At 41.6% G+C, this 275,136-nt stretch overlaps 8 protein-coding genes and 1 long non-coding RNA gene across 20 annotated transcripts; 5 read left to right on the top strand and 4 right to left on the bottom strand.

Moving 5' to 3' along the window:
* Positions 1-7,799: 7,799 nt before the first annotated feature.
* Positions 7,800-12,154, top strand: LOC140704373 (uncharacterized). 2 transcript variants are annotated; one of them, XR_013541891.1, is made up of 2 exons: positions 7,800-7,875; positions 10,484-12,154. It is a non-coding gene; the product is annotated as an uncharacterized LOC140704373 (long non-coding RNA). The 2 variants fall into 2 exon arrangements; XR_013541892.1 differs by having other exon boundaries at positions 7,825-7,875; positions 11,083-12,154.
* A 10,771-nt stretch (positions 12,155-22,925) lies between these two features.
* SOWAHA (sosondowah ankyrin repeat domain family member A) lies at positions 22,926-29,029 on the bottom strand. The gene has a single exon (XM_072990199.2). The coding sequence runs from the start codon at positions 28,915-28,917 to the stop codon at positions 27,376-27,378; it is 1,542 nt and encodes a 513-aa protein (XP_072846300.2). The 5' UTR covers positions 28,918-29,029; the 3' UTR covers positions 22,926-27,375.
* Positions 29,030-50,585: 21,556 nt separating this feature from the next.
* SEPTIN8 (septin 8) lies at positions 50,586-115,351 on the top strand. Of its 6 annotated transcripts, none has more exons than XM_078385758.1 (10): positions 50,586-50,753; positions 84,732-84,846; positions 90,411-90,606; positions 92,702-92,882; positions 98,606-98,767; positions 100,345-100,441; positions 101,541-101,709; positions 101,946-102,078; positions 103,703-103,893; positions 114,317-115,351. In XM_078385758.1, the coding sequence occupies exons 1-10, from the start codon at positions 50,724-50,726 to the stop codon at positions 114,369-114,371; spliced, it is 1,329 nt and encodes a 442-aa protein (XP_078241884.1). In that variant the 5' UTR covers positions 50,586-50,723; the 3' UTR covers positions 114,372-115,351. The 6 variants fall into 6 exon arrangements, with proteins under 6 accessions (XP_078241884.1, XP_078241885.1, XP_072846296.1 ...); XM_078385759.1 differs by having other exon boundaries at positions 92,696-92,882; positions 98,606-98,758; XM_072990195.2 differs by having other exon boundaries at positions 92,696-92,882.
* On the bottom strand, positions 83,415-136,054 carry CCNI2 (cyclin I family member 2). Of its 3 annotated transcripts, XM_078385763.1 has the most exons (8): positions 135,918-136,054; positions 132,157-132,313; positions 131,064-131,198; positions 128,911-128,985; positions 126,725-126,865; positions 125,380-125,610; positions 99,607-99,733; positions 83,415-84,953 (listed from the first exon to the last, which is right to left on the bottom strand). In XM_078385763.1, the coding sequence occupies exons 2-8, from the start codon at positions 132,268-132,270 to the stop codon at positions 84,916-84,918; spliced, it is 861 nt and encodes a 286-aa protein (XP_078241889.1). In that variant the 5' UTR covers positions 132,271-132,313; positions 135,918-136,054; the 3' UTR covers positions 83,415-84,915. The 3 variants fall into 3 exon arrangements, with proteins under 3 accessions (XP_078241889.1, XP_078241890.1, XP_078241888.1); XM_078385764.1 differs by lacking the exon at positions 99,607-99,733 and having other exon boundaries at positions 84,807-84,953; XM_078385762.1 differs by lacking the exons at positions 83,415-84,953; positions 99,607-99,733 and adding an exon at positions 119,387-123,581.
* Positions 136,055-141,777: 5,723 nt separating this feature from the next.
* On the top strand, positions 141,778-178,555 carry KIF3A (kinesin family member 3A). 3 transcript variants are annotated; one of them, XM_020813666.3, is made up of 19 exons: positions 141,778-141,949; positions 144,844-145,126; positions 153,988-154,132; positions 154,879-154,963; positions 155,700-155,805; positions 157,327-157,466; positions 158,554-158,751; positions 160,096-160,270; positions 160,969-161,073; positions 163,970-164,041; positions 165,831-165,839; positions 166,843-166,999; positions 168,534-168,714; positions 169,556-169,666; positions 171,320-171,445; positions 172,653-172,706; positions 173,162-173,230; positions 173,386-173,510; positions 175,090-178,555. In XM_020813666.3, exons 1-19 carry the CDS (start codon positions 141,944-141,946, stop codon positions 175,136-175,138), a joined length of 2,196 nt encoding a protein of 731 aa, XP_020669325.2. In that variant the 5' UTR covers positions 141,778-141,943; the 3' UTR covers positions 175,139-178,555. The 3 variants fall into 3 exon arrangements, with proteins under 3 accessions (XP_020669325.2, XP_020669326.2, XP_020669327.2); XM_020813667.3 differs by lacking the exon at positions 163,970-164,041; XM_020813668.3 differs by lacking the exons at positions 163,970-164,041; positions 165,831-165,839.
* On the top strand, positions 146,910-152,468 carry LOC144586836 (uncharacterized). The gene is made up of 2 exons (XM_078385755.1): positions 146,910-149,045; positions 151,665-152,468. Exons 1-2 carry the CDS (start codon positions 147,231-147,233, stop codon positions 152,295-152,297), a joined length of 2,448 nt encoding a protein of 815 aa, XP_078241881.1. The 5' UTR covers positions 146,910-147,230; the 3' UTR covers positions 152,298-152,468.
* Positions 178,556-184,880: 6,325 nt separating the features above from the next.
* Positions 184,881-192,737, bottom strand: LOC144586838 (uncharacterized). Its single transcript, XM_078385757.1, has 4 exons — positions 191,796-192,737; positions 188,847-188,897; positions 187,561-187,686; positions 184,881-186,449 (listed from the first exon to the last, which is right to left on the bottom strand). The coding sequence occupies exons 1-4, from the start codon at positions 191,970-191,972 to the stop codon at positions 186,357-186,359; spliced, it is 447 nt and encodes a 148-aa protein (XP_078241883.1). The 5' UTR covers positions 191,973-192,737; the 3' UTR covers positions 184,881-186,356.
* A 4,695-nt stretch (positions 192,738-197,432) lies between these two features.
* On the bottom strand, positions 197,433-274,929 carry RAD50 (RAD50 double strand break repair protein). Of its 2 annotated transcripts, none has more exons than XM_072990187.2 (26): positions 274,814-274,929; positions 271,328-271,507; positions 268,878-268,961; positions 266,372-266,523; positions 261,312-261,497; positions 260,955-261,159; positions 259,264-259,392; positions 257,762-257,927; positions 253,022-253,215; positions 251,524-251,730; positions 250,182-250,364; positions 249,702-249,859; positions 241,239-241,414; positions 234,893-235,130; positions 233,762-233,951; positions 233,310-233,436; positions 230,693-230,890; positions 230,408-230,514; positions 229,208-229,300; positions 228,922-229,035; positions 218,485-218,612; positions 216,495-216,719; positions 213,895-213,980; positions 212,906-213,048; positions 200,538-200,671; positions 197,433-198,932 (listed from the first exon to the last, which is right to left on the bottom strand). In XM_072990187.2, the coding sequence occupies exons 2-26, from the start codon at positions 271,454-271,456 to the stop codon at positions 198,746-198,748; spliced, it is 3,939 nt and encodes a 1,312-aa protein (XP_072846288.2). In that variant the 5' UTR covers positions 271,457-271,507; positions 274,814-274,929; the 3' UTR covers positions 197,433-198,745. The 2 variants fall into 2 exon arrangements, with proteins under 2 accessions (XP_072846288.2, XP_072846289.2); XM_072990188.2 differs by lacking the exon at positions 274,814-274,929 and adding an exon at positions 274,354-274,486.
* On the top strand, positions 208,196-212,673 carry LOC144586837 (uncharacterized). The gene is made up of 2 exons (XM_078385756.1): positions 208,196-209,288; positions 211,896-212,673. Exons 1-2 carry the CDS (start codon positions 208,278-208,280, stop codon positions 212,538-212,540), a joined length of 1,656 nt encoding a protein of 551 aa, XP_078241882.1. The 5' UTR covers positions 208,196-208,277; the 3' UTR covers positions 212,541-212,673.
* Positions 274,930-275,136: the final 207 nt, after the last annotated feature.

The raw sequence follows: 275,136 nt of genomic DNA, 5'->3' as shown, positions 1-275,136 counted from the left end.
TTCAAAGCAGGCTTGTTTTTAGTTTTCTGATAGCTGTTCAACTGTAAGTAAATTAAATCTTTTTATTTTGTCTCCTGCTAATGTTTCAATGTGGGTTACTGCAGTGGGGGTTACTGAGCCTGTAGGGGCCAGCTGATGAGCAAAAGGGGGGGGTGTACTAACCTTGGGGGAACTTGAAGCTATTCAGTTTTGTCAAACCTTACAATTAACCTGAGCAGATAGAGTAATTTAACCAAAAAAACATTGAAGCTGCAAAATACAAAACAAGACCAAATTGATTTAAAACATTGCATAATGTGAATTGAGTGCTTTTGCAGCCTGTGGTAATGCACCTGAAATTCTCCAACCCTGAAAATATCTACAGTGCAGTTATAGTGTGCCCTGAGACCTGTTTGCTAACCTGAATATTCAGTTATATAGCAGTCACAGCAAGGAAACTTCATTTTCATGACATACAATACTTTTACATAACTAAATGTATTAACTAATTGTATCATAGTTAACTTACTCAACAAATGTCTGCTAGACATAACCTGTCTTAATTAATGTGGGTTTTAAGTCTCAAAGGACAAGCTTCTCCCGGCTTCTGAGATTATACATATTAGTTTGCTTTGTTTGGCTATTGGTCTTCAGAATTTAAGCATGCAGCTCCTTGGAAGGCTAGTTTCACAAAGTGTGTAGGATTGTTTTAATTCTTGAACAGAATGGCATCTTTTCTGTGCAGGCCTCTCCAGGAAGTTAGAATTCAAGTTAACTTTTTTAAAAAGTTGAACTAATGTCACCAGGAAGACGATATAGAACTATTAAAACAAGGCCAGAAATTCCCTGGGAGTGTGACAGCAATGATAAACCATCTCCTTGAACATTTCTCATATTATTAGGGTTGCCACATTTCAGAAGCATCAATTTTTCGTGGGTCAGCATTCTTTATGGTCCAGCTCTCACTTCCATACATCGCTACAGGAAAAACCATATTTTTGACTATGTGGCCCTTTGTTGGCAAGGTGATATCTCTACTTTTTAAGATGCTTATTTGCATTTTCCCACATTCATGGGGATTTTGTTCTGTTTTAAAGGTGTTTGGGAAATGCCTAGACAGTGTCTGGATTCAGGAATGGTGTGGATTGGGACATTTTCTAAAGAACACAGGACAGGTTGGCCCCAATCTGTATAATCCCTTTATTTGTGTACAGCGGGGTTGGAGGCTTCTACACAACATAACTCAAAGATAAAATAACACAGAAATCATTCAAACAGGTATTACAGCTATTCTTAATAATCTCTTATTTCTTAATGTACATTTTGTTAGACTAGCATCCCTGAAAGGTAATGGAGAATGTTAACACAGGACATGTCCAATAACAATGCTGTGCTGAAGATCCAGCAGATGAGAAGCAAAAGAGGCTGGCAGATATGATGGCAAAATGTCTGAAAATAGACAGGGTCGAGCACAAAGAGTAGCATGCCTATCCTATACCCCCATCAGACACAATACCTCCAGACAGGACTGTTTTGCACCAGCCCTGAGACTAGGCACCAAGAATTTCTGCCCCACTCATTTTAAAGGGATGCAAAAAAAATATTAAAACAAACACAAAGCAAAACAAAAACCTTCCACTGTGCAGAATGTTACTTTTAACAGTGGAACTTTTGTGTGTTATTATATTGACAAAAACAATAGAAAAATTTAAAAAAAGATAAAAGACAAAAACATTGTGGCATTGTGGCCTCTTAAAGACTCTCTGCTGAAGTTGCAGCATGGCCCTAACAGAACTACAAAAAATATCTTTTGATAGGGGGGGGCATTTCTTTCAAAACATTTAAAAAACAATAGGGGGCACAATTAAATAAAGCCAAAAAATGTTTCCTCATGTTCATTTGTGTTATCTCAGAGAAACAGACCACCCCTCCCCCACGTGCTCTGTTGGGCCATTTAACCTTCACTATGCCTTTGAAAAGGGGAGGGGGACTCTTCCTTTGAAAAAGCAGGGACAGGCATTCTAAAATCTTAACATTCCCCCATCCCCACCCCATTCCCAACCATTGCATAATGCTAAAAAACTTATTTTCCAGTGGCCCAAATAAAATGGCTGCTCTATTTCTTCCCAGCCCCCCCCCCATTCAAAAGCACGGATCTTACCTCAGCCTCCAACAGCCATGTGGGGAAAGGAAAGAGATGAACGACCCGGGGTTTTTTAAAACCCACAAGGCCCCTTAGACCAGCCTATCAGCAGGCTCGTATCCATAGGCTGAGGCTGAGGAGGAGGAGCTGAAAACAAACAGTTAAACTACTACAAACAGTTTTTGGACTACAGATCCCAGAATGCATCTGGGCTAGACACAGGGACTAGCCACTTTCATCATTACATTCAAGACAGCAAATTATATAAATTAAATAAGCTGGGGGACAACATACAGGCTTGTCGGCCTCCTTTCCCCGTTTTGACCCCATAAGTTGTTCTATAGCCATTTCTAACTGGTTGGCACGTATCCCACATAGAGGCTTTCTAAGGAGTTAGATAAAGTAGTCAGACACTCCCTTTTCTTTAAGGATTTGCCCCATAGTATGCTGTGGTCCACACAAAGGTTTTTGGCGTAGTCAATGACGGAGTAGCTGTTTTTCTGGAACTCTCTGACTTTCTCCCTAATTCAGCGCATGTTAACATTATAGTTCCTAGACTCCCTTCAAATCCATATTTTATTTCTGGGGACTTCTCAGTCCACATACTGCTGAAGCCTTCCTTGAAGATTTTGAGCATAATCTTGCTAGCGTATGAAACTATTGTAAATGTACAGTAGTTGCAGCTTTCTTTGCCAGAGTTTTGTTATAAGAAGTTGATGATCAGCGCCACAATCTTGTTTTTGCTGAATGAATAGAGCTTCTCTACGGCGTTAATGTTTGACTTTTCTCGAGGTTGATGCAATGTGTGTGTCTGGGAAACCTACGGTAGACAGTAGATACACAATTTGATGCGGAGATGTCATCAATATATTAAATATAAGGTTTATTCTGCAATCCATGCAGAATCTTGCAGTATATGACCAAAATCCCCTTCTTTCCATTCATCCTCCTTATATCAATACAGCTGTCCTTCAAATTTTTCCTATCCTACTAAATCTTAAAAAGAACAATCCCTCTAATTGCTATCTACTTGCACAATCGTTCAGGGGTCTAAATCTTAGACTGAATTTAAAGCAATAAAAATTCAAATACAAGAAAATATCTCTGGCTTTTTAGTCTATATAGGACAACTGAAACCACAATTAGGATATGTGAACCTGTAAAGTCTAATTCATTAGAAATATACATGCACTTCCATGTAAGTTTCAAAATAAATATTTTCCACTGCTGACCTTAAGCCTATCTCTGTACATTTTCTCGACATATCCATTTCTCCATACACGTTCTTTAAATACCCTGAGATGGTAGGAACAGAACCACCTACATCAGATCCATGTGCTCTGCAAATGGGATGTAAATTCTCCCTCCAAGGGCTACCACATAACTAATGTTGTATAATTAATGCAAACCCAGTGAGTTGTTCGCCTGTTCCAATCTACAGTTCAGTTAAGCTGCAAGGCCTGTTACAACATGTTCACTATTCCATTATTGTATAGCTGTCTGAGAAACCTGGGGGGAGGGTTTGTAGTAGTTTAACTGTTTGTTTCAGCTCCTCCTCCTCAGCCTCAGCCTATGGATACGAGCCTGCTGATAGGCTGGTCTAAGGGGCCTTGTGGGTTTTAAAAAACCCCGGGTCGTTCATCTCTTTCCTTTCCCCACATGGCTGTTGGAGGCTGAGGTAAGATCCGTGCTTTTGAATGGGGGGGGGGGGGCTGGGAAGAAATAGAGCAGCCATTTTATTTGGGCCACTGGAAAATAAGTTTTTTAGCATTATGCAATGGTTGGGAAGGGGGTGGGGATGGGGGAATGTTAAGATTTTAGAATGCCTGTCCCTGCTTTTTCAAAGGAAGAGTCCCCCTCCCTTTTCAAAGGCATAGTGAAGGTTAAATGGCCCAACAGAGCACGTGGGGGAGGGGGTGGTCTGTTTCTCTGAGATAACACAAATGAACATGAGGAAACATTTTTTGCTTTATTTAATTGTGCCCCCTATTGTTTTTTAAATGTTTTGAAAGAAATGCCCCCCCTATCAAAAGATATTTTTTGTAGTTCTGTTAGGGCCATGCTGCAACTTCAGCAGAGAGTCTTTAAGAGGCCACAATGCCACAATGTTTTTGTCTTTTATCTTTTTTTAAATTTTTCTATTGTTTTTGTCAATATAATAACACACAAAAGTTCCACTGTTAAAAGTAACATTCTGCACAGTGGAAGGTTTTTGTTTTGCTTTGTGTTTGTTTTAATATTTTTTGCATCCCTTTAAAATGAGTGGGGCAGAAATTCTTGGTGCCTAGTCTCAGGGCTGGTGCAAAACAGTCCTGTCTGGAGGTATTGTGTCTGATGGGGGTATAGGATAGGCATGCTACTCTTTGTGCTCGACCCTGTCTATTTTCAGACATTTTGCCATCATATCTGCCAGCCTCTTTTGCTTCTCATCTGCTGGATCTTCAGCACAGCATTGTCTCCTAAAGCTATTGGACATGTCCTGTGTTAACATTCTCCATTACCTTTCAGGGATGCTAGTCTAACAAAATGTACATTAAGAAATAAGAGATTATTAAGAATAGCTGTAATACCTGTTTGAATGATTTCTGTGTTATTTTATCTTTGAGTTATGTTGTGTAGAAGCCTCCAACCCCGCTGTACACAAATAAAGGGATTATACAGATTGGGGCCAACCTGTCCTGTGTTCTTTAGAAAATGTCCCAATTCACACCATTCCTGAATCCAGACACTGTCTAGGCATTTCCCAAACACCTTTAAAACAAGGCCAGAAATTCCCTGGGAGTGTGACAGCAATGATAAACCATCTCCTTGAACATTTCTCATATTATTAGGGTTGCCACATTTCAGAAGCATCAATTTTTCGTGGGTCAGCATTCTTTATGGTCCAGCTCTCACTTCCATACATCGCTACAGGAAAAACCATATTTTTGACTATGTGGCCCTTTGTTGGCAAGGTGATATCTCTACTTTTTAAGATGCTTATTTGCATTTTCCCACATTCATGGGGATTTTGTTCTGTTTTAAAGGTGTTTGGGAAATGCCTAGACAGTGTCTGGATTCAGGAATGGTGTGAATTGGGACATTTTCTAAAGAACACAGGACAGGTTGGCCCCAATCTGTATAATCCCTTTATTTGTGTACAGCGGGGTTGGAGGCTTCTACACAACATAACTCAAAGATAAAATAACACAGAAATCATTCAAACAGGTATTACAGCTATTCTTAATAATCTCTTATTTCTTAATGTACATTTTGTTAGACTAGCATCCCTGAAAGGTAATGGAGAATGTTAACACAGGACATGTCCAATAGCTTTAGGAGACAATGCTGTGCTGAAGATCCAGCAGATGAGAAGCAAAAGAGGCTGGCAGATATGATGGCAAAATGTCTGAAAATAGACAGGGTCGAGCACAAAGAGTAGCATGCCTATCCTATACCCCCATCAGACACAATACCTCCAGACAGGACTGTTTTGCACCAGCCCTGAGACTAGGCACCAAGAATTTCTGCCCCACTCATTTTAAAGGGATGCAAAAAATATTAAAACAAACACAAAGCAAAACAAAAACCTTCCACTGTGCAGAATGTTACTTTTAACAGTGGAACTTTTGTGTGTTATTATATTGACAAAAACAATAGAAAAATTTAAAAAAAGATAAAAGACAAAAACATTGTGGCATTGTGGCCTCTTAAAGACTCTCTGCTGAAGTTGCAGCATGGCCCTAACAGAACTACAAAAAATATCTTTTGATAGGGGGGGCATTTCTTTCAAAACATTTAAAAAACAATAGGGGGCACAATTAAATAAAGCAAAAAATGTTTCCTCATGTTCATTTGTGTTATCTCAGAGAAACAGACCACCCCTCCCCCACGTGCTCTGTTGGGCCATTTAACCTTCACTATGCCTTTGAAAAGGGAGGGGGACTCTTCCTTTGAAAAAGCAGGGACAGGCATTCTAAAATCTTAACATTCCCCCATCCCCACCCCATTCCCAACCATTGCATAATGCTAAAAAACTTATTTTCCAGTGGCCCAAATAAAATGGCTGCTCTATTTCTTCCCAGCCCCCCCCCCCCCATTCAAAAGCACGGATCTTACCTCAGCCTCCAACAGCCATGTGGGGAAAGGAAAGAGATGAACGACCCGGGGTTTTTTAAAACCCACAAGGCCCCTTAGACCAGCCTATCAGCAGGCTCGTATCCATAGGCTGAGGCTGAGGAGGAGGAGCTGAAACAAACAGTTAAACTACTACAAACCCTCCCCCCAGGTTTCTCAGACAGCTATACAATAATGGAATAGTGAACATGTTGTAACAGGCCTTGCAGCTTAACTGAACTGTAGATTGGAACAGGCGAACAACTCACTGGGTTTGCATTAATTATACAACATTAGTTATGTGGTAGCCCTTGGAGGGAGAATTTACATCCCATTTGCAGAGCACATGGATCTGATGTAGGTGGTTCTGTTCCTACCATCTCAGGGTATTTAAAGAACGTGTATGGAGAAATGGATATGTCGAGAAAATGTACAGAGATAGGCTTAAGGTCAGCAGTGGAAAATATTTATTTTGAAACTTACATGGAAGTGCATGTATATTTCTAATGAATTAGACTTTACAGGTTCACATATCCTAATTGTGGTTTCAGTTGTCCTATATAGACTAAAAAGCCAGAGATATTTTCTTGTATTTGAATTTTTATTGCTTTAAATTCAGTCTAAGATTTAGACCCCTGAACGATTGTGCAAGTAGATAGCAATTAGAGGGATTGTTCTTTTTAAGATTTAGTAGGATAGGAAAAATTTGAAGGACAGCTGTATTGATATAAGGAGGATGAATGGAAAGAAGGGGATTTTGGTCATATACTGCAAGATTCTGCATGGATTGCAGAATAAACCTTATATTTAATATATTGATGACATCTCCGCATCAAATTGTGTATCTACTGTCTACCGTAGGTTTCCCAGACACACACATTGCATCAACCTCAAGAAAAGTCAAACATTAACGCCGTAGAGAAGCTCTATTCATTCAGCAAAAACAAGATTGTGGCGCTGATCATCAACTTCTTATAACAAAACTCTGGCAAAGAAAGCTGCAACTACTGTACATTTACAATAGTTTCATACGCTAGCAAGATTATGCTCAAAATCTTCAAGGAAGGCTTCAGCAGTATGTGGACTGAGAAGTCCCAGAAATAAAATATGGATTTGAAGGGAGTCTAGGAACTATAATGTTAACATGCGCTGAATTAGGGAGAAAGTCAGAGAGTTCCAGAAAAACAGCTACTCCGTCATTGACTACGCAAAAACCTTTGTGTGGACCACAGCATACTATGGGCAAATCCTTAAAGAAAAGGGAGTGTCTGACTACTTTATCTAACTCCTTAGAAAGCCTCTATGTGGGATACGTGCCAACAGTTAGAAATGGCTATAGAACAACTTATGGGGTCAAAACGGGGAAAGGAGGCCGACAAGCCTGTATGTTGTCCCCCAGCTTATTTAATTTATATAATTTGCTGTCTTGAATGTAATGATGAAAGTGGCTAGTCCCTGTGTCTAGCCCAGATGCATTCTGGGATCTGTAGTCCAAAAACTGTTTGTAGTAGTTTAACTGTTTGTTTCAGCTCCTCCTCCTCAGCCTCAGCCTATGGATACGAGCCTGCTGATAGGCTGGTCTAAGGGGCCTTGTGGGTTTTAAAAAACCCCGGGTCGTTCATCTCTTTCCTTTCCCCACATGGCTGTTGGAGGCTGAGGTAAGATCCGTGCTTTTGAATGGGGGGGGGCTGGGAAGAAATAGAGCAGCCATTTTATTTGGGCCACTGGAAAATAAGTTTTTTAGCATTATGCAATGGTTGGGAATGGGGTGGGGATGGGGGAATGTTAAGATTTTAGAATGCCTGTCCCTGCTTTTTCAAAGGAAGAGTCCCCCTCCCTTTTCAAAGGCATAGTGAAGGTTAAATGGCCCAACAGAGCACGTGGGGGAGGGGTGGTCTGTTTCTCTGAGATAACACAAATGAACATGAGGAAACATTTTTTGCTTTATTTAATTGTGCCCCCTATTGTTTTTTAAATGTTTTGAAAGAAATGCCCCCCCTATCAAAAGATATTTTTTGTAGTTCTGTTAGGGCCATGCTGCAACTTCAGCAGAGAGTCTTTAAGAGGCCACAATGCCACAATGTTTTTGTCTTTTATCTTTTTTTAAATTTTTCTATTGTTTTTGTCAATATAATAACACACAAAAGTTCCACTGTTAAAAGTAACATTCTGCACAGTGGAAGGTTTTTGTTTTGCTTTGTGTTTGTTTTAATATTTTTTGCATCCCTTTAAAATGAGTGGGGCAGAAATTCTTGGTGCCTAGTCTCAGGGCTGGTGCAAAACAGTCCTGTCTGGAGGTATTGTGTCTGATGGGGGTATAGGATAGGCATGCTACTCTTTGTGCTCGACCCTGTCTATTTTCAGACATTTTGCCATCATATCTGCCAGCCTCTTTTGCTTCTCATCTGCTGGATCTTCAGCACAGCATTGTCTCCTAAAGCTATTGGACATGTCCTGTGTTAACATTCTCCATTACCTTTCAGGGATGCTAGTCTAACAAAATGTACATTAAGAAATAAGAGATTATTAAGAATAGCTGTAATACCTGTTTGAATGATTTCTGTGTTATTTTATCTTTGAGTTATGTTGTGTAGAAGCCTCCAACCCCGCTGTACACAAATAAAGGGATTATACAGATTGGGGCCAACCTGTCCTGTGTTCTTTAGAAAATGTCCCAATCCACACCATTCCTGAATCCAGACACTGTCTAGGCATTTCCCAAACACCTTTAAAACAGAACAAAATCCCCATGAATGTGGGAAAATGCAAATAAGCATCTTAAAAAGTAGAGATATCACCTTGCCAACAAAGGGCCACATAGTCAAAAATATGGTTTTTCCTGTAGCGATGTATGGAAGTGAGAGCTGGACCATAAAGAATGCTGACCCACGAAAAATTGATGCTTCTGAAATGTGGCAACCCTAATAATATGAGAAATGTTCAAGGAGATGGTTTATCATTGCTGTCACACTCCCAGGGAATTTCTGGCCTTGTTTTAATAGTTCTATATCGTCTTCCTGGTGACATTAGTTCAACTTTTTAAAAAAGTTAACTTGAATTCTAACTTCCTGGAGAGGCCTGCACAGAAAAGATGCCATTCTGTTCAAGAATTAAAACAATCCTACACACTTTGTGAAACTAGCCTTCCAAGGAGCTGCATGCTTAAATTCTGAAGACCAATAGCCAAACAAAGCAAACTAATATGTATAATCTCAGAAGCGGGAGAAGCTTGTCCTTTGAGACTTAAAACCCACATTAATTAAGACAGGTTATGTCTAGCAGACATTTGTTGAGTAAGTTAACTATGATACAATTAGTTAATACATTTAGTTATGTAAAAGTATTGTATGTCATGAAAATGAAGTTTCCTTGCTGTGACTGCTATATAACTGAATATTCAGGTTAGCAAACAGGTCTCAGGGCACACTATAACTGCACTGTAGATATTTTCAGGGTTGGAGAATTTCAGGTGCATTACCACAGGCTGCAAAAGCACTCAATTCACATTATGCAATGTTTTAAATCAATTTGGTCTTGTTTTGTATTTTGCAGCTTCAATGTTTTTTTGGTTAAATTACTCTATCTGCTCAGGTTAATTGTAAGGTTTGACAAAACTGAATAGCTTCAAGTTCCCCCAAGGTTAGTACACCCCCCCCCCCCTTTTGCTCATCAGCTGGCCCCTACAGGCTCAGTAACCCCCACTGCAGTAACCCACATTGAAACATTAGCAGGAGACAAAATAAAAAGATTTAATTTACTTACAGTTGAACAGCTATCAGAAAACTAAAAACAAGCCTGCTTTGAACAACAGGGCCTCAACAGACTATTTACAATTTCAAAAATGACTAAAAAGAGGGGGAAAGTCACTTAAACAAAGAGATGCCATTGGAGACAGGGCAGGAACATTTGGTCATAAAGAGATGTCCTCTTTGATATTGGAGACATGGCCAGGAATATTTGGTTACTGATAGTCACCTCACCCCCAGAAAGGTATCTCCCATCATATCTACTAAAGGCTGCATATGAGGCTAAAATAACTCCCACATAAATTGCTGCTGAAGTTTTTAGGTATTTGTGACTATTATTTATATTAATTCAGAATTTAGACTACATCTCACAGAACAACAGCCACGCTGGTTTGGGGTCTCTGGGATCTGTATCCCCAAACAGGAAATTCAAAGTTGCTGCTGCTATTAGATAGACCTTTTGACTGTGCTCAGAAAAAAAAATGGAAATAAACCCCTCTTTGCCCTTTTTGTGTTGCAGGAAAGTGGACAGGCTCAGCAAGCTCAACACTTTAGAATTTCTTAACATTTTTTTCCAGCCCTGAGGATTTTGAATATTGAAATTGAGTTTCATTCATAAACCATTAGCACTCCCTCACAGCTCTTTCTGGAGCACCCTTTTGACAGGTCGGTTTTGTACCTATTTGGTCCTGAGCTGACCAGATTCTGATGTGGGTTCAAATGTCTCAAACCTCTTTTCAGGATGAAACTATAGAAACCATGAGTTAGAACAAAACTATAAACATCTCTTTGTTGCTTGTGGTAGAAAAGTGCTAATAATGGCACAGAACAGGGTGTAGGGGAGAAGGGCTGTGTACATTGGGCACTACATGGTTGATGTTTCAGGGAGGGTGAGATTTAGGTTCATTGCCCCAGCCTGCAATTTTTCCTAAATGAAAATATTTATAGAAAAGAAGAGAGGTGGGGCAGCTCTTAGGGAGCTTACCCCCCTGCATGCCGGCCTCCCTGGAAAACCATCCCTTCTAAATTATTAGGAACCTTGTTACAGGTTGGGCATAACAAGACACTCAAGTTCCCATTATGCATGGTTTTTAAATCAGTTTGTCCTTGTTTTAATAGATTTATATCGTCTTCCTGATGACCGTCGTTCAAACAAAGAATGTCCAGGAGGGGAGGTGCCCTTTAGAGTATTTTGTGCTTTTGAAAGACAACGGGCCCTGTACAGTTCCTCCAGTATGAGGCACCCTACTGTGGTATCCTCTGTGAACTTCACACTGGTATGGCTGTTAGAAGCAGAAATACAAACCTATGTATATTGGGCATGGTGCAGAGGCCTCAGCACATCTCCTTGTGGTGTACCAATACTAAGGTTGAGAACCATAGCTGTATATTGACCTGCTCTAACCCTCTGACTGCATTCAGACAAAAAAAACAAAAACGATGTAGCCTTTTGCTTTACATGTGCCATGGTTAGAGTTTCACTTATACTAGATGTGCAAAGAAATAAACCCTTCTTTTCCCTTTCTGTGTTGCAGGGAAATGGACTAACTATGCCAGGCAGGCAAGACATCCTCAGCAAGCTCAACATTTTTGAATTTCTTAACACTTTTTTCAGCACTGAGGATTCTGAGTATTGAAACTGAGTTTAATTCATAAACTATTAGCACTCCCTCGCAGCTCTCTCTGGAGCACCCTTTTGACAGTTCGGCTTTGGACCTATTTGGTCCTGAGCTGCCCTGATTATGATGTGAGTTCAAGCGTCTGAAATCTCAGTGAAATTTCACCTAACAGCCAGACTGTGCTGATTCCTTGCAATAAATAATTGTTTTAACTTTTTTTAAATGTACACTTCATAGTGGGTGTTTTTTGTATTTTGCAGAAGGAGCCACAGAGGTTGAAGATTGGTGGCCCATGGTCTTTAAGTTGCAAACTTTTTTCAAAAGTCTCTAGGCATTTGAGGGCGGATGGTCACTTTGACTTTCTTGATGATTCTGTTTGTGAAAGATGTTGAGAAGGCAATGGCTCAAAGCTCTATGAGGGATGCCTGGAAAATCAAAAGGGGCTTTAACACACACACACACACACACACACACATAGAGAGAGAGAGATTCTAGGAATCTTCCTTGGGTCTAAACATGTGGAAAACATTTTTACTTTGGAGAGTATTAAAGTCATTTTACTAAAAAATGTGGGGATTTTGTACTGTTCTACTTATTGCTCCTTACTATTTCATGCCTACTTACTAAATTTATGTTCAAGCGTCTGAAATCTCAGTGATACTGCTGTCCACTGCTTTTCATTGGGAAACAGAAATGACTTATTTTTTCACCTCACAGCTAAACTGCGCTGAATCTTTGTAATAAATAATTGTTTTAACTTTTTATAAATGTGTACTGCTAAGTGGGGTTTATTTTTGTAATTTGAAGAAGGAGCCACAGAGGATGGAAATTGGTTAAGGTGACAATGTAGAAATATTACTTGGTAAATCTTCAATATCTTTGATCACCCATCATTGTGGAAATACAACTTAACACACTCTAGAAACACTGATGCTTTTGATAGTGGTACTAGAAGGTAGGTATATTTATTTCATTTATTGTGACCAGGTACAACAGCAGCCACACATAAATATGGTGGATCTACTCGGATTACCCGCACGAGCCAGGAGGTGAGGTTGAGGAGCCTAATGCCTAGGGATGCCCGGAAGGAAAGGACACGAAACCGGGCCTTCTTGGCGGTAGCTCCTCGCCTCTGGAACAATCTCCCTCCTGAGATCCATGCGGCCCCCACTTTGGGCACTTTTAAAAGTCAATTAAAAACATGGCTATACATTCAGGCCTTCCCTCCAGTTAATATCTTGACTTTGCTGTTTATTCTCTCCTTATGTATTTTCTATTCTATTGTTGTATTCTGTTTGTATGTGTTTTTTTGTATTGTGGTCTTTTAGACCAGATGGGCAGGGTATAAATCAAATAAATAAATAAAATAAAGATCCTCATCATCTTCCTCAGCATCCCCCATTAGAGTACAGGCCATCTTTCTTCTGTTTTTCTGTTTGGGTTTTGCAGTAAAGACAGAGAGGTCTTCTGCAGACTTGAATTTTTTTCTTAACTTTTCTGGGTCTTCAGGCAGGCTCTCCCTGAGCCTTGGAGGGGGACCTAAGGGCCACAAGGTTTGGGAAAAACCCGCAGGCCCATAGTAGTAACCTTTGGGACTCAAACGCCTCCTGGGTTTCCCCGTAAGCTTTTGGCATGTCTCAGGAATTTGGTTCTCCTTGTCCGCCATGTCTACAAAGCCACACGACCTCTGCAAAGAGCTGTGAGCATGCACAGAAGGTCCCTGAAATCCCCGCTGTGGAATTTCAGCCCCAGGCGGCCTAAGGGCTTGCCGAGACATGCCCCTACGGCCACCCCTTTTCTAGCCAAACCCCCTTCAGCCTCGCCGAACCTTCTGTAAATTACAAACAGGTCTTTAAGTTGCAACCTTTGTTACTGCACATTCTCTAATGAAACCCTTGGGGTAAATTTGAGTTGCTGCAATGAGAAATCCTAGTTTCTATGTAACATAAGATTGAACTGTAAAGTAGAAATCGTGAAAAAGGTTTAAACAGCTATATCGTAACAGAAAAGGTTTGTTTGTTTTAACCATTATTTTAAAATTGTCTCCTATTTAGAAAGGTCTAATTATTTAATTTATTGTTACAGTATATCAGAAGGTCCCCAAAATCATTCATAAGAGAAGAGGCTTGTTGTTGTTTTCTAACCACGGCTTTAAAATTCTCTCCCATTTAGAAGGTCTAATTATTTAATTTGCTGTTATAGTATATCAGAAGATCCACAAAATCATTCATAAGAGAAGAGGCTTGTTGTTGTTGTTGTTGTTGTTTAACCATTTATTTAAAATTCTCTCCCATTTAGAAGGTCTAATTATTTAATTTACTGTTACAGCATATCAGAAGGGCCCCAAAATCCCTGGTGTGAATTTCAGCCCCCAGCGGCCTAAAGGCATGCTGAGGCATGCCCTAGGGCCACCCTTTCTAGCCAAACCCCTCCAACCGCTCCCCATTGGTCCACAGGGCCGTGGGGGTGGCACAACCCCTCGGGGACCAATCCTCAGGCCACCCTAGGGTCACGGGGGACCCCAGACTCTAGGAATACACCCCTATAGGCCCACGGTGACCCCCACAACCCCTGACGTCACGCAGGGGGCTGGGGCAAGCCGAGACATGGTCTACGACCACCCCTTTTCTAGCCAAGGACCTCCAACCGCTCCCCATTGGCCTACGGGGTCGTGGGGTGGCACAACCCCTCGGGGTCCAATCCTCAGGTACCCCTAGGGTCACGGGGGACCCCGGACTCTAGGGAAAGACCCCTATAGGCCCATGGGGACCCCCACAACCCCTGACGTCACCGTTCGGACCACCCCTTCCGCCGGAAGGGGCCTGGGTCCAGCCTAGGCGCCGGAAGTCCCTCCCCTTCCGGTCCAGGGTCCCAAAAGGGGGCGTGGCACCTGTCAAAATTGAGTTTGATGAGAGCTACCATTATCCTACTACTCCTGTGAAAGGGAGTTCCAGAGTCTGGGAGCAACCCTCTCCTCATATGTCCCTACCAAACGCACCTGGGAAGGTGGTGAGACTGAGAGAAAGGCCTCCCCTGATGATCGTAACATCGGAGCAGGCTCACAAGAGATCATGTTTTTAAGATAGCTTGGGTTTTATAGATTAAAACCAGCAATTTGAATTTTGCCCAGAAATGAATTAGCAGCCGGTGGAGCTGTGGTAACAGGGGAATTATATGTTCCCTGTCACCAGCCCCAGTCAACAAACTCGCTGCCAGTGTCTTGGACCCACTGAAGTTTCCAAATACTCTGAGTGGCTGCTTTTGTTTGTTTGTTTGTTTGTTTGTTTGTTTGCTTGCTTGCTTGCTTGCTTGCTTGCTTGCTTGCTTGCTTGCTTGCTTGCGTGCTTGCGTGCTTGCTTGCTTGCTTGGAAGAGATTTTAATCATATGAGTCCCTGTCTGCAGTCTGAAGTGATACAGCCCTGATTCAACAGAGATTAGACCCATTGTGAGGAATAGATCTAATTAATTTCGCTCCAGTATGGGTTTAATGATTTCTTCAGGCAGAAGCTTTCTATACCTATATCCCTACATGAGCCTCCTGGCCCAGTGATTAAACCGCTGTACTGCAGCCAAAACTGTGCTCACGACCTGGGGTTCAATCGCAGGTATCCAGCTCAAGGTTGACTCAGCCTTCTATCCTTCCAAGGTGGGTAAAATGAGTACCCATCTTGCTGGGGTGTGTGCGATGTGTAGCCTGCATAATTAACTTGTATACCGCCCAGAGAGTGCTTGAAGCACTATGGGGCGGTATATAAGCAGCACGCTTTGCTTTGCTTTGCTTTTATATAGGTGTGGTACATGGGGTGGGAATCAATATTTTACGAGCTGGTATAATATTTCCTTACATCTCTGAAATTCTGGTACAGAACTAAAGATAAAGGCTGAGGGGGAGGAAGGAGAATGAGAGACAGAGATATCTAAACAACTATCAGGTTTCAGAACCTCATTATATGGGTGTGAAATACCAAATATAAGTCCTCCTCCACTAGGAACACAGTGAACCAGACATGAACACTTTTCTTCATCTTGGTGGGTCTGTGAGCAAAGATAGGACTCCATGGGCTAAGTCTTGCAAAGAAGAGCTTCAGAATTCTCTTTTCTAAAGAGTGTTAAGAAGAGTATACGAAGCTATTTGCCTGCTATGGAGTCAAGCTGTTGGTCTGTATTGATTATACAAGAGTAGGAAGGACAGACGCAAAGCTTGCAGTATTTATTTTGCACATAGGTCCACCAAATGGAGCCGGACAGGCCATGGTGGCTCAGGGAATGGAACCCATTATCAATTGTACTCTATTAGCTGTTTACTAGAATGACCTGCATACACAAATCAAGGTCTTAATTACTGCAGATCAGAGAAGATAACAGTTTTTAGACCTTAGAATGGCTACCTGGGGCATCTGAAATTGTGGTCATTCAAATTAACCAAAGGTCCTGGTTTACCTTTCACCCATCTTTAGTCTATATGATGATTCAGTTTGTTCCTTTTAGCCCTTCAGTTGATGGAATTTGCTATTAGAATTCTGCTGCTTCTCCTTATTGTCACCCGGTGGCTCTTGGGAAAATCGTTCCCCTCCCTCTCTCTATCTTCCATTCGATCCACTTCTCCTCCTGGCACTTCCCCCACCCCTAAAGTGTCTTCAGTTCATTACTCTCTGTTTCTACAATAATCTGATAAAATTTTAGGACTAAGGCATTCCCATGGTGGGCACCACTGCATATGGGAAAGTTTACCTGAACAAGATTTGTTCAGGCAAAGTTTGGCTGAACAAATGCTGGATTTAGAATGTATTTATATGCCTCTTGTACCATATTACTGTTGTGGTTTAGGCATCTGGCCGTGGAGCCAGAGGTTGGGAGCTCAATTCCTCATTGTGCCTCCTTGACAATTCTAAGATTAAGATTAAGATTCTGCTGGCAAACTGTAGGCACAGATTCTGGGACTGTTTTCTCTCCCTACACCAGCTGAAATCCAATCAGATCTTCCTCATAAAGGAATTTCTCTTGGTCTCCCAAGTTTAAAAATCTAGGGGCAGCTTTGCTCTTTTTTGTATAAAGCAGCATTTTATCTGACATTGCATAAAATGTGTAGAGTGCAGAGAGCTCAAGTTTTCTTCTGCTTAGTCAGGTTCTTTGTACTGCATTCTGTGCCAAGAAAAAGCAAAATGGAATAGCACATTTAACTTGATTTCAAGGAACAGTGTACAAAATAGAAAAACTTTAATGGTAGGGGACAGCGATAACAGAACTTGCATGGATCAAGACAGGTTTTAACTAATGGCATTCTAACTGCCCTCTTTTGGATAAACTACAGTAAAAATTTCTGAGAGGCATACTAAGCTAGTGGTCAGAAAGCATTTCTAAAACTAGAAAAAAAATAGTCCTTTTGCACGCTAACAAATGTAGTTTTCAGCCTGTTACAGGACTCTGTTATTTTTCTTCAGACAAATGAAAGTTCTCTATGTGTTTATCAGTCAAAGGTTCTTGAATACTGATTAAAATATCACCCAGTTCCATTCTGTGTTCAAGCCCTGTTATGACTTGTTGTTTTGATTTTGAAGATTTAAAACATCAATAAATCTTGGAGAACACAAGATGTTTGCTAAACTGTCCACCTGCTTGTGCTGTGATTAGGGATGCAAGCCCCTTGTATTGAGCAAAAGGGGCCCCCTTAAAAGGGCCACAGTCGGCCATTGTGCGGTCAGAACTTGAATTATCCTCAGGCATGGAAGCCTGTGGCGGTCCCATTAGGAGTCTCTCTCTCTGTACATCTATTTCGGTGCCCAATGATCTGTTCTTTAAAAGGAAGGTCACTAAACCTGTTTTGCTGCCTTTGGAAAAGGGCAAAATAGCACGCAGACACTCATTTCATCCACACCACACAACCCACCCAGACTTCCAGCTGAGTCTTAGTCCAACATGGGTGACAGAACAGCAACCTCTACTATATCTCGGATTAACAAGCTATGTTAGAGGGCACAGATCAGGCCCCGTGGTGTATATACTGTACAGGTCTGCTTTGTGACTACTTGTGCTGCCCCACCTGCACCCACTGCCTGAGGCAGCTGCATAACACTCCTGATTCCTCTTCTTTCTCCCACAAACCAAGCCCTGGGCCTAAGCCACACGTGAAAGTGACTTCTCCAAGTGTCAATCCATCCTGTAGAGCTTCTCCTCAGATAATTGCCTCATGCAATTTAGTCTCACTGACTGGGACTCTAGGTTTTTTTAGATCTTGCTCTCTTTCTGTGGATTTTGGAGTTCATGGCAGATTATGCTTCCCTGAGTTCTCAATCAAAAAGAAAGAAGCTGTAGGCCTCTATGCACATGTTCAGCCTTCTCGTATGAAGGCAAAAACTGGGGAGTGGATATAAGTAAGCATGTACTGTAAGTTCCAAGCCAGCCTGTCCTTTGTCCATTTATTCCTCAGCTTTCCAATGCTGAAGGAGAAGCTGATATGGTTCTACCCGTGTTCAGCTCTACATGAAGAGAAACCACATACAGGCTTTCCTCTGAGCAGGGAGAAGCTGGGCCATCAGGTGTTGGAGATCATGTGCACATTGATATTTCCCCCTCCTGTTTAGCCTTCTGGTGAGCAGCCTCAGTGGTGCTGACACGGGGTGGGCTTATCAGCCCAGCTGTGTCTGCTAGGTGTTCACTAGAAAGCAGAAGCTATGGGAGTGTGAAGTGTGAGTCTACCAGGAGGAAGGGCTAGGAGACAGCGTCCACTGTGGTGCATAGAAGTAGAGAGTGGCTCCGCTGAACTGCTTCCTCCAGGCAATTACTATATTGTTTGTGCTTAGCAGAGTGTATCCACCAAGGGCACAGTGTGAATATCTTCATTTAGAGGTCTCTTCATTAGCATAAATCACTGGAAACATCAATTACTGTCACTGTGCCTACTTTGGTTTGATTCACATGCAAATCAAATAACAAAGCACACCAAGGGAATGTAGGCCACTGTAGCTTGAAATACACAGAGCAGGGAGACAAAAAGAAGTCAATGTACATGAGTGAATTCAAAGAGTGTTTCCATACAATTAGTGCTGTGATGTGTGTGCCGTTCCGTAATGTGTGTGATTCAAAATTAGGGGTCATTGATCCCAGGTAGTTTATGTGCTGTCTTCAAGATGTAGCAGAAAATGACCTGTTCTCATCCAGAGTCACCTGCAGACCCAGGGTAGAAGCAGCGGGAAAGAGGCAATGGCAGGCTGCCATCGCGGCAGGTTGTGTGGCATGATTGTTAATGAGGGACCAAATTTCCTGCAAGAAAACCAAGAAGCAAAACTCTGAACTGTAGCTAGTCAAAAACAGCATGACTTGCACAGCATCGTTACCTTTCATTAGCAGCTGAGCTTCGCCAACTGATCCTCTATTAATCCGAACAGTGCATTTTTCTGAATAAGTCTAGCAGCTATCGGATGCCCCATTTTTCAGAATGCTTGTATTGATAGTGCATTGTAACTATTTGATTTGGTTCCTTCGAGGACCCTCTTTGGGCAGAGGGGAATGCAACTGCCCTTGGCAAAGGGAACCCACTTTCAACGGCCTTCCGTCTTTAGCTGTGGCAACATTTGCAGTTGGTGTTTCTCTGACACTGCAACTAAAAGAAGAAGACGCCAAGGAGGTGTGCCGGGAATGGCTGGACAGCCACACGAGTCAAAGCCTTCCTGTTCCTCTGACAGATCTGGGGAGAGCTAAGCTAGGCCAGGAGTTTATTTTGCAGTAGTTTATTTTGAATAGATATTGTTGCTGCTGTTGTTGTTAAGAAAAGTTCATGAAAGCTAAGTAACACCGTGGGAAAGCCACCACCCACCTACATAGAGGGGGGAAATTGCAGCTCCACGGTAGTGTTCCTTTGTCCCTCCTCTATAGGACAATTCTGCCTCCCAGAAAACGGACCCTTTCCTGCCTCCTCTTCTTCATTTTGGACAGAATTCCTTGAGATTCAGTGGAAGAGCCACAGTGGCTTCTTGACTTTGTGATAGGGAGACCAGTTAGGTGGGGCTCCTGCTGACTTTCATGTCTTCCATGCCCTCAGAGACCAAGAACACTGAGGGAGGAGAAGGACAAATGGAGACAATGGAAGGGGGATCGACACCCGACTCAGCACAGCCTTACCCCAGCACATTAAGCCCCCAGGTCCAGAATGGTCCGGAGCCCTGTCCATCTCAGCAAGGGACAGGGGGGGGTCCTTGTGACCCCGAGGAAGAGGCAGGTTGAGGAGAAAAGAAACGTGGACAAACTTCAGGAAGCTGGGGAGTGGGAAATGATATAAAAGGAGGAACTGACCTGTTGGGAAGGGAAAGAAGAACAGGAAATGTACAGTGACAATCTGGACTGGCAGATCGATCCCTTGGCACTCTGGCACCCTGCTTACCTGGCACAAGTTCAATTTCATCAGCCCCTACATAAAACAGGAGGCCAAGCCCTGGAGAACTGGTGGGACGTGGGGCTGAGGTGTGCTGTGGGTCCCAGGCTAAGAACCAGTTGGACCAGCACCTGGAGTCCCCACTCCAACTCACCCAATTATATCGGATGGGTTGAACCAGACCCAGACCCAGACCTGGACAGAGAACAGCTCCTTGGCAGTGAACAGAATATTTACAGTATTTATGGTATTAGATTCCGCTGGGCCTGAAGGAAGGACTCAGGGCAAAGTCGAGCATAAACCTCCACCATTGCCTCTGCCTTACTCTTTCAGTTAACAAATCTTTGAGCTTCGAACTACACTTTGGTGTAACATGTCTTCATGTTGGCCTCTACAGGGTCCTTTGGTGTATCCCTTCTCCTGGAGGGCATGGGGACTTTTGCACTGCTGCACAGCCAACATCAGGATGTTAAAAGAGTTATCACAAGTTCTATTTTGATTTGCTGCCACAAAACTTTTTAAGGATAAAGGTGAACGTGTAATCGTATCACCAGGTGAACTTTAATCTCTTGCTATCTGGGCGTTGCTGCCTTGTAGAGTTATGTTTAGTAAAATCACATCTGTAGCCTGCTGATAAAATGTGCCCTGCTGGCAAACATTTGGGATGGGCAATTCAGCTTCAAACAACAATCGCAACTGAAACCAAGCTAACCACGTAAGTAAACAGAGACTCGGGAACTTTTTTCTAGGTGAGGGGACCCAAAACCTACATGCAAGTCTTTATGAATTTCCTTACTTACCAATACAATATGTTTTCACATTTGCTTACTTAATGGGTTAAATAAATAAATCTCTTATATCGTATTCAATATTGTTAAAATGGGTATCAGTTGTGAATACAGTTAAATAAAAAATACAAATGAGAGTAAAATGTAGTCACTAAACAAAGTAAAAATTATATAGAAGGATTGTTGAAAGAATCAGAAGTTATTATTATTATTATATTATTATTATTATTATTATTATTATTATTATTATTATTATTATTATTATTATTATTATTATTATTATTATTATTATTACTACTACTACGACGACGACTACTACTACTACTACTACTACTACTACTACTACTACTACTACTATTATTAAACTTACATGCCGCCCACACTACCCAAAGTTCTCTGGGCGGCTTAAAGCAATTGGTGATCCTACCCTCACCAAACACACAGTAACCCCTGACAGGGACCCAAAAAAATTGCAGGTAGGCATCAATCAGGGGTGGGCTGGTTCACGATGGTGCTTACATCCTGGGGTAATGAGAAAAAGGAGCAAACCAGCCTGTCCCCATCTGGAACCACAGCTCAGTACCAATGCCTGCCTGATTGCAATCTTAATTACCCTTGAAAGAGCCCAGCTGTGGTGGCAGCTTTTGATACTATCCGATTTTCCTACATATCTGTTTGATAATTCCTGAAATGGCTCAACAACCCACAAATTTTTTGCTTGTAATTTTCCAGGGGGCTTATCCTGCCCCCCCGCCCATGAATTCTTACAGGGCTTGAACCTCCCCTCACTACTCCTGTCTTGAGTAAGAAAAGGCAATGGCTGAAATACTTAGGATTTGTAGGGAAGTTGGGCATCTAACCTCTGATAGGTAGGTCGTCATCATTTCTTTTCTTTTAGAATTGAGTTAATTTTGGAGAGTACGAATCCCAGAATCTCCCACATTGGTCAATAAGCATGATGGCTTTGCCATTCATTAACCTAAAGTAACTTTTCCCCATCTCTTTTTGTTAACATATAAAAAGGTTTCTAAGATTTTCATGATGTGCAGAAATTCCCCAGACACAAACAGCTTTTCTCACCATTGCATTTTTTCAGTCATGAAGTTGTTAAAGGCAGGGAATATTTGATAGAAAGGAGCAGCATCTGTAAAACCAATATCCTTTTTAGAAAACGAAGAAATGAGTTAACAGTGTTGCAGTGGACTCAGGGTTTGCAATATTAAAGACTTAAAGATATTTTGCTCTCTGTCATCCTTCATGCTTTCTTAATGTAGCTGTGGAGGAAATGGATTTTTCATAGACAAGTGTTATTGTAAGCCTCTCCTGTTGTATTACCAACTATCCCAAGTGTTTCCATGATCTGGTATTGAATAAGCAATTAAGATGCATTGGCTTTACAAAAGGCCTGATCTTCGTGGAGATTAAAACTGTTGGAACTGATCTGTTTCTCAAAAGAGCTGCATGTGTTTTTAGATATTCTTTGGCTATGGGAACTATAATGAAAAGTGTTTCCAGTTCAAAGTTAACCCCTACAACCCTTTTAACGTATAGGTACTGAAATATGCTTGTAAAAAAAACACAAATGTCTGGGCTCCTGGAGTACACAGACATAGCCAGTGTGTAGTCTTCAGCAAAGAGGAACTTTACATTCTGAAAAAGAAACTGCCTCATATTATGTTCCTAACTAACAGGTACTACAAACCTTCAGTAAGAGATGTGGTATGACCTCCAGGAGATGGAAACACCCCCCCCCCGTTAATTCTTATGTAGCAGAATATATATTTTCCTACACTTCACTTGTCAATCACAGGCTAAATTGTTTGGTTATTTTTCTTGGTTTGCTCAGGACTCTGTAATAGAAGTCCTAATGGGCTAATTCCACACATCTTTGACCCCCCCCCAAAAAAAAGAAGAAAAGGAAGTTCTTAATAATTTCAAAATCAGCACTGACTCTGATCAAGTTAAGCAACATAAAAAGGTAGGTAGCAGACAGCCTCGTTTCTAATATCCAGCAACGTCTTATGAGTGTGGTTTTATCCAGCTTGGCATGGCAGACTTGATATATATCAATATGTATGCCATATTAATTTGATGGTGTATTTTCTTTTTTTCAGAAGGAAGCGTGATGAGGGATGCATACCAATGTTCCCTTTACAGTCCAAACCAAATCACATAAAAGAGAAATGTAAAATAAAAGGTTGTCTTTATTCATAAACCGCTTCTGCAATGAAATTACTTCTACTATAATGAGAGCTGTATTATTTATTAACTGCAGCGCTGGTATCATCTATTAATATCATTTTCCAGTAAAATATGGATTTGAAGAAATTGGCTTTGAAGCAAGCTTGCTAAAGTGGTAACTCAAAGTAAAATAGGAAAAAGGTGAAGATGTTTAAACTCTCTGTGTTTTATATTATGATTAGATTAACAAAGCTGGAAAGTTTAAATCATAAGAATTTTTCTTTGTAATGCAAGGGGGTTGCCATACCAACAGTCCATAGGGCCAAGGACTAAGGGCACTTCCAGATGAGGATTTTATTGTGCATCTGCTACCGTGCCTCATTCACAGAACTTTATCAGGGTCTAGAGATCATTGGCTGAAATCCTGTGGCTTACTGTAGTAAGTTCCATTCAAGTAGGCCCATTGAATCAGTGGAGATGTGATGACTCAACTCTTCCTTATGTTCTATTGACTATTCTAGTTGGAATTTACTATGCTGAAGGAAGTCACAATTAGAGTAAGCCCATTTGAATCAATGGAACTTACGAAGGAGTTGACACACCAAATCCCCACTGATTCAATAGGCTTACTCTAGTGCAACTTGCTATGCTAAACAACAAGATTTTACCCATTGTCTTTCATTTGTGCCCTTTTTAAACCACTTCTTTCATCCTGTCTCTTTCATGAAGTTATCTGTTCAGAAGAGAATGACAGGAATAGTCCATTTCCATCAATGGAGGGATCCATCTGGAGCCATCCTGTGTTGAATGATCAACTCCCACTGCCCCCTACCTTCAGTCCAACAACTTTAAATAAAGCATGTGAAAGCCCTTTCAACCCTAGAGATTCAATGATTTCAAACCTTGGTTGGTCTTACAGACAGGGGAGATAACAGGCAGTTTCATTTATTAAGTGAGATTATTATCAGTCAGAATGAGGCCCGCAAAGAGGTATTTCACAATGAAAATGAAATAATAGTAATGCAAAGTTGAGATTTCCCATTTGAAACAAGAGTTCTCATTTCTTAAATCCTAGTGATACATATTGTGCCCAAGTTATTATAGTGATTTCTACTACCTGGCCAGTTATACTGGATACTCTCTTATCTGATCAATCTAAATAAGCTACAGGAATTCTGAGGCCTAGGAATTTGTAACGATGCAGCTGACTCGGTTCATAAAGGGAATGGCCAGAAGACTTACTGGCCACTGGCCAACATAAAATTAAGACTATGCATCTATTCTCCTTGTTTAAATTGCTCTATGCTCTGCCCAATTCCAATAAAAAGAGGCCATTGCTTCTAATTGTAATGGCAAAGGGGGCACACGGCCAAGTACTGTTTGGTCTTCCACCAATCCTTTTTTTCCTTTGTCTAAGCTTTAATACACAAAGTTGGGAAGAAGGTGAAATGCTTCACGAAATATATGGCAGATGAGGAGGAGGGTTCTGCACTTCCTGCCCTTTTTGTGTCCCTTGATTTAAAACTGGACCCTCTACTCCCCACCTGTTTCAGAATGGAGCAGATCTGGTTTTAAAGACACAGATCTGGCACTGTCAAGTTTACTTTGCATCTAGCTCTTTGCTGAATTGTGGCCACTTATTAGCAGAAAATGGGAACAGGAAATAATTATCCTTCTCCTATTGTTAGAGTGGATTTAATACAATAATTTGTGGAATGCTTTAGTAAAGACTATTATTCACACATGAACAGACTTAGCCAAAAAGAAGATGAAGTAAGAGTAGCAGCAGAAGTACTGAACGCAAAGGTAATATCAAATCCTTCAGAGAGCCATTGATCTTCAAATAAATTTCAAGACTAGATCAATAAAATGTCGATCTTGAAATATAAAGCATCTAACTGGGTGTTAAAAATAACATTTTAAAACTGGATTTGCTAGCTCAGTTGTTCTTTTTGTTGTGGCACAAAGATGGTTTGTAAAATGTAATGTAATGTAATTGTATTATTTTTCTAATAAATCACAGTTTCTACTTTTCAGTCTGGCAAGTAAGACCTATCTATGTGCTTTATTTCTTCTTGAAAGGTCTAGGGTAGCTGGACATTCAACACATTTTTTCCTACAGCAGTGTTAGCTAAAGCTCCATGTAAGCTTTCTGCTCAGTATAGAACTTAATATTAAGTACACAGAAGGTCTATATAAAAATGTGGCAATCCTATCTGAAGACACTTGCACTTCAAGTTGTGGTACATTAATTCTTTAGTGAATTATTTCAGATTTAAAATGACTTTCTCTTAAAAATCCAACATAAACACAACATGTTATATTCCATATTAGGGACATTTACATACAGTGCAAACAGAATAAGGGAAGCACAGATACTATTTTAATGTTCCATGAGAAAGCAGCTTAGGCTCCAGTTCTATATACACTTACTTGGGAGTAGATCTCACTGAATTCGGTGGAATGTAGTTCCAGTAAACACAAGAAATGCTGGTTAGAAGTCTTCACGTTACTTCATCAAATAGTCAATTATATAAAATCCATTTGTACCAAACATTTATCTATTCAAAAACTAGGACCAGGACTTAGCCATATTTACAAAAGGCTTTTAATGCAAGCAAAGCATTGTCAAGTGTAGATGGACATAATAATAAAAATTAATTCTCACAATAAGCCATGATGTTTTTTTTTTTAAAAAAACTGCCTGTTGGCTTTAAAAACAAATTTAACAGCTCATTAATTTTAAGAATGCAATCCTCTTACACACTACCATGGGATAAAATCTAACTGAACTGTATGAAACTCACTTCTTAATAGGTACATGTAGGCCCACTAGCTAGATAACTCTATAGTTTAGGTATCTGGCTGCAGTATTTGAGAGTTCGGTTCCCCAATGTGACTTCTGTGAGTAAAACCAGCTTGTGAGGCTGTACGCAAGCTGCACATTTCGAGGATGCCCCCAGCAGAAGGCATAGTTTCTACCCAGGAAAGGGTCACTAAAAGTCAAAATCAACTTGATGGCACACAATTATATATTATAATTATTTGTAGGCCCTCGTTGTTAATAAGATATTTGCATTTCTGTATTACTGAGATGCACAATTCTTCCATGCTCCTTTTGATGGCTGATAGAATGTATTCAGCCTTATTCTACAGAAGCCTCACTGTATATACATGTAAAATTTTCAGTTTATGTCATGAACAATATATAAACAGTTGTGTGAATTATATTTCCATTAGTCTTCCTACAAAATATGTGCATGAAAAAGGTCACTCCACCTGTTATTATTATTTTAAAAACTACGAAGTTCAGGGATATTACATGTTGTGAAGTAGTTGTTGTGTTCAGTACTGCACTCTATTCCTAAGTCTGCAACAAGTATTTTGCAGGTTTTCAAAATAAGGACATAATTGAGCTGGTCATATAAGGATAGTATTGAGGTAGATATGTTAGGATTTTCTTCTTTCTCAAAAGTTGCCTAGAGATAGTTCTCTAATTTCATTGTATGTTCTGTGTTCTGCACCAAATAAAGGCTTGCCAAGCAAGAAACATTTAAGCACGATCATATATAGTAAAAGACCTTCTACCAGCATGTCACTAAAACCTATTTCACTTCACTTTTCAAACATATCTAAAACTTTAAAAGGGCCATTTATTTTACCTCTAGCAGCCCTTCTTACAAAAACAAAACAGAATATAGATTTCTATAGCGCAGTAACCCTTCCTTGCTTTCTAACCACATGAATACTACACTGAATGCAAAAGTGGACCTCATTAAAACTGTATCTTCTACAAGCTGTTCACAGAAAGGATTGGATATCTTCAAGATGGAAAATGGCACATCGTTAGCAAAGGGAGCCCTTATTTTAATTAACACAATAATCTGCTGTAGAAATGCATGCAGCAAATTAAACGTGGTTTTTTTCCATTTCATATTATCACTACAGATGCCACACCATCAAGCAGAAAGGGATGCTTTCATTCCTATCCCATAGTTTGAAAGCTATGCAATCCAACCCTATTCCTGCTTACACAGAAGTAAGTTCACTAGCTTCAGTAGGACATAATCACAAGTAAGAGTGCACAGATGTGCAGCCATACATGTATATTTGATTTGAAATGAACTTTGCAATTAATTCAGTTTACAACTTAAACAAAACACTCTGGAAGATCATACATCAACTGTTATTCACTAAAACAAGCCAGTAGAACAAAACACGTTATAATATTTACCATTAATTTTGTAAGGATAACTTTTCTCAGTGAAAAGTCTACTCATGTGAGGTTAGTGCTGTACTTCTTCAGGTTGCTGTAAACAGCTATAATGATTAGGTATAATTCAGCAAAAAGGAAACAGAAACATATTAAAAAAACAAAACAAAAACAAAAGTACTTATGTGAAAAGAATGGTCAACATGCATCCAATTCCATATCATTATTTGACATCAGTGAGACTAGTGACCGAAAAACAACTCTGAAACTGGTCTACGTTTTGTCGTGGTTTCTTCCTGTTCCTCCTCCAAGGCTTCAGACAAAGAAGAATAGGAAGAGAAAGTACCTCTGGACCTCAGCTTCCTCCTTGGGGCTGTGGCTGCGTTGAGAAACCTGTTCAGGGAAGCAGGTTTCTTTAAACCTTTGGTCAGCTCGTAGAACGTCATGTCATCGGACAAAAGCCCCAGGACAGTGCTGGTGGAGCTCAAGATAGAAGCAGCCACTTTTGCGTTCTTCTTGATGGAGGCGTTGTGTCCGGTCATCGTATGAAGATCCGGGTCCCGCAAGAGATGCCTTACGGCAAAAGAAGACCCTTCTTTTAAGTACTGAAATGGTTTTTTGCCACTGTAGTCTCTCAAGTTAACCTTAGCATTGTAGTCCCGGACCAACTGGGCAATGACCTCTTCCTGCCCATGTATGGCAGCAATATGGAGTGGTGTATAACCCCCATGAGACTTGGCGTTCACATTGACATAAGCACCACCTTTCTCAACCACCTCAATCACTTTACGCAACATGTCACAATTTCCACTCTTAGCTGCCCAGTGCAGAACAGTGAATCCCGTCATGAAATCTCTTTTGCTGGCTAGGTTCTTGTCACTTAGCAACAGGCCATGCAGCTGCTGGGACCACTGGCCAGCTGTGGCTTTCACTAGCCACTCGTGTTCCGCAGCTTCCAGTGGGACCGTTACTGCCCCGTCAGCTTCCTCACCCACCTTTTGTGACTTTGGCACCCTCTTCAGGTATGGGGAGCCGGACCCCATCTCGTCAAAGTGCCGCCTCCTTGTGCAAGGGGACGCCGATGGGGTGACAGCCGAGGAACCTACCTGGAGCCAGTCTTTGGCTTCGGGCTGCTCCTGCTCAGGGGTCAGCCCCTCGGGCTCCCTGAGGTTGCCGGAGGCTGGCACACAGCGCACAGGCAGCATGCAGGGTTTCAGAGGAGCAGCTTTGGGGCCCAGCCTGTCTCTGCCACTGGGAGGTCGGGGCACCTCCCCCTCTTTCTTTTGGAAGAAGCTCTTCAACTGAGCCACGGGGAGGGCCTGGTTCTCCTCAGGGTCTCCCTGGTCAAAGGGGAGAGGAGACGTCCGTGGCCCGCCCTGGCTAGCTGGGGTCAAGGAGCCCTCGCCTTCCTCTCCCTCCTCTCCCTCTTCTTTTTCCTCCTCTCCCTCTTCCTCCGCCTTCTCCTCTTCCTCCTGAAGGCGGCCGGGGCTCCCGCCGGCGGGCCTGGCGCTGGGCTCCTCCCGGGAGCCGGCCAGGCTCCGCCGGTGGTACTTCTTCTTCAGCACCACGCACTTGACCCCGTCCAGCTCCTTCACCACGGCCACGTCGTTGACGAAGCGCTTGAAGCGCTCGCGGAGGGCGGCGCGCTCCTCGGGCTCCCCGCCGGCGGGCATGTCCAGCAGCGGCTTGAAGCGGCTCAGCAGCACCGAGTTGGGCACCTGGCCGCCGCGCTCCCGCAGGAAGCCCAGCACGGCAGCCTGGCTCAGCGGCGCGGGCTCTGCCATGCCCTCCCCTCAGCCGAGCGGTGGGGCCGCGGAGCGCAGACGACCGACGGGCGGGCAGGCGGGAGGGCGGGCGCCCCCTCGGCTGGGCGGGAACCACCACCGCCGCCGCCACCTGCTGCTGCTGCTGCTGCTGCTGCTGCGTCCGCCACCTCTTGGGCAAATGAGGACGGAGAGTCTCCGGCTTTCTCCCCGCGGGCGGCGAGCGCGCCGGGGTGGAGTGAGAAGGGGAGGCCACCCACAGCCGAGGTGCTTGGGATTTGTAGTCGAAGAGGACGCGCCGCCAACACACCTGCGGCTTTTAACCCCGCCGCTTCCCCAGAATAGGAAGGGTCCCTTCCGAGAGTGGCGCGGCGGCTCTCGCTCTCTCTCTCCCCCCCCCGCCCCCGCCCCCGACTCGGTTCCCGGAGTGGTTCCATCCAGAAGGCGCGCATATCTCCCGTTCCTCCCACGAGGGTGGAAGACCGAGACAAGAAGCGCCCCCCCTCCTTCTCAAGGAGAAATGAAACGTTCCTACACTGACACGCTGCGGTTTTCGGCGGGAGCCGCGGCTCCCGCCTCGCCCTGGCAAAGCCCCGCCGGACCGGACGCGGAGCCCACTCCGCTCTTCGGTTAACCCAGGGTGGTGGGACCTGGCGTGCCAAACGGGAAGGGCCGGCGGGCTGCCGGATAAGCCTTACTCCGAAGAATTCTGTGATTCCGCGCGGCCTGTGCCCTTGTGCCTTGCCCCATGCGGTGTCGTCTCCTCGGTTCTCCTGTTCCGCAGCGAGCCGGGAACTGCAACGCAGGCGGGGGCAAGGAAGAGGGCCCCGTCGAACGTGTGGCGTTGCAGCAGGATGCCGAGAATATCCTGGATCAAGACAGGGAATAACGAAGAAGTACTGAAGTGAATCCCTAAAGACCAAGAAATAATAATCATAATAATAAAAGACAAACAAACATAAAAGGCAGAAAGCTCGAATACCTTATTCCATAATGAAGAATAAAACGATTGCTACAGCTAATCATTCTGTGTTAAAGAAACGGGAAATAAGTCCAGAAAGGAGAAGAACTTACTGGCTCAAAAAACCTGGGCACGGACAGCCCTTCCTACAGCTTGCCAGAGGATTAGTCTACCTCTCTGCTATTTTCCCTCAGCACAAAACTTTATTTTCTCTCTAAGGGCTACTGTTCCCCTTGCTTCCCACCCACCCCCCGTTAACCTTAGAATTTAAATGTAGAGTTTTGAATTGTTTTTGTTAATGAAGAAATATAACCAACTGGTTGTTTTTTATGCATTTACCTGTTATGGTGGAAGCATAGAACCACTTGGATTCAATAATCAACTCAAATGGAGATTTGTGTAAAGAAATCAAAAGGAAGCTGAGGCTAGGAAGGGCTGCTATGACTGAATTAGAAAAGGTCCCCAAGTGTAAGAATGTGTCACTGGAGACAAAGGGGAGGATCATCCATATCATAGTATTCCTGCAATAAAGGTGGGCAATTAAGAAAGCTAGCAAATAAATGTAATTTATTTTAAATTTGTTGGAAGAGAGAGCTTTACGAATACCATGGATTTTCAGAAAGACAAATTAATGGGTTCTAAGTTCTGTTTCCAGCAGGGTGTCATGAATTGATTGTGGCGAACAGGAATCAAATCCCCACTTTGTGGTGGAAACTTTCTGGAAGAATGGATTGGTTGTTGTTTAGTCATTAAGTCGTGTCCGACTCTTTGTGACCCCATGGACCAGAGCACGCCAGGCCCTCCTGTCTTCCACTACCTCCCAGAGTTTGGTCAAATTCATGTTGGTAGCTTCAGTGACACTGTCCATCCATCTCGCCCTCTGTCATTCCCTTCTCCTCTTGCCTTCACACTTTCCCAACATCAGGGTATTTTCCAGGGAGTCTTCTCTTCTCATTGGCCAAAATACTGGAGCCTCAGCTTCAGGATCTGTCCTTTCATTGAGCACTCAGGCTTGTTTCCTTTAGAATGAATAGGTTTGTTCTCCTTGCACTCCAGGAAACTCTCAAGAGTCGCCTCCAGCACCACAATTCAAAAGCATCAATTCTTCGGTGGTCAGACTTCTTTATGGTCTAGCTCTCACTTCCATACATCACTACTTGTGATGTGTCTGCTTTTTAAGATGCTGTCTAGGTTTGTCATTGCTTTCCTCCCAAGAAGCAGGCATCTTTTAATTTCATGGCTGCTGTCACCATCTGCAGTGATCATGGAGCCCAAGAAAGTAAAATCTGTCACTGCCTCCAGATCTTCCCCTTCTATTTGCCATGGGACCAGTGGCCATGATCTTAGTTTTTGGAACTAAGTTTTGGAACTACCAGTGGAACTGGTAGATATTCTTAAATATCTCACTTACTTTGAAAGCCCTTTTAAGGTTGCTATCAGTCAGTTTACACTTAACGGTACAGAATACACACATACATCAAACCAAACCTGAATTCTCTCTAGAAGCAATAAATGGACTAACCTGAAGGCATCATATTTTGGACAAAAAATAAGAAGACAAGATTCATTAGGAAAAACATGAAATGGATTGACTTGATAAAAGAAGCCCTGGCTTTCAGTTTGCAAGAACTAAGCAAAGGTTTTAATTACAGGACTTTTGGGGGGGGGGGCTGTCACTATTTAGAGTGGGGTTTACTAATTCATAGGCTTGCCGTAAACCAACAATGGCTCAACAGCACATAACAAATAGAACCATGGGGGAGGATAGTCGTGTCTATCATTCGGACAGGTACAGAAGAAAACAAGTTACTCAGATCACATCCGAAATCTGTGAAAGCATGCCCAAGCATGCTAAGATCATCCTTGTCCCATGGACAGAAAACTGAATGTTTTCATGCCTGCCATAAGTAAGTTTCTCCACAGGTAAACAGTGTTCTGTCTTCATCATTTCTTGGGAGTTTTGTAGACGAAAGAAACACTGATAAGGTGCTCTCAGTAATATTGCATCACACACCCTGTCCTCTGCATAGGCAGGATTTCACTAGTTGCAGCCGGATGTGGACAGGAATAAGAACCTAGGCGACAACAGTTTTAACAAGTATGTATGCCAAATTAACCTCTTAAAGTAACATAGCATGGAATAGTTATGGGATTTTTCCTTTGCATGGTTTATTTCAGCCACAGTATCCCTGTGTGCTTAATGTGTTTTGCCCCCTGTTATGGCTTTCAACAGCATTATGGTGACTTTATTTTATCTCCCTGGACTGAAACTGAATTTGACAGCTACTTGTTTGCTTCACACTCCATCATTCCACTCAAAATTGTGCCCAAGGCAGTTAAAAAGTAATTAAATGCAAATAAAATGGAAACATATTTAAAACATTAAAGCAAATCAATTTATATCATAAGTTAAAAACACACTTGCTGTTGTTGTTTGCTCTGCAGCTAGTGAGGTGTGTCATTTAAATTTAGCATTATGAAACATGCATTGCTATTTTGTATGTGTCCAGAGTAAACTGGATTATGCAAATATTCATATAAATAAACATATTGCTACATTCATACCCAGTGGATTCTAATTTTAGGATGTTTAAAAACGAAATTAAATAAATCGAGAGCTCAGTGGTTTAGGTCTCTGGCAGCAGAGCCTACAGACTGGGAGTCCCAGTTCCCTCCACGGTGCCTTCCTTGACAGGGGCTGGGCTCAAGATCCCATAGGGTCCCTTCCAACTCTGCAGTTCTAAGGATAGTATTATAATAATGCACTTCGCTCTCCACCTTCAATCCCTGTTAAATATACAGAACTGCCTTTTTACATGAAGGACAAGGCAACAGTAACATTTTGGTGAGTTCGCTTTGCCCTCTGTTCCTAACAAGGTCATCCGTTCCCACTGTTCCTTCTGAGAGACAGTGGTTCTGTGCCAAATGTGACAGGGAGGCAGAGTGGTAAAAGAAAATGGCTCCCAGAATCAAGCAGGAAGGATAAAATGCATGTAGACAACACTTCCTAGAGGATTATAACTCACAGGATTAGATGAGGACACGATTCTTAGAGCATAGGACCCTATCTCCATGGAAGGACCATGGCTCAGAACAGCAGTGGCCAGGGCCAGTCCTTGTAGGTCTCGAAAAGCCTGAAAGCCTGGAGAGCTGCTGTAAGTCCTGCAGACCGGACAGAGGTGAACTAGTGATCTGCGTTATTCGGTGCTCCTTAGCAGTGATGAGAAATCTTGAGTGCATGCAGCTACCCACCCACAATCCACTAGTGGTTCCATAAGTCATTTTCTAGATTATTGGTCAGCTCATTATAGGGTTGTCTCAAAACCATATTAGGTATGGATTAAAAAAAATAAAAAATAAATCAAAGTTATGGCTGAAACTATACCCATCCACCCCCTGGACCACAGATCACACTTCCAACCTCGCTCAAGTCATGAACACATTGATGGACAATTATTGAGCCTTACTTTTCAGGCGTGCCTTCGTTCCCTGTATGCTGCTTCATTAGTGGTACAGAAAAGCCGAAATGAAATAGATGCTTTCATAGAGTTGATGTCCACAAGCAGCGGATTTGCAATGCACTTCCATTCATAATTACATTGTGTTTAGCAATCTCTTCCAGCTTACCTGTATTAGGGTGACCTGAACCTCATTGTGTTCAATTGGTTTAAATATCCATTTTCTACTTCTCTCTTTCTCTCTCTTTAGGAAAACAAAGAGTAGAGCCTCCTCATGTTTGTGTATGATAACTGAATGGTGCACCAATGTGCTCATGTTTGAGTGAAGATGATCTGTGGTCTAAATTCCCTTGGCTTGAAAACTATAGCTTCAAACTGCACTTTTTTGCTTTAAATGAAAGGCTGCCCCCCCCTCCTTATTTTGGGGACATAAGAACAGAGTTGGGAAAATAAAGAGCTTTAAGTTGCCATTAAGTTGCTCTTTACTGAGTCAAGTTTGGAAAAAAAAAATATTCTCCAGCATTTGTTTCTGTGGTGGAAATAACATGGGAACTACCTATGAAATGAAATATAACAATTTAACTATAGTACCATATAGTTATTCAGTAATCTTGCAGAAAATGAACCAAACTAAAATTTAGTTAGTATATAGACTAAAAAGCTTTGAAGATGGCTTTACAAGCTGACCGCTGCATAATCACGGATATGCATGAACAGAAATAGGGCTCACAGATCAGCTTTTTCAAAAAATTAGCTTTGGTTAATTTATAAATTCAGTTTTGCTGAATTCCTAATTTACAACTTTGGTTGGGCTTGAGTTTGTGACAGTTTGTAAACAGGGCTAAAATTTATCCAAAATACAAAACAATTAATTTTGCAGAAAGAATATCCATTCTATGTGAATTTTTCCCCTGACGTAAGGAATGTAAGACATGTCTTTGGCACTGAAACTGCTGTGGAATTTAACTAGGTAGGTATTGTTCTTTCTCTTACTTGATGTGTTTTACCGTTTCCCCAAAAATAAGACCTAACCTGAAAATAAGACCTAGTATGATTTTTCAGGATGCTCGTAATATAAGCCCTACTGCAAAATAAGCCATAGTTAAGTGAAACCCTGCACCTCCACCATTGTGCAGCAACCAGAAGATGGCATGACTGTAAAATAAAACATCCCCTGGAAATAAGCCCTAGTGCATTTTTTTGGAGCAAAAATTAATATAAGACCCTGTCTTATTTTCAGGGAAACACGGTAGTTGTGTTTTCAATCTGTTCTGTATTTTAATTGTATTTGCTTTCTTTGATTACTAGCCTTTCTGAGTACCATTTCTTTGGAGAAAGACAAGGTAAAGATGAAATGAAATGAAATTCTATGGATACTTTCCTCATATGCGTATGTTCTCCCCATCTGTTCTTTATGTAATTTTCTTCAATACTTTTGTGTATATCTTTCCTTAATATACATGTTTGTGCTTCTTTTTTCTTTCTTTTTCTTTGCAGTTATGAGTTGTATAGCAGATATAAAATTGTGCAAATGTGTTGAAAATTAGGTGTGCATGTGCCTTGTCTTACGGATTTAATAAGTTTAATAGGTCCATTTTAGATCTGGCTGACATGGTCAGAGTAGGGTGACACTTTTTTGCCACACTGACACAGTGAGGTGCCTCTCTTGCCTACATTATAGACTCAGTGCTGAGTTTACACAAAAATTCACACCTGAGGAATTTACATTGCTGATTTTCAATATTCTTTTCTCTCTGTTTATCTGCACACAAGAGACCTTATAACAGTTGTATAAAATACAGTACAGAAATAGGCATGTTGGCTATAAGATAAATTCCAAAATCCATGTTTTGATAATGCCAGCTATAAGGAAGAAACGTATTTGCAATCTTTCAAGACTTGCAGGTCCCTTCAACATAAAAGGCACAAAAATCTTTCTGCAACCTTTTAAAGATCTATCTTTTCTTCTTTTTAAATATACCTCCTAACAAATTTCAACTTGGAAAAAAAGGGGAGGGAAATTGGGTTTTTTGGCTGCTCCTATTGCTTAGTCAGTTCTTAAATGCTCTCTTTTTTCTTAATGCCATATAAATATTAGGTTTCTTAACTGTTTAACGTTTGTCTGCTTATCGATTAACTTGCTTATTGCATTACCTTTCCTATTGTTTACACCACTACCACACCCTTTTCCTAGGCTAGTATGTGGGAATTTTATTGAGGCAACCTTTCCACCAGAAAAATGTATTTGCATATCTACATATCTGCTGGCTGTCTCTCTTCACTCCCTCCTTTCCCCAAACACACATCACAGACACATGATCACCAGGGCTCAGCCGGCCACAGGGAGAGAGAAATGTGACTGTTGATTGTGGATGATCACGAGTGAAATAGCACATATTTTTCTCAGACTTTTCTATTTACCCCCAATACCTTTCTACAGGAATTCAAAGTGATTCTGGGCATAAGAAACAGAGTTACTACCCTGCTTTCCTGAAAATAAAACCTAACCTGAAAATAAGCCCTAGTATGATTTTCCAGGATGCTCGTAATATAAGCCCTAACCCAAAAAATAAGCCCCAGTTAAGTGAACCCCCCTCCACCACTGTGCAGCAACCAGATGATGATGGCATGACTGTATTTGAATAAATGTAGATTGTTGTACATGAAAAAAATAAAACATTCCCTGAAAATAAGCCCGAATGCGTTTTTGGAGCAAAAATTTATATAAGACCCTGTCTTATTTTCAGGGAAACACGGTAACATAAAGTTGGCTGGTCATCTGGAACTTCCTCTGTAAATCTAGCAAGTGTTAAAATGGTATGACTTTAAACTTCTGTGGCTTTTTCATACCAATCTGAAGCAGCATGGGAAACAAACAGTATGCTGTTAAATTGTTTTTTTTTTTTTTTAGTTTTACTGAATATTTTCAAGACATACAATCAGAAATAGAACATTTCCTTGTGTTTCTTTTTGCTGGTAGTAATTTGGTGCCCCAATAGCATGCACAAGAGTGAATTAATTCAGTGAAGCACCACTGTAACAACTTTCTGTTATGTAAGGTAAAGGTAAAGGTTCCCCTTGACAAATTTTGTCCAGTCGTGTTCGACTCTAGGGGGCGGTGCTCATCCCTGTTTCCAAGCCATAGAGCCAGCGTTTGTCCGAAGACAATCTTTCCGTGGTCACATGGCCAGTGCGACTTAGACACGGAACGCTGTTACCTTCCCACCGAAGTGGTCCCTATTTATCTACTCGGATTTGCATGCTTTCGAACCGCTAGGTTGGCGGGAGCTGGGACTAGCGACGGGAGCTCACTCCATCGCATGGATTCAATCTTACGACTGCTTGGTCTTCTGACCCTGCAGCACAGGCTTCTGCAATTTAGCCCACAGCACCACCACGTCCCTGTTATGTAAGAAATGTCTTTTAAAACATAATTCCTAGCCTTGGATGTAATGTGGACGATCAGTCGCCTCTATTCAGCTGAGAGTGAAAAGCATAAGCTCAGAGGCGCTATTTATTTACATGCTGCAGAATTGAATTAAGGATATGTAAACTGATGGGGCAAAGACTAAGTAAACCCATGCTGTATCAGGATGAGGCCCAGAGCTCTTGATTAAGAGTACAGAGACCAAGGCCAAGATCATCCACACTAACAATATATGGATGTGAAAACCAGACAGTGAAGAAAACCAGCAGGAAAAAGCTCTGTTCATTTGAAATACAGTACCTCAGTTTACGAACACCTCGGTTAATATTTATTTATTTATTTATTTATTTATTTATTTATTTATTTATTTATTTATTTATTTATTTATTTATTTATTTATTGGACTTATATACCGCCCCATAGCGCTACAAGCACTCTCTGGGCGGTTTACAATTTTTAATTATACAGGCTACACATTGCCCCCCCAGCAAGCTGGGTACTCATTTTACCGACCTCAGAAGGATAGAAGGCTGAGTCGACCTTGAGCCGGCTACCTGGGATTTGAACCCCAGGTCGTGAGCACAGTTTTAGCTGCAGTACAGCGTTTTAACCACTGCGCCACGAGGCTCTGTGAACCTAATTTTCAGTTTATGAATGGAAATCCATTGAAAAATCATGCCTTGGTTTACAATTTTTTTTCTCAGTACAAAGCAAGTTTCCCCAGGATGCATTTGCCTGGAAGTTTATAGCACTGTCCCCATTCCTAGGGCAAACTGTGTTTTGATTTACAATTTTTTTTTTTGCATTGCGTAATGTCCCGGAGAATGCATTAAATTTGTAAACTGGGATGCGCCTGTATGGTGCTGGAGGAGACCTTTGCAGATGCTGTGGACTACTAGAAAGACAAACAAGTAGGTCTTAGATCAAATCAAGCATGATTTTTCTGGAGAGAAAAATGACAAAACTGAGGCTGTCGGACTTTGGACACACCATAAAAAAAAAGGATAAGACTCATGAAAAAAGCAATAATGCTGAGAAAAGTTGGAGGCAGCAGGAAAAGATGAAGACCAAAAATTAAATAGGTTGGGGCAGTGTTTCCCAAGTTCTCAGGTAACCTGGGCGTTCTTGGGCTGCAATTCCTATGAGATTTCACCGCCAGTTGTGCTTGTCAGGGTTTCTGGGAGCTGCAGTCCAAGAACACCTGGGTTACCCAAGGCTGGGTTAAGGAATAATAAGGAAGCTATAAGACTTGAATTTGCCAGAGCTGAACAGGATTGTTAATAAGAGGACATTTTAGAAGTCACACATTCACAGCATCATCAGCTGCCAGCCACATATCATCTGGGTGATCTTGATCAGTTGCACTCTGAAAAAAAGGCATCAAAACTTAATGGGGTATCACATAATAAGAACTAAGCAGCATCTCAAGCAAGTTTTTTCTGGATCCATCTAAGAGATGCAGTTAATCGTTAAAATATACACACATATATAAGAGATACTTTGAAGCTGAATATTTCAGGTTTTGCTTTCTTTTGTTGCAATGTCTATGTAGGAAAAAAAGTATGATATGAGAAGAATTGTTAATAGTTCAAAATGTTTTGTTTCAATGTTGCATTGTAATGGCTGTGGTAACCTCAGTCTCTCTCATCATACTGTCAGTTTCCTGTCCTTCTGCAAGACACGCTACTTCATGTTTTCAATGTGGCTGTACACACTTTCGACATGTATCTGAATTCCGCCCTCACTAGTGAGACATCACAGGAGCACAACATGTGCCTGGATTTGCTTTCCTTTGAGATGTGATCACTGGAGGCTCATGAAATTTTTACATGTTTGAATTTATTTACTAACGTCTAGAGGAAAATATTAGGGGAATACTAAACCCTCCTTCCCCTTCATGGATTGCTGCCTTGTCATGACGAAGGAGCTCGAGTAATTCAGAGAAGCTATGGGCTATGCCATGCAGGGACACCCAAGACGGACAGGACATAGTGGAGAGTTCTGACTAAACACAATCCACCTGGAGCAGGAACTGGCAAGCCACTCCAGTATCTTTGCCAAGAAAACTCCATGGACAGAAACAAAGGGCTAAAAGATATGACGCTGGAAGATGAGCCCCTCAGGTCAGAAAGTGTCCAACATGCTACTGAGGAAGAGAGGAGGACAAGTACAAGTAGCTCCAGAGCTAATGAAGTGGTTGGACCAAAGCTGAAAGGATGTTCAGATGTGGATGCACCTGGAAGTGAAAGGAAAGTCTGATGCTGTAAAGAAAAATACTGCATAGGAAATCAGCCCTGAGTGCTCACAGGAAGGACAGATCCTGAAGCCGAGGCTCCAGTACTTTGGCCATCTCATGAGAAGAGAAGACTCCCTGGAAAAGACCCTGATGTTGGGAAAGTGTGAAGGCAAGAGGAGAAGGGGATGACAAGGGATGAGATGGCTGGACAGTGTCATCGAGGCTACCAACATGAATTTGACCCAACTCCGGGAGGCAGTGGAAGACAGGAGGGCCTGGCATGCTCTGGTCCATGGGGTCAAGAAGAGTCGGACACGACTGAACGACTAAACAACAACAACAAGCCCTCCTTAGGGAACTGCCAAGTTCCCATCTTAAATATGAACAATCTTGCTTTTTGGATGACAGGTCCCAGAACCTGGGCAGTGTAGTCCTAACTAGCAATCTTTCCCTTCTCTGTCCCCTACCTATCATCCTAGAAACTGGGTCACAGTAGTATGTTTCTGTGATGGGCAGTTTATAGTTAATGGTATAATTCGTGATCACTGCCTGCTTATCCATTAGCCAAGATGCCATGGGCTACCAGCAGCAGCTGGTGGAAGGGAAGGACAACTTACTGATCCCATAAAGAATGACTGTTAACTATAGTGATGTAGGTACTGCCTCTCAGAACAATCATGCACAAATGTCAGGGGTGCAAAATCCACTAGAACTACAGGGTCCATCAGTTAGATCCTAACAAAGGGCCATCATAAATTGGTACCAATTCGATAACATTTGTTGTTTTTGTGAGCCTGACATGCTCCAAGAATTAAGGGAAAGGGTAACCTTGGGTGTATATGCAGTCTAGGAATTTTTTCCAACACATGCAATTCTTTCAACTACTCTTAATTTCCTCTCAAGTGTGATTTCAGCACACTCTTTATTGCTTATTGGGAATCAGAGAACCTTGGAGATCTACTGTAAATCACCCAAAGCCTTTTCAGTAGAGCTATATTCTCTCCATTCCTTGCTAGAGCTTGTAATTGCAAGCAACAGAATTATTTGTAACACATTACCTATTGGGCAGCAAACAGTGAAATCTCTAAATGCTCTCCCTCTGGAGGTCAGGCCCTGAGAAGAAGTCAGCCAGCTCAAGGGGTGGAGAGTGGGTGTCAGTGGGTGCCACTGCCCTTGCTTATCTTATGCTGAGAAATGGCCAGCCTGGCCCTGCCTAACATTATGCAATTCTGTGATGATTTTACAAGATTAGGAGGACAGCCCCCCAACATAAGGTGTTTGAAAGCTCAGTATTAGAGAAGTGGGAGGGAAGAGCAATGAGAGGAAAACAGGGGAAAATATGCAGATATTGCAGCCACACATCCTTAGCTTAGAATGAGGTCTGGACATTAAAGGGAGGTGCGAAAGCCTCCTTTGATTTACTTTACTTTATTCAAAAGGCTCAAGGTCAGCGTGAGCTAGATTTTTCTTTAAATTGGCTCAGACTTTATGTTAGAAACAATTTAAGTAGAAACAAGCATGTATGTGATGCCTCCGCTGTGTGGCCTCACATTGCAATACAGGTGACCTGCAATGCACATCATCAGAAGGCTGGATGGACAAAAAGCATGTGAATCTTTTATCCAGCATGAACTGAAGTTCAAAGTTGTGCTTTGCAGGCAATCTGTGAAGGCTGCATTTTCTAAAACAGAGCTGGTGATATTTTTAAATCACCCTGGCAGAACGAATTTGCTCCGGGAATGCAATCTTGCACTGTACAGCAAACAGAATGATGGAAGGAAGGGCTATCAAATTTCCTCACTCATATATATTTTTATAAGGAACAAAGGGACTGCTCTGTGAAAGCAAACAGCCCTTGCATTGTTCAGGAGAAAGAGAAATGTCAATGGATAAACAGTCAAACAAGAGCCTGTGAAGGGGATGGGCCACCAGAGATAAAAGGCAGTATTTGACCAAAGAATTAAGAGCCAATTCTGAAATGGATGGCTTGCTGTAGAGCAAGGAACAATATTACATGCTGTTTTTCGAGAAGCCAAAGATTTCCTTGAATAGCGTTATTGTTTTGCAGACAATCTTTCCTTCTAGATCATCTTTTGTTCACATTAAATCCTCCTTTTTTAGAGGTGGGGTTACACTTGACAGCAGATCTGCACTTTTGTCCAGCCATTGCAGCACCCAAATTGTAGCACTTACATGGCAAAGCTGCTGCAGAAGGAAGGAGACCCAAGGCTGAATGCTTCCTTACCTTTGGAACACGAGCAGGTAGTTTATGGGGCTAATAGCTTTATAGCTACTATGTTAGTTGCAATTAAGTTACAAAAGGAATGGACACTTTTCCAGGAGGATGGATTGCTGGGGATCCCTACCAATCAGCAACTACTATAACAGACTTTAGCCTAACATAACAACCCCTTTAGCAATACCTGGTACAAGGAGTAGAAGCTTTGTCATACTCAGCATCGTCTCTCTTATGTGCTTTACTTGTACCCTCTTCAGAGTAATGACTGAATAGGGTGGTAATAATGACATCATAGTCAACAAAAGAGTGGGAAAGGCTGTACTGGGATACAATCTAAAAAATGACAGAATGATTTCAATATGAATCCAAGGCAGACCTTTCAACATCACAGTCATCCAAGTTTATGCACCAGTAATGCTGAAATTGACCAATTCTATGGAGACTTACAACACCTTCTAGAACTGACACCAAAGAAAGATGTTCTTCTCATTATAGGGGACTGGAATGCTAAAGTAGGGAGTCAAGAGATAAAAGGAACAACAGGTACGTTTGGCCTTGGAGTTCAAAACGAAGCAGGGCAAAGGCTAATAAAGTTTTGTCAAGAGAACAAGCTGGTCATCACAAACACTCTTTTCCAACAACACAAGAGGCAACTCTACACATGGACATCACCAGATGGGCAAGACTGAAATTAGATTATATTCTCTGTAGCCAAAGATGGAAAAGCTCTATACAGTCAGCAAAAACAAGACCTGGAGTTGATTGTGGCTCTGATCATCAGCTTCTTATAGCAAAACTCAAGCTTAAACTGAAGAAAGTAGGGAAAAACCACTGGCCTAGTCAGATATAATCTAAACCAAATCCCTTATGAATACACAGTACAGTGGACCCTCGACTTACAGACGGCTCGACTTACAGACTTTTCGAGCTGCAGACTTCTCTGGCTGCAAAATTTAGGTTCGACTTGCAGCCAGAGAATTGACCTACAGACAAGAAAAAAACCAAAATGGAACAAAAACAGAACAAAAATGACTGGTTATGGATTAATCGGTTTTCAATGCATTGTAGGTCAATGGAGACTCGACCTACAAACTTTTTGACCTGCAGCCACCATTCCAATACGGATTAATTCTGTAAGTAGAGGGTCCAGTATAGAAGTGAAGAACAGATTTAAGGAACTAGATTTGGTGGCCAGAGTGCCTGAAGAACTATGCTTGGAGGCCTATAATATTGTACAGGGGGCAGCAACAAAATCCAACCCAAAGAAAAGGAAATGCAAGAAAGTAAAGTGGCTGTCCAATGAGGCCTTACAAATACAGTGGTGCCTTGCTTAATGAGCGCACCGTATAACGACAAAATCGCATAGCGATGGGGTCTCAGCGATCGCAAATGCGATCGCATACCGATGGCCCCTATGGGCAAAACGAAGCCCGACAATCAGCTGTTCGGCGGCTCCAAAATGGCCGCCGGAAGCCCCGAAATGGCCGCATGCAGCGTTTTCATGCCCTGCCCTTGCTTAACGAGGGCGCGAAAGTGGCTGCCGGACCCGGGAAGCATCGCTGAACGGTGAGTTTTCGGCACATTTGGAATATTTAATGCGTTCCTATGGGCTTTTCTGTCCCGTTCAGCAATGTTTCGCCATAGCGAAGGTTAATCCGGAATGGATTAACCTCGCTATGCAAGGCACCACTGTAGCAGAGAAGAGAAGGGAAACAAAATGAAAGGGAGATAGGAAAAATTATAGAAAATTGAATGCAAACTTCCAAAGAATAGCAAGGAGAGACAAGAGGGCCTATTTAAATGAACAGTGGAAAGATATAGAGGAAAATAATAGAAAGGGAAAAACTAGAGATCTGTTCAGGAAAACTGGAGATATTAAAGGAACATTTTGTGCAAAGATGGACACGATAAAGGACAAAAATGGTAGGGACCTCACAGAAGCAGAAGACATCAAGAAAAGGTGGCAAGAATACACAGAGGAATTATACCAGAAAGATTTGGATGTCCCAGACAACCCAAATAGTGTGGTTGCTGACCTTGAGCCAGACATCCTGGAGAGTGAAGTCAAGTGGGCCTTAGAAAGTCTGGCTAGCAACAAGGCCAGTGGAGGCGATGGCATTCCAGTGGAACTATTTAAAATCTTAAAAGATGATGCTGTTAAGGTGCTACATTCAATATGCCAGCAAGTTTGGAAAACTTAGCAGTGGCCAGAGGATTGGAAAAAATCAGTCTACATCCCAATCCCAAAGAACGGCAGTGCCAAAGAATGCTCCAACTACTGCACAATTGCACTCATTTTGCACGCTAGCAAGGTTATGCTCAAAATCCTACAAGGCAGGCTTCAGCAGTATGTGGACGGACACAAAGAGTCGGACACGACTTAATGACTAAACAACAACGATGACATTAATGTGTATTTGAGTGAAATTATCAGACAGAATGGTAAGATAGGGGGCTGGACTCAATGACATATTTTGTTTTCTAACTCCTTATTTCTGGATTCTAAGAGAAGGCTAATGTGCCTGAAATCTACCAAACAGATCTAGCTCAGCAAACGCCATGGCTAGATGAATTGCAGGAGATTTGTAGCCATGGGAACTAAATAACAGGCCCAGGACTTGAAAAGACTTGCCTTATCAAGGGAATTATCAAATATCGATGTGTGGATGCGTCTCCCCACACACCCCAAGATAAGGGATGTTATGTGGTAATGTGAGCTTCTGCGTAAAAAGAGCAATATGCAGTTTTGAGCTTGGAAGCAGAATGAGGACTGAGAAACAGCTGAGTTTGGACTTAGGGTGCAGCCTGTTCTTCTGGAGGAACCTTACATGCGAGCAACAGACCTTGAATGTCCATGAGAATGTTAAACTGTGCCTCTCCACCTTTCCTCTAGCTGCACCTTGAGCCATCTTGGGAGAAATACAGAGTATAAATAATGAAATTACAGGAAATAAGTGTTTCACACTTGGGAATTTATATCAATACTCTGAATCTAGTTTGTCATTGGATATAAACCCTAAGCCACTGTAACCCAGATAGTTGCCTGATATATTTAATGGGAAGCTTCCCATCTCCACAGTCTACTTGGAGATTTGGAGACTCTCTTGGCCTCCCATTTGCCCATTTGGGAAACCTTTGTGAGCCTCAAAAAGTGGAAGGGGAGCCTTTAACAGTCAAAACTGGCAGTCCTGATCCTGGCTGCAGTGATCTGGCATTTTTTTTTCTTATTTTAGGAGAAGGTTGCAAGGAGAATCCTCAAATTGAACACCTTGTCCCAGGACTCACAATATATTTTAAAGAACCCAGCCATGCCATGGTTATTCTGCTCCCTCTGATGTGCCAAATGACTCTATGGACCCAGGTGGATCTCCCTGCTTTCTCTCTCCACAGTCTCTTCCACTCCCTCTTGTCCTTTTGGTGTGCTGATGTTGCATATGGGCAACACACACAAATACGCACCTTCATGCTTAGCCAGTGAAACCTGACACTAGCTAGGAGAGAGAAAGAATGGTGCTCAGGTTTTAAAGCCACCTTCCAGTTAAAAAATAAAAATAAAAAAAGGAAGCTGTCTCCATCTCCAGGCCCACTGGTCCTGAGATCTGTCTCCCCACACCTAAAGACCAAAATCTTTAAGACCTCTGGCAACCCAAAGTAGGGCCACTATAGCTGATCATAAAAGTATGGACATACCAGCTTATCTATCCTTCATTCAGGACTGCAAATATGCAAAACAAAACAAAACAAAATAAAACATAACACTTTGAATTGGTTCTGGAGTGTGAATTCACCTATTTGCAGAGTAGCTAGCAGCTCTTAAAAGACGCTCTCATGATCACAAGGAGCTGATATCTGCAAATACGCTGCCTTCTTGACAGTGGATGGCCACTGCTATGAGCTGATTCCCATATAATTTAGAGGAAGAAAACACAGTTTGCTTTGTGTCAGCATCACAGCCATCTGACACGAATTTAATGATGGCAGTTTAAAAAGAGAAAGAGAGAGGCTAGCATCACACTTTTTTTCCAAAGCTCAGACTACACATGATACTGACGACTTATCTAAATGTATATTTTTGTCTACGGTTTCCCAGACTCTCATCTCCACTGGGATTTCAACTCATTTTGGGATACAGCATTTTCCATATTCATGGCAGGTTTCCCCCTCCATATCATCTCTCAGCTACTTTTAGCCATTTCCACCATGATCTGGGGAGAGCTGGAAATAGAAGCAATTTGGAAGATCTGCCAATGAGAAGCCAGGGAAAAAAAGAGAGGGAAAAGTGAAATACTGTACTGTATATGTTCCCAGAGGCCAGTCTCTCACTGGATCTGGCATCTTGAATACTGTCAGAATGTCACATGTAGCATGAGCCCAACAAGCATTGTGAGGGAAGACACAAATGCATGAACTGTAATGCCAGAGTTACTGCCAATTCAAAAGATTCAGAAACAGCTTGTATATAAGGCTATGCCATGGAATGCTATTGCCCAAATCCAGGGAGAGATGAAAAGGTCTATGTCTTTGGGGAGACCACTGTACAATATGTACCAAAGATTTCCTTTTGACTTATCCTGGAATGTCTAGTGCCATATTTCTCAAACATTTTGAACGTCAGCCCCAATTTTAAAATTATTTCGCCCTCTCGCAGTCGCTCCTTGTCACACTCCTTGTGATGGATCAACCATCTGTTGCACAGCAGAGTTGGCAAACCTTAATTGTAAACCTCAATTCCTCACCCTCCTCAGGCCTCAGATTATGGTGCAGCCTTTCCGTTCTGCGTTTTGCTATCATTTTTAGACCATTTAGCAATGGGAGTTTAAAATTATTTTAAACGTTTGACTGTCAAATTATATTTTTTTAAATTTTTTGTTAAAAATAAACACAGCCAAACCTGGACCCGGGTTTACTTCCTTCTAGTGGAAAGACTTTTTCAATAGTAGCTCCTCTTCCAGCTGTCTGGGAAGAAGCCCTTTCTCCCCCGACACACCATGACTTTTCCTACTAAGCATAAATTTAACGAGTATCATAAAATATGATGTCAGGTATGCTGTTACTGGAAACCTATACTCTTGTAAAGTTAGGCAAAACATTTGTAAAAATATAAAAGTTAATAATTCTATTATGAGCTTGTTATCACAAAACTGTTGGCACAGAAACAGTCCAAACTTTGCCAACATGTATTATTACACAATCAGGGTGGTGCAGAGTTACGTGAAGACCCCTGTGGCCTTTCTTTATATCTGGGCAACTTTAGAGGTTGGGCAAATGCACAAAGCACAGGACTTACCAGGATCTGTGGCTATTAACTCCTTGTGTCTTTTGCTTTCAGCCATCCAACTGGAACCCAGATGTCCCTGCAAAGGGTTAAATCTTTCTTGGATTGCAAGCTGAGCCAGATTCTGAATGCATAAAAATGGATCCAGACTTAGACTTTCACAAGTGAGCTAGTAAAAAATGGATTTCCACACCCCTTGATCTCACCCCAGCTGCTCCAGCCTCCTGAAAATCCTATACGCAGATTGCTGCCCGATTCACCTTGGCTGGCACAAGATGTTGCAAAAACCCACATTAAGGGTTTTTTTTTAAAAAAAAACCTGTGGGTTATCTGCAAGCTGAAGTGAAACAGTTCCGATCACCTGCCTTCTTTTAATGTGCTGAAAATGGAGCCATGGGCCGCTCCCCCTGGCAAGAAGAATGCCAGCTGGTCAGTGCAGAGGTAGCTGGGAAGCCTCCCAGCACTGGCCGCTTGACAGCATTGTTCTCGCCTTTGTGGTCAGGTACAGCACCTCCATTTTCACTGCACGTGGAGCAGGCAGGGACTCTACTGTCCTTCCTTCTTCATAGGGCTGGGTTTTCCAGAAGACGGCTGGACTGCAGCAGCTGGAGAGTGCGCTAGCAGCAGTAACAGTGACTGAGATCTCCCTGACCATCAAAGATGCCCCCGCCACTGCTGCCACTGCATGCCACCCCACTCACCCACCCACCAGACAAGGAAGCCCAGCAGAGAGAAAAGGACTAGAATGTGAGCTTCAGAATTTTAGTAGGATCTGAGGTGTAGTCTGGACAAAAGGGCTTTTGAGGAGTGTGTTCTCTAATCGATTCAATAGCCCCTGAATCTTTGTTTTTTCTATGCATGTAATGGCTTGCTGCATGTGGACATTGCTTTTTATACCAGTTTCACAAGGGAGTATTCACTATCTCTCCCAACCCTCCCTTGCACATACATAAATCTATTATTTTCAACAAGCAATTACCGACTTGCTTAACAGTATGGTTGTTGTGGGTTTTTCGGGCTCTTTGGACGTGTTCTGAAGGTTGTTCTTCCTGACGTTTTGCCAGTCTCTGTGGCCGGCATCTTCAGAGGACAGGAGTAGGAACTCTGTCCATGCTCTGTTAAGCATACTGCATACTGCTTAACAGTAACCTGGGGATTGCTGGAGCACTACACCCATGGAGCAGTTATGCTCTGTCATTGCTGATAGGATGCTGGCCACAGATTATGAACATAATGATGAAATGTTATGAAGAGTGGGTACCCATGTTGTATGGACTGGGACTCCCTCTGGGATTCCTGTTGGTGATTCTGAGCTCTCTGTCTTCAAGATTGTTGCATAGCTTTTGTCACCATTGCATTATGTTCTCCTACGTGAGTCCCTGGTAGCCCTTGGCCTAGGTGGGATATGTTCAAGAAATGTATTATTAGACCTATCAGGTGTGTCTTTGGACATATAACTGATAATCTTCTATCAGCTCTATCCAAGATTGCAGTATATTTACTTCTGAACTGCTCTATTAATCTGTTGCAACAAAGCAAACAAAGTGTCTTGTGGCACCTTTAACAAGTGTCCTCACCCTATCCTTTCGTGGCCTGCAGCCCATTTCCTGTGACATGCAGAAGGCAATGGGAGACGGAGCCAGCCCCTTCAGCTGCGTGCAACTGCACAGCACCTTTGTGTGACTCTTTTTTTCATGCTGTTTTCTGGAATGTAAGTCAACCTTAAGAAATTACTTTTTAATATTTATTTCTTAATATTGTGCTTACAGGTTCATAGAAAACCACCTACAAGCCGAACTCCAGTTAATGCAGTGATTGTACAAAAAGACTGGGCGACTGCTTCTGTTGGATGTTCTTCACCTGAGTAAATAATTGCATTTTAAAAAAAGCTAAGCATAATATGCATGCCTCTTAACACAAAGCCAAGACTTACTTTTTAAAAGCCTTTGGCCAGAGTCATGTTGCCAATGTATACTTCCATCAGGGAAATGATGCAAGTCTTGTCGGCAACATGCTGCTCGTTAAGGAGGTGCACGTTTAGTTCCTGGGCATGTGCTCTTCAGGGATGCAGTTCCTGCTCAAGTCAGAAGTGAGTAAGTGACCTGGGAGACTTGATTAATAAACTTTATGAATAATTGAGTGAATGAGGACGACAATCACTGTATGTGATCTCTAGACGATATTGGTAAGTTGACACAATGCATTCTTTTTGAATGCACTTTTTTCATATACAAGAAGAAAATCGAACAACACAAGTCATCAAAGCAGCAAAATTACTTGTACTGTTATACTGCAGAAGCAGCTATACTGTGGTAAGAATGCACAGTGTAGCTCAGGGTAGGGAGAACTGGTCTTCCAGATCTTGGCGAACAACATCTCTTTCCAGGCGTAGATATGATGCTGAAAGACAAGGATCATATATTCTCTGTCTCTATTCTGGCCTTAAATCAAACAAGTGGTTTTTACTGATTGTTTTGTGTTTTTAAACTATGTGTGCAAAGGCACTTGTCAATTAGACAATATGTATATACAAATTGTTTATACACCAACCACCGAGGCTGAAGAGGCTGAAATTGACCAATTTTATGAAGATTTACAACACCTTCTAGAACTGGCACCAAAGAAAGATGTTCTTCTCATTACAGGGGACTGGAATGCTAAAGTAGGGGGCCAAGAGATAAAAGGAACAACAGGGAAGTTTGGCCTTGGAGTTCAGAACGAAGCAGGGCAAAGGCTAATAGAGTTTTGTCAAGAGAACAAGCTGGTCATCACAAACACTCTTTTCCTACAACACAAGAGTTGACTCTACACATGGACATCACCAGATGGGCAACACTGAATCAGATATGCAGATGATACCACTCTGGTGGCAGAAAGTGAGGAGGAATTAAAGAACTTCTTAATGAGGGTGAAAGACAAGAGATCAAAAAATGGTCTGAAGCTCCACATCAAAATAAAACTAAGATCATGGCCACTAGTCCCATCACCTCCTGGGAAATAGAAGGGGAAGATATGGAGGCAGTGACAGATTTTACCTTCTTGGGTTCCATGATCACTGCAGATGGTGACAACAGCCATGAAATTAAGACACCTGCTTCTTGGGAGGAAAGCGATAACAAACCTCGACAGCATCCTAAAAAGCAGAGACATCACCTTGCCAACAAAAGTCCGAATAGTCAAAGCTATGGTTTTTCCTGTAGTGATGTATAGAAGCGAGAGCTGGACCATAAAGAAAGCCGAAACCTATCCATTCTAAAGGAAATCAATCATGAGTGCTCACTGGAAGGACAGATCCTGAAGCTGAGGCTCCAGTGCTTTGGCCATCTCATGAGAAGAGAAGAGTCCCTGGAAAAGGCCTTGATCTTGGGAAAGTGGGAAGGCAAGAGGAGAAGTGGATGACAGAGGACGAGAGGGTTGGACAGTGTCTGCGAAGCAACCAACATGAATTTGACCAAACTCTGGGAGGCAGTGGAAGATAGGACGGCCTGGCGTGCTCTGGTCCATGGGGTCACGAAGAGTCGGACACGACTTAAAGACTAAATAACAACAACAAAAGCAGAAAGACTACAATGACAGCAGCCTGCTTCACAGGGTTGGTGTGATGAAACATGTTACCTGAACAGGTCCAGGCTCTTCTACAGAATAGCCGATATAGTAACAGCGGTCGTACTAATAGTAATAAGGAGCAATAATAATCATTTTATTGCGCTTAACTTACATAGCTCCCCGAAAAACAAAACGCAACCCACCCCTTTCAAAAGCTGCCTTATGCATGCAGCAGCCCGAAGCAGGCAGCGGACTACAGTGCCCAGCATCCCTCCCAAAGAATGCCGGAGAGCAGCAGTAGCTGCAGCAGCAGCAATTCGACAGTTTTGTGCTTTCCTTTCCCACGCAGTGAAGGCTTTTTCTCAGGCAGGGGCAAAGGTGGGCGGGTGGGGGTAGGGGCCGGCTCCTCCCCGCTCTCCGGCCCAGCCACCGGGCTTTCTCCAACCGGCGGGAGCGGCGCGGCGCGGCGAGGGAGGGCGCAGGGCCGCGTTCCGGCGAGGGGGAGTTTCCAGGAAGTGGCCATATTGGATTCATTCAGTTGCATCAATCCAGGGAGGGAGAGAGGGACGCAGGCAGGCAGGCAGGCGAGCGGAGCAGGCAGGGTTCCGGCGGCGGCTTCGCAGAGAGCGTGAGGGAAAGCAGCCGCTGCCGCAGCAGCCCTTTCGGCCCCTGGCTCTGGCCCGCCATGGCTGCCACGGATTTGGAGCGCTTTTCGGTGAGTAGCCAGGTCCGGCTGGTCTCCGCAGTTAAGGCAGGGGCCCCGGAGCGGCGCGCACGCTGCTCTGAGCTGAGGGAGGGAAGGAGGGAGGGAGGAAAGCGGGCCGGCGGGCGGGCGAAGGGGGCTGAAGACGCCGCCGCCGCCGCCTGTTGTGTGGGGTTGCCGGTGGGAAGCTGAGCGCCGGCAGCTCTCCCCTTTCGCGCCCTGAAGAGGCAGGAGGTCGGCGGGACCGAGGCTCGAGGGTGCGAGGCGGAGGACAGACGGCCTGCGGAAAGGAGTCGGCAACTCGCGCGCTCTGCAACGCCTCGGTGTGCCCGAGCGCCAAATTCAGGGCGTCGGGGTTACTCGTGGCAGGAAGGGAGCCCACACACACCCTGCCTTTAGGGGCCGCTGTGGAGGCGGGCGAGGGGCGCCGAACTTGGGTGTACAAGGAGGGGTGGTAGCCGAGGATTAGGCGCCCCGAGGATCTTGCGCATAGGCTCTCCCAAATGCCACACAGCATTTGCGCACGTGGCCTGTATCCTTGGAGGGGGTGGGTGGGTGGGTGGTGGAGGCATCTCCTGACCTCCGCTCTGTCTATCTGTTGGAGACTAGGGGCATCCCAGTGGACGTTGTTTGGCCCTGCGGTATATATATATATATAACTCCTGGGCTCTGCAGCAGGAGACCAGCGGCCGTGGTTAACTGGGGAGCTGCAATCCTAAGCGTACTTGCTGCAGAGTCCTGTGCATGTTTGCTCGGAAGTAAGTCACACTGTGTTCCATTGCACTGTGTTTCCTTGGGTTCACCTTTCTCCAGATGTTCCACTGAAGACAAAGCTCTTTACTTCAGAGGAAGCTTGTTTTTCTGTTAAAATAGGGGCCACTTCTCTTTGATCCTGAACTATGATTATGAGGCTGCCTGAGCCTGAAGGAGCATTCTGGTGGAGCATTGTTTTCATATAGGGTGGCTATCAGGATGGACGACTGTTGGAAACCTACAAACCAGATTAGAGAGAAGTGGGTGGTCTTTATTCAGAAGGAACTCTCCTTTTATTACTATGTGGTTAATGCATCCTTGCTGAAAGTGGAGGGTGGTATTGGTGGGAGATCTAGTTACCAGGAGAAACATTTGCCAGTTAGTGGCAAAAATGCTGCTGTGTTTGTGATTACATTGTCCGCATTTTCTCTTTCCGGCTCAATGAAGCTTTAGTGACAGCATAATTAGGCCTGAAGATGGCTTTGGTGTGGCATTTACACCAGTTACCAACGAGCTCTTGTGATTATGGGTTTGAGTCTGTAATTGTACCGAGGCTAAATGGTAGGTTCCTGTTCATGCAAGTTAACATAGTTGCAGAAAGGCTGGAATATGCCATTTCCGTTCAAGTTCCGTTCGTTCCACTGACATTATCCATAAGGTCTTTGTTCTGAGCATTGGTCTCCTTTGGGCAAGAAGGTGTATTAGCACCTCCAGATGATACGAGCTTGCAACCTTTGTTAGGGCTGAATCCCACAGGTGTTTTCTCAAGTTTGTGATGCAGGGTTGAGAGTTCACAGGTAAATCTGAGACACTTAGTCATAGCTAATCCATGTGTGCCTTTTCTTTACACTTTGTATGGAGCTCTTGAAGAAATAGGTTATCTTCCTTTCCACAGAACCCTAGGATATTTCAGTTCCATAAAAGTCAGATTGGTGTTTACTAAAACAAACAGCTATTCTCTCTCTGTCTCTCGTTCAGAATGATGTTTTGAAAGCTGATTGTCAGACGACTGTGTGTACCATTATTTTTATCTAGAACACAGCCAGTGTTTTGTTTGCATTGCCAGATGTCTTTGGCCATTGCAAATCCTTAATTGTGTAAATGTTGGCATCTGAACAAGAAAGGCAGAAGCAAGGGGATGGCTTTCCAAGCCAACACTGTGGGTGCCTCTGAATGGGAGAATCCATTAAAGGTTGATTTGCACATTCATAAAGCGCACACACACACAAAACTGTGCTTTGCTGTGTGTTTGGAGTGTCGATGGAACATTCAGAGAGGATTCTCTTGTGTTGATATGTGGAGCCTAAAAGAGCTGACTATAATTCTGTTGAGAAGAATTGAAATATTGTATACATAACATACAGCTGCTTGCATATACATTGTGTATAATTGCATACATTGTATAATCTCATTGCTGTGGCTGAAAGAACAATCGGTAGTGAACAATCTGATGCTGCCTTGCCTTGTGTATGTGTTTCTTAGCCCTCAATTGAGCAGTTGTGCTTCCTGCATTGTTTTTTTTTTTTTTTTCACTTGGGCTGATTCGCTTAAACATTTTCTCTGTCCAGGTGGATCTGTGCCTTTTGGAAGAATGTATCTTTGGTTTATGGCTGCAACATAAATTGGAATCAGGGTTTCAAAATACAGGTTTTACACTAAGTGTTTTTTCAAGATGCAAATTCTTTAATTAGCATTACCATAATTTGGAAGAATACCTCTACCTGAATCAGAATTGTGTTTACTGCACTGATGGGTTTGAGAGATATTTTGTTATAATGTTACAGTAATTGCTAGTCTCAGGACCTTGTTACACTAACTAGTTTGGTTTCAGTAGATACTTTATGGCAGGTTGTCTCTCAGTTCCCTCCCAGTAAGCAAGGGAGGATGGGAAGTGAAGGCAGCAGTAAGGAACTATGAGAAAGAAGTCAAAAAATCTGGATGCCCAAAGGTTCTTCACATCTCTTATATACTCCTATTATCACTGCTTTTTGTAACACACTTCTTCAGATACTCAGTTTTCTCCCTAGTGTAGTTTCCCAAAACTAGTATTGAATCAACTGACTTTGTCTGACACTAATATATGGTTGTGAGCTGAAGCTGATATGCTGCTGTTTGGGATTTCTCAAGCCAAGATTGGCTTACGTCTTCTTTATATGGCTTTGAGGGTGGAGCAGGGTGGGGACCGAAAGGATGCCAGCAAGGATATTTGAGCACTCTTGTCTCTTTCAGGGTGTTCTGCAGAGGCAAAAAAGTTATTGCAAGTACAACAACAACAACACAGAATAGAAGAATAAAGAACAGCTTTAATAGGAGGATGTGCGCGCACACAAATATAGTATTACTCCTGTCACATCCTGAGAAATGTTTATTTACTAAGGCAATGGTTCCCAACCTTTTTTGGGGGTCACAGCCCTCTTTTATAATAGCCAAGTAACCTGGGACCCTGCCACCATGTTTGCCTAAAAAGGCATTTCTAATGGGGTAAAATCATGCCTTTTCAGAAAATAGCGGTTTCTCCCCCCCCCCTTTCTGTGGCAAAGGGCCTGTTTCTCATGCATATAGTACATACATGCTAACTTTAATATCTGGCTCCAAAAGGTCAAGAAAGAAATTATTTAACAAGGACTACACCACATATAAGGCAAACCATGACCCCCAGAAAACACTTTGTGATGCACTTGGGGGGTCACAAACCCCAGACTACAAAGGGAATTTTAAAAATATAGCACAATATTAAAGACTCCTTTAAAAATATATTTACACATACTAGGAAAACCACCAGAACTATATAATTGCTAAACACCATAATAAATGGTTTAATTCTCACCTTTTATAGAAACGGTATAATATAGTTTACTCGTAGAAATTAGTGCAGCCATTGTGTTTGGTCTCTGTCATGGTAGTTCCCATTGTATGCAGATAGTTATCTTTCTCCCTTTGAGCCATTAAGGAAGAAAGAAAATAATGTTTTAGAGTGACATTTACAAAGGAAGTAGTCCTTGAACACAAGATATATTAAGGAGGGAAGGACTCCAGTTGTGGGGGTTGTTCTGAATTGGGAAGGCTAGATGGGTGAGAGCTCCTCTCTGTGTGTGTCCGTGTGCATATGTGTGTGTGTGTCCCTGCGCATGCGCATATGCTGTGACCATACATGGAGTTGTGATTTGTGGGCAAGAGTGCATTAGGAGAGAAAAGAGTAATGTAATAAGGCAAGAACAAATTTCACATGATTAGTTAAGCAAACTGGTCCAGCTGTTATTCCTTTCCTATAAGACAAGCACTGCCTCTTAAGAAAAAGTACTCTATGCCTATCATATATGTATTTGTTTCACTGCTTGTACCCATGAAATGTTGGGTCATTTTTTTGGTATTCATTTGTTATACATCTGTGCAGTTGAATAGGTTGTGTGCCTGTCGCTGCTAATGGCACTTATTGGTTTTGTGGACTCTAACCTGAAGTAGCTAGGCCTCATTGGCTAAAGGGTATTTGGGCATATTTTCTCATGCATGTGCATTTTAGTGATCTGCATTTTAAAATGTTTTTGTACATTTGTTATTTCTCTGAAATGTCTGTGTAAGCCTTGCAAATGTTTTGATGTTCAAGGCAAAGTTTGGTCATTCTCGTAGGTCTCAAGAAGTGAAAAATGTCTACTTTTGTTGAGAATGTTGAATCCACCAAAATTATTTCATCTCTGCTCTGTGCAGAGTCAGATTGCATGGCCTGTAGTCCTTGCAATACGGACTAGGAACCTCTTCCATGGATCCTCTGTTTCATAAGGGGTTGAATATTTTCTGTGAACAGAAATAGCCAATAGCTCCCTGTACAAAGGCAAGCCCTATTCATTCCAGTGAAATAATATTCATTTGTGCAGAGACACAGAGTTCAATAGGATGCCAGCCTAAAGGACCGGTAGCAAATTGTGGACTAGAGTCGAATCATGGCTTCTAAAAGTCTATCATGAGTTTGGGGCTTAAAAAAAAAACATCTGGACTTAGGTGTAGGGTTGATGGACATGCACAAAGTGAAGGGGCCTGTTAAAATGGCAAACTCATTTGTAGTCTAGTTCTTTTCCTGATGCCTTGAAACATTGCCAAAAACATGTTCTGAATAGTTACTGTGTTTCTACTGAGCAATTAGCTCAGAGGAAGGTTGTTCCAAAACTAATGTCAGAAGCACTTGGAGTACAAAAATATAACCAACATGCAGAAATACTTAGTGTTGCTTTAGTTTTGGAAGGTGATGATAAAAACGCTCCCCACACAAGTGTAATTTACACAAATGGAATAGCAGAGACAATGTATGATATGCGACGGTTCTTCTATAGTGAGCTGGTTGAAACCTGTGAGGTTTTGGAATTGTGATTAGTGGCGAAGTTCTTACTTTATTTAATTATATTTTATTGTAAAGTTCTTTAGAATGATTTGGAATAATAGAGGACACTTTTCTGTGCTGGAAATAGCTAACTTTCTAAAGTTAAAATGATAAGGAAAATGCTGTTTTTTGTTTCAACTTCAAGGGAAAAGATTGAGGGGAAAAATTACGTTTTTGGACTACTACTCATAATCCACAACCAGGATGGCCACTGGATTATTTATTTTGGAGATTCTGGGGTTTGTAGTCTAAAAGTAACTTTCCCTAGCTCTAGCCCCACCCCATGTCTTTTCATTCCTGAAAATCTCAAACAACAGTATTCAACTGTGAGCTCTACTGAGGTATTAACTCTGTAGAGATCTCTGAATTCAGTATTAGTGGAGAAAGAAAACAAATGGACTGTGTGTATACTCCATTGCCTAGGTTCTCATTGGGTAACCCATGTTTTCTTAGACCACGATTCCCAGAAGCCTTTACCACCACTTGTTCTGGGCATGGTTTCTGGGAGTTGCAGTCTGAGAACACCTGAGTTATCCAAGGTTGGGAACTACTAGTCTAGATGCAGCAGATTTCTAACTCCTGCCTCTGCTTTGGAAAACCTTTGCAATTAAAACCAGGTGGTTGTAGAGATTTCAGATTCAAATAAAGCGCTATGTGGTCATTGCTTTCTTCAATGGAAAATTCCAGTTTGAGAATCAGGAATTATACCCCTGGAATGTAATACCCTACTTGAGCAGGACTCTATTGTTAACAGGAGGGCCTTGGTGGCAAGTTATGGAGAATAAGTATTTTAAAATATTGAATTACAACATTGTTGTGTAAAATTTTTGTTTTACCTCTTTGGAAATACCTCTCATGTTGTTGAAGTTACTTTATTACAGTCAAAGACCAGGACCAGTTTAGAAATACCACTTTGATGTGTTCGTGACAGTAAAGAAGACAGAATATAAATACCACCACATTTGTTACATAATTTTTTTTTCCAGGGCACCAGCATACTTCCTCTGTATGTGGCCTCAGCGCTGGCCTCTGAAAGAACAGATCAATACTAATTAGTGATGTATCCAAACTGTACAGCCATGAAGCTCATGGGATGGCCTTGGGCAAGTCCCGCTTCCTCAATTTAATCCCTCCTACAGGATTATGTGCATTAACGTAGTACAGAAGCGGGTGCTCTTAATTTTGTGATACCCCTGAGGGCGGTTAGCGGATATTTGCCAAGATATGATATGTATTAAATGAAATAGAAGACTGTGTTCTCACACGTTCTTGGGAGCAAGGTGCATTGATCTCTGTGGGAATATTTGCCTAGTTAACATACATACATTTGGGCTGAACAGTAAGGTTGGCAGACGTGGAACTGTAGGCCAGTTTCTTTACTTGTCAAAAGGAAGGGAAAGGAGTGGTGGGGGTTTTTTTTGAAAAAAACTTTGGGAAGGCTTGATTGTGCTTAAATATGACTGACTTAGTAACCCTACAGGCTTAAGGTTTCGGCAAATAAGAAAACATCCATCGCCAGCTCTGAGATCTGCTGAGAGGCCTTCCCTTAGTCTTGCCACAAGGCTCAGTGCCATCTGTGGGTCAGAGAATAATAGAATAGTGAAGTTAGAAGGGACATTTAAGGCCATCAAGTCTATCCGCTGCTCGATGTAGGAATACAGAGCAAAGGATATCTGCCAGGTGATTATCTAAGTTTTTCTTGAATCCCTCCAGTGTTGGGGCACTTGCCACCTCTCAAGGTAACTGGTTCCACTGTCACACTGCTCTAACAGGAAGTTTTTTCTGATATTCAACCAAAATCAGGCTTCCTTTAATGAGCCCATTGTTGTGTGTCCTTCACTCTGGGATGATCGAGAACAGATCTTGCCCCTCCTCTGGATGGCAGATTTTCCAGTATTTGAAAAGTGCTATCATATCACTCCCAGCCTTCTTTTCTCAAGGCTAAACATGCCCACTTCTTTCAGCCTTTCCTCATAGGGCTTGGTTTCCAGCCTCCTGATCATCCTTGTCACCCTCCTCTGAGCTTGTTCCAATTTGTTAGCATCCTTCTTGATGTGTGGTGTCTAGAACTGGACATAATGCTCAAGGTCAGGCCCAGCCGGTGCTGAATAGAGGGGGACCAGCACCTTGTGGGATTTGGAAACTATACTTCTATTAATGCACCCTAAAATAGCATTTGCCTTTTTTGTAGCCACATCACCCTGTTGACTCACATTCAGCTTGTGATCTGCATTGACTCTAAGATCCTTCTTGCTTGTAGTATTGCTGAGCCAGGCATCCTCCATCTTGTAACTGTGCAGTTGGGTCCCCCCACCCCAGGTGCAGTACTTTGCATTTATCCCTGTGGAATTTCATTCTGTTGTTTTTAGCCCAGTGCTCCAGCCACAAGATACACAAGAGGGGTTCAGTCCTAGGTAGCCGGCTGAAGGTTGATTCAGCCTTCTATCCTTCTGAGGGGGCAGTGTGTATCCTGCATAATTAACTTGTAAATCGCCCAGAGAGTGCTTTAAGCACTATGGGGCAGTATATAAGAAGCACGCATTTGCTTTTACCATCACACCTCAGAATACAGGATAGGGAAGATACAGAAATATGTCTTCCTAGTATCTATAAAAGTATTTCTGTCCTGTACCTAAGCCCTGTCTTTACAGCTTTGTTTGTGCCCTGAACATGTGAAGAACCAATAAATGAGAAGTCCTTTGAACATGTGCTAAGTGCCCCCTTTCTTCATTATACATTTGTGGGTTTCTGTTCACAGATGGCAGAGCTGCTTTGTGTTTTGTTGTTCCCAGCAGGATCGCATTGTGGTTGCTCACAGAAGATTATTTTCTTATACGTATATATGTATTGTCTTTACTATGCGTAGCCAAGGGTTTTTGGATTGGAGGACCTTACTAAATATACCACTCTTCCTTGTCAACTGTTACACTTCTAAAACTGAGCTTGGGGTATACAGTATTTGTCTTGGAAAGCTGCCATTACTTCCCAAGCTGTGTTTGAATGACTCCCAACTTCTCTCTCTACCTCTGTCTATACCAAATTCAAACTATGTCCAAGGGAACAATTGTAAGGACCTGATGAGAGATGCTGAATGATCTGGGAAGCTGGATTTGTTGTGCAGAATTTAAAAACAACAGCAGAACCCAAATTCCCCCAAACCTGAATGTTTTTCTGCGTTGCCTCCAACTGCCCAGGCTTCGTGCAAAGCTTTTGGAAAATAGGGTGTTCTTTGCAAATAAAAGAGTTGGAGAAACAGTTCAGAAATGTTACCAATAACTGAGGCAACAGTGTGTGAGAACAGGTCATGTGGTGTTCTGCTCTCATTTCATAACAGACCACAACTGTGAAATGTTCTGTGGAATGTCGCTGTGGGAAAGTGGATTGCTGTGATTTCCCTTTACATTGCCTTGGCACGGTTCTGCAGTGCTTCCTACCTAACAGAAAATATAGGCCAGAAAATGTTCTAAAAGGAGTTGAAAGGGGAGGGGGGGTATGTGCTTCTAGATACTCTGGCCAAAAGCAGCAGTTTATTTCTTCCTCACCTTAGCCAGTGTGAATGGGTATGTGTGTTGAGAGTGGGGCTGCTTTGTTGTCAGACATTGCTTAGGAAGACTTTCAGGATGGTATTCACTAATGTTGGCATTGTCATATAGACATTTATGATTAAAGCTAATCCAGAACCATTGAGACAACCAGACACACCCATGACAGCAGATAGCACTGCAGTGTAAACCAGTTCACATAATGTACAGGAATGTTAGGGGAATAAAAAGATCACCATCTAGTAGTGGAATGACATTGTAGCTGCTGCCTGGTGAACCTTCCAGGTTGTTTGGTGGGGAGGTATTTTTTATGCCAAAAGGGTCCTTTCCCTCAGTTGTCACACACAGAGTTTTGGTTAGAGGGAAAACATAGAGGCAGTCCTGAGCAGTGAGGCTCATGAGTTAGAAGGCAGTTCCTTAGATGGTTTTGGTGATCAAACATGCTGAGAGAGAGAGAGAGAGAGAGAGAGAGAGAGAGAGCAGCCAGGAATATTAGTTAACAGGAAGTACTATAGCTGTAGTACAAACTTGGCTTCTGTATGCTGCAGACATAGCCTGATAGAAGAAATGTTTGAGTTTTTCTTTTATTTCTAGAGAGACTGCTGAGTTTCAACGAGGATTGCGAACAGAAGCAGGTATTAAACTGAAGTAACTGTGCACAATACAGATGGAAACGTGTGCTAAATATCTCCTCTTCAACAGTATAGTACCAGTTTCACCAACAGACAAAACATTTCACTTCTACTCACGCTATTCGGAGGACAAAATAAAGAAGAGAACACCATTTTGTGTATTTATAGGCAGTCAGCAACAGAAGTTTGATTTAATGAGCAGCCTCTCAGGTCCACTGTCCAGGTCTTTGCTCTACTCATTACCAAATCATTAAATAAGCAACTTATTAAGAGCATCTGTTATAGTTACTACTTGATGGAGGAAATTCTGTTGATGTTTGCAAAACTGGATATGGCTAATTGATGAGATGTCACTGGTTGTGCATTCAGGTGCACAATCAGGCATGCAACTGAAATGTGTCTTAGCATCATGTCAGCTATGCACAATTACCTTGGAACATGTTGTGCAAAGCTTACACGAACCACAGTAGAATTGCAGATGCTATCTAACAATAACCACACACAGCATAGGTATTTCTAACTAATAGGTACAGAGTTTGTGGCCATTGGGTGGCTCCTCCTCTCTGAATATGGAGAGACCCGAGCTAGTGAGGGGCGATGCCACATCCTGCTTCGACTCTCCTGCTACGACTCTCCAAGATTAGTCCTGTGTTCTGGACCATAATTAGGGATCATTTTCATTGTTGTCCAGCACTGAGTTTTCCAGATTCTCCCCAAATTTCAGAACTTCATGTCCCTGGCATATGACCAGCCATATGCAGCTGGTATCACTAGGGCTCCTTGCCCTTCCAGTTTCAAGATCAAAAGGAGGTGTTTGGAGCGCCTCACATTTTTTTGTAAAGTTAACATTTCTGACTACTTTCCAAAGTTGCCCATCTCTCCCTTTTGTTGTCAAAAACCTGTGGAAGCTGTCAGACAGAAAGGGAAAGTCTAATTGCTGAAAATGACCATTGACAAGATGACTTTACTGGCAGTAGTGATTTGCAATAGTTATAGACTTTCAGTCTCCTGTCCTGCACTTTCCATGGGTTCCCAATGAGGAAATGGATTCCAGGGAAGTCAGAAACATTTCCTTTAAAATGTTCCCCCAGAGGAGCATTGCTTGGGAGGATCTGCTGGTGTGGATTGATGATCCTGGGGAAAGATTATCCAATAGGTAAAGGGGTCCCAAAGAAAGAAACAGCAACTGTTTGCTGGCATGTCTAAGTACAATCGGCTTCCCAATCTAGAAGACCATGTTGGTGAAGGCTGAGTTATCACTGGGAAAGAACTGAAGCACCCATCATTCAATTTGGTGCTTAGAATTCATGGTCCTCTGAATCTCCACTGTTCTGAGCAGGGTGATTTTTTGAGGGGGCCTTCCAGCTGCAAGAATAAGCTAAACAAATATGTGAGCAATGTTTGTTTGGAAGCAGAGGTTGGTGGTGGGGACATTGGATAAAGATAACGTTTTAAAGGGTGGATGAGGAATGGCAGTACCCTCTATACCTTGGAGGGCAAAGTACTGTTATGTGTATGTTTACTCAGAAATAATTCCCACCAAGTACATTGGGCTTACTCCGTGATGAATGATGATAGGAATGCAGCCTAAATAAACATAATTTGTGCAAGATAGAAAGACAGATCCTGAAGCTGAGGCTCCAGTACTTTGGCCATCTAATGAGAAGAAAAGACTCCCTGGAAAAGCCCCTGATGTTGGGAAAGTGTGATGGCAAGAGGAGAAGGGAACGACTGAGGATGAGATGGCTGGACAGTGTCTGCGAAGCAACCAACATGAATTTGACACAACTCCGGAAGGCAGTAGAAGATAGGAGGGCCTGGCGTGCTCTGGTCCATGGGGTCACGAAGAGTCGGACACGACTAAACAACTAAACGACGACGAGAAAGATGAACTTTTAAATATTTGTTAAAATTTATTTTTACTTAAACTAAAATTTCCTAATTCTAGTCTGGAGCTGGCTGTATCAGCACATGGTACGTTGTTCGAATGAACAGGGCTTCAGTTACAAGGCTGCTTGTTTCTGTTTCCCGCTTTGGATAGGATGGGGGTTAGGAGGGATCTTTGGCCATCCAGAACCTTTGGATTTCAGCTCTCAGAAGCCACAGCCAGCATGGCCCGTGCTAAAGGTATATTGTAGGGGTAGTCTGAAACATTTGGGTGGTGGGGAGAGAGAGGGAGCAGAGGTTCCTTGCCCATGAGATAATTTATCAGACTTGGACTGGGAAAACCTTCTTCACATTCTTGATTATGGAGAAAAACATGAACTCTCTTCTCTACCTAACTTGTGCCACAGGATTGCTGTGAAGCAGGGTAACCCTCAGTATGCATGACAGAGGTCCTCGGCAGAAGATCATTGTGCAGCTGCAATAAATCCTGATGCCCTGGGGCCTGCATTCTGGGGCCCAAGTTTGACATTTCCAAAGATGTGTTTAGTAAAACTGTAAGGCATGGCAGCTCAAGGATTTTTAATCTCTGAATTCAACTATACATGTGGGGCATTATAGTATCTTTCCATTGCTAGAGGGCATTCAGGCCAGTCATGATGAACAGCAGTTCTCTAGACAGAGGAGCTGCAGCTTGTTACCATTACTGATTTGGCCTTAAGAAGGAAAAAAAAAAGAAAAAAGAAAGACCAGACGCTGTTTTCCTTTTTCAGTGTGACCTCATCTGAGGAATGGAATTCTTGTGCTGCTGAATTTGTGAACTTTCTCATCCCTTAAGGTCATTCTGGAGGAAATGTTTGTCATTCTTTTTTGTTTCATGGTCTCCCTGTGTGTCCGTTGTCTCTGCCAAGGCACAATTTGTGTCTGCTGAAATGTGTCCGGTACATAATGGTAGAGGCCAGGTTTCTTTGGTGTTCTTGCCTCTGATATGTGCTGCTTAGGTCGGCTGGTGGGGGATTCCCATGACTTCCAGTGTTCTTCAAATCTCTGCTTACTATAGGGGAGATCCCTATAGTTAGAAACCTAGTGTGTCAAGGGAAAGGGCTTGTATATTGTCTCTCTTTCCTTACATGCAGAATTTCTAGATACAGGAAATATTTCTCCAGAGAAACAATTAAATAATGGGAGCCACACATGAAATCTGATGGCCGGGCACAGGTTTATAACATCAGTAAGATATTCGCTGGAGCAAACCCTGTTTTCTTTCCTATTTCATCTCTAACTGTTGGGCTGTTTGGTTTTGAATTTTTTTAAAAAAATCTTCGTTAGGTGCAACATTCTTCTAGTTTGCATTGGGTGGGGAGGCATCATTCCTGGAGCCTTACCCATCTGTATAAATAAGTGAGTGGCTATTCTTTCCATGTACACAGATTGACAGAGGTTATTGTTTTGACCTCAACTATTTGGGTTTGGCTCATTTGACTGGTCCAGAGAAAATACCACAGTTTCACTCTATAAATGTCTGTCCTGTTTTACCACATAGGCTTTTTTTTTAAAAGGACTTTCAAGGGTATGGCTGTTTGTGAGTGTTCGTACAAAACATAATTGTTCAGTAGGAAATCTTCCTTAGTTGATTGGCCTGTGGCCTTATAAGTAGGTATGCAAATACTATTTATTGAACAATACAGTTTTGTATTATAAGTTTAACAATTAATTGTATGTTACAACATACAATTAATACAATTAATTGTATTTTATATGTTGTGCATTTTTAAAAAAATTTCCCCTGCCTCGTGTTCAAATATTAAACTATATATTTTATTGCTGTCTTTATTTGTATTGTGCTGTTAGTCCTCTTCTGTATAATTTGATTGGAATGTGAATAAAAGCAGAACAAATAAAGTTAGGGATGTATAAAAAACATAGTTTATGATAGGGGAACTACTATTAATTTGCAGTATTCAAAATAAGAAAAAAAAAGATCAGAATTGAAAGACCTTTGTAAAGTTGATGATTATATTCCAACGTTCAATGTGTTTCTCAAATAAGTACTATGTAATGTAGACCAAACATGACAAATTGAAAAGGAAGCTGCATTTCAATTTTAGTGGTGATGAAATGTATACAACTACTTAATTTTTTATATTGAGAAGTAAGTTCCGGTTGCTCTTTGTCCACCCTTGCTAAAGAACAGTAGTTGCCAACTTTGGGTTCCCAGATGTTTCTAGACTCAAACTCGAAGATACCTTCACCACTTGCTGTGCTGACCAGGACTTTTGGGAATTGTAGTCCAAGAACATCTGGGGAACCAAGGTTGGGAACCACTGCTATAGAAATTTTTCATCAACTGCAATGGAAATAGGGCGTGGATGTGTGTGAGAGAAAGAAACCAACTCTTATTATGAATGGGTTGGGCAACCGGGAGAGCATGTGTTTCTGGACTAAGCAGCTACTTCTTTCACAACTTGAATTTTTAATATCTGGATCATCTGTAGGCTTTGCTTGGCAATTAAGATGCTAGGCACTTAATATCAGCAAAATAATGGGTGGTAGCTTGTGGGTCAGGTGTGCCGACGAAGTATTGTTTTAAAAAACTTTTGTCCTAAAACTTACTGTTTCCTTTGCAACATAGATGACTGTAGCTGAAGATATAGGAAGAGCTGGATATTATTATTGGTACGTGGTGTGCTCAGTCCTGGAAGTGGGAGATGGGGAGTGTGAGAAGTCCCTGTACATCTCGCTCTGTATCTCAGTTTCCTGAATTAGAAAAGCTGTAGAGTTTATTTTAGAACTGCTTGAATCTACAAAGTGTGACAACATATCTTGCTGCTCCTTTTAGCAAAAGCAGCACCCTAACTGTTGTTCTAACTGTTGTTAGGGGATGTAGTGGCGCTGCGGATTAAACCACAGAAGCCTCTGGGCTGCAAGGTCAGAAGACCAGCAGTCATAACATCAAATCTACGCAATGGAGGGAGCTCCCATCACTTGTCCCAGCTCCTGCCAACCTAGCAGTTCAAAAGCATGTAAATGCAAATAAATAAATAGGTACCACCTTGGTGGGAAGGTAATGGCATTCCGTGTCTAGTCATGCTGGCCACGTGACCACAGAAACTGTCTATGGACAAACGCTGGCTCTACGGCTTGGACATGGGGATGAGCACCACGCCCTAGAGTCGAGCATGACTGGACTAAATGTCAAGGGGAACCTTTACCTTTAACTGTTGTTCTAAGATTTTTCCTTCCTGTTCCCTAATCTGAACCCTGGGATTGTGCTGTAGATTGCAAGTGAACAAACAGGCATGCGTAATCCTTCCTGTATTCTTGTGTTGCTCCGCACAAATGCAATCTGGGGTTTTAATGTCTGAAAACATTTGTTCTTCAGTGGGGAGAGAACACTTACTTTATCAGCATTCTGTGATTACGTTTTGAAAAGAAAAAGCATACATGACTAATGCCTTAGTAGCTGATAAGTTTTGGGGAATTTATTTTGGAGAGAAGGGACAGGAGGACAACTTGGGTTTAGTTCTCACTGAGGTGGTAAAATGTGCCTCTAGTTTATATAAATTTGTACAGCAAGTAGGAATTTACATAACTAAATGTTCTTCCATTTAAAAAAATCCTTAGTCTGCACAGGCATCATATAGAAGGGCTTGTGAAAGGTAGCATGTACAAAATGGGATGAAACACATATGGGGAAACTTTCAATCATAGGGTTCCACATTTGCAGTGATGCAGCCCAGAATATAGGTTCCACATCTCACTTAAGATCTCTTAAGGTCCAAAACACAGCAGCCAGACTGGCGCTGGTTGCAGGGATCGCAAAGCCCCCCTGTTATAGCAGCTCCACTGGCTGCTGATCAGTTTCTGGGCACAATTCAAAGTGCTGTTTTTAATCCATAAAGCCCTAAAGGGCCTGGGTCCCAGCTGTCTCAAAGATAGTATCTGCCATTATGAGCTTGCTTGGGTGTTAAGATTATTACATGAGGCCTTTATCTCAGTCTCGCCACCCTCACAAATGCGCTTGTTGGGGACATGGGAGAGGGCCGCCTCTGTTTCTGCTCCCAGACTCTGGAACTCCCTCCCACAGAAAACCAGACTAGTTCCATTTTTTTGTCCTTCCACAAGCAGGGAAAGATCTTTCTCTTCAGGCAAGCCATCCCTCAGTTGCTAGCTATCTCTGTATGGTTTTTAGAGGGATTGTTATTGTGTTTTCAATTTTTGGAGTTTCCATTTCTCAGAGTGACTTTTTTCCCCTTTTTAATATTTGTATGCATAGTGTTCCTAGCTTTAATATTTTAATGATGTAAGATGCCTCTCTATTGTTCTTAGCTTTAAATATTGTCTTTTAATGTTGTTAACCATTGCTGTCTACTTGTTGTTTTAAACTTTAAATATTGTCTTTCAATGTTGCAAGCCGCCTTGGGTCCTTTTTGTGGAGAAAGGTGGGGTAAAACTATTTTAAACCAACAAATAAAAGACCTAGGCTATGTTTGGTGCGGTCTGTCTAGATCCTGCTGAGCAATTTTAAAACTCTGAATTGAACAGAAGAGGTGGAGTGGATAATAATCCAGGGAGGCTCCCACTGGCATAAATCTCTTAGTCTTTAAGGTGTCACAATAGTTGAATGTGAAGAGTGAGTAGCTCTAAATAGAGCTGGTTTTGCGTCACTTTTCCTAGAATGTCTCATCTGTTCAACCAGTGAGTATCCAATAGCCATGAGTGGATATAATATACTGTATAAGAGAAGGCTGAAGAAGGGGCCATGTTAAGAATGGTCATGTAAGGGAACCTTGAAGCCATCGAGAAACAAACAGAACAAAGCACCATTGCAAGGGGTGTGTGCAGCGGTCCTCTGGAGACATTTTATGCACCACTTATGCACTCACACGTCTTCCAATGAAGATGATCTCAAATTAATCTTGTCCCCAAGACTAGGGAAAAAATAGTTTTTTTAAAAACTGCAGTACCCAGTTAGTATAGCCACTAGTTGGTGGGGTCTGAGAACAGTAGTCTAGAAAAGTAACTTTTCCATGCTTTGCTTCCCTCTCAGACATATACACACACCACACTTTGCTTAGATTGTGATGTGACTACTTAAGGAAGGAGGGTGGATTTGATTTAAATAAAATTGATTTAAATAATGATTTAAATTTTTAATGATTTTTAAATAATTAAAATAAAAATTATTTTTTTCTAAATTTAAATTGTAATCAATTTAATTTTTTTTAAAAAAAAATCATAGATCTTTATACACTCTGTATGGAAGCAAGACTAACTTTGTCTAATTAGCAGGCAAAGTAGTCAGTTTATTCTACCAATTTTTGCACTTTTCCCAAAAAGGGTTTGAATTACTGCTGAGCTGAGCTGCAGGAAGAATTTTTTTATAAGCTATGCAACATTTCAGGAAGTAAAGGAATGGCATTTTAATCAATGCCATTTACTTGGAACATGATCAGAGGCTTCAAGGAGGGTGTCCCGAGAACTATAGATAGAAATGTAAAATGGCTCATGTAGTTTCTGGATGAGATCCAATGCAGGTTTCTCCCTCCACACAGTTTGGGAGAGGGATGATTTCCTCTTGCCCCTCCATGTTCTCAGAATTCACTCTGGAAGACTGGTGCAATCTTCAGAATATATTTTTTTCAGTGGCATAGTTGATCCAGGGAGAATGGAGGAGAGAAGGCTTAAGTTCCATTTTGTGAATTGACTTGGCTTCTGCCCTCTCTCCTGCTGCAGTTATTGTGGTTCTGGAGAAAATCTGTAACTTCCCTTGGACACACAGATTTTCTTTGCCTCTGTTCTGTGTCCAGACGTGATGGACAAATTGTTGACTAACAGGGAAAAAGCTTTGTGGCTGCTTTATACTTAAAGATAGAAATTGCCTTCCCTTGTATCTTCAGGTGGCGTTGCAGAATTCTGCTGCCCTTCTAGATTGTCAGGTTCTCATTCAAGAGTTCATTATGAAAAAAGCTGATGATGAAAACCTTGTGTTGACAATTCTCTGCCTTTTGTTGTTAAAAACAATTCTCAAGGCTAGTATTTATTTGTTTATGTACCACTTTTCTCCTTATTTAAGGCTCATGATCATGTTCACAATGCAGAGATATATAATTAGCCAACATTTGCTTACTGGAGAACAATATGAAGAGTTGCCAACATCCAAGCAAAACCAGTAGAAGCAATAAAGCCAGCAGCAGTGACAGGACCAAGTTATAATGCATTAAAAACTTGAAGAAATAAACCAAAAATTATGGAAAATAAGCACCAGGTTAACACACCCTGGGAGACATTTCCATAGTTTGGTTATTAATGCGGAAATGCCATTTCTTCAAGAGGTAGTCCCTGAAGAAAGGCCTATGGTAGAGATACTAATGGATGAGTAGAAAATACTGTATAAAACAAACCCAGCATGGACAGAGTTCCTACTCCAGTCCTCTGAAGATGCTGGCCACAGAGACTGGCGAAACGTCAGGAAGAACAACCTTCAGAACATGGCCAAAGAGCTCGAAAAACCCACAACAACCCAGGCTGTTTCACAAGATTCCCAACACTGTCTAGATAGCAGTGTTTATTGAAATAGCAATGTTGCTGGCAGTAAAGTAGTTTGGTGTCTTCTAAATTGGAAATCCTTTGGTTAAAGTTTCTATATTGTAGTGGGGTTCGTTAGCATTCTGATTGGCAACTGAGGCAGCATCTCTAGTGCAGGGCCCATTTTAAAACACCTTCTGGCCTGTCCAATACTGATAGTGCTTTTTATTTAATGGCTGTCAGGTGTGGTGGGCTACCTGGTCTGATCTAGCCATGCCTACGTTATGGGCCTAGTAACATCTGTGTGCACTTCACGGGGAGATGAAAGGTAGAAGCCAAGCAGAAACCATCATGTTTTTCTTATGATCTGCTCCCCAGGGCCAAATGTGCCTTTCCTATGATGACTATTCATAATGGGAGAAAGGTTTCCATTAGTACCAATAAAAGTGTTTCTTATGCATCTACCTCTCTGCTTATAGGGCTGTTCCTCCTCAAGGGCTATACTTGCAAGGGACTGAGGTTACCCCTGCCTCATGAGCAAGAAAAAAGCATTAGAAAATGGTAATTGCTGTAACTGTGTCATGTCACAATTTTCTTGAACCTGGAACTGAGGATAACACTAGCCATTGACATAACAGTTTGGTGCTCTGAATATTCAGACCTGCAACTGTGCTCTAATTGGGCACCTTGGGTGACCTTAACCAGGTCAAAGACATTCTTCTGCTAGTTTATTTTTAAAATAACCAGTGGATTCACATGGAGTCCATAAGTTGTTTGCCAGGATTTCATGTCTTTTAAGAGGTAGTTTTGTGTGTGATATGTGTCATAGCACATTAAAAGCTGGCAAGGCTAAGAGCTTTATAAATCTATTACTTGGCACAATTTTCTTTTCCGGTGCTGACTAGTAGAAGGGCTGTTTACTATTGTTGTTGTTGTTTGGCTGGCACTACAGAAAATGTATTTCTATCACTTTCAGACTGTAGTAATACCTTATAAAAATTCCCTTAGTAATCATACTCAAAGATTTTTTTAGGTGACAAACTGTTAACTGATGAAAGAAGGTTGTGAGATTTCTCCCTTGCTTGGTGTCTCTTTGTGAATGTCAGTGAACACAAGAGGGGCTCCTATAGACCATCTTGACTGCTGACATTGGTGCTGTCACCCACCATTCAGGCTGCATTTTGTTCTGTAGAATTTGGCAACTTTTTTCCTGCTGGCACAGTATTACAAAGCAATCGTTTCCTGGCATTTTGAATCATAGATACAGACACAATATCCCACATTAAAAATCTAAGGTTTATTGAAAGATTGAGTTATTTCAGTGGTAGCCATCTCCTGAACGTTCCATTACCATACTGCTTATGGGTCAGATTAGCCCTTGGCTTGTCAGGGATTTTGTATAATACAGTACTAACCAGGTAGATGTTCTGCACATTTTATGCTATTTGCACTGCTTTTGGGCTTGAGCCATGCCATAGGTTTGCCTTACCAAACAAAATCAATCTGTGTGTGTGTGTGTGTGTGTATTGCAGTTCAACTGAAGCTGCTCATAGATTTTATCCGTTGAGTCAGTAAAGTGGAGAAGGTCTTTCTCACCTTGCATTACTCACGTTTTGTCTTCATCAATGGACGATGACTTGAAAGGAGAGTAAAATTACAACATGTGTGAAGATGAAAGAGAAAGAAAGCAAATTATGTATGCACACCACCTCAGGCTCCTTGAAAGAAGGCAGGCAGTGAATAAATAAAAGTTATCTGGAGGACATACCTGTCTGCATAAGTTATAAGTCACTAACAAATGAGCACAGAATTTGGGAGCTTTGTTCCATCTGTGCCTCCTGCAAGAAGAACCAACCATGTAGCCTTGGAAAACCTGCACAACCCCAGGGTGCCCCCAGAAAAGAAGGGAAGGGTAAACTACTTCTGAGCACTCTTTGCCTAGAAAATCCTGAAAAGGGTCCCCCTAAGCCAGAATTTGACTAGGTGACACATAATGATTATTCAGCAGTGGGCAGTTTTCAAAATTAGTTCAGTAAACAAGGACTTTCCAAATTAGGAGACTGTGTGTCTGTGAGTGCTGCTGCCCCCACCAAATGCAGGTCCAATGGACAGCCCACCCTTCCCCCCCCCCCCATATCCATGGACTTAAGACTGTTGATATTGCCCAAAGTCAGGTTTATTAAACTGGAAATGGGTGGTGGTGGTGGTGGTACAAGACAGCTAGGACTGTGAGTACCCTTTACCCCTGTAGATCCCTCAGAAGACTGAGTTTGAGTCACCAGCCCTCCTTAGGATTGCATCAAGTCCAACGTTTATTCTAACTCTGAGACTGCTCCAAGGATTGTCCCAGCCTGCTTGGTCTGAATAAGGAGGGCTCGTAGTAACTGGCATCTGTCACAGACTGAAGGTCTCTGGTTACTGCTGCTGCTGTTGTTTCTGCTGCTGTACTTGGAAGCATTCCTGAAGCACACTTCCAGCGCTGCCTCTGGGTCAGTGTGGGGCCAGGCTGGCCATCTGGTTGTCGTGGTCTCCAGTAGATGAGCTGATGTGGCCACAATTGCCAGGGGCCCAGCTCAAACACCCCACAGCCTTGACCAAGTCCCTGGAGCAGCTGGAATTGCACTGGGATCCCAGTCCAGGAGTTCTTGATATAGGTGTAATCTCTAACCTTGTCTGTACGCAATGGGACTGCCGGACAGGAGTGTTTTAGGAGTGGCATCACATTGAAGAACAGATGGCAGGAAGGCAAAGGACAGGTGCTGGTTATTTTCAGACACATATCTTTTTACTTTTTCTTTATTGATACGTTTTATAATTTGTTCTTCAGCCCTGAAAGATTTTCACTGCTGCTGACAACTGAAGATAATAATTTAAAACAACCTGTTCTCAGTGACAAAATTTAAAATAAACCTAAGGAGTGAAGAGTAATGTAAGCTGAAAGACACGTCCCTTGATCTAGGCAGGTCTGGGCAAATAACTTACATGACATGCGTTCACTTATCCATCCTAATCCCTTGTCGACTGTACAGATAGCGGAAGGGGGAAAGAGAATTAAATGGTAGTGGTGTGGTTTTACACCAAATATGAAAATAATGTGTCAGATCTAACATATTAAAATATTTACCTTGTTTTCCTGTTAATGGAAAAGTAACTTGATGTATCTGAAGAACATTATGAAAGTAACACTACTTTTAAAGTGTTATTTTTTAGAATATTAGATGTGCCCCTCCTATTGGATACAAAAGTGATCATTTTAATGTTAACATGCTAAAACCACCATGTGATTTCCAAGCTGTGATTTAATATATATATTCTCAGAAGGTTATGGAGCTTTGGTGAGATGGAAAGTCATGACTTGGCCATTCGGTGGACTGGCTTTGGATCCAGATTGGGTTTCCCTGCCATTGGTTATATACAATTCAAGTGTTAAGCAAGAAGACTCTTTATTCATGCCTGTTGGAAAGTTTCCTACAATAAAATATGTTGTATGCACTCCTGGCAAGTGAACTGGAAGAAAGTGACTGGAAAATTAGACTGGAAAGTGGCTAGATTTATAGCCATAAAGTAATACTGATTTAGAAACTGAAAACACGAAGGAGGAAAAATACATCTGGGTAAAAAACTAAGGAAGATTAGCCATAACAGGTGTTGGTTGCCCACCACGCCCTCTGTATGATGAACTAGGTGAGATGTTCCTGGCTCTGTGGTGGCCCTATGTGTTTGAATGTGGCTGCTGTTTCTTTAACCAGCAACCATAATCTATGGAGTTCCTCTGTTGGACCAAAGAAGCTTCTCTTGTCTGAAAGAGAGCAAGCAAGCTCGCTAGCTCGCTCGCTCCTTCAGGCATGCAGGCAGGTCTTCCGTATGTGCATGATGGAGTCATCTCTCTCCACTTCCTTCTCCCACAGCAGTCCCTTCTGTCATACAGGAAGCCACTCCTGACATTCTGCTAAGTTTCAGTGTGTCTTGTCAGAAGGCTTGGAGGCTGCCAAAGGAAGCTTTAGAAACCCTGCTGAGCTCAGTACAGAGCTTGCTGGCTCACGTCCCAAACTTGCCAAGGATGATTTACCCTTTTAGCTTCCAGAGAATTTTTTTTTTTGGGGGGGGGGGGGAAGAGATGGCTTCACTCCTATTTTGTAGCAGTTTTGTTTCTCCTTAGAAACTTGCAGATTGTTAAATTATGCAAATAGTTTGTTGGACGGAACACAAAGATAGCTTGGCAGTGTAAATTAAATTGAGGAAAGATACACGTGTTTCAAAAAATTAACCCCAGATCTAACTTCAGCCTTCTAATAATACAGTGTATAACAGCAGAAGTTACAGTGATCCCAGGACCGAAGTTTAAGCTAATGTCTTTGGTTTGTTTTAATGTTATCTGACTTTGATTGTCAATAGATACTTTAAAAAAATAATAAAGTTCAGTGAAGTTCACGATAGAACAGTCATACTGCCTCCTGAAGAAAAAGCTTCTGTTGACTGGAATCGCTGTTCCATCACACCAGTTGTGGCTGTATGTATGGCTGAAGTGATTAGTAGTATTGTGGCATCATCAGATTGCTGAAGATGCATACATGAGTTTTGTTCTAATTTACAGATGGGAACTATGTATACTCTTGCAGGAAAGAAATAAAGACAAGAGTCCAAGAATCCTGTGAGATTAACTTGCTGGGTTTTTAAAATCATTTTATCAGATGCATGAACAAGAATTTCAGGTGTATATGTAGTGCATCTGATTGAGAGAGAGGAATCATAGACAAGTGATATCAGAGGAAAATTAAATACAGTATAGAAGCAACCAACAGTGACAGTTTTATTATTAACATTGGCACCTTGTGTTGCTTGAGAACACAAATATCAGTAAAACCAAATTAATATAAAATAGATACATATAATTATTGTTAAGTAAAGTTGGGCAAGGTAATAAAATTCCATTAAAACATGATAAAACAACCCCTTATTTCCAATTAATAACATAATATATCCTTAATATAAGTAAAACATTGGGCAGTGTTATATTAAAAACATATTGTCCATCTAAAATCACCTATCCAAACATCTGTTTACGAATAACCATTGCTGCAGCACAGAATTTGGCCACTTGTCTTGTAATATAAGGGGTATTGTCAGAGAGTAGCTACTGCACATAATAGTCCTCTGATCTCCCAGGAGATTTACAGATACAGTGGTGCCTTGCTTAACGGGCACCCTGTTTAACGATGAATCCGCATAGCGATGGCTTTTTTGCGATCGCTTTTGCGATCGCATTGTGATGTTGCCTATGGGGAAAAATTGCTTTGAGATTTTTTCCTCATAGCCCCATTTTCCCCCAGCTGACCAGCGGGGGCTTCGGAAGGACCGCGGGGGAGGGTTCCTCCACGGTCCTTCAGAAGCTCCCGCTGCTCAGCTGGGCGAAAATGCCGGCGGTGGCTTCGGAAGGACTCCCCCGCGGTCCTCCCAAAGGCCCCATTTTTGCACAGCTGATCCGCGGTTCCAAAATGGCCGCCCGCTGTGTTGCCTCGCTTTAGAGGCACCGAAAATGGCCACCCCTATGGAGGATCTTCGCATAACGGTGAGTTTTCTCCCCCATAGGAACGCATTAAACAGGGTTTAATGCGTTCCTATGGGTTTTTTTTGCCCCATATAGCGACAAATCCGGATAGCGACGATTTATCTGGAACGGATTATCGTCGCTATGCGGGGCACCACTGTAATAAGTGATAAAAGCTCCATGCGAAGATCCTGATAACAAGTACAGAAAAGAAGAATATGACCAACTGATTCAGCTTTATCACTATTACAAGGGCAGAGACAATCTGATGCAGGGAAACCTCGAAATCCTCCCTCCAGAAGCTTAGAAGGTAGTACATTAATCCTAGCTAGCGTAAAAGCCCTTATGATTTTAGATGACATAGTGCTGGCTAAATATGAGGAGGTAACAAAAGCAGATTTCTTAAGGTAGTTATATTTCCCTAACTGGCCAACTTGGTCCTGTAGTTCAGTGTCCCATACCCTTAACTTCACCGCTTTAATGGCATGTGTAAGACCCATTGCTATAAGTATACTGGGAGAAAAGCCAATTTTCGATATCTTTTCTGTTATATGCTTCTTCCACTCCGACTGAAAGGAATCTAGTATGATCAGTGGGGCCAAGCCTTCTGATGAAAAAATCAGTTTAAGCCAGTATTTCAGCATAAGGACTTTGGCCTGTGCTTTAATGGATATTGACCCAACTTCTAAGCGAAGAGCCACATTGGAAGTACAAGGTGGAACTCCAAGAATGGCTCTCGCAAATTTGGTCTGAACAATCTCCAGAGGTCGTAGATTAGTGTAAGTGAGTAGTTGAGAACCATAAAGCATTTGTGAAATAGTCCTGGCTTTAAAAACTTGTATTACCGATGGTACATGTTTACCCCCAACCGTATGAAAAAATCTTGTTATTGCCCCGGTATTTTTCTGGGCATTCATTGCTGCGTGGTGTAGTGGATAAAGTCCTGGGCTAGGATTCAAGAGGCCTGGGTTCAAATCCCTGCTCAGCCATGGAAACTTACTCAAGGGTGTGAAACTGGTAAAGCCACTTCTTAAATATCTCACTTACCTTGAAAGCCTTAAGTTAGTTCTGACTTGGTGGCACATAACATAACAATGAATTTTTCCTGGGTACTTTCTCAACCTAATCTTTAGAAATTTCTTTACTCCACAGTGGCCATTTTAATCTTAGTGACAGAATGTTCTCTAGTTAGCAGAATAACAGACAATTGGTCAATTTATAAAATATACTATGTACAATTCCATAAAGCTGGAACATTGTTGGTTTTGGAATCATGAGAATTACAGAGCCAAGTTTTCCCCAACCTGATGCTTTCCAGATATGTTCAACTAGATTCCCATCATTAATCATGCTGGCTGGGGGATGATGGGATCTTTGATCCACCAGGACTCATGAGATTTATAGTTATAGTTTTGGGGAGCCTGGGCTAAAGAATCAGGAGGCTAAGAGCAGCTGTTGCCTTATAGTAAACACACTAATCAGGTTAGTGTCATCTTGCTAAAACTGCATATTCAAAATAATTCATAAAACATTGTTAACAGGTTTGTTGACTATACCTTTAGAAATTCAAGTATATGCTCCGTGTTCAGTTTAATTCCTCAGTGCATTGCTTCAAACAAGGTGATCATTTTCATTTCAGTGCTCTCCAATTAGTTTATATACTGCAATGTTTTGATATGTGGTCTTTTTCACATGGTGTAAGAAATCTTCCTTTACTGTCATTTGCCTTGGTATGTTTTTTAAAAAAATCTATACCTGCCCTGAAAGGTAAGGGTAATTAAAGAACATTTGGATGCAGATATTCTTGGAATTTGTGTGCATTTATTGAAGTACAGAAGATGAAGACATAGATGTTCAGTCACTTGAATGGATTGTTTTCCTGTGGAATAGCGTTTGTACTTCAAAGAGCAATGGAGTAGTTTAGTGTGTTAGAAGACAAAGGCTTGAAGACAAAACTGCTTGAGAGAAGATAACAACAACCAAAGAAAAGCTTACTATGTGTGATAATGGTTTTCATGCAGTTTATCTATACTATAGGAGGTAGTTATTGTGACATAAATTCATCCTTGAGCACCAGCTTGCATACCAATCTGTTTAATGTATGAGTGAGCCAGGATTCACACATGGTATACAACACTGCTCAGTGGTTTAGGTATCTGGCTGCAGTGCCAGAGGTTGGAAGCTTGATTTCCCACTATGCCTTGTATGAAGAGAGCCAGCCTGTGTGGCTTTGGTCAAGCAGCAGAATCCCAAGGCACCCCCAGGAGAAAGAAATGATAACGCTCTTCTGAGTATACTCTACCTGGAAAACCCTGACAAGGGTCACCACCATAAGTCAGAATTGGCTTGACAGTACATGATCATTATTACTGTATATTAAAAAGGAGATACTAAACCTGCAGGAGTGATACACAAGTACGCACAGAATATTCTCTTTTTCTTATAGCATTCTTGGATAAGGGGGAAACTATATGAATATTCTGATTACGTGATACTCCATTCATAAATGTTCTTTCAGGATACAGGGGGGCTAAGGGTAGGAACAATTCACCTGAAAGCTGTAAGAGCTAGTAAGTCACTTCTCAGGTGATATGCTGAAGCATATCGGTGTCGGCAAATGAGCCGGCTGCTCATGTTGAATATTTCTGTGGAATATTGAGGTTTTCAGGATATTATGCCACATTATATTATTCCACTATTACCCATACTTCTTCAGCATTTTTTCTGTGCTGGCAAGACAGGAACTCAGCATCCAAGTGCCCATACAGATCAACTGGGCTTTGGAGGTTAAGAACTTTGCATCTTCTCTCATTTGTAGAGTGGAAGATTCTTGTTGCATAAGGCAAGACCCGAGCAGTCTGAGGTCACATAGACTTCAGCATGAGAACTGAGAATTAACACATCTCTTGTTGAAATCAGGGGGACTTAAGTAAATTCTGGCTGTCCTGTATCCACTGTAATGGCTTAGCGTTGTCAGTTATTTAAGGAAGACTTGATCATAATTTTTGTGTAAAGTGAGCTGTTTCAGGAATAGCTCCAAGCCATAATTTATCATGATTTTGGAACTCACATCATCCAACAAACCGTGGTTTGCTACTAATTGCCAAAGCAATAACTGAAACTGTGTGAAGTTTGTTTGCAAACCATAGTTGGGGCAAACATGTTTGTTAGTGCAGGTGTGATGCCAGGCCATGGTGGATTGTCCAGGAAACCAGAAAAAAAGGATATGTTACTAATTCTGTTTCTTTTATAACTGGAACGTAATTCTTGCCTTGAACTATGGTTGGTGGGAATATTGATTTGGCATTGTGTCTCAACCAGCCCAGCAAGAAAGGTTCATTCATACCGTCTCCCATCTTTGTATGTGTCATAGTAGGTTTTGTGTCCATGCATCTTGAATACACTAATGTAGGCATTATTAAACCCCATGGGGTGCGTGGGGTTTAGGGTGAAAGTCAACAAGCAGATCCATAACCTTGCACCATGCATCAGTTATAAGAAAGCTTCTGCCATAAATTTGGGCACCTGGAATGTTCCAACAATGACCCCTGGCTTTTCTGACGACCTGCAGGAAATAGACAACATGCGCAAGACAGCTGTCATCAACATGGAACTAAGTAAGCTGCAGAAGCGGAGTGAATCAGGGCTGTGTCCTCGCACCAACCATGTTTGGGATCTTTTTTGCTGTCATGCTGAAGCGTGCCTTTGGAACTGCAACAGAAGGTGTCTATCTCTCGACTAGATCAGATGGGAAGCTCTTTAATCTCTCTAGATTGAGAGCAAAGAGCAAAGTCCAACTGAAATGCATGCGGGACTTCCTGTTCGCCGGTGATGCAGCTCTTGTTGCCCACTCTGTCGAAGACCTCCAACAACTCATGAATCGCTTAGCAAGGCCTGCCAAGACTTTGGACTAACAATCATCCTGAAGAAAACACAAGTCATGGGCCAGGGCGTGGACTCACCTCCCTCTATTACCATCTCCATGCAAGAATTGGAGGTTGTCCATGAATTTGTGTACCTTGGCTCAATGATCTCTGACACTCTCTCTAGATGTCGAGCTGGATAAACGTGTTGGCAAAGCAGCTACCGTGTTCTCTAGATTCCCAAAGAGAGTATGGCTTAATAAGAAGCTGACAGCATATACCAAGATCCAGGTCTATAGAGATTGTGTCCTGAGTACACTCCTGTACTGCAGTGAGTCTTGGACCCTTTGTGCAAGGCAGGAGAGGAAGCTTGAACACGTTCTATATACAGTACGTTGTCTCTGAAGCATTTTTGGTATCACCTGGCAGGACGAAGTTCCAAATATAGTAGTCCTAGAACGAGCTGGAATTTTTAGCATGTATACATTACTGAAACAAACAATGTCTATGCTGGCTCAGGCATGTTGTGAGAATGGCTGACGGTCGAATTTGAAAAGATCTCCTGTATGGAGAGTTAGTGCAGGGAAATCGCCCCAGAGGGAGACCACAGCTGTGATACAAGGATATCTGCAAGTGGGATCTGAAGGCCTTAGGAAGTGAACCTAAACAGATGGGAAACTTTGACATCTGAGTGTTCAGCCTGGAGGCAGGTGACAGATTGCATTTGTTTTCAGTGGGGAAGGGATTGTCACTCTTGAATTGGCCTTCTCAGCCACACTAGACACTGTTCCAAGATCTCCATTCAGAGCACATTACCATAGTCTCTCGAGACTGAAGGATGCCTACAGGAGGCCTCATTAGAAGATACAACCAAAATCTATATACTTCTGGAGGACGAAACACTTGGGTGTCTTCTGGAACATATCCTTGCTTTTTGGACCATACTCATCCACTGGTGGTTTTGTTGTTTTAACATTGGGATGTTGGAATAGGTATTGTTTTGAGCTGCAGTTTCCAGATGTTGTAGTCTATGAAGTAACTTTCCTATGCTCTAACTACCTAACAAGGCTTCTGTTGCCTCAAATCATTGAACTGATGACATGGCGGAATCCTGAGAAAATGATCCCTTCCAAAGAGGCAAATTGCAGTATGAGATTCCAAGCATGCAACTCTTATTTATCATTAGGTAGGGCTGGTTGCCCAGAGTGCAGGAATTGATCTGACTGCATAAATCTGTTTTTGCATGGAGGTTGATGACAAGCGTTATTGACAGCTGATCCTGCTGATATTTTGTCCTGGGGTCAAAACAGTTGTTGTAAATCACACAGAAAGTTGCAATAAAATGGCACCATATGCAACAGAAGTCCCCTTCACTGGCTTTACAATATTACTCTTTTAAAGAAATGATCTGTACAGTCCTGCCTGCCTGTTCCATCCTTTAAATCAACAGCGATTATATCTGAGAAAGTGGGGGAGAAGATTATTTATATATTATCTTTTCATCTTCCTTTTTCAAGTGATCTCTGTGACTTCACTCAGCTATGGCAAGAGCTTTCTTTTAAACCTGTTACACCAATTCTGGCTGTTGCCTAGAAACATGTATCTGGTCTTTTGGGGCATTCATATTCTAATCATAGCTCTCTGGCAGAGCCTTGTTTACTTCCCTTTTCAGGCAGCAAAGATGGCAAAGTCCTTGAAAGCTTCTGTTTTCTCTTGGTATTTGCATTTCAGATCAAGCAAGGGCTGGAAAGCATGGCTTATTCTGGCAAATTTGCATGTAGTATGAAATTGGTCAGTCAATTTTTTTTCTATAATTTGTTTGTACTTGAATAGAAAAATTAGGCTTGTAACAAGGCTAATAGTAGTAAAGGAATGTGGTTTTCAGGTGACTAGGAAGACAAGAATTGGTATTTCCTCCCAGTCCCATGGTATAAGCATAAGGTGTTTTTATTGGATTGGAGGTAGAGGAAGCACAATTGGGAACATGATCCCTGGGCTGAAGGTTTAATCCTTTTCCTCCCTTCTCCAATCTTGTTGCCTCCCCTTCCTTTCTGCAAGAAGGTGAAACTGACCCTGAAAGAATCTCCTACTATCACCAATTGAAGCTGCCTTCCCATAGCAAAGTACCATTTTTCAGTGTATGATTTTCATTATGACTATGGAGGAAGTAAGGTTAGACAGCCCCTCTCTGCTCCCTAACTTTTTGCTCCTCAGCTGCTGATATTTAGAGAATAAAAAATGTGCACAGGAAAATGCTTTCTTACATTTTAACATTTGACATTGCCATACAGTTTGGTAAGTGATAATATATTGTCAGGCTAGTAATTAATTTATTAATGAACTTGTGAAGCTGAGCTAAAATGTCCCAGGGGGACTTGTAATAATTCATCTGGGGTGTGGATGACTGTGATGTCGGGAGGAGAAAAGCAAACAACATCAGCAAATAGAGACTGTACTTCTATAGTAGGGTCATGAAAGTACAGGAGGGACATGTAAGGGTAGTAGCAAAAAAAAAGGTATCCAAGGTGGTGAGGAGGTGGTGGCTCTCTGCACTTTCTCCTAGTTGTTCCTGTTTCTGCCCTAGACATATGAGAAATGTCTGGTTCATTTGGGAGGCATGAACGGGCATTATTTCAAGTTTCTAGTACAGAAGCTATTGGGAGCAGAGAGAATGGAGGTGGTCAGCTATTTGGGGAAAAAGGTTTTGTGGAAATCGGACAAGCCCAAATGCCTTTACTATCATGTTGAACCTTGTATTGTGAATTTCTGTGCCTGGAATTTCAGTCTGCCAGCAGTATAGCCATGAGAGAGAATTGCTTCAATTCTGAGAAGATGGTGGTTTAATCTTGTAGCATTGCAAATCATTCCTGTACTACCAAATAGATAAGCATTATCACAGTGGATTGCCACTATATTTTTTTGTTACTGGAGGAATATTGTTTCTACATTGCTGGAATATTGTTTCTATCTTTGGAATATTTTAATATTATAAAGACTTTTTGAGTCTTTTTAAGGAAAAGATAGCTAATGATTAAACTATTATTATTACTAGTGTACTCAACTCTGTTTCTTTGTGGGACTGGTTTTTATAAGGTATTTATGTTTACTATTTATTTTTATAAATTCAAAACTTCCTGAAATGTTCAGAATGTCTGGTATTTTCCAGGATTAGCTGTACAGTATATATATTTAGCAGTTGCTATGTAATGCAGATTATAAATCTGTTGGGTTTACTTCTTCTTTGAAATATTTGAATACATTCATGTTAATAAATAATTAGTAAATAATGGCTGAAATCCTTTTGGTGATTTATAAGAATAATTATCTTAGAAATGCAGAGCGGTGAAGGGACCCTACGGATTATTGAAATCCAGCTAATGTCACATCTACTTTTGGATTCTTTTCCAAACAGAATGTATGTGTTGCATGTTTTCAAAGAGGGAAGTAAACATGTCTTGAGTTATGCTTCAGTAGGGTAATTAAATAATTTGTTTCTATTTAGTAATACGGAGATTAGAGAGAGAAGTCTCCAAGTCCTAAATGGAAATAAATTTCTAAAATTGGCAGTTAGTCAAGGTTTATACAACCATGTAGATTCACTAGACTGTTCTGGCTTCCAGCACATCAGACAGAATTTATGTGGGCGAGAAAGAAGAGAATGGATCCATAAATATGGATATTTATGTGTTTCCCCATGTCATTTTGAAGCCAGCAGGACCATTAAAATGAGTTGACACTAGAATTGCTGGGTGGGGGGAGGCAAGTGCTCTAGGCAAAACAACTGACCCCTCAGTAGCTACATGAATGGCATATATTTAATGTCTGAGGCCTTCCCTAGCATAAAAGTATGGCATTGTGAGGAAAAGCATTTTCTTCTGAACATCTTCCATTAGTGTTGCTGCTGCTGCTGCTGCTGCTGCTGTTGTTGTTATATAACAAACAAACACACAACAGTCAAAGGAATACAAATACAGTGGTGCCTCGCATAACGATTTTAATTGGTTCAAAAAAAAAACGTTATGTGAAACATCGTTATGCGAAACACCATTTCCCATAGAGATGCATTGGAAACCGGTTAATCCGTTCCAATAGGCACGGATTGCCGTCCTTAAGCGAAAAAACCCATAGGAAACATCGTTAAACGATACAATGTATCCTCCATTGGAATGTATTGTAGCTGACTCAATACATTTCAATGGCTTTGCGAAGTCAATTTTTGCAAAATTAAGTGTGTCATAAAAGGGTCAAAAATGGTTTTAAATGCTTGGATTAGCTTCTGCACCCTCTAAAACGGATGCAAAAGTTAATTTGGCTTTGATCTGACTTTTCGTTAATTAATGGTGAATTTTTTCCCCCCAACTTTTGACAGCTGTCAAAATCTGACAGCTCCATTATTTCCTATGGGGGAAGAAAAAATTCACAAAAAATTAATGAAGACTGAGCAACTGTTCTAAATTCTTGGGTTCGTTAGAGGACCCCCTAAGTTGTGTGCAAACCTGATTTGGCGTTGATCTGAACTTTCGTTAATTTTTTGTAAATTGTTTTCTCCCCCATAGGAAAGCATGGAGCTGTCAGATTTTGACAGGTCCATTGGTTCCTATGGGCCAAAAAACAAAAATTCACAAAAAATTAACGAAAAGTCAGATCAACGCCAAATTAAGTATGCACACATTTTAGAAGGTGCACTAATGATTCCAAGCATTTAAAACTGTTTTTCAACATGTTAAGACACTTTTGTAATTGAAAAAATGAACATCGTTAAGTGAAGCAGGGGACCTAAAACAAAAAACGTTAAGCGAAGCATGGTCCCAAAATCGCTATGCGAAAATCGCCCATAGGGAAAAACGTTATACGAAGCACAATCTGACTCTGAAAAAATAAACGTTAAGCGAAAAAAACGTTAAACGAAGCAAACGTTATGCGAGGCACCACTGTATAGGGGGAAAGGAAAAGAAAAACAAGACAAAACAAATAAACATAGGGAAGTCTTTACAATAATACAATAACTAATATAAATCTTGACTCCATGGCTGTGTTACAATACTAAAATCAATAACATATATTATATTCTCTACTCATGTTTTTTTCTGGGCCCAATCATAAAACATTTTCCAGCTTTCTTTAACATATATTCTCGGGTTCTCACATAATGCCTCTGACAAACTGTCCATTTCTGCAATATCTAATAATGTTTTAAAGAGCTCCTCTATCTTTGGATTTTCCTGATTTTTCCATTTTTGGGCCCAGATCAGCCTTGCAGCTGTAAATATGTGTAACAACATATATTTAATTTTTTTTATCAATGATTTCTGGCATTATATTCAGCAAAATCATTTCTGGTTTATAAGCTATTTTCTGTTGTATAATTTCTTGTGTAATATCTTTTATCTGTCTCCAAACTTTTTGCTCTGTCACATGTCCACCACATATGAAAAAAAAGTCCCAGGTTGCTAAGAACACTTCCAACATAAATTGCTAACCCCTGATGTCATTTTTACCAGTTTAACAGGTGTGAAATGTCATCGATAAAACATCTTTAAAACATTTTCTCTCAAGTTTACTGGTTTAATCCATCTATGCTTGTCATTCCACATTCACATCCAATCATCACTGCTTTCACCGTTTCATCTTCTAAATTATATTCTAACAAAAAGTATACATTTTGTATCATCTTATCAGTAGTATAAATCCATAATTTATCCGTCTGAACCTTCCCTTCATAAAAACCCATTATGTCTTTTTTAAACCTTGATTCTAATTTTGACATTGCCCACCAGTCCGTCTGTAGACCCATTTCCTTCAGATCCTGTATGTTTTTTATACGTATCTCTCAATTCTTTCAAAATTAAAGAAGGAAATTCCTGAAGATGAGGAAGATGTGCTATTAGAACCAGATATTTCTTTAACAAGAGAAACTGATGAAGTCACAGATGGTGAGGTGAGCTGATTCACTCTCATCTTATAGAGTGACATGCAACCCTCCTCCTTCTCTCCCCTTGGGAGTGTGATTGAACAAAGCTGCTTATGACAGAGTCAAAGGAAACTGAGCAAGGACTTCTAAGAAGCAGTGGTTGGCTGAATGTGATTCAGAGACAGGATACTTTAGGAAATGGAAGGATTAGGTAAAGGTAAAGATTCCCCTTGACAAATGTCCAGTCGTCTCCGACTCGAGGGGGCAGTGCTCTTCCCCGTTTCCAAGCCGTAGAGCAAGCGTTTGTCCGTAGACAGTTTCAGTGGTCACGTGGCCAGCGCGACTAGACACGTAACGCCATTACCTTCCCACCATGGTGACACCTATTTATCTACTCGCATTTACATGCTTTCGACCTGCTAGGTTGGCAGGAACTGGGATAAGTGATGGGAGCTCACTCCGTCGCATGGATTCGATCTCACGACTGCTGGTCTTCTGACCTTGCAGCTCAGAGGCTTCTGTGGTTTAACCTGCAGTGCCACCACGTCCCATGAAAGGATTAGGAATGATAAATAAACATGGAATTGGCCTCCCTCCACTTTACATAATGAAAGCACTTGGGTCATATTGTATTTTAATTTTTCTTTGAAAATCATTTCACAGTTTAATTTCCTGTCTCTTTAAGATAATGCCCTGTTAAGATCAGGGAGGGATTTTCTTTTCCTTCTGATGCTTGATGATAATTACCAGTATTTCTGGAATGCAGCATACATAAAAACATAATAAATCTCTGTGTGGGCAGCTCTAGAATTGTTTCTGTGACTTGGGAAATCTGCTCAGCTTCAAATAAAATGGGAGCTATCTCCCAATTTTTCTGATATATTGTGGATTCCCCCCCCCTTCATATTTACATCCTGTCACTGAACCCCCACTAAATGGTGTTATTGTTTTCCACAGAATGAAGAAAAACGGAATCTCTCTCTGGGAGGCCATGTTGGTTTTGACAGTCTTCCCGATCAACTTGTCAGTAAGTCAGTGGCACAAGGGTTCAGCTTCAACATCCTCTGTGTCGGTGAGTAGAATGTTTAATTCAAGCGAGAGGCACTTGTGGGAGACAGGCAGAGACTCACAGTTCATTGTGTTATCGGCAGAAAATCTCAGATTCAGATCTTCTTCTTCCTAGTTAAAAGGATCAGACAGCAGGTGTTGTGAAAAATCTGCAAGTGAGACTCCAAGAAAGTCACAGTATATGATAAGAGCATAAGAAGAGCCCTGCTAGATCAGGCGAAGGGCCCATCTAGTCCAGTTTCCTATATCTTGCAGGGGGCCCACTAGATGCCTCTGGGAGCACACGAGACAACTACCGTATTTGCCGTGTATAACACGCCCCCATGTATAAGACACTCCTGCTTTTCTAACCCCAAATTAAGAAACGTAAGTGGGGGGTTAGCAAGTGTAGGGGGGAAGAGATCAAAGCACTGCAGGATCGCTTTGATCCATCCCCCTCCCCTGCATCTGGCATTTGGAGGTACCTTCCTTTTAAGCCTAGAAATGATGAATCCTCATCATAGCTTGTAACCTACAATGGACTTTTCCTCCAGGAATCTGTCCAATCCCTTTTTAAAGGTATCTAGGCCAGATGCCATCGCCACAACCTGTGGCAAGGAGTTCCACAAACTAACAACACACTGGGTAAAGAAATATTTTCTTTTCTCTGTTCTCACTCTCCTAATACTCCATTTGAGTGGAAGTTCCCTGGTTCTAGTATTGTGTGAGAGGGAAAAGAGCTTCCCTCTATCCACGTCATCCATCCCCTGCATAATTTTATATGATAAACATGTTATTAGTGACAGAAACTAATGACAGTGAATTATTTAGAAAAAAAGGAACAGCACAAAGTAATTAGCTTCTTAAAATGATGCTGAATGATGTTGCAAGCTTTATTGATACCTCTTTCTTTATACATTGCTCTCCTTTCTGATTGGGACACAAGGCTGCCCACAGGGAAATCCTCATTTATTTTCAATCACTGATTGGAGCTGGCCAAAGGATTTCTCCATTGAGGGGGAGGGATTTGAAACCTCCAGTGGGCCAGATTCTAGACTCAGCAGGCTAGATTAGGCCTTTGGGCTTGAGGTCCCAGTGGCCTGCTTTAAAATTTGCTAGCAGCAAAGCAGAATTAAAGTCTAGCAACAAAGTGAGTCTTCATAGCACAGAAAAAGGATATATGAACATTACATTATTTTTAAGCCAATTATTACAAAAGTTAATGAACAGTGGCCATCTGCCTTGAAATCTTGTCTGTTTGTTGTGCTACTACAGTCTCTTCTGAAATAGGTCAGTTAAAGCTGTTATACAGATTATCTCAAGCCTTTCTAAAGCTTGTGGAATTTGTGGTGTCTTCCAGCATTGGACAATATGTCTTTTTGCAGTTGCAATGAAACATAGCAAGAATTGTGACTCGAGTCCAGTGAGAAGGAGATGGCATTTTATAATTTGAAAAATTAAGATCAAGCCTTTTAATAGTATATTTTAATAAGGGTTGAAACTGTCATATTTTAGTAAGATTAGTCATAGTTTATCCTGGTCAGGACATAGCTTTGAACTTTGGATAGTTAATAGTGTTAATTTATATTACATTTGACTAACACATCACATTTAGTTCAGTGAATCTGCGCTATTGGGAATAATGTTGGGTTACCCCACAGGCACTGCCTCCTTCCGGATCAGACGATTTTTCTAATTATTTTTATATGGTGTAATGTAGATGTTCATCTCTAGGGTCTTGAGTATCCTGTGCTATCTGGTGCTTTTGGTCTATAGATGGCTATTAGTCCTCTACTCAGGCAGAAGATGAGAAAACTACGTCAGTGCATCATGTGTATGAAATTTGCTTGCAAAACTCATCAGCAGACCAGCTTTGTTTAGGGGATGGGAAATTGCCCAATGAGTCCATTAATAACTAAGTCTTATCGCCAACAAATAAAGACAGCTGTTGTCCTTCAGGGTTTGTTTGTTACTTTGGAGGTTCGAAATAAGTTCTTTTTATCATTTTAAATTGGAAGTAATCGTATTTTTTTAAAAAACACAAAAATTGTGCTAATTACACTTTTTTGTTGAAAAGGAGGCCTTTCAGCTACTTGAAAGAAATATTCTGCTACCTGTGAACATGTGTTTTCCGGCTGTAGGTACTTGAATATTACGAATTTCATTGTTTCTACATCCACAAACATACTTCTGTGGACATGGGACATTTTTGTACCCTGCAGGACATCAAAACTCCCATGAAATGGGAAAATAATCCAAGAGTTATTCATTTTTTAAAAAAAAAATCCTCTCAGGTGAGGGTTAATTTACGTTTCTCATATCTGAACCTATTGTTTCTGCAATTCCTGAGATTTTTGTTACAATTGAAACAAAATAGCCAGTGGCTAAACATGCCAGGTTCAGAATCTGTATTTCATAAATCATTTTCATTTGTTTAGCAACAGACTACAAGTTGTATTAGAGATACCTGTTTGCAAGTAACAAGAGACCAGGAATTATAGAAACTGAATCCTGATCTTGCCCTAGGATAGAAAGATTGTTGTTTGAATAATGGGCTATATCTGACCACCAATGAAAATTCCAGGTTTGTGGAGCATTAAAAATAGCCCCGTGCCAAAAGGAGTGTTGGTACATGCAGAATCAAGTGTGTTCCACCTGTGGGTCCAGAGTCAGAAAATACAAGGTGGAATAAAACTTCAAATAAAAGCAAATCAAACAAGTAAAACAAAACATATGCTACTTGTAATGTAGGATATTTCTTCATCCCAGTGAATTCTATTCTCCTGCATTTTCACCTGGATTTCAGTTTTCCCTGAGCGGGAGCAATTTGCTGACAACTGGAGTACATAGCGTCTGTCTCATGCCATCATGGTTTATTGAAAAGCAGCATGTGACCTTTTTGTTCCAATTTTGTTACACTAGTTGTGACCATAAAATGCCCCAAAAGTGATAGGTTTGTTGGGGCATCTTTAGAACTAGTTGGGATTTTTTGTAAAGAGAAAACTACCTAACAAGTGACAGAAACATGGAGAAATGGATTACTCAGTCCAGGTGGCAGTATCATAGGTTCTTTTGTAGTTTAGTCATTAAGTCGTGTTCCACTCTTTGTGACCCCATGGTCCAGGGCAGCACGCCAGGCCCTCCTGTCTTCCACTGCCTCCCGGAGCTTGGTCAAATTCATGTTGGTAGCTTCGATGACACTGTCCAGTCATCTCATCCTCTGTCGTCCCCTTCTCCTCTTGCCTTCACACATTCCCAACATCAGGGTCTTTTCCAGGGAGTCTTTTCATGAGATGGCCAAAGTATTGGAACCTCAGCTTCAGGATCTGTCCTTCCAGTGAGCACTCAGGGTTGATTTCTTTCAAAATGGATAAGTTTGTTCTCTTTGCAGTCCAGAAGACTCTCAAGAGTTTCCTCCAGCACCACAATTCAAAAGAATCAATTCTTCGGCGGTCAGATTTCTTTATGGTCCAGCTCGCACTTCCATACATCGCTACTGGAAAAACCATAGCTTTAATTATGCAGACCTTTGTCGGCAGGGTGATGTCTCAGCTTTTTAAGATGCTGTTGAGGTTTGTCATCGCTTTCCTCCCAAGAAGCAGGCGTCTTTTAATTTCGTGGCTGCTGTCCCCACCTGCAGTGATCATGGAGCCCAAGAAAGTAAAACCTGTCACTGCCTCCGTATCTTCCCCTTCTATTTCCCAGGAGGTGCTGGGACCAGTGGCAATTATCTTTTTGATGTTGATGTTTTGATTTTTTTTTTTTTTATGTTGGGCTTCAGAGCCTATCTGCATATCTGAGGTTGTTGATATTTCTTCCGGCAATCTAAATTCTGGCTTGGGAATAATCCAGTCCAGCCTTTTGCATGATGTATTCTGCATATAATTTGAATAACCAGGGGAACAATATACAGCCTTGTCGTACTCCTTTCCCAATTTTGAACCAATCAATTGTTCCATATCCAATTCGAACCATTGCTTCCTGTCCCACATACAGATTTCTCAGGAGATAGAGAAGGTGATCAGGCACTCCCATTTCTTTAGGAACTTGCCATAGTTTGCTGTGGTCCACACAGTCAAAGGCTTTTGCATAGTCAATGAATCACAAGTAGATGTTTTTCTGGAACTCTCTGGCTTTCTCCATAATCCAGCGCATGTTAGCAATTTGGTCTCTAGTTCTTCTTCCCCTTCAAAATCCAGCTTGTGCTTCTGGGAGTTCTTGGTCCACATACTGCTGAAGCCTACCTTGGAGGATTTTGAGCATAACCTTGCTAGTGTGTGAAATGAGTGCAACTGTACGGTAGCTGGAGCATTCTATGGCGCTGCCATTCTTTGGGATTGGGATGTAGACTGATCTTTTCCGATCCTCTGGCCACTGCTGAGGTTTCGAAATTTGCTGGCATATTGAGTGCAGCACCTTGGTATTTCTACACACGATGAGGACATGCAAGTGAATGATGCTGAGTGGCTGTGAAACAGCATGTGACATTTCTTGCTACTGCGCAAACAGTCAAAAACCATAGGAAGAATCAGAGTCAGTCAGTGCTCGGACAGACTTCGTGATTGTGTTTGTTCTTCAGTTTCTGCTAATGAAACTGTTTGGTTATTGGTAAAATACCAGGTAAAGTGACTTTTCAATATTATTGCAATTAATTTCATAACAAAAGACTTTGGCTGAGTCTCAGAATGGATCACTGGCTGAATTTGAAATGTAAAAGAACTATTGATGTTGATGAGGGTGCATTCTGTTCACAGCAGCTTCTTTCAGTCAAAAGTGTCATCAGTATAGCTCTGAATATCAGTGGATGAGACCTTCATGAGAAACTTTAAATAAATATTTGATGCACTTTAGGGGTTTAAATCTTAAGTCTTGTTGGCAACAAAAATATTTAAAGGGAGTCCATGGTAAAGAAAAGGTTAAGAACTGCTGCCTTAGCATGATCTTAATTCAGAGGATACAGAAGAATTTTGAATCTTTGACTTTGTTCTGTATTCAGTGCCAGTTAATATAATAACATAAATGCAATGTTAATTTTGACAGGAAGAGTGAAGTATTGAGTGCTGATGCCACATTGTGGCTAGTCAGAAGGAACTGAAATTAAAGTCCATAAATTTGAAAAAAGGCATGAACAATCTTTCTACAGCTTGAAGGATCTTGACAGTATCTCAGTTATTAGTGGGCCTGAATCAGTTTTGAGAGCTTTTTGTTAATTCATACTTCAGAATATCCCTGCACTCCCATGAACAGGAATGAAACATTTCCCCATTCAGCTCCTGCTTGCTTCTCTGGCTCTTTCAACAACATCTCCTTGAATCATCAAGCACCAGCCCATGGTTTTCTCATGCTTTACCATTTATCAAAATATGTCAACCCATTTCACAATAATTTCTGGTCTCTCAAGACATGTTTCTGCCAGTAATTAAAACACTGGGAGTTCCATTTTCATTTTAGTTTTGTGTATCTATACTTTTCGTACCACAAGGGTGTATGTGTGGTTATGTTTTGTTTGTTTCTTATTCAGATTGTGCATACCTTTCTCTTGTTAGTCTTTGCACCATATCTCTTCTTTTCCTTCCTTGTATTTTATAGGAGAGACTGGCATTGGGAAATCCACACTAATGAACACACTCTTTAATACAACATTTGAGACAGAAGAAGCCAGCCATTATGAGCAAGCGGTTCGCTTACGGCCACGGACCTACGACTTACAGGAGAGCAATGTCCACCTGAAACTGACCATTGTAGATGCTGTGGGGTTTGGAGATCAGATAAATAAAGACGAAAGGCAAGTCACTTTCCAGTTTGGTGCGCAAAAGCTTGCAGTTGATTGCCATGTACTTAGAAAATACAGGACCTGGTATACTAAAAGCCCATGATACACTGCTTTCAATATTTCTTTGGAAGGTTTTGCTGCCTCTAGCACCCATACTGTCTAAACCTTTTAAAAAAACTTTTCAAAAAAATTTTTTTTAAAAAAAATTATGTTAAGTAAGTGCCGTTACCCTCTCTCGGCGGCATGAAAGGCAATTCTGCAATGCTTCAAGGGACTCTCTTACCCTGGTTTATTTCTATTATTTAAAAATTATTTGATTGCCCCACCAGAGGTCACAAGATGGTTTTTTTTTCAATTAAAAAAAATCTTTTTTCATCTTTTTTTTTCAGTTAACAAAAACTATTTGTGGTAATCATTACAATGCACAACTGCAGCATATAAATTAATTAATAAAAATGAAATGTGTAAATTAGCCGGTTTAGCCCTACTCTCTTGGGAATACACTCCTTGGATTGCTGGCATATGAGAAAAAGTCCTTAGTCATGCTGAGATTGGCCATCTCTGGTTTAGACAAATTAGGAAGCTAGATGAGAACTTTGTTTCTCACAAACTAGAACATTAAGAGAAAACTGCCTTCTTCGCCCAAGTCCAGCACTACCCAGTGACTCAGCATGGACAGTAATCAGTAGTTAGGAGAGCTGATTTCCAAAACATCTGAGCCAAAACCCAGTTGTTAGTCCCAAGAAGGGTAGCCTTGCTGAATCTATGGAAACTTAGTAAGGCAACACTTAAAACATTATGTTCCATTAATTAGCAGGTGTCTTCAAAATGTATGTTGCTCAGTTCAGACTAACTGGATGGAAGTTGTGAGATGCACAAGATTCCCCATCCCTGGACTGTTAACAGCATCTGCACAACGTCCAGATATAAGAATGAATGTTGGCCCTGAGCTTTTGGCTTATGGGTCGTGCTGGCTATATTTGTTCTTGGTCCTTGATTACTTATAGTGCGAAGTGTTGTGTAGTCTGCAGGTTAAAAGGGAAATGATAGAGCAGAGGTTGAGGTGCTGCTGTTTTCTTCCATCAGTCCCAATTCTCTTCCTCCTGCTTTCCAAACTTTTTTTATTCCCTGTCTGGTTTGCAAGATGGCAGCCACTAGGCCTCTTCCCTCCATAGTGACACAAAAGGATACTTGGTGAGAGGGATTCGTGGGTGGAAGATGGCGCTGGCTCTGAGCAACCTGAGGAGAGTGTTGTCGTCTTGCTTCTCCGAGTCGTCTGGCAGACTCCTGTAGGAAGCAGAGTGTGGACTAGAGAGGCCATTAATCTGGGTGCTATTCAGTTCTTTTTCAGGATAAAAAAAAACAACAACCATTGTTTTCTCTGTTGCTTCCTGACCTCTTCCTCTGCATGTAGTCTTTCTCCTCTCTAACTTTGTTTTCTAAAATAAGCAGGGCAGTAGATGCAGCAGCAGCAGCAGCAAGAATGTTCAGGTTGGGTGAGCATTTGAGGCTCTTTGGGAAGTGACTGAATTTCTGTTCTGCTCCTTCTTAGAGGAATTTGGTTCCCCCCATTCCAGTGTGCATTAAGTAGTAATTGCTATTGACCCTGTTTTACAGGCATATGATTAAGAGACAAGCAGGCTTTATTGTATTATCTGTCAGCAGCATTCCAATGAATCTCATATTCTTATTTTATGTTACAGAGACTATTGAACACATAGCATTATAATCCATTTATTTAACAGTGTGGTGAGCTATTCTACTCCCATGTTACTATGTTTGCTTTATAGCAATGCTATTCAATTGCAGAACATAGTATTTGATATGAAAGTTTCTCAAGCCATTTTCACCTGGTTTTCCATTCTGCTACTCCTTAGGGGTGCCACCTTTTTGCTAATTTTAGTGTAACCTGGTAGTCCTGTTTCTCAAAAGGCATTTTTAACATCTCTTGCATTGGATTCTGATAAAAGCTTGTTAGATTTGGAAAGTTTAGGGCATTCCTCTTAACAGCTGCTTGATTTCTAAACAATACATCGGAAAGTACCTCATCATTTCTGCTTTTAACTGTTCCATTCAGGTTGCTAATGGAATTTGTTTTTAGTTACAGGCCGATAGTAGATTACATTGATACGCAGTTTGAAAACTACTTGCAAGAAGAGCTGAAAATCCGGCGTTCCCTCTATAATTATCACGATACAAGAATCCATGTCTGCCTTTACTTTATCACTCCAACTGGCCACTCACTGAAGTCCTTGGATCTGGTAACCATGAAAAACCTGGATAGTAAGGTTTGTATGTGATTAGACATGTCTGACATGAATTGGCTTTCAGTTCTGTTCACATCTACCAGCAGACTTGATGGTTGTTGGGGTTTTTTTAACTGTCTGGAAGCATTTTTAATACTTGCTGTTTTGGACTGAATCTTCATAGAATGTGAGAACCGCCTCTGATTGTTATTTATATATTTTTTCTCACCACTAAGGAGGTCAAACATTACAACTTCTCAGCAGGCCTTCTGAGTTTTGCCCTGCTTACCATATGATCATTTCAACCAGTTTCTGGGCTGCATGAGAATTATAAAACCTCTTGAATATGATTCTGTCAGAATCTAGGATTGTGTGGGCATCTTCAGCACTGTTGGTTCTGCTGAGGTATATATGAGTAAGTTTGGGCCAAGCTGAGAAACCTTCTGCTTTCTAGATTTTTTTGGACTGTAATTCACACAATTGTCATTGGCAGTGTTGGGTAAAGCTGTTGGGAGATGGGTTAGGAAAGAAAATTGCAGCTGCCTGTGGAATTTAGAAATCACTGCTCCACTTCCAACAAGACTGTTCCAGCAGTTGTTTGGAAAACAGCTTAACAGACAAGTTATGAGAAGACTGTGGAGCAGTACATTACTCAGCATGAGTTGCAACTGCTGCAGTAGCCACTGGGAAACACTGCGGTGCATCAAAGGCAATGATCATTTGAAGCAGTAGTAGCCAAGCAGTGTTGCTCACTGGGATACAGATAATACCTTGATTTATCCCATGGTGTCCAGGGAGAAATACCAAGTCTTCTGAAGTTCATGCTGCGAGGGAAGCTTGGAGCAGGCAGCAAAGGTCATTGACATCAAAAGAAACATGTTCAAAACGAGAAACAATTATCTTCATATCTTCTTTATGGTCTGGCTTATTTTTAACATAAAGAATATTTAACACTTAGAACAACCATTTTAAAATGTTAGATCAGTCACTGCCCCCTTTCTAGCTTTTAACAGGAATGTCTTGTTTGTTGAAGAATAACATAACATAACTTTCCCCCATAAGGTAAGCTACATATGTGTCCGTAGTCATTGGCCTAAATCTAATTGCGTACCCTTCCCAGAAGAGACTCTCTGAATCAGTAAGTTTTATGTAGGTATTGATTTACCATTAAGCAGTTGGGTTCTTTTTGGCTAGCAGTTACTGTATGCCCCATTTCTGCAAGAAAGCAGGGGAAACTAAACATATATTTTTTTTAAAAACCATTCACTTTCTTTATTCCATTTAGCTTTTATTCTTTGATTCCAAGATAGAGCTTTGCAGGCTGCTTTTGTGTGGGGCTGTAGCTTTCTAGTTTCCCCACAGCAACTGCCTCTAAGAAAGCTAGTACGTTTTGACTAACTCTTATACTGTATTGGAGTCTCCATAGCTGAATAGAGAAGGCAAAATAAGAATCAGTCCCAAACATCCATGATTATGGTCTGTTTTTTAGCTTTACTTTGGCCACCCTTCACACGCAAAGTGGAAATACCTGGCCAGAGATCAGTTGTAAGAAAAGCAGATAATCCGCTTTCTTATGAAGGAGATACAGACTTATTCATGTATTGCCCTCCTTTGCTATGGCCTAGCTGAAGTTCTTTAACGGTGGCAAGGATACCAACAGAAAACTAGCAGGAAATATTTTCCCCATTGTACATCAGTGTATTGCATTACAGGGAAGATATAAAAATTTGGTGACGATACAACTGAATTTGTGATATGAACCTTGATGAAGCGATCTTGATGAAGACAGCATTATTTGCTGTCTTATGTATTAGACAGCAAGTAATGGTAGGGCCAGCTGTAGCATCAGACAAAGACAGGGATCTCTTTTGCAGCTTGTCCAATGCATGAGTAATCTGTTTTATCATGTGGAAGCCATGGGAGGTACAAGAAAAGAGGAAGTATTTAATTACCAAAAATCACTGCTGCTGGATGAGTCACAAGTTGGACAAGCAGCAGGAGGGAAGGGGGAAGTCTTCAATTGCTGAACATCTCCTCCTGCTGGTGACGTCACTACTCATTCTGTAGATGTAACTTATGCCAGAGGATTTCAGCTATAATGAGGAAAGTGCCTCATCATGTAGACTAAATAAAGCTGTATGTAGCATGTGGTCTACCTCATGATCCCTAAATTAGGCTTAAGGTATATGAGGCAAGATGTTCTTTAACAGTCGAACAAGAGTCAGCTGCAGGTCTGGTTGGCTTTTATAAACAGCATCAAGGAACAGAATGTGGTGCCATGCTGTCCGTTGCCTCAGGCAGCAAAATTGGGGGGAAGGAGTTGAACTTGAATGATGCCTGTGTTTCTCTGCTCTCGATTCTGTCTTTTTCTGAGAACTGAGTGCAGCCTGGCTTGGATGCTATATTGGCTGGAGATCAGACATATGCTTTACAAAGATGTATTTTGGTAGGCATCTGAATTGGTTATGCATTGATTGGGGGCAGCTGTTCTACAGCTCAGTGGTGTCAGCAAAATGATGTCAGACATGGCTAGACTGTCTGGGCTTCTTGTGATACTCGTGTATCTTGTTGATCAGAATGACTTCACCTAGCTTTTCCAGGCTGGAAGGTCCTTCTGCACAGTTCGCTCTCCCATCATGCATTTATGTACGGCTGAAATCATAAGGAAAGCAGTTGTTGCCTACTGTATCTAATTACTTCCAGACAACCATAAAACTGTCTTCAAAGCCAGATTCTTCCGCTAAAAAGTAGATGGCTGGAAATGTAGTTGAAACACGTGAGGCAGATTGGAATTGAACCATGTCTAGCAGTTCATATCGAACAAAAACAGAGGAGATAAAAGGAGCCAAAGCTATGTGCTTGACCCTCTTATCTTAGCTCAGTGTACTTACTGGCACCATAAAACATGGTTCTGCTTTGGAAAACTGCTTTTCTCTTAAAGGTATATGCATGAAAGATCTATAAATGTTATTTTATCTTTTGGTATAAACATCAACAGAATAAATAGGCACTGCTGCACATTTTAAAACTTTTTCATACTCTTTCTAAGGTGGTATAGTTCAGGAGATCAATTCGAGCTTCTTTCTCAGCTCTGAAAGTTAGTTTGTAAGAGGAGGCTGAGAAGGTCAGCTAGATTCGCTGGACTTTTGTGAAGGGGGTTCCAGTTTTGTGAGGACCAATGAATTACCTTTTGGAGAGTTAGAGCTGAACCCTGCAAAAATTAAGAGACACTTTTCACCCTCAGTGGTGAAAAGTTGCCCATGTTGTTCTTCATTTCAAAATGCAGTCTTGAAAGACAAGCTGAACCAGAGCTTGAAGTTACTTTTTTAGACGGCTACTCCACTGTCAGAAAGATTCTGGGGGTTGCATTCCAAAAATGTAATTTTGCTCCATTCTGGAATAAGGTCTAAAAAGCTGCATAAGCAAGAGGGGGTGGAGAAGCAGCCCTTCCTCTGGGTAGCATGTGGAAGCCAAAGGCTAAGATCCCAAACATGTGCAGTGAAATGCTGGCACAGTGGGGTGTGTGTGGCTTTTTAGCTCTGCCTTCCAGTAGCCCTTGAACCCTCAGGAAGGCCCCAGCTAAGATTAGGGAGCCCTCCAGAACTTTAGGCATGACAGATGAAGGACTGCCATGGGAAGGAACTACCACCCAGCAGATGTATTTGTTTTGTGTGCTCATGGAAGGGGCTCAAAAATCTTCATTTCTTCCAGTTCATTTATGCCTTCAGAGCAAAAGACTGTAATCAGCAGAGATTACTGTAAATCCTAGTAGATCTTGGCTTTTCTTTATCCCCTTAGTGTAAAGCCCTGGGAAAAATAGGTATTTGGGCTGGAAAGCCAATTGCGCGTACTAGTTGGGTTTAATGAAATGTATCATGATTGCTAAGCAACAGCTGCTGCCTTGCACGTTGATTTTCCTTCATTCTGTTTTTTGTACTGTTCACCATAACTGTACTTCATTAATACCATCAGCAGGAATAATGTGAATTATTTCCATGGGGCATCTGAATACAAAGACTGTGGAAAGAGTACCGAGCAACCAAAACAAAAAAAATGCTCAGGACTTGAATATTAACACTTGCAAATTGAGCTAGTTGTTATACCACGCTAGTGACAACACTGCAAAGAATAGTGCTTGTATTGAAGGCACTGTTTTTAATAGGGATAAATTACCAAAGTCTTTTAAAGGGAAGAAGGATCCACCTTCCATGAAGGACTAAACTGTGATTTGATGCCTTCCCACAATAGTTAAATGTAGCAAATTTTCCTGGGCTACTTCCTTCTTCAAACAAAAACAAAACAACAAATAAAAAATAAAGAAGACAAAAACATTGTGGCACTTTAAAGACTAACCACTATATTTTAATGTGAGCTTGTCCACAAAAGCTCACATTAAAATATAGCAGTTAGTGTTTAAGGTACCACGACATTTTTGTCTTCCTTCCTTCCTTTTGCCTGATACTCTACTACTGACTAACACGACTACTTCTTCTAAAACTATTCATTTTTCAAGATTGCAAAAATTTAGCTTTAGCCAGATAAACTGTCTTGTTTGTCCTTGGAAGAGGATGATATTTCTACAGCAGGGGGACATGGCTTCTTTCAGGAAGAAAAGAGACATATACTTAAGGGGGGGGGAGTACCTTAAACATCTCTTTGCTATTTTCAAGATGTCTACAATATTTAGCAATGTGAAGAGGCATGCAAAGAGGGGCCTGGCCTGGCCTGGCCTGGCCTGGCTTGTTCACAGTTGGGTACCATTTCCCATCCACCTCCTTCATCTATTGCAAGACAGATTCTGGTTGCCCAACTCCCTTCAGTCTTTTCTTTGTACATGCATAAAAAGCCTTGTTTACAAAGTGAAATCAGATGGTATTTACTGAGGAGAATCCCAATAATGTAATGGCCCTAAAAAGGGCAGGGTGGGCTGTGGATGTATAAATCAGGAAGACATTGAAGTTGTTTTTCTTTAATTTGAGGGATTGTGAATGGCTAGTGAAGTATATACAATCTGAATTTTATACTATGTTCCTGAAAGAAAAAACCTTTTGTGTTCTGGCTTAGGGCTAAAAGCAGGCAGCACAGAAATAATACATGGAGGTACTTCTTTGGACTCTTTGGAGGGACTCTCTCCGTTGAGAGATGCAGGCCTATAATCATTTCCATCTCTGTTTCCTTACAGTGTTGTCACCAACTGAGTAATAGCAGAATGTAAATGGGATTTATCAGATATCCAGTGTCCATATTTGATACATTATATATGAAACATATGACATAAATGATTTATTCTACCATCAAATAAACGCTAAATTAGAAAGTCAAATTACTTCTGTCAGTTCAGTGTCAAAAGGCATTTAACATCCTAAGTCATTCCAATCAAAATGTTAATATTGTCAAAGAGGCATTTTTATTAAGCAGTCTATTCCAAATAACTTACAGGCCCGTTCCAACATTCATAAATTATTTCATATGACATTTCCTTCCTTCACAGACTGACCAAATATACAATGAGACATAAAGGATTCCAAGCTAACCAGCCTACTTAAAACAAACCTTTCAACCTCTTTGTTTTTGTTACTTCACTCCATTCTGGCTGCATGGTTTGCTCCCTGTAATCCAGTTCTAGAGCCAGAACTTGATTAATTGCAGTTTAAGCAAAAACAGACCTCCAAAATATTTTAATTTTTTTTATAAAAAATATCTAGTTTTTCCTGTTGGTGATTTCACATTTTAAATTGTTTCCTTTGATTTTCTTTCCTGCTCAGGTGAATATTATCCCAATAATTGCCAAAGCTGACACCATCTCCAAAAGTGAGTTGCACAAGTTTAAGATTAAGATCATGAGTGAACTGGTCAGTAACGGAGTCCAGATTTATCAGTTTCCCACAGATGATGATGCTGTCGCTGAGATTAACTCGGTAATGAATGTGAGTCATTCATTCATTCATTCATTCATTCATTCATTCATTCAGTTAGTTAGTTAGTTAGTTAGTTAGTCAGTCAGTCAGTCAGTCAGTCAGTCAGTCAGTCATTGGTGTCCAATGCCCTTCTCCCGTGATGTGAGTCAGACTTTACTATACCTACAGTATTACCCCATATTGGTATGTAATTTTTGAAATGTATAATGGTGACATTTCAAAACTGAACATAATGCAAATTTAGCTCATGGTAGTGCTCAAGTATTGCTTTTCCCGAAATTTTTTTGTGTGGTTTTTTTTTAATTGCATGTGAGAAAGTGGCAGAATCCTCTTGTTTGGCTATCCCGTCTTTTATACATAAAAAAGTTTGAACCTCCATGTCTAAATAATAATAAACTTAGAACTTCAGAGCTGGAAAAGGACACTGTGGATCACTTGAGTCCAGCCCCTGTCAGGGAGGCACAGTGGAGGAATCAAACTCCCAGCCTGTGGCTCTGCAGCCAGAGTCCTGAACCACTGAGCTGTTCGTAGGTCTACAAAATTGCTTAGTATTTCTTAGTAGATGAAAAAGTTAAATATAACCATATTTTGGCATTCTGTTATCCAGTTCAGGTAAACATACAAGGAAGGGAGGATACTATTTGTGTATCCCTCTATCATAGTGTTCCACATGTGGAAAGAAACAGTATGAGGATGGGAGTCTCCTCTACAAACAGAGGCTGTCAACGTGATTAGGAATCCAAGATGGAGATCTGGAGATGTCAGGGCTCACACACTCTCATTGTTCCATGTTAACTTAATGTTAATTTTAGGATACGGAAACAGGGTTATATATAGCTCTAACTAACCTGATTTCCAGAACAGTACATTTTTATGTCTCTTCTTTAAACTTGTAGTAGGATAGTTGGTCTGTAAATATTGAGCCATCTTTTGATTGTATGTCTCAGAATCCTGTGGCATTCTTCTTGTACAGTTCTGTATCAAGTTGCAAGACATTAAAAAAAAATTCCCACACAGAAATGTGTGTGCATTCCCTACCCCCACATCGATACATTTTGGTATGCATTTATTCTAATATCTGCATTTTTAAACATTTTCCAGTTGATGAAAGATAGTTCCATAAGCATTTTTTAAGAAAAGGTGTTTTTTTGGGGGTGGGGTTTACGTTGTTCAAACATATGCATACTTTTGTGCATATTTTTATCACTGAAATGCATCACAAATGGTATAGATTTCTGAGACAAGATGTGCCTCTTCTTCATTCAGTCTAAGGAGGCAAAACTTCTGCAAATTGCTTTCAACCATATAACACACAACTGAGAAAGGCTGTCAAAGTAGCCAGTTGGGACATTAGAATGAGGTGTGTAACAGTCCATCAAAAAGCATTATTGACAGGATCTATGTACTTTGAAATTCTGAATGCATGCTTATATAAAATTTTCAATTGTTGTTCAGTTAAAAAAACTCATAGCAGTTTTTAAATGGCAGAGGGCTGAAGATTTTCCACACTAAGATTATTAGCTTTGCAATTCTATCTTCATTATTCAGACATAGAAAACAAGATTATAATTATGTGCGATTTTCAGGCTCATCTCCCATTTGCTGTTGTGGGAAGCACAGAAGAGGTCAAGGTTGGAAATAAAATGGTGAGAGCTCGACAGTATCCGTGGGGAGTGGTGCAAGGTGAGTCAAAAGCTGGGTTGGTTTCACAGTGATCCTCCCTCCCTCCCTCCCTTCCCTCCCTCCTTTCCTTTCTTTCCTTCCTTCCTTCCTTCCCTCCCTCCCTCCTTTGGCTGTTATGAAATGTCTTCTTGCCCTGCAGCTGTGATAGCCAGTAGATTCACATTGCTTTTATATCTGAGCTTGCTTTGGGTTCTAATGCATGTTATGTGTTACAAATTCCAATTAGAGAAAGACTTCCATGAAGACTATGTCCGTTCACCATTTGAATTCCAAGCTACCCTCAGCAGGAGAGCAAAGCATATAAATAACATTTCAGTTGATCTGTTAACTTATCTATAACAATATTATCCCAAAATCAAAATGTTGCCATAGTGCAAGAGTAATTATTGTTCAGTAAACAAGCAACTGAATTCAGTAAACAGTTTGCATTCAGTTGAATAAATTATATAATTCAAAACCAATTTCCTGCCAAATAAATGCATAATATAAACATGTAAATAAGCCTAAAAACAATGACCAAGTGGTATGAATAATATAATACTGTATAACGTAATAACTGAAATCCAGCAGTTTCCCTATGTTGTATAAGGCTGATGATGTCATTGATTGCAGCATTTTGAGGGGTCTTTTTGTGTGTTAGGGTGGAAATAAAGACTCTTCTTCATCCTTTGACCCCCAATGACTTTCCCATGTGAAGTGGATTCCATGGGAGCCTTGGGACTTTGGGGGGTGGAAAATGTTTGATTTCTGGAAAAGCTGCCATGTGTAAGTTACGCTGCTGGATCTCAGCCAATGTAATAATAAATGATATTATTTTAATTATACTAAGGGTGCTATCCTAAATGCAGTTGCTAGGGAACAGTTTCTTTTGAGCCATCTGTTATTTATTTTTGAATGGCCACTTAAAGGATCACACCATAAAACTTTCGGTTCCTATTTGCATGATGCTGTGAATCTATTATCAGATAAAACATTGCTCTAAATTCTATTTAGTGTGTTATTCCAAGAAAAATAGACATCAAGGTCCTGAGTCTAGTTGCTGTGTATGTAATGTATCAATTTCCCCCATTGTTTATATTTCCTCTCTTTGTTTCATCAGTTGAAAATGAAAGCCACTGTGACTTTGTGAAACTGCGAGAAATGTTGATCCGAGTAAATATGGAAGATCTTCGGGAACAAACTCACACTCGCCACTATGAGCTCTATAGACGGTGTAAGCTGGAAGAAATGGGGTTCAAGGACACTGATCCTGACAGCCAGCCATTCAGGTGAGAGATCAGCCCCTCCACCATACGTCTTTTCAGTGACTCTAACATACCATGTTTCAATGGTGATCTTTTGCCATCTCTGTCTTTGGGGGCATGTGCCATCTTTGACTAAGTATATCCTTTCAGCTACCTACCATAATTTTTAACTGCTGTTTTGAAAAATCTCTTTTGTAATGTTGACATGCTTTGAGGTTTGAATATATTGTGACATTGTTGTGATTTTTTTAAAAAAACAGCCTTCAAGAAACATATGAGACCAAAAGAAAAGAATTCCTTTGTGAGCTGCAGAAGAAGGAAGAAGAAATGAGACAAATGTTTGTGAACAAGGTCAAGGAGACAGAGTCGGAACTAAAAGAGAAGGAGAGAGAAGTGAGTGTAGCAGAGGATCTTGGTTGCAGATTCATGTGGAGGGAAAAGCTCTTTTCAGTCATTTGTTTATGGCAGAGAAATTTGTTTGTTTGTTTGTTTGTTTGTTTGTTTGTTTGTTTGTTTGTTTGTTTATTTATTTATTTATTTATTTATTTATTTATTTATTTATTTATTTATTTATTTATTTGATTTCTATCCTGCCCTTTTAGACAAAGTCTATTCTGGGCGGGTTCCATTGAACATTGTAAATTAAAACAGTTAAAAACAATTCAAAACAATAGTGATTAGTAATGCTTAGTAATGCTCAAGATGGGAAAACAGAAAATTATAATAAAAATAAATTCAAGTGTTGACAGGAAGGAAGGCCTGCCTAAAGAGCCAGTTGTTCAAGGGGGAAAAGTCTAGACTTGACAGCTTACCTCTTCTACACATGAAGGGTGGCTTTTTGGAAAAAGAAAGCCTTGGCTGTTTGTGGAGGCTGCATGAGGAATCTCTCTAAAGGAAGAGGTGTATTTTCTCCTCAGAAGGTCACCTCTACAGGTTTATTTGTTCATTTATGATATTTATACCCTGCCTTTATTCTTGAGAGGAGAGCAACATATGGGACAGACTAGTCTGCCCCTCCCACTGCATGTTTAATAATAATTATGGGCCTTCAAGTCAATTCCAACTCATGGTCACCCTTTCCAAGGTTTTCTAGGTGCAGAGTACTCGAAAATGGTTTACCAGTCCCTTCTAAAGAGAGGCAGGGTTGCCTTTCAGTGTCTAAAACACTGAAAGTGAGGTAAATGCCAAATCTGGCACTGTGTCCATGTGATGTTTCCAGCTGTGTCTTCCCTAAGTCATGAAATTATTTTCTTCATATTTACATGTTGAAAGAAATCTCCCAGCAAACACTTAAATTGTATTGCCATCCTGCGGAGGCAGAGGTTTAAAACTTGAACGTCACCTGAGGACTGTCCTTTTAGGCAGCAATTTTTCTGAGACTAAGCTAGTTAACTGCTTTCACCCACTGGAATTCAGGTGGACTTTATCTCAGTATGCAGAGCTCTTTATAGGAAGATCTAGAAATACAAACAGCTGGAGAGTTCTGTGTCATCAAATGAGGATCCTGCAGGCCATTTGTAAAGCTAATAGCTTTTAATTGTCCTTTGGAGATTAAATCTCTCGCAAAATACTTTGCATTGGGGAAGTGGAGAGCTTGTACCAATTCATTATTTTGTGGAAGATCCATTTCACTTCTAGCTGCTGTAAAAAATCGTGGCCAAGCTCAGGGAGAACAAGGAAGCCTATCAGAGATGTGGCAGATGATGCTAGAGTCCCTGCTAATCTGAAAGTCCTGGGACTTTGATTCTGTGTGTCCTAGCTTTACTATACCACTGCTTTCACCATAGCTGGCTCCTCCATCCTCCTGGTATTGTTTGTAAAAAATAAATCATGTGAGTCTGGCAGATCACCACATTGCTATGTATGTTTGGGAGGGAAAGGGCTAAACAGTTCATTCTACATGGTGGCTCCTGCTACAGCCACCAGAGCAGTAACACTTACTGGAGGACAAGGGTAGAAACGAAAGCATCACTGACCAGATTTCCTCACTCCCCTCCCCCCCCCCAAAAAAACAAAGCTACACGAGAAGTTTGAGCAACTGAAACGAATACATCAGGAAGAGAAGAGGAAGGTGGAGGAAAAGAGAAGAGAGCTGGAGGAGGAGATGAATGCTTTCAACCGACGAAAGGTGGCCTTCGAAAGCATGCCAAGTCAGTCTCTGCAGGCCACCTCACAGCAACCGCTGAAGAAAGATAAAGACAAGAAAAAGTAAGCTTCCCCCTTGGTTTTCCATATTTTTCAAGGTACACTTGATCATAGAAAAGGATTTAGCGGGAGAAAGCTAATGTGGCTGTGTAACTGTTTTTTAAAAATAGTGATTTCCAGATTTAGAAAAAAGCACCTACTTCCCTTTAGTGCTTCTTCTTTATTATAGCACTAAACATAAATATTAGCCTTGGCTTCATAACCTCTCCAGATATTAAATAAAGCTTTTAATCGTCTCAGGGTTATAAAGATGTATCGAGATTATGCTTGCGATAGCCCTAGGATTGCCTCACAGATATTCCCACAATCTTTCATTTTTTTAAATAACTGTTGTATGAGCTGGACACCAGGAAAATAACATAAGACAATTTACACACAAAATGGTGCTGTTTAGTATTCAATAATCAAGAGTTGCTGGAATTTTTGTGTGATGGAGTCTTGAAATCCAGTTTGTTAACTTAGTAAAACAAAACCTCCACATCCTGAAGCAGTAGATCTCCTGATCGCTGGGAATTTGTCCGATCTTCCTGTGAAGTCACCTAAACTACTGGTCCAGACATATCTGGTGTCATTGAATTCCATAAAATACTTTTTGTTTGGAGCTGAATGAGTCAGTTTTAAAGCTAGAGGGGGAGGCTTTATAGAACTTGTTGGGGGCCTCAGTGCAATCCAGAATGGTTTCCAGGGTACCTTATTCCCTTCCTGAAAGTGAGCTTCCTCAGAAAGGAGAGAAGAGGTCCCATAGGGTCTTGAGAGTTTGGAGATCCATCTTGCTATAGCAAAGTGATTCCTCCCTGTGCTTAAAGAATATGTTTTTCCATTGTGCCTGATCACCAAGCCGGGGCTTCTCGTAGCAACAGCTTCTAGGTCGACTAGCTACTTATAAAAAAACCAAAGTGGTTTAGATTTTTTAAATTGTATTACTATATTTTTTTACACATTTGGATGTACACTTCCTGCATTAAAATATTCATATTTGTTAATGATCCAGACCCTTTTGGCAGGTGGACTATCCATTTTTGATAAATGTCAGTAATGCAAAAAAGTAAAGATTAATTCGAGTTGATCATTGAATACACAGCTTCAGGTTTTTTCCTACTCAGGACTGTTCCAGGATAGTCAGTGTAAGTCAAAAGTGGCATTTTCCTGTTGAGCATGTATTAGAGTTTTGAACCACATTTATTTTTTTTCTCTTGCCAGTACCATGGATGGCACCTGTCCTTCCATTCCTTAGCAATTGTAACAGGTAGAGAAGCGTGCTATATTCAGCCAAATGCAGAAACACTAACCATATCTGGCCTATTTTTGCACTTGTGTGGCATTCACTATTGATCTCTAATGTTCAGTCTAGTATTTGTAGTGTTTAAAATGCTAAAATAAAACAGAAACAATGGCTGCCAGTTGTGTCATGGGAGCTGAAGGTGAGTAAATAATTATGCTGGAAAATACTCCGAAGCCACCATGTAATGATAGAGCACAAGTCATATTGTTTTGCATTTTTCCATTTTCTGGAATGACATTTCTAAAACAGATCCAGAAGCACATGAATACTGCTGTAGATCCAAACAGATATGTTTGCTCATGGACTGTATGTGGCCCACTCCCGTAACAGGAGGTGCTTTGATAAGTTGTGTAGCACCAATAAACACTTCTTTTTGCAACTCTAACTCACAAATGGAGTAGCTGAAACTCACATTATTAAAATAATATCAATTTGCACATGAGGGCGTAAGAATGAGGAAGCCAGTGGTGTTAATAGGATAAAGTTAGGAAGCTGCTTTATCCCCAGTCAGACCTTTGATCCATCTCATTCCATATTATCTACACAGCAACTGGCTGATGCCAGTAAAACTCCTTCACTTCATAGCTACAGCCCTGTGGTAAGTAGCATTAATCTAGCAGCAACCTCTGACAGCACCTCTTAAGGGCTTGAGACAAGAGTCTTTCCCAGCTGAAAACCTGGACCTTTTTTGATAGAAAGCAAGCGCCCTGCTACTCATCTGTGGCCCTTCACCTCAGTTAGACAGGCTCAGACAATATAACGTTCCTTAGTTCATCCACCTGAATTACAAGAGGGGCAGTATGTCCTTCCACTGTTGGACAACCTGACCCAAGATACAGTTTATGGAGGTCCTTAAAATGTGACTAGAAATGAGGCAGTTAAAAAAAAAGCTAGCAGTAAAAGACAGTAAAAAATAATTTTGAAATAAAACACGAAGTGAGCTGAACTGTATTTTTATGTTTGGCAGGGTCAACTTTAACTGAGTTGACATACTGCTAGTATTGAAGTAGTTCATTAATTGTATAAATTCAATAGCAATCAGAATATTGTTAAAGCTATATAGTTAGCCCTGTCTGACTGTAATGATTCTCTTTGTTCTTATATAGCATCTGCATTCATTCTTTGGGAAGAGTAGCATGAAATGGATATGGACAGCGTATTTCCATATCAGAATATTAAGGAACAGTGCCACCCACTTTTTTCCATACATCCAGATCCAGCAGGTGGTAGCTGTTAGGTAAAGTGTCGGTTTCCTAGGAGTTCGTGGCTCATCATGTTGGTGCAAGACATGGAGAAGTCAGGGCCTCAGGCCTCAGCACTGTTTCAGGGACTTCTGTCTCAGTAGACTGACTGGCTTCTTTGATCTTTATAGTTTCATCCTTCCCAGGATGATGATGATGATGAGTTTTATTTATATGCTGCATTTCTCCCAACAAGGGGCCCAAAGTGGCTCACAACATTAAAATTCACACAATTTAAAAACACAATAAGTTAAATACCGTGTTTCCCTGAAAATAAGACAGGGTTTTATATTAGTTTTTGCTCCCAAAAAACACATTAGAGCTTATTTTCAGGGGATGTTCTATTTTTTCCATGTACAACAATCTACATTTGTTCAAATATAGGCATGTCATCTGGTTGCTGCACAATGGTGGAGGGCGGGGTTTCACTTAACTAGAGCTTATTTTGGGGGTAGGACTCGTATTATGAGCATCCTGAAAATCATACTAGGGATTATTTTCAGGTTAGGTCTTATTTTCAGGAAAACAGGGTATTAAAAGATAAATTAAACAGTATATGATTTAAAATACCATTAAAAGATTAAAAGATGAAAACATAAAAATATTAAAATTTCTGCTAAAATGAGGTTCATGGATTCAGTTATAATTGTTAAAAGTCTATATATGATGCTAATCAATATTTGTGTTTAAGCTTCCTCATATGCACATTTCCAGTTTAAAGATTTCCAGCTGACTTTTTAAAAATTTTATTTTAGTGCCCATTGAGTCAGTTGGCCTAATCTAGTGTGATTTACTATGCTATGCAATTTTTAGAGTATTGTATTTTTAATTGTTTTTTAATTGTTTTACCTTTTTATCTTTTTATTGTATTTAAATTGTTGTAAGCCACCCAGAGACTTTTGGGTAGTGTGTGTGACATGTAAGTTAAATAAAATAAATAAATAAATAAATAAATAAATAAATAAATAAATAAATAAATAAAGAAAGAAAGAAAGAAAGAAAGAAAGAAAGAAAGAAAGAAAGATTCTGGCCATTGAGTCACTGGCCAGACATTATCAATTGCATGCCAAATCACGCAACTCATAATGTCTAATTTCATAACTTGGGTCAGTTTGTCTCCAAATGTTATCCAGTTTGTGTGATGTCAGCATGACTTAATAATCGGATTTGGGCCACTGTATCTGATTTAGAATAGCACAGCTTAATGGTATGGATAGTTATTCTGCCTAATCCAGGATCTCAGGACGGAGTTTGGAAAAATAACGTTTTCTTTGCAACTGCCATCATTATCCATTCAGGGGTTGGATATGGCAGAGGTAGCAGAGCTCCATTTTAATGCCATTATTAGCTCATGAGAAGTAATAGTTCCATTGCATTCTGCACTAATTAGAAGTTTCTTGAGAAACTAGCCCAGAATCCCATTGTTAGTCCAAGATCGAACCACACCTATTGAATAAATGAAACTTACATAAAAGTTGGCTTGGTCATTTTTAAAAAACAGGTTTAGACTTGATTATGGTATATTATGTCCCAACAGGTTATGTCATCTTTCCCACCACCCATATACTTATATTTGCAATTATATTTTCATTATGTTTGGTTTCTATAATTTTAATTCATGCTTTTTATGTTTTCATTTCAGTTAATCTCACACACAGACTTACATGCCAGGAATGGACTCTGTACATTCGTATGTTTCAGTTGCTTGTTTTCCATCCTGAGAATCCTTCTGTCATGCCATTGTCCACGTGAAAGCAACTTGAAGGACAAATAGACCGTCTCCCGTCTCTTTCAGTGACTAGATTATGACTCGGTAGAATGTTAATGTTGTCTAAAAGAAGTAGTAGCTCCCTTGTCTTTGCACATTCCCTGTGGAAAGTTCTCTTTGGCTGCCTAGTTACGGAATACCAGGAGTTTAAACATATTTGGTTTAAAACCCATTGTGAACAACTATCTAATTATAAACTAGCCCTAACGGTATCCAATAAATTTTTGAAATGCATTCTACACTACGAAGCTCAGTAAACATTGTTTTTGGGGACCTATTTAGTTTTTGTTTTTGAAATTTATTTTCATGCAACACTATTTTATTTTTTAAATCAACAACTGTAATTAAATGTTTGAGCTTGAGCTGAGGCTTTAAAGTCTGAGCTGACTGTTTAGTCCCAGATTGAGTAGGTCTACTAAGTCAATGAGGTTTATGTAAATGTTGACTTGCCATTTACCAGTTGATTCAAGGACTTGCTCTATTTAAGACTAGCAAGCGTGTATTAGGTCATGATTGAACACAGCAGTATAAACAATTGCTTCAGTGCTTTTGTTTAAGATGCATACCTCTATATAGTTATTCGTAGGAAGTGTGGTAATGTGAAAGGCAAACATGGCTCTTTTTAATCATAACTTCATTAAACAGGAGTTTAAATAGGTCTTCTGTTCACTGTACTCTGGGAGTGGGCAATTTCCACCCCACTTTTTCATCAGTTTATTCTCCTGTCTGAATAGGTGCTTCATTCTCAAGCATAACTTTTTTCACCATCACAATCAAGAGCAGGATTAGAACCGCATTTTTTTAAGAATAACTTTCAGTATCAATCTCCATTTTCTGAAGAATGGTGGCTCTGACCTCTGCACTGCAGCCTTTTTAAGTACATGGGTTTGGTGTATTTCTCTAGCTAAGAGCAGCTAGAGTTGTTTGTGCTGTACGATGCAGGGGAGACAACCAGTAAAAATGGTTTTAATGATAAGAGATCTAGATACTTAGCATTTAGAGAGAATTATCACCTGAAGTAGTTCTTCAAAACTTTAGGCATGAATCCTTTTTAAGATCATGTCTTGTGTTTATTTACATTCTCATCTTGGTAAGCTATCATGTGCATGAGGGCTATGACCACCTTTCCAGGCTAAAAAAATTCCTTTAGACTCCTGGGCAAATGAAAGGATGAGTGGTCAATTGCCATGATTTTTCCAAATATATCCTGCTCTTTTTGCCAGATGCTTTATAAAAAGATGCACTTGAAATGAGAGTCTTTGAAAGGGCTTCCCATACAGTTCCAGTAGTTTTGCACCTTACTGAACACTAGACCATCTAGAGATCTCACGGTTGCCCACCGTGACCAAGTGATCCACATATAGGTGGAACACATTCATGAGTTAGAATTCAAAATGAATCTGGTTTAGGTTCAAGGTCCTCCAGAGCAAAGTTCCCGTCCCCCTTGGAATCAGGAGAAACAGTTTCATGATCTGACGGTAGAAAAGAGTTTGATCAGATTTTATATTAGCTTACACTTCACCGCTTCAGAAGAGTGCACTGATGCTTTCCACAAGAAATGGGAAAGGAACAAAAAAATAGCAGCTCTAGCCAGCTGGGCTGGCACATCGCATAGAAGTGGAGATGCTAGCAGACGTGGAAACAGCCCTTGGGTGTCGTTGTCCAGTTCTTTCCTGTAATTAGCCTGTCCCATGGAACGCATCTCTTAGTGTGCAGAGAAAAATCCACAAACTCCCACGTCTCTCCCCTCCCCCCCAACCAGTCTTTGTGTGAAATTCATGATTGTCTGAAAGAACTTCTAGCCTTCCTCTTAAATTCCCTCCTGTGCTTCAGTATACCCTGTATTTTATTTTATTTTTAACTATGAAAGGCATTTTTTTCTTGCTTTTCTGGAAGTAGCATTTAGCTGTGTTGTGGACCTGAGTTTCTTCATATTCTCTGGCAGGCGTTTATTGTATATGGTCTGATAATAAGATGCTGCCTTGGGTCCATTATTTTCCACTCAAGGATAATGTCTGAATTTGCTGAAAATCGTCTTGCAGTATTACTTGATATTTTCAAGAGAGAAAAAGAAACCTCATTTTTAAAAATTATACAGGTACTTTTTAATAGCAAACTGCCTAATGGTGGCATAGTGAAGTCCTTTTTTCCAGGACTTTGTGGTAATCTGACTTTTTCTCCTTTCTTTTTCTTAAAAAGGCCGTGCCTCTATTAAGTTAAATATATTTTCTAACACTGCTTCCCAACTTTGCGTCCCCAGATGTCCTTGGACTACAACTCCCAGAAAACCCAGCCAGCACAATTGGTGGTGAAGGCTTCTGGGAGTTTTAATCCCAAAAGCAAAAAACAAAAAACTGAGGACCCAAGGTTGGAAACCACTGAGAGAGTAAGGAAGGGGTATGGCTGTGTACATAATCTAATACAATGTACCATTATGTACATGGTAACAGCACTGTCCCCTTACAGGGCAAAAACAAGGTTTCCTTTGTGAGGCAGAGATTTTGTACTACACCTGAAAAGTAACACAAAGGAAACTGCAGAACAGTAGAGTAATATCAGCTATGCAAAATAGTTCAGCTTGAGACCTTTTCTAGCAAAGTTTAAAGCAAACGACATCCTCTCCCTGCTCCCGTTGGCTTTCTAGAGCTCAAGCTGTTCCTCCCCCCACCTTTTTTTTTTTTTTTTTTGGAAGTGTATGAAAATCTGGTAGTAATAATGGAAAGATAAAACATGTTGAAAAACATAGCCAGAATGGCAATATATTTCTGATGAAGACATTCAGAATGTATGTAACAATATATTAATTATTATTATTATAATATATATATTTGTGAGTATACTTCAAGTTGTACTGACTGTTCGTAGTGAAATATTGGCCTCAATTTTGTTTCAGTCTCTGTTAATCTATTTGTAACTGTCTTCCCCAATAGAAACCCACCTCTCTCTCTCTTTCTCTTTCTCTCTCTCATTGGTTGGGGTTGTTTGATAGTACTTCACTTTTTCTTTTCTTTTCTTTTGAGACCAAATTGCTTATAGTAATTCTACACATTATTTCTTATTTAATAAGTTCCTGGTTATTGTAATGTAACGGGATTCTTAAATTAAATATTAAATTAAGCTTGAAGGTTTGCCTCACCTCTCTTGGTGTGAGGTAAGAAACACCTAGAAATTCAACAATCAGTTTAAATTTTTTCCTGTTCTATATGTAGTTTAATTTTAATGGGAAGGTGCATATTTCCATTGAATCATAACTTCTACTTGTTTTTTTGTGGTTTCAAATCCTGTGTATTTTATCCAGCTGTTCATTTTTGTAGTTTTAATGAAAGCAAAGCAGAAGAATTCACCTGGAAGAATGATATTTGAAAGGAATCATCAAGAAAAGCCATGGGATTTCTTTCATAAAGTGTTAACATGTCACTCTCATCTTTGTTTTACACATTTTTAAAAAGTTTCTGTTTTTTCCAATTTTCTTTGTACTTATTTCTTTTTATTAAATACTACATTTTATTTTGAGTTCTGTTGTGTTTCATTTTTATACCTTTCCTCAAATTTTGTAAAGGTTGCAATAGGGGTAAGGAGAAGTAATTGAATAGTTCCAAGATTTGCATGTATGGCTAGGATCTGTCATCCACGTCAGTTGCTGTGTTTTGGATGAAACCATAGTCTTGCTAATGTTAGTGAAGCCGAGGCCATTTGCATTTTTTTACATGCAAAACACCTGGAAGTAGGGTTGGTCTGGATCTAAAAGTAGGAAGCTTGGTAATATGGCTTGTGCTGCATACATATCTTAACTCCCAAAGCAGAAAAAAAATTCATATTTATTGCAATGCCCCGGAGTGCATTCAAATCATGCCCTTTAAAAAGTTGTCAGGATGTTCTGACATGATGTTGAAAGGATATGGTGCTCCATTTCTAGCTTGATCTAGAGTGATGGAGTTTGGCTCATACGTAAGACTCCACTGTTTCATACATGCATGCCCAGTACAGAGGTGATGAACCTATGACTCTCCAGCAAGGTGTTGTTGGACCCCCACCCTCATCTGTGCCAGTCATCAGCAGAGAAGTCCAGTAATATCTGAAGGGCCGCAGTTCCCCCATAATTGGCCTAGGTTTTACACATATGAAGAGTAGTGTGTTGGTACTGGTTAGAAAAAGTTTTGTGAAAGTTGCAGGTATTCTGATCCTTGGCTTACCAAGAACATTCATGTATCTAGTTTCAATATTCTGAATGTGGAATGCATTAGGGAAACTAAGGTAAAAATGTTAAAGAATCAGAATGGCAGCTTTCTTGAGAGAGTAATCATTTGGGTGTTATGTACTTGATGAGTACAAATGAGTAATCATTTGGATGTATGTTACAACAGACTTTGCTATATTTAGGTTTGAGACTGAGAACCAAACCAGGTTATATTGCCTCATTACACACACACAAACACACACATGTACACAATATGCAGTTACAGCAGCTGAGCGCTGTGTGGTCTGTGGGAATTGAACTGCAGAATATGCATTATTACTTTGTGGACACCAAGGAATGTTTTAGGAAAGAAGACTCGTACTGCCTGTTCAGAGAATAATAACAGTGACAGTTTGGGGCTCTCAAAGCAGAGCAGGCTTGGCCCCAAACCTGGAAATGCTTAGACTTCTGATAAGGGCAATGACAACTGAAACTGCATAGCTAGAGAATCTGGTAGAACAATCTTGTGTTTATAGAGAAATATACACTTCTGTTGCATTTCCTATTCTGGAGGTTTCATTTTGTACATCTGTGTTCAGCAGTTGTTTTCTCAATTGTGTGTGTGTATTCAAATGACTTCTGATTCTTCTTTATAAAGGTAAGTATTTTTTAAAAAATACAGTATGGGAAAGGAAAACAAAATGAGCGATCACGGAATGGATTTGGTACTGGGCAGGTGTTCATATCAAGCTTGAATATAGACCAACATTGTCAAGTAATTAGGATTTTAAGAAGTGTTCAGGATGAAATGTTAAAATTGCTTGACTTCATGGGCGAGTGGTGGTGGTCTCTTACGCAGTATTCCAGCCAGAGACAAGAATTACATGAAGGCTAAACCACCAGTATACATCTTGAATTGAAACCTATGATCTGCAATTAACTGCATTGCTTAAAATTAATCAGGCCTTGGAATGAACGTGGAGTTTCTATGAATTGGTATCATACGCATCCTCATACTATTAAAATAGTTCTTGCTTGGGGTATGTGCTTTTCTTATGGCCCAGGTGAACCCAGTGTGCTGTAAATTTAGCCTCACTTCTGGATAATGCTGTTGAGTCTCCATGCTTTGCTGGGATTCCTGAGTTTTGTTGACTGGCTAATCAGCTTATTTAAATTATTTGGATCAAGTCTTCTGGCCATAATTTCTTACATTAGAAGACAGACTGAATTCATGTGTTCAAAAAAGGGGTTGTTTGAAGAATAGAGGGAACAGCATGAGGAGACAATCTGCTTTATGTAGAACCTTTCTCAGGATCCACAGTTGTAGACAAGGCCTCCATGAACAGTAACAAGCAAAGTGTGCTGTTAATATACCACCCCATAGCACTCAAATCACTTTGGGCCTATACATTCTCCCAGCCCCAGCAAGCAAGGTACAGTACTAGATTTGCCGACTTTGGAAGGCTGAGTGAATCTCAAGATAGCTACTTAGTATTGCACCCAGGCCATGAGCAGAGTTTTGGCTACAGTACTGCAGTTTAACCACTGTGTCACGAGATTCCAAAAAGCTCCCTTCTTCAGATAGTCTTTGTTCATGTGGAGCCAGCAAGTGACAGACATGAGACTAGAACTCTCTCTGCACGCACTTTCAAATTAGGTTTAATTTTAAATGAAAGAATCTTCTGTATAATGTGGCAGCAATAAAGATTCTGAGTACAGTATAATATCTCCCTAAAGTTTAACTGCAGTTTTAAATTTTGTTTTGAAACAAAATATGGGAAGAATTCCTAGTTTGTGTCACAGGGGTCCCCACCGACACACCCCCCCCCGAAGTTAAAGCTAGTGGCAACCCTCTGCCCTCCCTCCGCCTTTGGAGAATGTGCTTTCTTGCTATACAGTGAATATAATTACGTGAACTTGCAAGTCAAATACTGATTCTCTCTTGTTTTTTTCTGTAGCTTCTTTAGCCTCCCCATTTCGTCCTCCTTAACAACAGGAAGATATGTAAATTAGAAGATTTATTATGGCCAAAACACCTCACGCTGAAGAAGGTTAATGGGTGCCTCTACTTTTGTTTTATGCTTGCACTCTGTTGCACAGAAGAAACTCTTAAAATAAGAACTGATCTGGACATTACCTAACCCAGGTTCCTTGATTAAGTGGAAACTCTTGAGAGTTGAAAATTAAAACTATACTAATTCAAGTTAAATGCACGGCATATGCTAAAATCAAAGCACTAATCTTATTAGGTGGGAGTAAAGAGCCCAAAACAAAAGTTTCCCGGTGGCAGATTGGATTTCCACATGAACCATGCCATTGTAAATTGAGTCTTGATAAATATGTATATATAAATTGAGCTTTGAATCTATCAAGTGACACCCTGTATCCTTCTTGTACTACATGGGTGAGGATCACACTCTTCTGACTTTTGAGGGGGGCTAATAATGACTAAACACATTCTAGACTGGAGTAGAAAAGGCCATTTTGATTATTCCTAACCTAACTTAGCACTAACCCTTCTGCTAAGTTTTCCCTGTACAGTACCTGATACATTTAATAGGAAAGGGAAGTCCAGCTTGCTAATAATAATGTGCCTAATTTGAAATGTGAGGCTCCTTCCTCATTTTTCCTTAACTGAATTTGTCCTCCTTTCCCCAGTTCTGTATTTGCATCTCTTTCTCATTTCAGTAAATGACAAGAGCCTGAAATCCTTTCCGGTATGAAAAGTAAAAAAGGAAATGTTGAACCTGAATGTGAAACCATTTTTGAAGGACAACTGAAGGGTGGGGAAAGAAGGGAATGCTGTATGTGAGGTTTGCTGAAGCCTGACATCCTGCAGTAAGGAAACCAGAGGGGATGTATGTGGGAACTCCTCTCGCCCCTAAAAAAAATACTCAACTGTGCTATTCCATGACCCAAATGTATACATTTTATCCTGTTCAATGGTCTGGGTTTGTAAAACAAATAAAAACCAGTACTGGGAAGCAAAATAATTTCTTCAAGGAATTTGTGAGCGTTTAGCTTGTGCAGTCATTAAAGAAACCCCCCCCCCAAAAAAGTAAAATTCAAAAATTAGGATGGATGATCCTCTGATTAGACTGTCCCTATCCTTGTTTTTAGATTTTGCATAAGGACCGCTTAACTTCTCTCATTTGTTTAAAGGGACAAAAATGGCTGTGAAATTGAAAGCTGAGGGGGAAGTAGAGCTGATCTGTGCTGGCAGGGGTTATTATAGACAGTATTTCAGTGAGTTTATTTTTTTAAACTTCTATGAAGAATTTGATTTGGAGACAGAATTAATTAACTCTTTCAACACTGACTCGGATTGCCAGGACAAAATGTAAGAAGTTATTGAATTGCGATGTTCCGAAATGCACAGTTGTACATTCAGGGCAAGACTTTGGGATAGAGGCCCTGAACAGAATGAGCAACAGAATCCCCAAATGCAGGAAGGCTGGTTTCTCACATTTCCAAGTACAAGTAATAAAATTTCAATCTCCTATGGGATCACCAAGGTTGTGAGGAGGGGGAGCACAGCAACCATTTACTCCAAAATCTAAAAATAATTCAACGGCATTGTTGAAAATGCAGATGTCAGCTAGTTTTTGTCAAATTTAACAATCCTCCAAGGGGTGAACAATGCCAGTTGGCTACTCCTCCCAAAATCTTCTTGATGGGTATGATATACTCCTTGAGAAAAGATAATGACACTTGGTATCTATCCACTTATTTTCTTAAACTCAGCCATCAAATACTGATTCATGTGCAACTTTCCTCCTTTCAAAAATTTTTCCCACTTCCAAAATATCCAAGAGGTTGGACCTCTGTAATCATGTAACTACAGAGCTCCAACTTGTTGGATGTTTTGGGAAGTGGGAGAAATCTTTGAAAGAGATAAGAGCTAGCCTGTGTATAATAATGGGCTCAAGTTACAGGAAGCCATATTTCAGCTGAATATCAAGAAAGACTTATTAACAGTTGGAACTGTACGATAGTGGAAACCATTATACTGTATTGGGAGGTGCTGAGCATTCAAGATAAACGTAGATACTATCTATCAGATACTGTATACTTTAACTTGGATTCCTGCATTAAACAGAGGGTTGGGCTCAAGTCAGAATAAACTTAATGGCATGTAGTTATTATTATTAGCTTTGCAGCTACTGCACACTTCAGTTGCCGTACTGAGGACATCTGCTGGCTTGCTGTCTTAGAACTGATGTGTAAATTTAAATGTGGCTACTGTTTCTGTCTCTTTAAGAATTTTGAAAGATTAATTACAGAAGTAAGCAGTAGACATGGGGAGTTTTATAAGTTTGAAGTATAAGTTTGAAGGAAACCTGAGTTTGCTCAGAAGACAAAGAAATCCTACACAGCCTCTGGTGCGTTCCTTTTGGAGCAGTTTCTAGGAATCCAGTCCAGCACAGTGCAGAGGTCTCTTGCCGCAATTTACAAGCCCTCTATTCTCAACCTTGCAATGCTGTTTGAAGAAGGGACCTTGTGGAGTCTTGATCTCCTGAAACTGGAAGCTAGGGAAAGGTCCCTTCGCTATGATATGATTTAGGAGCAGTGTCCATATTACTGTACTGCAGAACATAAGGTATCCCCACTGTTGTTATCTCAGTCTTGTTCTGGTTTAGTATTTAGTATTGACTGCTTGTCATGTGAGCTGTGTACAATGGAAACATTTTAGACGGCCATGCTCAGTTTCCCCTCAGTTTCCCCCCCATGAAAAAGGAGTGTTAGAATTGCCCACAACTTTAACATGCTACTTTTTTTTACATAATTACTTTTTAAGAAAATTAATCCTCCACAATTCTAGAAGTAGCAAATAAACATGACTCATTACAAAAAAGCATGTCACAGTTACACTACATCAGAAAACGTGCACCAATACAACTTAATCACAAAAAACTTATTTCTCACTTGCATAGATTCAGCATTACATGGCTTAGAAACCTCATACTTCCTTCCACCCTGCTGTTCTTTCCCTCATGTCCATCTCAGTTACCTTCCACCAACCTCCCTGATGCTGATGCTTTTCCATGGAGGTGGGTACCCTTTGTCTCCTTACCCACCTAGCTGATCTTTTACAGCCTTCTCCCCGTTTCTTGCTCATCTTTTCTCCATTTCATCAGTGTGATCACTCAGTCGTTGTTACTCTTCATGCTCACTAGAAAGCAGGAGATATGACTTTTTGAATAGATCAGTGAATCCTGAAGGTGTAAATAGAAGTTGCCCTGGTGCATTGTTTCCCCTACGGTGCCTCTGGCCCACATGTTGCTGCCCAAAGGCCTTCGAGAAGAATAAATGTGCCCAGAGCAGAGTAGGAGATAACATCCTCTTGGATAGTGAGGCAAGTCTGCCAGCTAGTGACTAAAGAGGATACTGTCTGATATGGATAGATTTGTGTGTTCTGTGCTGTCATGTCGCAACTGACTTATTGTGACCCTAATAGGGCTTTCAAGGAAAGTGAGGTATTTAAGGTGTGCTCTTACCAGTTCTGCTCTCCCAGTGAGTTTCCATGGCCAAATGGGGATTTGAATCCTGTCCATCACTTTATCCACTACACCATACTGGGAATCCCACAGGGAGATTTATATTAATATAAATTGATCCATTTTTTTTTAAAAAAAGACCTGGAATGCACACCACAAGGGGCTCTTTAGAATGCATGGCAAATTTCAGGTGCCTAGGTTTCAGGGTCAAGGAGCTATGTCAGATACAGTACAAACAATGGTTATGCATGCTTTTGCCTAGAATAGTATAGATCAGATATGTATACATTTAGATGCTTTTTTGATCGCTGCTCTTATAGTCCTTCACTGTAAGCTATCCTGGCTAGGACTTGATGAGAACATTCATTCTTTTTTGCTGCACTTATGACCTGGATTTCCTCCACTGAGCTCAAGGCCATGTACCTTGCTCTCCTCCCCCAAAAAACTCTTTCGTCCTCCCAACTGTACTATGATGTAGGTCATGCAGAAGGGCATGACTGGCCCAAAGTGAGTTCCATCACTCAGTGAATACTAGAATCTGCAATTCTCAAACACCAGCCCAACATTTTAACCACTAACAAGAACAGAGTGGTCAAAAATATCTGCAAGACCACAGCATATCCATCAGTGAAAGAAAGTAGAAAATGCCCTTCTGACCTTTTGTGCATCTCTCCTGTAGCACAAGTATGCATAGCATGATGCAGAATCTGAAATATGTATAACCCAGAGAATTTGTCACATGGACAGCTTTTTCTCGGGTTTATTCTAAAACAATTAGCTACAATCACTAGCATTTAGCATAAATAGGCCATAATCCTCTTGCATAGCTATGCAAATAGCATAACTTTTGGAGGCAAATTGCTCCAAGAAAGTTGCAGTAGACATTACCAGTTGTACACCAAGTTATTAACTCTTACTGGACTTGTAGCTGAATTTGGGATCTACCTGCCTCCATTCAAAATGACTGTTTTCTTGGGAGCTCCATTAGTCAAAATCAGGGCTAGGAGTGGTAGATCTAGCATATGTAATCAGAGGGCATCTTTTCATTCCCCTTCTTTGTTCTCTTCTGGGGCCCCTTTCCACTACCTCCCTTTTATTTTTATACAGGCTGTTTCTCCTCTGTAAACCCGTAGTCAGTAGTTCTGGGACCTATAGATCCTGTGGAACTGCAACTCCCAATATTTGTCATCATTGCTACGTGGACTAGGAGTGATGGGAACAAATAGACTTTTTATCCTCTGGAAGGTCACTAGTTGCCTAAATGCAAACAGAACATAACACATGTCCACGAGAAATAGTATGAGACCAGCATCAGTTATGTGGAGAGAACCAGCAGAACGCTGGGGCAGAAGGGGCAGCTCAGTCCTGAGCATGTCCACCCTGCTCTTAAGATCCATGACGTTCATGGGACCTAGCCCCCCCCCCCCCCGCTGAGTGTGTCTCGAAGGGTAACCTTAACTATATCGCTCCTGTTGGCAAATGCCATGGCACCTGATTCATATTTAGGAAAAAAAAGGGGGGGGGAGGAAGTCAGACAGAAGGTTTTTATTTTTATAACAAACATTAGGAAGAAAAGCACCCACATTGGGGGCGGGGGAGTGAAAACAATCCACATTTTGTCTACAACAATAATACAAAACAGTCTAAGTCACAGTTCATCATCAAAGAAAGAAAACAAATATTGCTTTTGGTCCCGTAACAGTAAAGCAAGATTCGGAACATTTTGTTCACGCTTTCCCTTTCCTAGCCAGACCTCCAGACACGCAGAAGCCTCGGGCAGGTTTCACTGTATAATATAAATTCCTATGTTCGTAGCTTATTTACTATGTTATCAGCAGCCATCACATGCTGACCACTGTGTTGCTGGCAAGGCACTGCATGAAGATCAGGAGAACTATGCAGATCATTCACAGTTTGTGCTCTTTTTGTTCTTCTTTTTCTTGGTAGCCCTTATGCCGCTTCTTCTCTGACCTGTGCTGACATTTGCTCAAACATGTACCACTACATGCCTCAGGATGTGTCCTGCAGGCTTATGGTTATCACAGGGAAAATGCCTACAAATGCTATGAAGGCCTCCTGAATGGGCACATGCCGCGGTTCCTTCACATGTAAAGGGGTATCAGCAATACCACAGCCAGCTTCACCTTTTGTGCATCTGGCATGTGCCTCAATCCAGCTGGCATTGCTCAACAGTTTTCCATGGCCACCATGTTCTACAATAGCTGTGTGAAAGGCCCTCCCTATTTCCTGCAAAATTGCTTTGCTGTTTTCACATTTAGCACACTTTTGCCAACTCTTTTCCCCACTCCACCCTGAGATAGTTTTAGACCCAACACACTACACTGTTGATTCTTGCACGGCTACCTTCAAAGAAAGTGGAATCATGGAGTGTGTTGGATACTATTCCTTGTACTGCAGAATATTATTCAGTACTTTATTATTGAATATTTGCACCTATGAATCTTTGGTATTTTCAGCTTTGGGTGCTGATGAGGGTCATTCCTAGTTCCCTAGTCATCTGTTCTTAAGGTCATTTCAACTGAAGAAGAAATGGCCTTAAGAGACTGAAACAAAACATCCAAGATATGTCTGCATTACTGCATTTATTACCTGCCATGGTTTGGATAATGTGATGGGGAAGCTGCTGTGTAGTCATTTTGCTGATTTTTATGCAAGACGGGAGGGACAGGAAGAGTGTTCTTCTCTAGCCATGACGGAGCTGCAATTATACCTCTACCACCATTAATCTCTGCTACTTGGTGGAAGACTGCAATACCCATTACTTCACCGATCCCGTATTTCTGTAAGTACTGCGATATCCTCTAGATACAGCGAAGTTATTTTTGTTCTAACCTAGCCTGCAGCGTTACATGTCTGTAACCAATTTCATCATGCAACTCAACATCAGTGCTCTAATACCCTAACCTAAAGATGCTTCCTGCAATGAAACTTGATTAACAGAGGGGTCACTCCTTCAAAGACAGAGCTCTGTGCATACATACATACATATCAGTAGTATGCTGCTTAAACAACACAACTGCTACATCAGAACAGCTACATTCTGTGGCATATAAGAATTAAGTACCTCATTCTGAAATCTGTGCTGTTTATTCTCCTGAGCGTTGCCCTGTTCACCTCTGAGGTTTTGCCACCAAGGGAAGCCCCTTCTCCAACATCCACCCAACCAGAGATGCTTAAATGACTCTGGCATTGAGCAGGGGGCTGGACTCAATGGCCTTATAAGTCCCTTCCAACTTCATTATTTTATGATGCTATGATAAGCATTGCTCAGCCATACTTATCCCTTAGTGTTGCTGTGGAGATTTGAAAAAGTACTGTAGTACTAATACATGAGAGTAGTTGATAAAAACCGTTGTTTATATTAAGCTTGAACTCAGACCAAACAGATTATTAGACTTCGTGTCCCATCAGGGGAAGGTGTGGCTAAACCCATCAATTTTGCTGCCCTCCATATTCAGATGTTTAAAATACTGTACTCTGTGTTCATTCCATCTCATTTATTATAAAACTGTTCTTCAAAAATACATGGTACAAAACTCTCAGTCCGCTGCACTGTCCAAATTCAATAAGCAGAGCTGTTTCTACCATGGATAATGTTGGGTGTGCCTCCCATGTGGCTTTAAAGGGTGGGGAGCCTTGCAGAAAAAAAGCAGCAACCCAAACTCAGTACTAAGGGCTCAAAGCCAGATTTTTAAGCAAGAAACCTCCTTTGCCTTAAGTAGCCAAACATGTCAGGCTTCTGCTTGCAGTTCCTTCTTTGCACATTTTGAATTTCTAAAATTTCATGTTCTTTCTACTGAAATGCTGGAGGGGGTGGAGTGTGAATTTTAGAAAGCTCTCATCAGCAGCTGAACCCAAACAAATTTCTTACCTATTCTTAGTCAGGAGGATTTAACTGCAACAGTTTTTTAACTCTGTCTGTCTGTCTGTCTGTCTGTCTGTCTGTCTGTCTGTCTGTCTGTCTCTCTCTCTCTCTGTGTGTGTGTGTGTGTGTGTGTGTGTGTGTGTGTGTGTGTGTGTGTGTGTGTGTGTGTGTGTGTGTGTGTGTGTGTGTGTGTGTGTGTGTGTGTGTGTGTGTGTGTGTGTGTGTGTGTGTGTGTGTGTGTGTGTGTGTGTGTTTCCTGTTTTTGTGGAACTAGAGGCCAGGGCTGCATAAATCAATTAAAATATGAATGCATTTAACATACCGCAACCCTGTTATTTTTTTAAGGTAATAATTCAGTCATTTATCTGGCAATCTGTCTCTTTCCAAAATGTAACTTTTGGTGCTATATGTGTTTGTCATGGAGGCCTTGGGGTGAAAAAAAAACCCAAGCTGCAGTTGTTGAGAAAAGTCCAAAGGTTGTAGATTAGGAACCTTTTGGCGGAATTTATTCTGGCATACGCTAAATGAATCAATCGTTTTGATCTCAGAGTCAGCCAGCAGACGGAAGGGTTGTATATTGTTTATTAAACCATGATTCTTTCTCTAGCAAAGTTTCAATACTCCTTAATTTAGAGGTGCTGCAATGGAAGCCTGTAAGGTGTTAGGATCAAGCCTGGTTATCTATCACCATTGATTATGTGGGTTAGGGCTGATGGGTGTTGTGATCCAAAAGCTTTTGGATGGGCACAGATTCCCTATCCCTGATTTTCAGGTCTGCTTAGATGCCTTTATCTAATGTGTGATTAATTTGATTTCCACTTAGTAAATGTCTGGATCAAGCTTTAAAATACAAAGCCTACAGACTTATCTTATGGAGTTAATATTGCTTGTTCTTTGACATTAGAATCTGGAAATATTTACATTTTTTGAACTAAAACAACCCAGTAAGCATGGCCAGTGCTCCCTGCAATTCTGGGAGTTGTAGTCCAAAAAATGTAACTTCTCCAATCTTCAGAGTTCATCCACAGCTCACTCATAATGCATAATAATTTACTGTATGCAAGATAGCAACATTTATATCGGAACACATCCGGCACTTCAGCTACCCAAAGTAGAAACTTTATAAGCTTTCACTTCATCCTGCTATTGAAGTTTGTTCTTTTGAAGCCAAGTGCACAGCCCTGTCTTTTGAATAGTGATCCCTGAGGTTTTTTTTTCTTCCTGTTACATACGGCTCAGATATGGGTCTTTCAGGTTTATGATCCTGTCAAACCAAAAAGACACAGTTTGGCAGGAAGCAGGTGAAAGGATGGAGAGCTAAAGGTTACAAAATAAGCTGTGCTTTCTCTTAAGAGCTCTAATAACCCTTGAAATAACAGAAATAACGTTTGGGCCATCTGGTCCCTTGTACCCCCTACCCAGCCCTCACTAACCAATCTGGGGTGCAGGCTGCAATGGTGGACAAATACTGCTACTTTCCTCGTGCCCCTGATTATCAGCGCCACCCATGCTGCTGGCCTGCCCAGATTCTGGCATCCCATCTTCATTGTACAGGCACTGGAATCCATCATAGAATTCATCAGAGTCTTGCATGTCGTCTTCATGGGCTTTGGCATGGAGAGGCTGGGAAGCCCCCGGGCCAGGCCCACTCCCTTCAACCTGTAAGTTCATTTGCATTGTTTTCTTCATGGTGGAGTCGCAGCACGGTGACCTTCCATCCAGGTGAGTATGGATGCTTTGGTTTGCAGGGTGGAAAATATAAACAGCATTGGATGTGTGGAAGCCCAGGAGCTGCTGATCAGCAAGCTCTTTGCAATGGATGAATTGAGCACTGTCAACCTGGAATGCAATATATAACAAAAGCTATTTCTCCCTTGCTTGTGAAAGTACTTGCTTATTGCTGTCAGATCTCATTAACTGATGTGTAATTGCAAGCACCAGCAGATGGCATTTTTTAGTTTCAACATCTCTGGGTGGACAGTTATATTTACAAGGCCAAGTCATAGTGCAGGGGGATATACAGAATGCAGCCAGCACTCATTAGCTTCTGTCAAGCTTCAGTGGGAAGTCCTCATACAGTTTGCAACCAGGCTCTGACATAACATGAAATTGTGATTTTTATTTTCCAGGTCTGAAGCTGAGCCTGCTATAAACCATAGCAGGTTTGCTTTGGACCAGCAAATCCAAAATGGTAACTACAGTTTGAAGCTGGTTTGCAAATGCCTATGATTTGCTATGATATCTGAATTCACATATCACAGTTAGAGCTGTTTCTCCCCTTGCACTAGGGAAATGAGAGTGAAACTCCCATCTCCCTGGAAAATTCAAACAAAGAAAGATAGAAAATTCAAACAAACAAGCAAACAAGCAGGTCAAAAATCAGGTTTGTCTCGTTTGTGTGGACAGTGAAACTACGACAATGGTTTATAACCATGGTTAGCAAAAGCCACAGTTTCACATTGTGTCTGACTCCTGCCTCTGGCTATTATAGAGGTACCAACAAATGACACTGTGCCAAGAGAGAACTTGATAATATGTGATCTGCCACTAAAATTATGCAATATTCCCGCTAAATCACTGAATTCTATTCTTGAAAAGTGGTATCCTTTAACAGCCACTGTAGAGCTTGAAAGGGCAAGGGGAAAGTTGATACAGAGGAGAAGTTCCCATTGTGCCACAGAAGGGGGTGAGGCGGGGAACCTGTAGTCCTCTAGATCAGTGGTTCCCAAACTTGGGTCCCCAGAAGTACTTGGATTGCAACTCCCAGAAATCCTGGTCAACACAACTGGTGGTGAAGGCTTCTGTGAATTTTAGTCCAAGAACATCTGGAGATCTAGGAACCATTGTTTTACATTAAGCTCAAATGGCCACCAGTCCCAGCGTGCATGGTTACAACTGATGATGGGAGCTGATGTCCAAGAATGTCTGGAGGACCGGAGCTTCCCCATCAGTCTCAAACATATTATTGTGCAGGGAAAGGCAAGGTGAAAAACCACTGAACCCAAATGAAGACCCATACGTTGAAGAACCTGTGGCCTTCCAGATGCTGAGACAAGGCCAATGGCAAAGTACGACTGGAGTAGCAATTCATCTCCAGTTGGACGGTCTCAGGTCTCGAGCCATGATTTTACAGGGCTGACTGCTGGAACATTCGATTTAGAGAATTATAGCAGCTTCTACCACCCCATCTTCCTGCTTTCCTAAGTCTTCATTTGGAGCATGGCCTAGTGAATTATAGTCATGTGAGATTTATTAAACTGACTGTGAAGCCAAAGCATGTGACAGGTTACAGAAAAGGTTTTGACAAATTCTCAGCAGCTTGAACAGTTGTGGTTCTGCTGCTTAGGTAAAAACATCTGGAGTTCAGGCTGGACAGTGTTGGAATTGTGGTTCCAAATGAAGTACAATGCCGTCATGTATTCCATAACCTAATAATGGGCTTTGAATGGTTACTTCTCCTCTGCCAAAACTTAGATGGAATTTGCATCCTGCAGAAATGGCATCCTAACAAAGATATGGGAACGCTCCTGAGAAGTACATATTACAAAACATCCAAGAGTTTTTGAAGTGTTCATGAGGTTTCTTCTTTTTTTAAAAGATGTGCGCTCTGAGAGAGGCCTACCTCTGTGACACCTACCTGTGCTTTCTTTAGCAGATCAGTTATGACAGGAAACCAGTCAGGCGTCAGCCTCTCCAACTCCAAGGTGATGATCACCAAAGCCAATGTGGAGCCCTTGAACTGCAATACTTGGTGGCATGCCATACAGTGCTGTAGCTGTTTGGTCAAGAACGCAACATGGCGGGAAGGATTCCTCTGAGGCAGCCCATTTAGTAGATGGGGCCACTTGGACATCACCATGGCATGGAACTGGAGAGAAGAGATATTTATTTATATTACATATAGACGTATAGATATATATATATATCTTTGAAACACACACACATACAGAGATATATTAAAAACAAGGCATATGTCAAACAGCAAACTTTGTACGTTTTCATATGTTATTGACCAGAAGTGCAAACTAATTCTTATTCATGGCAGAAAACCTCTGAAGTTATTTATTTTTGTTCCACTGTTACCATTTGTGTCGTACTTGCCAAATATTGAAATGTTGATGCTTTTACTGAATGTAACTAATTCTGAATGCATTGCATTGTCGCAATTGTAAATTCAGAACCTTTTACTTCTTCTTTGTATATTCAAGAAATTGTGATATTAAAGCCAGTTACTAGGAAGAATTGGGGGGGGGAATTAACTGACAGTGGCTGAAGCAAAGTGAACAGTCTCAACGTCCAGCTTGTGAGTGGACATCGCCCTAGCCAGACGTGATGGTGGGATGAAACAAGCACCCACCCTTTGTCATTAACAAGCAATTTGACAAGCTCTGAGACACTGTCCTATCACATGATTTTTTTTGCCTTACTATATAGCACACGGTTGACTTCTTAAAGGGGAGTTTTCTTTCTATAAATGTTTAGCAAATAAGATGTGACTTAAGTGCCAGATCAGAATGATCTATTTTGACTGAAATGAGGGTCCAAAGTGTTTATGCAGGGTGAACAAAAGAAAACTGATCTGATGAGATGTCCTATTTGTGAAATGTAGCAAAACTCTGAAAGCTTTTTATGTACAGTATTGAAAGAGTGCAGATAGCTAGAAATATTTTTGCAGTGCATTTAAACAGACAAAAAGACCTCTAGTGGTACAGGATAAATATCTTTTTAAAAGGCTGTTTTAGTTGCCCTTTCAAAATGAGAGTCTGTGGTCATTTGTAAATCAGACTCCTTCAATTGGAATATTTGGGGGGGGGGGCTTGGCCCCATTAATTTGTTTCAAAAGGCTTGCAGATAGCTACAGATGTGATGTCTGTGAGGCTAATTAGAAGGAAATATATAAAGGAAAATTAATTAGAAGGAAATATATAAAGGAAACCTTTGCTGTCTTATTTGGCACAAAAAAAGAGATGCTTAGCACTTACAATGTTTACAAAATCCATTGATGTTGCTGTGTAAAGATCCCAGTGAAGCTTATCAAGTATAATTCTTTCCATTCTCAAAATCTCAGCTGGAGAACATTTACAACCACTCTGCGCCACAAATGTCTTTACTGATGGTATTATCTGTTTTAAACAGAAAGAAAAATAAAAGAAGCCCAATTCTTATGAGATTGTCTGAGGTGATGCTATGTGTGTGTAATCTGAAAAGAATGAAGACTTCGTTGTTAAAGGGTTGACATGAGTAGACCAAGCAGTCCTTGCAGTAATTCCTCTCAGAAATACAAAAATATATGGTACCCCAGCCCGTTCGTTACAGAGCAGTATTTCCAGATGTAGCAATAAAACAAATTAGCTCCATAAACTTACTTCCCTTTTATGTAAATACATATCTTGATGCTCTGCAACATATCTATTGCAGCAGTGTTATAATGTTTGGCGTTATCTGCCTATTTGATTAAACATTAATCAACAACATCAGTGACACAGATCCAACTGAGACAAAAACAGTGTGTATACAATACTGGCGGCTAAGTTAAGTCTGGACACTATTCCTTAGAGTCTTTTTGGAACTGAAGAGCTGTCTGTGTCAGTTGAAAAGCAAAGGAAGGTTTGCTGCTCATAAGAAATCCAAAATTCATTTCAAGATAATTCCTTTGATGAAGCCAACCAAAATGCCACAAAATACTTTCAAGATCATCAGAACAGTCCGCCAGGTTAGACAGTTAAAAAAGCAAGAGACAAAAGAGAAGACAAACTAGATGGTGTTAAATCCATTAAGTTACAATCTTTAGGTGGAACAGGAAAAGATTTAGCAGACATTCAGATTAGTCTCTGAAATGTTGTTGTGCAGCTCCACTGGTGCAGTGGGAAAGATGTCATGGCCTATGGTGGATTGCTGCCAATTAATTTTTTTTTCCAATTTGGGGGTATACATGACTCACACAGAATATGACAAAGCCACACACACCCTGAAATTGCAAAAGGAAGTCATCAGTTAGTGATACTGTGCTGCTGTGCCTTTTGCACAGAGAAACTGAGGTGTCAACAAAATAAGATTTTGGGCATTGTCTATTAGGTGCTCTGATGATTTGCACACCTCTCCCTAGGGAACTGCCAATAGAAAGAAATTTGTAGTAGCTTAATTCCATATTTCTGAAAATGGGGAGGGGAGATCCCAACAGCTGTAACATCTTCAGAAATGAGGGATCAAGCATCTTCTGTTTCTTCATTCTAGGAAACTCAGGGGCAACCCACAGCCATCAGAGCACCTAACAGGCTTCATCAAATTTGAATGTCTTGCTACATTCTGCCAAATTACATGTTTAAGGCTGTGACTGAATACAATCTTCATAGCTTTCCATTCCAGCCAGTCCCACCCCTTTATTCGCATCAAAACGTCTGATGAAGAGTTCTTGAGATCTTGAAACGAGGTACCTTCTCTTGGGATAGCGACCTCAAATAGAATGACACACCTGATAACAGCAACATGCTTATACTGGAATTGCACCTGACAGGTGGCCTCTTGGGACAGATGGGCACCAACGGTCTACACAGGATGCTGTTCACTACATTTACTCCCACAGCAGATTAGGTCATTGCAACTATATCGGTTTTTAGTCCCCAAAGAGGAAAAAAAAACTACCAGTGGCAGGGCTGGTAGGGCCGGCAGAACGGCAGCACAAATTAATAACAGCTGAAATAAAAAGGAAAGCAGGTCTCCACCATCAGTTTCTCAGAGAAATATAAAATTATTTCATATACCATATTTTTCTGTGTATAAAATGACACCTTTTCCTTAAACAATTACACAAAAAATTGAGGATTGTTTTATACATGGAAGGCAGCTGTTTTCCCTGCCTTTTGCGAAGCCACGGCGCTTAGCAAAAAGGAAGGGAAGGTTCCCTTCGGGTAAAGCACTGGTGAAAGGGCTTCAGGATCTTAGCGCTATGATCGTGCAGCCATTTCACAGCTGTGTTACCCACTTCCTAAGCCCCGCAGGGATCAAATGTTATAATTTGGGGGTTAGAAAAGGGGGGGTCGTCTTATACAATGGGTCATCTTATAAACAGAAAAATACGGTACCTATATGATGGCTAGAGCCAACATGTAATAGAGGAGAGAAGACACAGTACCTCCTGTTAGCTTACTGGACTGAAAACCAAACCTACCTCATCTTCTTCATTGATTTTTGCTGCAAGAACCAGGCATGCTATTGCAATACATCGGAGGTACTTTAACTGGGCCTGAAGCAAAAAACAGAAGGGGGTGAAAAGGGAAAGAATGAGGGACGGTACCCAAGTGGAAGAAGAAGGACTGAAAATAAAGCAAATGAACCAGCTCAGTCCAAGGATCTGTGCTGGCCCGCTGTATGGGCAACAATAACAGCAATCTGTCAGCAAGTGAAAGACCCCAGTTCTGCAGGAGCATTCTTGAAGCCTGAAGTTCAAGGTGACAATGTCCAAAGCAGAATGTCCTCAACATAACACAGAAGAACATGATACAGTGGTTTCCTATCCCCTGAACGTTTACATCACCTGATTTCAGCAGCAGGAATGCTGCTCCTTAGCGTAGTTGTGTTCCATCAAAATGGAAGGGGGTAGGTTTGGAGGGTAGGGACATGACAGAGAGGGCAGGGTCAGCAAATGTGTTCCTGGCCTCACTCAATCAATGCTCATTACATGAGGAAGGGGGCAAGGTTGTCACAGGTAAGCTTCTGGAGCAAAGGCAGCATAGAGAGGCCCACTACCCATCCAGGGTGTTCCATTGTACAAGTTATGTAGCCAAATCACAGATGGACAGCAGAAAAATGCAATCTAAAGTCTATTTGAATCTGATCAGAAAACTGCATGACTTCCATATATGAGGTAAACAAAGACCATGGTTCTTTTTTTTTTTTTTAAAGAACTCCTTATTGCCACTGGCTGCGTGATTTTGCACTAAATCAAGGTCCCTGAAATTTTATCACTATGACACAATTTAGAAGATCGGGGGCATCCTATTATGTGCTATATAGAATTTCAGTGTTGCATACGAGGGGTGGCCAATCCCCAGAGATCCAGGGCCATACATCCCTATCCTTGCATTTTGGAGGGCTACATCCACGCCTGTGAAATTCTCCTCAAATATTTTTCTTACACCAATACGGGTGTAATTAATCTGGAAAAAAAAAAGCCTTGTACCCTGCAATGGATAGCTCAGTGTTGGTCTAGGCATCTGGCTGCAGAGCACAGGATGAGAGTTCAGTTCCTCACTGTGCTTCCTTGATGGAGGCTGGAGTCGATGATTCATAGAGTCACTTCCAGCTCTTCAGTTCTAAGATTATGATGATGAAATGGGTTTATGGTCCCCTAAACATAAACTGTTGCCCCCTGCTCCCCTACAGGGCACAAGAAGCCCTTTATGAACAAAAAAAAAAAACATTAAAAAATTAAAACTTTCCAAAGTGTGTATAGAAATGCTATATTTGGGCCCCCAGCAGATGCATGTCTCCCACCCTGTTGTGCCCAAGTGCTTTGTAAGCAGTATAGGAAATGCCATCCTATAGGCTTCAAAGAGAGTCCCACTAAATTCAAAGGAGCATTCTACCTAGTCAGTGCATTTAGGATTGCAGTCTAATCCACAGATAGGATTCAAAACCCCACATTATCTTTCTCTTTATGGTTTTCCATAAATGTCCTTCGCTATTTTGATTCTTCTAAGATAGTCTGTATTTTGTACACATGGGAATCCAGGTTCGACACGCGTGTGTGTGTTTTTTTTTTAATAAGAAAAGAACAGACATACACTGTATGTGTACCTTCCGCTGTCAAAAGCACAGGAGCAGGAGTGCAAAATGCTGAGTACTGTACTACTGATTCCAAAACTTCTGCCATCTTCTGCGCACAGGACACCGTGGCTTGAATCCAGACTTAGTTACTGGCTAAAATCTTATTGCCAATTTATGCTTGCATTAGGAAAATTATGCAAGTCTTAGCAGCAATTTACACAAAAAGTGACAACAGGATTCAGTGGCCACTGAATGACAAACTGTACACACACCACAACTAATTTATTGCATTGATTTCAACCAGACCCAAGTTCAAATAACTACGGTTGTAGTCTTGTAATCCCTATTGAACACCATGAGTCTTATTTCTGTCTGAAATTTCCTTGTGCTCCTCTCATGGAAAATATAACTGAATGGAGTAAGACTTATTTCTGAGTAGACATGCCTAAGACTGTGCGATACGGACCTAACCTCCTTAGGTTACAGGTTACCCACAGTATCCCCAGCACATGTTACACTGCAAATAAAAACAATTGGGAGAGAATGAAAATTTACCTTCACCGATGCCAGCAAACGGTTCAGAAAACTGATTGCCAAGGCCAAGGTTTCGGGGCAAAACTGGAAGAGTGAGTTCAATTCTTCGATCCACAAAACTGCTTTCTCATAATGTCGTGAGGAAATGTCTGTGCCCTACAATGGAAGAACTAGATTAAAATACAAAAACAATCACTTGGGATTCCCCAGAATTCAAAGTGTTTTTGTGAGCAAGGCTAGAAATAGATTTAAATTTATTGGCTAAAACCCTGTTGCTTAGTGCAATAAACTACAGCTACAGTAGTCCCGTTGAATCAGTGGGATTTGGTGAGCCATCTCTTAGTTTATTCAATGGATCTACTCTAGTTGCAACGTACTACACTAAGAAACACAATTTTCAGCCACTGATGCTGTATAAATTTTTTAAGCCCACACATCCAAAAGGATGTGAGATTTTGGTCTAGCTTTTAATTGTTAGTTGTGATCAGGACATGATGAAAAACAGACAGAGACAGACCCTTGCACTACATTTACCACAAGAGTCAGAGGATCTGTGGCATAGTGGTAACTTTTTAATTGAGGCCATTTACTGGGCGTTCCCTCAGCTACATCTCCAATAAGAGGCCCCAACCACAGTCATTTATTTTGATCCATGTCAACAAATCATTCTAGCAGTTTCCATATTTACAATGAACAAGTCTTTTGTGAACTTAATCGATCTCAATTGCCCATTCAAAACACATTACAACAGAGATAGCTCACAAAAAGACATCCTTGCTGGGACACACACACACACACACACACACACACACACACACAGAGAGAGAGAGAGAGAGAGAGAGAGAGGTAAAGTTGAAAAAAGTAAGAACTGAGAATTTTTTTCCTCCAGATTCAGTCTTGGGAAGAATTCTGTTGCCATGTAAACAGTATTAAGGATATGTAAAGCTATTCAATGTCCATCTGCTGAATGAGGGACATGCATGTCAGTGCCTAACTATCAGACTAAGGCTGGGACAGATAAATCCAGCAATGGCTATTTCTCAAATGCAAGGTGAGTCATGTAATCAGTAATCATCACGGACACACTTTTTACACGTCGCCTGAAGGAACATACCTTTAATGTGAAATTGTGGAAAATGGGCACCTTCCAAACCTTTGCCTCTCTTGCCAGGGCATGCTCCAGCACCAAGTCAAATTTCTGGCTCTCTATAGACTCTGTGCACTTCATTGCAGTTACTGAATAACCCTGTCTTCTGGACAGGAAACACTACCTGCAAGCAAAAGAACAACATTTCCTTGTTTCATTCCCAGACAACATTCTCCTGAGTCAATGTGTCTATTTCCTCATTATAGCTCATTATAGCACAGGAGATGGGCCTCTTCAGATGTTTTTGAACTGCAACTCCAATCAGTCCTAGCCAGCATCCCCAATGGTGAGGGATGGGGTAATTCCCAGCTAGCCTAAACCAAGAGCAAGACCATATAGCTTTGCTTCAGATGATCAGCAGGATACATCAGTAAAGATAACACTGTCACATGTACAGAAGCCCTGCAGAATGATAATGAATGTGGCTTCAAAAAGGCAAGCCTTGTCTCACTGACAATTAAGAGTTCTCTGAAAGCACTGATGTATGTGTGGATAGGAGCGAATGGCACACTCTGTCTAACTAGGTTTCCAAAAGACTTTTGACACGGTCCCACACCAAAGACTCCTGAAAGAAGTCCTCTTCAGGGCTGAAAACTGATAAAAGAACTGGGAGCACAGTGTAGGGATAGAAGGGGGGGTCCTGCAACAGAGGGATATGAGCAGTGAGGTCCCTTGAGGATCTATACTAAGACTAGAACTTTCTAACCAGTTCAAAAATGACCTTGAGTTAGAAAGAGTATTGTGGTCTATTTTGATGATTATGCTCCAAATCCTCCAAGGTATTCTTCAGCAGTAAGTGGACGGAGAACTCTCAGAAGTAAAGCTGGATTTTGAAAGGGCAGAGGAACTAGAGACCAAATTGCTAACATGTGCTGGATTATGGACAAAGACAGAGAGTTCCAGAAAAACATCTACTTCTGTTTCATTGACTATCCAAAAGCTTTTGACTGTGTGGACCACAGCAAACTATAGCAAGTCCTTAAAGAAATGGGAGTGCCTGATCACCTTATCTATCTCCTGAGAAACCTATACATGGGACAGGAATCAACAGTTAGAACTGGATATGGAACAACTGATTGGTTCAAAATTGGGAAAGGAGTACGACAAGGCTGTATATTGTCCCCCAGCTTATTTAACTTATATGCAGAATACATCATGCGAAAGGCCAGACTGGAGGAATCCCAAACCGGAATTAAGATTGCTGGAAGAAATATCAACAACCTCCGATATGCAGATGATACCACTCTGATGGCAGAAAGTGAGGAGGAATTAAGGAACCTTGTAATGAGGGTGAAAGACGAGAGCGCAAAAAATGGTCTGAAGCTCAACATCAAAAAAACTAAGATCATGGCCACTGGTCCCATCACCTCCTGGCAAACAGAAGGGGAAGATATGGAGGAAGTGACAGATTTTACTTTCTTGGTCTCCCTGATCACTGCAGATGGTGACAACAGCCACGAAATTAAAAGACGCCTGCTTCTTGGGAGGAAAGCGATGACAAACCTCGACAGCATCTTAAAAAGCAGAGACATCACCTTGCTAACAAAAGTTCAAATAGTCAAAGCTATTGTTTTTCTTGTAGCGATGTACGGAAGTGAGAGGTGGACCATAACGAAAGCTGACCCCTGAAGACCCCTGTGTTAACGTACTGGCCTCATTTTTGCTGTAACTGACTGGAAACAAGCTTAATGCTTTCTTCTGATGTACAAAGACTTCTGTAAAAGTTCTTTCCCTCCCAACCACTTCCTATAACTTCATTCTACCACATATGAATAACATGCACAGTTCCAGTTTATAAAGTACTGGCACCTCTGATTGGTAAACAAAGTGAAATTAGTTAATACTATACACACAGATATACACATATGTGTGGCTGAAACAATATCAGTAAGTTATCATTATTAACATGATTTCCACATTCCTTGAATTATAAGGACCCGGAATGTGAATATATACAATAGAGTACAGGGGAAGGGTAACCATTTGAAACACACCCACAAAGAAGTATCAGCTCATAAGAGACACTCATGGACCAACACAATACAGTATCCACATGAGCAGAAAAAAACATTGGTGCAAATCAGAGCAATGGGGGACAAAAAATATACTGTACAACCACCTGACAGTTGGGGGGGGAATCAACGACACCCTAGAAAGTAAGGCTATTTACTCTGTTTCAACACTATTGATACTGTGTTCAGTCATGTGGACACTAGGAAAAGTAGCAGGGTACAAGAAAAGCTGGAAAGCAGGGGCAGTCAGGCATATTTTGTTTTGGTTCCATACACTGCTGTTTTAAAATGTGTACTGCTGGTGACACATTGAGAACTGAAGCTTTTTTTAATGGTATATATTGGACCAACTACAAGAGGAGGTGGAATTAGCCTAAATAATCTATATAAAACCCAAAAACCACTGGGCTTTATATTTTAAAAATATTTTAAATGAAAATTATAGAAACACATTATCATATAGACTTAGAATTTATAATCTCTGTTCCATAGTGGAATCTTTAAACTATAATTCATTTTAAATTAACATTCTCATCATGTGGGGTTGTTTTAAAAGGAAAAGGCATTTCAACAATAAAAATCAATCTTCTTTTTTTTTTTAAATGATTTTTATCCATTCCAGACTTTTTCTCTCACCATCTTCCCTTCATACCTGGGATGTTCAGTGCTCCAGCCACCAGTCCATCCTTGACTGAACCTCAAATAAAATATGAATAAAATCCACTACTAGAAAATCAGATGAGGACAGAGCTCAAGAATTAATGACATCTTGCATCCTCACCCCACTAAGTGATGCATGCAGGTTGACTTTCCAGCATGAATTAGTATTGCTCAGGAGGGATTGCCCTTAATTCTTGGTGTCTAACAAGTCACAAGCCCTGTCAGGGCAACTCCCTTTGGCTAACCCCTGCTAGGTTTGGTCCTGAAAAGTACACTATTTAAAGCCCTCTTCCTCCCGGGCCAGCAGCTCCCCACGACACAGACTTCTGAGAGTGTGCCTTTTGTTTGACTTCTGCTGACGGATTTCACCGCCCTTGCAAAAATTGGGGCCATTTAATGTTCTTTTCTTTCCTCTGCCGTCAGCAAGTCCCACACCTGTCCCACGAACGTGGCCGCAAGGCAACGTTACGTTTATAAGGCTCATAAATGTGGAAATTCAGGGACGCTTTGAAGTCCGGAGCCAAGAGGCGCTTTGTGCACGGAGCCCGTGAAGGGAAAGAGCAACTCCCGGGCCAGAGAGAAACCCCCCCCCGAGACGTGTGAAGCGGCACGGCGTTGACACGGCTACGGAAGGCGGGGGGGGGGACGGGGGCGAAGGGTCTGAAAGCCCCAGAGAGGGCGGCCGGGGGGGGGGGGGAGAGAGAGGCGCCAAAGCCCAGCTCGCCTCTTGCCTCGCCCAGAAGCAAAACAACAGGAAACAGAACACGTGACCCCGATCGTCTGAGTGGCAGGCAGTTGCAGCAGCAGCAGCAACCATCACTTTTTAACGTGTAAACAAAAAACATCTCCCCCCCTCCCAACGGTAACTCCATGCTGGGGCGTTCAAGGGGGAAAAAAGGATGGGTTGTGTGGCCGGCCGGTTCGCGACATCGTAAAGTTACGCCCCCGAAGTGCAACCACCACCACCACCACCACCCCTCAAGATTTGGGGAAGGGGGCGCCCCGCTCGCCGATTCGCCTCGCCTCCCTCTTCTCTGCTCGGCGGGGCTCTCTTACCTCCCTGGCCGGGGCTTGGCAAAAGAGCGGAGAGTCCGGCCGCTGGCGACTCCGGGCGCTTCCCCTCGGCGGCCCGAGGGCTCCGCTCATGCTGTTGCGCTTCACCGGCAGGAGCGCCACCGGCGAAGCAGGAGAGGAGGAGGCATCTCCGCAGACCCCACACCTCTCGGATGGGACTGGAACTCAGGGCCCGGGCAGCGATGCCCTCCGGCTTCGAAACCCCAGAACCCGAAAAGTAACAATAAAAAACATCTACAGTAATTGGCCCGAGAGTTGAGCAGCCGTCCCCGCCCTCTCAAAGGGAGAGGGGGCCGGGCGCCTGCCTTTCAGGGGCGGATCCCACCCTCCTCCGGCTCCACCTCTCTGTTGCCCGGGGGCGGCGGGAGATCCTATTCCCCCCCGACTACATCCTCACGTACCCTCGTTCAAACTGAGGCGGGAGGGGGGCAAGGCTCCCGGAGAGGCGCCTGCAAGGACGTGACGCTGCGCAGGAGCCTGCCGAGCCGGGGGATCACGCCCCTCAAACCCCGGTGACTCCATCCAGGGCCGGCTCGGCAGCTTGACTCCGTTCTTCGGAGTTTCGGGCGCGCCTCGGGTGCCCCGTCAGTCCTCCGGGTGGATCGCGGGCGCACCTTCGGAGCCGTAGTAGGGAGCTTGTGGCCCAAGCAGAAGGAGCGGCCTCGGGGTTGTGGGGCGAGGCGGTGCCTGCCGGGTCCCCACAAGTAGCCCAAAGCATTGCCTCAGTAACCGCACCCCCCCTCGTGGCCCTGCCTAGAATTCTTTTTCTCTGGCTACTTGCCAAAGTGGACAGAGTGAGGGACTGGGACTCTGGAGGTCTGGGTTCAAATCCCTGCTGAACCATGGAAACTCACTAGGGGTGTGGAACCGGTAAAACCACGGCTTAAATATCTCACTTACCTTGGAATCCTTTCCAATGCAGAAGTACTGCGTCTAGTTCTGGACACCACACTTCAAGAAGAATGCTGACAAATTGGAACAAGTTCAGAGGAGGGCGACAAGGATGATCAGAAGATTGGAAACCAGGCCTTACGAGGAAAGATTGAAAGAAGTGGGCATATTTAGCCTTGAGAAAAGAAGACTGAGGGGAGATTTGATAGCACTTTTCAAATACAGTACTTGAAAGGCTGTCATGCAGAGGAGAGGCAAGATCTGTTCTTGATCATCCCAGACTGGAAGATGCACAAAAATAGGCTCGAGCTACAGGAAGCCAGATTTAGGCTGAATATCAGGAAAAACTTAACTGTTAGAGTGGTAGGACAGTGGAAAGGGCAGCAATTATATCTTTACGATGGCATTTCTTTTTTTGTAAAAAAATCCTCCAGGTCATCCATCCTCAGAAAGCACAGGCTTCTTTCTCTCCCAAAGGGCCTGTTTCTCATACATACACATACACACTAATTTATAATCCCACTTCAAAAGGTCAAAGAAGACATGATTTAATAAGGGCTACAACATATAAAAGGTGACCTACAACTGCCTAGAAAACATTTCATGACCCCATTGGGGGTCATAATTCCCCTAGTTAGGAAACACTGCCCTAGTGACTGTCAAGTATTTATGAAATGTATCTGTTAGCACACTTTGCCATGGATAACTTTAAAATTATTGTCTGTAATCCAGTTGTACTGCTACACAAAAGGCATAAGAGACAAATTATCTCAAGTTCAGAAATTTCCAAATATGTTATCTGTTGCATGCTATGTAGTGCAACTCAGTACAGTATGTAAAAAATAATGGTTGCAGAATTGTTTCTGGGACCAAGGTAAGTTTATCTGTCAAGGAATAAACTGTTTCATAACCATATGGTATAGGAAGACAGAATACTACCATAGTGTGCTAAGAAGCCTTGATCACTATTAAGAAATGAACCAGAACCTGTTTATGTAGCCAGTTTCTGCTGTCTCCCTTTGTAATTTATTTTTTCTCCAATAGTCACTTTTCTACAATAAGACATAAGACATAAGACATAAGAAATTTATTTGTCATTGCGCTCACAAGTGGGTGCAATGAAATGAGGTGCTCTTCCCCAAGGTAAAACTGGACAACACTACAAAAAAAAGTTAAAATATACACAACTTTCACCATCCAAATATAGATACCCCATTTTCTCTCAGCAATTAAAATTCCAACAAAAACCTATGGCCCCGCATTTAAACTCAAAACTCAATAGTCTACAATACTGTAGTTACTTTGAGATCCAGCACTCTGCTGCTTTTGGGGTCTGTTTTTTCTAATATTCTAAGATTCTAAAACACTTTCAGTAAGAAGTTGATTAAATTGCACGCCTAGTTAAAGTGAGAAGTTAATGAAAAACTATCAAATACCATTAATGGAAATGGGTGTTTGTTTTATTCTATGCCTTTAGCTTTTTCTAGCTCAGTTTCAAAACTTTGTATGAGTAAGAGGAAGCAACAGAAGCTGTAGCCTATCTAGTTTAAACAAACCTGGCTGGTTTCTATCTCTTGGCTAGTCATTTTAAAGGTCATAGTGAATGCTAAGGGAGGATGACTAATTTTAAGTTTCATTATTATCTTCAAACTGGTATGCACAAAGAAGTGACTGATCGGGTTTTTCCCTTAAACACGTTGCAGTCTTAAATATGCTACTGTAGCTACAGGTCCAGATTCATCTTTGTTATTATCTTGACATTTATGGTTGCCTACATCCCAGGACCAGGCAACGCAAAGTCACATAAGCTTCTGCCAGTTTTTGGCCCTTACTAAACTCTGTGTTTTGCTTAAGATATAGCATGTAGGGAATAAGCATCCAAGAATCATGAGCCTGCTTTTAAAACAAGAACACCAATTTATTTATTTATTTATTTTGTTTTAAGCAAATCATATAAATGTTTTTAAAGCAATTCTGCTGTTTGGTTCCCACGCGCTGGAACAAAACAACAACAACAACAACAACAAAATGAAACAAACAAAACAAACAAGCTTGTTCCATTTTCTATGTGAAAACCCTTCAAACATTTGAAGAACGTTCTCATGGGACCTCACAGTTTTCTGTCCTCCAGGCTAAACATACTCAGGGCTCCCAACTATTTCTCACTGTGCTTTGTTGGGGTAGACTTGCCCAATTCCCTGGCTGGTGGTCCCAAAACAGAATAAAGAGTGAATCTCAGTAACAAAACCATAAAACTTTATTACTTTTGAATGTTACTCAGAGTCCAAGATATATATCAACAGGATGCATAATGTATAAACAACAGCAACTGCAAGGATAATTTCTTTGTTCAGGACATGTCTTTATCATGGTGCCTCTGTCTGACCTGATGCAACCACACAACTTTACAGAAACTCTGATGCCCCAATAGGGACACCTTCATATTCTCTCTCTTCCCCCTCACTGGACTCATTACTGTCTTGGTTGCCCTCCTCTGAACATATTTCAGCTTTTTTAAAACCCTTCTTAAACAGTGGTTTCCAGAACTGTGGGCTCCAGGTGAAGTCTGACCAAAGCAGAATAGTGGTACTGTTATTTTCTTTGAGCTGAACACTATGCTTCTGTTGATGTGGCATACAATTATACTAGGATGTTTGTGTGTTTTGTCACCACATGACACTGTTAACTTATGCTTAGGTTGTGGTCTACTGACTCATGACTGCTTTTCACATGTATTATTGCTAAAAAAAGATGTCACCCACCTTGTATTTGTGTTTCACCTTTCCTGTTTAAATAGAAAACTTTACATTTGCTTTGAAATTCATTTTGTTTGTTTTGGCCCAGTTCTCCAATCTATGAAGGACATTTTCAGTCTTGATATTTGAATTACTACCTAAATCTCCCACAAATAAAGCCTGTCTCCTTCTGGAGCCCATTTAAACTAACTTCATATAGCTAAGGATGATCTTGCTAATAATGTTCTACTTTGCTTCAGGCTTAATTAGTGTTTTATATATTACTAATATGGACTGTTAGAAAGGATTGGTTAAGAAATAAAATAAATTTACCCTTTTAAAAATTGGATTAATTCCCGAAAATGTTTCCAGAAATTCAGTCAGAAACATTTTTTAAAATGAAGATTTTGTAGAATTTATGTTTAATAAGCAGAACATAGAAACATTATTGCTTTTGGTTGTTGTGGGTTTTTCGGGCTCTTTGGCCGTGTTCCCACAACAACCATTAGATCCCGGCTGTGAAAGCCTTCGTGAATACATTATTGCTTTTGCACTATGACTCAAAAAGGTGCACAGAATTACTTTTTGGGATTATAATGGCCATCCTCTCAGGGCGATTCTGAAAGTTGTAGTCCAAAAAAGTAACTTTCCCAACTCAAAAGATAAATGACAGATGTGCAGATAATTAATATAATAGAATTGGTTTATATTTGTCTGCTGGAGTAATTGCATTGATTTATTTAAAATACTTTTGGTCCACCATTAAGACTAACGGCCCCCTCAAAGCATCACTCCTCCCAATATTCAGTCCTTCTCTTCCTGCAGAATGAGGCTAGGAATTCTCAGCATAGAAAAAAGTAAAACAGGAGTTTATGTGGGGCTTCACAATGTCAGGAGATGGGTGTTCAGGGAAAGAGGCAGAGGTGGCACCTACCTCCTCCCTATCATGTTGCAGCCCATCTAGTTCTCCAGAGTCACTTCAGCCATTTTATATCTCCTCCCCTGTCTCCCACACAAAATACCTTACAGTTGCCCAGCCTGGGCACCATAACCATTACAATACAGAGCAAGAGCTGGTGTAAGCTGTTGAAAATAATAATTGTTGTCCTGTGCACTGCCCTGGTACCGAGGCTGTCTGGGTGGAACAGTCTGAGGAGACTCCTAGCGGTGGAGCTTTTCCGTCTGTTTTGAATTTACACAGTGTTACATCAATCTATAGGAGAAAGCAATACACTACAGTGGATCCTTCAGAAAAAGATTTCAGAAATTCGATAGCATGCCTTGATCTCGAAGTCTCTTTAGAAATTGCAAAACAAATCAGCCTCTACTGGAGCAACAGCTGTTTATGACCTTTCTTCTCCGGCTTTCAAAGAAATAGCAATGCTAGTTTGTGCAAGCACAGCTGACCACCACAACAAAGAGACAAAAAAATGTGGTGACACCTTAAAGACTAACTGCCCCATTTTAATGTGAGCTTCAGTGGATCAAGTCCACTTTCTCAGACATAAGAGTGAGATTATATGACGGTCATATTTATATGACCCAGTGAAGATACAGATAACGGGAAAAGGAACGGTGGTCCGTTAGTAACAGAACAGGCTATAGGGCTGTAAATAAGGTGTATTATCCGTCTACAGATAACAACAGTCCGGTTTTTGTTTGTTTGTTTGTCTGAGATGCTTCTCCAGTCTGGATTCATTCAGAACTGGCCAAGTGCTTTGCGAAGGCAGAGACGCGCTACCAGTAGCATTGATTTCCTCTCCAAATTTCCAGGCAGGCAAGAAAGCAAGGGATTCTTCGCCCCCACCACCCCACCCCTTGTTAACCTACTAAGGTCTCTTTTTTTAAATGAAGAATGAATTCAACACTTTCATCCAAAATTACTCCGACTTGCTCAACAGCGTATTTCTCTTCTAGACTTGCAAAAGCCGCCCTTCCACCACACGCGCCCGCCTTCTTTCCCCTCGCTTTGATGTCGCCCCGCCCCCTTCCTCCTCCTCCCCCCCCCGAAAGCTGCTCCAAGACCCTTCCTCCGCATACCCGAATGACTCCCTTTCCTCTTTTCTCTCATTGGCTGCTCTTTGGCACCAATAGCGGCCGAGGGCCGGCGTCAACGGTGGCCCATTGGCCGAGAAGCCTCTGCATGACGCAGGCTCGGGGAGGAAGGCGGAGCAAGCTCGCGCTCGCTGTCACCCGGGCTGCGCAGGCGTGCTGCTCCCGGTTATTGTTACCGTTGTACTCAAAGGCGACGGGTGCCTGTGAGCGGCGAGGAGCGCTCTCTTTATTTTGGGCGTTCGTGGTTTGCTGCTGCCGCCGCTCCTCGACCATCCATTTTGGGGCCCAGCGGAGCGTTCGAGACCCGCTGAGTCCCGCCCAGGCAAGATGCCGGTGAGCAGCCGCCGCCGCCGCCGCCCTCAGCCTTGGCCGGGTTCTTCTGGGGGCCCCTCCGGTGCTTCCCTCCCCTCCCCACCACAAGCGCGCTGTGGGCTGGTTGCTAGGGGCGGCGCTGGTGGAGGAGCGGGCGGGCGGGCGGCGGGCGGGCGAGAGGCGGCCTCAGGGCAGGGAAGGGCAGAGGACGGGATGGAGGGGAGTTTCTTTGCCCCCAAGGTTGTCCCGCCAAAGGGCCGAAGGCGATGGGGAGGAGGGTGGGGAGGAATGAATGAATGAATGGATGGATGGTGATTTGGCGCTCCTCGGGGGGAGTGATTGTGTTGTTGTTGTGGAGGCGGCCCCCTTTGTCCAGATTAACCCGCCCCCCTAGTGAACAGATTACAAACCCCCCTATTAAAATCGTGGGGTGCTTAGGGGTCAATGCGACCCATAATGACTCTCTCGAGTGTAGGGCACGCCTGTAGCTGTTGTCTGTATATGTTTGCCCGATGGGGCCAATTACTAAACCTCAGCCCAGGTTTTAACACCTTGGGGATGTATTTGGAAATGGGTGTTGCCCAGAAAATATGAAGGCGAGCAGGAAGAAAAGCACCCCCCCCTTTTTTATTTTATTTTTTAAACCATGTAAATGGTTTTCAATACTTTATTCTTCCTTCCAGTGGCATACAGCGTGGAAGCAAAACAGGCATATATATAAAACCGCAAAGCAACAGAGACAATTTTAGATAAACTAAATACTGTACATTGTTTTAATTTTTTTTCCAGATTAAAAAAAAACATGTTCAGTAACATATACGTTCAAAGTATCTTTCATCAATAAATAATAAAAACAATTTAAATAAAAAGATAGGGAAGATACAACTGTTTTAAAGCCATCTCAGAGGCCACTGTAGATGGGGTCAGTCTCCTCTCTTTTTGGAGGAATTTCTCTCCTTCAGTTTTCTCTTAAATAAGCTGTCATATGTGCTGTCAAATGAGCAGCCCTACTAGGATTTTTTAAGGTAAGTAAGATATTTAAAGAGTGAGCTTAACAGTGACTCCCCATAGTGGATTTCCATGACTAAGCAGGGATTTGAACCCAGGCCTCCTGAGTCCTAGACTGTCACAGTATACAGTACTACACCACACTGAATGTGTTAAATAATCTACAACCATTTTATGCATATGGAATGTGTACAGTACTGTTCTTTCTTCACCTTTGTTTGCCTTTGTACATCATATGGGGTGGGGGGAGGAGTTTTGCCAGCTAGTGGTAGTAAGATTATGTAATGCAAACTATGTCTGATTTGCCAGTTATGCCCTTGTCTGAAAAAATTAGATCCTACTACAGTCACTGAAGCCCCCATCTCATGCAGACTAGAGTGCTATAATGTCCCATGTGTAGGGTTACTACTAAGGACTGTTCCCTCCAATAGGTGAGAGGAGTTAGAAGTTCAGAGCATGTGATATTGCTTCTGTACAGGTGCACTGGTTACCAGTGTGTTTCCTAGCCTAACTTAGAGTGTAGCTTCTCACCTTTAAAGCACTAGGCAGCTTGAGGTCAGGCTGTTTGAAGGATAGCATGTGTGTAAAGTTGCCAAGGCCAAAGATCAATCAAAGAGGTCAAGGCATGTGTCCACCAGTAAAATCTGTTAGGTTGGCAGGCATGAGACATGGCCTTTTCTGTAATGGCCCCAACCTTTACGAAGTGGTTTCATCCTTGACTACCTAGTGATTCCAGGTTTTTAATTAAGTAAAAAAATCTTGTCTGCTCCTGCGATTATTTTGAATGTTGTTTTAATTAATCATATTTTATTGTATTGTTTGATTCTGTAAACTGTTTTGCAGTGGCTCCTAGAATGGCAGCACTGAAACATTTTAAACAAATAAAGATACACTTGGCTAGTTCAGAGGTAGTCATCATATACAAACCACACAAATTAATTATTGTAAGCCGCCCAGAGACCTCTGGGTAGTGTGGGCAGCATATAAATTGAATAAATAAATAAATAAATGGTGCTCAGTCAGTTTTATTTCGGTTAACTACTTTTTGTCTCTTATATTTCAAGTAACACCGTTCAGCACTTCTTTATCCTCTGTGTGGTTTATTTAAATGTTTATGTCTTCCCTTTTGAAGCCAACACCTCCTAAGACAGCTTACAAAACATTATTTGACTTCATATGCATAGAAGGAGCATCATGCTTCTGAATAGTGTGCAATACTGTCAACTTACCATGCTCTCAGACCAGGCCTCAAATGATCTTACATTTTCTGCATTGGCCCTTAATCCATTTTGCAGGTCCTGGCTATCTAAACCTGTTCCAAGTCCTTATGGCTTCTTCCTCCTGGTTCCACCTCCCTTGTTGGATGCTCTAGTTCACCGGTCTGTAAAATATTGTTTCAGGTGTGATGTAGATTTTCTAGAATATTCTCTGAAGCCCTTCCATGTCTATACAACAGATAATGATTCAGCAGATCAGGAAGCTGCATTTATAGACAATGGATGGGTGCCAAACTGCTGCTGCTTCCCCATCTGATGGCTTTAGCTAAAAGGATGGCTCTTTAGCAGGGCTACATCTAGGCATCTTTAAAAAACAGGCCTTCTCCCTGCCTTGGAGATGTTGCACTTCTCCAGACTTCTACAAGTTTGGACAAGTGTCCACAGTTCTTGTAACTATGGCAGATGTGATAAACTCCAGGGGAGATCATTAAGTTTGCCTGCTGTTCTTGAGGCAGGTGGAACTCTTTGGAAATGCAGCAAAGATGACTTTCTCCACCTCTGTTCCAAAGTTGGGAAGATTTGCCACTCTGTCTCTCAGATTATGTAGGTTTCTGCAAATCTCTTTCTCGATTTGCTGTTCTGTTTCATCCTTTTCATGAATTGTAATTGTGTTTTTCTTTCTTTGGGCAGATCAACAAATCCGAGAAGCCAGAGAAGGCTGACAGTTCTGATAATGTCAAAGTTGTTGTTCGCTGCCGGCCTTTCAATGAACGAGAGAAAGTCATGTGCTATAAAATGGCAGTTAATGTTGATGAAATGCGAGGCACAATTACTGTCCATAAAACAGATTCTTCCAATGAACCTCCCAAGACATTTACCTTTGACACTGTTTTTGGACCTGAGAGCAAACAACTTGATGTTTATAACTTAACTGCAAGACCAATTATTGACTCTGTTCTGGAAGGATACAATGGTAAGTGATGCCTCTTTGTTATATACAAATGATGGAGTATCAGAATGTATTTTTTATAATATTTATTATTATATTTCTATACCACACCATCTAGTGGTATGCCACTACTCTAGGTAGTTTCCAACAAAAAAAGAAAATAACAAAGCCCTGCCCAACACAGAAATATAAAAAGGAGGCCACTACTCCTGAAAACCCAAGATGGTGACAATACAGACTGCAAAATATAATAACAGGAAATGAAACTGAATAACAAACAGTTACAAGAGGAAGATTCCTTGATGTGCCTCCCTGAAACTCATTATTTTTATGTGCTTTCAGAAGGAAAGGGCTGGGTGCACCTGCTCAGGTAGAGCATCCCACAAAGAGATGGCCACCACTGAGAAGGCCCAGTTTCTAGTCCTGGACTTCCTGGCCTCCCTTGGGTTCACCACCCTCAATATCAAAGCCTGAGAGGTGCAAGCGCCACAAATAGTTGATCTCAGGAGGAGGTGCTTCAATAGGTAGCAGGGTCCCATACCATTCAGGGCTTTATAAGTCAACATTAGTACCTTGAATCTGGCACAGAAACAAACCAGCAGACAAGCCTGAACTAGGGAAATATGATTGTATCTCAAAGTCCCCAAGATCAGCCTGGCCACCGCATCTTGTACCTGCTGCAGTTTCCATACTGCCTTCAAGGGCAGCCCCACGTAGAGGGCATTGCATAGTCAATCTTTGAGATTACCGATGCGTGAACTAGTGTTATCAGGACTTGTTTCAGTAGGACTGCAGGTGTACAATCTACCTAAGGTGGAAAAGGTGTAAATTCAGAAGGAGTATAATCCTATCTAGAGAAGACCAAAGCCCCCCCACCCCCACCCCCGATGAGCAAGGTCACCTCCTAATAACAAGATCTCCATCTTGTCAGAATTCAACCTCAGTCTGTTTGCCTTTATCCAGTCCATGACTTAGACCTGAAAGCCCTCTATGGCAGTGGTCCCCAATCTTTTCCAAATCGCTGACTGGTTGGGGGAGTGGAGTCCATGTGTGCAGGAGTGGGGAATGCTTGCGGGTGGACGGGGCACACACATGCGTGGGTGGGCAGGGCACACTTGTGGGGGGCACCCATGCATGCAGGTGAGCAGGTGGGCATGGAGGGAAGTGTGTGCGGGGGGGGGATCTGTTTCCATGGCCTGGTCCTGCCAAGGCCACGGCCCGGTACTCAGCTGCAGCCCAAAGGTTGGGGACCCCTGCTTTACAGTCTGCACAGTTTCTCCTGCCGAAGAGCAAATGGAAAGATAGAGCTGTGTTTAATCAGCATATCAATGATGCAACATTCCAGATCTCTGGATTACCTCCCCAGTGGCCTCATCCAGATGTTAAACAGCATTGGGAAGATGATCCACCCCGTGGGACTCCTCCACATTGTAGGATCGATAGAGTCCAAACAGCCTCCCCAAGCTGTACCTTCTGGAGATTGCCCTTGAAGAAGAACTGGAATCAGAATAATACTGGTCCTCAGTCCCCAGCCTTATTAGCCAGTCCAGAAGATTGTGTCAATGATAACAAAGGCTGTTGAGAGACTGAAGGACCAACAAGGTTAGCTTCCTTAACAGGTCATAAAGTAGGGCAACCAGAACTGTTTCAGTCCCATGGTGCAGCCTGATTGAAATGGATGAGACTATCAGTATCCTCCAAGAACGTCTGCAGCTAGTCAGCCACCATCCTTTCTCCACCACTGTGAGCGAAGGAAGGAAAGTGAGCCATCCTCACAGACATCTAAAGAAGAAGGAAGTGAGGGATGCGCTGTGGGCGAATTGATCAAACTGGATGATGAGGAAGGGGGCGCTAATAAAGCTATAGAGGTGTTCCTAGCGGAGAGGACAAGAGACTGGGGGGAGGAGTCGGGAGACTGGAGATGGGATGAGGTTATAAAGGAGGAGAGGAGAGAGAGAGGGGCAGAGGGGGGAAAGGAAGAGAAGAGTACGCAAACGAGAGAGACGGGAGCAGAGATGGAGAAAATTGCAACACTAGTAAAGAATTTCCCGAATTTAATGAAGGAAGATGGCCTGTTGCCTCTACCGAAAGAAATAAGCGAAGCCGGAGCTTGTGAGTTCCCAAGGGGATGGAGACCGGGAGTGGGTTCGGCTTCTCGCCCAATGATGGACAGAGAAACCCTTGGTGGAGCCAGCCCTTTCCTACCCAGGCTGGAGGGATCTGTAGTGGTCCATCCTTGTTGCAGGACTTCCTGCTCAGTTCTGACTGCGTCGGTCGCGAGCCCGAACGCAATCACTTGTTTTGGGGGGAAGAAACAGTGAGAACCAAAGATGTAATGCCTGGGGTAAAACCTAAGAAATATAACTTGTTGACGAATGAAGAGTTGCCGGACCCGTTTGGTCCAGAGTTACTTGATGAAAAAGCTAATAAAACGAACCCGTTTTTGACTGTTACATCGACTCCTGCGATTATTCCCGCCGAATCCCTTGGTCCACCCCCCACAGGAAAAGGACCCAATCACAGTGGCGCCCAACGTGGGGCGGGCCAATGGGTAGGCACAGAAGAGATGACGAGGATGCTAAAGACCATAGAGAGGCAGGAGAAGATGATCGAAAACTTGACAGAACAACAAATGTTAGTTACCAGGCACATGATGAGATTAGGAGTGGAAGATGAGAAGAGCCAGAAGAATAACGTATTTATAAAGAATGGACTAGTGGCCGGTCCTGCCCCCATTAGGATACAAAAGATGAGTGCCAGTGACGACCCTGAAGCATACCTTCATACATTCGAGCGAGTGGCGGTGGCCGCGGGATGGCCCAAAGAGCAATGGACTCTGATATTGGTACCTTGCTTAACAGGACTGTTGCAAGAGGTGGTGGACACTTTGAGTCCGCAAGAGGCCGCACAATATGAGTCGGTGAAGACGGCAATCTTGAGGACTCTCAATCTAACAGAGGAAGCATATAGGAAGAGATTTAGGGAGCTTAAGTGGAAACCCGGGGTTCATCCGCGAACCTTAGTGCAAAGAATGAAAGCCAACATGACGAGATGGATTAAACCTGAAGATAAATCTAAGGAACAAGTTATGGAGACATTTGTGTTAGAACACTTGGTAACGACTTTGAGCGGGAATCTGAAGGGGTGGGTTCAAAAGAATAACCCCAAGCAATTGGAGGAAGCCATCAAGTTGATCGAAGATTATTGCGCCTCAGAGGAAGTAATCAAAGAAAGTCCCGCCTTTGCTGGGGAACGTGGGAAGCCTCGTGAGAGGGCGGTGGCGCAGACACAAGGTGGCGGAGCGCGGAGAGGAATGGACGTGCCAGGAGGAGCTCGCACCCGTGGGCACCCCTTTGAACCTATGGGACCGAAGCCGGTGCGACCGGTCACGGTGGACGACCGCGTGTTTGGGGGGCTCGTGTGTTTTGGCTGCGGGACCCCAGGCCACGTGCGTCGGGACTGCCCAGGGACGGATTGTTCTTGGGTAGGAGGACCAAATAGTAGCCAAGAAAAACAAGGGAAACAAGCAGGTTGGGAGGTGGTTGCATGGGTGAACGGGGAGAAGAAACAGGCATTAATCGATACAGGATGCGGCAGAACATTGGTTCGGGACATAAAGTTGGAAGGGGTGGAAGAAGGATTTACTGTAAAGTGTATACATGGAGACTCTAAGACTTATAAGACGACCTGGGCCGAAGTCAAAGTCGGAGATGAGAAACGGAAAATGAAAATAGGGATTGTCCCCAGACTCTCAAGAGAGATGTTATTGGGAAGAGACTGGGTGGGGGATAGAACGTTGGCAGAGTGTAGAGAAGGGATGCAGGGAGATTGCGTTAAAATTGAAGTGGGAGATGATTTCTTACAGGAGACCACGCGCGACCACATGCGTATGCTGCAACAAGATGATGCCACGTTGCAAGAACACCTACGAACTGCGCGTGAGGTGGGAGATGTGGAAAGGGGGAAAAAGGGGATGGTTTTGGATAACGGATTACTGTATAGTGTGACTAAGGAAGGGGAAAAACGGTTGGTTGTTCCTCAGAAATGGCGTATGGCGATTTTACACTTAGCCCATGATATTCCTATGGCGGGACATTTGGCATATGATAAGATGAAGCCTAGGATTGAACAAAGATTCTGGTGGCCAGGTTTGGAGAAGGAAATAGAAAACTATTGCCAATCCTGTCCAGAGTGTCAAAAGACTCAAGCTAAACCCAAGCCAGGAGCCCCTTTGATACCCATGCCCTTAGTAGACCAACCTTTCCAGAGGATAGGAGTGGACATCGTGGGACCCCTCCTTAAGTTGGCGGGGGGCCACACCCACATTTTGGTTATTATAGATTATGCCACTAGGTACCCTGAGGCAGTTCCTCTATGGTCCACGACGTCTAAGGTACTAGCCAGAGAGTTGTTACAAGTGTTTACTAGACTGGGTTTTCCTAAAGAAATATTAACGGATCAGGGCACCAACTTTATGGGACAAACGCTGAAAGAAATGTGGGGGTTATTGGGGGTAAAACCCCTCCACACTGCAGTTTATCATCCTCAAACAAACGGATTAGTAGAAAGATTTAACAAAACCCTCAAGGGGATGCTGAGAAAGCTGGTGATGGAAAAGCCAAAGAGGTGGCATCTGCTAGTGGCTCCGTTGATGTTTGCAGTACGAGAAGTGCCACAGGCTTCCACGGGGTTCACACCATTTGAGATGATGTATGGATGGAACCCTAGAGGCATATTAGATCTGGTCAAGGAAAAATGGGAGAGTGGGAAAGATGAGGTGCAGACTAATGTTAAACACGTTATTGAAATGAGAGAGCATTTAAGATTAGTGGCCTCTCTAGCCAGAGAGAATTTATCAAAGGTTCAAGAGGGACAAAAACGGAGATATGACGCCAAGGTCAAAACAAGACATTTCGAACCCGGGCAGAAGGTTTTGTTATTGATGCCAGCAGCGTCATCGAAATTATTTGCCACCTGGCAAGGCCCCTATAAGGTGTTGAGAAGGGTAGGAGAAGTAGATTATGAGATTTGGATGCCGGACAAAGTTAAGAAGAAAGGCATCTTCCATGTAAATTTATTGAAAGAGTGGAAGGAAAGAGAGGCATTATGGGGAGAGGTAAAAGATGAGGAATTTGGGCCAGAAACGAAAGACTTTTTATGCCAAGGGATAAGAATAGATTTAGGGGATGAGTTGACCCCAGAACAAGAGAGACAGATGAGGGAGATAGAACACAAATATAAGGAGGTCTTCTCAGGAAAGCCTGGTAATACTAAGTTGGTTGAACACGCAATTAACACTCAACCCCAAGTCATAGTGAGATCAGGTAGTAGGAGTTGGCCTAGGCACCTGAGAGAAACCATTAATGAAGAAATAGAGGAGATGCTTCAACTAGGAGTAATTGAACCGTCCTATAGTCCATGGAGAAGTTATCCGGTGGTGGTGCCGAAACCGGACGGGAGTGTTAGGTTATGCATTGATTATCGTAGGTTAAATGAGGTGTCCAAGTTTGATGCCTACCCAGTGCCTAGAATTGATGACTTGCTAGAAAGATTAGGCGGTGCTGAGTACCTAACATCATTAGATTTGACCAAAGGATATTGGCAAATACCATTGAGGCCAGAGGATAAAGAAAAAACAGCTTTTGTGACCCCTAAGGGTCTTTTCCAATTCTCTCGCATGCCCTTTGGCTTACATGGGGCAGCCGCGACATTTCAACGCCTGATGGACAAGGTGTTAGCTCCTGTTAAGGATTTTGCTGGAGCTTACATCGATGATATACTTATATATAGTAAAAGCTGGGATGAGCATTTGGTACATCTAGAGAAGGTGTTACAGGTGCTACAAGAAGCTCAACTTAAGGTCAACCCTGCTAAATGCAAGGTAGCTCGCCGAGGAGTAAAATTCTTAGGATTTCAAGTGAAGCAGGGTAAAATACAGCCCGTGTCAGATAAGGTCGATCAGGTAACAGCCTGGCCCGTGCCGAAGACAAAAAAGGAGGTACAAAGATTTCTAGGGCTAGCAGGTTACTATAGACAGTTTGTCCCTAATTTTGCACATATTGCTGCCCCTTTGAGTGATCTGACAAGAAAGAAGAAGGCAAAAATGATTCATTGGGGAGAAGAGGAGGCAAAAGCTTTTGAGGAATTAAAACAGATCCTATCGGAGTTGCCAAGTAGATATGCCCCAGATTTTTCTAGACCTTTTATAGTCCAAACAGATGCCTCTGATCGGGGAGTAGGGGCGGTGTTATCTCAAGAGAAAGACAATATAGAATTTCCAGTGATGTATTTGAGCAAGAAATTAACCCCCAGGGAGCAGAAATATTCGACTATAGAAAAGGAGGCTTATGCAGTTAAGTGGGCAATACAGGCTTTAAGATATTACCTGTTAGGGGCACCATTTACGCACATTACGGATCATGCTCCGCTACAGTGGCTAAATAGGATGAAGGATGTGAATCCCAGGTTGACTAGGTGGTATTTAAGTTTACAGCCATTCACTTTTGAAGTGAAATACCGCAAGGGAAGTGCCCATGCTAACGCAGATTACTTTTCCCGACAGGGAGAGATGCTGCCTCAGGCCGAAGAGAGGACGGCCCACTCCTCAGGGGGGGCGTGTGAGCGAAGGAAGGAAAGTGAGCCGTCCTCACAGACATCTAAAGAAGAAGGAAGTGAGGGATGCGCTGTGGGCGAATTGATCAAACTGGATGATGAGGAAGGGGGCGCTAATAAAGCTATAGAGGTGTTCCTAGCGGAGAGGACAAGAGACTGGGGGGAGGAGTCGGGAGACTGGAGATGGGATGAGGTTATAAAGGAGGAGAGGAGAGAGAGAGGGGCAGAGGGGGAAAAGGAAGAGAAGAGTACGCAAACGAGAGAGACGGGAGCAGAGAGGGAGAAAATTGCAACACTAGTAAAGAATTTCCCGAATTTAATGAAGGAAGATGGCCTGTTGCCTCTACCGAAAGAAATAAGCGAAGCCGGAGCTTGTGAGTTCCCAAGGGGATGGAGACCGGGAGTGGGTTCGGCTTCTCGCCCAATGATGGACAGAGAAACCCTTGGTGGAGCCAGCCCTTTCCTACCCAGGCTGGAGGGATCTGTAGTGGTCCATCCTTGTTGCAGGACTTCCTGCTCAGTTCTGACTGCGTCGGTCGCGAGCCCGAACGCAATCACTTGTTTTGGGGGGAAGAAACAGTGAGAACCAAAGATGTAATGCCTGGGGTAAAACCTAAGAAATATAACTTGTTGACGAATGAAGAGTTGCCGGACCCGTTTGGTTCAGAGTTACTTGATGAAAAAGCTAATAAAACGAACCCGTTTTTGACTGTTACATCGACTCCTGCGATTATTCCCGCCGAATCCCTTGGTCCGCCCCCCACAGGAAAAGGACCCAATCACAACCACCCAATCAGCTTTCTCATGAATGGTATGTTGGCAATGGATGAAAGTTATTTCAATTATCTGTTGCCAAGTTGAACTTTTTAAGAATGGGTCAGATAATTGTCTCCTTCAAATGGGGGGGAATATATCCCCTGTTGCAAGGTGGGCTGTATGATCTGAATAGCCCATTCCTTCGTTACCTGCTTGACTAATTTTAAAAGCCAGGAAGGACATGAGTCTAACCGAGTTGGTGGCCTTACAGCATGCAAACAGCTTGTCCATGTCATCATGAACACAGGATGAAATCAATCCAGTACAACCAGACAAGATGGTGCATTGGACATCTTAATATGGTCTTTTGCCATACTAACAGAGTCCAGGTCCCTATGGATGACCTCAATCTTGGATTGAAAAAAGGCTGCAAACCAGTTGCAGATCATCACATCCAATTGAGGCCCCAGATGATGTCTAGCACCTGTGAGGCTGCAGAACACCTGATAGAACACTCTGATGCTAACTGCCTCATTAATCAGCTAGAGTTTTTTTGCAGATTGAATCATGTTATAATATCTGCTGGACATCTTTCTTTTTTAAAGTGTAGCCAAGTTCACATCCGCGGGAGCTTTCCTCCGGTTGTTCTCTAGCCTTCTCTTCACTTTTTTCAGGGCCTGAGCTCATCTGTGAACCAAGGTGAAGAGCAAGCCTTGATACGATGAAGGCATTCAGGTCCTGGACACCATGCAACTCATTCACAACTGCCTTGGGGGAATTAAATATTTCCTATTCCCCCCTTGCAGATTCTGGGGATCTTACAGTGTGTGTCAGTTTAGGCCAGAATATATTTTGTTATTCTTTATTGTTGTTTTTATGTCACCCTAGCAGCTGTTAGCTATAGGGTGACAGAGTTTGTTTGTACCCTCCCCTGTAAGCCCAACAGCACAACACCCACCACGCCTTTTCTCTCTCTTCTCTCTCCCCATTCATCTTTGCTCAGGCCTGGTATCTGTTTTCTGTCTCCTGGAGGATAGTTCACAACAGATGTGTCCATGAAAGTTTACATTAAAATAGACTTTAAGGTGCCACATTTTTTCATCTTATTTTGTTTCTTTGGCTTTGGCCTGATAAACATAAACTTTAGTGGCAAAATGCTGCTAGCTGAGAAGTCAATATTTGCATTTTTTGCTACATACCAGTTGCGTGACTTAGCATGCAACAAGAAATGAGCACCACATTCTTAACAGACAGTTCACAACTGAAATTTCTGTTGTTGGATTCTGCTCCCTATAATGTGAATGAACTTAACAGTTAAATATGCCTGAAGCTCGCACAGACCAGAAATAGAGTGATTTGTCCTCTCTGCTTGGAAGCCCCATAAGCTGGTATGCACACATGTTGAGAAAGCTGGTATTTACTCTTCTTTCTTAAGAGTATTGCTGGAGGCAAAGAAGGGATTAAAGCCTTTTCTCTGTGCCATTATAAGGACTTATTTGAACTGTCTTGTCTTGCAGGCACTATTTTTGCTTATGGCCAAACTGGAACAGGAAAGACGTTTACTATGGAAGGGGTCCGGGCTGTTCCAGAACTCAGGGGGATCATTCCAAATTCTTTTGCTCATATATTTGGGCACATTGCAAAGGCAGAAGGTGATACAAGGTGAGTCACTTAGTTATGTCTCCTATCTTCTGCTCTCATTGCAGCAGCCCCTTTAGTGCTTGTAGCTACTTAACAGGAGGTTTACTGGAGGTTTACAGGTCTGTGATATCAAGCAACCCTTTTGTGAGCATAGGCTAAAGAGGTGCTTTTTGGTCATGAATGCTGAAACCTTTCCCTTTGTTCATATTTTCTTGTATTCAGAAGTATACTGTCTATGAAAATTGAGGTTCTACTAAATAATCAGCAGATTGGGATGTTAATTTAAAAACACTTTCATTGCATGGCTTCATTCTAGTCCTTTGAGATAAAAAAAGAGACCAAACTCTGTTTATGACATGTGTTGTGTGAATCACCATCACATCATGTTGTGTTTTTTCGTAATGTAGAAATGCTGAAATATAGGTTGAAATCTTCTTAGGTAATGATGCTGACGTCAACATTATCTATTCCTTGCTGAGTCACATGACTTAGCTTGCAGCAGGAAATATCTACAGTGGTTTTTTTTAACTTGAGAGGATTCATCTCCAGAAGTTGTGCTGTTTGCATTACGCTATCATAATTATGCAGGAGTATTTGGGCCATTATATTGTGTTCTTATAGGAAAGGTACCAGATCTTTGTGCTGAAATTTGAGGCTCCAATTGTTGCTGTTGTTAATTTATCAGTGTACTGTGTCTTTGTCTTTCTGTGTATGATCAGACTAATTTCACTGATAAAGCTTTTGCTCTTGTTGTTTTTAAACTTCAGGTTTTTGGTTCGAGTCTCTTATTTGGAAATTTACAATGAGGAAGTGCGTGACCTGTTGGGGAAGGACCAGACACAGAGGCTAGAAGTAAGAACTGGATGTTTCTAGATTATTGCTGACAATAGGAATCCTAAAAACAACCCTTGCAACTCAGCTAACTCCTAAACCTAGAAGCACATATGTAAAGTGCGGAGACAGTTGTAAGGTTTTACTTCATCTTCTAACCAGAGTTTATAAAGAGGGTTTCAATAGCAGCATTAAATGCAGTCATTTGCTTTCTTTACATGAGGTCATGCAGGACTGAGTCCATGTACAGTTGACAGATTTTCTTTAATTGGAAAGTCTTCTGATACCAATATTCTTGTAATTGTATTGTTGTTGTGCTGTCAGATTGCTTATGATAGCAGCTCTACAAATTAGTGAACTTAAGACGATTCTGTCATTAATAGCTCTTTGTAGGTCCTGCAAACTAAAAACCTTGGCTTTCTTTATTGACTAAATTTATCTCGTATTTAGTGTTAACCTTTTCCAGTGGCCTTCAACCATTATTACCCTTCTCATCTTTTTTTCTTCTGGTGATTTGTCCAAAGTATGATAGCCTTGATTTAGCTAGAGACATTTTAATCTTGGTATGAGCTAGCATCCATCCTTTTATCAGATTTTTTAAAAAATCTGATTCCGCCATTTAGCTCTCTGGTCCTTTGAAATGTGCTGATAGATGTTAGACACTGGCTTTTGGCATCAAATGCAAAGTTATTTCCAAAGAAGAGACAAAATTGCTAGACAGAAATTAAACCGAACAATTTCCTAATTTGTTCCGTAGGTTAAAGAACGACCTGATGTGGGAGTCTATATCAAAGATCTTTCAGCTTATGTTGTAAATAATGCAGATGACATGGACAGAATTATGACACTCGGTCACAAAAACCGTAAGTTGCATAGCCCCAGCTGATAGTTTTGTATCCTCTGTGGGTTGTCCTCACCTCCATTTTCAGCAAACCATTTACTTCGAAGGGCTAAAGAAAGCAGCTCATAATATTAGTGGTATTCTTATACTGTATGTTGCTTCCAGTATAGCCATTTGAGGCATTTAGTTTCACATGTATTCAATTGTTCTAGCTTGTGTAATATGATTAGTGTGTGTCCCATTCTTCCTCTGCAGAGCTCAGGATGATAGATCTGGGTTTATCCAATTGTCTTTCTAATAGCCCTGTGAAAGAGATCAGGCTGAAGCAGGGCACTTACCTAAGGTGACTCAGCCAACTTTATAGCTGGGGAAGGAGATAAACTTGGTCTCCTTGGTTCACATCCACTAGGTTGTTGTATACCACATCTTGCTCTTTCGGTGGCCGTTAAAGCAAGTCAAGGCATCCAGCCTGTAGCATAACCATTCATTTTTGCTCCAATCCAAGATATTTATTTGACTTAGTTTGAATATATGGATTCTTGACACCTGAATTCTTTGAAAACACCGTAGCCTAGTCTACATACATGACTGAGATCTTGCTCAACCATATGTGAGAGTGAATTGAATTCTGAAGTTCAGAGCTTCAGTATCATTTTTGCAATTCATCCTTAGCAGCATTTTTCTCACATCAAAGGTGTGAGAAATACATTGATGCATTATATATAAACATTAGTTTCAAGTACAGTGGTGGCTCAGCTTACAAATGTCCTGACTTAACGACTGTTTTGAGTTACAACCAGTTCTGGCTGCAAAATTTTGCTTTGACTTGCGGCTGGACCTTTAAGTTGCAACCAGAAAAGGGCAGGGAAAAAAGGTGGGGAATTCAAATTTGCTAACCGTTGGTAGGTGAAGAGGCTGCTTCTTTGTAGCTTTTTTGCCCCAACGGTTAGAGTGAGTGCAATCAGAGGAGTCTTGGGACTTCCTGGTAAGGTATGGTGCTACTTTCTGCTTTTAAAAAACTGTTCTGGGTGGGTTTTGCAGGGTGGGTTTGGGCCGGGGGAGGTTATATTTCTGTGTTGTTTTGTTTTTTGGTGATTTTTTTCCCAGTCCCAGCGCCTTCTGATGGGGATTGCTCCGTTGTTTATTTTTGGTTGGTTGGTTGGTTTGCAGCCCCAGCGTGTTCCTTTGGGGCTTGCAGTGTTTTATCTTTATTTTATTTTTTGGGGGTATTTTTTTCTTCTGGAGCGGATTAATCGCATTCCAATGTATTTCAATGGGAAATAGTGCTTTGACTTACGACCATTTCAAGTTACGTCCATCTTCTGGAACGGATTATGGTCATAAGTCAAGGCACCACTGTAATAAAGTACTGGTAATATTTATATATACTTTTAATAAAACAATCAAAGGGAGCATATATTGGTATTAGAATAGCTAGAAATGGAGCATATGGGAAATAAAGTAACTGCTCTGGTGATGTTAGAACAGTGATTTCATTTAACCATTAATTTAAACCTTTACTTTGACTTCCCTGTGTCAATAGGTTCTGTTGGGGCCACGAATATGAATGAACACAGTTCCCGTTCCCATGCTATCTTTACAATCACAATTGAGTGCAGTGAGAAGGGTGTTGATGGGAATATACATGTGCGCATGGGCAAGCTGCACTTAGTAGATCTTGCGGTAAGTCATTAAATGTATTTGTTATACAGCCAGTCTGATGTGGCTTTGCACACTGTCTGAGACACTTACCAGTTCCACTCCCCCAGTGAGTTTCCATGGCTGAACAGGGATTTGGAAAATGTTCACCAGAGTCCTAGTCCATCATTCTATCCACACTTGGATCTCTGTGCATTATTACCTAGTCATAAATCCTACTGTGTTCAGTGGAACTTTCTCCTGGGTAAATCCATATAGGACTGCATCCTCAAATCATTTAGATAAGATCTGTGTACCCAAGGCAAGCTTGCCCAATTCCAGTTGCAAGTAATATGGACCTGGCACCTGGATCAAGTGCTTTGGAGTGCCCATACAACATGGCTGCTTGCATCAACAGTCTCGACTTTTTAAAGCCTTAAGGAGAACATGGCTTTGTCCCAAGCAGTGCTCTTAACTCTTCCACTGTAATTTTAGAGTGTTTTCTCACAGATAATCAGATTGCAAAGGGCAGGTTTGTCTGGTACTTTTCCATCTGGGAAACAGTTCTTGGTTAAATCCTGTATCACTTCCTTTTAGCCGTGAGGATCAAAAACACATAAACCTGAAGCTTTATTTACTTCCTAGATTGTCACCCTTTAGAATTAACTACAATCATAACATTTTTATTTTTTTCCCCTTTACTAAGGAGGGCTCTAAATATTTTGTTCAATAAAAATAGCACCACTGTTGCCATGGTGCAGTAGCTTTATAATGTTTATCACCACCACCATCAGTCCAAGCATATGGAAGTTGGCTAAGCATTTTAATGGATGTACGGGTTTTGTTCTTGTTTTTTTAGGAATGCAATTAAAGCAGCATGTCATCTTAGAATGGAGCCTCAGGGTTGTTTGTAGTTCTCTGAAATTAGCTTTTAAGTCCAGCCATTGTGTACCTCTCCATTAATCAGTGTCTTACTCTTGACTTATATAGTAGGTGTAAACCCATACACATCTACCTTCAGTTAGCTGCTTTGTGATCTACTCTGCTGTTTTGTCTATAGAAGCTGCTTGTATTTTTAACCTTCTGTCCCTGCTCATCATACCCCTTCCTCTTTTACCCCACCCCTATTCAGGGATCAGAGAGGCAGGCTAAAACTGGCGCCACTGGGCAACGTCTAAAGGAAGCTACAAAAATCAACCTTTCCCTCTCTACTCTGGGGAATGTGATTTCTGCACTAGTAGATGGAAAGAGCACTCATGTGCCTTACCGCAACTCCAAGCTGACACGACTGCTACAGGATTCCCTTGGAGGAAACTCCAAAACAATGATGGTAATAATGAGGGAACTGTGTTCAATTTTCTGACAGTTTACCGGTTCTAGATAACAGAATTCCTTGATTTCATACATATATTTGATGTGAGGGGGATTACTGTAAACCCTGAATTTTAGCAGGCTTTTTGTTGTGTTTTGCTAGGGTAAGATCCAGTCTTGAAACTACTATTAGTGCTGCAAAGGGTTTGTATTTTTATTCTTTTGAGTATTGCCCTTTATTGTGATCTGATAGGAAAAGTACTGAAAGACTCATATTCCAGAAGGCAAAAAGTGGCTACAAAGGGGAAGATGCACCACGAGATGATCAATGGTATTATATTTGATTTGATCAGCTACGAACGGTTGAAATGGATGGCTGGAAAGCTGATCCACAGTTTTGTCTAGAGAAGAGCAATCACCAAGCTTAATAATGGAAATGCAGGCTTCTCTTCTGGAATACAGTAGATAGGGTAGCATCAATTTGGAACTAAAATGAGGCCAAAGTTGCCATTAGTTGGGCCTCTCTGGGACTGCCCTGTAGAATTGGTCAAAGAACTGCTCCGTAGATAGCAGCCCAAACACTATTGTGTAGTTTATGCCTTCAGAAGACAAAACGGTATAACTCTTACTGGCTTACTGCTGCTAGTTAACTAACCCCAGTTTGGATTTTCAAGCATGGACTGGTCTGATAGGCTGACATATGCCTGCAAATCCAAGCTGGGACTCATTAACTGCCAGCAAGAAGACTTGGCTAGTTAAATTGTGTGCCTTCCACAAGCATAACTATACAATAGTGTTTTGGCCACTGTTTCATTCTGGACTATAGTTCTCCACCTTTCTTGTTCTTACCAACCATAAGTGCCAATTCTAACCTATAAAGCCCTAAATGGCTTTTGTCCAAGTTGTATCAAGGACGGCATCTCCCTTTATGAGCCTGCTCAAAGGTTAAGATCACCAGGAGAGGCCTTTCTCTTGGTTCCACCACCTTCACAGGTATGCTTGGTGGGGACTCAAGAGAAGGCCAAAATCCACAGATTTTGGAACTCCCTCCCACAGGAAGCTAGACTGGCCCCATCTTTGCTGTCCTTTTGCAAGTAGACAAGGACCTTTCTTTTCAAGCAAGCTTTCCTTTAGGGACTGGCTGTCTGAATAGGGTTTTGAAATGGGTTGTCGTATCTTACTGCTTTGAATGTGTTTTGGGTGTTGCTTTTGTTTACCTTTTTTAGTGTGTTTGACCTTTTTTAGTATGTGTATAATTACTATTTTTAGCTTTAAATACTGTCTTGAATCCTTTTTAAGGAGAAAGGCGGGTAAAAATATTTTAAATAATTAAATAGATGAACTCCTCAATCTTTGGTTTTAGTGTGCGAATATTGGTCCAGCGGATTACAATTATGATGAGACTATTAGCACTCTACGGTATGCCAACCGTGCCAAAAACATCAAGAACAAGGCTAGAATTAATGAAGATCCAAAAGATGCCTTGCTTCGCCAATTCCAAAAAGAAATCGAAGAGCTTAAGAAAAAGTTGGAAGAAGGTAACCATGGACTCACTTCTACCAGTATTTTTTTCTATATAGGTATACCTAAGAAGTGGAAATCGTTTTAAGTACCTATAATATTTTAGATCTTTCAGTAGATGGAGGCATTAAGTTTGTGAAATTATGGCCATGAGTAAACATTTGGATCCTGTTCTTCCTCAAGAGCCTTGGAGGTAATAGTTTAGATGCCCTCTTTCATCTCCATAACCCTCTCATGAGGTTGGGTAAGCTGGGAAGGGTCACAGGGAGCTTTAGGGCTGACCAGATGTTTGAACCTAGGCCTTCCCTCATCTGAGTTTGGCAGCCTGGCCCCTTCACCAACCTGCTCTCAACATGTGTGTAAATGCTTTCATCAAAAATGTTACATCTGCCCACTAGATGGTACTTGGAGCAAATATCGGGTGGTTACCTGAAAGTGTCAGTCTGCTTTTGCAGTCCCATTTTCTAGGAGGGTTGAGAAAGGATAAGAAACAGAGTTATAGCAGAAGAGTTATATTTTTGAGCTATGGCTCCCAGTTAGCATGATCAATGGCTATGCCAGCTGGGAAATCTGTGAGTTACAGTCCAAAAAAGTAACTTTTTCCAGGCTCTGAACCTGGCAACAAGTTTACTGGTATAATAACATTTCTTTAGATAAAAGTTCCTTTAAAAGTGACTCTTGGATAAATCTGTAAACAAACACACTAATAATGCAGGGGAAGAGATCTCTGGTTCTGAGACAAGTGGCTCTGAAGATGATGATGATGAAGACGAAGATGGGGAGATTGGCGAAGATGGAGAAAAGCGCAGGAAGCGAAGGGGTAAGGTGCTTCCTTTTTAGCATTATTATTAAGAGTGCCTGCTGCAATTACTGTGCCCTTTTTAGAAGCAGGCCTTCAATTTCCATGTGGATCCTTGCTTGTGATATATTTTCTTTGGTAGAATTGCTCCTAAATGACAGCAGCTCAGTGTTCATAGGTCATAACTGCACATGTATTTGACTTCTTGCAATGTTTTATGTATTACTTCAATGGCCATTCACTTACTCACACATTCCATTTGTTATAATCAGCAGTACAGATGAGACTAAATGCTATAAGCTTCTTGAGGAAAATCCACGGCTCTCCAAATATTGTTGGTTTGTAGTCCTTTTTATCTTTGAGCATTGGCCATTCCAGCTGGGGCTGATGGGAGTTGGAGGCCAACAGTATGTAGAGAGCCACATATTTTGAACCCCTCCTATCAACTGATTTTAGTCAAGGGTGTTACAATCTTCCCTTTTTAAAATCAAGATGCTTGCTATTTGGTCTTAGTATTATCCAGTCTCTTTAGCACAAGACACTTGTACTGTAAGATAGAGACAGAGTTGCACCCAAAGGTTCATGTACTTTCTCACTGTTCTTTCTTGACATCTAGAATTGGGTATAGGAGATTTCAACATAGATTCAGCTGGAGATTGGATGTGTATAGTGACACTATTGTTGCTATATTCTGAGTAAGTCAAATCCGCTAACTGTTGGAATGCAGGATCTATTGGTATGGATGCCACCTTTTTTAGTGAGGTAGTATATAAACCTCGTATTGCTGATGTGACCGTGTTTTGTCTGTTGTGGGGGGATACCCAAACAGATTGTGTATAATGTCTGTTTAAATTATTGCTAATACAATGGGCTCCACCTTTTCTCTGTTAACAGCTGCAGGTGTTTGCTTTGTTTACACCCTTTATGGCTTCTCTTCAGAATAGTATGTACTGGTGTGTACCTCATATTGGTCTGTAGGGCTTGGAATCTGGCTTGCCAGTGGATTTTCTGATGGATAATTTCTATCTTCTGAGATGGTAGGCAGATAGTAAATACAGTGGTGCCTCGCTTAACGGGCGCCCCGTTTAACGACGAAATCGCATAGCGATTAACTTTTTGCAATCGCTTTTGCGATCGCTTTGTGATGTTCCCTATGGGGAAAAATCGCTTTGCGATGATCGGTACCCTATTTTGCTTACTGATCATCACAAAGTGATGATTTTTTAACAGCTGATCGGTGGTTCCAAAATGGCCGTTGGGTAAAAAAATGGCCGCCTGCTGTTTTCTGGGATGGATTCCTCACTTACCGGGCAGCGAAAATGGCCGCCGTATGGAGGATTTTCGCTTTAAGGTGAGTCTGAAGTCCATAAGAACGCATTGAAGGGGTTTCAATGCATTCCTATGGGCTTTTTAATATCCCATAGCGACGAAATCGCTTTGCAGCGATTTTTGCTGCACCGATTATCGTCGCTATGCGAGGCACCACTGTATGCTGACATTTGCCTTCATCACAGGCAAGAGAAGGCAACCTTCTCATTCTCTCGCTTTTCCTGTTTTTGGAACAGTGTATCAAACTTATTACAAAGTGACCATGATGATTTTTTTAAAATGGAAAGCAACACCTCTTCTTCGTTGGCATAATGTTTGCGATGTGGAAGCTGGTTCCTTAAGCAATGCCTAACTATTATCCCCTGCCAACTACTTAACTGTTCCCCCCCCCCAAGAATAAGGAACTTCTCTTAAACAGATTTGTTGTTTAAATTCTATTAATAGGATATAACAAATCAGCCTTTCATGATCATACAAGAATTCAGTGGTTTTGTGGCAAAGAATACAAGTTGGAAGCAGCAGAGCCTGTCATGATGCTTACCTCTGTGCTGTTGGTTGGATGACTTGTTGCTTCTTTCTTAGGTTTATTTACAAAGGCTAGTATTTCAAGTTTTGGGGGACTTTTCTTAGACCAGTAATCCTGGCCTAGGCTGTTCTAAATCTTGGTTGTTCTGTCCCTAATAGAGGCTGCTAGCAGTTCTTTATCTGATGGAGGAAATCCATGTAACAAACCTTTGGGTTAATTACAATTTGCTGTATGGATCAGTCACTCTTGGGAAATTGTTCCCATTGGCTTCCAAAGTGTAGTTGTAACATATGCAAGTGACTCTTAAAGGTAGGCTAGGTGGAGGGATATGGAATTCAGTGTTCTATTATTTAGGAGGAAATTACTTAACTCCTAAAGTGGAATATTGCCACCATGACAATTTACCTCTTGATAATTTCCCAGCCTTTTCTTGGAACTGTAGAGAGTTGCATTCCCCCAGGTTAGTAACCCCTCACCCTTCAATATGGAGTTTGATAGGGCAGAAAAAAATTACTGGCGGTTTACCTTGTCATTGTCTGTACTTTCCTCAGATCAGTGGTCCACTCAGATGGAACATTCCTTCCCCCACCCCCATAAATTTTGCTATCGTCTGAAACTGGTTTTGATTGAACTTCCATTAAGAAAAAGTTGAAAACCAATGTCCTGTTTCTTCCTCCTGAGTTCTTAGCTGATACTTTGCTAAACATGGTTAATAAGTCCTCCCGCATCAAAAAGCTTCCACAGAAAAGCACTGTTTTGACTGTCTGAAGAAAAGCAAGGAGCACCTTTCTACTGAGACCAAGACAGTGCACTGTTGTCCAGCTGATTTTTCCTAAAATAACTTGGTGATGGTTTGTTAAACAAGCAAGGTGTATCATAATCTAGGCTGTAACTGCAGTGGTAAAGCAAAGAAAGATACAAAAATGGGACAATGCATCTTTAAACCAGTCTCTTGTGCTTTAGAGCTAATGTTTTGCATGTGTTGCTTCTTCCTCTTCCTCCTCCCTCCCTCCCTCCCTCCCTCCCTGGGTTTTCCATGGGGTCCACTTCTCTCTTTTCCAGGCAGTAGCAGCAGCAGTAGTTCAGACTCTACATGCTCTGTCATAGAAAAACCTCTGGACAAATCCTTCACTAGTGAGTGGGAGCTCCTAAGTCATCCAGTGAAGCTTTGGCCTTTCCATAACTTGTGCACTCATTGTTTGATGCTGCATTTTGCTACCTGTCCCTGACATTGGTTACGTTCAGAGTGACATGTGGATTTCCCCACCCTCACCCCATGAAATAAAGCATGTTTTATTTTCTTTGCTCTTTCAGAGTTTGGAGGGGGGGAAAGTCTCCTTCAGGCTTAAGTTAAATAGCTCAGAAAAGCAGGAAAAAATGTTAGTGTTGATCACATCATGAAATAGAATGTATTTTAAATGTACTTTTGATCTTTGATACATTAGCATTATATGAAATTAACAATTTTTCAGTAGGGTGTTCATGGTCTCTCTCCCTCTCTCTCTCTTTTAATGTGTATATTCCAGCAAAGAAGCTGGGCTAGGCCCATCATTTGTTAATTGTTTGAAAAGCCAGTTGAAAAAATTGGTGCCTGAAACCAAACTCCTTGGCTCTTCCTAACATTCTGCTCATGCTGGGATGTCCCATTAGCTTCTGTGTCAGGAATTTGCAAAGTGTGGCCCTTCGGATGTTGTTAATCCTAGGCAGCATAGCCAATAGTGAGGAATGCTAGCACTTGCCTGTGAGTGACATCAAGGCTATTTCTTCTGATGTTGGACTCAAATTCCCATCAGCCCTGTTGGCATAGTCAGTGAGAAAGAATGATGGAAATAGTAATTCACCCATATCTGGAGAACCAGTTCTCAACAAAAACCTTTGGACAGTGATGTTTTCCTCTTCTGTATGTCAGACATTTCCTGTTCACAGAAGCAAAGGGGACATCTCTGTTTCATTATGGACATCAAAGCTTCTAGGTGTCCACAATCTTCCGCCATTGTGGACTACTTGGTGTCCCTGTTCAGCCTTGTTCCAGCAGTGCAGTTCTAAGATGCTGGCGGCGGCGGCAATGAAGTGGAACAAGTTCAAACCACCTTTAGGATGCACTTAAATTAATTGGTTTGAAACCATTGGTATTCCTACCATTCTACCCCTTCCTTTCAGTCCCAGTACAATATCCTCATTGGAGGAACAGTTCACTGCCCGTGGACACAAGTATAATGCGTGTTGAACCGTCAGGTTTAAAGTGAAAGACATGATCCCTTGCAATAACTTCTTTTATTTTTGCATGTTGCATGTTTTTGCTGCTTTCCCCCCTTCTCTTTCTCTTTGATAGCGCTGGTTAAAATGTATCACTTTATTTCTGTGAAAGCATCTGAGTTTCTGGGGGGGGGGATCTGTTTAACACTCCGCTTGAATTAATGTTGAAACGTATCATGATATCTCCTCTGTGGGGAACTGAACAATTTGAAAGGCAGAATTGGAATAAAATACCAAGCAAGCTTAACTCAGCAGATGTGACAATTGGCTACTTAAAAACCTTGGTCTTGATCTAGAGTAGTTGATAATTGTCTAGTATGTTTCTTCAGATGTGATCTTTGTGACAGGTCTGTTTAGTGCAATATTTTCAAAAGGCAGTTTTATCCTTCAGTGAGCTGAAGATTCATGATATACTTCAGTATGAAATGCTTATCCTGCTTCAGTATTGAAATGGGGCAGCAGTGCATTCTGGATTTTAATTTGCTAATACCACCCCCCTTTTTTGCCTGTTCAAGCAGATTTTGATGAATGCCTTTACATATGACCTTGTTTTCTGTTAAATAAATCAAGCAATAATATGTTTCTTTTTTCCCTCCCCATTCCCTTCCTCTCTGTGCTGTGTGCTGCCTCTCTGCGATTTGTTTGCCTCTTCCTCTTAAAATGCAAGATCAAGCAGGTTGGTGTGTTTGATTTGCATTCCATTTAATACCTTTCTAAGATTATGTTCCAAAAGCTTTGGGTTTTTTGTTTTGTTTTTTCATTCTCAAACTTGTTGGACTCAGGAGATAGACCTTGACAATATTTATATGTATTTAGCTACTCATTGGCAACAGATTTGAGTGTTAAAGCAACATTTGTATATAAATGTTAGCCAGATTCACTTACCAAACAAAGAATTCTTAAGAATTTCCCCTCTCAGCAATAATAAAAAGCACTGCTTATTTTCAGCTGGCCCTTTATTGGTCTCCTGTGTAGAATGTGGTCATTCTAGATGTACCAGATAACTCAAATATATCAAAGTGTGGCTGGGGTAGGGGGAGTAACAAAATAGTGCAAACAAAGATGTGATTCTTCTTCTCCTTCCCTTTTCTTCTTTCTAATCTCAGTGCAAAGAGATTTCATTTGATTTTGAAAGTTGGCTTTAGCTTGATACTTTGCTCTTTCTTCCTTTTGGCATTTTCATTTATTCATAAACACACGTTATTTTATTATCCCATGTTGCACCTTTGAATTTTTTGTTTTAAAATGCCTACTCTTCTTGGAATGTGTGTTGAAAACACACACACCATAGCATCCAAATTGCAGTAAATTAGTTTGGTTAAAGAAAAATCTCTCCCATGCCATCAAAGTTAGAATTCTGCTATATATGATGAGAGGTCATATTCCCATGTACAGTATCTGTATTAGTAAAGACATCTTTTTTGTTCTTCCTGCAGCCCGTTAAAATGCAATGGGTGCCAAGGCTGAGAGGTGCCACTATTTCAAAGTGGTTCCTTCTTGACTGGATGATGATGATGTAAATTCTGGGAGCTTTGGTCTGACAGTAGCAATCATAAGCTCTTTCAGTCTTATCACAAGACAGAGTGCAGTTTTAAAAATGGCCAATCATGTGATCGGGGATGCATGTATGTTTTTAATATGCTGCGCTTCCTTAGAGCTGCCTTTGTTTTCCCTGAAAGGAAAGAAGAAAGTGTCTCCCGACAAGATGATAGAGATGCAAGCAAAGATTGATGAAGAAAGGAAAGCCCTGGAAACAAAACTTGATATGGAAGAAGAAGAAAGGAACAAAGCCCGAGCAGAGCTTGAAAAGAGGGAGAAAGACCTCCTTAAAGCACAGTGAGCACCCTGAAACTAGAACATAACACTTCTATTTATTACATCTGTTTCCCTCTTTTCTATTAAAACTAGTTCTGGAGTGGATTTGTATAGTGCTTTCAAAGCCCTCCAGGTGTACTAATTATAATCTATACAATAACTGCATGGCCAATATGTGGATCTCCTCTCCCGCCCCCATTCCCCCCATAACATGGTTGAAGGATGAGGCTAAGAGACAGTGGTTTGCCTGTGGCCACCAAGGAAGTTCATGACAGAGGTGAGGTTTGAATGGTGAGCTTTCTCAGTAATAACTCAGCTTTTTAGCCACTAGGCTTTCAAAGCTCAAGTAGACATTAGGGTTAGCTGAGACTAGGCTTGGCGAGGTGGGGGAGAATGGATTGGGAATATTCAAAAAATGTTTGGGATAGTTGGCAAATGCAAGCTTCCCCAAGTGGGACACTTGAAAACATGCTACATATTACTAGACCAGTATGGTATGACCTACCATGCCCACAGTGGTGTTAAACCCCACTGAGTGGTAGATTGCTGACAACCACCAAATGCAGACCTGATGATTTGTCAATAAACTCCACATTTAAGTTTTCATGTGCCTCATGGCACAGTAGTCAAACAGCAGCCCAAATTCTGCATATGACTTGGGTTCAATCCCAGATAGCCAGCTTGAGGTTCACTCAGCCTTCCATCCTTCCATGGTTGGTAAATTGAGTATCAAACTTGCTGGGGATGGGGGGGAGGGCAATGTGTAGCCAACATAATTCAGTTGTAAACCACTCAGAGAGTCCTTTAAGCGGATATTTATGGGTGATATTTATGCAGCACACTTTGCTTTCTGTGTGTACACTCAAAATGCCATTAGTTTTGGGATGTTGCACACTCCAAAGAGCTTGGAAATATACCCAAACAGTATGTGCATAATCTCCTACATGAGTATGTGCATAATCTCCTACATGGAGTTGTGTCCCTCGTGTTTCCTGTCTTACAGATGTTCACTCAGGCTGTGCATTCCAAACTCTCCTTCCTTGCCTAGGTATATGTCTCACATATGTCTCATATCCATCACACTCTAAATGTATGCTGCATTTGCCTCCCCCCGGGCAGTAGAAGGCAGTTATTCATGTCTAAAGAGGCATGATTAATGTCTAAACATTTCTCAATTTGCTTAGTTCTACAAGAAATGCTGGAGACTTAGAAGAATTAAGCATGGCAGGAAGTTTTTGAATATTCTGTTTTTCTCTTTTTGTAAGAATCTCAGCTGGACTGAGATGTGAGACAGCAAACTCCTGGGCAAAAGAGGATAATTTTTATTCCCTTGCTGGAAAGCTAACATTAAAATATAGCAGTTAGCTTTAAAGGTGTTGCAGCATTTTTGTCTTCTTCATTTTATTTTATTTTTTCATTGTACTTTATTTGTGGCTAAATAAATGTAAGCAACTGTTTAAGACATGGGTTGTGTGAGTTCTCCAGTGCAAGTGGGCCCTGTAGCTTCAGAATCCTCATGCCAAAGGATTGAGGCTCTTCCTCTCTCTTTATCAAGGCAAGAACACCAGTCTCTGCTGGAGAAACTGTCAGCCTTGGAAAAAAAAGTGATTGTAGGAGGTGTGGACTTGCTGGCAAAGGCAGAGGAGCAGGAGAAGCTCCTTGAGGAATCGAACATGGAACTTGAAGAACGAAGGAGACGAGCAGAGCAGCTCCGTAAGGAGCTCGAAGAGAAGGAGGTGTGATTAGTCTCTTTGATGTTCTGTTGATTGCATTGTTACTAAACAGCACAAATGGTGCTCTCCTTCTTCCTTTGCATATCCTGGTTGTGGTTGCCTGTGCAGATAAACTGCATGTGAAGTGAGAAGTGTCCTCCACTGTGACAACAGATTCTGTTTTAAGATGAGGGTTTGTTCAAAATACACTACGTGCCATTTGTCTGCTCTAGAGTTGCTATGATTGGCTATTGGATGATGGTAGGTGAGGACAGATACCCAAATCTGGGAGCCTCGGGGCTGCATTGAGTCCAGCCAGGGTGCTGCCCTGAAATATAATTCATTTCAGTGTTCTGAAAGCTGTTATAGCCTACAAAAAGTACCATGACTACTGGAGGGAAGTTTTCCAGATGTAATAAAGAAAAAACATGGTGGATTTTTATTCTTGATTAAGGGGCTACTTAACTCTTTGATGGCCATGTTTCTCTATGAATTGAAAAGTCATCACCAGAACTTGAGGCCAGTCAATTTAGATTCCACGGCTTCAGGACCTGCATATAGAAAACTGAGATATCATGGCCTTTTCCATTTCAGCACAAGGGTTCGTTAGGGCATGCAAGATGCAGCCCTCCTTCATGTGTTAGCCATTGCTGGTTAACATTGCCAGATGAAATGGGTTCTTTGGAATAGCTGATATTCTCCGGCAACCACTGACAGAGGATCTCTGCTCTATACTTGCATGAATTTCTAAAAAAAAAGCAGAGTCAGGGGTGGGGAGGTGATGCTAAATAGCATTGTTTCAGCAGCACATAAATAGTTGGGCTGTTCTGGTTAACTTGGGCCATTTCTGGTTATTTGTAAATAGCAAGAACGTTTGGATATTGAGGAGAAGTACACTAGCCTTCAAGAGGAAGCACAAGGAAAGACCAAGAAACTGAAGAAAGTCTGGACAATGCTGATGGCAGCCAAGTCAGAGGTCAGTCTTGTATTCTAGAACTTGTTATGAGGGCAAAGAAAATAGCCAGTCCTATTTCTGGAACAGTGAACAAAGGTACACATATTCATGATCCCTGGAAGAAGAAGAAAAAGCATTATTCACACATTGTTCACTCAGTAGGAAGCAACCATGCACAGATAGGCCATGTGTTCTGTTTAGATTTTCAGGAGTCTATCAATGGTTACGTATGCTAACATATGCTATTATAGCTGCAAGAGAGTGCATCTACGATATTCTGCAAATACACATTCTACAAGGAAATGCTAAAAACAAAGACACACAAAGAATAACAATTTTGAAAATACAGATATTAAGTATATATTTAAAATATATTTTAAAAAGAATACAGAACAAATATTCAGAAGCTCACTCGTGTAAGCTGTGAAATTGCTGTTTTTTGCATTGCGGCTGGAGGCGGTCTTACTTGGTATTAGCAGAACTTTGATCCCTATATCCTTTCGTAGTCTCCAGTTGGTAATTGGTACCTCAGTCATTCCACCCATCTTGCCACTATAACAGTTGCGTGGTAACTTAAAAAAATAACCCACTTCCAAATATGTTAAATGCCATCAAGTCATTTCTGATATGCTGTGACTATATTATTATTATTATTATTATTATTATTATTATTATTATTATTATTATTATTATTATTATTATTATTATTATTATTATTATTATTATTATTATTATTATTATTATTATTATTATTAATTTATTTATTTATTATTTATTTATTTATTTATTTATTAATTTATTATTTATTATTTATTATTTATTTGATTTATATCCCGCTCATCTGGTCAGATTGACCACTCTGAGCGGCTTCCATAAAAAAATATACAATAAAGCATAAAAATTATTACAAGTAAACAACACCACATATAATAAAACAAATAGATAGAAAGAGAAAGGAAATTAAGTATTGACAGGAGGGAAGGCCTGAACATATATATGAGCTACTGACTTCCAAAATGTGCTAATTAAGAGCTCTTACTCAGATCTTGCAAACCAAAAGCATCTCGGGTTCTCTCTTCCTAATGCCCCTGCCCCAGCGGTATTGTCTTTTCCAGTAAATTCTGCTAAGATCTTGCAGACTCGCAACTGTGGATTTTCTTCTCGAGTCAACTCATCCCATTTTAGGTCTTTCTCTTCTACTCCTGTTAGCATCACTTTTTTTTGTTAGTTCTGTATTTTCATATGTGCAAGGGAGAATAGCCTTTATCTACTCTTTTTCACTCTAGTCAGAATTCAAGCTTGACTAATTGGGCACCCATTTATTTGCCTTTACATGCAAGGTAAAATAGGCTGCTACTTGCTCAAAGTTTGTTATGTTTGATACAAAGGGGAGAGTGGAGAGCATAAAGGCAAATGCTGGTAAAATTGGCAGCAGCTTACTTTAAAAATGACCTCCAGAATTGCCTCTGACAGTTCAATGGAAATGCACCTGCAGACTTGCTTTGAACCTGATGTGAAAACCTTGTATACAAAATGCAAGGTTTTGCTAAAGATTTTGATGACTCACTTCATCACAAGTGTAACATATATAAAACCAGTCCTGATTAAATATTCAGATTACAAACAGAAGATGTAGCTTGTGGTGGTTTTTGATGATTTGTTATGCATCCGCAGATGGCAGATCTGCAGCAAGAACATCAAAGAGAAATTGAAGGCTTGCTGGAGAACATCCGGCAGCTTAGCAGGGAGCTGCGGCTTCAAATGCTCATCATTGACAACTTTATACCTCAGGACTACCAGGTGAATAGTGAAGTCTGCTAAGGTTTTTCAGCTGTAACTTGGTGGCCGGGCGGGGGGACCTATTTTATGATTCTGTTATTTCGAACAGCAATTTGTGACCAGAAAGGGGCACAAACCGCCAGTAAGGCCCAGTTTGTTTAGTACCACAAGAGGTGTTTGGTGTTCTGGTGCCCTGACCCCTCCAGAGGGCCCCCTCTCAGAAGCAGAGTCCCAGTTTCCCTGCCCTGCCGCCTCTGGGTACTGCCTCTCAGTGGGCACCTGCCAGAAAGAGGAAGGGTGCCGAACTGCTAAACACCTATTTCAGCATTAAATGCACCAGGCTGAACCGTCAAACTAGAGATTTGTGCCCATCTCTTGTTGTAAACTGCCAGCTCCTTCCACAGCAGGTTTCCCAAGCTCTCCTTGTAACGTTTGGAGCCCAGATTTGATGTGAAAGGGATTAGCAGAATGGTTGCTTACCACCATGCTCAGGTGATACTTGACAAGCATGGGAAGGATCTGTGAGTGCAGCATTCATCCATGTAGTCTATGAATCATTTTATTTATTTATTTATTTATTTATTTATTTATTTATTTAATTTATATGCCGCCCACACTACCCAAAGGTCTCTGGGCGGCTTACAAAATTTAAAATACAATAAAAATTCAAAACAATTAAAATACAATCATGAATCATGAAGGCTATATGAAAATTCCAGTTCTGTGGCAGTATATGTCTGAGTGCCAGCTGCTGGGGAGTGACTGAGGCAGAGGGCAATTAAAGACTTCTAGGGTTCTTGATGAGATGGATTTTTGGTGCTCCGATGTTCTGACTCCTTGTCAAATCACAATTGGCCTAGTTCATCTGTAATGAAAACAGATAGGGAAGGCTCAGCACTGGGATGGGGCCTACCATTTATTACAGCAGGACAACTACCTCGAGCAACATCTTACTAGTTATTTCCTTTAAAAAAGAACTCCTAGGGATAGGGAGAGGTGCTGTGCGATTTTCTCACTCATATGCCAAAATAACATGGCTGGCTTTGGATGCAAAGCACATTGATTAGTGTGGGCTATGGAGCTGCATGTGCTATTCTGCCATGGGCAGCAAATGTTCTTTGAGCCAGCCCTCTTCAGCGCACCTGGGGAAAGTAATTTTCAGAAGGGATCTTCTAGGAGGAGGTGGATCTGGTGCTCAACCTGACTTTACCTTGTGATTTCTTTCAAGGAAATGATTGAAAACTATGTTCACTGGAACGAAGACATAGGAGAATGGCAGTTGGTACGTAACTGTGATAAATGGGAGCTGGTGGTGTAAACTGTTAGCACAATATAAAGAGCCCCCATGTTAATTTCCCAGCAATGTCCACATGGTGTTGGTGGAAATAAAAGCAGAAACTGGCTGGTATTGTGAACACAGTGGGGTGCAGAGTACAGTATATTGTTTTTGTTTTCCCTTTTTCCTTTATGGAATGTCTGCTTCTTACACATCTATCCCAGTCCTGCTTCTGTTTTCTTGGAACTGTCTCACCAACTGCAGTGGAAATCTTTTCCGACTAAATATGTCAGGGATTGCATTGCTCCCTCTGTTTACCAGCTTGTTCTGGGCAAATGGAGAAGAGGAAACTTCCTTTCTTCAGTCTGTAAGATCTTCCCTCACTGGAAGTAGAGGCTCTCACAAGAGAGCAAGTACTGGTTTGTGATAACTAATTTTCTTTGTTTCCTTTTTTGTTTAAGAAATGTGTGGCATATACGGGCAATAACATGAGAAAGCAGACTCCAGTGCCAGATAAAAAAGAGAAAGATGTAAGTGACCTTTTGCACATTGGGACTCTTGAAACTGGCATTTGTCCCTTTGGCCACAGTATCTATTTGTATAGGATGTTTTTGCAGTTTTCATGGAGTGCTTTCTTATGACCTGCAAATGTCAACTCACCGTATCAATTTTTGCTGTCATTCAGCCCTTCGAGGTGGACCTTTCACATGTATATCTAGCTTACACTGAAGAGAGCTTGCGACAGTCTTTGATGAAGTTAGAGAGACCAAGGACTTCAAAAGGGAGATCAAGGCCCAAAACCGGCAGACGGTGAGATAACTGCTGTAAAATACTGTTTTTGTGTGCAGGTTGAACTTTCTATAGATGTTCTAACAACATGACCTGTGCCAAGGCTCTGTGCATGCATGAGGATCATCCCCAGGCTGTTCAGTGCAACTCTGTGTGGATTGTTAAGGTTGTTGACTGCGCACAGTTGCTCCCATGTTAAAAGAGAAAGAGGTATCTCTGTTTGGAGTGCTTATCAGAGTTGAAGGATTCAGGTTTGCAGAGTGAACCAACTTCTGGTCTCCATTTTCACAGTGTGCATGGACACACAGAAAAATTACAGAAATGGCATGAAGTATATAACTGTAGATCTCAGGCGGAGATTAGAAAGTTACTTTTATGGATCACAAGTTCCAGACTTGCCCAGCAAGTATGACCATGCTAGCTGAAGGGTTTTAATAGCTGTAGCCCAAATAAGGATTTTTTTTCACTGATCCTTAGTTTGTATAGGAGAATGACAAATCCTTGTATAGGAGAATGACAAATTTGGGTATGTAGCTCAAATAAGGATTTTTTCAAACTGATCCTCTTTGTATAGGAGAATGACAAATCCAACATAATAGGATCATTGGTCTCATAAACGTGAGGGTCAGCGGCAGGAAGCGGGGAAGGGATGGTTCTCCCCCTCTTGGAATTCGAATGTGTTTATTATTCTAATATGCACATACAGACACGGAGGATTGGAGTGGAGCACTACACAGTTCACTGCCACCAATTCATCAGAAAAATTCGTGGAGACATTCTTGCCAACAGTTTGACATTACAAATGAGCAAGGCTTTCTTTGTCTTTTTAATGGAAGCTTTTTCTCTACATGGCGGAGCTTGAATGGTACACACATTTTTATTCTGGGACAGCCCTGATTGTACAATTGTCATTGGTGACACAACTAGCTTCAAAATATGTTGACTTTATCCTATTGCAGATAATCAGCTAGTCTCCACTAGAGCAGGCCCATTGCACTAAATGGGGCTTCTTAGTTCCAAGGATCATAAGTTCCATTTATTTCATTCAGTCTAATCTGGTTGAGACTAACATTGGATAATGCATAATGCATTTCAATGATTTCAGTTTTCACAGGATAATCTGTAGTTGTCTAACTGCTACAAATACTGTATGACATAGGAGTTACTTTGATTGTACTGGGTGCCAGTGCCAAGGGTATGACTGATGTCTTGGATGAAATCAGCTCTGGTGTTGCCACATCACTTCGTCCAAGCCAAGTATCCCCACCCTCGCCCCCATTCTGTAGTTGACAATGTCCAACATTGATAGTTCTGCTGCCTCTGACTCCTTCCTGCTACTGCATCCCTGCCTACCATAAGTTGTGGCTTAAATTGCACACTGCACCCATTCAAAAGTAATGACTACATCTTCTGCTTGAGCTTGTTCTTTTTTAAATGCTATGCTCTATATCTGCCCTTTTAAGAAGAAAACACTTCAGTTAACTTCCTCAAATCACCTGGTTTTTAGGTTTATCATTTCTCATGTGTGCTTTTGATTGGAAAACCATACATTTCTCTCTTGCAATCATGAGTAATGTGGGCTTTCTTCTTTTCCAAACAGAAAACGTTCTGCAAAATCAGGAGCTGTGATCGATTCGTTGCTTCAGTAGACTGAAATGGTGGAATTACGGAAAAGATGAATATGTGACTTAATGCTTGGTTGAGATATGCAGAGTTTGATGCATTCTTGACAAAGAAGTAGTTAGAATGGCCTGCAGTTGAGATGAAAAGAAAATACATTTCCTTTCCTTGATTTGCCATTGTATCATCTGTTACATTAACATACACTCTCTTCAGTCTAAACTGTGTGGTGACTGTAAACTTGTCAGTGTTACTACTAATACCACTCCAGGGATTGTATAGGGGAAGCTGTTGGGGGGTGTTCCATGTTGTAAGTGATATGTATAGAAAAGGAAGATGGTGTGTGTATGTGTATGTATCTGTCTAATTTTTAAGCAGATTTGCCCTGTTGTAAGTAGAGAGCCAGAATTCCATACTACAGCTTTGCTCTATGCATTGCCACTCATACTATTCCATGTCTGCACTGGTACGGACTACCACTCTCTCCAGAACTGGGAGCTGCAGAACCATGACCCATCAACATTCTTCCATCTTAATCCTCTACTATACCTGTGCAGCTATTTTCCAGTTCCTTTACTGAATACATCAGATATGTAAGCTTAATTCCATGTTGTGAAGCAAGGTGATGGTGGGCTGCCCCCTTGTCTGGAGGGCAGAGATTGGGCATCCTTATAAATTTAAATTGCAGTATGCATTTAGATGGGTCATTCTGGGAATAATCTGATAAGCACTATTATGCAACTTACATTAATTTTAGTAGGGGGTTACCACGTTCCAGTTAAACTTACATGGCGGTGGCAGTGCCAAGTTGCCTTATGCTCTTTGTCCTCTTACTCTAGAAAAATATATGTTCACATTAGCAGCAACCTAAACACAAGGGAAGCCATGTTTTTGCTTCCCGAGGATATAATGGTAGGATGTATCTGCATGGCCAATAAACTGTGCTTTCTGGACCACTGACAAAGGGTCATGCAAACATCTGGTGGTCTTGTCCCCAGAAAGTGTACACCATAGTCCACACTGTTCCTTTCCCTTGTATCATTCCATCTCACCTCTATTTTGATTGGACATTTAAAGTGTAATTTCTTTCTTTTTAAAGTAATTAAATTAGTTCCTTGTGGCATTCCATGGAAACAGTTGGCTTCTACTAAAACTTTCTCTGATATCATAAAATACTGCATGGCATTTGAGACTTTCAGAATGAAACATGGTAATGTTATTCTAGAGGCAGCTCACATAAGTACTGTAGTTCTTTCTTTTAAAAAATACTTAGTTCTTTTTGTACTCATTGCCTAAATGAGCCTTTTTCATCTGATACTGGACTTCAGTTCTTGGTATCGTGATGCAGTGTGGTCATGTGGAAGCCACCCGAATGGCAGAAGTGTCCCGAAAACATCTAACCTAAATGAGTTTATGGAAAAAATTTGAAAACATATGACTTGTGCTTTTCCCAGGATTCTCCCCAACATGTTAGAATCTCCTTCATTGCTGCTCATCCAGCAGATGATTTACACAGTCCGGAGGCAGTAAGGTTTACAATAGTGTAAGCAACTTGGTGAATCACTACCCACTCTCTAGTAATTCCTCTTTCCACTTAAGAGATAAGCATTCCTGCTCATCATGCCGTGTGTTTGACACCTGCCAATTTCCCAAATCCAGTCTCCTCTTTTTGAAGATCTTTTGCTGTTGCACCTAATATAACAATAATTTTACCTTCATAATGTGGTGACTGCTGGACACAGTCTGTTACTGTATGTATTTTAGTAGTCTTAACTTTTAATATGGTACTTGATTGTATCATCTGTATTTTAAGAAGCTGCAATGGCTGATGTGAAATACTCCATACAAAAAGAGTATTTTGATTATACTTTGGTAGCAGAATTTGTAATTGATGGCTGCTGAATCTTACTGATTATAACAATTGCTGTTGGTCATAGTATTCCTCATATTTTTATATTTTTTATATTTTCATTTTTTATTACTGTGTCAATTTTTGCAAAATGTGGATCCCATATTTTGGTGGAGAATGAAGGTGGGAGATTAATGCTTTGGGTTCATAGCTGGGTCCAAAACGAAAACAAAATACATATTTTAAAAAATTGGTGGTACTATGTATGGACTAAGGAGAGCCTGATGTGGTGGTTCATAAAATCCTTACTCGTCATTTTTATTTTGAGTATAGTATTTTAAAAAATTCAGTATATACGTAGTTACTTAAATTGGGTGACAAACATTAAGAGGCTGGGATTATGACCTCATCTCAGATGCTGGTCTGAATTTTCAGCTTCTCCAGAGATTACAGAGACCTCCTTACTGCCACAGTATGCTCCATGGTAAAAAATGTGGCATTTCCAAAGAAGCTGAAAGTTAATATAAAGCTATATAAGCATCAATTTTGGAATTCACTTAAGTGTTTCTGGATGTTCCATCAGAACTGGTGACTGTTTTGATTTTGGTAACCGAATGTATTCCTAGCCCTCAGATGAATGAGAAGCACATTGGTCCTTAACTTTCTAATCCCTGCAGAGTTGCATCTGCTGGTGTCAAAAGATACGTGGCCCTGCAAATGTTAGCCATCTCTTGGCAAGCATGGATTTTAAATTTCCAAAGCCAAAGCCGTTGAAGAAAAGGTTACAATTTGTTGTGAATTATTCCTGTGCTGATCAAAGTCAGTCCATGCATTGCTTTGGCTAATGGTTAGTGTTTTTTTTTCAGAACCTGCCACACAGTTACAAAGTCAAGATACATTTTAGCACACAGTCCACAAGGCCAGTGTGTGCTGCAAGGTACCACAGCTGAGGAGCTGTGAAATATTTTCATATACCGGCAGCAGTTGTGGTCTAATGGCCATTCATCATCCTACCATGATTTCTGAATAGAACAGTCTGGCTCTTTTACAATTAGGACCTAATGATAAAATGAACATGCAAGGAAGACACTTTTAGCCTAGAAGCACAGTTCAGTGCTTTTCAATCTTCTGTTGGCTCGCATGTGATGTGAGCATATCCACCCACCCCCACAGAGCCAACAGTCATGTTAATTCAGAAAAATCAGCCTGAAGCCTCTGTTCTTTCTTCTGTTTCTACTGCAATATCTTTAATGACTTGTATATAGAATGTTCTGAGATGTTGCTTTTAAATCATTAAATCTTCCCTAGTTCTTGGATTGCAAGAAGAGAAGACGGGAGGGAAAGCCTCTCTCTGTGTCTTTTGCAATTATTTACCTTGTATTCTTTACACTTTAAATTATAGGAAATAATTACTGACCCATGCCATTGAGCCTGTATATAAGGAGGAAGGGAGGGATGTACAAATTATCCCTATTTATTGTTTCTTTAGAAAGTTAACATTTCTTGTTTGTTGTTCTGTTGTGTATGTTGTATATAGTGGTATAATGTCTCAACACTGAGCATGTTGATGCCAAGAAATAAACATCTTGGGTTCCCAGTGTATGCATTTTCTCTCTCCATCTAGACTCCGTCCATGATTGGATTTCTCCTTGTTCTCTCATGCCTCCTGAGCATACTGGGGGTGGAGCTGCTGCTGCAAAAGGGAATATCAGTTGTGCTAGCAGAATGGAGCCTGTTTATCTGCCAGCAGAATGAAATCTGCTGACAGATGAACAGCATAAGAGGCGGCAGTATATGTATATCTGACTCTTCTCCTGGAAACTCTAAAGAATATAACAGTGACCATATTAGAAGGAGTAGCAGAAGGCACTTGGTAAATTTTAACATTAAAACAATAACCAAAATCTTGTTGCTTAACGTAGTAAGTTGCACTAATATAAACCCATTGAATCAGTGGGGATTTGGTGAGTCAACTCCCTTAAGTTCCAGTGACTCAAATAGGCCTAACTGCAACCTATTTTACCATAGTAAGTATCAGAGCAGGTCCCTTTGAATCAGTAGAACTTAGAGAGGAGTTGACTCACCAAACCCCACTGATTTAGTGGGCCTACTCTAGTGCAGTTTACTATGCTATGCAACAGGATATGGGCCAATATGTGTTATCTTTGTTGCAGTGAGCTACAAGACTTCGTTGTGAAAACAAGTCTTGTAACACCTGTTGGCTGTGTTGATGTAGCCTGGTGGTCAGAATATTTTATTGGCTGGAAGCAACTTGTAAATAACAGAATGCAAGAGTCCAGCTGTTTGGCGTCAAAGTGGAAACTCGATTTAGCTGAGAAGAATCTCACAGTAGAAGAACATTATAGACAACATTTTTGAAAGATGGAGAGCTCAGAGGTGACAGAGATGCATTAACTAGCCAAAAAGCTTGGACAAAGCAGGCAATTAGTTTTAAGTGGTTGCCCCCACAGGTTGTGTATCGCTAGATCACAGTAAATATAGCTGCTCTGAACAAGGACATTTCGTTTATCAATCGTGACAAATTGGCTGGAGTGAGATTTGAGCTAGAAGTTTCTGGCTGATGAGATTATGTGTCTAGCATAAGAGTTAGTTTCCACTGAAAATCACTGTTTAAAAAAAAATTACAGATTGATTTGTCTTTTAAAAGTATTTAAACAGAAGTGCAGTGTTATAGAGTATTTTGTAGAGTCCAGCAGAATTTCTTCCAATGCTTAGGAAACACCAGAATCTTAGATTGTACAACATTAAGAGGCAAAAGGTCAGTATCACAATAAGCTGCAAAGGCCACCAAGAGCCAGTTTAGGCCCAGCTGGGTTAAAGATAGAGCTACAGTGGCATCTGTGTGTAATAATAACAGGATTTGCTGGAAGGCGGGTTTTGGAAAATGACCCCTGACTGTCCTTAGGTAAGGGCCCAAATCATTTCTGAACAAATTAAAAAGATAGGTGGCCAGACTACAGCCCTTCTTAACCTTCCCATTGCTCTGCTCAACCTGCCTTTTCAGAAAGAAAGCTCCCATAAAGCACTGGGGCAGGAAGGGCAGTAAAGAGAAGCACTCCCTCTCATAGCAAAAGAAATGTGTGGTCCCGTGCATCCTGAGCACTAGAATTTCCCCATCCCTCTCTTACATCAAGAACATCCATGCAAAAGAACTTCATTGATCCACATTGATGATAAAAAGATTTTAATTTTACATTATCACTCCCTGAGAATAAGACTGCTTCCCCTATTTGCATTTTAATTTAATTCTTATTTCTGCCCCAGTGCTTTATGGGAGCTTACTTTCTAAGAAGGTTGGAACATGGACTTCCTGCTGGCAGCTGCAAAAAGAAAAAAATAAGGCCACCGGCACAGGGTGAGCAGCAACGGAGCCTGCGATGGCCCACTCTGGCCCAGTGACAACGCCCCCCCATGGTGATTGGGCCAGTGCAGGGCAAGGGTTTGGAACCTATGCTCACCAGATCTTAAGTCCCCCTGCCCCCCCACCCTAGTTGGTTGCATTACTTTTCTGTGCTCATAGGTTGATATGGTTATTACTTTGTTGGGTTGTTAGTTTTATATGTTCAGTCAACAACTTGGAAGGCATTTTCGGGCATTGGGAAGGATCCAACCAGTTGCTGGATGGCAGGTGGTGACCTGCATGTCTGCGTGGGTGAGAAATCCCCACGTGGAAACCTGGGAGGGGCGGGCATGGATCTTCCCCAGCTCGGGGGGGGGAGAGATTTGTCCCACCCAAGGAGGCAGGGGAGACACGGAATGGCTTACGTCCGTCCGCATGGCCTCCCAAGGGAACTGCCACCCCAGAGATCTCTCAAGGAGGCAGTGGATGGCATTGGAAGGTATTTGGGTCTCCCAATGAGGTGGATCCAACCCAATGCTTGGCCAGGATGACTGCTGTTGTGATCAATAAAGTTGTGACCTCTTTTTCTTCAATTATGTTGTGTGTGTGTGTGTCAGTTAATTCAGTTAATTAAGGACCAGCCAGCTTAGCAGTAGACCATCAAGGAAGGTTTGGCAGAGCTCAGTCTAGGAAAGCCTCAAAGCCTTCTCACGTTAGGCATTTCCTGCAAGTGCCTGACATGGAGGCATTCTGAGAATCTTTCCCAACCTAACAAGAGGATGTAAGCTTCTAAAATTAAGAAAGAGATCTGCTGCATCGGCCAGAATACATGAGGTGAAATGCCAGTGCAAAGAAGGTTGTTGTTGTTTAGTCATTTAGTCGTGTCCGACTCATCGTGATCCCATGGACCAAAGCACGCCAGGCCCTCCTGTCTTCCCCTACCTCCCGGAGTTGGGTCAAATTCATGTTGGTCGCTTCAATGACACTGTCCAGTCATCTCGTTCTCTGTCGTCCCCTTCTCCTCTTGCCTTCACACTTTCCCAACATCAGCGTGCAAAGAATAATTAATGCTAGAAGATTGCTAATTACTGGTCTGCAAAATCAGGCTTTGATCCTCCACACGTTCTCAGTTTGGAAATACTATCAGTATTTGCTGTTGCACGTGACTGGAAATTGTTATGACTGTGTGAATAGAGATCTTCTCAGGATCAGGACTCAGTGGGAGAGGCATTCTGTGAATTTACCCCTGTCTATATAGTTGGTGGCTGTATGTGTGTGCAAATTTTCCAGATAAAGATCTGTGTATGATCACAATACTAACTAACATGCAGAGATTCCCTCCACCTTGTTTTTAGTTTCTTTTTTTAAACAAACCTATATCATCTCCCAGAAGTTGAGAAAATGATTAACCCTGGAGAAAGCCAGACAGACCATTTGACGATTCTCTTGTTGATTCTTCGATATTTTCCTTCCTCTTGCCAAAGCGGTGCCATCAAAAAGGATTAGCTCTCTGTGCATGTGGCTGGAGAGCCAGTTGAGGAAGAGTAGGAAGAGATACCGCGTGAGGATTTTGCTTAGGTGGGAGACAGATCACCTCTGCCTGAGTCTGCTGGCTGTCCCTCTCTGCCTGGATCTCCCTGTTTGTTTTGCTCCTGAAAACCTCTTGTTGGACTTAGAGGCTAGATTCTGCTTTTTGATCTGAAATCACTAAAGACCTGAAATCTGCCTCAGGCCAGGACTAGCTAGACAATGGAAGTACTTTCTCAACCCATTGCCAAAATCCTGGATGTAGTCACAGAATCCTGTTAGCTTATTTTTCTCTATTAATTCCTGAATCTAACCTGGGCCTGCACTTCCTGAATCAAGGAGCTGGCTTGGCAGCACCAACCAATTTCCATGAATGCTGGTTCCAAGATGAGATCCTTTGAACCAAGGCCTGGTGAATCTGTTTCAGAGCTCAGGTGAACAGCGATGCTCGTGGCACCTCTTGATTCCTCCTCCAGCATAGGATAGGAAGGAAGATTTACTGTGAGACGTGGACACCAAACGAAGGCTATTAGGGTTTACTCTTAGGAGATGCAGCACAGATTTGAATAGATTACCCCAATATTTGAGTCCACATTGTCTTCATTATCCTATCTTCTTCAACTCCTCCCCATCTACTTACCTCTCTCCTTCATTCCCTCTTCCTTTTACCTATAGATGAAGCATGGGGCCAGCAGGAAAGTATCTGTATGCTACGCACCCACAAAGTGGAGGCATTGGCATGGAACAGTGCAGTAGTAGGGTCCACAGGAGCAGATCCTGTACGGGAGCGAATTGAAACAAAGCAGGGGGAAAGTCTACTATTAATCAGAAAAAAATCCTGGAAAGCAAGAGATTTTTGGTCCTCAGTGGTCAGTGTGGATCCTGCTTGTTACACTGCTTCTTTAATATTTGGCATATTTATGAATATGCACATAGGGTATTGTTGGAAGCAAACCGCTAGTCTCTGGATATTGCAAGCAGTTTTTTTTCTCTCCTCATATTAGGTCCCTACGGTGACATATATGCACCCTGAGATACCTTCCAAATCCACAGCCAGCTCCATCACTCACAGTCTTTAAAACATACTTGTAGCTTAGGGAAGCAGGCCGCCTTTATGAAACCACTCTTTAGCAAGGAACTCCTCTCCAGCGAAATCTCCCGTCCATCCTTGTCTATTTGCCTATAATTTGCGTCAATGTATGAAGCATTTCACAAGAACAGAAAGATGAAACTAGAGTCTTTGGTAGCAGAATGTAGAATGCTGTTGCTATTGAACTACATCCAAAAAAGGGACTGAAATTGCAGCCTCATTGTCTGCAGCCTTAGCATGAAGCGAGCTGAAAAACTGGGATAATCCTGATTTAGTGGATGAACATTAACCAACACATAGCTCTGCATCCTTATATCGATGCAAAGATCACACACTTCATGTTCTCTCTGTATTGCCAGAAGTTTACGACGAAGTATAATAACACATTTCACCGAATAAGCACATGATTTGTTGGTCATAAATGTATTAGTTCAATAATCCTTGCAGCAACCCAAACCTGAACCAGTCTGGCACGAGTGTTCAGCTTTGTAGATGGGATGCAGACATGAGGCTAACTGCGGGCACAATCATTTGAGGTGACCCAAGCAGGATCCCAAACTTTCAGGAATCACCAATTGTGGAAAAGCTATCCCTGTTGAATATCTGCAATAGGGATATCTTTAAAACCTCCTGCAGGTTTTAAAAGACGTAGGAGTTCTGTGAGGGGCAGAGGTCATAAATAAAAGAGGTAATGGAAAGTGTAAACCCACCTTACGTTGCAGGCTTTGCATCCCTACCTACATGCAGGGAATCGGCAAAACCCAATCTTTTGTTTTCTACTTATAAAAACACTTTTTAGAAAGTGCTTCCTGATGTGGAATAGAAGTAGCATGTTTATGCATGTTTTTGGGCACTTGTTAATCTTTTCAGACCCACCTCTTGATGTGCTTAATGAGCCAATAATTTATAGAACTTTCAAATCTGACTGACTGTATTTGGAGAACGAGAATATGGTGATCCTAAGAAAAACTGTGGTGCCCGGCAAGATTGGGGAGAAGAATTAGGAGACAGTCAGGTGGAGCTGAGATGGAGGAAGAGAATGTGCAGGGGAAAGTAACTATAGGGAGCACAAGCAGAGAAGCAGCATTGAGTGAGAGAGCGAGAAAGCAGTTCTAACCCAAACGAAGCGGGTACAGGGTGAATGAGTGGAGAGTAGAGAGAGGACGAAGAGGTCAGTGCAGAGGAATTGCAGGGATGAGATAAAAGAGAGGGCACTGGAATAAGGGCGGGATTCACTTTCCCCGCATTATATTCCCCAGGGACTGTCACGATGCTACAAGGTCCGAGGAGTGAGCTTGACGGTGTTCTCAGTCTGTTGTAATCATAAGGATCATCGTGTTTGTGTGATCGCAATTATAACTGTGCAGTTTCTTCACAAACGTGGCTTGATGACCATCCGTGGCCAAAAGAAGGGGAAGAGGTAGAAGGAAGGCATCCACCTTTCCATCGGTGTTTCATCCATTAAGGCAAGTGGGGTCCCGATTCACTTCAGGCCAAGGCTATTCTGAGCCATGTCACTTCTGCTTGCCTCCTTACCAGAGACAGAAGATCTCAGTATGTGTAAATGCTTGCCCATGTGCCTCTCTATCTCTGTAAATTTTTTTGTGCACATTAATACCTGCTGTTGCTTCTGGATCTGCCCAAGATGGGCTGCTGTGGCTTCTGCTCCCCCATTCATAATGGGCACCAGCCACCCACTGCTTCAGGAACAACTTCGCTCTGACCATTTCTTTTGCCATTGTTATGGCCAGCTTTTGCAGGCTATTAGCTAACAAAGGATGGATACTAAACATCATTTCCAGAACGGAAGTTCTGACTAGTTATTCTTAAGCAGCTTACATCGTTAGGCAACCCATTCCCAGAAATATGAGATTTACAATGTTCCATAAACTAAGGACAAGAGTCATATAGTTTTAAAATGCAATAAAATCCAAGTAAAAACGCTTTAGCAGAGTTTTGCTCAAAATTTTATTGTGTGTAACTGAATTATTTATTTGGTATAACTGAAACATATTCCCTTAAAAAACTTGATATAAAAATATAAGATATATAATATCTGTGCAACAGTTAAATACATTATCAGTTCAAATGCAATACATATTAAATTATAGGTCTACAGGAAATTACAAAAGCTGACAGAAATAATAACATTTAAGTGAAGATAACAGAAAATGCTAATAATATAACCAAGAACAACAAAATATATAACTTAAATATTAAATAGTGGCTTTAACTCCCTCTTCAGGAAGGGCATTGTGTGCATGATTAGTTTGTTGCGCTTGTTGAACTTAAGCACAATTTTGTTTTCTGATGATAATCAGAATATATTTAGAATATATAATATTCCAAATATATAATATTAAATATGTTAAATAAAATATGAATAAATATGTTCAATGTCATGGTATTACTAAGCGGGCAATAAAATATATTCCAACCCTTTCACACACTGCTGCATCCTAGGAATGGATGGATAAATACAGACAACTATTTTACTATACATCTGCAAAGTATTTCTGATGATACTGGCCTAAATTTAACGGTACTCACAACTGAAGTAGACCCATTGAAATAAATGGATCTAGTTAGTCATAAGTAATGTAAATTCAATGCTTTTAATTGACCTGTTCTAGTGGATTTATCTGGTATTCCCTAGGCCTCGGCAGAACAATTCAGACAGTAATGGCACACCATGGAAACTGACTACTATACTTGCTAATACTACAAATGATTTGAAAGAAAATAGTGAAGGTTAAATATTAATAAATTAAATCATTATTTCTCTTTGATTCTTTTCAAGTGGCAAGGGAAAGAGGAATCAACCATTCAAAATCACTTTAATAATGACAGATATGAGAACACCCTGAGTCTTTGGCCCTGCATGGGCCCATGCATCAGAAACTATGGAAAAGGAGTGTAACCAGTACTAAAATCAAATATTTGTTATATAGCTTAGAGTGCTGGTTTAACTTGCCTGGTCCCTATTGCTTCCAAGATGTAAGGCTGCCCTTTTGTTCTCTTGGGCCTACTTGACTTGAAAAGAATTTTAGTCCAACCTAGTGAATGGATCATTTACAATGTTATAATAACTGAAAAGGTGAAGAGCACAGTGTGCGATATTGCATGCACCTTCTTACCAGTGTTTTCTATACATGAATCTACCTACCTACCATAAAAAGCAAGTTCAGCTAATCTCCAAGACAGGGGATGCATCTGTATAAGGTTGTTTACATTTTTTGTAAATAATTGTGGCAGATGGCATGCACAATTGGATTTCTTATTTGAAAAATAGAAAGGTAACAAGTTTGGAAAGTTCTAGGTGTTTGGGAAATATGCCAGGTTGTTTTTTTGTGTACAATACTTTTTGTTGTTGTTGTGGACGGCTGTTATCTAAGGATGTCAGTTCTGCTGCTCCTTCTATCAACATTCTCTAAAGAGTTCGTCAATGGTACTGTTCAGTAGCGAGCAGAATTCTTTCAGAGCAAGGCTAGTATTTCGTGGACTGCAGTTGGCCTTTTCAAAAAAGAAAAAAAAAAGAAATGAAACATAAGATTTGGGGGCAGCTCTGTCCACCTCCGCCCCCCAAGTGAGGGATTGAAAGAAAGCAACTCAAAATTATTGTTTCCTCCTATGTTAAAGTACATTCTGTGCTTGAGAAGGTTCAATGTGCTCTCAGGTAACACACATATATGTCAAAGTTTCTTTCACAGAAGTTATTCATCACTATTAGCATAAATTCGCTCACAGGTAGTCCTTTCTCTAAAGAAAGTTAATCACATGGAGAAACAGATTTCCAAAGACAGCTCTGTAGGACTGGTTAAGCAAGAATCAGTGGTCACATTTCAAATCCCAGTTCCTTTGGATATTTCCATTCAGAACTCTCATTAAGTGCTGCCTTCCGTGATTCAGGAGCGAGAAGACAACTTGTTTCCTGAATGGCAACAACCAACTATGACGAAGATTATGCCAATCATCGTAAGGTTTTTCAATGTATATGAAAAGTTCAAGGATTGGTTAACCTTCTGAAAGCCCTCCCACAATTAATTTCCATGGCTAGGTAAGAATTGGGACCATATTCTCTTGAGTCCTCATCTGACCCTTTGTCCATTACATCATATAAGCTCATAAGAAGCTTTAATAGAAGGCATATGGTACTCAATGCATTTTGCGTTACATATTCTTCAAGGCCAAAATAGACAGCTTGTTGGAGTGCTCTACCTTGAGACATAATAATGTGTTTGAAGTACTCCAGCAAGTTACTTGATTTAGTAATAATTTCTGTTTTAAATTGGAAAAGCCGTTGCTCATTCTAGTGCTTGCTGCTGTAAATCTAAAACATTTGTTAAGCTGACAATAAAATTGCTAATAGGGCGAGGGGGAAACCACCAATTTCTGCTTGAAAAGCATGATAGCCTTAATAATAAGCAATTCAACTAATCTTAATGACTGCTTATATTGGAATTTTCCTGTGAGATACGTTGAGATAAAAAGAATATTTTTAATACTTTTGTAAAAGTCCTATTCTGGAACCTCTGCCTTACAGTTTCAGAAGTGAAACAATTATAGATTTCTGAATGTTATGTGCTGCTGGGAAAAAAAGGATGCATTTACAAATGACACTTGCCTGGTTCCCTTGCAGATCACTGGGTATTGTGATATTCGGCACCACTCTGCCATATGATGTGCAATTGAAGTTCCTCAAAGCTTTGTCGGCTTGACAAAACATGTTTTCGTAAATTGCTCGAGTGCACTATTGAGACAAGTTGACAGCATAGTCACATCATCACATACTAAACATAAAATTCATTTAATTTAAGACAATGCATGTGTGGGGCTCTGATGGTTCCCTGAACATTGTTGGACTTCGGCTTACCTCAGACTTTGACCTAATCAATATAGCTAAGGATAACGCAACATTAGCTCAGCAACACAAACTCTAAGGAAATGTTAGGTAGTTTCTACCTATTTTAGAACATATGGTCAATATCCTCTTGTGGTTTTGTTGAGTGGGAAGTTCCACCTGAGTAGTAACGCAGGATCATACAAGTTGTGCAAGTGTTGCTGTTGCACAAGTGGTAAATTTCTATTATGAAAATCTGCCCAAAATCTCATGTTACTATGCTGGTGGGACTTCCTGTCAAATGGACACTCAGTAGGAGCCTGGATATAAATAAAAGTTTCTATATATACTGGCAAAAGGAATGCAATTACAGTACTTATTATCATTCATGCATTTGACCCATTCCAAATGCTTCAACCTACGCTACTGCCCCCCTGCTGTTACCAAGCTGGCAGAAACACAGAATTTCCAAGGTGATTTAGGGCAAGCCTTGGATCCACTAGATTCCAGTGGCTTCTTCAGCTTGGCACATTGCCAAAACAGGGAAGGACAGCTTCAGTCTAAGAGCTGGTAGAGTTATTTTCCTTTCCAATGAAATCATTGGGAGGAGATTTTTTTTTTAAAAGGATGACCAAATGCAAAGACCCGCTTCTCCCACCCTTTTTTTGGATCTGGCGAGTGTGAGCCAGAGAGTGATTCCCCCCTCCTCCCCAGCTGCCATAAGATTACTCTCTCTTTTTTCTAACAAAGAGTTCCTTGTCTCCATGGTCTGCAGGAGCAATATAGATTTTCAACTTGCTCACTGGACAGGTTGAAAAATGCTTCTACCATATTTTCTGCTAGAGGTCAAAAATGTTTTATTTATTGAAAAGAGCTGGAATTTCAAGACACCAACAACTTAATGTAAACCACCTCAAAAACCACAGTTTTCGCTGTGAAACCATGTGATTGGGTTTTTAAAAAAATACTGTATTTGAAATAAGTAATTTAAATAAATAATTAATTGCACTTGGTTCATGCACCTAAATAGGTAGTATAGACACTGAACCTTTTGTAAATATTTTACTTACGTTGACGTGAAATTTAACTTCTGTTATTTCGTGGTCCCAGCATTCTCCAAACTGTGGAGGGGGGGGGGAGAGAAAGCAGTCAGACAGGAAAGAAGCCTTTTCATTACATTTTCTGTGACTGAGAAATAAGGTCTAACAGCCAAAATACTACAGATTCCTATTAGGGATTCATACAGAAAACAAGACATGGCTCAAACCTTAATCTGGAAAATGGCCTAACCAGGAAGTAACTCCCTGTGAGTTGGTGTCAAATCCTCTGCTCAGAAATCCACATCTTTGTGTCTCACATTGACATTGAGTAGAGATCAACAAATAGCCATGCTTTTCTCTCCCGGTTCATTAGAATTGGACAGAATGTGCAAGAATTGTAGCCTTTCATCCAAAGACTAGAACTGCCAAATTTCAGATAAGGAAGTACAGTTGTGTGCCACAACTTGCATATTGCCTTTTTTTTTAAAGGGAACTGCTAGTACTTTTTTCTAACTTATTGACAGAATAAATGTGATTTGCAAGGATAAATTACTCTTCTGAGGAGATCAGAGATGCCAAATTAGCAGTAGATACAACCAACAAAATTCCCTTGCATAACTTCATAAATGGTGTGACATTGGAGGCACTTTGCCTCAAGTGAAGAAGTCTCTTACCCACCAGCTGCCTGCTGAGTCACACAACTCAGTAAGCAACATACAATGTTTGTGGTGAACTTAGACAACTTGCCTCCTGAAAGGACACTGTGAGTAGGTAAGAGAGTTGGTATTTATTTATTTATTTATTTATTTTATTTATATCCCGCCTATCTGGTCGTGTTAGGTAGGTATGAGTAGGTTGGTATGAATAGGTAAGAGAGTTGAGTCGAATGAGTTTTGTGCAAGAGCAACTAGTACAGCCTAGGAGTTTCCAGAATACCCATATTTTTTAGTGTGCAATTGTTGTGAAAAATGACAGAAACTTGGATGTGTTCTTAATTTAAAAGCCTACAGTAATTTAGGAGGATTGATATGGAGTTGGGTTTGGGGGGGGTTGTAAAGGGAGTGTTCAGATGATTCCCTGCCCTTTAACATCATGGTTTTGATGAAATATGTATGAAAATGTCTATTAAAAGACATATGTCATGGAGGGATCACTGGCAGCAAACTTCTAAAGAATCAGGACAGACACTCTCATTTGTGAAGAAGGCTTGCAAATTATTTCTGCTCAGTGAGCTAAACTATCTCAACATGTCAACATAGCATCTCAATAAATTGCTTATATCTGTGAGAGTTCTCACTATAAGCACAAAGACATAAAAAGCACTGGACATAATTTTTCTTTAAGGCTTTGTGTTATTTCTGCAAACTACCATCCATTCCCTTTGTGAGCAGAACACACACATTGGAAATGTGTGAGCTTCTCACTCTTGATGAGAGTTTTGTTTTTCTCCTCGCAGAAAGATTTCTCTGCAAAACTTTTTTTTTTTGTTTTGGAGAAATTGAATGGGATCTCTTGGATGCACCATTGACACATGATGCCCAAACTAATGCAGAATTGTTATAATTCCTCTCTAAAATGGCATCTTTCCTGTACAAGATTCCCTGGAAGAAGTATTCAGCTTTCCAGAATTTTGAAGTTACTTGTACAAAATAACAAGAGGGAAAAGGAGTCAAAAGAAAACCAATGTTTCATCACAGGTTAAAGTGATGATAAGCATGGCAAGACATGAAAAATTCCTGAGAATCAGATTTTTTTTGCAAATGTTCTTCATTTCCCTAACAGAGAGTGAGCAAGTGAGTGAGTGAGAGAGAGATCAAGCACAGAACTGACTGGCTGATTGATCAAAAAGATGCAAACAATGCATACAGTATTTCTATTTTTTAAGAGTCAGTGTGATAAGGCAAGCAGCTACTGTAGTTTTCCAGAATGTACACCATCTGTACAAAAATCACACTGACAAATGGAAGAACTTATCACCATCAAGGTGATAATAATTAACCTCATCTCATAGGTATGGAGAAATTTGTTATTTCTGTTTTTCATGCATGAAAACAAGACCACTGCAGATTTACATTTCTAATAGGGAATTGTAACCAGTTTATAACAATTCAAAACTGTTTTGCTTTCTGTTCAGTGAGCATGAAGATCACCAAAAGTACAAAGAAGGGGGGTGAAAGAAGGATGCAATGGCAGAAATAGGACTTGAATATCTTGCACTTGTTCAGGCAAGTCCTCACTGCTACAACCTCCAAAGATCCAGATCTTCCACCAGCAGGTGGAAGAGAAAGTGTTGGCAAAGATGACTGGACAGTGGAGGTCAGTCCTTCAGCGTATCATTTACTGTGTGCTCCAGATCACTTAAAGCAGAGAGCCCCCCATGCAGCCATCCACTGTCATTAGAAGACTGAGCTGCCTGCTGCAAAGCTGTGCCCTCTCTTCCCTCTTCACACCCTGGTATTTTCTTTATATGGTGAACCTGTTGGCAAACGTATCCATTGTAGGAGACATACTATCTGCTAACTGTGCTTTAAGAGTGTTCAAATTCATATTAAGTCTTGGACAGTTCCTACCTCTGTTTGAACAAGGCGGATCAAGTAGTGAATTTGCAATTCATCCAAATCGAGAGTACAGTTCTAATTCCTTCCCTTCTGGTGCCTCTGGTGCTTTGCCTCAAATGATGAGGCCTTTAAAATATTAGTTTAATATATTTTCACTGTGTCTTTTCCCTGTCCTGCGGGTATGTGCCCATCTGAGGATGGGGCACGATTCTCTCTTTACTTTTGGTAAAGCAAATTAAAGTGGTGCATACAACACTAATTTAAACTTGGGGATAAAGTAACTAGTTTCTGGCCACCTTCCCATAAATCCCCTAATCCCTGCTGGGGCTGAGATTCTTGCAAGCAAAGTAAAGCATAGGTTGTTTGATAATAAATAACAAAAATATATTAATGGCAGTACATAATGACAAAATAACAATACCTTCGTCGCAGTACACTCTTTCTGTAGGCGGTGGTATAAAAGTTCAAGGCTTTTCTTGAAATGCCGGGGTGATGATGGAGCTGGAGCTGGAGCAGTAGAAATTGTTCCTATCAAGAAGCAGACCGAGAGCACTGTTGTCCAAGACATGACCATGTTCTTTTGATGGTTAAAAACCATGAATACAATCTTGACTGTCTCTGGCTCATTGGCAAAGCAATATTTATATCACACACCAGAGGAAATAGATAGATGATGTCAGCATTTTGAGGCTTGCCCGCCTCATCCTCCCCAAAATCAAAAGCCACATCTCTTCTCTCCAATTGATAAGACAGAAGGAGTCTTCCCTTAATGCAAAGTGAGTAATTGTTGATATCTAATGGAAAGCGGAAAAATCTAAAGCTATAGCTGATGAAGAATTCTTAATGAACAGAATTGTCTTTCCCACTGGTTGTTTCCTGTACACTTTGGTTATCCTCGGGCTCCAAAAGGCCTAGAGTCCTTAAGGAAAATAAAAACCAACTTTCTCAGAAGCTGAAGGAAAAACTTGGTATCTGTCTTACTACTGCAATGCTCTCTCCATAGGGCTCCCCTTGAAACGGACTCTTACAAACTGCAACAGGTGCAGAATACGGTAGCCAGGATGATCACTAACTAGGGCTGCCAAGTTTGATAATCTTTCCCTAGTGCTGGCTCAGCAGCCCTGGCTTCCTGTGCCTTTCTGAGCCAGATTCAAGGTGTTGGTACCAATGTACAAAGCCATTAACAGTTTGAGGCTCCCTTACCTGTCAGAGTGTCTTCTCCAAAGAACATCAGCCCCTGCTACCCGATCCCCCGCCCTGGCCAGTCTCTTATGAGAGGCCACACCAAGGGAGACAAAAGTTTCCACAAGGAACCAAGCCTCTCAGGAGTGACCCCATCTCTTTGGAATGGACTTCCAATAGAGATCCATCAGTCCCCCAAGCCTTCAGAAGTCATTAAAAGCATAAAAAATAAAATAAAAATCAAGGAAGCTTCTAGAGCTATTCCCTCCTTCCAGCCCGTTACTTAAGGCACTGTGTCATCTTGACTGTCATCAGTGTGTTATGTTTTCTGTTTGGATTTGGGCTTGGTTTGATTTTGGATAGGGGAGAAATTTATTTGGGTTTGAGGTTTGGTTGGGAGGGCTATTTTATATTATTATTAACTGCCTGGAGTAGTCCATGTCACTAAGTTGGGCAGAATATAAATGATTGAAATAAATAAATCTTGCTGTTGATTTCTGTATTATGTTGTCATGAGCCACCAAGTTGCTTCCTACATATGGTAACGTTTTTGGAAGTGTGGGAGATGTTGAAGGAGTAGTTTACTATTGCCGTTCCCCAGTGAGATTCCATAGATGAATGGGGATTTGAACTTCATAGCCTGATTCCTTGTCCACATATTTATGTGTACACCTAATTTTAAACACCTTTAGAGGAATGTTGAAAACAGCTTCCATAAAATTAAAAAGCATAGCATTACTTTTTGAAAGCATACCAAGGATTGAAGTTGAGCTCACATTAAAAGCAAAATGGAATAAAACTGTCGTTGTTTAAATTAATTAAATAATTGCATTTAAATCTCACTCCTGTGCTTTTAAAAAAACTCTCAAGGTGACAAGTAAGTAACAAAGCAACAAATAAACCAGGAGTTAATCTGACTCCCTTGTGAGGGAGTTCCACTAATGTGTTCTGTCACAGAAATCAGAAGCAGATTTGCATTTAGAAATTGCATTTTCTTGTTTACAGTATGAGATGAATCATCATAATTTTCATCCTTAAATACTGTACTTCTACTACATAACTTGTTTGCTTGCTTGCTTGTTTCATTGTGGTGCTAATTTAACTGTGTGGGTTTTTAAAATTATAGCAAGAACCTGTTAGGACAGAACTAGTAGCATCTGATTTTTTTTTCAAGCAATAAAGATAAATAGTCATGGATTTCTTTTTTACAATATTATTGCAGAGCTGTATTTGCAGCGATGCATGGAGGTAAAAGACAGGTTGATCTTAGAGCATCATGAAAAGCAAATATGGGGAAAGAAAAGCTGTTCTTTAAAATGTGGCTAGATTTAGGCATTACCAATAGAGAGGAGTGGCAATTCTTCAAACAGAGGCGGACATTTCACTTCACCCAAAAGGAAGATAAGAGATTATATCATGCCATGATGCAAAATGGTTGCAATAGGTCACAGTGTGAGGGAAGGACTGATTCTCAAGATGCAGGGGATAAGCTTTCTAAGAATTTGCCCCAGGGATTTTACACGTTAAATCAAAAAAGTATTGAAACAACTGGACCTGTCATGTCTGCCAGGATATATACAGTGAAAAGTCAAAATAAGCTAAAAGCTATACTAGTGCACCGTCAGCAATATCCACTTTCCATTGTTCATTGTAGGTTTTAAGTGTGCAGCTGTCCTGACCTGAACACAGAATTCTATGGGCATTCCAGACTTAATTGACTTCCACTTCCAACCCTCCTGTGTTTTCCCACAGCTTATTCTATTCCCCCCCCCTACACAACACACATATATTCTGCTAGGAACCCTCTCTCTGGAAGTCCCCCCCCCCAAGCACAGCTATCTCAATAACAGTGAATATGTGAAATTCCAGAACATTCATTTTGTTCTTTCAGTTCTACTGCAGGCAAAGTTGCTCCTTTCCCTCTTTGTCTGCTGTGTTGCTTTTCATTGGCTTCTCTGATAATGCTGGGTAGCAGGCTGTCGAATGGCATGGGGGCTCTTTGGCTTTTGGGACAGGTAAGGGTACGTGAATAAGTGACACCATAGTTGTCTTGGCCTCCGTACTGACACATGTTGACCTGAACAGTTGGACTTCCATTCCTCCCACATTTCTGTGCCCATCCAACTGCCAGCTTCCTTGATAACATAACTTGATGCAGTAGTGTCATAAACAGGGGAGGGCAAATTCTGAAGAATACCAAGTGTTAGGCTGCAGCAGGCCAAGATAAAAGAAATGTAAGAATGAAGAAGAGCAACATAAAGTGAGTCCAGGCCTTCTAGGCTCAAAGAGAAATTGTGCTTTCTAATGATGAATGATCAGCTGCAGCAGGATAAGAAATTCATCTGGGAGAAAGGGAGCAATCACGGCACGATAACAGACAGTACTGATTGGTTGCTATCTGACCGAGAGAAGGAAAATTAAAGGTGTCCTAGAAACAAAGTGGTAACAAATCACACAACGCCAAGTCAGGGCAGGGACGATAATGACATCCACCCTGTGGGGTATGGACCATGGTCGAAACCCCGTTGCTTAGCATTAGCAAATTCACAACTTCCAGTTCATTCCTTACTGGTATATAAACAATACCCATAACAATTTACAGTTTAGGACCAGACCATCTAAAAAGCTGCATCTCTCTGTATAATCCCCCCATGTGTTTTTGGATCCTCAGGGGAGTGCCTTTTCCTGGTCCCACCTCTCTCACAAGAACGTCTGGGTGAAGACCTAGTAACTGCTCCCAGATTATGGAACTCCCTTCCCTTTGGACATGTGTCCCCTTTCCTCTTTGCCTTCCGCAAGCAGGTGAAAACATACCCCTTTAGGGAGCCAGGAAGCAATTGATCTGGCTTGCATCACAGAGACCTGTTTGGATGAGGTTGGAGGTGTTAATCTCTCTCAGCTTTGCCTACCAGTCTTCTCTGTGCAGCAGCAGGCAAGACCTGGGGGTGGGGAACTGGAGTTGCAGTGGCCTGTCGTGATACTGACCCCCCCTCACCAGGTGCCGCATCCCCCAGATTCCAGGTTTGAATGTGAGCATCTGAAAGTTGGAGCCTGAGACAGAATAGGGTTTCTGTTGGTGTACCACCTACCCCACTGCTCAAGTCTCCCTTCCTGAACTAGCTAATCTGATCTTGAAGGTGGTGTTGGAGTCTCCTTGACTTGTTGTGCTGGGGGACTTCAACATCCATGCATGCCAAGGCAGCCTTGTCAGGAGTGGCTCAGGATTTCATGTCCTCCATGATGACCATGAGACCGTCCCAAATGGTATCTGCCCCCACTCACGCTTCAGGACACACTTTAGTCCTGGTTTTCTGTACTGGGGTAGATGTTGGTGATCTGGGTTTGGAGGAACTCTCTGTAATTCTGTTGTCATGGACAGATCAGCATCCGTGGGGTTTAGACCACTGGAACTCAGAACCTCTGCAAAAGTGGAGGACAGATTTAGATGGTCTGCCCCAGGATGCTTATGGATTTCCTGATGGCTCTTCGAGAGCTTCCTGATGCCTTTGCAGGCAATTCTGTTGAAGCCCTGGTTGACCTCTGGAATGGGGAAATGACCAGGGTTATTGGCACAATCACTCCTAAGCATCCCCTCCCACGAAGGAGAGCCAAACTGGTCCCCTCGTTTACTGGGGAGCTGCTGGTGATGAAATAAATGGGATGGAACCTAGAGTGATGGTGGTGGAAAACTCAGAGTGAATCCACCCTATCGGAAGGCCTATTTCGTGGCTGTCATTCTTTGCCACCACCATTGCATCTCTAGATTCGCCCAGCAGAACTCTTCCAAGTGGTCAACAGCCTGTTACATCATGGCCCACAGGAAGATAGTGCTGACCACTCAGTAGCTCGCTGTGAAAAGTTTGCACAGCACTTTGAAGGCAAAATCACTCAGATCTGCTCTGACTTAGATGCTGTAGTTAATATAGGCCCTGTAGATGTAACTATGGCTCCTGCATGGTCCAGTGTTGATGGATAACTTTCAGTTTGATGAGGTGGGCAGGATTCTTAGATCAGTCAAAGCCGAGTGGATCAAAGGGGTAGTGAATGCCTCCTTGCAGCAGGGTAGGATCCCAGCTTGGTTGAAGGAGGCAATAATAAGACCATTATTGGAAAAAACCAACCCTTTGTTTTTTTCAATAATGGTGGTCTGAGAGGGGTTTTTAAATGGATTGTTGTGTTTTTTTAAAATATGTTTTTAATACAGATCTGTTACCATTTTAATACTGTATTTGTTTAATTCTTTATTAATATTTGTATACTTACTGTTTTAGCTTTTAAATAGTTTTAGTCATGTAAGCCACCCTGGGTCTTTTTGGGGAGAAAGGTTGCATAGAAATAGCTTGCTTAAATAAATAAATAAATAAATAAATAAATAAATAAATAAATAAATAAATAAATAAATAAATAAAGTGGGGTCTTGACTTGAGAACTTAATCCGTATTGGAAGGCGGTTCTCAAGTCAAAAAGTCTGTAGGTCAAGTCTCCATTGACCTACAGTGCATTGAAAACCGATTAATCCCGTAACAGGCTGTTTTTTTGTTCCATTTTGGTTTTTTTCTGGTCTGTAAGTCAAATCTCAGTCTGCAAGTCAAACCTAAATTTTGCGGCCAGAGAAGTCTGTAACTCAAAAAGTCTGTAAGTCAAGCTGTCTGTAAGTCAAGGGTCCACTGTAAATAAATAAATAGATAGAAATGGGCAGGTCTTTTAAAATTAAGTTTTAAAATGATGTTTTCAACATGTGCATATTATAATCTTAATTAATTTGCTTTAAATAGTTGTTGATTTTAAAAAAATTGTTTGCCACCTTGGGTCTCCATTGGGGTGAGGAGAAAGGCAGGACTAAAACAAACAAACAAACAAAAAACACACATGTGAATCATAGCAGGGAGTGTTTATTTACCAGCAAAAAGTGGACGGAATGCCTCCCTGAACATAATTCCTTCTGAAGAAATACGAACCCTACGCTGGGTAGAGAGTTCCTTTGGGGTTGATGTGTGCCCAAAGTCCTTTTTTCAGTACTTCAGTACATTGTCTTCAGGATGTTTGTTTCCTTCCTAGAGTCATAGTTCTTTAGGAGGCACCCTCTATAGAAACTAAAGGGCAGAAGCTTTTCTTTTTTTAAACAGAATCAAAGACCAGAGGAACTGATGGTGCAGAAAAAATAATCACAAAGCCGTTCTTTAGAAGGGCAAAATCTACAGGTGTGCTTAGCTGGGTTTGTGGGATGCAGTTCCCGGAAATCTTGGGGAGAATTCTGGAGATTGTAGTCCAAAAAACCCCCACAAAAGAGCACACTCCTAGTACCATTTTTCTCGTTGAAGCCTAAAAACTCAACCAATTCCATAGTTTGTGGTGTTGGTAAGGGGAATAATGTGAGCTTTGTTTTTTCAGTCTTTTATAATTTCTATCTGATCTTCCACTGCTGGAATTCAGCAAGAATTAAACTAAGAAATACAAAGGAGCAGAACATTTAGTTTGGAAGAGCCTGGAAAGGGTATGTGTGAAAAATCAGGCACTTCCTGGGCTAGGTGTTGGAGCACCTTTCCCCAATGTCATCTGCCGAACCCACCAGATCCTCCCAGGCTATGCTCTTCTGTGTTGCCACCCCAAGGCCCATGTGTCATCCACAAAAGGCAGGGCCTTCTCCATGGTGGCACGGACCTGGTGGAACCAGCTTCCAGTGGAGCTACACCTGGCTCCTTCCCTGTTGTCGTTCAGGAGACAACTCAAAACATGGTTTTTCAGGGAGGCTTTCCACACCAACCCTAATTGACTGTGTGTCTCTGGTCCTGCCATTATGGGGAAAATTGCCTTGGGTGCCATTTTGTTTTAAGTTGTTAATAGTTTAATTTTTTTTAATTGGTCATTGTATTAATTATGCTTTATTTATATTATTTTGTATAAACTGAGAATAGTGCACATGCACTAATGGGGCAGTATATACATCAAATAAATAAATACACATGCATAAAATAATGTTTAAGCTAGCACATTTCTGTCTGCATAGTTTTTGTCAGTCTCCTTTTTCCATTTTATTGAAGCAATCGTTTAGTGTTAGTCAAAAAGATCTACACGTTCAACAAAAGATCTTTCTCACCCAAAGAAAATAGCTTCTCTATGCAAACCATCTATATTTTCATCCCTGAATGTTTCTGAGCACTCCCATTAACAAATAATCATGTATGGATGCTAATGGACATATGATCCCAAAGATGTTACACTGCATTTCACAATCTCAGAACACTGGTCAAGATTTTTCTTAATTCTGTAGAATTTCTCCACATATTCAGATCGACTCAAAAGTTCCACGAAATCTTCATCATGTGTTATTACAAGCAGTTGAAAGTTACGTTGTTGGGATCTACTTTTGATTATCCTGTGAAAAAACAGCATTTAGAATGAGAGTTATGCTTGAAGGAGGCCATTCTTTCCTTTATATCTCACTCTTATCCTAGGACCTAGGTGTTTATTAGACACTCTCAGTTTGGTAAACTATGACATAACAACAACAAACAACAACAACATCTCAGCCTGCAGAGCTGTTGTGTTCTTGAGAATGAAAGCTGTAACCCATGTGCTGCTTCTTCATATTTGCTATCATGTAAAGTCTGCAGGATTTGCTAAAGCACAGACCTGCATTATAGCTGCATTGGAACGCTGTGGTTTAGTTGTAGGCTGCAAATCATAATCAAATTCTAGTTCTGCTCTGGTCAGAGACTAAACCATAATTTCTTAATTTTATTTATTTATTTATTTATTTATTTATTTATTTATTTATTTATTTATTTATTTATTTATTTATTTATTTATTTATTTATTTATTTATTTATTTATTTATTTATTTATTTATTTATTTATTTATTTATTTATTGGACTTATATACCGCCCCATAGCGCTACAAGCACTCTCCGGGCGGTTTACAATTTTTAATTATACAGGCTACACATTGCCCCCCCAGCAAGCTGGGTACTCATTTTACCGACCTCGGAAGGATGGAAGGCTGAGTCAACCTTGAGCCGGCTATTTTGGTATAATGGAAAAACATACTTTTATGGCAGACAAGAAAAGGGAGAAAAGGAAATAAAAATGAATGAGCACAATAATAAAAATTAAGTCTACCAGAGTAAAATAATTTGTTTCTTCTTTTACTTCTAGAATTTACACAACTAACATGACACATTCTAGATCAATGCATCACTAAGGGCATCAGTAATTGAAGTAACATGTCTCCTCAGTGTACATTTGTATGTTTTATCACAAACTGGGGGAGGGAGCAAGGAGCGGACTACCACGTTGTTGCAGACGTCATTTGTCAGTCCATGATAAAGTTTGATTTCTACATCCCTGTAATTACTTGGGATATCACTTAATATAGTGCAAAGTAAAGAGAAAACTCAGGTAAAACTTCAATTCCTGTTCATATTTCATGTGAAAAGAAAGTAGGTATGGCATACAGTAGTGCCTCGCTTAACAACGTTAATTTGTTCCAGTGAAATCGCTGTAGAGCGAAAACGTCGTAAAGCAAAAATAAAAAAGCCTATTGAAATGCATTCAAACCCGGTCAATGCGTTCCAAAGGGCTAAAAACTCACCGTCCAGCAAAGATCCTCCATATGGTGGCCATTTTCGGTGCCTGTATAGCGAGGAATCCGTCCCTAAGCACAGCGGGAAGCCATTTTGAGCATCTGGTGGCCATTTTGAAAACCCAACGATCAGCTGTTTTGATCGTCGTAATGCGAAGAATCGGTTCCCGAAGCAGGGAACCGATCTTCGCAAAGCGGAAAAACCCCATTTAAAACATTGTCGTGAAACGGATTCATCGTAATGCGAGGTAATTGTTAAGCGGGGCACGACTGTATTAAAAGAGGCTTCCTCACAAGAGAGCCCGACTAGTGCCCTGTGACATTGTATGACCAGTTGATATTTGGGGACTACATAAGAATCATTCCTACTGCTTTTCAGGGAAATATGTAGATACTTACTCCACTAGGGCATGGGCAAGGGATTCAATGTTCTCTCTGTCAAGGTTGGTGGTTGGCTCATCCAGTGCAAGAATACCACAGTTAAGGCAAAAAGATTCTGCTAGAGCAAGACGGATAATCAGGGAGGCAAGAACCTAAAACCAAAGTAAGAGGCCGAAGTTCAGCAAAGAAACAAAACATTTCTAAAAACATTTCTACAGGTACAGAGATGACAGCACTGTAACTTGGCTACGCTACTTCATAGTAAAGCTGGGTCCTAACACATCTGAAAGCTTATCAATATATAATCTTTCCAGCAGGTAAGAATTCTAGCCAGCCTTTCCTCTCCACTTGTTAATTTTTCACATGGATTATATGCTTTACGTACAGAGTGGAATTCGGTCATATGAGTGACACAAACACAAATAGGGTACAAGCTAGTAAAAACTAAACTGCAAGTCCAAAGTCCAAAACACTTTGTTTACTTATCTGCCAAATACGTGTACAGAACAATTTTTAAGAAACCATACTTTAACTAGTGTGTGTGTCTTAAACATCTATCTCTGCTGGGCTAACAGATTTATACTAAGTTAACAATCCTAATCATAACCCTGAAAGTACTACATGGCACATATTAATGGAATTATCAGTCTATTTTTTTAATAAAAAGGAAAGTTACAAATAACAAAACTAAACTTAAAAAACCCAAACCTCAGTAGTGACTGCACACAATATTTATTTATTGCACTTCTATGCCGCCCATCTAGACATAGTCTACTCTGGGCGGCTCACAACAGATAAGATAAAAACAGGTAATATATCATGACAGTTTTACATTATACAATGAAATCAATAATTCAAGATGGGAAGAGGAAATTTAAGTAGTGACTGGAGGGAAGTCCTATTTAAATTAAATATACACATTTAATACACATTAAATATTTCCCACCCGTGCCACCCTTACCCTTGGGACTAGGTAACAAGTAGTATCAATTTTTATCACTTTTCACCTCATTCCTTTCCAAAAATACATTGATTCTTCTGCTGGCATATAGCATTTCCACTTCGAAAAGACAATGTAAATGCCATACATCTTTGAAATTGTTAGACTTTACTATTCCTCTTCTTATTTTCATTCTACATCTTATCATTAATTGCTAAACTCCACATTTCTTTATACCAATTTTCAAGATTAATTTGTCGCTTTTCCATTTCTTTGCAAATATTTATCTTGCTACCGTAACCATTATAACAACTAACTCTTTCTGATCTTTTTTCAAATGATCATTCTTAATTATGTTCAGGAGAACAATAGTTAGCGATATCTGAGTACCACATCCAATAATTTTTCTAACTGCTTTAAAAACCAGTGCCCATTCATTCTTTATTTCACACATCCACTACATATGCATATAGGTCCCTTTTTTCTTTTTACATCTCCAGCACTGAGATGGTATATTTTTATTATATTCCATCTTATTGGAGTTAAATACCATCTCCATGCTACCTTATAACAATTTTCTTGAACTTTTTTAGACATATACTTCATTATTCTTTATGAGTATCTTATTCTATTCTTCTCCTTTAATCTCTTCCTCAAAGTCCTCCTGCCACTGCTTTTTCATTGTTGCTTGATTGAATCCTGAATGTAATAAAATTTTATAAATCACATTAACTATTCCCTTTCTTTTACTTCCTTCTTCTTGATCTTGTCTTTGTTCAACAAGATTCAACAATCATGACTCAGTTTGGCTGTTATCTGAATTCAAAGCTGAGTGGAAACATCTGAGGGGACTACTGAAATCACAGCTTGCCCTTCTGGCAACTATTATACGATGACAGTGAGTGTATATGCCTTATCTTCTGAGACAACATTTGCTAAAAATGGCTGGAACAAATTCGTCTGTGGGCCTGTCCAGACAGAGGAATTGGAAGCAGTCTGGTTTGTGCTTAAAAGGTTATCTTCAGTGTGATCTATTTTATATCTCACTTGAGTGATCCTTCTGTTCAGACAGGTGTTTATTCTTCTGTGACAGGGGTCCACACAGGTCTTTGGATTGTTGGTTTACTCACAAGTGAAGTTTACCTGGCTTTCACACAAGTAAGGAAGTGGTGGCAGTACTGGCACAAGAGGAAAATACTGAGGTGAAGGATTGGGATACAGAGGGTAAGTAGCTCCCTCTTTTTCCTGCCTTTTTCCTCAGCCAGGGCTCTGCTGGGGCTGCGCTGCCTTGTGAGGGCAGAACCCATGAAGCTGACATAGTCCCCTTCACTGCCTTTTCTGATGACCATCACTCAGCAGGCTGCAGTGACCTTCCCCCTGGTTTTTGTGTGTGTGTGTGTTCGATAAATAAAAGAAGTGGCATATTGAAAGAACAATGTATCAGCCTAACCGAGTATTAGCATTGTGCTGCATCAGTTAGGGAAATGTGTTTAAAAACAAGATGAAAATAGAAGAGGCGGTTTCTCCATCTTCCCTTTTAATGTCACAACCTAACTAATATGTCACAAAGTTGTCACCTCTAATTAACACAGCCCATAGTTCCATTTTGATGCAAACTAGTCATCTGCACAGGTTACACAATGGAATAATTAAAAGTGTGCTGAATCACACCAAAAAAACCATAATCCCCTAGCCCTGTGCCAGAAAGGAGCAGGACAGCTCCTAAAGGGGTAGGATTGGTCAATCTAAGTAGGAATGGGTGGATGCTGGAATTTGGTTCAAATCATACCATTTGCAACAGCAATCCAAATACCAATTTACATACCTGTCTAGACAGGCCCTATTTAAGTGTGCTGATTGGAACAGCATCAAACCCTTGGCTGAGATTTTTGTGCTTGTCTATGTACGTGTGAACACAGATACATATACAGTTTAACTTCCTCTTTTCCTCACATTTTGATTTCATTCTTTACATTTCCTACCTTTCCCTGCATGTAGTATGGCTGGCAAAGATGTGCAGCCCAAAGTGGAATATACTACTTTCCAAGTGAAGTCCAGCAACGAAACAACATTGTACAGTAAATATATTTTCCCCAGGTAAAGGTCTTGTTGAAATTTCCTAAATGCTGGGTTTTAGCTAAGCTGGTTTTAAAAGTTTTAACCATTCAATGTATATTAATTACTATTAAAGTTTTTAATGTATAATTTATGGTGTTTTAATTTATTTATTTTTAACTGTGAGCTGCCTCAAATCCCCCATTAGGAGAAAGGTGCCTAACAGGTAGGTAGGTAGGTAGGTAGGTAGGTAGGTAGGTAGGTAGGTAGGTAGGCAGGCAGGCAGGCAGGCAGGCAGGCAGGCAGGCAGGCAGGCAGGCAGGCAGGCAGGCAGGCAGACAAAGAGTAAATTCTTTCTGAAGGGCTGTACTCTTCATCTTTTTGTTAAAAGGTTTTCTCCCAAAATAACTGCTTCAGTTCTGACTATCTATAGCAGGGGTTTCCAACCCCCGGTCTGCGGCCTGGTGCCGGTCTGTGGCCTGGGACATGGAGACAGATCCCCCCGCACGCACTCTCCCCTCACTCAGCCCCTTTGCACAAATGCCTGCAGGAGCGTCCCTGCCCCTTCACGTGAGTGCGCCCCCACCTCTTCACGCATGCATGTGAGTGTGGGGGTGCCCTGCCTTCCCCACACACGGACCCCATCCTCCCCCAACCGGTCTGCGGTAACAAAAAGGTTGGGGACCACTGATCTATGGCACTGAATTTCAGTTTTCCACTACTTACCTAGTATCATGGGACTTAAATTGGCCAGATATCGTCTTGTTTTTCTAATGAAATAAACCAAAGCATCTTAGTCTTGCAAACCGCTGGTTTGCTCCTTGACTGAACTTGTGAAAAGGCCAGGAGGTGTTCACTGAACTACCGTTTCCTATTACAACAGAAGCAGATAAGTGTCTTTCAAACAAGCTAGGAAACGGGACTCAATTACAGAACCCTTTTACTACAGAAGCAATGAGAATATGGTGAAGGTATATGAGAAGTCTTATCCTTCCAATATGCCCTTTATGTCCTTGTTTAGAACACCCACAGTTCAAATCTAAAGGTAAAATTTTTCAGTTTAAACTTTAGAAGGAAATAGAAATTTATAGAATAAAAGATCTGTTTGTACAACGAAAACCAATTACAATTTGACAGTTACAAGAAAAAAAACTACAGAAATAGCAGTAACTGGTTTAAATTATTTCATATAAGAAATGCTGCAACTCAATTGTATAAGTCAGGACCTAATTAACAGAGCTACATAATTACTGTATAAAGGTAAAGGTTCCCCTTGATAATTTTTGTCCAGTCGTGTTCGACTCTAGGGGGCAGTGCTCATCCCCGTTTCCAAGCCATAAAGCCAGTGTTTTGTCCGAAGACAATCTTCCGTGGTCACATGGCCAGTGCGACTTAGACACGGAACGCTGTTACCTTCCCACCGAAGTGGTCCCTATTTATCTACTTGTATTTGCATGCTTTCGAACCACTAGGTTGGCGGGAGCTGGGACAAGCGACGGGAGCTCACTCCGTCACGTGGATTCGATCTTATGACTGCTTGGTCTTCTGACCCTGCAGCACAGGCTTCTGCGGTTTAGCCCGCAGCGCCACCACATCCCCTAATTACTGTATTGTATAGATAGGAAAAAGAAAAAGAAAAAAGGATTAATTTAATGCATTCCGGATAAAGAATATGGTAGCAGCACAGGACCTATGATAGTTTGCGAAACAAATTTAAACATACCAGAACATATTTTTTGGGAAAAATGTAACACTCAACCATACAAATTAGTATCAGCAAGATCTAAAGAAATAATGTTAAAAGTAGTCCACAGGTGGCACTTATATCCTACCACACTACATGATATTAACAGATATACCAGAACTATGCTGGAGAAAGTGTGGGAATAAAGGAACGTTAGAACACATGTGGTTAAAGTTTGCCCAAAGGTAGAAGTATTCTAGTATGAGGCAATTAACAGGCTAGAACAGATAACAAATTAGTCCCAAATGAAACCTTATTATTCTCACTATTTACTGGGGGAAATGAAAATTCATCAAATAAAGAATTGGTGGCAACTCTTATAGGGGCAGTGCAGAATGAAATTGCCCAGTGCTGGAAAGATGCTCAGGACCTCACTTTGCACAGATATATGAATAAAACATGGGCAGTGGCACTGATGGAGAAACTGAGCAATCAGGATAGATTTTGCAGAGGACAGATTAAACAAGGTAAGTTTATGAAGATACAGCATCCCTTGTTGAAATCTGATATTGAGTCAAAAATAAAGTAAACAAACTGAACAATGGGTTGGATTGCTGGTTAGTTTAAGTGGTCTTAGCTAGGCATAAAAATGCAATAAGGACCTACGGAAGAGACTAAATGAAAAGAGAAAGAGATCATGTTAACATTGTGTATATATGACGGTACTGTATAAGAGAGAATAAGAAAGGTACTATTATTGTAATACAGTAGGTATTGTTCTGTTATGCTATTTTGAATGGACTGATAAAAATAAAATAAAAAGGTTAAAAAAAGAACAACCTAAGATAAGAAGCAAGCCAAACTTCATATATTAGTTCCATACCTATATTAACCATAGCTAACAGTTATAGGAGAAACTAGAAACAATAGTTAATGGGTCTGAAACAAGCCACTATATGAAGCTCTGGATAAAAGTTTACTTTTTCTCCTGGCTTGTCTAAAGGACATTAACCATTTCCCAATACATGGAAATCAATAATTAACTGAAGACCTCCTGGGTCTTCCTTGGTTCACCAATGAAATTTGTTCTGGACATTCATACGAATGTGTTCCCCATGCAGATCTGCCACAAGGGAGCCAGCTGCCAGCGTCCCACGTAACAGAAAGCCTTGTGAAATTAACGTGTTCTTTTCCACTCCATGAAAAGCTACTGCTTCATTAACCTGAGTACATTTTTGGTGGGTATTTTAATCCAGCACCACAAAATATATATTAACAGCCAAAGTACCCAATACAAATGTTAACAGCAGGACTAGACAGCTTCGTCAAACCTGGGGACCAAATTTGCTCCTCCAAGATGCACTATGTGCTGCATCCCCCTTGCTGTTAAAATTCACTAGCAAAGCACACCCCTGAATTTCAGCAGGTGACTGAGAAAAGCCCCTTTCTTAAAAAGCAGGAAATGCTATTTGTTAAGGTGTTTTCCTGGTTTGCCACTGACATTCAGTAGCAATTTAAAAAAACCTTATGAAATTTATTGAAGAAATCTGATGTAGTGATTTGAAGCTCGGCTTTGCCAGCACAAATTGTAGGAGGAAGGTGTGGGGACTTCAAAATGCCAGAGGCAGGGGAGGGGTATCAGGAGACAGGTATCTAGTTGTCTAGTGTACTCCCAGAGGCATCTGGTGGGGCCCCTGTGAGATACAGGAAGCTGGACTAGATGGGCCCTTGGCCTGATCCAGCAGGGCTCTTCCTTATGTTCTTATGACTTCTGTGAAGGAGTGGGACCCAGTGTGCCGTCCCCAGAAGAAGAAAGCCCGAAAGACGCGAGTGGCTGTACAGAAGGGATACTGGTAGAAATAGAGAGTGAGGAAGAACTACAGAGAAGGCCTACCGAAGTGTGCTTGGTGGATGAGGGCGGAGCCGAGATGGACTTGATCATGTGGGAGGAGGTGAAAGGGGAAGGAGATTTTGCACGGGAGTTTAGTTGGCTGGGAGAAGGAGAGCTGGGCAGATGCACCACGAGAGGAGTGCAGACAGATTGGTTAAAGGATGCCAAGAGCTTAGCGGACGGGACCCCAGGTGCCCAAAGCTTACCGGGAGGAGGAGGTCTGCTGCCTGAGCCTCCTATAACTAGCGGTCGCGGTAGGACTTACGAACCCCTGGAATGGAGGGTTTCGGTCTTCCCGGTGGGCTACCATGGTGGGGGACGGAGGGTTATCCGCCCGGGCCCAGAGTTCCAGCAGAAACCCCCGGAGGGGGATTGGGCCCGCCACCCCTGCTGTGGGACCATCTGCGCCGTCAGGAGTGCACCTTTAAGACCCCTGACGGATCGCGAGCGGTTTGGCCCGGCCCCTTGGTAGATGAAGAGATGTGCCAGCCAGTGGTTAGACCGAAGAAGTATGCCCTGTTAACCGATGACGTTTTGAAGGATCCGTTCGATCCCGTGGAATTAAGTGTTCATGCTAATAAAGTTGTTATTTCTCAAGACTCGAACTCGCCTCCACGCTTGTTTCCCGCCTTTACTACCCAACCCCCCCCGGCCAAAGACGAACCTCGTCACAGTGGCGCCCAACGTGGGGCCGGGGGGACGGAATTGGCGGGAAACCAAGAGGTGGACCGGTTGCGAGAAGCAATGGAGAGACAAACCCGACTTATAGAAAACCTGACTGAGCAGCAAATCTTGATGGCCCGGCAGATGCGCGGGAGAGGGAGCGAAGAGGAGAGGGGCGGCAGGAATCTGGCTAGCGTAAGGGGCAGCCTAGTGGCGGGACCGGCTCCGATCCGAATACAGAAGATGACCGCCACGGATGACCCTGAGGCGTACCTGCACACGTTTGAGAGGGTGGCCACGGCTGCAGGGTGGCCACGAGACCAGTGGACTCTGGTGCTCATACCATGTCTCACCGGCCTGTTGCAGGAGGTGGTTGATACCTTGGGAGTGCAGGAGGCGACGCGGTATGACGCAGTGAAAAATGCTATTTTGAGCACCTTGAACCTAACGGAGGAAACTTATAGAAAGAGACTGAGGGAGTTGAAGTGGAAACCAGGAACCCACCCGCGTACGGTTGCACAGAGAATGAGAGCTAATGCGATGAGGTGGTTGAAACCAGCCGAAAACGATGGTGAAAAGCTAGTGGATGCGGTTGTGCTTGAACAGCTCGTACAGTCCTTAGGAACCAGCGCAAAAAACTGGGTGCAGAAGAATAATCCCAAAACGCTAGAGAGGGCGATTACGCTGCTGGAGGACTTCAGCAACACGGAAGAAGCGAACAAGGAAGTGACCGCCCCCTGGGCGGAGAGGCAGCGACCACGAGGAGGAGAAGTTTCGCTTTCAACTTCCAACCTTACTGCGAAGGCGGGCACGGAGATGAGCGGATCGGCTAGAGCGCGCGGGAAAGGTTTCGAGCCGTTCGCACCCAAGCCTGTCCGGCCTATTACAGTTGATCAAAGGATTTACGCGCCGGGCACGGGCTGGAAAGAGGGCAAGGACGGACGACCCCTCTACACCCCGGGAGTGGTAGGGAAGGACAACAAAGAGGGGAGGATCGTCTGTTATTCCTGTGGGGTTCCGGGCCACGTGAAAAGGAATTGCCCCGGGATTGATTGTTCGTGGGTGGGGCGATTAACGCGCGCGGTGGAAACTAAGGGACCGACCTCGGAACGATGGGAAATAGACGCTTGGGTGAATGGGATGAAAAAAAGAGCCCTCATAGACACGGGATGCGGGACGACCCTGGTGAGGGACCTGCCGGGCGATAAGAAGGATGGAGGACTATCGGTGCGATGCATCCATGGGGACCTTAAAAAGTACCAAACTATGTGGGCTACAGTGAAAGTAGGGGACGACGAGAGACACATGAAAATCGGGGTCGTTCCAGGACTGACGCGTGAAATGTTGCTTGGTCGGGACTGGGTGGGCTCCCGCAATGTGGGGTCGGTTAAGGAAGGGCTGCAAGGGGATGAGGAGGATAGTAAGGATCAGTCCGATTTTTTGCAGAGAACGTCGCGGGAGCAAGTGAGAGCCATGCAGCAGGATGACGCGTCGCTGCGGGAGCCCCTGCTGGCGGCTCAGCCATCGGGAACCATTGTAAGAGGACAAAGGGGGTGGGAAATGGATAATAATCTGTTGTATTATGTGCATGAGGATGCAAGTAGAAGGTTGGTGGTACCTTCCAAATGGAGGTCGAAAGTTATGGAATTGGCTCATGATATTCCCTTGGCAGGACATTTGGCAGAAGAAAAAATGAGGGCAAGGATAGAGCAGCGATTCTGGTGGCCTGAATTGCGGAAGGGGGTGAAAGAGTATTGTGCAACCTGCCCACAATGTCAGAAAACCCAAAGGAAGCCACCCACGGGGGCTGAGTTAATCCCATTGCCTCTTATGGATCATCCCTTTCAAAGGATTGGATTAGACATTGTGGGACCACTGCTTAAGTCACAAGGGGGGCACACTCATATATTGGTGATCATAGATTATGCCACCCGATATCCTGAAGCGGTCCCACTGAGATCGACCACGGCCAAAGTACTAGCGCGGGAGTTGATGCAGGTATTCACGAGGCTGGGATTCCCCAAGGAAATACTTACTGACCAAGGCACGAATTTCATGAGCCAAACCTTAAAGGAATTGTGGCGCCTCCTAGAGGTGAAACCCATTCACACCGCCGTGTATCATCCTCAGAGCAACGGCTTGGTGGAACGTTTCAACAAGACCCTGAAGGGCATGTTGCGGAAATTGGTCATGGAAAAACCCCGACGATGGCACTTGTTAGTGGCACCCTTAATGTTTGCCATAAGGGAGGTACCACAGTCCTCTACAGGATTTTCTCCGTTCGAACTAATGTATGGGTGGAACCCCAGAGGTATTCTGGACCTGGTAAAAGAGAGGTGGGAGGAAGGTCCAGACGACGCGCGGATAACTATTCAACAAGTGATCGAAATGAGGGAGCATCTAAGAACAGCAGCGGGACTGGCCAAGACCAACCTTGGCCAGGCCCAAGCCGGGCAAAAGAGGAGATACGATCAAAGAGTGAAAGTGCGGGAGTTCGTACCAGGGCAAAAGGTTTTGTTGTTGATGCCTTCTGAACAAGCCAAGTTGTTCGCGACTTGGCAAGGCCCGTATGAGGTGGTACAGAAAGTAGGAGATGTCGACTATGAAATATATATGCCAGACAAGACTAAGAAGAAAGGTATCTTCCACGTCAACCTCCTTAAGGAGTGGAAAGAAAGAGAGGCGTTGTGGGGGGAAGTGGAGGAGCAGGAGTTTGGGCCAGAAGTTGATTCTTGGGGACGGATAGAGGGCCGGTTACCTATAGATGAGACCTTACCTGCGGCACAACAACAAGACTTATTGCAGCTAGAGAGCGAATTCCAGCATTTGTTTTCAGGGGTACCAGGTGAAACTCAGCTGATACAACATGAGATACACACTCCAGCAGGGGTTGTGACGAGATCAGGGAACAGAACCTGGCCGTACCACCTTAGAGAGGCTATCAGTAGGGAGGTTGAGGAAATGTTGCAGCTGGGCATTATAGAACCCTCACGGAGCCCGTGGCGTAGCTACCCGGTGATGGTGCCAAAGGCTGACGGGAAGATGCGTCTATGTGTAGATTTTAGACAATTGAACGAAGTTTCCAAATTTGACGCTTACCCCATGCCCCGAGTGGATGACCTATTGGAAAAATTGGGCGGGTCAGTCTATCTGACCTCGCTTGACCTTACTAAAGGTTATTGGCAGATACCTTTAAGAGAGGAAGACAAGGAGAAAACATCCTTTGTGACACCCCAGGGATTGTACCAGTTCAAAAAAATGCCATTCGGGTTGCATGGCGCCGCCGCAACGTTCCAAAGGCTGATGGATCAAGTTTTAGCCCCGGTTAGGGATTTCGCGGGGGCCTACATCGATGATATCTTGATCTATAGTAAGTCTTGGGAAGAACATCTGGAACACATAAAAAGGGTGCTCGGGGAGATTGAGAAGGCAGGGCTGAAAGTGAATCCTGATAAGTGCAAGATCGCCCGGAGAGGGGTACAATTCTTAGGGTTTCAGGTGGAAGGTGGCAAGATACAACCGGTGTCCGATAAAGTAGACAAAGTTGTATCGTGGACGGTACCCAAAACTAAGAAAGAGGTCCAACAATTTTTGGGGCTAGCCGGATACTACAGACAATTTGTGCCCAATTTTGCGGAGGTGGCAGCTCCTCTCACGGATTTGACGCGGAAACGGAAGGGGAAAGGCATTATATGGGGTATAGCAGAACAGCACTCATTCAGACAGCTTAAGGAGATCTTGGCAACATTACCTTCTAGGTATGCTCCGGACTTCAACTTACCTTTCTGGGTACAAACAGATGCCTCTGACAGGGGAATTGGCGCGGTGTTGTCTCAAAGGAGAGATGGGGTGGAATACCCGGTAATGTACTTAAGTAAGAAGTTGAGTAATCGGGAACAAAAGTATGCGACAATCGAGAAAGAAGCCTTGGCGGTGAAGTGGGCAGTACACGCCCTAAGGTATTATTTGTTAGGGGCTCCATTCATACTAGTGACAGACCATGCGCCCTTGCAGTGGCTTAATCGCATGAAGGATACCAACGCCCGCCTAACCAGATGGTATCTTAGTTTACAACCATTCTCGTTTCAGGTACAGTATAGGAAGGGGAAGGCACACTCTAATGCCGACTATTTCTCTCGACAGGAAGGGGAAAAGGAGAACCTTCCCTGGAGGACGGCCCACTCAGAGAGGGGGGCGTGTGAAGGAGTGGGACCCAGTGTGCCGTCCCCAGAAGAAGAAAGCCCGAAAGACGCGAGTGGCTGTACAGAAGGGATACTGGTAGAAATAGAGAGTGAGGAAGAACTACAGAGAAGGCCTACCGAAGTGTGCTTGGTGGATGAGGGCGGAGCCGAGATGGACTTGATCATGTGGGAGGAGGTGAAAGGGGAAGGAGATTTTGCGCGGGAGTTTAGTTGGCTGGGAGAAGGAGAGCTGGGCAGATGCACCACGAGAGGAGTGCAGACAGATTGGTTAAAGGATGCCAAGAGCTTAGCGGACGGGACCCCAGGTGCCCAAAGCTTACCGGGAGGAGGAGGTCTGCTGCCTGAGCCTCCTATAACTAGCGGTCGCGGTAGGACTTACGAACCCCTGGAATGGAGGGTTTCGGTCTTCCCGGTGGGCTACCATGGTGGGGGACGGAGGGTTATCCGCCCGGGCCCAGAGTTCCAGCAGAAACCCCCGGAGGGGGATTGGGCCCGCCACCCCTGCTGTGGGACCATCTGCGCCGTCAGGAGTGCACCTTTAAGACCCCTGACGGATCGCGAGCGGTTTGGCCCGGCCCCTTGGTAGATGAAGAGATGTGCCAGCCAGTGGTTAGACCGAAGAAGTATGCCCTGTTAACCGATGACGTTTTGAAGGATCCGTTCGATCCCGTGGAATTAAGTGTTCATGCTAATAAAGTTGTTATTTCTCAAGACTCGAACTCGCCTCCACGCTTGTTTCCCGCCTTTACTACCCAACCCCCCCCGGCCAAAGACGAACCTCGTCACAACTTCAAAAATGGTCTTAGGAATCTAAGTTGCCTTGAGTTCTTTTTAAGAAGAAAGGTAGGATAAAAATATTTTAAATAAATAAATATGTTCCTGAATGGTCTTAGGAGGCTACAGGCCATACATGGGTTGCTACTGGGACCAAAGCAAAGTGTAGTTACCTACCTTTTGACCAGCACTGCATCGGCCCCTCATATCTAGAGCAGTGTCTCCTTTTATCATTACTACTCTGTAATTATAATTCCTCCTCTTGTCAGAAGCAGAGACATTCTCATCTGCATCAGACCGAATTTCTATGTATTCAATATCTGTGGAGGCAAAAAAATGCAGTTGAAAAGCAATAGATCTGTCAAGGCTTCTAATGATCTAAGTATCATGCGGAGCCCATCTATCGGGACAAAGTATGACACATTATATCTAAACACTCAACAGATTTGCCCGTAATAAATTCATGCTGTTCGTGAGCTTTCATGCATGCAAGGCTATTATGCTCTGCTAAAAAAGAAAAGAGAAGGAGTTCTGTGACAAGGAAGCTTCCATTTGAATTTTTTTTGTATGTATGTACTGTATACATGAATCTCACAGGGCTTGGACTGAAACTTTCAGAATGTTGAACCCTATGGAAAGTACTACGAGAATACTTGTAGTACATGTGGAGCCCTGACTACATACCACTTCTAATGATATAAATGACCAAAATCACCACAATATGTGAATGCATAGTGAAGAATACACTGGGCAGCATAAGCAAGGTGGTGAAAGCAGATAAAGCCATCCTGCTTACTACAGGTAGGAGATCCTAACTGAAGAAGCCTTTCTTAGAATTCCAGTTCTTCGAACAGGACTGTTTGGAAATTCCACAAAAAACATGGTGAACTGATAGCTTTATTTGTGTGGAGGCATCCTTCAGTCTTGAGAGACTATGGTAACATGCTCTGTATGGAGGACTTGGAACAATGTCTCGTGTGGCTGAAAAGGCCAATTCGAGAGTGACAGTCCCTTCCACAATGAAGACAAATCCAATCTGTCCCCTGTCCACCTCCCTGATTTTGCTGCTTTTGGGACTGCCTCTTCGCCTTGGCCTGCTGGACAAGGGTCTCTTCAAATTGGGAGCTTTATTTATGCATTCACATAAACACATGGAGAATGGGTACCTTGTCCTCTATAGGTGCTCCGCCAAAGGTCACGAATTATTTTGTTGATTTCTTCCATTTTCATGCTATGAAATGTCATGATTGCTCTAAGGAAGACGAAAGAGAAAACCAGGGACATGAGTGCTGACCAGCAAATTAAACTCTTTCAGTCTGGGTTCACTTTCTCTGTACTCTAAATTTGCAACAATATCCTCTCATATTTAAGAAACCAATTTCCAATAAGGAGAGGATTCACAGGGCTACTCATAAGCACCATCTTTAAAACATGTTAACATAACCTGTGCTTCTACTCCACAGATTAGACTTTTTTATTCACAGAATCTTATTATTTTGTAAACTGCCTTTAGCCATCATGGACAACAAATCTGGAACATTTGCCAGTAGTTAAGACCACGATCAAACAGGGCTTGGTATGATGAAGGGTTACCAGTTTTACTGGATACAAGTACTACTCATACTGAATTGGACAAGATCTTTAAGGTATGTTTGAACAGGTATGTTTAGGAAGCGTCAAAAGTTAAGACACTAGAAGACACAAATTATAAGGCCTTTGCATTAGAACACTTTGAACATTTCAGGAAACAGCAAGCCTTGGAATTCATCTACTCACATTCTCTTTTGCAACAGTCCCCTCATGAGGAGAAAGGCAGCCTACAAATGATACTAAACAAATAAATATATATACAAACACTGACACTACAGGGGCAAAGGGGCAGAGATAAAATGGAAAATGATGATTTTGTATGGAACGTCTTCTCCACTATACCAAGAAATGCTGCTTTCATAGTTGCATTTAGTCATAACTTTCCTCATAGTGAAGGCTCTCATAGCAGCTCTCCATCTGATAACATCAAACATATTTAAAGTGTTGAGTCATGGTTATTTTTGCGGGTGAAGAGATGCATATTTGGGTGCATCAGATAAGAATGCAAAAAAGCAAACCAAATTTGCCTTTTATCATAGTAATAAAAATGTGTTCTTTAAAAAGAAAGGTGAAGATAAAATTATTTCCACACATAGCCCTTCACAACACTATCTCTTTCCGTTTCAATGGTTTTCTATCCATATGCATTTCAATTAACAATGAGATGACTTACTGTTTGAAGAAGTTATGGGGATCAATCTTTGACCTTGATTTTAAAGAGGTTATTAAACTTTCTACCTGCCTGGCCTGCTTGAGATGTATGAAAATGGCTGAGGCCCACTAGTCATGAAATGATAGTACAAGAGCAAAGTAGTCCCAAATGGCAGCAGATCTAAGTGGACATTATCAACTGGTACTCACTGACAATGTTTTATAGGATCATATACTAGGCCTGGACGGGAAGGTAATCCTGCTTTCCTACAGCTTTCCTACACTGGCTCTGCATGCAGAATGCCTCAACTTTCCCATTCCTGGTCATAATGAGGGAATGAAACTCCACGTGTAACATATTTTCTCCAGCTGGCTGAATAGCTCAGTGTGTTGGATACCTGGCTGCAGAGCGAGAGGATCAGGAATTTATGTCTCCTGGGACCTGGGTAGCTTTGGACTAACTGCAGTCACAGAGTATCCTAGAATGGTAAGCTACTTCTGAGTATACCTAGAAAACCTTGGATCTGTCTCTGCGGCCCAGTCCTGGGAAGCCCACACACTAGCACAGGGCCACAGACCGGGGGTTGAGGACCCCTGATCTAGGAAGTTCTCTACTTTTAAATGATAATATCCACATTTTGCTCGGTTAGAATTATTGCCACCAACACCTGTTTGCCATATTGCCCTGGGTGGGCATAGCCTTAAACTGTGTAAGTCAGATAATAGGCAGGGTTGAAGATATATGATTATAGGGGATAAGGAGGTACAAATCTAGACGGGTTTGCTTTCTTCAAAGGTGAAATTTACAGGGGTTCAGAGGCAGAATACCAAAGTTGCACATACAAAATACTGTAGACACTAGAAGAACCTGCCTTTTATTAATGAGAACCAAGCAGCATTTCAAGGTTTTCCTTATTTAATGATAGGGAAGGTAGACCCTGGGAAACTGGGGGGGGGGGGACAGGGACTCACCCCTAAAGTTTAGGAAGGGGGAGATGAATGCCACTTTGATCATGAACCGCCTATGAGATGGAACAGTACAGATGATGTTTAAGATCCAAATACCTGAAACCCAATTGTTCATATGTGCCAACTGACCCAAAATTGAGCTAAATACAACTGGACATGGGGGACTAAATCCAACTGCTAATCCCAAATAAGAAGATCCATTGAATCTATCACATGTGTTGTTTTATGACTCAGCAACCAATTCAATGGGTCACCTCTAATTGGGACTAGCTATTGGATTTAGGGCAAAGTGATTTTGTCACTGGATTCTACTTCCACCCCCGATTATGACACCTGGAAGACATATTTTCTCTTCTATTAGTTCACTGGATTTACCTGGGAAAAATGGGAGTAGGTTTCAATAACCTAACCCAAGGTGTACTATTTCAGTTACCAACGGGACATGGAAAGTTATTTTTATCCCACATTCTTCATTTTATTGCATTCTCCAAAATCCCTTCAAATTTGAACTTCTACAAAATTCTTCACTGGATAAAATGTTAATACATATACTCACTGATCCAATGCTTTATAGTAAATATCAAGATCTTTGTTTGCCAGTTCTGTTGTTCTCATTATTATCATCATTTCTCTGTATTTCTCTTCTGCATCTTTAAACTGCGAATCTCTCAACTCTCTCTTAAATCTAAGGATCTCTTCTTCAAACCCACGCTGTCGTCCAAGTGCTAAGCTGTGGTTTCTTTTCAGCTCTTCTATTTTTCCCTCTAAATGCTCTCGGTCTCTGTCAAATAGACGTTAATGAACACCTTTATTATACCTGATAAGGTGCAGACAATTATGATCAAAAGACATATGAAATAAATAATTTGGTAGTATAAACAAAAACAGTTACAGCACTATTATTTCCATTTAAGTAAATTATCAATGAAGATGATAGGAGAAAGGCTGGGTAAACATATTTTAAATAAATTTTTTTAAAATAAACAGTATCTTTCCAACCCTCAATAAGGAGGAAAGGAAATGAGTCCCTAGTCAAATATCAAATGTGCAATCATGACAGAAAAAAAAGGAAAAATAAAGGGAAAATAAGAAACTGTATTGTTTTATACACAAACAAGGCATTAAAAAAATTATATATCTGCATGTGTGAATATATGTACCGGTGTGTGCACAAACACCTGTACAGATGTGTTATCTGCAGTTTCAGAAATTATTCTCACCTCTGAAATGAAGTGTTTGGGGAGAGACAAATACTTTATAGGAAAAACTACAGTAAATATGGCTTGTACAAGGCTAGTCACTAGCCCAGACACCAGAAGTGTGAGTGACAGCTGGAAGCCTCTCCAGCAGTCTCTTTATTCAAACATATTGATGTAATGCTTCCAAACACCTCATCATAATAAACCAATTGTTTCTATGATATCTTAACTAAGCTTATGAAAACCAAGGTCTCTAAGGCAACAGAAGCACAGCTGAGTCATGCAACAATTATGCTACCACAATTTATTTAAAATGAGAAAAACAATGCATGGCAGAAGGAACAAGATGGACCACACCATACGCTCAATTCAGCCTTTTGCAACCCAAACAATTGCTAAAAAGTCTAATCAGTCTATTTATGGTTCAAAGCTGCTAATTTCATTATTCCCAGTTTAGTACTGCTGAGTCTAGTGCAGCACTTTAGAACGTCCATGAGAAAACATACTGGCTCTTTGTAAACACAGCTCAGATACCACAATTGCTCAGAGATTTGTTGTATTTCAATAGTCTTATTAAAGGACTTAATATCTTATACAATATCTAGCCGGCATTCCTTTCTAAGCATAATTATGAAGCCTACTGAACTTGATGGCATTTGTGTTTCAGCAAATATGTTTTGAACCAAGTCTCTGCGAAATAACTTAGTTCACAAGTCCCTGCAATATATGAGGAAAAATGTTTCATGTGCAACATACACAGTGGTACTGTAAGACTGTAATGGTTAACGTTGCAGCCCAGCGGCTCTTTAATGCTCAGGAAAGTCAGTTCTAAAGCAGACAACAAATGACTTCTTTTACAGTGGTCATGCAGCTTGATATCCTGTCCCACCCAATGGCAAGCAAGGTGAGAAGGTGACTGGCAAGTGTTTTGGAAGAGTATTAAAAGGGATTAGCAGGGTCCTTATCCACCAGTGGCTACTAGCCATAATAAATATACATTTCAGCAGCAGAGGTAGCAGACATTTGAATACCGGATCTTCTGTGCAAAAGACAAATGCTTTCATATCCTATTTTGGGCTACCCAGATGCATCTCTCTGACAAGAGCTGAAAGTGCTGATAACGTAGCCATGAGGATGGCTGTTACATGTACAGAAGTAGAATAAGAGTTCATGTAATGAAGGAAGAATAAAAATAGCTTGGCCCACAAGCGATTCCTCTATCAAGATGTGATAAATATGCAAATATCTGTGGACCACTAGCTGATGCTGAGTAAGTCAGTATGTAAATAAGGGAGACTTGATGCTTTGCATTTAGGAAATTCTTTTAAAACAGAAATCACTTAGTACTTTTTCAGTTGTGGGACCTTCATTTCTCCCATCTCCTTCAAGTATCGGTTTATGCTATCTTCCACTTCTTTTAGATCTTCATTTCTTTTTCTTAAAGTAAGATTATCTTCTAACCATCGCTCCTGAATCTAAATTCAAATAAAATACATTGCTGAGTTATTCTACATTATTTTGTACCACTACCATTTTAATGTACATAACAATGGGCTACATATTTAATATACAAAACCTAGCCAACATTTCTCTTCAGTCACTACATTATTTGTATTTTTAAGTAGCTTAGCCCAGTGGTTCTTAACCTTGGGTAACCCAGGTGTTCTTGGACTGCAACTCCCAGAAGCCCCAACCAGCACAGCTGGTGGTGAAGGCTTCTGGGAATTGCAGTCCAAGAATACCTGGATTACCCAAGGATAAGAACCACTGGCTTAGCCAGCAGTTCTATACCACTTACCTGGAAATAAGCTCTACTGAATTAAATAGAATAGATATGTACAGGATTGCACTGTAGATAATTTAAATTGGAATCTGATAGAAATCATGTCATCAGCTAATGACCCAGTTGACGAGCTTTAGTGTACCCAGCTTAATGAATCCTACTTTCCTCATTCTGCCAGCAGAAAGAGTTTAATAAACCAGGAAGTCATGGGTTGTTCCATTTTAAACCCAAACTGGCATCCATGACTTGTTCTCCTACCAAGCCAGAATTAGGATATAAGAAAAGAAAATAATCCTGGCTTATTATTCTGACAAGCAAAGGGGAACACCTTGTGACAAACCCAGACCTACTGGGATCTGCCACAGTTAACTAAGCTGCCACCAACCATTCCCTGTAAGAAGTCACACAGACCAGGGATGGATTTTTAACCAATAAAAGAATAAGGTTTATTTAAAACAACACACAGGGAAAATAAAATGATCAGGTGAATAAGATATAGTAACGTGGCTTAGTTTCACTCATACATACACACAGTTTGGTTCACACAGAACACTTAACTTGAAGCACAGACCCTGAACCTATCAGTTCTGGCTAACCAACAGACACCTGAACCTATCAGGTTGGTACTGACTGACACACAGTAGTACCCTGTCTGACACACAGACTCCCACACCAGCTTCTTCTTCCCAGCTGCTGCTTCTTCACATCCCAGCGTCTAAACTTCTCCACACACGCATCACATATATATACAGTACAGCCCCTCCTCCTGATGTCCCGCCTTCCACTCCCCATAGGCTGGAACTTTCCCTCCAAACCCATGACAGACAGGTAACATCAGTGCTGTATGTAACACCTCCCCTCTTTATAAGTTGTTTTGTAGGGGGAAAGCTAAGGTGCTTTTTCCCAAAAAAACAACCTGGATAAAACACACAACAACAGTTATACATACCATATCATACTTACTTATACTTACATTCTAAGTTAACCATAGCAATTAGGCATTTAAACATTTACCATATACATTACATCAATTTACCTTTATTCATACAAACCAAGTTCAAAAAACAGGTACATTTAACTTTTTGTCATCAATATATATACATAGTCCATGTTTCTTTCGCCGTCTTCATTCTTCAGGTCTTCTTGACAAGGCGTCAGCAACACAGTTCACTGACCCTCTGACCACCTTCACTTCAAAGTCATAGTCCTGTAGGTTTAAAGCCCACCTCATAAGTTTGCTATTGTGGGTTTTCATTGTCTTTAACCATTGCAGTGGTGAATGGTCAGTGCACAGAACAAAATGTCTTCCCCAGATGTAAGGCTTGGCCTTCTGGATCGCGTAGACTATGGCCAAACACTCCTTCTCCACGGTTGCCAAATGTCTCTCACCTTTTTGAAGTTTCCTACTCAGGTAGGACACTGGATGCTGGTCACCATTCTCATCCTCCTGGCACAGAACTGCTCCTACCCCGCTGTTAGACGCATCGGTGTAGACGATGAACTCCCGGTCGAAGTCTGGAGCACGCAGCACTGGATAGTTGATGAGCGCCTGCTTCAACCTCTGGAACGCCTCCTCACAGTCGCTGGTCCACGGGATGCAGTCATCAGTCTTCTTCCTCGTCAGATCGGTCAGCGGAGCCGCAATCTCGCTAAACCTCGGGATGAACTTTCTGTAGTAGCCCACCAACCCAAGAAATGATTTGACTTTTTTCTTGGTGTTGGGTCTGGGCCAATCACGAACTGCTTCTATTTTGGCCTCTAGGGGTTTTATCACTTCTCCCCCTACCATGTGACCCAAGTATTTTATTTCTGGGCTACCCAGCTGACACTTGCTCTCTTTACAGGACCTAGGCCAAAGCACTCCCTCCCCTGGGTTAAAGTGCCTCTCCCTGCCTTCCTGGTCATCCCAAGCTTTCTTTCTGACCTTTTGAGCTTGCAGGGTCTCTGCTGCTAGCTCTAGGTTTCTCTTTAGGTCCTTCCTCAAAGAGTCTATATATGTCACAACGTCTTGTGGGTCATCCTGGGTGATCTGCTCCCAATCCTGCTTGATCAAATCACGGGGCCCTTTCACCCTTCTCCCAAATAAAAGTTCAAATGGACTGAACCCGGTACTGGCTTGTGGCACTGATCGATAAGCAAACAAAAGGGATTGCAGCTTCTGGTCCCAATTGTTTGGATTCTCTGCCAAGTAAGCCCTAATCATGCGCATTAGAGTCCCATTGAACTTCTCCGTTAACCCATTACTTTCAGGTTGATAGGCAGTGGTTTCCTTGTGCTTAATTCCACAGATTTGCCATAAGCGCTTCATGAGCTTCGATGTAAATGATGCTCCCAAATCTGTGATTATTTCTGAGGCAAATCCCATCCTGGACATATACCCCACCAAGGCATCTGCCACTGTGTTAGTTTCAATGTTAGTCAAGGGTATGGCTTCAGGGTACCTCGTGGCATGGTCCACAATGGTGAGAATGAACCTGTTCCCCCTCTTTGTGGCCTTGGGCAAAGGTCCCACAATATCCACCCCTATGCATTTGAACGGAGTGTCAATCACAGGCAAAGGGCACAACTTTGCTTTGGTCCTGTCGCGGCTATTCCCCTGCCTTTGACACACATCACATTGTTTACAGAACTCCCTGATCTGCTTCCCTATGTCAGGCCAGTAAAAATTCTGTGTGATTCTCTGCTGTGTTTTGTTCACCCCTAAGTGTGCAGCAAACATGTCAGAGTGCCCCCTTTGTAAGATCATGGGGCGATACTTTTCAGGTACCACCAGCTGACTTCTGATCCCATCTCCCCCTTTTGAGATATTCCTCAGGGTCTCTCTATATAAAATCCCCTTTTTCTCCAGAAATCTCACTGGGGTTTCAGGTGTTAGCTGGGCGTCAGTCACCTGTTCAAAACACTTTTGGAGAGTGGCGTCTGCCTTTTGCTCTTGTCCAAATCTGCTGTCTGTGGTTAAGGTTTCCACCACAGCTTCTGAACTCCCCTCTGCTTCCGTCTCGGGCTCATCATTACCCCCCTGAACTGTCCCCGTGGTGGCTTGTGAACGTGTAATCACTAGCACCCGTTTCACATGTTCAGCCAGGTCATTTCCCACGAGCACGGCTGCTGGCAGAGTCGATGAAATCGCTAGCCGCCAAACTCCCCTCCAGCCTTGAAAGTTGACAGGTACCTCCGCGACTCCCTTCATGGATTGCTGCCTTGTCGTGGCGAAGGGGCTTGAGTAACTCAGAGAAGCTATGGGCTATGCCGTGCAGGGACACCCAAGACGGACAGGACATAGTGGAGAGTTCCGACTAAACGCAATCCACCTGGAGTAGGAAATGGCAAGCCACTCCAGTATCTTTGCCAAGAACACCCCATGATCAGAAACAAAAGGCTAAAAGATATGACGCTGGAAGATGGGCCCCTCAGGTCGGAAGGCGTCCAACATGCTACTGAGGAAGAGTGGAGGACAAGTACAAGTAGCTCCAGAGCTAATGAAGTGGTTGGGCCAAAGCCGAAAGGACGCTCAGCTGTGGACGTGCCTGGAAGTGAAAGGAAAGTCCAATGCTGTAAAGAAAAATACTGCATAGGAACCTGGAATGTAAGATCTATGAACGTTGGGAAGCTGGAGGTGGTCAAACAGGAGATGGCAAGAATAAACATCGACATCCTGGGCATCAGCGAACTAAAATGGACAGGAATGGGCGAATTCAGCTCAGATGATTATCATATCTACTACTGTGGGCAAGAATCCTGTAGAAGGAATGGAGTAGCCCTCATAGTCAACAAAAGAGTGGGAAAAGCTGTAATGGGATACAATCTCAAAAATGATAGAATGATGTCAATACGAATCCAAGGCAGACCATTCAACATCACAATAATCCAAGTTTATGCACCAACCAGCATTGCTGAGGAGACTGAAATTGAACAATTCTATGAAGATTTACAACACCTTCTAGAACTGACACCAAAGAAAGATGTTCTTCTCATTCTGGGGGACTGGAATGCTAAGGTAGGGAGTCAAGAGATAAAAGGAACAACAGGGAAGTTTGGCCTTGGAGTTCAGAACGAAGCAGGACAAAGGCTAATAGAGTTTTGTCAAGAGAATAAGCTGGTCATCACAAACACTCTTTTCCAACAACACAAGAGGCGACTCTATACATGGAAATCACCAGATGGGCAATATCGAAATCAGATTGATTATATTCTCTGCAGCCAAAGATGGAGAAGCTCTATACAGTCAGCAAAAACAAGACCTGGAGCTGACTGCGGTTCTGATCATCAGCTTCTCATAGCAAAATTCAAGCTTAGACTGAAGAGAGTAGGAAAAACCACTGGGCCACTCAGGTATAATCTAAACCAAATCCCTTATGAATACACAGTGGAAGTAAAGAACAGAGTTAAGGAACTAGATTTGGTGGACAGAGTGCCTGAAGAACTTTGGATAGAGGCTCGTAACATTGTCCAGGAGGCAGCAACGAAAACCCTCCCAAAGAAAAGGAAATGCAAGAAAGCAAAGTGGCTGTCCAACGAGGCCTTAGAAATAGCAGAGAGGAGAAGGGAAACAAAATGCAAGGGAGATAGGGAAAGTTACAGAAAATTGAATGCAGACTTCCAAAGAATAGCAAGGAGAGACAAGAGGGCCTTCTTAAATGAACAATGCAAAGAAATAGAGGAAGATAACAGAAAAGGAAAGACCAGAGAGCTGTTCAGGAAAATTGGAGATATTAGAGGAACATTTTGCGCAAAGATGAACATGATAAAAGACAAAAATGGGAGGGACCTAACAGAAGCAGAAGACGTCAAGAAGAGGTGGCAAGAATACACAGAGGAATTATATCAGAAAGATTTGGATATCCCGGACAACCCAGACAATGTAGTTGCTGACCTTGAGCCAGACATCCTGGAGAGTGAAGTCAAGTGGGCCTTAGAAAGCCTGGCTAACAACAAGGCCAGTGGAGGTGATGGCATCCCAGTTGAACTATTTAAAATCTTGAAAGATGATGCTGTTAAGGTGCTACATTCAATATGCCAGCAAGTTTGGAAAACCCAACAGTGGCCAGAGGATTGGAAAAGATCAGTCTACATCCCAATCCCAAAGAAAGGCAGTGCCAAAGAATGTTCCAACTACCGAACAATTGCACTCATTTCGCACGCTAGCAAGGTTATGCTCAAAATCCTCCAAGGTAGGCTTCAGCAGTATGTGGACCGAGAACTCCCAGAAGTACAAGCTGGATTCCGAAGAGGCAGAGGAACTCGAGACCAAATTGCTAACTTGCGCTGGATTATGGAGAAAGCCAGAGAGTTCCAGAAAAATATCTACTTCTGCTTCATTGACTATGCGAAAGCCTTTGACTGTGTGGACCACAACAAACTATGGCAAGTTCTTAAAGAAATGGGAGTGCCTGACCACTTGATCTGTCTCCTGAGAAACCTATATGTGGGACAGGAAGCAACAGTTAGAACTGGTCATGGAACAACTGAGTGGTTCAAAATTGGGAAAGGAGTACGGCAAGGCTGTATATTGTCCCCCAGCTTATTTAACTTATATGCAGAATACATCATGCGGAAGGCTGGACTGGAAGAAACCCAAGCCGGAATTAAGATTGCCGGAAGAAATATCAACAACCTCCGATATGCAGATGATACCACTCTGATGGCAGAAAGTGAGGAGGAATTAAAGAACCTTGTAATGAGAGTGAAAGAGGAGAGTGCAAAACATGGTCTGAAACTCAACATCAAAAAAACTAAGATCATGGCCACTGGTCCCATCACCTCCTGGGAAATAGAAGGGGAAGATATGGAGGCAGTGTCAAATTTTATCTTCCTGGGCTCCATGATCACTGCAGATGGAGACAGCAGCCCTGAAATTAAAAGACGCCTTCTTCTTGGGAGGAAAGCGATGACAAATCTTGACAGCATCTTGAAAAGCAGAGACATCACCTTGCCAACAAAAGTCCGAATAGTCAAAGCTATGGTTTTCCCTGTCGTGATGTATGGAAGTGAGAGCTGGACCATAAAGAAAGCAGACCGCCGAAGAATTGATGCCTTTGAATTGTGGTGCTGGAGGAGGCTCTTGAGAATCCCCTGGACTGCAAAGAGAACAAACCTATCAATTCTAAAGGAGGTCAACCCTGAGTGCTCACTGGAAGGACAGATCCTGAAGCTGAGGCTCCAGTACTTTGGCCATCTCATGAGAAGAAAAGAGTCCTTGGAAAAAACCTTGATGTTAGGAAGGTGTGATGGCAAGAGGAGAAGGGGACGACCGAGGATGAGATGGCTGGACAGTGTCTGCGAAGCAACCAACATGAACCTGACACAACTCCGGGAGGCAGTAGAAGACAGGAGGGCCTGGCGTGCTCTGGTCCATGGGGTCACGAAGAGTCGGACACGACTAAACGACTAAACACACACACACCTCCGCGACTGGCAGTGAGATCACCTGCCCCTCAATCCCTGCCACCTTCATGCTCTCATTTGGGATTATATATTCCCTAGGAATAATATCTGGATGGCACAGGGTCACCTGGGAACAAGTGTCCCGCAGCCCCCGATACTGATGGCCAAGTATTCCTACGTCCACCCCTGCTGTCTCAAACAACTGAGAATCTGTTCTCACCAGTAGGCAGCGCCTGACCTCTACAAGAGGACCATTTTCCTCAGCCTGATCAGCAGATGTAGCTGTTCCAGATTGAGTAGCCATGGCAACAGGCTCCCTCAGTGACAATGAGCCTTGCTCTTTCTGGACACAGAACACAGCTTTTGGCTTGGTCCCACTCGAATCCTGAGGCACAATTCCTTTTAGCTGCTTTAATTTCTCACACTCTGAGATTAGATGGCCCTTTCCCTGACAGAAATAACATTTTCTGCTGTATTTGGAGTCTTTCTCATCTTGTTTTGGTTTTCCCTCCAAAATCTGAGGTCTTGGTTTCATGTCTGAGGGCTTCCCTTCACCATGGGCCCCTCCCCCTTGCTGGCTTTTCCCTGGTCCCTGAGAGTACTTGCTGTAGGTTTCTTTGGGTTTTCCCATCGCTTTCCCCTCACCCAAGGGCTTTCTTATTTGGGAAATAAAATCTGCGATCTCGGCTGCTTCTGCCACAGATTTTGGTTTCCTTTCCCTCACCTGGAATTTCAGTTCCCCATGCAGGACTGAATAGAACTGTTCCAGCGCTATCAAATCTTTAAGCTGCTGAAAGGTCTCTGTCCCCTCCTGAGATAGCCATTTCTCTAGCAGCCTCACCAATTGAGCCCCCACTTGGGTAAAAGTCTGCTCTGGTTTCTTTGTGAGGGACCTGAATCTTTGCCTCAGCTGTTCCGCATTTATCCCATGTCTTGCAAACACCAGTTTTTTAAACTCTGCAAAATCTCTCATCAGTTCCTGTGGCATCTCTGAATAAACCTCAGCCAGGCTACCACTGATTAAAGATCGCATGATGGTCATCTTCTCAGTTTCCCTCACTGAGAAGTCCACAAACGCTCTTTCCACTAAGGAAAAGAACACCTCAGGACAATCTCCCTTGTGGTACACAGGGAATTTCTTCAGGTCAGCTTTAGACAATTGGCCTCCCTCAGAATCCCTATTGTTATTATTGTTCTGGTTCATCATTTCCAATTTTCTTAATTCAAACGCCATCCTTTCTTTTTCCAGAGCAATTCTCTCTCTCTCTAACCTTTCCTCCTTTTCCATTCTCTCTCTCTCTAGTTCGAAATGTCTCTGTTTCTCTCTTTCCCTTTCCTCCATTTCCCTCACCCTCAGTTCATGCTGTTGGGCTAGGAGTATTTTTCTGAGCTCTGGGTTCTGTTCTCCCGTGCTGTCACCTTGCACTGAGCCAAATTCATCCTCAGAACCTTGGTCTACCTGGGGGTCTTTCACTTCACCCATTTCTGCCATCTGGCTTCGAGTCAAGGGCATAATCCCCCCTCAGAACAGGCTGCTTTCAAAAGTCAAGCCCCAAAATAAAACGACCACTTTTTTTTTCTTTTGCCTCAGAACCAGCTTTCTCTATAGATTGCTGCTGTCCTTCAGCACTACTTGCAACAGTTGCGAGCTAGAGTCTACCCCCCTCTGCTGGGCCTCTCAGCAGACAAGCTAGCTCACTGCTATTTCACAGTTTTGCCTCAGCTTTTTTCCCGCCAAAAACAGGCTGCCTCAGAGCTCCCTAATCTAGCCCCCAATCTGAGGTTACACGTTCTTCTACTAGTGCACCCCCCCGTGAGGCACACCTAGAAGATTACCTACGCGCTCTCAGATTGTCCCTGACTAGACCCCCCTTGCTCTGGGCACACTTGCCAAGGCTTTGCTGGACCACTGGACAACTGGACCAGTCGTATCCCACACGCTGGACACCAATCAATGTGACAAACCCAGACCTACTGGGATCTGCCACAGTTAACTAAGCTGCCACCAACCATTCCCTGTAAGAAGTCACACAGACCAGGGATGGATTTTTAACCAATAAAAGAATAAGGTTTATTTAAAACAACACACAGGGAAAATAAAATGATCAGGTGAATAAGATATAGTAACGTGGCTTAGTTTCACTCATACATACACACAGTTTGGTTCACACAGAACACTTAACTTGAAGCACAGACCCTGAACCTATCAGTTCTGGCTAACCAACAGACACCTGAACCTATCAGGTTGGTACTCTGACACACAGTAGTACCCTGTCTGACACACAGACTCCCACACCAGCTTCTTCTTCCCAGCTGCTGCTTCTTCACATCCCAGCGTCTAAACTTCTCCACACACGCATCACATATATATACAGTACAGCCCCTCCTCCTGATGTCCCGCCTTCCACTCCCCATAGGCTGGAACTTTCCCTCCAAACCCATGACAGACAGGTAACATCAGTGCTGTATGTAACACACCTCAGTGGCTGTAAGCCTGTTGCTTAGTGTAGTAAGTCACTAGAGTAGGCCTATTCAATCAGTGCTGATTTTGTGAACCAACTCCTCCATAAATTCCATTGATTCGAATGGCCCTATTCTAGTGTGACTTAACGATGCTAAGAAACAGGATTCCAGCACTGATTCCCAGTTTGAATATAATGCTGAATAAAACACAGGATGTTTCCTGCTTCATTTAACTACTCCTGCTGGCCAGAAAAAGGAAGCAATTAAGTGGAGAGCACCAATATGTTTATTTCTTCCTGAGAAGGCCCAGTTCTGAAGAATTTTGATTTACTCTTGCATCTGAAATAGCCCTACAGCTGGCAGGCAGTAAGTATAAAAACCAGATTATACAAACAATTAACATTCCATATTACCACAGGTTGAGCTCTGTAAAGACTTTATTTAAAAAAGTCTTTAAAACATTATAGAGCAGTATTCTATGCAGGGATATTCTACCCTGTAAAATTTCAAAATAGAAGTTTTCTATAGAGCATCAAGTTCTGACCGAGTAATGGCAGAACAAGCTTTTAAGAAGCAAGGCCCTAAAGGAATAGTTCCCAAACTTTCTCCACTTGCAGCTCCCCCAAGCAGTGACGGCGGCGGAGCAGGAAAAGCAGTGAGGAGTGCGGTGTGGAGCAGGAAACAAAGAAGGAGGAAGGAGCCGGAGCCAGCCGGAAGAGCAGCAGCAGCACAGCGGGGGGAAAAAAACAAAGAAAGCTTCCACGTTGCTCCTGGCTGGTTTGCTGGCGCACCGGACAGCTGCAGAGCCCTGTGAGGGGCGATGGGTGCTACAGCACCCACTTTGGGAAACATTGCCCTAAAGGATAAGATACATTAAGGAGATAAAGAAGATGGCAAGGCAATAAACATGTCACTAAGGCTAAAGCATGTAACATGTAACTATTGTCTAAAGCAATAGGGTAGACACGAATTCAATAGGAGTTTATTCTCATTTCAAAACCACATGCAGGTATTACTGTATTAAAAGTGCTCACACTTCAAGCCCTTAATACTGCTGCCATTAATCTATAATCATACAAATGATATAATCTGTTGGCATCAGCCTAAAATATAGCGATAAAGGTTAAATGGGGGGGGGGGGGACAACGACCTACCTTCTGAGTATCAATATCTTGCCTAATGGTTCCAATTTCTTTGTTTATCTTCTCCTTCCTCTTTTCACATTCTGTTAGCTGAATGTTGACTTCATCAAGTTCAATTTCCTTTTGCTATCCCAGGAAAAACACATTTATTCATTTAAACTAGTCATGGTGGCCACTTGTTATAAGAACGGCCTGCTTCCCCATCCCCCCATGTGAAACTTAGTGGATCATAAAGAAGTGATTTAAATGTTTTAAAAATAACATCATTTTGGAAGGCACTTGCTAATTTTGCCATTACCTGTTTGTACTCTTCTTTCCCTTCTTTAACATAATTCTCAATCTCTTTTACATACTGCTGGATGTTTTTAACTTTTTCTTTGATGTTGTTTATCTGTAAGAAAATATACAATATTTTAGCTTAAAAGTAGTATGCATATTTAATTCAAAACAGCCAACACACTGTTTAACTAAATTAAACTTCGAATGTTACACATTTTAGTGTATCTGAGCCAAATTAGAACACATCTTTTGAAGAGGGGAGCAAAATGAGCTATCTCATAAATAGCCCCTGATTCAGGAAAATAAAATGTCTCCCTTTTCAAACTTCAGCCACAAGTTGTGGTTGCTTTTGATGTATTTTGACAATAACGTCACTCTTGTCTGCCACAAGTAGGCAGTGTGTCCCTCCTGGCTCTATTTTAGAGCCTCTCAAATTTTTTTACAAAGCCCCACCTGGGAAGCTTATTCTCTCTTTCTGTCAGTTTTTCTTTCCTCTTCCTCTCATAAATCCTCTGTTGCTGCTTTGGGAACAGAATCAATGGTTTTTGCAATGCTGAATAACCCCTCTACCCAAATTTTTTAAAAATAATCAAAACTGGATGTTTGAATATTTGATATATTTCCTGGTTCATTTAGTCGATTTACTGATTTATTCATTTATCATTTCTAATCTTCGTGAAGCCCCCAGGTGGGGTTCAGGAGTGAAAACTGGGCTCTCAGCTAACACTAACATTTCCCTTCCCCGTCATAGGTGGTGAAAAGCATGACAGTGATGTTCAGTTCATCATCTCATCTAGTTTCATCAGATGTGCAGATGTCTGATGATGTCGGAGAGAGTGCCTGGTTTGATCTGTCAAGTTGTCTGTTCTCAATCCTCATCTGTCTCCAATTTTGGAAGTCTACAGCCAGAAGAACTAGCTTGAAACCAAGAAACAGTCAACACTACTCGAAGGAATGGCTAGCTACCAACCTGGTAAAAGGGGTGGTCGCTTGGCCACTATTAAAGAAGACACAGATGGCTCCTGACGATCTTAACAATTCTGGCCCAGTGGCAAACATGCCAGGAACGGTGATGGGGTGGATGGTTATCCATCAAAAATTCAGTTACCATCAGTTTGCATGTGAAATAAGGACTTTTGCTCCAATGCACATCACTTTCTGTTACACTGAACTGCACTTTCAGAGTTGATAAAACCATCCTAACTACAAGTTATCTAACCTCCTCTTGTGTCGCTCTGTAACTTTTGTTCTTTTTCTGCATCAACTCTTCTCTTTCTTGCTGCAGTTTCCCCAAAGTTGTTTCTAAAGGAAAGATCTGCTCCTTTGCTTCCTGAAAAAGAAACAGAAATCACCACTGTGATTACTTTGCTTTAGAAATTGCGATTGTATTTTTTTTTAATGCATGGAGACAACTGCCTTTTTAGTGACTTGGAAGAATTCTGAAAAGCTCATCAAGAACAGGGCAGGATAGGGGAAGAAGAACTGACAGTAGCATTTATAGCACTTGCCTTAACTTCTCTGTTCAAGGACTGCACCTCAGTGGTCAGCTCCACAGTCTGCTCTTCTAACTGCTGTCGACGTTGCATACGACTGGAAATTTGAAGTTTCTCCGCTTTAAGCTCATTCACCGTACTCTTTAAACACTGGACCTGATTTTGTTGGTCTTGTTTAAGTGTCTGCTTTAATTCAATTTTTCCGGTGACTGTAAGCACAATTGAGGGGAAACAGATTGCAGTAAACTAGGGAATTAAAATGCGATTAACATTTTAACTGAATGGAATCTGGCATAAATCAGCAGAGTAAAGCTCTATGTTACTCAAATTGAGAAGCAGGAAAAAAAACCATAGCACAAACACAAGACATTTTATATAACCTGAACATCTTTCAAATTTCAACTGGTCCCTCTCCTAGAAAGTGCAGTGCTGTGTGATGATTTCGGTCCCCACCTGTATACTGCTTGTTGGGTTATATGTGTGCAAATAAATTGCCAGTTTCCTTGATTAGATAAATGTGTTAAATAACTAGTGAGTACTAGCTAAGGGTAAGGCAAAACCATTAATGTTGGAACTGAGGAAAATGACTCTAATTTTGACTTCTCAACCTGTATGCAAACCTAATTAATCTTAGCTCTATTTATTTGTCTGCCCTTTTCATGCTATTTCACTCCATAATTTCTTTCTCCTCTTTTACACAGCCTACCCTTTTTCCTTTGGATCTGGGGAAAATAGTCAATGAAAATAAGTTTCAATAGAGTTTTTTAAAAAATTGCTAGACGTCGATGTTTTTGTGATCGCAAAAGCGATCGCAAAACGATGTTCCCTATGGGGGAATTTTGCTTTGCGATGATCGGTTCCCTGCTTCGGGAACCAATCACCGCAAAGTGATGATTTTCGCCCAGCTGATCAGCGGTTTCAAAATGGCCGCTGGGTAAACAAAATGGCCACCTGCTGTTTTCTGGGACAGATTCCTCGCTGCACAGGCAGCGAAAATGGCCGCGCTATGGAGGATCTTCGCTGGACGGTGAGTTTCAAGCCCCTAGGAACACATTAATCGGGTTTTAATGCGTTTCTATGGGCTTTTAAAAATCGCATTATGTTTTCGTTTTACAGCAATTTCGCTGGAACGAATTAATGTCATAATGCGAAGCACCACTGTAAAAACAAATTGCGATTTTCGCCTAACATTGCCAATTTGTCCTATATTCGTTTATTCGTATTTGTCAATTCTGGAAACCCAACAAATATGAAGTGACAAATATTTACCCAGTATTATTTGTCAATTTGTCAATATTTGTCAATTTCTCATCCCTTTTGGGCTTCTCTGTGCCATCTCTGCAGCCTGCTGGTGCCAATCAGAAGTGCTGGCCGATCAGGAAATCCTGAATTGGCATGCCAGGCAACCAATAGCGCTGCTGAAAGAGCTGTGGGGGTGTCCTTTTTCAGAGGCTTTATAAGCCTTTTCCCTGCAGCCATTTCCCACTTCTGCTCAAGTCTTTAGCTGAGACAGAGCACTTGCTGGTGGTTATGGTTGTGCTACTGCAGTTCTTTCACTTCTGTGGCAGCAAAGCAAGCACAGTTCTCTTCCTTATTTGATTCACTTATTAATATTATTTGAACTGGGAATTTGGGGAGGGAGATCTTTAGCTGTGTGGGTATTTCAGTTAGGCTACTTCTTTTTGGAGGCTTGTGTTCAGGCAGGGTGGGTGATCTCGGGGGAGGGGGGGATTTTGTGTGCGACTGTGGAATCCCTTTCCCCAAAACTTATTTCCTGAGTGCTTGATTCTCTGGTTCTTCTGAGTGTATCTGTGCATGTGGGCGTGTCTGCTTCTCCAGCCAATGTGCTGAGAAAGCACATTCAGTTTAGAATATATTTATTCTTATTTCATTCAGCAAATTTAGTAGGAGACCAGGGAGGGCTTTGTTTAGGCAGGTCACAAAACACTTAGTTCTTTTTTTTGGGGGGGGGGGTTACGTTCAGGCAGGGTGGGTGATCTTTGGGGGAGTGCTCTGTGTCTGTGTGTGGATAGTGTGGGTTTTTTTTTTTTTTTAGTTATTTAGGGTACAATTACTTCCCCCATTACTCTTTTTAAAAATTAATAAATCTGTTCCATTCCTCCCCATCATCATTAAAAAACAAACAAACAAACAAAATCTATTACACCCTCTGACCCTTTCTATTATCCCTCTTAGTTTTTCCTTTTCCTTCCCCTCCCATTTATTGGTTTAGTGGTTTGGCAGGCAGGGATATAGGGCAAGTGAAAAGGACAGGCAGTCTCCATCATGGGGTATCCAAGGGGAAGAAGCCTATGAGGCTGCGTAGGCTAGGGACCGCCATCATAGTTCCTCCTCCAGTGGCCTTGAAGGCAGGCATGAAAGCAGAACTTCCAGCAGATCACCAAGCTTGCTGGGCTTGTAGATATCAGTTATAGCGGTGTGGCAGGCAGGGATATAGGGCTTATTTTGGGGGTAGGGCTTATATTACGAGCATCCTGAAAAATCATACTAGGGCTTATTTTCCAGTTAGGTCTTATTTTTGGGGAAACAGGGTACTTGAGAAGGAGAGAAAGACACAGACAAGTGGCTTGGATATAAAAAAATCTGGTGGTTTTCATAGAGGGTTACCTGTATCCCACTGATGCTTTCTCTCTTGCTTTTCCTGGCTCACTTGCAAAAGAGTCCGACCCAAATCCACACCTTGTAGCTTAGTAGCGTGCTGAGCAATTTTTCGCTCAACATCCCTTAGATCAGTCTGAAAAGTAAAAGTAAAACACCAATATTCTTATCCCACTGGAAATGGCATTTTGGACTCACTGAAGTCTACTGCAAGTGTTCAAAACTATTCCCATAGTGTACAACAGAGCCCCTTCCTTCCCATAACAACCTACTGAAATTAGTATAGGTATTACGGAGGTTTGTGAAAACTATGTACTGTATGCATCATATAGCCTTAATTCAGAACTCCTTCATGCCACTTGACTAAGCAGAGGATGAAAAGGTGGATGGACATATAGACTCTTTCAACAAACTTCACTCCTTCATGCAAGTAGTATGCAGCTTTAGTTCCTATACAGTACCTGGTACCTTTCCATAAGGGTAATATCTTGCAGACATGCTTTGGCACTTTCTTCCTCAGGCATAATAACAGCCAAGACAGTCTCTTGTTCTTCTATATCATTTTTAAGGCGTTGAATCTCTCTGTTGAGAATCTGCAGCTTGTTCCTTAAGTCAGGTATGTCCTTTTCTTGAAGTTCAGATAATGTTTGCCTTACCAAGAGACAAAAAACCCCCATCATTATAATATTTTCTTTTAGTTAAAAAAAATCACAATAGCATTCTCCTCCAGTAACAGCAGCAAAACCAACTCAGTATAAAGATTAGCTATACTTGGATTTACAAGTGGGCAGAACACTTCTATAAAAAGCCTAGCACACAAGATAATCTTTGATTTAGCTCATTAACTTCATCAGATTGTTTAAAAACCTGTGTATGACAGAATTTCACTATTCAATGCTGGCACAAGAACTAAAAATATTCCTGTTATCATAATGAAATGAACCCCTCTCCCAGCTTATTACTAATTTTTAAAAATCTAACTTTGTTTTACATTTGGCTACTGCAATTCAGTTTCTATTGACTTGGATCCTAGTTTAATATGAGTTGAACTCTGATTAGAAAATAATCCCATCTGAAAACGTGGGGGAGCTGTGATTTTCCCCAACCACAGACTTTAAAAATCTGTTTCAGATAGCTGGAGGAAAGTTTGCAGGGAGAAAGAGAAATAAGTGGAGCCCTCTTCTCTCCCCATTTTATCAACAGGCACATTGTTTGACTGGAGTTTCTTCTGTTCATGAAAGGACAACTCGGGATTCAAGTCACTTCTTTATTTATATTCATAGCCATTTCAGAAACCATACTTCTAGCTGAAAAGCAATCTCTAAATGTTCTTATAAACAGACAACATAAACAATTTCGTCCAAAAAGACAGAAAAGCATATCCACAAGTGTATTCTTGAAAGCTTTCACAGCTGGGATCCAATGGCTGTTGTAGGCCTTTTGGGCCGTTTGGCCGTGTTTCAGTCCAGAACACAGCCAAAGAGCCTGAAAAAACTACAACAACCATATCTACAAGGTTTGAAAATGGCTGTAAACTTTGAGAAGCATGTTCATCTTTTACCTATCAAACCATGCTACTCTTTCTGCCTCACCTGACAGGTTTAAGTGCCATCATTTCATCACGCTTCTTCTCTCTCCTCTTAAGTTCAGCCTCTGTTGTTTTCAATTTATCTGGAGCAAGGCGCAGCTTCTTCTGAAGATCATCTATCACTTCCTGAAGTTCTAACTCTGTTTGGAAAACCCTCTGACAAACTGGACAACATGACTGGTTTTCATCGGTTAGTTGTGTGATGAACTGCGAATAAACAGCTGTGGCCCCAGCAAGCATGGCTGTTTTGAAGAATACATGGATGTCAAAGTGGTATTAAAAAGACAGAGGGAGGCAGAATGTTGTGAAATTCATACGTCAAGGCCATAAGGAAGGGGAGAAACTTGTCTTTATATGTCACCTCAGGTACTTTTATGTTATTTTCCCAATAAAGTTTCCAAAGAACCTTACAATCTATTCTGCAAAAACTGTAACATCACAGCTAAAACAGTAAAAACATAAAGCCAATTTAACCAGACACAACACACACCAAACAGCTCAGACAGCAGCAGTGAATAAATCTAACAGCTCCCTCAAAAGAGAAGGGGAAAAGTCCTCAATTAAAAGATTAAGTGTCTTAGCTTCTGCCTAAAAGCCTCTAGTGTAGATGCCTCACAATCCTTTTGGAGCCAGGTGATCCCACAATGCTATCTTGCTGCTGGCATATGACATATAGAGAACATCCCCACTTAGGCATAGGACAACCAATGAAGAACTATAACAAGGCTAAGGAGTCAGTGTTAAAGATGAAAGGCACGAATATACACAAGAAGGAAACCAGGATGTGTTCAATTATTAAATAGAGGAACATATAGAGGGAAACTGTCCCATAAGGAAGGTGGAAGGGAGAAAATCCAGAATGAAGTAAGAGGAAGTGTCAGAAGGTGAGACTGTCTGATCAGGAAGCACTTGCTCAGCTGATGGGGAAAAGCAAAGGATAACTATGAGCAGCACTATCACTAATGAAGAAACAAATCTGAAAGTATCCAAATGATGTGCACAGAGAAGAAAGTCAAGTCCAAAGCTGCGCAACACACATAAAAAGAGGTTACCTACCTGTAACCATAGTTCTTCGAGTGGTCCTCTGTGAATGCACACAATTGGGTATTACTGTGCCTGCGCAGGACCTCTCGGAGGTTTCTAGAGCTTAAGAACATGTGATTAGTGGGATGTTCCCCCGTGGAGAGCGTGCTCTGTCCGCCAGAGACCTCCTCAGTTCCCAAAAGTCCGCTGCTGTCAGAGATAAGTGTAGATGACAAGTGACAGACAGAGGGGAGGATGGGCGGGATGTGTGGATTCACAGAGGACCACTCGAAGAACTATGGTTACAGGTAGGTAACCTCTTTTTCTTCTTCATGGTCTCTGTGAATGCACACAATTGGGTGACTAGCAAGCTCACTTACCGGTTGGTGGGACATCACTGAAGTAAGGAGGTTGGGCAGCTCGGCAGAAGGCTGCATCACTCTTTGCTCGAACATCTAGCCGGTAACGCAAGACAAAGGTCGACGGGGTAAACCAAGTGGCAGCATGGCAGATGTGAGAAATGTCAACGCCATGTTGAAAGGTAGCTACTCAGAAAAATTCGTTAACAGATCAGAACTGATAGGCAGTATCATTGAAATGGAAACATAGAAATTTTTGATGTCAAGGGTGGATGGAGATATGGAAATAAGCATCTTGTAAGTCGATGACTACGAACCAGTCTCCGAGAGAAAGGAGAGGGATTACAATGTTGAGGGTAGTAATTCTGAAACGTTTGGGTTGAATGCAGTTGTTGAGTTTTCTGAGGTTGAGTCTTTCTTTGGTACCGTGAAGTAATGGGAATAGAAACTGTTGTGGATATCGGACTGTGGAACTGGGAGGATATCATGTTTCTGGAGAAGAAGAAGTACTTTGTCTTGTAGGGCTGTAGAGAAGGGGGTGGTTTTTATGCGAGTGAAAGGTGGGGGGATGGTCGAATTTGATAAGGTAACCATGAGTGATGATAGAAAGGATCCAGTGATCATTGGTGATTTGAGACCATGAACTGAGAAACGGTGAGAGATGGGTATGGAAAGTGTAGCTCTCGGGCTCGGAGGAGTCAGGGATACACTTTGGTCTTTTTCTGCTGACGGCGAAATGGTTGTCATATTTGTTGTTGCTGTGTTTCAGATCGAAAGTTAGGACTGGATGAGGTTGATGGCATGGGAAATGGACAGTCAGAGGATTATGATCTGTAAGGTTTGTATTGTGGCTGGAATGGCTGGTATACAAAGGGCTGCTTCCTCCATTGAGGGCGCTGATATCTGAAAGTCTTCTGAGTTGAGTAAGACCTCGCTATTTTGCAAATCTTATGTAAATTGTCCATAACTTCATCAGTCTTGTCATTAAATAGTCCAGTTCCGTCGAAGGAAAGGTCTTCGATACGGGTTTTTGTGTCATCATAGACTACAGCAGATCTGAGCCACGCATGGCAGCATGACACACTGCTGTGTGTCTGGGAGTTATGTGCTGTTGTTTAGCTAGGTTTGAAGTTTCAAGATGTATGTTTAAGGCTTCTGACTTGGTATCATCAGGGGCTGTCTGGAGTATGGTAGGCTCCTATGGCAGCTTGATAGTTCGCAACCCTCATAATGAAGGATGTGAGCGAATAGAGATGTCTCCCTAAGATATCAAGGGGCCACAGAGGACTTGTTCCAGGCTCGAGACTGGTTAGATACGACTATAATACAGTTCGGGATGGGATGTTTTGAGAGAAATGAGGTGTCCGTGCTGTGAGTTTTGTAATGATTTTCTACTCTCCGAGAAATCTGGAGAGAAGATGGGGCTTGTCCCATGATTCTTTTATGAGATCAGGCATTGCTGGAATAAAGGCAAGACTTAATGGAGGCACTTTATCTTGATTTATAGCATCAAAGACTAAGTCTTGTTTTTGTGGTGGAGGTTCTTCTACCACAAGCTCTAAAGATTTAGCCATTCTTAGAACCATTTGGCTATATGAAGTAAAGTACTCTGAAGGGGACAGTGGGTGATTTTCTGCCACATCAAAGTTCAGAGTGGGAAGATTAGAGGGTTATTCTTGGGAAGTGATCGAAGGAGCATGATCGGAGGTAGAAGAAATTGGTGAAGGGGAACGGTACTGTGGTTTTTGTGGTAATCATTTTGAGGTCGAGGGCTGTTGAGTGGAAAGTGGATCAGACTCAGATGGAGGGGGTGGTGGACCTGGGTAAGTAATAGTGGCTTGGATGGATGAGGGGCAATGTTGACTCTGAGGTTGAGATGTAGTCAGTATCGAGCGTCCCAGTGTCGGGGAAGGTTTAGACTGTTTAACCGGCAGGTGATCAACATGTTCGGGATGATATCTCAAGGCTGGTTTGGCAGGTTGAGGTATTTATCGATAAACTGTGCTTCTGGAAGGTCAGTCATGATGTCGATATCGAGGTGGAGACGGGGAGGGTGATGGAGAGTGTTTGGGTGGATATGCAATGGCGTATCTTACACGTTTAGTCTCATTATAATAAAGGGGCTCCTCAATCTCATCTCCATGGGAATATGTCTCATAGCATACGTGGCATGGGTCAAGGTAGTCATCTCTCTGATGGTATCAGGAGGGTTCTCTATAATATACATATTCTCCCCATGGTGGTTCATATTCCACAGGAGAGAGGTGTCTGTTTTTTGCTCGACATTTACGAGGGGGCAATCTTGGTGGATAGTCAAGCTAAGAGATTGGTGGAGATACTGCTCGCCCTAATAGTGCAGCGCTGGAATGGGCCGAGGCCAGGCTGGATGGGACATCCACCATTCAGGGGCCAACACTTGGAGAGAGGCTATCAGCCGAAGCAATGGGCTAGCCTAGTGGCGGAGATGAGACATCGCCTAGATCCGAGACAGTCTCAGGAGCTTCTCATAAGGATTCTTCTAAGACTGGTGATGGTATGACCGTCTGAGGTGGATCTGGGTGAGTAGGTTGTGAAGATTTTCTTGGTTTTTTAAAATCTTAGTCTTCTCTCTTTTCGATTTAGATGGGTCCTTCGATTTTGGATGCTTCAGTGTCGACGTCAGCTTCGATCTCGAAGCCTGATTCCATCTGTGGAGCGGGCAGATGAAGAGATGTCTCCCAAAGGTGAGATCTGAGATGCTGTAATCTTAACTTGAGTGCCGGTTTAGTTTTTTGCACTCTGCACAGTTATGGGTTTGATGTTGTTCTCCTAGGCAGAGAAGGCAATGATCATGCCCGTAGGAGAATGGGATTTTGTTAGTGCAGAGCACACAATGCTTGAAAGGCCCGGGGGCGGGCATAAAAGAAGCGGAGGAAATGGGAGAGGAATAGATCGAGAAGGAAAGGAGAAAACGGGGGAAGTAAGATAAAGAGGAAGATCTCACAAAGGAACGCCAAATAAAGTAAAAATGGCCGTGAGGGACAAAGGAATAAGGCTTTCAAAAGTGAAAGTGGTGGCTCTAGCTTGTCAAAAGGACTGACCTGAGTGGCAGCTAAAAGGAACTGAGGTCTCTGGTGGGCGGAGCATGAGCTTCACGGGGGAACGTTCCACTAATCACATGTTTTTAAGCTCTAGAAACATCCGAGAGGTCCTGCACAGGTGCAGTAATACCCAATTGTGTGCATTTACAGAGACCACAAAGAACCATAACATGGTTGTTCTATGTTCAGAACTGTAAGGCACATTTAAATTTCGTAATATTTAGTGTGAGCACATTCAATTTTTCTACAGGCCAAAATTCTGCTGTTTAGCATAGTAAGTACTTTTGTTGTTGTTTTGACCACTTTGCTCATTCAACTTCCATCCAATTAAAACAGAAGTACAGAGTAAGGATCGCAGCTTGGACATCTTCCTGAACCTGGATCTCACCATGGAAACCCAGGTGGCATCTGTGGTCCGGGCAGCCCATTTCCATCTTTGGATGGAGGGGGTGGTGGACCTGGTGGACCTCCATCTTCCATTTCCAGCTGCATCCCTATCTAGACATGGGGGCACTGACAACGCTGATTCATGCCCTCGTAATCTCAAGAATAGACTACTGCAGTGCTCTCTACGTGGGGCTACTCTTGAGGCTGATGCAGAGACTTCAACCGGTCCAGAATTCGGCAACCAGATTAATAACTGGGTTGAAGAAATTCCAGCACATCTCCCCCATTCTGGCTGCCCTTCATTGGCTACCGGTTTGTTTCCGCATCAACTTCAAGGTTATGATGATAACATTCAAAGCCCTAAATGGTTTAGAACCTTTGTACCCCCAGCCAGATCTGTCCGTAATACCCATTCTTCACAGGCAGGGCAGTTGAGGGCCTTGACCCCAAAGGAGGCCTGGAAGAAAGAACAAGAAACTGGGCCTTCTTGGCGGACACCCCCCCCGGTCTATGGAACAATTTGCCTATTGAGATCCATCTGACACCCTCGCTAGATGGGTTTAAAAGAACATTGAAGACCTGGCTTTTCTACCAGGCTTTCCCGGAGCACTAAGATCTCTCCCTCCCTTTTTACCATCTTTTTTGCCATCCTCTCCATCACCCTTTTTACCACCGTTATTGCCATCTGTTTTAATTTCCCTATTTGTTATGTATTAATTTATTTTTATCGTGTTTTAATATTGTTCCCAATACTGTTGTTAGCTGCCCATAGTGGCCTGGTTGCCAAGATGGTGCAGAATATAAATTCATTTTTTTAAAAAAAGATAATAAGCAAGGTTTAGTGTAGTAATTTGTGGTTAAGCAAGTCACAAGTAGTGTAAGCCCATTTGGATCAATTGAATTTATGGAGGAGTTGACTCATCACATCCCCATTGATTCAATAGGCCTATGCTAGTGGATTTTGGTTAATGTATTTATCTCCAATATCAGGATGCCACATACTTGGCTTCTGTTTAAACATATACTAGTCATAACCATGCAGCTTGTAAGTTTCTCTAACATTACATCTTGCCACTTCACAAAGGATTTGACTATGTTATCTAGAAAAACCGTCTCTAATTTTGCTATATACTTACAGTCATTAAGTGTAGAAATCTTCATCACATGACCTACACTACTATGAACAAGTTCAAGTTTTTTCAGTTCTAGCTTGTGCTCAAGTAAGAAGAGCTGTGGTCCTTCTTTGTTCAATAAACATAATTCTCGAATGTTTTAGATTTGTACAATGAAGACTTAAAGAAGTCTTTATCGTGTACAGGGAAGACTTGAGGTATACTTTCAAATTTATTCTAATCATTTTCTCATTAGAAACAGTTACTTTTTAATTATAGAACAAGGGACTTAAATGCTAGAAGTAAAAACAGGACATTACATTCATCATGAATATCTGGTATTTGGATAATACTATAAAACTGTCAGGAGAGGAAGTTTATGAACTTGCCTCGCTGCTTGGAAGTTTTTTCAATGTCATCTTGAAGTTTGCAGAGGTCACTTTCAAAATCTTGGCTTCCACAAACATCAAAAAGCTTTTCTTCATAACTGGACAACTGCTCTTCTTTTTTCCTTAATTCAGCACTAACATGATTTTTGTTTTGCTCTGCTGAAACAAGTTCTTTGCTGAAATGGAAATATTGTTATAATAAAAAAAGAGATGAAACCATTCAAGTATATTCAGATTTTAAACAAAACTTTTACAAGTTTTAAAACTGGATGTTTCTATTCTGTTAAAGTGCTGCCCTTAAATATATAACAAAAATATTTAACAATAATCCTCCCAACACTGTTGGCCATGTCTTGACAGGTGTCAGACGTGAGTGAAGAAGAGTCTTGTATTTTGTTTTGTCACTTAAGAATACAGTGGTGCCTCGCTTAACGAGTGCACCGTATAGCGATGTTTCCGTATAGCGATCCCTTTTTCGGGATCGCTATACGGAAACATACCCGATCTTCGCAATGGGGAAAACCCGCATTGCGAAGATCGGGTATTGCGGCGGCCATTTTGGAGCCGCCGAACAGCTGTTTGGCGGCTCCAAAATGGCCGCTGGAAGCCCGGAAATGGCTGCCGGCAGCCGTTTTCACACCGTGCCCTCGCTTAGCGAGGACGCGAAAATGGCTGCCGGCAATTGGAATCCTCGCTGAACGGGTAAGTAAGAAAGGTATTGGAACGCATTAAACTAAGTTTAATGCGTTTCAATACATTTTCCCTACCCGTTTAGCGACGATTCCGCATAGCGAAGGTTAATCCGGAACAGATTAACCTCGCTATGCGGGGCACCACTGTACTCTGGGTGCAAGGGTTTAACAACAACATCAAAAACAGGCTGTAGTTTTAGAAGATGCAGCTGTGTTAGTCTGTGCTAGCATGTCAGGCAAGAATAAACAAAAAATTTTAAAAATAAAGAAGAGAACATTTTGTGGCACCTTATTACTATATTTTAATGTGAGCTTTTGTGGACAAGTCCATTTCTCCAGACAAAAAAGGCAGTAACTTACAAGGACATTTATTTACTCTTTTACTTTGGTAATCTGATGTTTTCCTTGATTTCCAAGTTCCTCTTACTATGATTTTTCCATGCTGGCCATATGACATTTGTCTATGTCAGAGGCTTCACTAGGGGTTTTACCAACCCAACGCTATCAAGAGGAATTTTTTTCTGTAAATACCATGTTGCTGACATTGTGAAAGCTGTCTGTGTCAGGTCTAATCTTCTGGGAACTGATTCTAAGCTCCAACAGATATGTAGCTTAAAATCATTATGTACGTAGCAAGGTTTAACAGCCACATCAATACTCAAGCTAGGATAGGCATTTTTTTTACTTCCTTTCCCCTTCAGGCTCTACCCTAACTACTTCTCCCTTCAAGTGCTGATTATTAGCAGAATCACATTGTTCACTTTCATCTGCAGAAGCAAGCCCAAACATAATGAATCAAAATAATATATTTGCCTCCCTCCTTTCAAATAATAGTATTTTATTAAACAGTAACTTAATAAAAATGACAGTCTTCTATTTCAGGCAACTATGACCAGTGTTAGTTTCCAAACTATGATTTACAAGTTCATTTCATATTGTGCTTTGGAGATTACCATTAACCCTTGCTTACCCAGTCTGAACTCCATCACCACAAACCTCAGAGTAAATGAGGTTGAATGATCATAAATGATCAAGAAAAAAAAAGACAGAAAATAATGCAAAAAGATGAAGTATGATCCCAAGGGAATGACTACAGCACACACCTACCACTCTATAGATTATGCCGACTCAGAAAAAAAGCACTTCCTTAGTCCTTCAGACCAAAGAACAGACTTCAGGGTTGGTGGAAGGGGAGAGAACGACAGGTTACCTACCCGTAATTGTAGTTCTTCAAAAGGACCTCTGTGATTCACACTGTAGGTGATCCGCGCATGCACCCGGAGCCTCGTCGGAATATTCTAGTGCTCCAGCGGTAGCAGAAAGATACATTAGTGCAGACCCCCTTCCCGTCACATATGTATCATGGTGCCAAGGCTCTCCCTTCAGTTAGGTCAACCGCCGCATAAAAAGAAGGGCATGACAGTGGGGAGGTGGGGTCGGGATGTGTGAATCACAGAGATCCACTTGAAGAACTACAATTACAGGTGGGTAACCTGTCGTTCTTCTTCGTGGCTTCTATGAATCACACTGTGGGTGACTAACAAGCTACCGTACCCAGAGGAAGGTGTTACGCCAAGTTAGATGATAATGGAGCATGCCCAAAAAACAGCATCAAGTTTCTGCCAAACATCCAATCGATAGGGATTGATAAATGTGGACAGCTGTGACCACGTGGCAGAGGTAAGCGAGGGGGATCCCTCAAAGAAATGCCAATGTTGGGCACCGATTGGGGCAAAAGGCATCCCGATGGTGCTGAGCGTAATTCATGTCTGCGCGAGAAGGCAAGCAGACGCTCTCGTAGGATTGGTGCCTTTGTTGATGTGCCAGATGCCAAGGTGATAGGCCTACAGGGGCAGAGTAAGGCACAGTTTCTGGTTGCATTTCGGTGCCGTCGATGTCAGGTGAAGCAACTGGTGAAGACTCACCAGGAGAGCCCGAAAATTGTTGAGAGCTGGTAGAAGCCATGAGCTGGTCAACATGCTGTTCCCATTCGGAAAACTGTGATGATGAAGGCTGGTGAGGTAGAAGTGCTGGACTCCAGTGGTTGTGGAGTTGGGAAAACAGTTTTGGAAGGCTTCAATTTCAAAGACTTAGCCTTCTTCGGTGGCAAAGGTTCAGGTGCCAAGGAAACGTCGGTGGACGGTTTTTGTTTGGTGGTTGTTTTCTATGTCGAGGGTTTCAACATTGACTGTTTGGCTTTGTGCACTCGTGTGGCGGTCAATGTCGGGGGCACAACAGGTTCTTGATGCTCAGAACAAGATGGAGTAGCCGAGGGACATTGTTTTGCCAACTCAGAAACAGCTTTATCCATGGCATTCACGTGGGATATGGATTTACAGGAAGATTGGGCCATGGGCTTAGCAGGTTGGAGATTGCTCCCAAAGCCGAAGTTTGAGCCTACAAAGGCAACTGCAGAAACCTCTGTACTTACAGTTTTTACAGTGAGGGCACGAGGAAGTTTGATGAGCCTCACCACGGCAAAAAAGGCATTTAGCGTGGCCGTCAGAAAGTGGGATTTTGTTGTCGCAGACCATGCAACATTTGAACAGGCCTGAAGAGGCCATGAACTAAGAACTGAGAAGAAAAGGGGGAGGGCTTCGGACCTAAGGTCGGAGCATACTTGTGGAAAATAATAATAGGGTTAAAGAAAGAAAATTTTAGATAATAAAGGGTAAGTAACTTTCATTTTTAGAAAAAAAAACCTCACAGAAGCTATCGATTGAGGCTCTTAATGCGGCGGTTGAAAAGAAACTGAAGGAAGAGCCTTGACACCAAGGTACATATACCGGGGAGAAGGGTCTGCACTAATGTATCTTTTTGCCATCGCAGAAGCTCTAGAATATTCCGACGAGGCTCCGCACACGCGCGGATCATCCACCGTGTGATTCACAGAGGCCATGAAGAACCATTTTCAGTAACACATTATTATTATAATTTGCTGGCTACTTGAATAGTTTTCTAGACACATTCACAAAGGATAAAATCCTTACCATAATTGGCACAGAAATTATATTTCCCTGTAAGAAGTATACCTAAAGTAGGCTAGATCTATTTCAATCAATGGGATAAATTAGTCATGATTCTGTATCAATTCCAATGAAAATTGACAGGGCAAGTCTACGTGTCTACTTGGATGCAGGGCCCACTAAATTCCATTGAGCATACTTTCTGGTATGTGGATACAAAAATGCATATCAACTACAGCAAGTGTAACCTGAATCCCAGCTTAATTTAGAGTAATAAGCAAAAAAATTTTTTTACTGCATATATTGTTTCCTCTGGCAGTTTCTGTGTTTCTCTATGAAAGTTCAACTCTCATTCTGAGAACCTATAATTTTTTTTAACAAGGATGAAACTAGATAGGCATTTAAAGTGTGTGTGTGTGTGTTCATAATCTGAAAAGAGCAAAGGAATGGCAAGTAATGCATCAGATTCTACATGAATTAAGACACAATTCCAAGAATTAACACTTTTACAAGAGAATGGGCAAGATGCAAGGCTTTCTAACAAAAGGTCTGCGGTAACACTTTGGTTGGTAAATTCTAAGGCACAGTCATTCCTCCCCCTCCTCTCCATTCAGCTACTCAAACAACAAACCACAGGAAAATTTCCCATCTTGGTCATACCACTGCCCCATGTCTGTCTATTTTCTTCCTTCCTCTACTTCCTAATCTCTTGGGCATTTCTGCCTCCTCTACTTCCTTTCTTACAGTCCTGCTTTGACTGTCGAAGCTCAAGCAGACTCAAGAGTTACCTAAGAACCTATCCCCCACCTGACTCTTATCATCTGCCAAGGTCCAACTCCACCAGTACAGTCAGAAGCACAAATGATGGCCAGTCTCCACTGGCACAAGCATAGCCAATTATTCCCAATTCCTGTGAGCCAAAGTAGGATACAGTAAAGAAGTAGGACATACTACAGATTTTCGGTCAGACCTGCCTGAAGTTATTTATGTCTGACTCATATCAAGGTGAGATTAGTGCCACATGCTTTACATGGTGGCATGAAGGCAGTCAAAGCTGTGGCTAAGACGTACTGTTTCCAGCACACATTGCTAGTTGTAGCTCTGAACAGATTTTGCAATGCTGTTGGTTTTGGTACAAACACTGATTTGGTTTTCATGATTCTTCTTAGAGGGATACTTTTTGCTAACTTAATAGTGAAGCACATACAGCCCACTATGTAATAACTATTTAAATGGTGAGATTCACCACAATGAGCAGCAATTCTTTTGTACTGGGTAACTAGCAGACTCTTAGCATCAAAGTGCATTCTTTTTCCACAGAGATGGAGCTATACATGAATTGTTAACTCCTACTGCTGCCCAGTGTGACGGAAAGAGGAGAAGGGGACGACAGAGGATGAGATGGCTGGACAGTGTCTGCGAAGCAACCAACATGAAATTGACACAACTACGGGAAGCAGTGGAAGACAGGAGGGCCTGGCGTGCTCTGGTCCATGGGGTCACGAAGAGTCGGACACGACTAAACGACAACAATGACTGCCACCCAGGAGAAGAAAGGCTGCGTTTAAATTTTTGACTGTTTGTAGGACAGACCACATGCTCTGTCCCCAGTTCTGACTTGGCCAAACAAAGAGAACAGTGAACCAAAAACGAGATTGATTGATTTGATTTGATTTATACCCCGCCCATCTGGTCTATATGACCACTCTTTGACTACAGTATAAAAGAGCGAATTGGTGAATAATATTATGGGATAGTAAATGCATCATTAACTGGAAGGGTTTGGACATGTCCTTTTTTGCAGAAAAGGATGGCCTTTCATATTAAGTCTTCAAAATATTCCATTCTGTCTGAAGCAAAAAAGCCACCCATATTGAAAGAGTTTATTTTGGTGAATTCGGGGGAGGGGGACTCCTTTGTTTGGGTGTGTAAGCCAGGGGGTAGACTTTGTGATGTGACTGTATGCCACTGGGTTGTATGGGTGGTTGTTGTGGTTGGTAGGGCAAAGAGAGTCCCCTGGACTGCAAGGAGAACAAAACTATCCATTCTGAAGGAAATCAAGCCTGAGTGCTCATTGGAAGGACAGATCCTAAAACTGAGGCTCCAATACTTTGGCCATCTCATGAGAAGACTCCCTGGAAAAGATCCTGATGTTGGGAAAATGTGAAGGCAAGAGGAGAAGGGGACGACAGAGGATGAGATGGTTGGACAGTGTCATCGTAGCGACCAACATGAAATTGACCCAACTCCGGGAGGCCGTGGAAGACAGGAGGGCCTGTCGTGCTCTGGTCCATGGGGTCACGAAGAATTGGACATGACTTAATGACTAAACAACAAAAGGCAAAGCTTGGGGCTTTTTTTCTCTTGTTGTTCTTGGTGTTGTGTTCTTGGTTACTCTGGTGACTGGGTGTCTCTGAGTGCAGGCAGAACCCCTTGAAGGGAACCCCTATTAAACTGGCCCTGAAGGGAGCAGTAGCTTTTCATTGCTTTAGACAAGCCTCCTTCCTATAACTTACAAATCTAGCTATGAAAGCAAACACTAATGGCCCTGGCTGTGAAGATAAGGAAAATCTAGCACTGCATAGCTACCAAGGGGTGAGCTCTGTACCATTTAACAGGGGTATGGTGCAATGTTTCAGAGCCTAAATCTGGTTCAGTGAATGAGCCTTTGATCCAAGGCACAGAGGCACAAGCTAAGGCAAAGGTCTCACTGGCTTTGTGTGAGACTGACTTGGTGCTCTTCTTGCTGGCATAATTTATCTTGCCTTCCTTGGGTGAGTAGAAACGGGGATTCCACCAAGACAACTTTAACATCTTCCATAACCTTAAATGTGGGAGAATATGATTTCTTCGCTATATTTCCCCCTTTGTCTTGCAGGAGATTCTGCTCTCATGACATCACCAAACAGATGTGTTCCTGGAAGAAACCTTGGATTCTGGAAATATGGCATCCCCAGCATCAGAGGGCTGAGCTGCCACACTGGGGTCTTCCACTTATAAAGAAGAAGCTGAAGTGTTTGAGTCTTCTTGCTTTGAAGTTGGAGACAAAAAAAAGCAGACTTGGGAGACCAAAACGGCAACAACTTTGTTTAAAAGTCAAATAAAGCCCTCTAAATTAAACAGCCTTTCTTTGGAAGGTTTGTTTGGGCTGAACTTTCATTGCTTACCATCCACTTCATATCAAGATTCAGCGACATTAGTAAAGCAAACTTCCCTAACACTTTGGGAATCAGAGAGGAAGCATTAGGACCCTCAGATGGCTGAGGGAAGGAGAGGTTTAGGTACAGCAGGGGGAACGCTCACTGAGTAACGAATCCCCCTCATTCCAAGGAGGAGGTACCGACATAATGGATTTGAGTAAAAGAGGAGAAGACTTTTTCCTGAAGTCTGAACCATCAAGGTTCTAGCTCACCTGTCGGTTGTGAATGAACAGTATTTTTCAGGGATGCTCCCTCGGCAAGTTCCCCCCACAGCTCATACCCATTAAAAGCCCGAGGCAATGCAAGTACAGTGGGGTCTTGACTTGAGAACTTAATCCGTATTGGAAGGCGGTTCTCAAGTCAAAAAGTCTGTAAGTCAAGTCTCCATTGACCTACAGTGCATTGAAAACCGATTAATCCCGTAACAGGCCGTTTTTGTTCCATTTTCGTTTTTTTTCTGGTCTGTAAGTCAATTCTCAGTCTGCAAGTCAAACCTAAATTTTGCGGCCAGAGAAGTCTGTAACTCAAAAAGTCTGTAAGTCAAGCCGTCTGTAAGTCAAGGGTCCACTGTATATGCAGAAGAAATGAAACTGAGTATCAGGAGCAGACATGAGAGAATAAACAAGGAAGGCAAAAAAAAAATCACTGGAAATGTTAGGAGAGAAAGGGAAATGGAGGGGATTTTCATAATTTAGGGGACCATGCCACCACTGTGTTATGGTGGGAAGGCTGGAAATTTTTAAAAATAAGGAGTCGAAAGCTCCTCCTTCCAAACCTTCTTCTTCCAATACAATATCTGACAAAGAAAGATCTTCATTCTCTGTGCCTGGATCTGCCCTGCAGAAGCAATTGCCCTGAGCTGCCCGACAGGACAAGCGCGCAGGACACTGACTCTCTGTTTTCAGAAAATCCCATCTCTGAGGGGAAGGCCGATTACTGCACCAGAGGTGAGCAGAGAATCCGTAGCAGCGATTATTATTATTTATTTGATTTATACCCCACCTATCTGGCCTAATAGATCACTCTAGGCGGCGATAAACATTACACACAGGGCAGAAAGGCCGAGGCAGGCAAGCGACTCTGCCGCACCCACCGAGGCAGAAGCCTGGCTGTCTGCAGCCAGACAGCACCCAAAGGGAGCGGTTGGGCCACTGCAGAGCTCCTTCATGATGCGGGTCTGCTTCAAAGCTTTGGTGTGTTCAAGTTCAAGCTCTCTTCCCCGATGCCTTCCCACCTGCAGCTGTGGGAAAGGAGCCATGGAGGAAGAACGAGCAGGAAGAGAAGGACAAAGGATAGCAGTGGTTTGGTTTGCTTCTTCTTTAAGGGAGAGGAGAAAAAGTGAAAGAATAAAGGCCGAGCGGGGACTTTCCTCGAACTGGGGGGCGGAGCATGTGGTCCACCTTATAAACAGCCAAAAACTTAGACCTTTGGCTCCTGCTCTTCTTGGGCTACAACAGGAGTTAACCCATTTGTGGATGGCTCCTTCTTAGCAGACAGAGACTACATTTTTTTTAGTGTCCAGAAAACTGAAAAAGTCATTTAATTGTTATATCACCCAAATAGTGCATCAATATATAGGCACATTTCACCCAAATAACGACTTACTTGAGCTTGGCAAGTTTGTCTCTTGTCTGATTAATTTCTTTACTTTTAGCGTGAATTGAATCTTCAAGTTGCTTTTTGTTTGGAAAATATCCAAGCAAGGAGATTAACTCTTCGTTGTGTCTGGCTTTTATTTTTCTGATTTGTTCCTCTTTGTCAGCCTTTAAATGTAGATAGACAAAAATAATTTTAAAAAACTAGTTTCAAAATCATGAATAAGCATGCAAAACCTCAGTAATTCTGAAAGCAGGAGACTGATTTTAGTATCAGAGCAAATCCTAGGTAAGTACATTCTTTGTGCACTACAACTTTCTTCCTTAAGACAAACCAAAATTCACCATTTTGTTTCAAGTGACAAAACTATGACTCATTCAGGCAGTGCTAAAGAATGGATTTTGTCTTAGGTGGGTATTAGTTTAACATAGTACCAAATATATTCTATGTATTCTAGTACAATCAGCAGTATCAGGAAAAATGCACTACTTTATCTTTCTTTAGCATGTCCATTTGGGTGATTATTGCAGTATTTAAGTTCAACTGTTCCATTTCTTTATCCAGTTTCCGAAGAATGCCATCCAGATTTGCCTTCTCTCTCTGAAGTTCTTGTATTTCCATTTCTAAGGCTTCAGTGTTGCAGTTCCTCTCAGCTTCATCTAGTTCACATTTCTAAACAGAAAAATAAAGGCAAGCAGACTTTGTAAAATTTGTGAGGAGGACGTTAATATGTATAGAAGATGGTAAAAACTGGAATGCTGTTCTCAGAAGGGAAAACTAGCCAAGGGTGCAAAACGTACTTTGTGGTGTTGAAGAAGCTCTTTCTCATCTGCTAGTTATTTCTCAATGTTAAAATAAAAGTTAAGTCCAACATATACTATTCAGACTGCAGTGGTGGCTTGCATAGTTGCACACTCCTCCCTACAAAAGAGTATCTTGCACAAAGAGAAACAGGAATTCAGAGGACAGCAAGGATACAGTCATTCTCCTGGATTTGTTTTCCATGGAGAACATATTGTATTGGGCGAGGGGGGGGGGTGATGTTAATCCCTGCAAGCAATTTGAAGCAATACAGTCCAGATACAGATTTATCTGCCTTAGCAGAAGCTGCGGCCGCTGCTGTATATCAATATGAGGTAATAAAAGGGAAAGGGAGAATTTCAACATTTTTATTTTATTTGTTGCCAAGGTGGCATGTAGCTTCTTGAAGGTGAGACTGTGATGTAGCTAAGAAGTAATATAAAACTTATTAACAACCAATTCTGCCCCACTATGGATTAAAATAACATGGGGGGTGGGAAGAAATAAACTGAATCCAGCAAGCATTCCCAAAACATCAAAACCAAGGGCAAAATAAATCTCAGATGAATATATCACATTCAGCCCTCCATGAACATGAGGGCCTTCTTCAGGGGGATTTTGGTCCAATAAAATCTGTTTAATAGTAACCCAGCATACCAAATATGCAGAGACTAAGCACAGTGAGGGGGACCATACTAGCCTGTGTTTCAGTCCTACTTTACCTCCTGGCCTGGCAATAAGAGCCTGTATGCCAAGAACAAAGTCTGACTTCCCATAACTGTATCTGCTACTATGTACAGTACATCAAACACAACTAGCATACAGACAGATAGAGTCCTGTTACATGTTGCCTCTGAGGATCTCAAATCATTAATAAAGTCAATACAACTGTTACCTACAGCACAGCTATGGCAACATCACTGTAAGATTTCCAATAATACAGAAAGGACATTTAGAAGGGGGAATTTTTTTTTTGTTGACTGCTCAATGCAAAAGTGGGAAGACTGATGTGATAAAAATTAAATCTTACTGCTTTGGTCAGTTCCTGATCAAGTTCCAGGAGCCTATCCGAAGACCCTTCAAGCTGAAGTAACTCATGTTTCAGGTTCTTTAATTCAAGCTGCTTCTTATGTTGAATATCTGACTTCAGGTCGATGGTTCTTTCAAGTCCAGTTTTTCTATCCCTGATTTCATCAAGCTGATTCTGCTTCATTGCTTCTTTCTCCTCAAATTCTCTCTGAAAAACATGAAAGGTAATTACACAAAGGCTATGGATTCTAAGCATATCTTGACCGGAAACTCCAGAGGATCCCAAGTACAATATTCCCTCTGCTACACTCTGAAAATGGGACAAAACACATACACAAATGTAAGGCTTCTCTCTTTAAATATTTTGTGCCTGGATTATACCAACAGAAGATGAGGTGTGCCTGTAGGCGGCAAGTGGTCCTGTAAGACTCCTATCCTCCTCATTGTAAAACATCATGGAGCCTACAAAAGGTCTCCTGAGCCTCTAGGCAGTGTGGGAGACAATTCCACCATGTTTTAAGGAATCATCCCACCCTGTCCCCTACACACAATTTTTGTTTCAATTGGAAACTAAGGGGCATGAGGGGATTTTTCAATAGAAAAAAACTTTTTCCAACAAATTGTTTCTGAGGTGGTTGGGAAATGAGTGTGTCCCTCAGATATCTAGAGATGGGTATAGTCTTCGGTATGCACCCCCTCACACAGCAGTAAGTGTAGTAGTAGAATGGAGTGTACCATTTCAACCATAGATGACCACACTTTTGCATTTTCTCCATATCAAACGTACACATCCTACTAACATAGTGGCAAGAGGGATAAGTTAGAATCTCATCGTGATGTGGAGTTTAAAAGACTGAGGAGGAGGAAAAAGGGAGACCCAGCAGTTAAAGACACATCTACAACTTCAAGTAGTAAACTCCATTCTTTAGAATTATTCAGTCAAAATAGGGATTTTTCATCTCTGTAAAACATGCTGACCATATGCACATCAGCAGTAGCACTAAAGCAGTTGCTACTCATCATTACCTCTCTCGAACACAAGGCAGCCACTACTTAGTACAACTCTCTGATCACTTTCATCTCCTTCACTCCCAATTTATTATCAAACAGGAAGTCCACTCAAAGGCAGATCCATCGGTCCAGATAGGCAGGGTATAAATAAATAAATAAATAAATAAATAAATAAATAAATAAATAAATAAATAAATAAATAAATAAATAAATAAATAAATAAATATAATAATAATAATAATAATAATAATAATAATAATAATAATAATAATAATAATAATAATAATAATAATAATAATAATAATAATAATAATAATACCTTGCCTTGGAGTCCATACTACCAATGGATTCTAGAATTTACTCGGAAGTCTCACTGCTTCAGTACTTTGTGAAGCAGGTACATATGCTTATAGTGTAGCATCTCTGCAAATCCAGAATGTAGTCCTTTTTTCTGTTGCATTCACCAAGTCATATCACAACATTCTTACCATCAACTGATTCGCTGCTTCCATGTCTTTATCCTGTCTTTCTTTCACAAGCCTGTGGAAACTATTAATTTGCCTCTCATTAAAAGGTGCTTTTCCAAATCCCTCCAGTTCCAACTGAGCTGCCAAAGACTGTATTAATGAATCCCTCGTTCTAATATGCTGCTGATGACGGTCTGCTTGCAACTGAAGACGGCCTTTTCAAATACATAAATAAGATTGAAACATTTAAACACAATCATTTTAAGGAGAAAAAGTTTATAATTCTATTATTAGATGCAAGACGCTAACTTCAACCTAGTGCTCAACAGTAAATCAACAATTTACCACAAGTAAACAGACACTACATTTCTGACGTTTTGACTTGACGGCACGTAACAACAAACACTGAACTATTTCTCTCTCCATTTTGGTACTTCCTTCCTTTCATTCAGATTTTGCATGTATATACAGTATTCAGAAATATATCTGACTGAGATTAAGTATACAGCCACAGAGAAGCTTCTTAATCTCCAAACAACTTTTAAAAACTCTTGTTCTGCAGATAGAAGATAAAGGCTGGAATCCTCTTACTGTAATTTACATCGCATACGGCTTATGATGTCATTGGCTGCAGTGATTTTTTGAAAATTAAACACTCACAACCTTGTTCTCTTTCCCTTTCCCAGGGCTCCTTTGCGATGTCATTCATCATCAGGAGCCCATGGAAGCTCTGAGACAGGAAGTGTATCATTATCAAAATTTGCCAAAACAGGTAATAATATCAGAGGGGAAGCAATTTTTGGAAAAACAGGATAAAGACTTCCTCTTTTCCTGACAATGAAAGGGATTACACTGTTGCCTCATGAACATCGAGAGAGAAGTGCTTAATGCTTAATTTCCAATCCAACGAACAAAGAGGTCAGTGCTCTCAGTGTCGTCTACCTTATGGCAACAGGATTTCATCCAATTGTTTTTAAATTTAAAAAAAACCTACTGTGTCTGGGTGGGTTTTGTTGTAACCTTATTTTGACAGAGCTCAAAACAGAGCATACATCAGCTTTATTGTGTGTTTTACCTTGATACTTTGCTTTAGAAAAAATATTTCGTATAATAACAAATGATGGTATAACAGAATCAATATGTTTAGGCCAAGAAACGAGACAAGGCTGCCCCTTATCTCCAACTTTATATTGATAATAGAAGTGCTGGCACAAGTGATCAGAAATGAGTTTAATTAAAGGTGTAAACAATAGAGAGGAGAATAAAATAAATCTTTTTGAAGATGACACACTATTAATAATTAAAAACCCAAAAGAAACAATGCATATTATTAGAACACATTTGAATCATGTTTAAGATATAATACAGTGGTGCCTCACATTATGATGTTAATTCGTTCCAGCGAAATCGCTGTAGAATGAAAACGTCATAATGCGGAAAGAAAAAAACCCATCGAAACGCATTAAAACCCGTTTAAATGCGTTCCAAAGGGCTGTAAACTCGCCGTCCAGCGAAGATCCTCCATAGGGTGGCCATTTTCGCTGCCAGTGCAGCGAGGAATCCGTCCCAGAAAACAGCGGGGGGCCATTTTGTTTATATGGCGGCCATTTTGAAACCAACGATCAGCTGTTGGAAAACTGCCGTTTTGCGAAGAATCGGTTCCCGAAGCAGGGAACCAATCATCGCAAAGCGAAATTCCCCCACAGGAAACATTGTTTTGCGATCGCAAAAAGTTCATCGTAATGCGGTTTCGTCGTTAAACGGGGCAATCATAAAGTGAGGCACCACTGTAGGTTTGAAAATAAATTGGGAAAAATCGGAATATATTTTATTAAATCATTCAGAAGTACTATAAATGAGAAAGAAATGAAAAAAGAGTTTAAGGGAAGAGTTGAGAGTTTTGAAACTAAAATGAAGATCATCCCTAAACTTAATTTTATATTTTGGATGCTCCCAATAAAGATTGGAGAAATATATTTGAAAGATTGGTAGAACCTGATAAATAGTTATTGTAATGGAGATAAAAGAAATGGAATTAATAAGAAACTATGGTATATTCCACAAAAAGAAGGAGGGCTTGGATTACCAAATGTTAAAACATATTACATTGCAAACCAGCCTAGACGTATTTTGGATATTATTGTATATAATAGAAACTTAATTTGGAGGGAACTGGAAATGTCAGAACATTTTAATAGATTGGAGAATATCCTCTTTGAATAAAAAAGAGCAGAAGAAATAAAGAGAAAAACTAATCCTTTTTTTGAAGAATATGTTAGAATGCTGGAAATAAATATAGATAAATGGTTGTAGATTTTCGGGATGTTTGGCCATGTTCTGGAGCTTTTTCCTCCTAATGTTTTGCAAGTTTGCGTGGCCAGCATCTTCAGAAAACTCCTGTCGTTTTGCCAGAGACTGGCGAAACGTTAGGAAGAAAAACCTCCAGAACGTGGCCAAAACAGCCCGAAAAACCTATGACAGCCATCAGATCCCAGCCATGAAAACCTTCGAGAATACAATATAGATATAAATATATACTGAGTATATTGATCTCACCATTAAAACAAGTAGTGGAGGCTCAGAATTTCCCTAAAATCCTTAAAACTAAATTTAAAGAAGTATTAGTAGAGAATGGATTAAATACAATAAGGGCTTGGATGAAAAAGATGAAAGATAAAAATACTATAAAGGAAATTTTGGGAGAGGAAGAGGGGATATCTTGGATAAATATACTCAGGGCTTGAAAAACACAGTTGTCCACTTATCTGTGACAAGTGAAAAATGCTGCTCGACAAGTCACAGCTGCCTGCCTCCTTCCCCTCCACCTGTCTCTCTCTCTCTCTCTCTCTAATCCTGCAGTCCTCCCCTCCCAGAAACGTCCTTGGAAAGTTTTGGTTAAAAGGAAGTAACCGTACTTGTATCTCATTACAAAGACGTTTTGCAACACAAGGGCAAAGAATACGTAATTCAGAAAGTCCTGGATGAATGGTATGAACTCAAAATATGTGCAAAAGGTCTGTCTTCAGTGGATTTACTGGGAAAGGCAATGAATCACCATGGGGGGGTAGGTTTCCTGTTCTTCTGAAGCTCCTTAAAATTGCCTCAGTTTTACCAGTTTCTACAGTTAGCTGTGAAAGGGGTTTCAGTCAGATGAATCTGATCAAAAATAAATTCAGATCATGTTTAGAGACTGAAAGCTTAGATGACCTTACGATGGTGAATCTAAATGGACCTCCACTACCACAGTTTAACCCTACTAAAGCCATCAATAAATGGTACTTCAATGCTAAAATTACCAGGCATGTTCAAGGACACAAGTGCAACACCTCTGACAGCAGCGCATTTTCTACTAAAAAGACATAGGTGAATACCGTGTACATAATACAATTTATTTTGGGGTTGTATGCATTGTTATGTAGAAATAGAAGTGAATGAGAGCCTAGTTTAAATTTGCTAACATAAATTGCAAGGCTACAGTTTGGTCATGTTGACTGGTGAAATTTCTGACTAACTGGTGAGACATTCTGAAATTTTTCTAGCCCTGCATATACTCCAAACGTGAAATAAAAGTAAGAAGGGGTATAACAAAATATAATGATTTTAAAGAGTTATGGAATCCATGTTTGAATTATGTTCTTGTAAAAGAGAAAGGTCAATTGCCAGCAGAAGAATCAATGTATTTTTGGAGTGGAATGGGTGAAAAGAGATTAAAAGGAAATATTTTTTTAATCTGGTCCTGAGGGTGATGGTGGCACAGGGGGAAATTTTTTGAATTAGTGCACGGTATGTATACACACTTTATGTTAGTATTGATCTTATTGTTTTCCTTTAATTAATTAAAAATATTTGGTTAGCTAGACACCATTCATAAGTCTTAAGGCATATACAGTGGTGCCTCGCATAACGAGCGCACCGTTTAACGACAAATCCGCATAGCGATCTATTTTTTGTGATCGCTAATGCGATTGCATTGCGATGTTTTAAATGGGAAAACATCGCATTGCGATGATCGGTAAGCGTTTCGCTTACCGATTTTCGCATTGCGATGTTTTTAGAACAGCTGATTGGCGGTTCCGAAATGGCTGCCAGGTGCCCAAAATGGCCGCCGCAAGCATTTTTGGGCAGTTTCCTCGCTTACCGAGGCGGCGAAAATGGCGGCGCTATGGAGGATCTTCGCTGAACTGTGAGTTTTCGCTCCATAGGAACGCATTAAACAAAGTTTAATGCGTTCCTATGGGGGTTTTAGTTCCGTTTAGCGAACGGATTAACGTCGCTATGCGGGGCACCACTGTACTGTTTCTTGCTTAGAATTAAACATTTGAAAAATGTGGTCATTAAGCGTAATGACAATTTTCCTTCAAAAATTCTCAGTAGTTATCCTGAGAAACGAAACTGAAATACATACTGAATGTTGCTAAGTGTGAATGCTTTCTCTTAAAATGGAAAACATCTTATCAGTGGAAAAACCTATTTCTGAGTAAAAATGAAGCCACATAAAATTGTGAAGTCAGATAAAAATGGGATTCTGGGCCAGATTTAGTTAGCACACTGCTAGTTGAGAATCCTTGCTCTATTACATAATCAGGTAAATCAATAACCTTCTTCACTCAGCTGTGTACTATTATGATGAGGGATCGAAATAATCATCCACATTCATATAGTGTGGGAACAGATTTTAATAAGCAATCTAGGTACAGAACGATAAGTCACATACATTTGCTCCAAATGTGTGTTAGATGTTTACCAACAAGTCCACAATACCTTGCTCGATCAACAGTTCTGATTTTTCTCTGTTGTATCTTTGGCATTCTTTGCTTGCTCTCTCCATCTCTCTCTGACGGTCTGTCAAACTCCTCTCCTTTTCTTTCACCGTTTTCTGATGGTTTTGATACATTTCTTTAAGCTGCTCATCAGTTCCTTGAAAAACCTAACATTGTGGTATGAAAATACAGTATACAGTTAAAAATGTTTTTTATCATGTTACAGTGTGGGGCCTTCTAAGGGGCTAACAGACATGATACAGGAAATCTGTGATTAGAATCTTTACCAAAAACAAGAAAGAGAAAAGGGGGGAAAAACGCACCCTAGTCAGCAGTCTCACATGGCTGGTTTAATGACTGGGAAGTAATGCGCTTGGAAAAAGTTTTAATCTTTTCCTAAACACCCTCTCACTAGGGGAAAATATTATTAGCTCACTAAGAAAAAAATAAACCCAACAATAACTCATCTCCTCAACAGCTCAGGAATTAGCAGCACCTTAGGTCCAACGTAGAAATAGCAGTTCTCCTAAATGTCCTCTGTCCTCTTCCAGAGCACTTCCTAATCTTCAAAGTAGTTTAGAGTTAACACCCCCAAACACTCTCTCTCTCTCTCTCTCTCTCTCTCTCTCTCTCTCTCTCTCGAGATCCCAATCCAGCCCCTATGTATCATTTGGGCTGTAAGGACTTTCAAATCAAATGAACTGAGGGGAAAATTCCAACTTGCTGAAACACCACTTACACACAAACCTCCATTTTCCCCACATGAAAAATGAAAATATCAATAGGATTAATGTAAACTACCATTCTGGCAGCATTTTCAGCACCATCAAAAAGGACCTCTTTCTTTTGGAACCTTCGAGGTGAATACAACAAAGATTCTAATCCCCCTTTCTCCACTCCAATTAGCTAGAATCATCCTCCAAGTTCAGAGATTTTCATTAAAAAGCAACCACTCTGTAGACATAATCTGTCACATGTTAAAGTCACATGAGTCAGTGTGCAACAGATAATGTCTAGAGATTTCATAACTTGAGGCAATTTGCCTCCAAAAACTTTTTTTTTTTGCACTTTAGCAGTGCAACAGGATTTCAGCCATTATCTCCAACAGGATGACCCCCAGATTGTGTAACTGCAGGTTGGGAGACTGCTTGAGAATGGTGGAGAGACACTCCACCACAATAAACAGGATTCTGGCCATTAGCTTTTCCAAATGTGGCTCTGAGATTAATAAACCTAGAAGCTGCTTGGGGGGAAACACTGTTGTTTTAATGTGGACAAACAAAGAACTGTTGGATAGTTCAGTGGCTTAAGCACCCGGCTGCAGAGCCAGAGGTTGGGAGTTTGATTCCCCACTGAGCCTCCTTAACAGGGGCTGGACTCAATAATCCATAGGGTCTCTTCCAGCTCTGCAGTTCTAAGATGATAATGATGATTTTACTGTACAATGCATAGTCTGTTTCAAAAAAAAAAATGAGATAAGCTACAATATGTTAACAAGCAAACCTTCTCCATCTTTTGCTGCAAATCTTGATTATCCTTTTCCATCTGTTTTTTCCGACTTTCCAGGGCTTTAATTTCATTGTCAAGTCTCATGACCTGTACAAGATTTTGCTCTATTTCTGAAAGACGATTCTGAGAAGGAAAAAATGCCAGAAATATGAGGTATCTGGGCTATAAACAACTCTATAAATAAGATTATTGTTCTAGCCTTCAGTACTTGCTGACTAGGGCTGAGAGAGAAGGGATGGAGATCTGGGTCACTCTTCTAGAGGTCCATTGTGGGGTAAAGTAAAACAGACCACAACCATTAAATGCATCCACACCAATATACTCAGAATAACCTATTGAATCGGTGAGGATTCCTATGGGAACCTCGCAAGACGAATGATTTATTTTTGTCTTGCGAGGCATTGGTCTTGGGGGGAAAATCGTCTTGCGAAGCACAGCCAAAGAAGAAGCCATCTTGTGAGGCACCACAGCGATCGCAAAAACCATTCTTCTTGCGGGTTTTTCATCCCGTGAGGCATTTGTCTTGCGAGGCACCACTGTATTTGTAGCAAATGTAGCTAAGCTCAGATTGCTGTCTGGTGGCCAGCTTCTTATATTTGTTAGGCTTCTGTATTCCAGATCACTTACCTGCCTCTAATACACCACAGGGCATTTAAATGGGAAATAGGGAATTCCACAGCAGTATAAGTTGTGTCTCTCTGACAGCTTATTCTGCATATCCCTCATTCAATTATACTGATGTGAGGGTTAACAGGAACATACATTTTTATTCACCAAGCTGATAACAATCTTATGAACGATAAGGAGTTCAACTCTCTGTATAAACTTCAACAGTTGTCACAATCTTATCTGGTCCTGCATAATCCCTAAATCTGACACAATTTTAGGTACAATAACACTAGTTATTGTAACTAAGGGAAAGTGCATACACTTTCTCATCAACCACACCTATATTTAGTCATATACATCTCTCTCACTCCAGTCACATTCAATCTCTTTCATGACTTCATTCAAAACAGTCTAATATCCAAACTCACAATCCCTACCTTCCAAGAATCATAACCAGTTGGGTCAAAAAGTCAGTGTGAGGGTATATACTACAGATGTCCCTCACAATAACCTGTAGCAATTACCAAGATTCCCATCCTTCTTGAATCTGCTGTTCTCATCTTGGGCAAAAAAAATTAGTATAGTCAGAGATCCCAGTTATAAAGAAAGCTGGCTGGATAGCTCAGCGAATTAACTATCTGGCTGCAGAGCCAGAGGTTGAGAATGCTGTGCTTCCTGGGAGAAGAACAAGCCTGCCTGGCCTTGGGCAAGCTGCACAGTCCCAAGATGCCCCCAGAAGAAGGGAATGGTAAACTGCTTCTGAGTACTTTCTACCTTGAAAATCCTGAAAAGGGTTGCCATAAGTCACAATTGACTTGATTGCACACAATTATTATTTATTAGCGATAAAGAAGATTGATATTATTCAAGGTCATACCGTGCTTTTTATAAACAGAAAGGATCAGCAAAGGGAGAATTTGTCTCTATCATACTAGCTTCATAAATACTTGTACGAACAAAAGATAGATGAAGATTTTCATCACCCCAGGCCAGGAGATTTCACTTGTAACAATTAACTCCTCACAGGAACATCCAACCCTATGGCAAAATCTAGGCAACCAGTGAAGATGAATTACCTTTAGAGGTTCAAGCTGATTCTCAATAGATCTGACATTCTCCTTGGAGGCAGCCAACTGAGCTTCCTTGTTAGTAAGCTGAGTTTTAATCTCATGGGCCTTTTCTTTATTTTGTTTCAGATACTTCAGTTCCACTTGACACTCTTTGACCCGCTGGCTCTGCTTCAGACGCACCTGACGAAGGGTTTCCAAAGCCTTAATGTACCTTTGTGGAAAAAGCAAGTGTGCATTTCAATAACAGTAGCACTAATACTATCACCACATAAAATTTGTTAAACAAGTTGTTGTTTTTAAATTAGGATTTAAAGAGAATCAAATGCTTTAATTCTACTAAAGAAACTATGAATAAAAGTTAACCTCGTTGCTGAAAATATCTCATCAAACTTTTGCTTCAGAGCTTTCCCTTCACTTAAGGGCCAGTTGGATTCTTCTTGATGGCAAAAAATGACATTGTTAATCACGGATTTGGAAACACCAAGGGCACTAATCATCTCTCGATCAATTTCTGCACACTTGGAGCTCAGACTGACCTTCTCCCCATGCCTGTAGGGAACAAGGAGATCTGTATGTTGTTATTGTTTCGACTTACATACAACCCCATAATGCTAGAGCACTCTCTGGGCAGTTTACAACTTAAATATGCAAACAATGTGCTCCCAAGTGAGCTGGGTACTCATTTTATCGAACTCAGAAGGATGGAAGGCTGAATCAACCTTGAACCAGCTACCTGAACCCATGAGGATCAATCTCAGGTTGGGCGCAGAAGCTTGACTGCAGCACTGCATTTGACAACGTAATAAAATTCCAGGATGATAATAGAAAGTACTACACAAGGTCAAATCACAGGCTCACCTATTTGTTTTCTATACTGAAGAGCACTTTGGTCAGGATCGTACTGGCAATTTACAACTGCATAAGGGAATTTTTGTCTCAACAGCAAATTGCTGCTCATTAATGAGAAAGTGGTTGTGTTCCTAGATGTGCTCTTGATTTGCAATCCGGTATGTGCCCAAGAATGCAACCAACACCAGCAATTCCTGTAGTACATAACACTCCCCCTTCTTGTGTCCAAAGCTCACTTTTATGACATCCGTGATCAGCACAGTAAATTGATGCCTTTACATCATCAAGCACCAGAGCATGAAAGTGGAAGAGAAAGGAAAGTAGGAAGCAAGGTTTGAGGTTGAATCCCCAACATGTAACCTAGCAAGAGAAAGTGTGAAAGAAAAGTGAGAAGGCAACAGTGGTCAGAGGAAAACCTCCATCAAGTAACCAAGAGAGAAGAGACATGAGGGAGAAGTGAGAAGACAGTGGAGGTTTCATTCGTAAAGCATGCAAATAATCCAGCAACCAAATCGCTATTTTAACACACTGAAATCCTTTTAGTGTAGCTACATCTGCAGAACAATGATGACATCAAGTGGAGATTATCTGTAACTAAAGAAGTCTTATGTCACCCTGTGCCTCCTTTTCCATGCAATGAAAGGAATTATTTGCAAGTTAGAAAAGCAGGACAGAAGGGGGAATCTTTCACTATCAAAAACCTCCCCCTGTTGGTGATAATGTCTTGGGTACACACTATCTCAAAAACTGTGTCTCCATTTATGAACCTGCCTAGGTGTTAAAATTATCAGGAGAGGCCTTCCTCTTGATCCCACCACCTTCATAGGTGCATTTAGTGGGGACATGGGAGAGGATCTTCTCTGTTGCTGCTCCCATGGGAGGCCAGGCAGGGCCAATTTTTGCTGTTCATCTGCAAGCCAAGACTTGTCTCTTCACCAGTCTTTCCCTTAGTAACTGTCTCATCATCATAGGCATCCTTCAGTCTCGAGAGACTATGGTATCATGCTCTGCATGGAGGACTTGGAACAGTGTCTAGTGTGGCTGAGAAGGCCAATTCGAGAGTGACAATCCCTTCCACACTTAGGACAAGTACAATCTGTACCCTGTCTAGCTCTCTGATTTTGCTGCTTTCGTGACTTCCTCTTTGCCTCAACCTGCTGGGCGAGGGTCTCTTCAAATTGGGAGAGGCCATGATGCACCGCATGCCTCCAGGCTGAACGCTCAGATGTCAGGGCTTCCCATCTGTTGAGATCCATTTCCAAGGCCTTCAAATCCCGCTTGCAGATATCCTTGTATCGCAGCTGTGGTCTCCCTCTGGGGCGATTTCCCTGCAGTAGTTCTCCACACAGGAGATCCTTTGGAATCCGACCATCAGCCATTCTCACAACATGCCCGAGCCAGCGTAGACGTCGCTGTTTCAGTAGTGTATACATGCTAGAAATTCCAGCTCGATCTAGGACTACTCTATTTGGAACTTTGTCCTGCCAGGTGATACCAAAAATACGTCGGAGGCAGCGCATATGGAACGTGTTCAGCCTTCTCTCCTGCCGTGCATGAAGGGTCCAGGATTCACTGCAGTACAGGAGTGTGCTCAGGACACAGGCTCTATAGACCTGGATCTTGGTGTATGCTGCCAGCTTCTTATTGAGCCATACTCTTTTTGTGAGTCTTGAGAACATGGTAGCTGCTTTGCCAATGTGTCTATCCAGCTCGATGTCTAGGGAAAGAGTGTCAGAGATGGTTGAGCCAAGGTACACAAATTCATGGACAACCTCCAATTCTTGCATGGAGATGGTAATAGAGGGAGGTGAGTCCACGCCCTGGCCCATGACTTGTGTTTTCTTCAGGCTGATAGTTAGTTCAAAGTCTTGGCAGGCCTTGCTAAAACAATTCATGAGTTGTTGGAGGTCTTCGGCAGAGTGGGCAACAATGGCTGCATCATCGGCGAAGAGGAAGTTCCACATGCATTTCAGCTGAACTGGTCTTTGCTCTCAGTCTAGAGAGATTAAAGAGCTTTCCATCTGATCTAGTCCGGAGATAGACACCTTCTGTTGCAGTTCCAAAAGCATGCTTCAGCATGATAGCAAAGAAGATCCCAAACAGGGTTGGCGCGAGGACACAGCCCTGTTTCACTCCACTTCAGATGTCAAAGGGATCTGATGTTGAGCCATCCAAAACTACAGTGCCCTTCATTCCCTCATGAAAGGACCTGATGATGCTAAGGAGTCGAGGAGGACATCCAATCTTAGGAAGTATTTTAAAAAGGCCATCCCTGTTAACCAAGTCAAATGCTTTTGTAAGGTCTATGAAGGCCACTAAGAGTGGCTGTTGTTGTTTCCTGCATTTCTCCTGCAGCTGTCTGAGGGAGAATACCATGTCAGTGGTGGATCTATTTGCTCGGAATCCACACTGTGATTCTGGATAGACTCTGTCTGCAAGCACCTGGAGCCTCTTCAGCACAACGCGGGCAAGCAGCTTTCGTACAACGCTAAGAAGAGAGATGCCACGATAGTTATTGCAGTCGCCCCTGTCTCCTTTGTTCTTATACAATGTGACGATGTTTGCATCCTTCATGTCTTGTGGTACTCTACCTTCGCTCCAGCAAAGATGAAAGATTTCATACAGTTCGGTGGTGATGGTCTCTTTGCAGCACTTCAGCAGGGATGTTATCCTTTCCAGGTGCCTTGCCAGAGGCAAGGGAATTCAAGGCCTCTTTTATTTCTGCTAAGGTTGGTTCACTGTCCAACTCTTCCAGGACAGGGAGACACTCAATGTTATTCAATGCTTCTTCAGTTACTGCATTCTCTCTGGAATAGAGCTCAGAGTAGTGTTGCACCCAGCGGTCCATCTGCTTTGCTTGGTCCTGGATGAACATGCCTGTAGCAGACTTCAGGGGAGCAGTTTTCTTCTGTACTGGACCTAAAGCCTGCTTGATCCCATCATACATTCCCTTGGTGTTACCTGTGTCTGCTGCTAACTGTATCTGAGAGCAGAGCTGAAGCCAATAATCACTGGAAAATCTCCTGGCAGTCTGTTGGACTTGGCTACGAGCAGCTCGAAGAGCTTGCAAGTTGTACTCACTAGGGCAGGCTTTGTATGCTGCTAGAGCTCTCCTCTTATCCTTGATGGCTGGAATCAACTCCTCCGAGTGAGCTTCAAACCAGTCGGCCGTCATTTTGGTCTTCATGCCAAATGTGGACAAGGCAGTGTTATAAACAGCATTCTTGAAATGTTCCCAACATTCAGGTGCATTTGCCTCAGCTGGGCCTGGAAGGGTTTCCTCAAGCGCTTGGGCAAATTTCTCCACTTTTCTTTGATCGCGAGTCTTGCTGATGTCAATACGTGGTCTTCCTTACTTTTTTGTGTGGTACAGTCTCTTTGTTCGCAATTTTACTCTACTACACACCAGGGAGTGATCAGTATCACAGTTAGCACTCTGTGATCGTAGTGCTAGGAAGGCTTGAACGTCTAGTGAGGATCAAATCAAGCTGATGCCAATGCTTGGATCTTGGATGTCTCCAAGAAACTCTGTGTTGAAGCTTTGTACTGAAGAACGTGTTGGTGACGCAGAGACCATAATAGCAGCAAAACTCCAGCAAGCGTTGGCCGTTTTCATTCATCTTTCCAATGCCAAAACGGCCTAGACAAGTGGGCCAAGAGTTGTTGTTAGCACCAACTCTAGCATTAAAGTCTCAGCTGCTCAGCTGCATTCTGAAACAAGAGTGCTGCAGGTATTCATATATTCTAAGGGGGATGTGTGCTTCCCAATGCCAATATCTGAAAATCAACAAATGACTATACTGTAATGTTTTTCTGTGCATTAAAACTTTATGGTCTCAGCAGGTGTAACAGTTTTTGAGTCCACAGCAGCCTATTATGATCCCCCAAACTGCAGACAAATAGAAGCAGGGTTTTTATGCTACAGACCTTTACATTCAATGCTTTTTAAAAGCTCATTTCTTGGCAGAAACAGGCAAAGTTTTCAAAAATAATTACTTGTTCTAAGATTGTCAAGCCTAGTTTCAGATGAATAGGTTTATAATGAGGAATAAACATAAAATACAATCATTGTGCACACTGTAAAATGAAATCATTATTACCATCAGGAAATATATATATTTCCATTTCTTATACAGATTCATTTGCAAGAAAACAGGTTCAAATAGCTTGGGGACATGAAAAGATTGTCAACATTGACAGAAAACATTTCCTTTTCAAAAAGCAAGAAAATTCCATGATGAAAGAAAAAGGTAGTTCAAGACCAGTGTTAAGGCTTGTTCATGTTGGATGATGTTCCACAATGACAGGAAACTGGAACCTATTGGTACCATCTTCCTTCTTGAATTTAGCCCTGAAAGACTAAGGCAAACTGAAATACACTGCACAACATCATTTGTGATTGCATGCAACCCTATACATAACATGGTGCAGCCACTATAATTGAGAAATAATTTGAGTGCTCAAAATTTTGTTTTAATATCATCTGATCATAAGCAGGAAGTTATCAGAAAAGCCTGAGAAGGTATATACATAGCAACATGTGCGACAATGTTCCTGTCTGTTAGCACACTCACTTTGTTCTGGTAATGACTCCTTCAAGAGTTTTAAATTCTGTCTTCTTTCCCTTCTGAGTGCATACCATGGATCGTTGGACAGCTACGAGTTCTCCATTGACATCACAAAACTGAAGTCGAATTTGAGCTCTGACATCTGTTTCATTGGCAACCTTTGACAAGAAAAAAAATAAACACAGTAAAATAAAATCAGTTACGGTAATCCTGATATAATCACTACCATCACTTCTTCCATAGTGCACCCATGTAATTTCAACGGAGAGAACACATATGATTTCAGGCTAAGTATGTCAGTCTGCTTCCATTTTTGTATCAATGAGGGCAGTCCCTGTGCTGGACAAGAACTGACACACAGTGATGCACCTTTATCACTGTTTTGCTTAAACTAAATACAGTGGTGCCTCACACAACGATATTAATTGGTTCCAAAAAAATCAAAGTTGTGTGAAACATAGTTCTGTGAAACACCATTTCTCATAGGAATGCATTGAAAACTGGTTAATCCGTTCCAATTGGAACGGATTGCCATCGCTGAGTGAAAATCCCCATAGGAAACATCGTTGTGTGAAACAATGTTTCCTTATTTGAAATGTATTGAAGCCGACTCAATACATTCCAAAGGCTTTGCGAAGTCCTTTTTCGCTCCTGTAAAAGTGTCTTACAATGTTTGGAAGCTGTTTTAAATGATTGCAATGGTTAGTCCACCTCCTGAAACCTATGCAAACTGATTTTGGTGTTGTTCTGACACTTCGTTAATTTATGATGATTTTTTGTTTTTTCCATTGGAAACCATTAGGGAGACCATCCAATGGTTTCCAATGGAAAAAACAAAAAATCATCATAAATTAACGAAGTGTCAGAACAACACCAAAATCAGTTTGCATAGGTTTCAGGAGGTGGACTAACCATTGCAACCATTTAAAACAGCTTCCAAACATTGTAAGACACTTTTACAGGAGCGAAAAGGGAGATCGTTGTGTGAAAATCCCCCATAGGAAACATCGCTGTGTGAGGCAGCAAATTTGACAGAAAAAGGCATCGTTGTGTGAATTCATCGTTGTGTGAGGCACTCGTTGTGCGAGGCACCACTGTATCTGAAATAGATGTAGATGATTACAGCAGTGATCTCTCCTTGACAATGACCAGAGAATACCACTTTAGTTAAAAGTTTTTGTCTCTCTGGTCTAGCAAGACTGGAACAATTCAAATCCAAGATCTCCATAGGGAGGGAAAATGACACACAAATACTGTATTTAAAAATCCATACACATGTTATTGTAGATTTTTATCTTCCACCATTCAATATTGGACAGTTTCGACAGCATCTCAGAATGAAAACAACTATAGCACTGAGACAATCGAACAGTGAACATAATAAAAGCTGTTAAAATCACATCAGACAAGTTGTAAGTATGACAGTGATACTTATGAAACAGCATCCAAAAGGCTAGGGAAAATGAAAAGATTTTTTTGTCTTCTAGTACTGACGTCAGTTCCAGAAAGCTTCACTGGATGAAGTATAATTGAGTACATTAAACGCAATCAGAGGAACAGCGCTTCATTCAGGTTATAATCATTTTTTAATTGCAGAACAAATAGTATTTTACAAAATAAGAGTTCATAATTCTGGTCACAAATGAATCATTTTCTTATTCTGGACTAGCCAACAGGTGCATTTTGCCTGGGTCAGAATCCCATGAGTTCCACCCTCGCTCCAATGTCCTGTCTCTTTTCTCTCTCTCTCCCTCTCTCTCTTTTTCGCCTGCCCTCTCTCTTGTTCTCATTAGCCACTCAGCTTATTCAAGGTGTGCAACTCCCAGAATCTTCCAGGCAGCATGTCTCCCAAGTAATGAACATTTAGTCCATAAAATTACAGCATAATTCAAATCATGCAGGTTTTCAAAACATGCACATTTTTGAATGCATGTCATCAAAATCTTTAAAATGAGGTGCCACATAACTCTGTAGGCACTAAAAAAAAACAAGTAGGTGTCCCAGAACCACAAAATGGTTCTACTGTACACCATGTAGTCAGACTATGCCAAAAATATCCTCCATGTTTAGTGAAAATCCATCCAGATATTTAAGGGAAACTAATCTGAGGGCTGCCAAGGGTCCCCAAAATAATTTTTGAGCATGCTACATAGCCTACTTTTTAAAATCAGAGCACCCCTCTCCATATTTGGTTAAAACTCACCCAGATGTCATGGCATGATATGGTAATAAGCTGTCAAACAGAAATTCACTTTTGTTTCCATATACAGATGTATCAATCATCCCGTTTCTGTACAACTTAAATTCCAATTTGTTATATTAAGGGCAAATTCCCTGACCATGAAGGCATATACAACATACCCCATTTGTCGTTCTTCTTCAATTAAGAAAATATTAATTCACATATTAATACCTACATTATTGTCAATATAGCAACTATATGATGCTTTTCTACCTACTGGTAGTTGCTACTAGTTGTCAAACAACCAAACTCTCTTAATACTGTACTTACTTTTGGGTCATGGACAAATGAGTTTCCTTTAGTGCCAGGGGGAAAGTCTCCAGTGCAAATATACTTGAGGCATTCTATGATTGTCTAATGAAAATGGAAATAAGTGTTAAAAATTAAATAAAAATAGCTACCACTCAGTTGTTTTCATTTGATGAGATAAAAGTATAATGTGTGGCACACTTGCATTTAGTCTTTCTCCCACAGTTTGACATGGACATGCCAGTGGTCTACTCAAGTGGAACAGAGGAGGTGGCCTCATTGAACTTTGCAGATTAGCCTCCCTTACTAGATGTACAGACCCTGCACAGACCTCTGTCTGCACAATTTGCAAGTCTTCTTCTACAAGTATTATGTTTCTGATATGGACTGACTCTATGTCAGCTGTTGTCAAGGGACTGGAAAATTGGGAGGGGGGAAAGGTTGATGGTTTCAGTTGTTTTTTGAAATACAGGTCTATTTGGGCTTGTACCTGGGATAAGCAGGCCAAAGGGGGCAGGGAAGACAGTTTGGGGTGACTCAAGGCCCAACTGGTGAATTCCTTCGAAAGGTCTGGAAAGTGGAATGGTGGCTATAAAAATGGAACAAGAATTGGCTTAATTTAGCTTATTCTCTCTTAGGAAAGCACTGTGCTCAATTGCTGTTTTGTTACCTGATTTGTACTCTACACATACTCTGAAACCATGCTGAAATTATACTTGATTATAAGTATTAGAATAGGATAGTTAGCTTTTTCTTCTGTTCTGAAATTGCCGTTGCCTCAATATCTTCTGAATGCTTATTTGCTCCACACCTCTTTTTGACTGATTCTGGATTTTGAAACTATTTTGGAAATGATTGTTGTAAGTTTTTTGGGCTGTTTGGCCATGTTCTGAATGTTTTTCTTCCTAACGTTTCACCAGTCTCTGTGTCTGGCATCTTTAGAGAACAGGAGTCAGAACATTTTGGGAATGTTTAGAACTTTATTCTTTTGACTTCTTTTTTGGAACACCTTCAATAAAATAAAAAAAAATTAAAAATTTGTAGGAGCTTAGTTATTTTGGGAAAATAGGGTTATTTGGTACTAAAGAAAGGCCTTACCTTGACCACCTACTGGATTACTTATACTGGATTCCCTATACAGAGCATTTTGGTATTGCTACCTGGTAAACACTTTGTGAATTGTTAGTAACTCCCTGGAGTAGTGGGAAGGGGTACAGAGCAGGAAGGTTTTCTCCAGCCATCCACACATTAAACCCTCATAGAATCTAACCACACTAGTGCAGCTGATTGGTTAGTGTGGGCCTCTTTGACCCAGCCACAACCTTGACAGGCGTTAACCACGAAAGACAAAATAGTCATGTAATATGTAATTTATATATGAATTAGGCTTCCTGAAAGCATTCAGAGGCATCATTGTGAATAAGCATCTCAATGTCTTCTACAACCATGTTTTCCAATTTTTAGTATACTACAACTCACAATTTTTCAAATATAACTCCTTCTTGGATGCACACCTTAATGTGGTGGAGGGGTTTGAGTGTGTCAGTGAAGCCGAGAGCAATGCTGTCAGGAGGCTAGACTCCGTTATGAGCCTGGATTCCTAGCAGGGTCACCCAAAGACAAAATGTTCACAACTGAAACCCCAAATTAAGATGCACCCACCCTCTTCAGGAGTAACGATCACATCAGGAGAAGAGAATAGATAGTTCCAATAGTGATGGGGGCAGCAGCAGCTGAAGATGACACTGGCAGAGGAGGCACAGGGCTATCTTTTGTTAGCACTGCACCAAAGCTGGCAATGGTAAACCCCTGCTGTTCTTTTTTTACTATAAAAACCCACTATGATGAGACGGTACAAAATTAAACAAGAGATCATGCTAGAAGATGAGACTCCCAGGTCAGAAATCATTCAATCAGCTACTCAGGAAGAGCAAAGGACAAGTAGAAATAGCACTGCTGCTAATGACAACTAGGTTAAAGCTGAAATGTAGCGGCTGACATACATACAGTAGAAGTGAAAGCAAAGTCCGATGCAGCACAATACGTACAAATGGAATATGAGAAGCATGAATCAAGAAAAACTGGAAACCATAAAATAAGAAACCAAATGTATAAACACTGCTATATTTGGTGTTAGTGAATTAAAGTAGATTGGAACAAGATATTTTCAAACAACTGATGGCACGTAAGCACAATGACAAATAACTCACAGGCATATAGATACACACTACCGATCCAAAACAAGAGTCCAGCAGCTTATTTGGGATGGCTGCACAAAGGACCACACCCACCACTAAGACTTAGGCAAATTGATCTCTGTGCCAAAGCACAAACCATTGAACAATGGCATCCCCACTGGGCAGTCACATTTTGAAAACTGACGGAAACTTGTAATTAATCGTGTATCCATCAGTTCAGAAAGCGAGATAATGCAGCTTATCTAGACATAAGTAAACCCACCAGAGTCTTACCGTCTTTCCAGCACCATTTGGCCCAACCAGGATAGTTAAGGGACTAAAGAAAGCTATGACTTGCTTGTCTTTGTCTTCTACGCCAAAACTCCTCACACCAAGAATACTCATTTTATCGATCCTAGACATTTTGGAAGAGTATTCCTCTTTTTGCAAGCACCAGGTTGTATTCTGAATATCCTGCAAAATATAAGTATAGTAGAAAAACAAAATAACCCAGCCTCCCCTGTTTCTGTCTCATCGAGTACATGGTACAGGTAATTATCACCAGAAATTTTGCACTTCTCAACCTGGTTTTGTGTTTCCAAACATACACATTTGTTAACAATAGTATTAGGAGAGAAATAACAGAGCTGATCAGTCCTATTTTTTATAGGATCATAGAATGACTGAGTTGGGAGGGGCCTATAAGGCCATTGAGTCCAACATCCCCCCCCTTCTAGGCAGAGATCCAAATCAAAGCACAGCTGATGGGTGGCTATCCAATTTTCTCTTGAATGCTTAGAGCAGGGGTTCTTAACCTTTATTACTCAGATGCTTTTGAACTGCAACTCCCAGAAACCCCAGTAGAGTTGGTGGTGAAGGTTTCTGGGAGTTGCAGTCCAAAACTCCTGAGTAACCAAAGGTTAAGAACCAGTGGCTTAGAGCATTGGAGCACTTACCATCTCCCAAAATAATTGGTTCCACTGTCATACTGTTCTAACAGTTAAGAAGTTTTCCCTGATATTCAGCCTAATCTCTGAATGAAGTTATGCCTGGAGCGAGAGAGCTGAGCAGAAGAATCCTCACCCCTGCAGGAATCTTGACTCACTAGATGGTGTGGAACTGCCCTGCCCATGAAGACTTCAATAGAGGGGAAAGTAGTGCACTGATTAAATATTGCCCCTATTGTGTTTGCCAGTGTCATGGGACCCTTGAGAAACGTTAAGACCTGGGACTAATATACAAGAAGTGGGGAAAATAGACACTCCAGCAAAACAGTCAGTGAAGCCCTTCATCCCCTCTGCGTTGGAGAAGGTGGGAACGGAACTGTTGATACCTATTAACATGTTGTTGTTGTTGTTGTTGTTGTTGTTGTTGTTGTTGTTGTTGTTGTTGTTGTTGTTGTTGTTTATTTGATTTATATCCCGCTCATCTGGTCAGATTGACCACTCTGAGCGGCTTCCATAAAAAATATACAATAAAGCATAAAAATTATTACAAGTAAACAACACCACATATAATAAAGCAAATAGATAGAAAGAGAAAGGAAATTAAGTATTGACAGGAGGGAAGGCCTGAACATATAACCATGTTTTTAGCTGGTTCTATAAATGTTGTTGGATGGAACTGAAATAAAAGTTGACGATTTGAAACAAAAACCTGAGTATGGCTTGTCCGTTAAGAGGAGTGGAGAAACTGTGCCCTTACAGCATAGATTCTACATCTTCACAGTACTTCAATCTATTTTTGTCAAGCTGACCAAATTCTTTCACAAAAGTGAAGCTCTGCAACATATACCTCTATGAAATTAAATAATATTCTAATTGTGGTACCTGTTCAGTACAGCAATTATTTGCATGACTACTCAGAAATAGGGTCTTTCAGCTTTCATGGCTTTGCAATGGAACAAAAACACTAATCCAAGCACAGATCCTCATGGATCCACCTGATATTTACAGAAGATTATCCCCAAGCGCGGTGGCGCTGTGGGCTAAACCGCAGAAGCCTGTGATGCAGGGTCAGAAGACCAAGCAGTCGTAAGATCGAATCCACGCAACGGAGTGCGCTCCCGTCGCTTGTCCCAGCTCCCGCCAACCTAGCGGTTCGAAAGCATGCAAATCCAAGTAGATAAATAGGGACCACTTAGGTGGGAAGGTAACAGCATTCCGTGTCTAAGTTGCACTGGCCATGTGACCACGGAAGATTGTCTTCGGACAAACGCTGGCTCTATGGCTTGGAAACGGGGATGAGCACCACCTCCTAGAGTTGAACACGACTGGACAAAAATTGTCAGTGTCAATCCCCAAGCCACTCTGCAATTACAGATCCCACAGATGCCAACAGATTATACCACAAAATTCATAGGTATGTCAGTACATAGCTTTGAAGTGATGTAAAACCACCAGAGCACAGACCCTCACAGATCCACCTGATTTTTACAAACCACTCTCCAGTCCTAGAGGCCATCAATGCCCACAGACTAAAAGCAGGAAATGAGAGGTCCTTTGGTGCATAGCTCTAGAGTGGTGCAAAAAATGGCTCTGACGTATGGATCCACAAGATTTATAAGTAGGATACTCCCCAAACCAGTCTCTACAATCATATGCTCCATCTGGCCTCACAGACTAAAACTCAGAAATCATCTGTGCATGATATACAATCGAACAGGAAACATCGAGATGTCTTCTAGTTTTGAAACCTGTCTTGAGCGATTGCTGTGTGTGGACATAAATAGGGTCTATGATTTGATGGTGATCTGGCAAGGATCCCATGTAAAAATCATATGAAATCATGATGATCTGTTCTTGATTTCATGGATCTTTTACTGAGATGTGAAGATTTTGTTTTTTTGGACAACTACTCCCTGAATGCAGTCAACAACTACCAAAGATATATAAAGAATAAATTAAGGTACCCTTCGAGATACGGTTCAGGCGTTACTTTTGTTGATCATGTTTTTTTTTTCCCGTGCAATGCAGAATTGGATTTCTGTTTTGCCGTTAGAGGCTTGGCTCCAGAGACTGCTCTGCCCACTGGGAGTCAGGGCCACACTCTCCTATGGCAAGTGAAAGTGACCTCCAACGAAACCGACAAAACAAGAAGGAGGCTGGCTGTTTCGGTCCCAAGTTCCACCAGCCATCACGGCAGCTACGAAAAATTATTATGCGAGTGCAGCAGCACACAAGCTCTCCTTTTCCTCTTCTGCTCCATCTGGGGAAGCGGGGTCCCAGGCAGGGATGGCTGCTCTTTCAAACCCAACCCGGCAGAGCCAAGGCTCATTTACTGTACAGTACCAGCAAGCAGGTCGCCTCCGGATTTCCTACCTCAATGGATAAGGCCTCCTCCGCGCCGCCACCACCACGGAAGTCAGCGACCGCAGCTCCGCCTAGCCACCCACCCTCCGGGGACCGGGCGGAGGCCGGGCTGCCTTGCACGCCTTCCGGGGCCGGCACTTCGGCGGGGTGCGCGGAAGGGCTCCCCGCTCTCCCTTCCTTTCTGCCCCAGGAAAGCAGCCCCGAAAGCGTGGTGGTGGTTTTGGGGAGGGGGGGAAGAGAAGGGCAGCAAAGTGGGTGTCAAAAGCTTGGGGTCCAGTGAGAATGACCTGGGGCTTTGCTGGGGGAGAGGAGCAGAAGTGACGGGCAGCAGAGGAGAAAGAGGCGCTGCTGACGCGGTGGTGGTGGTGGGTTCGAATTCTCGCCACTGGAGGGGTGGCTGAGGAGAGCGAGAATTAACCTCTTCCTCCCCCCCCCCCGCCGCCGCCTTTCCAAGGGCGGCAATCCCTACCCGGAGAGGGCTGCGCCTCCTCGGAACTCCCCGCCCAGGCCACGGCACTCCAGGAACTTTTCCCGCCACCAGCGAAAAGCCCACCTTAAGGACGGCGGCGCGTCGGCGTCATGACGTCACGATCTCACACACAGACACAGACACAGCTACGATAGGCACAGAGATAAGAAAAAGAAGAGTGCTGTCCTCTGAAGATGTCCATGGCCACAGAGACTGGCGAAACGTTAGGAAGAGCAACCTTCAGAACACGGCTAAAGAGCCCGAAAAAACCCACAACAACTATGTGTCGACTGTGTTGGTCAAATACCGTCATTGAGTGCATC

The sequence above is a fragment of the Pogona vitticeps genome, chromosome 2, assembly GCF_051106095.1.
Source record: "Pogona vitticeps strain Pit_001003342236 chromosome 2, PviZW2.1, whole genome shotgun sequence".
NCBI lineage: Eukaryota > Metazoa > Chordata > Lepidosauria > Squamata > Agamidae > Pogona > Pogona vitticeps.
Note: the sequence above shows the minus strand (reverse complement) of the source record. Positions and strands in the feature narration are given on the sequence as shown.

What these genes read in the sequence shown, in the direction of transcription:
- SOWAHA (XM_072990199.2), bottom strand. Translation starts at nt 28,917, where the DNA reads ATGGCAGAGCCCGCGCCGCTGAGCCAGGCTGCCGTGCTGGGCTTCCTG.
- CCNI2 (XM_078385762.1), bottom strand. Translation starts at nt 132,270, where the DNA reads ATGAAGTGCACAGAGTCTATAGAGAGCCAGAAATTTGACTTGGTGCTG. An exon ending in GTTTGCTGGCATCGGTGAAG is followed by an intron (nt 128,986 to 131,063) that starts GTAAATTTTCAT and finishes TTTTTGCTTCAG; the next exon opens with GCCCAGTTAAAGTACCTCCG. An exon ending in AAATCAATGAAGAAGATGAG is followed by an intron (nt 126,866 to 128,910) that starts GTAGGTTTGGTT and finishes TGTTTAAAACAG; the next exon opens with ATAATACCATCAGTAAAGAC.
- RAD50 (XM_072990187.2), bottom strand. Translation starts at nt 271,456, where the DNA reads ATGTCTAGGATCGATAAAATGAGTATTCTTGGTGTGAGGAGTTTTGGC. An exon ending in CATTTGTCCATGACCCAAAA is followed by an intron (nt 266,524 to 268,877) that starts GTAAGTACAGTA and finishes TTCTTGTCAAAG; the next exon opens with GTTGCCAATGAAACAGATGT. An exon ending in AGAACTGTTGATCGAGCAAG is followed by an intron (nt 253,216 to 257,761) that starts GTATTGTGGACT and finishes GTATTTGAAAAG; the next exon opens with GCCGTCTTCAGTTGCAAGCA.
- LOC144586837 (XM_078385756.1), top strand. Translation starts at nt 208,278, where the DNA reads ATGAGAGCTAATGCGATGAGGTGGTTGAAACCAGCCGAAAACGATGGT. An exon ending in CTCAGCCATCGGGAACCATT is followed by an intron (nt 209,289 to 211,895) that starts GTAAGAGGACAA and finishes TTCTCTCGACAG; the next exon opens with GAAGGGGAAAAGGAGAACCT.
- SEPTIN8 (XM_072990195.2), top strand. Translation starts at nt 50,724, where the DNA reads ATGGCTGCCACGGATTTGGAGCGCTTTTCG. An exon ending in CTTCAACATCCTCTGTGTCG is followed by an intron (nt 84,847 to 90,410) that starts GTGAGTAGAATG and finishes TGTATTTTATAG; the next exon opens with GAGAGACTGGCATTGGGAAA. An exon ending in AAAGATAAAGACAAGAAAAA is followed by an intron (nt 103,894 to 114,316) that starts GTAAGCTTCCCC and finishes TTTTTTCTGTAG; the next exon opens with CTTCTTTAGCCTCCCCATTT.
- LOC144586836 (XM_078385755.1), top strand. Translation starts at nt 147,231, where the DNA reads ATGGAGACCGGGAGTGGGTTCGGCTTCTCGCCCAATGATGGACAGAGA. An exon ending in ACCTACGAACTGCGCGTGAG is followed by an intron (nt 149,046 to 151,664) that starts GTGGGAGATGTG and finishes TTTTCCCGACAG; the next exon opens with GGAGAGATGCTGCCTCAGGC.
- KIF3A (XM_020813666.3), top strand. An exon ending in AAGGCAGAAGGTGATACAAG is followed by an intron (nt 154,133 to 154,878) that starts GTGAGTCACTTA and finishes TTTAAACTTCAG; the next exon opens with GTTTTTGGTTCGAGTCTCTT. An exon ending in ACATAGGAGAATGGCAGTTG is followed by an intron (nt 172,707 to 173,161) that starts GTACGTAACTGT and finishes TTTTTGTTTAAG; the next exon opens with AAATGTGTGGCATATACGGG.
- LOC144586838 (XM_078385757.1), bottom strand. Translation starts at nt 191,972, where the DNA reads ATGGTTTTTAACCATCAAAAGAACATGGTCATGTCTTGGACAACAGTG. An exon ending in AAGAGTGTACTGCGACGAAG is followed by an intron (nt 188,898 to 191,795) that starts GTATTGTTATTT and finishes CCCCCTCCACAG; the next exon opens with TTTGGAGAATGCTGGGACCA. An exon ending in AAGTTAAATTTCACGTCAAC is followed by an intron (nt 187,687 to 188,846) that starts GTAAGTAAAATA and finishes TTGTCTCAATAG; the next exon opens with TGCACTCGAGCAATTTACGA.